We start from the raw sequence: 252670 nt of genomic DNA, 5'->3' as shown, positions 1-252670 counted from the left end.
CTCCTCCTCCTCCTCTCCTACCCTCAGATGCAGTCAGTGATGAGCTCTGAGCAGTCTTCCTCCAAAGCATCACCTAAATGTGTCCTTTCTTTTCTATATGCATTGTCATTCTCTTAGACAAAAGATTCACTCGTGTCACAAGTGTTGGGGGACACTCATGATCAGGATGTTGGGGTAAGTGCTGCAGACATAGCAGTGGATCAAATACATCCAGTGTCTGCCCTCCTGGAGCAACTCTTCTGAGGGCTGATTTGATTATCAGTCACACTGGTGGCACTTACTATGTACCAGACACTGTCACCAAGAACTGTAGCACATTGACTCATTTAATCCTCTTATAATACTATGAGGTAGGTACTATTCTTATTTGTTAATATTTTTGTTATAATCATAATTATCATCATTTTATAGTATGGGTAAAATGAGTCATGGAGGGATGAAATAAAATCCCAAACTCCACAGCTACCACGTGGCAGAATTGGGATTTGAATTTACGGAGTTTTGACTTCAGCATCTGCTCTTAATCCTTCAATTATGCCTCCCATCTAATGGAAAAGAGAGACGTGGGCCACTGCAATAGGAAAAAAAAAGGTATTAGGCATCAAGATGGGGAATGCAAGGACTGTGGGAACACAGAGAAGGGGGCTCCAAATGGGTGGGTCAGGGAAGGCTTCCTGGATGAAGTGTTCCTAAACCGGGATCCAGAAAGAATGAGTTGGGGTTCACCGGGCAGAGTTTTTGAAGCCAGAGGAAGCAGGGCTCACTAAGGTCTGGTGAATGAATGGAGCATCAGAGGGAATGGGGGTAGAGAGGGAGTCTGGGGACACAGAGCATATTAATAAGTTTGGGCAGGGGTGTCATACGGTCATATTTATGCTTCAGAAGGTTCATGGCAGCTGTTACGCGGTATTGAGAGAAGGGGGCAGGGCATGGGGACAGGAGGTGTCACAGACATGCAGGGCAGAAGAGGTCCAGCCCACACAAGGGTGGTGGCAGATGGTAAGGAGACAAGCGGATGGATTTGAGAGCTGGTCTGAAGGCAGAATAGACAGAATGATGCACCTCCAAGGACAAGAGTCTGCCCTGGAGGCACTGTGGCTGGTGAGGACAACACAGAGATGGGACAGGGAGGAACAGGTGATGACCTTGGTTTTGGAGGTGCTGAGTTTGATGTGCCTGTAGGTCACTGAAGGGGCAGTTGAGTGAGTGTGCTGGGCACTCAGGAGGGAGCGTGTGGACTTTTGAGGGTGATGGTCTCCAGAGTTGGAAGTGGGCAGTCCTTCAAACCAAGGCATGGGTGAGACGTCAGAGAGGCCAAGAAGGCTGAGTGAGGACAGCCCAGCACAGAGCCCCAGTTCAGCACGATTTAAAGAACCAACTGGGCGGGGGCGTAGGGAGAAAAGCAGCCAGAAGCAAGTGAAGAAGACTGCCGGAGTGGGCAGGAAATTACTCAAAGAGCTAGAGAAGGAGCAAGTAGTTTTCAGGATCAGAGCTTGTAGGAGAAGCAAGGACTGAAAAGGGTCCAAACTCAACTCGAACATCCAAAGATCTTTACAGTCTGGCTGAAAATCACGTTTCCAGCCCCTACTTTTCCCAAATCCCCTGTGACCGTATCACAAAAAATTAGCAGGTTGCCACTAATGTTTACAAAATGGAAACAGACCAGAAAATAATAGGGCACTGTACATAATAAGGCTCCGATTGTGTGTGTGTGTGTGTGTGTGTGTGTGTGTGTGTATCGTAGGTTGTAATAAAAAAAAAAAGTTGAGATTGTTACTCCATCCTGTTATCCCCTTTTATATGTCTGGAATGCCTTTCCCCCTCCTTTTCCAACCTGGCTGATTCCTCTCATCCTTCAAGACCCTCCCAAAGTGAACTCATCTGAAGAGCCTTCCCTGGTTAACTTTGCCTCTGTCCTAGGCACTTAGTCCCTTTCTCATTCATCCATCCATCCATCCATCCATCCACCAAACATTCACTGAAGATTAAAGTGTGCCAGGCCCCATGCTGGGTATGGGATACAGCAGGAAACACATTTTTTCTCTTTGAGCTCCATGGCCCCTGAGCTGATCCTGGCAGAATCCTTCCTCCCAGAAGGATGGCTGGGCTCACGTGCCTTCCTTTTCCATTAGACCCTGAGATCTTAGCAGACAGGCCCCTCTCTCCTGCATCTCTGTATCCCCAGCATTGATTGAGGACCATGGCTTGATAAAAAAGACCACAGACTTTGGGATCGAGAAGGCCTGGGTCTGAATACCAGCTCTGCCACTTAATAGCTGCAAAATCCAGGGCAGTTTCTTTAAAAGTGTATTCTAAGAGTTGTTGGGCTTTCACTGAGGCTAAAAATCTTTCATTCGACTGACAGCTTCCCCAGAGGGAACTGTATCTGATTCATTGCAAGACCCCAGACCAGCTGTGACTAACTGCTTCATGACTCAGTGAGACCTACTGCAGAAAGTTCTTCTTTGACAGAGCTATGCTAACCAAGAGGTTTTCTCCCTATTTGGCGCTTTCTGCCTGGATCAAGGGAAAAGGGTGTCTCTACAGCAGATGCTGCACCTTTTTTAGCCTGCCAAGCATGCCTGGGGCAGGGGCACAGAGGGCCTTGGCCTTTGGCTCCCCCTGCTGGATGCAGAAGGAGAGGCTGCTTGGGTCCCCAGGACCGCATTATTAGGAACATGCATGGAGCACTGCTAGTTCTGGACTGGTTCAAATCTGGCTCCACTCTGTTATCTCCATGACCTTAGGCAAGTTACTTAAATTCTCCTTGCTTCAGTTCCCTCATCTGTAAACTGGGGATTATAACAGTTTCTGCCTCGTAGGGTTGTTGTGAGGTTTGAGACGCTACACGTCAAGTGCTTATGATGCTGCCTGGAACACAGCGAGTACCACGTGTGCAACTGTAACGTTAAACTAATGGAAAGGCCACAACCACCGCTTGGTGCCACCACCGATCCACATAGGATGTCCACGTTTAAAACAGTCTCCATCATCGGATTCCCAGGGTTGGGATAGTAGAGTCTTCCCATTCGTATTTGTTTCTTTTGTTTCTTTGTTTGTGCTTCTAAGAAAACCTCAGCAACAGAAACCAGAGAAAAGGCCTGGAGCTGTTGGGAGCAACTGGGAGCAGCAGTGATTCCCGTGAAGCAGGCCCCCAGTGATCGGCATCTGGGAAAGGCTGTTGGAAAAGTGTGTGGGTTTTTAGTATGAGGGAATACTGGGAGCATAGGGCATGAGGCAGCTCTTCTATGGAAGCCAAGAGAATGAGGTTCTCCCTCGGTTTTGTCACTACCCTGTGTGGCTTTGAGAAAGTCCCTGAAATGTCACTCCTCACCTTCCCAGACCCACTCTAAAGTAGCCTCACCTTCAGCCTCCTGCCCTCCCTTCACCTATCTCCTCCCTTCACAGCACTGGCCACTTCATGGACCCTGCTTTTATTCTCACTGTTTCTTTCTTGTCTGTCTCCTCATGCTGGGGAGGGAGGGGTTTCCACGAGGTTAGGGGCCAGTGTAGGGTCCTGTTCACCATCATAGTGCAGTCCTTTTTTTTTTTTTTAATGTTTATTTACATTTGAGAGAGAGATAGAGAGTGCGCAAGCAGGGGAGGAGCAGAGAGAGAGAGACAGAATGTGAAGCAGGCTCCAGGCTCCAAGCTGTCAGCACAGAGCCCAATGCGGGGCTCGAATTCACGAACCATGAGAACATGACCTGAGCCAAGTCAGATGCTCAACCGACTGAGCCACGCAGGTGCCCCCACAGTGCACTCCTAATAAGGAGTGTGAGAGAAAGTGGCTTGGTGGGGCCTCTCAGCAAGTGCAGCCAGAGCAGACCTCTCCGCTGAGAACCGAATGACACGCTTTGAGATGCAGTCCCCTCCTCCAGAAGCCATCCCTGGTACATTCCTCCACCAGGACCATTATTCGTCATGGGCCCCGCGCTGGCCCCCATCACAGCAGCCAGCTTGCTCTATCACCTTCGCCTGTATGCTGGTGTGCCCCCCTCACCTGGCGCGAGCACTTCCAGAAGAGGGTGCACAGAGGCTGCACTCCAGCGAAGCTCCCGGGACCCAGGGCCGACCAGCCCCTGTGGAGCCCCGGGTCGGGGGAAGAGGTGGAGGGAAGATGTAGATGTGGGAAAACGCCCACGTCCCCTGTGTCTGAGCAGGGCGGTGACCCAGTGTGGGTGTTCGAGAGTGAGGCGGGCCTCTGTTGTCTTGTAGCTACCCAGCGTCCAGCCCCCTCGTGACTGTCACCCCGGCTCCACTTGGGGGGGCTCCCGCTGTGCGTCAGGCTGGTGGATGTGCTGCAGCCTTTCCCACGGAAGCTCCGCCTCCTCCACCTGCTTGGGGCTGCCCACCTCCAGGCCCACTCTCCCGGGATGGGGGCAAGCGGGACGAGAAGGGGGGCGCTCGCAGGCCACATTCCCATGGCCAGGAAGCAGCCCCAACACAGAGACCGCCCACCTGTTACAGTAAGGACAGGGTCCCTCCCTCTGAGCTATGACGGCATTCACCATTTACTGAGCACCCGCCATGTGCCAGGCTCCATTTCTTTGCCCCCTGGAAACACTCTTCTCCCAGGTAGTTTTATCAGTGGTTCCTTACTTCATGCGAGCAGCCCCTGCCCATTCATCCTGTCCCTTCTCAGCACTCCGCACACATCTTACCCTGGCTTTACTTAGCTTTCTAGCATTTCTTGCCACTCTCCAATTTTACAGGATGTATTTCTTTGCTGACTCATTTCTACCTGTTTTCCTGGCTGCCCTGTTAGCCCTACGAGGGAGGTATTTGTCGCTTCGCTGCTGCATTTCCGAGAAAGATGGCTGGCAAATAATCGGCCCTCGATGGATGATTGTTGGATAAATGAATAATCGAACGGGTGTCATTTACCCCTCGTAACCACCTCATTCTCCAGAAGAGAAAGCTGAGATGTTGAGAGGTTCAGTCGGTTGTCCAGCAACTCTCTGAGTGTCTGGCACCCAGTGAGTGCTTAATAAAAGTTAACCGTCAATTTCCTTTCTGTCTCCACGTCTCCCCACCCTGCTAACAACGGGGGCCTCTACTCTGGTTTCATCTCCATCCCAGCCCTCCCACTGCTACGCACTAAGTCCATTCACCCCAGGTCAGTGATTCAGTGCTTAACACAGGGGGGCCAGGATGAATAGGGCTGAAGCACCCCGACTGGGAGGAGCTGGAACATGGGCATGCAGGCTGGAAAAGCAGCACCTCACTCCTCCTGCTGCCAGAGTCCCGTTAGCTGCTCAGCTGGGCGGCAAACCCAAAGGCCAGTTTGCAAATTTGAGGCAGAGCCCGAAGAGTGCAAAGAGACTGTCCGTCCCATAGATGGCGAGACTGAATCCAAAAGCAGGTACTAGAGGCTCCCAAGACATGGCCAGTTAGGGGAAGAGTCAGATGTGAAAGGCCGCTGAGGCTGCTGGGGCAGACCCAGCCTTGAGCCTCGGCTCAGCCACTTGCTTTGTGATCTTAGGAAAATAATTAGCCTCTCTCAGCCTCAGTTACCTCCTCTGTAAAACGGGGAGGATAATGGTGCTACCTCTGAGTCACATGAAATCATGCACGTAAAGCATTTATCAGAGTATCTGGCATATATCATGCACTCAACATATGACAGGTATTTGATGATGATGATGATGACAATGACAATGGTCATGACATATATTGGAACCCGGCCTTTGGGACCAGAAGGAATCTTAAAGGTCATCTGTGCCAGTGTTTCTCAAACTTCTTCATCCATCAGAATGACTTGGTTACAAATACAGATGCCCAGGTCCCCTCCAGATCAAGCAGGGCCTCCTGGCAGAGGTAGGAGTCGTTCTTCTGCTTCTAAGGAGCTCCCCAGCTACCGACCATGTCTGGCTTCATCGGAGCAGAGTCTGTTGAGGATCCAAATACTAGTGCAGTGCACAGACCCATGGGTTGGGAGGCAGAAGTCAGATTGAGTCGGCCTCTGACGGACTTACTCCGGAATCCTGGGCAAGCCCTCTGCCCTCTCTGAGATCCATCCTTTCCGTCTGTACCTTCAGCAGTTTGGGCAAGTCAAGCGCCTCATCCAGAAGCAAGCATAAGACCCGAGGCCTGGCTTGCCGTTATACGGCTAGAGCTTGGTGGTTTTGCTGGTGAGACTCCAGATCCACACAGGGAGCATGTGGAGAGGGAAGACGGTCGCCATCTGAGCTCCCTGCTTTGGAGAGGCCAGTTGGCAGGCTCCCATTTCAAATCCCATCTTGGCATATGACCTTGAGTGAGCAGCTTAGCTCTGAGGTTCTGTTTTCTCATCCTGAGGGTAGAGATGCTCCTCCTCACGGCATAAGGTCTCTGAGAAGTCACTTTGGCAATGCATCTGGAGCTAGTGGGCCTTCTTAGATACACGAGTGCTCCAGCCACACGAGGCCTGGCTGATCACTGGCCAGCTGACCACAGGCTCCTGGTCACCTTGGGAGGACGGTGCTTATCACAATTCCACCCCCAAGGTCTTCCTCAGGATAATCTGTCCCGGGTGATTCATCTCGTGGGCTGGGCCCTTCCTCTCAGGCCTGAAATATCTCCCTCCCTTCACCATTCCTGGGTCAGGCCTGTGACCCCTGCCATGTGACTTCCTCTGGGGACTGGCCCTGGGCTCCTGCCTGCCTGCCAGCCCTCCAGTCCCTGGCTAGTGACCCATTCTGGGCCTGACATATCAGGCAGGGCTCAGCTAGGGCAGAGGAAGCCCACAGCTTGTTGTGCTGGGGAAAAAGTGCATTCCCCACATCCGGCCCTCACCCTGGCCCAGCCACACCTCTGCCTTCAGCAGGCTGGGCTTCCGCCGCACATCCTGGCCTAACCTGACCTGTTTATCACCCAGTTCCCACGTGGTGCCCTGCCCCTCAGGCACACACATTCCCAGGGAGGATTCTGGGCTGGCTGGAGCAGAGGGATTGGCCAGTGTGCCTCACAACTTAATGGAAGTCACCCTTTTCTGGAGCCAAAGACAGCTCTTTGGAGGAAATGTGGACCCACATCCCAGCTCCACTGTGAACTTGCTGTGTAACTTTGGACAAGTGAATCTACCTCTCCGGATCTTAGTTTACCTAATTTTAAGTAGAGAGAAAAATACCTCCATCTCCAGTTGTTGTACACTTTAAATAAGATAATACAGTCTTACTGATGTCTGTGCTTCACCTCCAACCAATTAAATCGGAATCTGAGGGATAGGTCCCAGGCATTGGATGCAGCCAGTGATGGAAACCGCTAGTGTGGAATATTGTTAAGAGCCAAAGCTTTGGAGGAGACCAACATGAGTTTGGATTCTGGCCATGTTATATAAGTATGGACCACTGAATAGATTATTAGCCTCTGTTTACCTGCCCATAAGATCGGGATGACAGTACTTACTTCCCAGTGCTGTTATGAGAACTAAAAGGAGTAACACATATTATGCGCTTTGCACATGTGAGCACCCCAAGCGACCCATGTGAGGACAAGCACCTTGTCACTTCACCACTGTACCCACTACAGCTGGCTCTGCGCCAGAGTCACATTTGGCATTTCAAACAAATATATGAACGTGAGTAAGTGTTATCACCATAGGTTAAAAAGCGATGAAGAAATATCACTTATCATGACCTGCCAGAATGAATAAAATTAAAACAAGGAAACAACACATGTTGGCGAGGATGTGGAGAAAGGAGAACCGTCTTGCACTGTTGGTGGGAATGCAAACTGGTGCAGCCGCTCTGAAGTACGTGTGGAGATTCCTTAAAAAGTTAAAAATAGAACTACCCTATGATCCAGCAATTGCACTACTGGCTATTTACCCAAAGGCTACAAAAAGACAGATTTGAAGGGTCACATGCACCCCAGTGTTTATAGTAGTATCATCAACAATAGCCAAACTAGGGAGAGAGCCCAAAAGTCCATTGGCTGATGAACGGATAAAGATGTGGTATATATATGTATACATATTTGTTAATTTTAAATAGAGAGAAATATACATATATATATAATGGAATAGATATATATATATATATATATATGTCTATCTATCTATCTATCTAGATACATAGTGGAATATTACTCAGCCATCAAAAGGAATGACATCTTGCCACTTGCAACCACGTGGATGGACCTAGAATGTATGATGCTAAGTGAAATAAGTCAGTCAGGGAAAGACAAATACCATATGATTTCACTCATATGTGGAATTTAAGAAAGAAAACAAATGAACATGGGGGGAAGAGAAGAGAGGCAACCATAAAACACACTTTTCATGACAGAGAACAAACTGAGGGTTGATGGAGGGGAGGTGGGCGGGGCATGGGCTAGATGGGCGATGAGTGTTAAGAAGGGCACTTGTTGTGATGAGCACTGGGTGTTCTATGGAAGTGATGGATCACTGAATTCTCCTGAAACTAATATAATACCTTATGTTACCTGGAATTTCAATAAAAACTTGAACAAAAAATAAATAAATAATAAAATAAAATAAGAAACATCAGTTATCATGAGACAAAACTTCTGTCTTTTGACAGACTTAAAAACGTACAGATCCCAGCATCTGTTGCTGCTAGGAGTGGCCATGGCTCTGTGGCGGCCACTGAGATGTAGGTGGAAGTCACAGGTTCTTCGTCCCTTGCGTGTTCCCCTCTTTGTGGTCCTCGGGCTGCCATCTTGAGAACAGCAGAATGAAAAACTAGGAGGATCCTGGACTCACCGGCCTGGGTGAGCTGCCCTTGCAGCCCAGAAGGCAACTCTGGGCTTTCGTTTTTCCCCCAAGTGAAAAGAAGATAGACTTCTTGTTGTTTAGGCCTCTGGCTGGGGAATTTTTGTTTCTGATAGAAGGAAAACAGATGCTTTGGACCACCTCATTGTTCTACTGTCTTTTTTCTTTTCTTATCTTTTCTTTTAATATGGAACACTTCACGAATTCGTGTGTCACCCTTGCACAAGGGCCATGCTAATTTCTGTGCTGTTCCAACCTTAGTATATGTGCCCCCAAAGCGAGCACACTCATTTTTCTACTTTCTGTCCATAGTCATCAGACTCCAGATAAATCTATGCCAAGAGGACCCACTAAGAGGGCTGAGGACTTCCTGGTACCACAGAAATCCCGGTCCTGAATGTGATCCCTTGGAGTAGAGCTAGCCATGCGTTCCTATCCACGCTCCTCTGGCCTCCTCAGAAGGTTCAGAAAGAGGGCGTGCCTCCCCCATGCCCCCTAAAACTAAAAACTCATGGCTCCCATTGCTCTCCTGAGCACTGTCTCTGCAGTCAGGCGAATATAGATGAGAATCTTGACTGTTGCACTGTTTTGCCACGGGCAAAGTGTCTTTGAACAAGCCTGATGTCACATTTGTCAGTGGGACTATGTCAACCAAGAGATACAGTTAGACAGGGAACTTGGAAGGAAAAGACAAAGTAACAGGACCAGAGGTAAGCAGTGCTTCCAAATAAACTCAGCACTAGGTCTAAACATCCTAGGGAAGGGAGGTGGCAGAGTAAATGTGATTATCACAGACCTTGGCATTATAAAAACAATAGCCCAGCAGCAGAATGTTGGGCGTGGGCAAGGAAGAGAGTGTGAGGGCCTTACTTTTCTCATCCTTCATGGTAGGGAAAAATAGAGTGGAGTGAAATGTGTAATTAAAAAAAAATACATGACTCCCAACTTCTTAATATTCTTCATAATCTTGGGAGGTCTTGTAGGAAATAATATCCGATACGGTAACAAACCAACGAGTAAAGTTAGAACTGCTTTTATTTCCATTAAATTCTTTTTCTTTCGTTAAATTCAAAAATCAGTAAGCTCCATATGTTATTTTAAAATTTAGCATACAGAATAAGAAATAGGTGTACTGTGAAGAAGCATCATGGGCAAATGGAAAAGAGATGGATGATTGACTCAACAAAGATTTTTGGAAAACTACTTAGTGAAGAATAACTAAGCGTTTAACTTACACCATAGTAACGGCTTTGTTAGAGATTTTAGTGTAAACAATAAAACTCTAAAACACTAGGTGAAAACAGATGTGTCTTTTAACTGGCATGAAGGTAAAAAGGTATCTTTTCTAAGATAAAGGCAATGAAAGAGATCACAAAGGAAAAAAATGATGTAATGAAGTTAAAATTTCTGTACATTATAAAAAGCGAACACAAAACTATACGCAAAATATTCAAGTACATATTCAGTTAGGTAAAAATAATTTTGACTAGAGGTAGCTATCCTTGATACACAATAAAAGGCTCTAAAAATCACGATTACTCTAGTAAAGAAGAACATGGATAGCCAATTCTTGATTGAAAAAACATTAATTACCACAAATATATAAAAAATCACCAAACTCATTGCTAGAGAAATAGGCAATAGAGCCACAATAAAATACTATTTATAATCTGTACACTTGACCAAATATACTTTAAATGTGAATTTTCAGCACTCACTGAAACAGGTATTCATGAGGGGCACCTGGGTGGCTCAGTCCATTAAGCATCTGACTCTTGAATTTGGCTCAGGTCATGATCCCAGGGTCATGGGATCAAGCTCTGCATCGGGCTCCCTGCTGAGCATGGAGCCTGATTAAGATTCTCCCTCTCTCTCTCTCTCTCTCTGCCCCTCTCCTCCACCCCACGTGCTCCCACCCTCGCTCTCTCTCTCTAAAATAAAAACAAAACAAAACAAAAAAACAGGCACTCATGCATTATTTGTGAGTCTATAAATTAATACTAATTTTAGGAAAGCAAACTGAAAATCATCTCAAAAATATTCATAGTCCTTAAATGAGTAATCCTACTTCTAAAGATATAATCAGAGATAGTTTCACAGATATATGCATATGCAAAGATGTTTACAGCAATGTTATTTATAACAGTGAGAATTAGCAATAATCAAAATGTCCAACTTTAGGTAAATAAGAATAAGTTACAATTTATAATTCATGAACTTGATAGAATATTATGCAGCCATTATAATGTTGCTTCCAAAGCATATTTAAAGACTTGGAGTGGCGCCTGGGTGGCCTAGTCATTTAAGCGTCTGACTTCAGCTCAGGTCATGATCTATCAGTTCATGAGTTTGAGCCACGCGTGGGCTCTGTGCTGACAGCTCGGAGCCTGGAGCCTGCTTCGGATTCTGTGCATCCCTCTCTCTCTGCCCCTCTCCCACTCATGCTCTGTCTGTCTCTCTCTCAAAAATAAGTAAACATTTAAAAAAAAATTTGGAAATTTTTCATTATTTAACATTATTTCATTATTTCATTATTCATTATAACATTATTTCATTATTTCATAATTAGTTAAATAAAAACTCAGGACTCAAGTTTATATTTGTAATTGTTAAAATAAACATTACAAATGGAAATCAACAAAAAAATTAGCATACAGAGTGTGATCCCACTTCATAAAATTCTTTCGTTTCCTTCTTTCCTTTCTTCTACCCTCCCTACCTTCCTTCCACCCAAACCTTCTCCTTCCTTCTCTCCTTCTTCCCTCCTGCAATATATATGCCTAGAAGGATATCTGGAATGATGTTGCCTAATATTATTCCTGCATATCTGGGGTACTTGAATATATGTGATCCCCCCTCCCATTTTGGCAGTATTTTGCTGTATAGTGTGGATTCTTTACAAAGCATTTCGTATTTTTATAAGACAATAAAATCACTTTCCAAAAAATTAATCATACCTACTTCTGTAGGGTTTTCAAGATAACCAGGCAAGCACGCGGCACAGTGTGGGAAGCAGCTTTCTGAGACCGCCCCAAGATTCCTGCCTTGTGCTGGACATGCCCTGTACACGCAGCTCCTACCTAGAAGGTCCCCTTTCCTTCGGTAACTTTCTACTCATCCTTCAAAACCTACTCCAATGTGAAACATGTCCTGACACCTATGCCCCATTAATCAGACTCCTTCTCCAGACACACAGACTCTGAGCAGGGACAGCTCAGACAGCAGAAAAGGTTAGAGTGCCTTCAAAAAGCAGCAGTGTCCAGGAGTGACTGCTCAGAAGTTTGGGGCACCTAAACCACCTGGGACAGCCCCGCTCCTGCTTTACCGACCCTTGTCTTCAAGCACCCCTCATTCCACTTTCTCGCCGGTATCCTTCCAACAACTGTTTTTACGCAAATTAGTAAATTCAGCTTCTGCAGCCTACAACTCAAGCCGCCAACTGTTGCCGTTTTCCCGGCACCGAGTTCAAAGCTACTAAATGTTTCTGGAACGAATCTATCTCAGTCACACACAGAGTTGTTATAAGAGGCTATCCTTGCCCCAGGCCAACTTTCTAAAGGATGGGAAACGGGACTGACACCTGTGCAGCCTCTTTCTGAGCTGTCTTGGGCTGGAGGGCAGGGCAAGCGCAGACGGTTCTTGCTCGCTAAGGAGCTATGCCTACCTTAAGGAGAGGAAACGGATTCAGCGCGTCTAAGCGATGTGCTCAAACCGCTGGGGCAAAGCAGAGAGCCAGGTCTTCTAAAACACGCCCAGTCTGGTCTTGAGTGCTCCCGGAGGATGCTGGGCCGGAGATCATCCTGCGTCCACACTCACTCAGCACATAGATGGCTTTGCACACGTGCTCACTGGATCCCGAATCCTCCAAGTAGCCTCAGGAGAGCGGAATTTTCAACAGCTTCCTGGTGCAGATTGAGAGACGGAGACTCAGGGAGGGGAGGTGCCCCAAGTTCATCCAGTTGTGACATGGGAGGCCCTGGACGCGACGCCAAGTCCGCCAAACTCAGAACCGTCCCTCAATCCGCGAGGCCACCGCGATGACGTAAACCCTGGGAGACCCTTTCGGGGTCACCTGGGACCAATTCCCCCAGAGCGGACCACCGGTAAGTGAGGAGTTGGCAAGTGCACGGGCGTGCGGGGGAGCTTCGTAGGCGACTGAAGAAGGGAACGAGGTGTGCCCGGTGGAGGGTGGAGCCGAGCTGTGCGCGACACAACCCGAGGTGGGCCTGGCCGGACCCAGCAGACCGCTGCGTGACTAGCCACGGTGAAGGTGAGAAATTACGAGATTCCACTGGCTCAGAGGCTAAGCACGTGTGAGCCGAGCGAAGCCTCGAGTGGGGCCGAAAGGGGCCGAACGCGGGCCGAGCGGAGCCGAGAGAGGCCGAGTGGAGCCGACTGGTGCCCGGAGCGAGTCGGGTGGAGCCGAGTGGTGCCAGGAGGAGGCGAGCGTCAGCGCAGAGAGTCACGTGGAGCCGAGCGGGTGACAGGAACGAAGCCGAGTGGGTCACGGCTAGCGGAGGCGATGGGAGCGTGCAGAGGTGAGGCTGCCCCGGAAATCCTGTAGCACATCGTCTCTGGACCCCTCCTTTCCAGGACCAATGGGAAAGCCGTGCGCTCCGGTTTCCCGAGCCTGCGAAGTAGCTTCAGAGAGACTCTCTTCTTTGGTGGCCTCAGTTTCCCCCCTTGTACAATTAGGGTAATGGAGGGAGGCAGAAGACGTAGCCTTTCTTAAGCCCTCCCCCTCAGAGGATGATGCGGACTTTTCATATTTTCTAGTGGGATTGAATGTTCCCTCTCTCGTTGGTGTTCGTCCTGGGGAATGTCACTTGAAAGACCGTTTTTCTGGAGCCATAATTAAGCCTCATTTTCCGGGCGTGCGGTAGATGCATAACCTGGAGGTCCAGAGGGTACATGTGTGACACCAATGATGCACGGTTAAGCCTTGCCTGGTCCCAAAGTCCAACACGGTTACATGAAACAGGAGCTCTCTGGGGCCTGAGCAGTGAAGGAGTCACAGATGGGGAGAGGGTCTTTGCTCTTAGCAGGGCAACCTCGCTCAGCCTCCTTGTTTTCACCTGTAAGGTTAGGAGACAAGCCTGCTGGTCAGGCTTGTGAGATGCCTTATTCTCACAAAGGTGCTGGGGGGGATGGATGGGGTAGGGGATCTGCACTTTGACAGTATTATCATGGCGTCTTTCTATTGTGAAATGTGCCCCTTTCATTTTTTAAGAACTCTTAAGGTTCTAGGCAGTGTGGATAGAGATGTGAGCAAGTCAGCCGATAATCCCTGCTCGTGTTCCGGTAGAAGGCAGCTATTCCTATGATCTGGCCCAAGAATTCCGATAGTAAGCATAGGCTTGGACATGCTGACCCCATAAGCACCTGATGCCTTCTTGAAGCCCATGCCTATATGCCTGCACCTGAAGTGTTCTAAAACACACATCTGATCACCTCACTGAGGTGCTAACAGCCCTTCAGTGCCTGTGAAACACAGGCTTCCTTCAGGAGCTGGCCCCAGCCTGTTTCTCCATTGGCATCTCCCTTCCGTCCCTAAATTTTCAGGAACACCTGGCTACTCACCCCTCCCAGAGTCTATCAACTCCCTCATACCTCTGCTGTATGTTTTTGTTTTTTGTTTTTTTTCTTGTTTAGAAATGCTGATCTCAATACTGACACAAGATGGCGCTGAAACTGTATTCAAAGCTTTCTCCAGTAGCCCCTGAGTACTGGCTACCTGTAAACTTGGCTTGGTTGTTGGAACTTTTAGAAAGACCCTCGACAACTTGTTTTATAAACTTAGGTTAGGTGTTTCTAGTACAACTCTCGATGAATTTTATGTATCTCATTAATGTTCCAGATAGAAACAGGAACACTTACCTACCCAGTGTTTCGGTACCGTCATCTATCCTTGGACAACAAGCCCCATAGTGGTACTCAGAAGCTAGTTCAGGGTCCGAATTCACTCATAGCTTCTTCATACAACCTTTGGTGCCTGGATGCTTCAGGGACCTTGGCCAAGGTTGGGAACATCCCCTTCCCTTTGTCAGGCTGTTTTTTCATAAACCAGGAAAAAGAATTCCATCAGAAGGATTTTTTTCCCTGCAAAGTTCCATTTATCTTCCACCCAAGTAATATTAGGTAAAAATCAGATAGTGTTACTTGCCTTGGTTTCTTGGTGAAATATCTAACATTTCAGATGTGTGAAATTGTAGGTCCCTCCCCATCGTAGGAGGAGCCACAAAATGGATTTTTGCTTGATGTCATGAAGCAGTCACGACCTGGTCTCTGCTGCCAGATAGTGAGGGGGATAGTCCATCCTTTTATAGATGAGTTTCCACCAAGGACAGTCTAATAGAATGAAAGGAAATATGAGAATTATTAAACGAGCTATTATTTTGCCTTGTTCAGATTTCTATTTCTGGTCATGTTGCACAATGTGTATAATGAACTTTAGTTGTATTCGTCAAGCCTGTGTTTTGCACAGGGCAAATGGCCAACAGTCTCACTAATTTGTCCCAAGATCTTTTTTTTTAATTTTTTTAAATTTTTATTTATTTTTTTTTGAGAGAGAGAGAGAGAGAGAGGAAGACTGCAAGTGGGGGAGGGGCAGAGAGAGAGAGAGAGGGAGAGACAGAATTGGAAGCAGGCTCCAGGCTCTGAGCTGTCAGCACAGAGCCTGACGAGGGGCTCGAACCCACAAACTGTAAGATCATGACCTGAGCCAAACTCGGACGCTCAACCAACTGAGCCACCCAGGCACCCCATTTCCCAAGATCTTTTGACCTGAGTAGACTCCCTGGAATTGAGTAGTGCCTCTTTGGAGAGTTTTGTCCTTCTCCACCTCTCAGCCTTATTTCTTCATCTGTGAAATCGTGCTCATAATCCCTATTCCACGGAGTTGTGAGAATTCATTCAGTGAGATCTGACAAGTGAAAAGGCTTTGAAAGCTGTGGTGTTGGGGGCAGGATAATGAAGGCTGCTGTCAGACTCCACAGCATATTTGGGAAGTGAGAAAAAGCCATCCCTTTCTCTGGGTAGACTCAAACCAGTGCCAGGGTGCATTGCTTGGTGGATTGAGTTGATTGGATTTCAGCCGCATTTGCCCTTGTGGCCAGACACCCAAGGATGCAGTCTGCACAGTGGTGGTGGCAGCCCTGTGGATCAAGTCCAAATTCACACAGGAGTGCCTGCCCAGAGTGCCTCTCCCATGCACACACCCTGAGTTTAAAACAGAGTGAGGCCATCAGTGTCTTGACAGTAAAGGATCATTTCACCTCTTATGCTTTGCACATGTGGGTCCTGCCGCCTTGCATGCTCCTTCCCTTACTCTCGCTGTCTCATTGAGCTTGTGCTCAGCCATGAAGACCCACCTTAGGCGCGTCTTCTTTAGGTGCTCCTGATTTGATCACTTCTACTTTTGTGGCCTTTCTCCTTGATCTGAGCACACATTCTGTCCTCGCCCTGATGCAGTGATCCTTTCTGTTCTGCCTCCCTGCTAGCTTTGGACACTGATGAAGAGACAGACCCAGAGAGTCGGCCCCCTTGTGTCCCAGACAGGTCCCATCTTCAGCATGTGAGCTTGTAATACAGCACAGTTCTTTCAACAGAGTGGCCACTCTGATGAGAAAGCTGCCCAGGGCCAGGGAACATGACTCATTTACCTCGTCCTGTCCAGTTTGTGACAGTCCAGGGCCCAAGGGATTGGTGCTGGTGTCTGTTGACTGATTCACTGACTGTATCTCATCCTTTCCTGCCCTATCCCTGAGCCAAGGCATGGAGCCCAGGGAACCATGGAGCTGAGTAAGGGAAAGGCAGTTCGGGAATAGAGTTTTCCAGGAGCAAGAGGAGGGGAATTCAGGGATTGTCTTTTTAAATTTTTATTTTTTTTTTATTTTTAGAGAGAGAGAGAGAACATGCAAGTGGGGGAGAGGGGCTAAGAGACAAGGGGGAGAGAGAGAGAGGAAGAGAGAATCCTAAGCAGGCTCTACACTCAGCATAGAGCCCAACACGGGGCTCAATCCCACAACCCTGGGGTCATGACCTGAGCCAAAATCAAGAGTGAGATGCTCAACCAACTGAGCCACCCAGGTGCCCCCAGGGATTGTCTTTTAAATTTGTTATCAACACCTAAAATGTATACATTCATTATCCTTGTGAAAATAAAAACATTGTAGATCAGGCTGAGGTTCACCTTGTCTGATGCACCCAGTTCAAGTGCCATCCCAGAGGTAGCTACTGGTCCACGTGGATCGGTCTCTACATGTGCTTTTTATACGTGTCTGTCCATTAGGGTACATGCTGGCTGCAGTGCCCAGAAAGCTCCCAAATGTCAGTTGCTTAACATAAAAAAGTTTATTCCTCACACTGCATGGTGTGATGTGCTCGGGAGGCAACTCTGGGCAGCAACCCCAGAAGGTGGTTTGGGGTCTGGGCTGGAACAGCTTGTCACTCTGCCAACTCCTCGACCCCTGCTTCTGGCCTGTGAGAGGAATACTGAGGGGGACATTTGAAGCTGGGGGCAGCATATGCTACCTGTTTCCTTCTTCCAGCAGCATGAACCCAGTCATGTGGTCTGAAGTAAGTTCAAGGAGACTGGGAAGTGAGGATTTGTGAGCACCTGGCAGATCTTGCCACAATAGACATGGGTATCAGTAGAATGTATATTGTGTCATGGCACGTGACTAGATGATAGACTAAAAGTGCTTGGATTTGGGGTAGACGGTAAAACCTTGGATTGCGAGTAACTTGTTCTGGGAGTGTTCTGTAAGACGAGCAAACATTTCTAATAAATTTTATTTTATCTTTTTTTTTTTAATTTTTTTAATGTTTTTATTTATTTTTGAGACAGAGAGAGACAGAGCATGAGCAGGGGAGGGGCAGAGAGAGAGGGAGACACAGAATCGGAAGCAGGCTCCAGGCTCCGAGCTGTCAGCACAGAGCCTGACGCGGGGCTCGAACTCACGGACTGTGAGATCATGACCTGAGCCGAAGTCGGACGCTCAACCGACTGAGCCACCCAGGCACCCCAAATTTTTAAATTGATAAACGAGCAATGTCTTGTAATGTGAGTAGTACGTGATGCTGAATGTCGTGATCACAACTGAGCCAGTGGTTCTTCTCTCTCTCTCTCTCTCTCCCTCTCTCTCCCTGCAGGATTGTGGGTGATCATCTCCCATGCTCAGATGCTCAGTCTCACACCATGATGTTTGGTAGAAATCCGTGATTTTTCAGAACATTGGAAGGTGTCCACAACTGGCACTCGTGTATTTTTTGTCACTTCAAAGCACCTATGGACAGTCCTTTGCTTTTCCATACAAGAGTAAGCTTAGGAATGCTTTGCTTCATTCTAGGTCAGGCTGCCTGCAGACATAGACCCTTTCCTCTGCTGCCTTGTTGCCAGTTACATTAAATACAGCATCTGACAGGAGTTTATTAATACTGTACTGTAGTCAACATTCATGCAAGCGTATACAGTGGCCCCCATGCAGAAAAAAAGATTCCATTGAGTCAATAGATTGCAGTGATTCCATTAGTGGTAGTGAAAGTTGTCCTACACAATAACCCTCCTCTCTCTTGTCTCCCTCACACCACTCATGAAGTTTTTCAAAGGTAAGTGCAGGTTAATTTATTTTTCTTTATATTTTATAGTTTCTCTATTATTTTTTATTATATTACACTATTATCATCATTTAAAAATTTTTAAGTTTGTTTTGAGAGAGAGCAAGCGTGAGTGGGGGAAGGGCAGAGAGAGAGGGAGAGAGAGAGAATCCCAAGCAGGCTCCGTACCGTCGGCACAGTGCCCACCACAGGGCTCGATCTCACAAACCACAAGATCATGACCTGAGCCAAAACCAAGAGTTGGATGCTCAACCAACTCAGCCACCTAGGCGTCCCTGTAGTCATTTTTATATGAATATTTTTGGGTTGTGGGACAAGTCATCTGAGTTTCCATTATTTCTTATAGGGAAATTCACTTTGATATACAAGTGCTTTGGATTACAAGCCCGTTTCCAGAACGAATTATGCTCGCAAACCAAGGTTTTACCGTATATTATTTTGGCTCTAAAGAAGGCAGGGTTTGCTGATGGATAGGTATGACAGATACAGGAGAAAAGCATCTAAAGATGATTCCTGAGCTTTTGGCTTAGATAACTGTAGAGAGCAAGGTTGTAGAGAGCAAGCAGGTCCCTTGCTGATAATTGTAGAGAGCAAGCAGGTCCCTGAGTCAAGCAGTGACACAAGCAGCCAAGCATACCGCAGCTACCAGATATCCCTGAGACCAGCGGCAGCTGATGACACCCCAGAACTGAGAGCAGGCAGAAGCAGCGGAGGTCTGCAGGGGTCCATCGCTGATGAAATCCCTTTAAAGGGGGAGGATTTTGGCAGCAAGCTGTCGGACTCCTCAGACACTGACCCCTGCCTGACCACTTCAGAAAGGTAGCTGATGCCGAAGGCTCCGCCTGACTGATCTCCAAACAGAACTGGGATCCCTCACTGCTTGAACATAATAAGCAGTAAGTGCCGAGAGCTGACCCGGACCAGACCGAGGCCTCATCTCGGCTGTGAGCCCACACACTGACTTCGCGTTTGGTTCCTTAGCTTCCTACCCCCCGTGTGTTAGCTCGTTTGTTGTGTGACTTGTCTAGTGTTCTCCTTTGTGTGCCATGTAAGGAGCCAAGTGAATCACGTGGTGCAATGTCACTGGGTTGGGAATCCTGAACCTGCTTTAGAATTATGTTAACCCTGCTTGATGACTAACTTAAACTGGCCTCGTGGAAAGACACAACTTGTGTGTCTTCTGAGCGTACGCCTTCATAGCATGCTCGTGACAACAACACAGAAGGCTCATGTCACCTGCTCCTGGACAAAGAGGAAAAGAGACTTGGGGCAGGAAAAACAGAGACATTTTCCCCAGGGCAGGAGGACTTCCATGTTTGCATTGTTAGCATGAGATACTCTTAGATATCTGTGGGGAGAGCCCTCCAGGTAGGAAGAAGACAGGAGGTCATGGGAGTTGGATAATATTTAATGCCATGAGACTGCAGGTGCAGACAGAAGCATAGAGACCTCACCCTGAGTCCTGGGCACAACGACTTTAGAGAGAGAGGGAAGTGCGTGAAGGAGACAGAAGGGGCATTCAGTCTGGCAGATGGCAAACCAGGTAAGTGTAATGACAGGGATTTCAGGAAGAGGTGATTTCAAGAAGGGTGACACCACCTTGTGCTCAAAATGAGACACTGTTCACTGAGGCAGTGAACAGAGACACCAAGGGGGACGATGAGATTTGGGAGAATGGGAGTGAAGGAATTAGAGGCAACAATCAGGGGTGTCTGGGTGGCTCAGGTGGTTAAGCGTCCCACTTTGTCTCAGGTCATGATCTCATGGCTCATGGGTTTGAGCCCTGTGTCAGGTTCTGTGCTGACAGCTCAAGCCTGGAGCCTCTTTTGGATTCTGTGTCTCCCTCCCTCTCCTTTTGCCCCTCCCAGCCTCAAACATTAATAAACATTATTTAAAAAGTTTAGAGGCAGGGGCGCCTGGATGGCTCAGTGGGTTAAGCGTCTGACTTCAGCTCAGGTCGCGATCTCACGGTCTATGAGTTCGAGCCCCGCGTCGGGCTCTGGGCTGATGGCTCAGAGCCTGGAGCCTGCTTCTGATTCTGTGTCTCCCTCTCTCTCTGCCCCTCCCCCATTCGTGCTCTGTCTCTCTCTGTCTCAAAAATAAATAAACATTAAAAAAATTTTTTTTTAAGTTTAGAGGCAGCAACTATAGGTAGTATTTCTCTAAGGAAAACAGGATAAAAGGATACCTGCCCAGGATGTTAACATTGCTAATATTGGGGCCGTGGGATTCGACTGAATTTGTAAAGTCCATAATATTTTTTTTCTCATTGTGGCCACTGAAATACTGGCTATTTGACCACATCGGTCAGCTAGTAATTGGTTGGAGAGAGACTTTCTTAAAAGCATGGAGCTAATATGTCTCAGAGTTGACTGAGTGGCACTGTGTGTGTTGGGGCATTGGCTTCAACACTGCAAGTCACTTTATAATACTGTCTTAGTCTTTGCTTCCTGCTTGCACAAAGCATCATGACCGGCCACAGGCGAGAGAACTCGGCCTCGTCATGCCTTTCCTGGCATACCTGTAGCCCTGAGTGTGAACAATACCCTGTATGTGCTCGTGATTTTTAGATTCCCCTGGAATTCGGAGCCCCCCATTGACCCTTGTTCTCCAGATTTTCTCCAGATTATACTTTTTCGAAGGTTTTGGTTAGCTTGATTTTTACCTCCTCCTGTTATCACCACCTCACGTAGCTGAACTGCTGCTGATTGTTTTTGACCCAGGGCCCTGTTACAGAGGCTTCTCACTGTGGGTAATCCTGAGGAAGATAAAGTAAAGAGAAAGCTTTCGAGTGGGGTTATCTCAGGAACTTCCAGACAGATGAAATAAAGATAATTCTCTTGGAATGGGGCTTTGAATGTGTTCCTTCCTGTTCTTTCCCCTCCATTGGCTGCTGGGCTGCGGATTTTCACCATGACTGCTGGCTCTTGACTTTCAAAAATACCCAGAGACAAGGAGAAGAGGGTCTGAATAGAGCAATTTAAATGCCCCAGAGTGTGCTGTGCTTAACCCACATCCAGCCGCCTTTCTTGAATAAATGCTCTCTTATTACAAGCTTTTGGTTAATTTCAAGAGTCTGAAAGGGTTGATTTGGACTATTTTTTGCTGATGTCCTCGTTGCTTTTATGAAGCAGGGATTGGAGGTACTTAACTCTGCCATTCTCCCTGACATCTCTCTAAGCTCCTTAATTTCTAGTAGCTCTCCAGTTTTCTGCTAACTTCTTGTGTGTGCTTTATGGGTTTGCTGCATCATAGAAGATCATATCTGAAATAATTCAAATGTTCTCTTCCCCGCTTTGTCCATTTTTGTACCAATTGGCTTAGGATGGGTACTTTTTCAGACAGGGAAGGGACTGTTTGCACTTGAGAGTTTTAGTACTGGAAAAGTAGATCTGAAACCAGAGTATCAAACAGTCAACAGGGCTCTTCTGACCAAGCATATGCCGAGGTACATTACAAGAGTATTCACAAAGAAGAGTTATTTGTACCATTTATGGAAAAGGAGATTTCAAGCCAGTTGTATTCATTTTCAAGAAAGCACTGGACTGTGCAGGAAGGACATGAATATGGTCAAAGTGGAAACCCAACTGCATCTGAGCTCAGAGCTTATTCCTCTAAGAAAAATATCCCATAATTGTTTGAGGGCATTTCAAACGTAGTTTAGGCGAAGATGAGAGAAACTGCTGGCATGAGTAAATTCTTACGGACACAGCGAATGTGGGAAATTATTCTGTGCTATTGCACAAGCCATGCAGGAGTAAAACTTCTAAAATGTAATCAGTATGGGAAAACCTTCAGTCATAACAAACCTCATAAGATCTCAAGGGATTAATAAAGTGGAGAGATTCCCGTAAGTGTGATAAAAGTAGGAAGGCCTTCACTAGGGAAGAGAGCAAACAAGTCATACTATAAAGAATCCCTCTGATTTTAATGAAAGTGAGAAGCTATAGATCCAGGAGTTAAAACTCCTTAGCGAAGTTCTGCAGAGATGATAATCCTTATAAAAGCAATGAATGTGGTAAAGCATTCTTCAAGAAGTCACACTCTATTCCACATTAGAAGAAAACCCCTGGTAGATTTCTAGAGTTGCCCTAACAAATGACCACAAACAGAGTGACTTAAATAGTAATATATTTTCAACATCTATATAAGTCTGGCATCTGTTGATTGTGTTTATCCCTTTGAATTGGTCACATTTTCCTGTTTGTATATTGAGTCCTTTTGAATTATATTTAGACATTGTGAGTATTATGCTGTGTTCTCAGGCCTGGTAGATGCCTTTTGAGATGTTGTTTTGCTGAAGAAGGCAATCAACCTGGTTTGGGTCCATCAACCTATATGTCTAGTTCAGATTCTGTGTACTAGATCACATTGCTCTGTTATTCTGTATGTGTGCCATACGTGGTCAGGGGTTTGGCTGGGACACTGCCAGGCCTACACGGAACTAGGACCCCTTTTCTGGTTCTCTCCTCTGGAGTTCCCTCCCACACTCTCTGGTCCTCGAAGGTCCTTTTTCTGTATCCATGGGCCAGATGGATGTGGTTTCTGTTAGTTACTACTGCCAGGCCAATTCAGGAGAAAAAAAAATGCATGGGAGCCAAGAAATGGGAAACTTGCTCCCCTGCATAAAATCTGGTTCATTTTTAGAGTATTTTGGATCTTTGTTCATGTTTTAAGTCTTATATTTATGTCTTTAATATTTTCATACTTATATTACATATGTGGTTATTACAATACCTGGACTGTTGGTTATCACAGTATCTGGACACTTAATTTCACCAGAAATTAGGTTTCTGAATGTTCTGAAAATTTAGATTTTTCACTCATATATAGCTTATCTTATTCTTGGGACTATTTTATGAATGACTTATTATTTGCTTCCTTCTTGTTCTTGAGAAATAACTAGAGAATGTATAGATTCCGAATCACTCACATTCGTAGAATTTGAAGTCCAAATACGAAGGAAAACTTTCATTACATCATATCCATATGAAAATTATAAAAATAATGTGGAAGAAATTTAAATTGAAATCTGATGGAAGAGTTCCAATTCTGCTATTGAAACCTGCTGTTTTTGCTAACGACAGCTAAATCTTTGGGGAACTGTAAGAGGCAACTGTCCGAGGCCTCTGAAAAGTCAACAAAAGCAGGCCAATTGTGGCGCGAGCCAAAACCAGAAGATGCATCCTACATGAGGATGAGTTTCCCATTTCTTTTCTCTCGTGAATAGTAGAAACCATGTTGTTCTGGCCAGAGGAAACAGAGGAAGGGGACTTCTGAGGGTCAGAAGGAAACTGTGACACAGGCTACGATATGGATGAACCTTGAGGACGTTATGCCCAGTGAAATGAGCCTATCACAAAAGGACGAATCCTGAACGATTCCACTTACATGAGGTCCCTACAGTGAAATTCAGAGATGGAAAATAGGATGGTGGCCGTCAGGGCCTGGGAGAGGGGCAATGGCGAGTTGTGTTCCATGGGGACAGAGTTCAACTATGCGAGATGAGAAAAGTTCTAGAGGTGGACAGTGGTGATGGCTGCACAGCAGTGTGCGTGGGCTTAGTGCCTCTTAAACACGTTTAAGATGTTAAATTTTATGTTTTATGTATTTTATCCCACTTTTGAAGAGGTAAAAAATTGCTTTGCCTTTATGTCTGTTTCACCTGATATTAGAATAACCGCCCGGGACTTCCTCTCCTTACTCTTTACATGGTATGTCTCTTAATTCCTGTTTTAAAGTATTCCTATTTTGGAATACATATAATATGGACTTGTTTGTCTTTTTTCTTTTTTTTTCTTTTCTGAATATAATTTATTGTCACGGACTTCTTTTTCTTAAATCACTCTCCATCTTTGCCTTTGGATTGTTTATATTAGTAACATTTCATATAATTATGGATACAGTCGGATTGAGAGCTGTCATTTTCTTATGTATTGTCTGTTTGTCTCTCCTGTTTTTTATTCTTCTCTTCTCCTGCTTTCTTTTGAATCAGTTTAATAATATCACTATTCTAACTTATCACACGGCATTTTGGCAATATGTCTTTGAACATTTTTATTTCTTGCTGCCCTGAGAATTATAATATACGTATCTGACTTTTTAGAATCTACTTAGAATTAATAAAGTACCACTTTATGTAAATTCTCAGAACTGGGACGCCGTGTGGGTTCATTATGACCCCACTTCTGTCTTATGTGGTACACATACGCGGAGTGAAACAGCCACTAACCTGTGTTATAAATTTTGCTTTAAACAGCCCTTGTATATTTTAATGAAAATCTAGGAAGAAATAAGAGGTCGTATTTTCTACTTACCCTGCTATTTACCATTTCTGGGCTTTACTTTAATTTCTGAAGTACTGACTTTCCCTCTGGATCATTTCCCGTCAGGATGAACTACGTTAGCCTTTCTCGCTGAGCAGATTGGCCGGCACATACTTCTTTGAGTTTTACTTCAATTGAGAATTAATTCATTTTACTCTTATTCCTGAAGGAAAATTTTTTCTGGATATAGAACAGGTTTGGGAGGGTTTTTTGAAGGGGGGGGGGTTGGCACCACTTAAAGATATTTTTCCACTGTTTTTTGACATTTGTTATTTCTGATGAGAAATCCATGGTCATCCAAATCATTGTTTCCCAATAATGGAATGTATCTTTTATCTCTTACTGTTTTCAAGAGACTTTCTTACTGGGGCATCTGATAGGCTCAGTCGAAAACGCATGTTCCGTTGACCTGTATGTCTGTTTTTGTGCCAGTACCATACTGTCTTGATGATTAGAGCTTTGTAATATAGCTTGAAGTCCAGGATTGTGATGCCTCCTACTTTGGTTTTCTTTTTCAGGATTGCTTTGGGTATTTGGCGTCTTTTCTGATTCCATACACATTTTAGGGTTGTTTGTTCTAGCTCTGTGAAGAGTGCTGGTATTATTTTGTTAGGGATTGCATTGAACACGTAGATTGCCTTGGGTAGTATTGACATGTTAACAGTATTCTTCCAATCCATGAGCATGGAATATTTTTCCTTTTTGTTTATGTCTTCTTCAATTTCTTTCATAAGTTTTCTATAGTTTTCAACATATAGATATTTCACCTCTTTGGTTTTGTTTATTCCTAGGTATTTTACGGGGTTTGGTGCAATTGTAAATGGGATCAATTCCTTGATTTCTCTTTCTGCTGCTCCATTATTAGTGTATGGAAATGCAACCAATTTCTGTGCATTGATTTTATATCCTGTGACTCTGCTGAATTTATGGATCAGTTCTAGCAGTTTTTTGGTGCAATCTTTTGGGTTTTCCATATAGAGTATCATGTTGTCTGTGAAGAGTGAAAGTTTGACTTCCTCCTTGCCAGTTTGGATGACTTTTATTCCTTTGTATTGTCTGATGGCTGAGACTAAGACTTCTAATACTGTGTTGAGTAACAGTGGTGAGAATGGACATCCCTGTTCTGTTCCTGACATTGGGGGGAAAGCTCTCAGGTTTTCCCCATTGAGGATGATATTAAAGTTGGGTCTTTTGCATATGGCTTTTATGATCTGGAGGCATGATCCTTCTATCCCTACTTTATTGAGGGTTTTTATCAATAAAGGGCATTATATTTTGTCAAATGCTTTCTCTGCATCTATGGAGAGGATTGTGTGGTTCTTATTCTTTCTTTTATTAATGTGATGTATCACATTGATTGATTTGCGGATATTGAACCAGTCCTGCATCCCGGGTATAAATCCCACTTGATCGTGGTGAATAATTCTTTTAATGTATTGTTGGATCTGGTTGGCTAGTACCTTATTGAGAATTTTTGCATCCATGTTCATTACGGAAATTGGTCTGTAGTTCTCCTCTTTAGTGGGGTCTTTGTCTGGTTTTGGAATCAAGACAATGCTGGCCTCATAGAATGAGTTTGGAAGTTTTCCTTCTGTTTCTATTTTTTGGAACAGCTTCAGAAGAATAGGTGTTAACTCTTCGCTAAATGTTTGGTAGAATTCCCCTGGAAAGCCATCCGGCACCGGACTCTTGTTTGTTGGGAGATTTTTAATAACCGAATCAATTTCTTTACTCATTATGAGTCTATTCAGATTTTCTTCCTGTTTCAGTTTTGGTAGTTTATACGGTTCTAGGAGTTTGTCCATTTCTTCCAGATTGCCCAATTTATTGGCTTATAATTGCTCATAATATTCTCTTATTATTGTATGTATTTCTGCAGTGGTGGTTGTAATCGCTCCTCTTTCATTCTTGATTTTATTTATTTGGGTCCTTTCCTTTTTCTTTTTGATCAGACTTGCTAGGGGTTTATCCATTTCGTTAATTCTTTCAAAGAACCAGCTCTTAGATTCATTGATCTGTTTTACTGGGTTTTGGGTTTTTTTGGGGGGGGGGATTCTATATTGTTTATTTCTGCTCTAATTTTTATTATTTCTCTTCTTCTGCTGGCTTTGGGGTTTCTTTGCTGCTCTGTTTCTAGTTCCTTTAGGTGTGAGGTTAGATCCTGTATTTGGTATTTTTCTTGCTTCTTGAGAGATTCCTGGATTACAATGTGTTTTCCTCTTAGGACTGCCTTTGCTGCATCCCAAGTGGTTTGGACTGTCATGTTTTTGTTTTCATTTGCTTCCATATATTTTAAAATTTCCTGGTTGACCCATTAATTCTTTAGTAAGATGTTAATTTCCATGTATTTGGAGGCTTTCCAAATTTTTTCTTGTGGTTGATTTCAAGTTTCATAGGGTTGCAATCTGAAAATATACATGGTATGATCTCAGTCCTTTTATATTTGTTGAAGGCTGTTTTGTGATCCAGTATGTGATCTATTTTGAAGAATATTCCATGTGCATTTGAGAAGAACATGTATTCTGCTTTTGGATGAAAAGACCTGAATATATCTGTTAAGTCCATCTGATCCAATGTGTCATTCAGAGCCATTATTTCCTTACTGATTTTCTGACTAGGTGATCTGTCCATTGTTGTAAGTGGAGCGTTAAAGTTTCCTACAATTACAGTATTGTTACGTATAGATTTATTTATGTTTGTGATTAATTGATTCATATATTTGGGTTCCTTCATGTTAGGAGCATAAAAATTTACAATTGTTATCTCTTCTTGATGGATAGACACTTTAATTATGATATAATGCCCTTTTTCATCTCTTATTACAGTCTTTGTTTTAAAATCTAGTTTGTCTGATATAAGTATGGCTACTCCAGCTTTCTTTTGACTTCCAGTAGCATGATAGATGGCTCTCCATCCCTTCACTTTCAATCTGCAGGTATCCTCAGGTCTAAAATTAGCCTCTTGTAGGCAGCATATAGATTGCTTTTGATTGGGGCATTTAGTCCATTCACGTTCAGAGTGATTATTGAAAGATACGGATTTAGTGTCATTGTGTTATCTGTAGGTTTCATGCTTGTGGTGATATCTCTAGTCCTTTGTAGTCTTTGCTGCTTTCCACTCCCAGAATCCCCCTTGGGATCTCCCACAGGGCTTGTTCAGTGGTCATGCATTCCTTTAGTTTTTGTTTGTCTGGGAAACTTTTAAATTTTTTTTTTTCAACGTTTTTTTATTTATTTTTGGGACAGAGAGAGACAGAGCATGAACCGGGGAGGGGCAGAGAGAGAGGGAGACACAGAATCGGAAACAGGCTCCAGGCTCCGAGCCATCAGCCCAGAGCCTGACGCGGGGCTCGAACTCACGGACCGCGAGATCATGACCTGGCTGAAGTCGGACGCTTAACCGACTGCGCCACCCAGGCGCCCCTGTCTGGGAAACTTTTAATCTCTCCTTCTATTTTGAATGACAGCCTTGCTGGATAAAAGGATTCTTGGCTGCATATTTTTCCTATTCAGCACATTGAATATTTCCTGCCACTCCTTTCTGGCCTGCCAAGTTTCAATAGACAGGTCTGCTACTACCCATATGTGTTTACCTTTGTAGGTTATGGCCCATTTGTCCCTAGCTGTTTTCAGAATTCTCTCTTTATCTTTGTATTTAAGCCTCCAACTCTTGATTTTGGCTCAGGTCATGATCTCAGCATCATCGTGAGCTACTTGTCAGGCCCAGTGCTGAGTGTGGAGCCTGCTTGGGATTCTCTCTCTCCCTCTTTCTCTGCCCCTCTCCCACTTGTGTGCACTCTCTTTCTCAAAAAATAAATAGACTTTTAAAAAAGAAAATATAGAATTTTATAAATAGGTAACATTATAAAAGTGATCAAGTAGCAAGTTTCAATCATATGCATTAGGGTGAAGGGCTCCCATTATTTTCAGTGTTATTAAGGGGACTACAGTCCTACAAATAGAAATGATTAAGGAAGGAAAGGCAGGAGTGTGTAGTTGCCATGATCTTGCACTAATATTCAAGAAATTATGGTTGAGGTGGTCATTGCTTTAAAACCACTGGATCCTGGGGGCACCTGGGTGACTCGGTTAAATGGCCAACTCTTGATCTCTGCTTAGGTCATGATCTCACAATTGTGAGATCAAGCCCCAACTCGGAGCTCTATGTGCAGCATGGAGCCTGCTTGACATTCTCTCTCTCCCTCTCCCTCTGCTCCTCCTCCACTCATGTGTGTGTTCTCTCGCTCTCAAAAAAAAAGAAAAGAAAAGAAGAAGAAGAAGAAGAATCATGAGAAGAGTAATTATTTCTCCAAATTAAAGAAACATTAAAATCCCAGAGGCAACTACATCACAAATACAGAGTTGTCAAACCTCAGGAACTCAAATGGTCCTACATGAGAATTGGTTTCCCTGATCAACCAAACAGTGGTGAAATAAGAGCAGTATGTCTTTTTTGCTAAACTGATTTCACTTTTATTTATCACCAAAATCTTTGTATTTCAGTAACAAGAAAGGAGATCAGTTCACATTTACCTCTTCATAATAAATGCGTGAGAAGATAAAGTTTGAAAAAATAACTTAAAACCCAAACATAGCAATCAGAGTCGTAAATTTTCTTCCTAATGAAATGTGTTCTGGCATATCCATAAATGGAAGGGGTAGAGGAATTTGTTAAATGAATATGAACTAATTTTTAGAGAAAAGATAAATGGACCCAAATAGTCTTTCTCCTCCCAAATTTCTGGGAGATAGTGTTCTTAAACAAGCAGAAGAGACATCTATCATCATCACTTTGTTTTCTTTATTTTTAATTAGTTGCAACCTTACTTCCAGTGTCCTGTGATCTGAAATTTCCTAACTGTTAAGGCACAAGCTTAAGTGCTGATGCCATTAATTTGAAATCTGTGAAATTAAAACTGGGGCAAGAAAGGTTTTCGTGAGAAAATACTGGTGGATATCATATAGTACTATGAGGTTAAACTTGCTTTGTAAAACAATTTTTTGAACAAAGAACCTTATTTCCCAATAAAGAATCTGAGTTTTCTTAATTACACAAATTATAGAAGACACTTATTAAATAACAGTTATAGTTGACTCATGGAGAGACGTCAACTGAGTAATTAAGAACCAGACCTGATGCCCAACCTCCTCCTGTAGGTTGAAACCCAGGCGGTGCCCAGATGCCCGCTTACCACTCTTCTCTCGTGGACCCTGACACCAAACTCATTGGAAACATGGCACTGTTGCCTATCAGAAGTCAGTTCAAAGGACCTGCCCCTAGAGAGACAAAAGATACAGATACTGTAGATGAAACCATTTATTACTTCAAGGCCAATGTCTTCTTCTGAAACTATGAGATTAAGAATGAAGCTGATAGAACCTTGATATATATAACTGTCTGCATTTCTGAGTGTCTAAGGAAACTCCAAAAGTGCAATTCCAAAATCCAAAGTGAGAAAGAAATATATATGCTGGGATTCACTAATTTTCCCATTCCTGGAGAGCCTGGTTTTCCACTTAATGCAATTTATGCCAAACCTGCAAACAAACAGGATGATGAGGTGATGAGGGCCTGTTACGGCAGCTGAAACAAGAGACTTGACTGAGACTTTGTGAGAAAGTTTTGGACCCTCAGCACGTGGTGGATTTGCTTGTGAAGAGACAGTTCATGAACGAGAGTCTTTCAGGACCTGGACAATAAAAGGAGCCTGGGAAGACACTTTTCCACAGCCATGGGCAGCATTTTACAGCAAGATGAACACATTTCTTTGCCTTTATTTGATACAGTTTTTTACAGAAGAGAGAAGAGAGTGTGTCTTCGCTTGAAGAGCTCTTTATCAAGAATTTGGGTGGGGGAGGGAAGAATGGATTGTCGAAGGGTAATTGGAAATTTTCTGCAGTATTGAATTGGTGCTTAATAAGAACAAGTAATAATAAAGAAATTTCTGACATTCCAAAAAAATAAATAAAGACCAGACCTGAAATGTGCCCTTTCAAGATGAGTATGGATATGAATTAGTAAGGTTTTAGTTTAAAATGAGTCGATAATATAATAATATGTACCTTCTGAACTGATAAAGGAAATAAATGAAAGCCATTTTATTCCGAGAAATGAATGGTCGCAGTGCACAGCAGAGAAAATAGTCCTCTGAGCTGTGGGAGATGGTTAGAGCTGTATGGCTCATCAGAGGCTACCAGAAACTTCCTATTACACCCAATTTTCCCGCTTCCACCACCTGCCTAGGACCCTACCCGGGCACTGATTCTAAGTCTGGGGAAGTTTTTCACACTTACCTGGGTGGACACATAGGGTGACCTGTGCACACCGGAAGAATCTGCACAGTTTAAATATTTTTGTAATATTTTTTTACTGTTTATTTATTTTAGAGACAGAGAGACAGAGCACAAGCGGGGTCAGGGCAGAGAGAGAGGGAGACAGAATCTGAAACAAGCTCCAGGCTCTGAGCTGTCAGCGCAGGGCCCAATGTGGGGCTCGAACTCACAATCCGTGAGATCATGACTTGAGCCGAAGTTGGACACTCAACCGACTGAGCCACCCAGGCGCCCCAAGAATCTGCACAGTTTAAAGGCAAGGATGTCATTAGCTCATCTTTCTACAGGCCTGTCATCTCAGTGTCTATAGAAAGGTGACAGGGACAGGATGGGGGAGGGCAGAACCATGGGGTCCCCAGTGGAAACATTTTACCTGTCTCTTAACTCTACTTGATTCTCTCCTGGGAAGAGCTGAGCTCAAAACTTTCCCAATCACTTCCCTTGCCACATCTGCTTGGAGAGATCAGAAGAGAACACAATCATGGTAGAACTTACTAAGTTTTCTCATTTCAATCTTAAAATCAAGTTAGTACGGTCTCACATCAGACTTTGTAATACCACTACTTTGGTAAGAGATTCCTTGCACCTCCCGTGAGTTCAGAGTGGCTGTGAGCATCCTGTCTCTACAGTGTGATGGACACCCTCGTCCCTAGGTCGATTCTCAGATGAAACTCATGGTTTCTAGGTAGCATTGCTCATGCATCCCATGATTTCCATGCTTCATACAAGTCCTCAACTTAAACTAGGTATAAAAATATCCCTCATGGCAACAGGTGAAGGCAGCAAAACCCATTTGGAGCCGATTGGTTTTCATTTTCCAGGAATCCCTGCAGTGGCCCCACAATGGGTTATAAACATGCATCCCCTGCATATTGGTGACCCCAGATTTTTGGGGGGATGGAACAGGTGCCTGCAAAGAGCTGGGAACCTTCTGCATTCTGTGACTGAGGTACTGAGAAATCCAGGTTCTGATCCCTCTGAGACCACCGGTGAGAAACACATCATGATGGAACAGTGTGGTGCTGACCAGAGGGTTTTCTGGCAGTAAAGCCATTGCAGACTTTCATAAGGACATCCCTGTAAAAGCAGAATCCTTACACAATATGATCTTGAGTGATTCTCACATTTTTCCCCCAATTAAATTCATTAGAAAGGGAATCAGAAAGAAGACAAAAGTTTCTGTACATTCAAAGAAGTTTAAAGAGAGGAAAATAAGATGCTCTGGGTGGGGGGGGGGGGTGGGGGGGGGAGGAGGATATATTCCTACCCAGACTAAATGTAGACCATTGCTATTTAGTAAATCAAGGTTTCGTTTAAAAAGTGCCCTAAACGTTAACAGGTCTTTCATGGATGTGGACTAATCCAGACCGTGTAGGATCCATCCTCAGGTCTGCATTTGCTGCCCTGATCAGAAATATGGAAACTTGGGGCGCCTGGGTGGCTGTCAGTTGAATGGCCAACTCTTGATGTCAGTTCAGATCATGATCCCAGGTTCGTGGGATTGAGCCCCACAGCAGGCTATGCACTGAGTGTAGAGCCTGCTTAAGATTTTTTTCCCTCTTTCTCTCTCCCTCTACCCCTCTCCCCATCTCAAGCACTCTCTCGCTTGCTCTCTCTCAAAAAAAATTTTTTTTAATGAAATAGGGAAGTGTTCTCTGTGACTGCTAAGCAGACATTCCAAGCAAGAGTGGAAAGCTGTGGGGGGGGGGGGGTGATCACAGATGCCAATGGCCGAGGTCTCTCCTCCAGTAGTGTCAGGTGAGCATCAGCTAGCAAATACATCCGCCAACTAAGTTCGGCTTTTTTGTGGACATGCGTTCAATTTTCTCGGATAAATCCGCACATAGAATTGCTGAGTAAAAGGGTGTTCGTTTGACTCAGCAAGAAACTGCAAAAACTTTCCAAGTGTCACTCATTGTACCATTTTGTGTTCTTCCCAGAAATATGTGAGACTTCTAGTTGATTAATATCCTTGCCACATTTTTGTTGTTTGGTTCTTAACTTTAAATATCCCAGCGAATGTGTAGTGGAACATCACTGGGAGTACTTACTGCGGTCTCTAAAGACGAAGTGAGCAGTTCTTCCTGTGTTTATTTTGTGTTGTCTAGTGTTTATTGTCCAGACATCTTGCTTTGTGAAATGTCTGCTTAAGTCTTTTGCCAGTGTTAATGGTTTGTTTATCTTTTTGTTATCGAGTTGTAGTTGTTAAAGAATCTGGATACAAGTATTTGGCTGATAAATATTGTCCACATATTTTCTTTCAGTATATGGCTTTCCTATTAATATTTGAAATTTTGACTTATGATAAATAAGAGTAGTCTTTGCAAAATCTAATTATCATTTTTTCTGTTATAGTAATTGCTTTCTGTGTCCTGAGAAATCTTTGCCTACACAACATTGCAAATATGGTCTGATGTTTTCTCCAAAAGACTTTTTAGTTCAGCTGATTTAGTTTTGAAGACTGTGACTATCCTGAGTTAATTTTCATCTGTAGTGTAAGGTTCTGGTCAACGTTCATTTTTATTTTTTTCAAAAAAAATTTTTGGTTAATGTTTATTTACTTTTGAGAGAAAGAGGGGGGGGGAGAGAGAGAGAGAGAGAGAGAGAGAGAGAGAACACAAGTGGGGGAGGAGCAGAGAGAGAGGGAGACACAGAATCTGAAACAGGCTCCAGGCTCTGAGCTGTCAGCCCAGAGCCCAACCTGGGGCTTGAACCCACGAACCGTGAGATCATGACCTGAGCCAAAGTCGGACGCTTAACCGACTGAGCCACCCAGGTGCCCCTCCATGTAGATTTTAGATGAAACTTATTAATGTATGTGGAAAAGACTGCTAAGATTATGATTGCATCGAATCTCTAAACTAATTTGAGAACAAAAATTTAGGCAATTTTGTGTCTTCTGGTATATGACTATGGTGTATCTCACCATTTATTTTGGTCTTTTCAAATATCTCTAAACAAGTTTTATAGATTTCAGTATATAGATTTTCCAGGTTTCATTAAAATAATTCCTAAGTATGTCATCTTTCTTTAATGGCACTTTCAAAGGTTATGATTTTTTATATGTATTGCTGGATTCTGTGTTCTAAATTATTTTTATGATTTTTTTTGCCTATAGTCATGAGGAATTTTGTTTCTGTTTGTTTGTTTGTTTGGAATGTTCTTGGTTTTGTATCAAGGTAATGCTTGCCTTAAATAAAACAAGTTGAGAATGTGCCCTACTCTTCTATTGTCTGGAAGATATTTTATTACATTTGCATTATTTCTTCCTTAAATATTTGGTATGGTTAACCACTAACTGCATCTTAGAGGAATTTTCCTTCGTGGGAATGTTTTCATTGTTAATTCAATTCCTTTGATAGCCATGGGCTAGTCAACTTATACATTTCTTCTCGAGTGACCTGTGGTAATTTGTGTCTTTAAAAACATTTGTCCATTTGTTTTAAAGTTGTCAAATCTGTCACAATAAAATTTTTCCAGCTAGTCTCTAAATTAGTTTTTTAAAACAAGTTTATTGGGCCACCTGGCTGGCTCAGTCAGAAGAGCACACAACTCTTGATCTCAGGGTCTTGAGTTCAAGCCCCATGTTAGGTGCAGAGATTACTAAAAAAAAATAAAGAACACTTTATATATATATATATATATTTTTTTTTTTTGGTGAGGCTTTTCTTTTTTTTTTTTTTTTAATTTTTTAATATATGAAATTTACTGTCAAATTGGTTTCCATACAACACCCAGTGCTCATCCCAAAAGGTGCCCTCCTCAATACCCATCACCCACCCTGCCCTCCCTCCCACCCCCCATCAACCCTCAGTTTGTTCTCAGTTTTTAACAGTCTCTTATGCTTTGGCTCTCTCCCACTCTAACCTCTTAATAAAGAACACTTTAAAGGAAGTTTATTGATTTTCATAGTGGCTGAATCAATTTACATCCCCACTAAGAGTGTACAAAGGTTCCCTTTTCTACACATCCCGACAACACTTACTTCTCATCTTCTTGATGACAGCCATTCTAACAGGTGCGAGGGGATATTTTATTGTGGTTTTGATTGGCATTTCTCTGATGATGAGTGATGTCTAGTGTCCCAGGGAGAGGAATCTCATTTAGCACCTAGTTTAAGGCTGACTGGGAGCCAGACTCTCAGACAGCAGCTTTTAAAGTATGCAAATATATATAATCCTGTGAAGCCAACTATATACAGTCCTGTGTTATCTTCTTGTTGAGTATTAAGGATTCTCGTATGTTTCGGTTCCAAGTCCCTTTTTGTGTTATTTGAAAATGGTGTGGCTTATTTTTCATTCACTTAACAGTATCATTCAGAGATCATAAGTGTTTAAGTTCGGTAAAGTCTAACTTAATTTTTTTTTTCTTTTATGGATTACACTTTTCGTGTTGAATCTGAAACCTCATCACCAAACCCAAGGTCATCACATTTTCCCCTGTGTTGCATTCCCAAAGCTCTGTATTTTTTACTTATATATTTAGGTCTGTGGTCCATTTTCAGTTAACTTTTGTGAAGGTGTAAGGTCTGTGTCTAAATTAATTTTTGGCATATGAATGTCCACTTGTTCCTGTATCAAATTTTGAGAACACTGTTCTTTCTTCATTGGATTGCCTTGTTCCTTTGTCAAAAAATCAGTCGGCTGTATTTTTGTTGGTCTCGTTCTGGGCTCCCAATTCTTTCCCATGAAACTATTTGTCAATTCTTTCACCATGCCATCATGATTATTTAGATTTATAGTAAGACTTGAAATTGGATAGTGTCAGCCTTAGTTCCTCTACAGTATTTTTATGTTTGTTCTGGATCTTTTAAAAATTTCCATATAGGCTTTAGAATCAATTTGTCAATATCCACTAAGTACGTAGCTGGGATTTTGACTGGGTTTATTTTGAATGGAAACATCAAGTTGGGAACAATTGGCATCTTGGCGATATTGAGTCTTCGTATCCATCCACCTGGACTCTTCATTTATTGAGATCTTCTCTGATTTATTTTTATCAGTGTATTGTAGAATTTCTCAAATAGATCCTGTACATATATTTTCTAGATTTATACTTAAGTATTTCTTTCTTGTGTGCCAAGGTAATGTGGTTTTAATTTCAAAGTTCATTGTTCATTGGTGATATATAGGGAAACCATTGACTTTTGTCTGTTAACCCTGTATTCTGCAATCATGTTTGAATCAGTTGTTAGTTATGGGAGGTTTTTTTGTTGATTCTGTGGCACGTTCTACTCAAACAATTCTGTCATCTGCAAAGACAATTTAGTTTCTTCCCTCCCAATCTGTATACCTTTTATTGCCTTTCCATGTATTTGTTATTTTGTGTTATTGCATTAGTTAGGATTTCTAGCATGATGCTGAATAGAAGTTGTGAAAGGAACATCTTACCTTATTCCTGATTGTACAGGGAAGACATCTAATTTCTCACCATTACTATGATGGTAACTGTATGTGTTTTGTAGCTGCTGTTTATCAGAAGGAAGAAGTATCCCTCTATTGCTACTTTGTTGAGAGCTTTTATCATGAATGGGTGTTGGAATTTGTCAAATGTTTTTCCTGCATCCATTGATACAATTATATGTTGTTTTCCTCTAGCCTGTTGATATGATGGATTGTGTTTATTGATTTTCTTTTCTTTTAAAAATTTTATTTAAATCCAAGTTAGTTAACATATAGTGTATTAATGGTTTCAGGAGTAGAATTTAGTGACTCATCACTTACGTATGACACCCAGCGCTCATCCCAACAAGTGCTATCCTTAGTGCCTATCACCCATTTAGCCCATCCCCCGTTTCGTGATTTTCAAATGTGAACCAACTTTGCACACCTGGAATGAATCCCATTTGGTCATGGTGTATAAATCGTTTTACACATTGTTGAATTTGATTTGCTCATCTTTTCTTGAAGATTTTTGCATCTATATTTATAAGACGTATTGTTCTGTAGCTTCCTTTCTTATAATATCTTTATCTGGCTTTGGTATTAGGGTAATTCTGTCTCATAGAATGAGTTAGAAACTCTTCCCTCTGCTTTTATTTTCTGGAAGATATTGTGAAGAATTGGTATATACTGGTATAATTTCTTCCTTAAGTGTTTGGTAAAATTCACCAGTGAAATGATCCAGACCTGTCGCTTTCTTCTTTGTGGAGCATTTTAGTTATTGATTCAATTTATTTAATAGATGTGGACCCATTTAGATTATGTTTCTCTTCGTGTGGGTTTTGGTGGTTCCTGTCTTTGAAGGAATTAGTCCATTTCATTTCGGTTATCAAATTTACAAGTTTAGAGTTGTTCATAATATTCTTTTATATACCTAGATCAGTAGCGATGACTTCTCTTTCATTTATGGTAAGAGATTTATCAATTTTATCGATCATTTCAAAAAACCAGATTTTGGTTACATTGGTTTTCTGTATTGATTTTTCTATTTCAATTTCATTTGATTTATGCTCTAACTTATTATTTCTGTACTTCTGCTTGCTTTGAGTTTAATTGGCTCATTATTTTCAAATCCCTTAAGATGGAGCCTTAGATTATTGGTTTTTACATCTTTCTTCTTTTCCAATATATGCCTTCAGTGTTTTGAATTCCCCTGTTGGCACTTATTTCACTGCATACCACAAATTTTGATGAGTTGTATTTTCATTTTTATTTAGTCCTATTTAACTTTTTGAGATTTCTATTTTGAACCATGTGTTATTTACAAGTAGTTGTTTAATGTCCAAATAATTGGGAGTTTCCCACTATCTTTCTGCTATTGGCTTCTAGTTTAATTACATCAGAGCTCTGGAGCATGTATTGTATGACATCTCTTGTTAAAATTGATTAAGATGTGTTTAATGGGCCAGGATGTGGTCTGTCTTTGTGAATGTTCCATGTGAACTTGAGAGAATGTATACTCTGCCCTTGTTGAATAAAGTAGTCTATAGACATCAATTATATGTAGTTGATTGTTGATGTTGCTGAGTTTAACTGTGTCCTTTCCTATTTTCTGCTTGCTGGATTTGCCCATTTCTGATTGAAGGGCATCAAAGTCTCCAGTTATAAAAATGGATTCATCTGTTTCTCTTCTCAGTTCTACCAATTATGGATCATATACATTGATGCCCTGTTGTTAGCCACACATACATTAAGGATCATTATGTCTTCTTGGAGTATTTTATAAAAATCAGTCAAGTCAAGGTGACTAATGTGTCATTCAAAACTTTGCTTTTCTTACTAATTTTTTTGGTCTTAAATAATCCTATGAATAACTGGAAACTTTAAAAATCTATAATTGTGGATTTGTCAACATCTTCCTTTTGTGTTGTCATTATTTCTTTATGTATATTAGAGTTCTGTAAATAGTTGTACACATAGTATTACTGTGTCTTCTTGAATTGTTTTAACCCTTTTATCATTATGAAATACCCCATTTTGTCTGCAAACGGAATAACATCTCAGACATATCATGCTTGCTATTTGTAAGGTGTCTCTTTCCCATGTAGCAGCCAGTTGTTTGTTTTTTGTTTTTTTTTAGTTTTTTTAATGTTTATTTTTGAGAGGGAGAGAGAGAGAGAGAGAGAGAGAGAGAGAGACAGACAGTGAGGGAGCAGCAGACAGAGAGGGAGACATAGAATCTGAAACAAGCTCCAGGCTCTGAGGTGTCAGCACAGAGCCCGACCCGGGAATCCATCACCAGAATGGTGAGATCATGACCTGAGCCAAACTACCACTGTGAGTTTTGATGCAGTTTCAAAAACAATGTACACGGAAAAGGCCATAAAAATACTCCTCCATTTCCCATGACATATCTATATAACAAATTTTCTCCTTATACTTTAGCCATGATACTATTCCGTAAAAGATTGCAGAGAGTAATATACAAAGGAATCCAGCTCTTTTCTCTTAAGTCAGACATTAAGGAGATTGGTAAATATGTAAAATAAGGCCATCTTCTCAGTAGATTTGTTTCTGTTTAGAAAAATATATCTACCTTTATTAAAATACCTTCTAATTAACATAATGTTTTCTAAAATCTTTTATTGTTTAGTGAATTAACATAAAATATTTTTAGACTCACTCAGTTTAATTTCTAAAAAATTAAGTTTTTAACATAGCCTATGCGAACAAAAGCTCTTTGGTATCATTAATAAGTTATAAGTGTGGAAAGAGTTCTTATGACCAAAAAGTTCGGAAACTACCACTCTAGGGATTATAATATGTATCCTTAACCTATCCCATATTCTAAGTTAATATTTAATGTAAGTGTATGTGTATACGTATATATATAAAATGTAAAACTTTTGCATTACACTTCCTTTTATCCCATTTATGTCCTTTGTCCTGTATTTTAGTTGTACAAATGTTATAAATCCCACAATGTATTACTGTATTATTATTTTTTCTTTAGTTAAGAAATTAAGAAAGGAGAAAAAACATAATTTTGGTTTTTTTCACATATCTACCATTTTTTATTATTCATTTCTTCCTGTAGATCCATATTTCAATCACTTATTCTGTGAAGAATCTTTTATTATATATTTTATTTATTTCTACTGGTGATTAATGCTCTCAGTTTTACTATAGCTGGAAAAATATCACTAATGTTATCATCATTAACCATTATTTTCAGTGGGTATAGAAATCTGTAGAAAAAATTTCTTTAGCTTTTCAGATATTGGTTATTGTCTTCTGGTTGCACTATTTCTGATAGTAAATTGTCTTTCATTCTTACAATTTTTTGTCTACTGTAATTTGTCTACTTTCTGGCTGCTTTTAAGATTTTTTCTTTGTTTTTAAGCAGTTTCATTTCTTTTTATTTGTTTGTTAACTTGTTTGTTAATTTTTTTTAACATTTATTCATTTTTGAGAGACAGAGCACGAGTGGATGAGGGACAGAGAGATGGGGAGACAGAGGATCCAAAGCAGGCACCATGCTGTCAGCGCAGAGCCTGAGGCAGGGCTCAAACCCACGGACTGTGAGATCATGACTTGAGCTAAAAGTCAGACACTTAACCAACTGAGCCACCCAGGCACCCCTGAGGTCTCATTTTCTTTGTGTTTTTCTTAGAGTTTGTTCAGATCTACATGTTTTATCAAGTTTGGGAAAACTTTGGCCATTGTTTTCTTCTAATATTTTCCCCCTCTTATTCTGAGACTTTAATGACACATATTTTAGAATACTTCTTTCCTTACTTATGCTTGTTTCATTTTTTAAAACTTTTTTCCCCTCTTTGCATGAATTTGGATGTCTGTTAATTTGTTTTGAAGTTCCTTGAAGCTTTTTTTCTGCAGTATCCAATCCTCCATCAGACTTGTGCATCTGAAATTTTAGATTGTAGGTATTATATATTTTAGTTCTTGTATTTCTATTTAGTTCCTTTTAGGTTTCCATTTCTCTCTAGTAACAATTTGTCTTTTCATCCATTATATCTGTTTTAACCCTTAAAATACTGATAATATTTATTTTAAAGTGTATCTCCTAATTCCAATACCAAAACATCCATGGGTCTGCTTCTAGTGATTATATTTTCTTTCAATTATAAGTCACAAGGTCCCATTTAGTCACAAGTCGTACAATTTTTTATATAATTTTGTGTAAACTGCATTTGATACTGAAGCATTATATTATCTTGTTTATTTCAGAGAAAGCACAAGATTTTTCCTACTTCCATTAGTTAGAATGAAGGTTGGATTATTCAGATTCCTCAGACAGTTTAATTGAGATGGGCTATGCTTCAGCTTTAATTACATTCAGTATACCTGTGATTACCTCAATTCTAAGCCTCCAGCTCTGCCTCTATTTTTCTCTTTTGTATTTTCTTTTTAAAAATTAATTTATTAAATTGACTCATAGCTTGAAAACTGAAACTATGATTTTGGAAATCATGAAGTACATGACCACTAATACTCAGAAGCTACACGCTCCATCTCAGAACTGACCTAGGCGTGAGGATGCCCATCACACCCTGCAGGAAGAGGACACTCAGAGCCGCTGTGAACTCCTAGCAGGTGGCAGGAATCCCTCACCCCAGTGAGTGGCATTACAAGGGATGAAATGGGATTGTACTAATTTGATCTTAGGATCAAAATGAAAGAACTGGTATTTTCTACTATGATTGTGACTCTTCCGATCTTTCCACACAGATATGGCAAGGAACTTTATAGAAAAGTTTTGAGCACAGATCTTCCCAGATCATTATTTTCCAGGAGAGAATAAAGTATGATTAAGAGACAGGTAAAATGTTCTACTAGGGACTCCACGGTTCTGTCCTCTCCAGCCAGATCTTTTCACCTTTATACAGACACTAAAATTATGGGCCTACAGAGAGATGAAGTAAGGATATTCTTTCCTTTTGACCATGCAGGTTCTTCTCACATACAAAGATCATCCCACACGTCCATCCGGATAAGTGCCTCTTTATTCCACAGACTTGGAATCAGTACATGGGCAGGATCCCAGGCAGGCTGGGGAAAGAGGCAAATCGGGTCTCTACAGTAAGATTTTTGGTAGCCTCTAATTAGCCATCCAGCTCTAATCATCTCCCACAGCTTAGAAGATTATGTTCTGTATAATAGAATAGGGACATGTTCTTGTAAGTATATTTAGTCCTTTAATTCAGTGACTCCTAAAAATAGTCAACCTTTCCATTTGAAATACTGAATTAATTTCAGTTATGCATATATTTTTCTGAATAGAGTTACTTTTATTTCCTTGCCATTTCAGTTCTCAAGGAAGATATTACATTTTATCATTTTATTTTATTTTATTCATTTTTGATTGAGAGAGAGAGCGTACGTGCACACAAGTGAACAAGGGCAGAGAGAGAGAGAAGCAGGGCTCACCCAAAGCAGGGCTCGAGCTCATGAACTGCGAGATCATGACCTGAGCCGAAGTCAGACACTCAAGTGACTGAGCCACCCAGGTGCCCCATTTTCTCATTTTAGAGCAGAACATTAGTAATGCATATTTGTATTCCTCATAAAGGGATACATTTTAGCTCTGAGTTTTCATTAAAAATACAGTTTTGCTTCTCTCATCTTCATAAATCAATCAACTGTTCTTTAATAAGTGCCCTCTAATTTGGATTATTAAAAAATAATGTAAGTCTTCAGAAGAAAATGAGGTTCTTTGTTTAAAACATCATTTTATCAAGAGAGTTTGACCTTACATTCCTACAAAATATTTACCAGTATTTTCTCATGAAGATCTTTCTTGTCCCAGTTTTAATTTCACAAATTTCAAATTAATGTTGACAGTACTTAACCATGTGCTCTAGCAGTTAGGAGACTTCACATCAGAGGACAGTGAAAATGAGGCTGCAATTAGACAAAAAATAAAGAAAACACAGTGATGATGATAGAAACATCCCCTGCCTATCTGCAGAAGACCTAAGCATATAATCTTACAATATTTGGTGAGGAGAAAGACTGTTTTGTCTATTTATCTCTTCTCCGTGTATTATTCATTTTAAAAATACCCCCTTACTTTTCGTTGAGCATGTGCCAGAGCCCATTTCATTAAGAGGAAAATTTGGAACAGAATATTTTCATCTGCCCTGATCTCTATGCTTGGGTTTTAGATTCTTTCTCCAAACTATATCTTATCATGAGTTTATTATGAGATAAATGAGAACTAATCCCCTTTTTTATTACTAAAATCCAAAAGAAGATGATGTTAAATTAAAGGGAAAACTGTTCAGCAAGAAAGACTACTCTTATGTCATTAATGAGCGGATCGTGGAAACCAATTCTCAAGTAGGACTGTTTGGGTTTCCCAGTAATGACTGCTTCGTATTCGTGATAAAGCACCTCTGGGGTTTTCCTGTTTCTTTACTTTGGAATAATAATTACTCTTCTCTTGATTTTTCTCAAAATAGATGTAAAAATATTGATACTATAAATACCCATGTGTAAGAGACCACCCTGAGCTGAACCTCACAATCCTTGAAATTTACGAAAGCAGTGAGTAATTCTCACCCATGTTTTTTTTGGAAATTGCTGCTATTCATGTATTCAAATGTTCCTCAGGTTTCCTGTTTTCATTCCCTTACAGTTGGTGTATTTCACCAATGCTCTGTACACTGACATCCGGGTGGTGGTGGTTTTGCCTTCCCTGGCTGTGCCAGCTGTTGCCCACAGTTCCCTCCCTGGTCCCTGTGCCGCAGAGTAGAGCACTGTGTCCAGTAAATCCACATGGGTAGTATATTGTCAGTCTAGCGTCCCAGATCGTTTTTGTTCATTTTCACTTCAATTTCTGGAAGAGGATTTTAATGATGCCAATGAAGGTGAAATTGACCCATATGATGATATGCTCTTTGCTGTATGTAAGTAAGTGCTGAAGATAAATCATATTATTTAGACATTATCTCCATCCTAAGAAATGTCTGCATTTTTATGCTCATGTTGTACAGTGAAAGCAGATGTGCTCTCCCATTCTTCCTTCCCCCCTGTAATCTGTCCCACTCACAAGGTCATACTGCCCAAATTTGCACTGGGGTCTGGCGAAGAGTTTCCTCCTTCACCATATTCTCCACTTCTCTGACCACCGACTCCAGTGCAGTGAGCTTAGCATTCTTCACTACTTTGCAGCCGATTGGAAGGACACTGTGTCACATGATTATTTATGATTCAGGTAGTAATTGCAGAATGACACAGTGTCTAAAGTGACTGCTTCCCTGATCAAGTTTTTAAAGGGTTGTGTTCCCTTTCTCCTGAAGAAACCTCAGCCTTCATGATCAGTTCTAATGGCTCTTGGTGGTAATTTTCCCATATGAATGTTCATTTTTCGCCTTGACATTTCTTACTCCCACTGTATTTTGTTTTGTTTTGTTTTGCCTCCTTCTCTCTTTTGTTTTGATTTGCTCACTTAGCCCTTCTTTTCCTCTTTCACAGTGTGGCTCTTAGAGTATGATCTGTTTCAGGTTTTTCTTTCATATTATTTTTCCTGTGATTTATGTCATTTTGATCAGAACCTCAAGTCACCTTGAGGACATCTGTTTTTCTCCAATTTGTAAAATGAGATTTTTGTCCTTGATACGTTAGGCGAGGCAGGCACTATCTGGGCATCACCCACTTCTAAGAGCCTTATTTGAGGAGGGTCTCCTAGATCAGCCTGCTGATCGCTCAGTTGATATTCTGCTACCTGCTCACCTAAACAGTGATGTGCGAGTCAGGTGGTGAGCGTGATCAAGGGTAGTTGGAAGAGGACGCACAAAGAGAATTTCTTTTAGCTTGTTTTTATGAAATGTTCATATTCTCCAGAATATTTTCTAGTAAAGCACAGAAGTAAGTATATACTTTTCTTTATAATTATAATCGACATACGAATAAAGAACATAGATATTTGGAGTGTGTGTTTCACTAATACAGTTGTGTATGATCCAAGAAGTTTGGATACACTTGGATGATTAGAATTTTATTTCTTGTTTTCTGGCACTTCGTGTGAGTTAATGTAAGTGGGCGTTGGTGAATGCATTCAATTATATCACTTTTCCTGATCAATACTCTGGAGAAAAGAGATCCACTTTTTTTCTCCTGTGAAAAAGAATATTAGGTCACCTGGGTGGCTCAGTCAGTTAAGTGTCTGACTTTGGCTCGGGTCATGATCTCATGGTTTGTGAGTTCAAGCCCCACTTTGGGCTCTGTGCCAACAGCTCAGAGCCTGGAGCGAGCTTCAGATTCTGTGTGTGTCTCTCTCTGTGCCCCTCTCCACTTATGCTTTGTGTCTCTCTCTCAAAAATAAACATTAAAAAATTTAAAAAAAAGAAACAATATTTTCCAGTGAGTTTTAAAAAAAATTTAAAAAAAAAGAAACAATATTTACCAGTGGTTTTAGGTAATGACCCACATATACCATGATATCCTAAATGTCGAGGTAAATTCATGGCATATGCATGCACACTCCTGCCTTTCCTTAAACATTTATTGATTTTTCTTGTTTTTTTTTAAATTTAAATTGCAGTTAGTTAAATACAGTGTAATATTAGTTTCAGATATAGAATTTAGTGATTCATGACATACAACACCCAGTGCTCATCACAACTGCCCTCCTTAATCCCCATCACCCATTTAACCAATCCCTCCACCCACCTCCCTTCCAGCAACCCTCAGTGTGTTCTCTACAGTTAAGAGTCTGTTTTATGGTCTGCCTCTCTTTTTTCCCCCTACGTTCATGTGTTTCCTTTCTTAAATTCCACATGTGAATGAAATCATATGGTATTTGTCTTTCTCTGACAGAATTTCACTTAGCATAATACTCTCTAGCTCCAACAATGTTGTTGCAATTGGCAAGATTTCATTCTTTCTGATGGCTGAGTAATATTCCATTGTATAATTATGTCACATCTTCTTTATCCATTCATCAGTCAATGGACATTTGGGCTCTTTCCATAATTTGGCTATTGTTGCCCCCTAAATAATGCTGAAAAAAGTAATATAGTCCTATATCCTCAATTTATAAACCATTAGGACATGCTACTTGGCCAGCTTGACAAAATTGTAAGGCTCAATTTTTAAAAACCGAATTAAAGCAAAGCCTGTGTTTCACAGAAATACATGAGAAAAGACTAGTTTAGAATGTTTTAGTTTATTTCTTTTTTTTTTAAGTTTTATTTATTTTGAGACAGAAAGAGAGAGAGAGAGAGAACAAGCAGGGGAGGGGAGGGGCAAAGAGAGAGGATCCAAAGCAGGCTCCACCCTGTCTGCAACGTGGGGCTTGAACTCACGAACTGTGAGATCATGACCTGAACCGAAATCAACAGGTAGACACTTAACCAACTGAACCACCCAGGTGCCCCTTATTTCATTCTTTTAAATATATATTTTAAATGTTATATATTTATTTAGTGTTATTATTTAAAACATGATCAGTGTATTTGTTATATACTTTAAAAATTTTGTTTTTACATACTTCCATGAAATAGATGTACAGGAAATATGTGTATGTCACTCATAAGTACATGAAAAACAGAGGAGACCATTTAGGGTCATGTGCTTAATGATAGTGTGTGACCAATAAAACTCAGAGACAGCTGCACAAATAGATTAATATTTTTGTTTTTTCTTCTTGACATATAATAGAAGCAAACTTTAATTTGCTGAATTTATGAACAGAGAAAATTGTATCACTTTACTAGTTCAATATTTAGGGAAAAGGTTAAGCTTTTCTATTTCTTACTATGAAATTCCGTAGTTTTCCAAAGGTTTTAGACCATATACCCACCCAGGCTCTGAAGTTTTACATCCCATGTTCATGACTCATAACCATTTTAGTTATGCCTTAGTAACTTATATAGGACAACTACCCTGAGTAGCTGTGAAAACAATTTAGCCTTACACTCTTGATTTTCAGATAACAAATCTGAGAGTATGTGTCTGGACCTATTTTACAATATTATCTATCTCACATTATATTTAGCCTTATAAAGAGCTGAATTAAAGAAAATGTCTGCATTGCACGATAAAAATCTCCACGTGTAGGTAATCACCAAATTACCTAGTATAAGTTTTATAATTGGGCTCCTTAACTCTGGAGAAATGTCCTTGCTTACTTGAGGAAGTTTTCAAGTGAAAACTTGAGCTCCTACATCCCATCAGGATGGGAGTGGAGAACCAACCTCTGCGTAAATCTTTAGAAAGGAATTAACACAATCTATTTTTGTTTTCAAGTGTTACCACTCTGATTCCACATGCTTAATGAAAGGAGAGAGAAGAAATTGGAAATGTGGCCCTGCCAATAATTGATACCTGGACTCCGCTCACTTGGACAAGGTTTTCTTGGCATTCATTTCTACAATACAGAAGATGTATAGTTGTTTTGGTGGATTCAGAGAAAAGACTATATATTCCATCAGTGTCCTATGAATAGAGATTATTGAGAGTTATTATTTTGGTACTTATTTCCTTTTGCTCTTTTAAGCAAGGAGAGAGCTAAAAAAAAAGTATTAAAATAACTCAATACTCTCAAGTCAAATGTATGAAGGACGGCATAATAAAAATAATAGCTGACATCTATAGAGATCATTATGTTCCAGATGCTCTCCCATTTTTGGTGCATTTACCCACATAATACCTCTAGGAAATACTAATGTGATTATATGTGTCTTACAGATGAGATAATGAGCTCAGATGTGCTCTGACTTTGGCTCAGGTCATGATCTCACAGTTCGTGAGTTCGAGCCCCGTGTCGGCCCCTGTGCTGACAGGTCAGAGCCGGGAGCCTGCTTCAGAGTCTCTCTCTCTCTCTCTCTCTCTCTCTCTCTCTCTCATCTCTCTCAAAAATAAATAAACATTAAAAAAAAATTTTTTTAAAGAAGATTCTCTCTCTCCCTTGCTAATGTCTGCATGTACCCTCTCTCTTAATAATAATAATAATAATAATAATGATAATAATTAATATTTTATCTTCCAAAGAAGTTTTCACTTCTCCTTCCTCCCAAATTTCAAATGATGATCTCATTGAGAACTTTCTTCCTCAAATATTTGCCAAGCAGAATTTTAATCCAGTCATTGAATTATCACAGATTTCAAACTTGGGGTGTATATGTAAATTAAGTCAAGCATATTCTCCAGTAATTGATTTCAAAGGAGAAGAAAATGATAATGGAGGCTCTTCCCTTCCTGAGTCCCAAATATCTAACAATGTAATCTTGGGAAACATGGGAGGAGACTCGAAGACTCGAGACTCGAGACTCGAAGAAGGCTCCTACTCTTGAGAAGAAAAGCGACTCTCAGGGCATGAGTGAATACAGTGTAAGACACAGCTTAGGTAAAGAATATCAGAACGTCCTGTGTCATTCAAATAGCAGCCAAGTAACTGAGAAGACTCCCAGTTGTTCTTAAACTTCATGTTGGAGTATCCTCTCCCTCACTGGTGATGTGTGTGCCAGCTGTGGTTCTGAAGAGTGTGATGGGTTGAATTCGACCGGTCCTGTTACCGATGCCTGGAATATAGATTTTAAATACTTGGTTTTCCTAGAAATTGACTGCTTCATTCACCTGTTATGAGACCCTTCTGCTATCTGCTGAGATACAAAAGAATTGGCAGGTTGTATGAAAGTCCCACTTCGTTCTTTGCTACAAAGACACCTCCAGACTTGATGTTTCGGCTTCCAGCTAAACTTAGCACTGTGTTTGTGGCACAGCTCCTCCTGTTTTCCCATCTCCTCACTCTGCAGCACCATTTTCTGTCTTGCTACTTCTTCACAGAACACATAGCAATGCCTTGGGGCAGTAAATTCCAGTAGCAAGGAAGACTATTCGCTCCACCTCTCATCAGGGTCAGCTTCCTTTGTTCATCCCAAAGGTGTCTCTTGCTCTTTTTTCATATAAAGATCTATTCCATAGAACAGTTTGACAGTCAAAGAAGAGCATCACACTTCCTAAAGACCTAAGTGTTCCTCTTCTAGGCACACGGCATTTGTATATTCCACAGACGGGATATCCGGCCTCCCTTCACTGTGCCAGTTGTTTCTCTATTTCTCTCAATGGTTTTGGCATTGATTTCATGAGCATTATGTCAAGGGCATGGACTCCCAGTGCCTCTGGCTTCCATTAGAAATGCATATCGATAGGGGCGCCTGGTCAGTCGGTTGAGCGTCTGAATTTGGCTCAGGTCATGATCTCACGGTTTGTGAGTTCGAGACCTGCATCGGGCTCTCTGCGGTCAGCGTGGAGCCCACTTCGGATCCTCTGTCCCCCTCTTTCTCTGCCACTCATCCGCTCATGCTCTCTCTCTCAAAAATTAATAAACATTAAAAAAATGTATATCGATAAAATTATATGGCTATGGTAGATCTTTAGAATCATTTATTCTACCATTCTTACTATTCACATGGAGATTCTGAGGGGAAATATGTCTATATGTATAACATATATATTATATATAACGTACATATACACACATACATACATTATATGTACATATATAAACTCTCTCAAGCCAAAGTTAGGTAGTGATAAATAATAAATCAATAGTTAACAGTTCTATAGTGCTTCATGTATGTCACACATTTTCTAAATGCTTTTCATATGGGGGCACCTGCGTGACTCAGTCGGTTAAGCATCCAACTTCAGCTCAGGTCGTGATCTCACAGCTCGTGAGTTTGAGCCCTGCGTCCAGCTCTGTGCTAACAGCTCAGAGCCTGGAGACTGCTTTGGATTCTGTGTCTTCCTTTCTCTCTGCCCCTCCTCTGCTCATGCTCTCTCTCTGTCTCTCAAAAGTATAAATAAACATTTAAAAAAATTTTTTTTAAGATTTTAAATGCTTTTTATATATTGACTTATACATTCCTCCAACAGTGCTATGATGAAAGAACTAGTATTATCCCCCTTTTACTTGTGATGTTAACTGAGACAAAAGAAGTTAAGTGAGCAGATAATGTTCACCCAGCTAGTCAGGGGTGGAATCTGGGTTTAAACAAAGGCCATGTGGATCTAGGGTACAACCGACTAAATCCTTTATGATTCTCCATTTCTATAAATAAACAGGGAGACTGGTCCTGTTGGGATTGCTTACTCGGAAGATTCTTACTTTCTCTTGTCCAAAATTTACATCAATAAGCTTTAGTGAACAATTTATATAAGCATCAGTGTTCCAGATGCTGTGGATCCAAAGACAAGACAGCATCTCTGCCCTTGGGGAATTTGCAGGAGAGAGAGGAAAGTAAACGAAAGGTCCCCATTAAATAGGGTAATAATGTGTGCCGTAAAGGAGAGGCTAGGTACTGGGGGCTCACAGAGAAGGGTGTGATGTTAGTGCCACCGTGAGGCGAAAGGGAGGTACACAGAAATGATTGCATGGGAGGAATCAGTGTTTGAGGTGACACTCCGATGCTGATTAAGAGCAAGTCATATTTATGTAGAATTATTTGGGTTAAAATGATGATTCTACAGATTGAAAATGTGTGATGTGATGAGTCAGAGAATGTCAATGAAAGCACTACTGTTGCAAAATCTCTTGTTTTTCTTTCCAGAAATGATATTATTTGCTTTAACATTCACATGACGATAAACAAACGTTCTAGTTATGTTGCCATAAAAAAAATGCCTTTTATCCTCAAGCTGGTACAGGGGTCTCAGGAAACACCTTACTTCTTTTCCTCCACATTTGAGTTTTCCTTGTGGGACCCAAGCCCAAGTTCACTATACCTGCTTAGCTATAATATATAATGGTACTCCTCACCATAGGGTTCTTTGTGTCTACAGACATTTTGGGGACACAGGATATCCAGAGTGACTTCAAATGTAAAGTGATTGTCTTCCTTTACAAGGTACTGAGGGGACTCCCCATTTGGGCCACCTGCCTTTTGAGTGTGCTTAAGGCCATCACCATCATCCCCAGCAGCTCCTGCTTCACTAAATTCACACTTAAATCTCCAAATCCCATCCTGTGTTTCTTTCTCTTCTTATGGATCCTGAACAATGTAGCAACCTGTTCCTCCATGCTGTAGACATGCCCAGTGAGACCCAGGCTAGTCTTCTGTTCTTCACTGAGCGCTGGTCCTTTTGGCCCATGAGCCGCCTCCACAGGGGATGTTTTTCACGCTGATGGCATTCAGAGAGACCTTCTTCATGGGTCTTATGGTCCCATCAAGTAGATATGTGATCATTCTCTTATTCAGACATAAGCAGCAGTCACAATGTCTTCACAGCAAGGGTTTCTCTCCAAGAAGCTCTCCAGAAAAAAAGGGCTACTCAGATGATTCTGCTGCTGGTGAGTTGTTTTGTGATCATATACTGTGTGGACTTCATCATTTCATTTTCCATGGTCATGACATGGGCAAATGACCCAATCTTGGTGTGTATCCAGATGCTCGCGGCCAATGGCTATGGCACAGTCCTTCGGTGTTAATCACTCTGCTGAAACAAATAAAGATTATGCATACCATATGGGGGAGGAAAGGTCAGTGTTTAACAAAACAGCAATAGAAATATCTTGAGAAAAAATGTTTCCACTCTCATTAGAACAAGCTTATTATATTTCACAGAATTTTCTCGCTGAAAAAAATGATTAAATATGGAATTATACATTTTCTGTCATAGCATGGAAATCCTAATATATGTAAATATATGGCTATAAAGCACATGGTAGATAATTTTGGCACTTTTTTGAGAATTATGTTGTCTTCATGAAAATTCTTTTTAGGAAAGATTGTTTCTTTTTCTTCTTAGGAAAATTCCCTCCACTCTTGGTAGTCTTAATTTCTTGTATTAAAATATTCTATATTTTCACTAAAATGTACCTACATTCCTTTTCTACATTCTATTGTGTCTTAATATGCTATTGCTGTATGTGTCATATTAAGCCTCAATCCATGTATGTGATTATCCTATTTGGGAAATTCTCTCTTTATTGCTTCAAATACTTGTCCTTTTCCCTACTCGTGATTTGTGAAGTTCCAATTCAGTGTGTGTTAAGCCTTATTGTTTTACTTCCTATATCCCCTAAGATTTTTCATATTTTCCATCTCCACATTCTATGAACTACACCCTGAACAATCTCTTCAGTCCAATATTCTAGCCCACTAATTCTCTCTTCAGCTGTGTTTAAACTGCTATTTCACACATCCATTGACAGTGTATTATATTTAGTTTATTTATTTTTTGTTCCTAAGAGTTTTGTTTTTTAATCTGCCTTATAGTAGTTTATAATTACATATTTTGTTCATATTTTATTAATTTTTGTATGTCCTTAAGCATTTAAAGAATGTTTGACTCTACCTAATAAACAATATCTGATATCCACACAAATATAATTCTACTTTAGTTCTTGAGGGCTATTCTTAGCATTTTAAAATTTTAAGTTTAGTTTCATATTTGGCAACTTTTTAATCTTTTTTTAACATTTATTCATTTTTGAGAGTGAGACAGCAAAGCATGAGTGGGGTGGGGCAGAGAGAGAGGGAGACACAGAATCCGACGCAGGCTACAGGCTCCGAGCTGTCAGCACAGAGCCCAACGCGGGGCTCGAACTTGCGGACCGCGAGATCACAACCTGAGCCAAAGTCGGACACTTAACCGACTGAGCCACCCAGGTGCCCTCATATTTGGCAACTTTTAATTCAGAGGGAAACTGAATATCCAGTTGAGATGTACTTATCCAGAGGGCATTTAAATTTTCGTCCTCCAATATATGCAGAAGTCTGGGGAATTTTCAGATTCATCTATTGTTTAGATTTTTCTGGACTCTACACATCGGGATGAACTTGAACCCCAAGCCAATGTGAATGCAAGATTCTGTTCCCAAAAAGAAGCCAACAAAGTGGCAGAGTAATATCATTGTTAAATTCCTTTATCGGATTCTCCTAACTCAAATATTTGCTAAAGACATCAATCCTTCTGAAGACAGGCTTTTGTAGGAGTCCTTCTTCCTCCTTTCTACCTTGTATGGATTAATGATATTGTCTCCTGTCTCTGCATAGCTGTTGAGATCCAACAGCTCTGCATAGCTGTTGAAATGAGAACCTCATTTCCAGGTTCAGTAAATGACTCAAGAGGAATCCCACCTTCTCAGTTTCAGATCCCTCTTCATTTTAGCCCCCTGAGGATTTCCCATATTATTTTGTAAACTGTTCTGCATTTTTAAAAAGGTTCCTTTATACATGGCTTATAAAATATTAGTAGTGGAAAGTTCTTCTGTATTTCTAATCTGTTAAATTACCAGAAAAACCACTACTTGTATATGAAAAGAAAAACTTTTTAGACTATATAATACTTTGTTAGACCATAGTATCTCATGAGAAATACCAATTTTGTGATGTCCTTACAAATGTTCCAAAATAAATTCCAAGGGATCTCTGTTTCCATTTTTACCTCTTAATTTGGGAATCAGTATGTTAAAGAATAATTATCATATTAAATAGAATTAACCCTATTAAAACCACCTCTCAGCTTATAAAAAAAAAAAAAATGGGAGTCTATTTATATATTTGAAGCCCCTGTGTATCTTTCTCTAAATGCATGCAACCAAAAAACAAAAACCAAAAAACGTCTCCCAAATGGATTGCTATCTTGATTATCATTATTTCCTTGCTTTTCATTTTAAACTTATTGCCATATACATATATATGAATATATCATTAAGATATTTAGTTCCCTTCACAGCATATATATGTAGATAATTCTTGATGGAGTCCCAATAGTTCATTTTTGCTTCATTTTCACTTACTGATTTTTTTAAAAATTGTCTCTTTCCCTTGTAGATATTTAAGATTTTTTTTCTTTATCCTTGATTTATCAGTAGCTTCTCTACGTGTGTGCAAAACCTACCTGAGGACAAAGTCTTTCTGCTTTTCTGGGCAATTCTTAGTAACTGTCTCCTTATTTCTCTCAATTATTTTTATTCTCATTTAGATCTATGTTAGACTTATTTTGGAATTGTGCAATTTATTTTCAATATTTAATAGTTGTTCTTAAAAAATCTCTGTATATAACTGTGCTCTATTCTGGTAAAGAAGCTTTCCAAGCCCTGTAATTTGTGGGATTTTGCAAAGGTTCCATTATGTGGCCATGATTGATTAAATCACTGGCTACTGGTGATGAAACTAGTTTAAACTTGATCTCAGCTTTTGAAGAATTTTTCCTTTCGATGATCTTTTATATTTCTAAGTTTTCCATTTTTTTCATATCTGCATGTATTTATTGTTTTTTTTTTTCAAGTTTAAATTCCTTTTAGTTAACACACAGTGTAATGTCAGTTTCAGGTGTATAATATAGTGATTCAACAATTTTATACATTACTCCGTGCTCATCATGATAAGTGTATTCGTAATCCCTTCCCCTGTTTCACCCCGCCTCCACCCACCTCCCTTCTGGTAACCAGCAGTGTGTTCTCCATAGTTAAGAGTAATATGCTCATTCTATAGTTAACTTTAAAAAAAAAATTTTTTTTAACATTTATTTTTGAGAGACAGATAGCACATGAGCAGAGAAAGGGCAGAGAGAGGGAGACACAGAATTCGAAGCAGGCTCCAGGCTCTGAGGTGTCAGCACAGAGCCCTGCGAGGGCCTGGAACTCACCAACCGCGAGATCATGACCCGAGCTGAAGTCAGGTCCATGATCAACGGACTGAGCCACCCAGGTGCCCCTATGTTTAACTTTTTGAGGAAACTCCAAGGTTCCCATGTTTCCATATGCCTACTTCTTTTTCTTTTTAAATCATAGCCATCCTAATGGGTGTGAGGTGATACCTCATAGTGGTTTTGATTTGCATTTCCCTAACGACCAGTGCTGTTAACACCTTTCATGTTGGCCATTTGCATATCTTCTTTAGAGAAATCTCTATAGGGCCATTTATGTGGGACAGCAATCCTTTGGCTATGACTTGAGGTAACGAGATGTGCTTAAACATTCTTGCTTAGCATATGCTTTTTCATTTTTTATTATGGGATATTTCAAACATATATGAAATTAGAGTGATTCAATTAATAGCTCATAGAAACTCCTAGAAATGGAATCCCTGACAATGTTTGTTTTTTCTAAGGTTAAGTGCCTGGTTGGAGTTTTCATTGCCTAGGGAGCCACTTTAAAGATGGCGATCTCAAATAAACACATTGCCAGCCACACCACACCGTAGAGCCAGGTTGTCCTCCCTTCTGTCCCAGGCTCCTTAGTTTTAGGGATCCTAGTTGGTTTCTATAACTGACCACTTTGGCCATTTGCTTTTTTTCTTCCCGAGCTTTAAATTCCAACTTTTGTGTTTTAAATTCACCAGTAAAACATGAGCCCATGAAACCCTAGGCCCTGCCCTCCTCAACCCCAATAAAAGCATGACCCCAGGCCTGCTCACTCACTGTCTGTCTTCTCCTCCAGCTTACCCTACACTTCGCTATGTGGTACATGTAATTTCCAGGTGCTGTAACAAAACTTTTATTTATTTATTTATTTCAAAGTTTCCTGATGGTTACTGCCATAGGGCATCTTGCAACCATAGTAAGACCCACAAGGGCTGGTCCAGCCACAACACTGGTTATTGACAAGCTGTGCCCAGCACCAAACAACCCTACTCTGTCTTAATGCCCAATTTTGATGAACTGTGTGCTCTTTATTTACCCCCTTTGGTTGGTTAGAGGAAAAGATCTATCTATTTATATCACACTAACATTCTGGGCCTACAGCAGATCTTGAAAGTTATGTGTAAAATTATCTAATGCATGTGACTTTTCTTTGGTTAGTCCAGGTGAATGAGAAGCTTTTATTTATGTAAGAGCTACTTTCTAGTAGTTTGGGCTACTAAAATGTTATTATTCTGTTAAAGTCAATACCATCACAGAACTTACTGAGAACAAAAACAGTAGGGGCAGAACAATGTTCTGCTCGAAGGCTGGCTAATACACTGCACAGGCCTGCATCACAAAGTTAACAAAGCACAGACAGAAAACACTGTGTGTGTAGGTAGCTGGCACAAATCACTGTGATCATAAGTTGCGCCTTCTATCTTGCTTGCTCTGATGGAAGCCACCTGCCATGTTATGAGCTGACCTAAGCAGAGGCCCACGTGACCGGGAACCGAGGGAGGACTCTGGCCAACAGGCAGTGAGGAACTGAGGCCCTCAGCCCAACAACCCACAAAGAACTGAATTCCGCCCAAAACCACCTGAGTGATCCTGGAAGGCCTGTCAAGCCCTGAGATGGTCACAGCCCTGGCTGACCCCTCGATCATAGCCTCGTCTGACTCTGAGCCCCAGACCCCAGGTAAGCTGTGCCCAGACCCCTGACCAACAGAAACTGTGAGTTACTAAATGTGTTTCAAGCTGCTGAGTTTTAAGGTAATTTTTCCATGGCAATAGATGAGTAATACACCTGGGCCAAACAAGGCATTACTACATCACGGCCTGAAATTTGTCCTACAGTTGTCTTGGACGAGTTACTTAACCTGTGAGGGCTGCAGCTCCCTACCTTCAACAAGAGAACAGCCTTCCCTACCTCACAAGTTAACTTCAGTGTCTGTGTGAAGGATCTGCTCACTGATAAACAACCGGCTTGCTATGAATTCAACACCGAAAATTTTAATGGACACAAACTGGCTTACCAGTATCTTCAAGGAGGAATTTCAGTGAACTTTTCATATTTATATTTCCTTATAGCAAAAACATTTTTAGTTAGTAAAAACAAAGGACACATTCAACACCAGGTAAAAGTCATATTTTCCTTTTAAGTGACTAAATACACGCCGTTTCTTCTCTTGGCTGCTACTTTGGTAACAATTAGGTCCCCACCTCTCAAGAACATTGCATTGAACAGGCTGACACAGAGCCAGCGTGAACAGAGGCCCCAAACCAGGGCTTGTGGAAGAACAACAACAGCAAAACCAGCCTTTCTCTTCACTTAGAAAGGGACTGTGAATCAGAGTGTCCACAGTTCCAATTTCTAAACACGGAAAACCTGGAGCTCAAAGTGAAAATGGAAACCAAAATGCATCAGAAATGAACTATAGTACCTCCTCACATACTCAAGGTCAAGACGGTCCATGAGAAATACGTATCTGATCATCTGGCCTTGTACTGGGAATGGCCCCACTCCAGCATTTTTAAAGGAAGATGGTTTTGTTTCTATTTCATTTCCCACAGGGGTATAAAATCTACAAGGGCATATAATCAATCAGAATAAATCAGCTCACTCACAAGATACTCCCAGATAATGATTTCTAGTTGCTGAGCATAGTCAGCACATTATTTCAAAGAGGCAAAATTCAGGATCATCTGAGAATTCGAAAGTGACAGCTACATTTGCCGATAGGTTTATGGGAGACATACATTTTTTCCAGTGTATATGTCAAAGGACCAAGACCCCTGATCATCAAAATAAGTTATTTTGTACATTATAGTGCACAGAACAACAGAGGGAAAGACACGTTCTCGGAGAATGACCAAAAGGCATCTTACAAAAGGTTCATATCACTCTGAAGGAGAAGGACTGGAGCCCAGTGCCTTATGGCCTTCATTAGCTTGACCCCTCCTCTTCTTTGGTTGCAGTGGCCTCAGTGGGAGCTGTCTCTTCTAAACGTTCTGCTGGCTTCTTCTCCTCCTCCTCCTCCTCCTCGTCCTCCTGAGGATAGAGGTCGGGGTACTTCTGCATGCATTCCTGCATGGCCCGGAACTGGTCTACACAGTCTGACCCCTTGACATCCTCTGTGCTATAGTGGAAGCAGGAAAAGGCCGACTTGAACTGTTCCCCACAGGGGCCACTGGCCATTCCCCCAAGGCACGGGCAGTTCCAGTTAATGTCTCCATTTGGCAGGATCAATCCTACAACAGGAAGATAGGCAAGGAAAATGTGAGACAGGCTCTCTACGGTTTCTGAAAAAGCAAAACTAAGTGCAGTCTTTGAAAGCTACTCAGGATAGGAACTGTCGCCTGGTAGGCCCTTGTCTTTGGATTTGGATTGGGTTCAAATGCAGCATTCCTTGGCTCAGCTGGAGAGAGGCCACCATGGATGGCAGCTTTTGTCCATGCACGACACTGATCTATATTCTAGGCCGCCTCCCAGTGCGATGCCTGTGGCTGTGCCCCGAGAGCTACAAACTGGAAACCGTTTAATCCAAAGAAGCAGCCATCGTTGGGTTGCTTAGCGAGAAGCTTTTTCAAAGCCCCGACACCTTAAGAAGCTGAGGTATTGATCTCTTTCTTTCGATCTCTGCTCCCCTCCCATTCAAATGGGTAAGATTAGTCCCCTCCCCCAAAACAGGCACTTAGCTCCCTCCAGCCCCTCTGGCTCTGCCACTGCCCGCAGAAGCTCAGCTCGGTGTGAGGACCGGTGAAGAGGAGGCTGATCCTTCTGCACTGGCAGGAAGATGTCCAAGACATGGTGTACAAAGGAAAAAGCTAGTGGCATACCAGATGGTGTGGTTCCGGTCTTGTAACAGGGAAAAACCTCCAGGGATGTTAACCATACTAACCAAACTGCTCAACTGCACGCGTGTGTCAGAGAGGGGTGCAACTACAGACTGATTTTCAGTTGCTCGCTTACCATTTGTAAGTGCTACTGGAGTAGCACTTTTCATTTCCTTTAAGAGCTTCTCCTCTGCATTCACAACTTGGCTGTTTGGTTTACAAGGCCTAGTTTTTGGCCTATCTTGGCTCTTGAGATGCCTTCCTCGCTAACTCAATCATTTCTAATTTCTGATGTGACATGAGACCGCACAACTAGAGGCCACTGTCGGATTATTAACCGGCCTGTTTTCAACACTGTCATGTCCGGGAATGGGGAGACCCAAGGAGAGAGAGAGACAGAGATGAGGAAGAGCCAGTTGGTGGAACAGTCAGAACACACACAACATTTCTCGATTAAATCCCCTTTCTTACATGGACATGGTTCATGGCACCCCAGAAAAATTACAATAGTAACATCAAAGATCAGTGATCACAGAATCACCCTAACACATACAATAATGAAGAAGTTTGAACTGTTGCAAAAATTACCGAAATGTGACACAGAGACACGAAGTGAGCAAACGCTGTTGAAGAAATGGTGCCAAAAGACTTGCTTCTTGAAGCAGGGTCACCACAAACCTTCAATTTGTGAAAAACGCAGCATCTGCAAAGCGCGATAAAATGAGGGGGCCTATATACAAACGCTGCCCTCCGAAGGCTCAAAACTAGGAAACCTGCACAATCAGTTTCCAAGCGAGACGTTGTGATAAGAACATTTTTAAAAAAGAGCCCAGCTCTGCAGGAGTCTTCGTTTGATTCTTTCTCAGGGGAAGGCATGCTAGACTGAGGTAGCTCCTCACAGAGGGCACTGAGGGTGCCAATCTGCATTTCAAGGACAACATGTAGAAACACACAGACGTCAACATGTTAAATCAAGCCCAGATGCAGCAGGTTCCAAACATGCAATCAAAGGCCGGCCACTAACTTCCCTGGCCAGTCCCTCCCTCCTCCTCCAGTTTCCCCTCCAGACCAGGGGATCTTTAAGACCCTCCTCCAGTCTTTCTGAGTCTATGAAAATGACTTCTGCCATCTTGGTCATGACACTCTTAGCCATTCCAAGTGCTGTCTCAGTCACGGAACTGGGTGCCTCGATACAGGCAGCTGGCATAAACTGGGGGCCTGCCTACTCTGCTGAGTCATTTTGCAATTGAGAGCTCAGAACCTGGGTCCCAGGGCTCGCTGCTGAATGTGCTTCTTGGTACAATCATTCACTGGAAGGGGCTGCAAAGGCAAATGCCTTCACGGTCCACGCAGATCTATCATAAATGACAGAAGTGGGTAGGACAGAAAACAAGAGCAGCGATGAGGCCTGGCAGGAACTGGAGGGGACGCACAGTCTCAACACAGACACATTCAGTGTTGAAAAACACCACGAGGCAAAACAAGGCCTGATTTGTCCCGTAGGCCCTGCAGAATGTGCTTAACTAATATGCACCTAAAGAGAGGCAGAGTACTGGAACTGACACGTGGCTTATTTTTCTTAGTAAGAGTGCTGGTTCAAGATTACTCCCACGGCTGCCATTCTCAGAATGCGAACACCGGAGAACATCTGTACCTCCCAGCGTCCCTGGCAGGGTGCTAGACACCTCAGCTCTACTCTGCTCTAACCCCCAGAGGCAGTAAGGGTAACACGTCAGGTGTCCCACCTAAGAGCACACACTTAGCTAGCATCTGAGAAATTCCCATCAGGAGCTCATACTCCGCAGGCTGCTGCTGCAAGCTCTTTCAACTGTATTTCTCAACAGCCAGCACTAGAAGCTTTGTTAGTTCGCATCACAGGTGTCAGAAATGGCTTTAGACTGGCAAGCTGAGGACCGTTGACGATACGAACTGTTTATAAATCCCGCACACCCACACGTCAGCCTTACGCACGCTGCGGAAGTTCCAGTGAGCCCAGCAGTCTAAAGCCTTTGGAGTGGCACCCTCAGCCCATATGACCAAGTGACCATTCACTAAACTGTGCGCAGCAGTTCTGACTAGGCTAGCTGGTCCTGCTGCCGGAAAGCTGTCCCTCTATCTCGAGTGAGCATCTCGTGGAAGGTGCTTCCTGGAGCACGTACAAGGAGAGAGCCGAGCTTCACCACCTCACAGAACGAGGTGTTAGGACTCTCACACGCCTGCTTGCTTATAGTCTGCAGATGTGGCAGCGTTCAGGCTGCAGCTGGACCGAGCAGGAGGATCCGTCGCCGTAACCTGCCCGCAGCACTGGAATCCATTTCCGCCCCGCACCCCCTGCCTAAAACTTCGTCATCCGGAAACATCCAGCCAGCTTTAGTCGGTGTAAAACCTCAAAAGAAAAAGAGGCAGAGGACTTCAGTTCAGCAGAAACTCAGGCTCTGGCCTAACAGCCAGGGAAGAGCAGCAGCACGAGAGCTGCACGGCACTCAGCACAGCCTCTCGCACCTCCAAGGGAGGTGGGCTCACAGTCCCTGGAGACGGTCCTTGGCTGAGAGGGGCCCCTGAACACCCAGCCTTGGCCAGGACAAAATGGGAAAGGAATTTTGAACATTTCCTCCAGGAAGGATCTGTGTGTCATACCCACCGTGCTCCTCATATGGGTCGTTGGGGTCATCAGCCACCAGCTCTGCATTGCTTGGGGTTTCATGGTCTTCTTTGGTCACAAATATGATTCGATCCTTCCCTAGCGTTTGGAGAACAGAGGAAGAAAGGTTTCACTCAAGAGCAGCCAAACAGCCCCAAACCCAAAGAAGCCACGCAAACCAGGTTTTAAGACTTCCCGTGCAAAACCCGAAAGGGAAGAGTGTCCATCAAAATGCCCTCCCTGGGCTGCATCACTGAGTCTGTGTGACAGTCTAGCAGCCACTTCTACTGAGTGCCTACAACTGAAACAAAAAGTCCACCAAGGTCACGAGTGAGGAAGAAGATGCCATATGCACCCTCTAGGCAGGAGATGAAATGCCCGATCCAACCAAATGCATGCTGCTTTTAGTCCCCAGATTTGCTGATAATTCAGTGGTGCAACAACTCCTTTCTTCTTCCCCTCAAGAAAGGAGCAGTCCCTTCTCAGAACTCCCATGGTGCTCTGACTGTCCCCATTATGTCCCACCAACCTAGGAAGGCCTCATCAGCCTGCCAGGTCTCCCCTCCTCCCCAGGCCTGGCAGGGAGCCACAAGCTGTCATCCTCCAGACAACCCTAGTGGAATGAAGGTGATTCACTAGGGCGACCCCACCTAATCTCACTAGGGCTCGAATGCCTGTGGGTAGAAAGGGGTGGAAGGGACAGGGAAGGACTTGCTTCTAGCCCCCTAGGGGTTTACCTACAGTGTTCAGAACGCAGACAAAGTCTAAGGGGACTGAGAACTTTGACAAGAGAAGAGGGCAGTGATGTGGGTGCCTGGCCAGCAGCCCACTGGCTGATATAGCCACTTAAGTGTGTCCGAGAAGATTCCCTGTGGGAAAATATCCTGGTCACCTACCATTGAGTGCCCACAGTCAAGACTCTCTCTAGCCTCTTGGCTCCTAATCATGGCCAGGAAAGAAGGGCTCATGATGGTAGGGAACACTGTGGCAGTTCCCCACAGCCCACGACGCCTGGGGCAACTTCCCAACAAGTGGAATGACTAGGGGGAGGAGAGACCATTCCCGAAGTGCTGATGTTAGCAACTTCTGTGACAATCTGCAGTGTGTTATTTTTTTTAGAACAATCACCCAACCTAAACATAACAGGCTGAGCGGGAGGGTCAGTCCTGAGGCCCTGCAAGGACCAGCATCAGGAAGCCAGCACTTCTTGTGAACACTGCCTTGGTCAGGCCATAGCCCCTGGCCCTACGTGCCTGGCTTGCCAGAGGGTCCTGAACTTTCAGACCGATGGGAGCCAAACGCATGCTCTGTGAGGAGCTTCTCCTCAAGGGAGGCTGCGTAAGCACAGAAAAGGGAATCAGCATTGATTGAACCGGGATGGGCGTGACCAGTGGCTTTTCATACAACAGAAAACCAGGCCCAGAACGGTTATTCAGAATCACCCAGCTGGAATGGCAAGGCAGGCCCCTCAGCTACCCGACTCCCTCCAGCTCTCCCCTATACCTTACAGCTGTCAACACTACCTCGCCTTCCTAAAAATCCCTAGCCATCAGCCAACCACACAGCAGGTGTCCACCCGATAGTCCTGGTGTGGGTGGGAACACCTTGTCTTCAGCACTCCACACACTGCATGCTCATCAGTTTCCCCTGCAGTCCCTGGAGGGCAGACTGGGGCTAGCTGCTCTCTGGGTCCTGTGTGTCAGCTCCCTGCAGCCATCCCATCACCGCCCTGGGGCAGGAGCCCCATTGTACAGTGGGAGCCTAAGGCTCTGGGAAGTGATGTGCCTGAGCTCACACAGGCCTGGAATTTGCACCCAGCTCTGGGCGGCTCTAAACCCCACGCGGTGGAGATCCTTTGCACAGACCCGCACTGCCTCCCACCCCAAACACACACGGGAATGAAAACGACAGCCCAACTGGGTACTTAGCATGACTCGGACGCTGTCCTGAGAGCTTTGTGTGCTTTGGGCAGGAATAAATGTTTTGTACAATAAATACCGATGCAACTCCTGCCCCCAAAAAATGTTTGCTGAGTGAATAAACAGGAACTTTCCTCTAAGCTACTGGGTACCCACCTGCTGAAGGGCAAGGACAAGTTCAATGGTACTTTGAACTTGGTACTGAGTACCCATTCTGATCCATGAAATATGGGATAATGGGACTTCATCCGGAAGGGGATAGGAGGTGCCTGGCATTTAAGGAGACTTCAGGTCCTGCCCAATGGGCCCCTGGACAGGGCCTTAGTCAGTGGCCTGGAGAGAGTGAGCTACTATGGGGGCAGAGGCTGGGTCTGCAGAAATGTGGCTCTCTGAGAGCTGCTGGCATTTCCTCTGATTATTTCAGTTGTTTTCTCTTTACAACATTTAGGAAAGTTTAGTCACAGGCTTGCTAAGAGAAAGCAAGGAAAAAGGTTTGGGCCCACACTGAGCTCGAGTATTTAAGGAAGAGGCTTGGGGAAAAGTACTGGGGCTAAAACCAGAGCAACACCTCCAGAGAGGACAGGTTAGGAGGCAGAGGGAAGGCACCCTTCCCCTTCCCGTGCTTCCACAGGGTCTTCCACATGGGATAACGGACAGTAAGGACAGCCGACCCTTGGCACACACGGGGACTGGACCTCCAGCCCACCCGAGGTCTCTGCTCTCCCTGTGGATCTGTTCTCCCATGACCAGTTCTTTCATGCTTGTCAAACTGTAGCTCTCCCTACACGGGCTGAACTGCAGTCCCGTCCCTGACAATGAAATCCCAGGTTGGAGTCCTCAATTCCTCTACCAGGCCAAGGCCACACAGCTGGGAAGTGTACAAGATGAAGTCAAGGCCTCTCTGACTGCTATTCTCACCAGAGCACAACAGAGCCTCTCTGGGTCCTGGACTGAGGTTTGGTCCCCTAATCGGCATCTTAGTTCTGTAATTAAGCAAAATCAGCTTAACCTGGACCATCTTTCAGATTCCAAGTGCCTTGAGACAAAAGTCCTGGATCTTGCTGCTCCTTGCCTCTTCCACTAGTCTTTTTACTTAGCGGATGTTTAGTTACACGTTTTAAATTAGGCTGAAGCTTAACGATACCTTTAGTTGAATTTGGTGGCTGAAGCTAAGTCTTAGAGGCTTCATGGACAGAAATGAAGTGCGGGGGAAATGGTCCTGCTGAGCTGTGTCTGGCAGAGAATGTAAGGATTCTGAGCCTCCCTGAGTGGCACTTTTCCTACCCTGGATGGGTGTCTTGGTCCGTTCAGGCTGCTCTAACAAAATACCACCACCGACATAGTTCATAAATATTAGAAAGTTACAGCTCACAGTTCTGGAGGCTGCAAGTCTAAGATCAAGGCACCAGTATGATAACCTTCTGGTGAGGGGCCCATAGCAGCTGCCTTCTTGCTGTGTCCTCACATGGCGGAAGGTGCCAGAGATCTCTCTGGAGCCTCTTTTATAAGGGCGTTAATCCCATAAGTGAAAGTTCCACCCTCATTTCTTAAGCACCTCCCAAAGGCCCCATCTACTAATATTATCACCTTTGGAGGTTAGGATTTCAATGTATGAAACTGGGAGGGGAGGGGACACATTCATACCATAAAACTGAGGAGAGACTGTCCCCTGGGCGATCGGACTGTGGTTTCTGGGCAGGGACGTATCTTTGTATCCCCAATCCTGGTATACAGATGATGCTCCTTTTGTTGCATGGACAAATAACAGTAAGGGCTAGAAACCAGGTGCACAAAGAACAGAAGCACAGATCTGAGCCTGAGATAGAAACCCAGCTTCAGAAGGTCTGGCCCAGTGGCATCAATATCACAGAGTTTAGCACTGCAGTTCAAATCTGGGCTTAAGCACATAACAGCTGTGATCTCAAGCACATTCTTAGGGCCTCAGGAAACAGGTCCCCCAGAAGCTCAGCCTATCTTCCTCCCGTGGTCAGGGCAAGAATCACAAGACTTTACTTAAGCAAAAGGGGTGAAATGAGTTTCTGTTCTCACCTTAAATCCCACTCAAAAGACAGTAATTTTTTAAATAGCGGCAAATGACAAGGATAAATGGCCAAGAAAAGAGACCATCACAGGCCAGAGAGATCAGTACAGTTCTGGAAGTGGGAAAGCTGAGAGAGAAGTGCTCTCTGACATAACAGAAAGCTGAACCCAAAGTCACAAGAAGAGAAGTCAGCTCGAAGAAAATCTATCCCCACCCCAGGACCCTGGTAGGGGCCAGGAATTGGGGGTCCCAGGGCCCACTGTGGAAAACAGGACTTAAGGGTGAGGTTGAGAACAGAAAGCCTAACTGAGCAGCTGGATACCGAGATACCCCCAATTCGGTAGTTTTACTCTCTGCACAGCCATTCTTGACTCTTTTCTCTTAACCTCCATCATCAAATCTGGTTGACTGGGGGCGCCTGGGTGGCTCAGTTGGTTGGGCGTCCCACTTCGGCTCACGTCATGATCTCGTGGTTTGTGAGTTCAAGCCCTGTGTCGGGTTCTGTGCTGACAGCTGAGAGCCTGGAGCCTGCTTCAGATTCTGTGTCTCTCCCTCTGTCTGCCCCACTCCCACACACACACTCTCTCTCTCTCAAAGAAATAAATCAAACATTAAAAAAATAAAAAAGTCTGGTTGGCTCTACCTTCAAATACATCCAAAAAGATCTGCATCTGTCGCTGCCAAGACCCCATCTCCCACCACTGGCTCCCTCCACTCCCACCTCCTTGCCTTTACTGGACATGCTGGGTGCATACCTACGTATGGCCTGTGCACAGGCTGCTCTCACTTCCGGGAGCACTCTCCAGATACCCTCACAGCCACCCTCTCCCTGTCTTTATACCTCCTGATACCACCTTCCCTGATCACTCCCCATCTCCCTTACTCTGCCTTCTTTTTCTCCAAAGTGCTTTTCCTCACCTACCATATTATATTTGTTTACCACCTGTCTCCCCTGCTGAAATATCAGCTCTTCTGGGGCAAGGATTTGTCTATCCCTTTCACCGCAGTATCCCAAGAGCCTAGAACAGTATCCAGAATGTGGTGGGTAATCAATATTTGCGGAACAAGTGAATGGAGAAACCAAACTCGGAAGACCCCAGCCCCAGCAGAGGACAGGAAGACAGAATGGTTATTACCATTAAGCAGATTACAAAAACAAAACCAAAAAACCCGGGATGGGTGTTCTCATTTCCCCCAGAATGGGCACACACAAACACAGGATCTGTACACAGCAGAATCTTCAGCAGATCCATTCCAGAAAGAGCGGCCATCTTTTCCACCAAACCACAGAGTAGATTACGTCACCTGTGCTCACCACCATGTGCCGAGACTGGCACACTGCAGGTGCCTAATAAACGCTTGTTTGAGGAACAGGAGAGGGCAGATGGCAATAGAAAAGGAGGCAACTAAAGAAAGGAACAGTGTGGCACTGATACAGAAAAGGGTGGGTGGTCTGAGGCTTGGGAGCAAGGCTGAGTCTAGGTCTGGAACACCTTGAATGCCAAAACTGGGTGGTGGGTGGACCCCCCGAGGTAAATTTGCACCGGCAAGTGACTCACTCAGAGCACAGAATGAGGAGCCAGCCATGGGAAGAGCTGGAGACAGATGTACCAGGCAGAGGAACAACGAAGAGGCCAGTGTGGCTCAGCAGTAACCAGGTAGTTAGAAATCAGTCTGGAGCCCGATCGGGCAGGGACTTTCAATTCTCATCCCCAAACTAAGAGAGAGATCTTTGACCCAAGAAAAGATAAGGATCCATGCTTTGGTGACAGATGGAAACAACCTTTCCTTCCCAAAGAACCTGCGACTCCTAGATATCCTCATGGGCAAGAAGTCTTACTCATCTGCACAGCCTCATTCTACCTAAACAGCTCAAAATTATTCGCTAAACGAAGTAAATTAGAAACCCAGAGAAAGAAAATTAAAAACAAGAGGCCTACTGTCGAACAAAGTGGTGAGGGCTGAGGACTTTTGTTCATGGCACAGTTATAAATCAATAAAAATAGTACTCAATAGACACATCAGTGAGGATTATAGCTCTATGACCCAGGAAAGGAGGAGGTCTAGAAGCAGAATGAGGTACTGGGGAAAAGGCTTGACGTTTAATTTTTTTTTTTTTTTACATTTATTTATTTTTGAGAAACAGAGTGTGACAAAGCGTGAGTGGGGGAGGGGCAGAGGGAGAAGGAGACACAGAATCCGAAGCAGGCTCCAGGCTCTGAGCAAGCGGTCAGCACAGAGCCTAATGAGGGGCTCGAACCCACAAACTGTGAGATCATGATCTGAGCCGAAGTCAGACGCTCAACTGACTGAGCCACCCAGGTGCCCCAAGGCTTGACATTTTAGATTGAAATGTTCTCCTAACTGGATGCGTGACCCTGGGTAGGTCATCTCCTTCTCTGGTCTTCAGATCCCTGAATTAAACTGAGGGAACCAGACTATTCACCAAAGGATTTCTGGGTGAGTTCTAACTCTCTCTGTGGCTTTACCTTCTCGTGTGTCCACCATCCCTGTCGCCAGGCACAGAGAAGATGCCCATGAGTATCTGCTGAATGAATGAATGAATGAATGAAGACCAACTTGTCATTTTAGAAGACTGGAAGCTGGGGCCTGCAGAGGTCAGGTGACAGCTCAGGGACAAAAAGCCAGTTAGTGGCAGTGTGTGAGGAGGTCCTGGGACTCCAGCGGAAAGACCCCTGGGTTCTTCAGTAGAGATAAGAACAGATGGAGCAAAGAGGAGCTAGGTGGAGAGACGGGCACTTTCTTGAAGAGGTGGGGTGGAGGGGTGGAGGGGTGGAGGTTCCCAGCAGAGAGCTCCCTAGAATCCGGTGGCCACCAAACTGGATAGTGCAGTTCTGTGACCACACTGCTGAAGCTCAAACCCCAGCTCCAGGACTTAAGTCACCTCTGTGTATTAAGGTCTACTCTTGGGTAAAACGCGAATACAGCCTCGCCTAGAATTATAAAAACCGCTGCGAGATCAACCAGAAAAGCCATATAAAGCCCCTTGAACAGTGCCTGGTACATAGTAGGGGCTCGATAAATGTCCCCGTTGGTGGCACTTTTACCACTCCAGCACAGCCCTAACCCGAGTGGCAACTTTTCTTTCGGGACAGTTAAAAGGCGGGTACAAATGGAAAGGCGTGGTGTGCGGTTAAGAGCGACGGTAACAATAAATCCCCAATTACGAGGCAGAGGAAGCGTGCTCAGCACTTCCCGCGCCCCCTCAGCCTGGTTTATGAAGTCCGCCACGTGCTGGTCCTTCTGAGGTCAGGGTTCGAGTCTCACCGTGACCTTGGGCCAGCCTCCTTCCTCCCAGTCTCGGTTTTCTCATCTGCAAAACGGACGTGGCGACCCCAGCGCCCAGCCTTCCCAAGGGTCCCGAGGAGGGTATCCCGGGCCGCTCCTCGCGTCGCCCGCCCCTGCAGTGGGGTCGCGGGGCGCCGGGGCCTGTGGGGCTGCGGGGGTGGCAAAACAGCGTGTCCCCTGCAGGCCCTCGTAGGCCCGTCTCCATGGCAGCCCGCTCTCCCTACCTTCCTGCCGGCAGTAGGCCATGGCTGCAGCCCCAGCACTCAGACCTCGCGGCGATAGCGGCAGCGGCCAGGCGGCGGCAGGCTCCCGCTGTGACCTCTCCTCGGGCTGGGCGGGAGGCTCCGAGGCCCACGCGGACCCGCCCCCTCCAGGCCTGCCCGCCGCGCGCCTGCCTGCGCGCCCTCCCAGCCCCAAACCCTGTTCCCCTTCAGCCGGGAACTACATTTCCCAGGAAGCCGCGCGCGGCTCGGCGACCCTTCAGGCGATAGGAACTACATATCCCAGAATGGCTTGCAGTGCGCAGGCGCATCAATGAGGTACAGTGCGTGTTGCAACTCAGTGGCTAAAGCACCTGATCCCAGACTACATTTACCAGGAAGGCTTGCGGCGCGCAGGAGCAGAAAAGTTGTGGCTCACGGTCGCACGTCCTCCCAGATTCTGGGGTTCACGCGGGTTTTCGCAGCTGTCCGGTAGGCGGTAGGCCGCTGAGTTCTGTACTCAGGCCATCAACCCCTTCCGCAGCTGAGCAGAACGAGGGTGAGCGGCGAGCCGGGTCTCACCATGGCCGCGAACGTGAGTGTCTCCTGGTCTGCCGGACCCCACCCAGACTTCCCCATCTCCCGGGGCCTCTTCCCCGAAGGGGCCGTCTAGGTCCATCTTGCCTGCCTGGCCCTCCTCCGTGCGGCCGGTCCATCTCCCTCTGCATGCCCTTGTCTCGGCCTTCCGGCAGCTAACCCGTCTGTTCATCTCTCTCAGTGTGCCCGGACCTCGACGTCGGGCTGTGCGTTTGCGGGGAGAGAGACTCGGGAGCCTTTGCTCCCAGCACTGGGATCGCCTTGTGCGCGGCGCCTGCCCGCAGCCCCTCCTTTCATTCCCAGTGCCCACCTGGGCCCTTGGGCTTCCCGTTTACACACGGGTTTTGGGAGCTGGACGGGACCTCCGAGGGAGCCGGTCCGCGGGAAGGGTGGGGAAGCCTACATGGCTCAGGTGGGGCTGTCCATCAGCGGACAGACGGGCCTGTGCGGGCGGGCCGTGAGCTCCGCGCCCTAGGGAAGCGTGTAAACCGAGGCTAGAGATGCTGCAAAGGGATGCGGGCGAGACTGAGAGTAGAGGAGTTAGGATGACTGTGGGAGGGAGCATTTCCCCACTGCCGGGCCCCTTGGCCTCCTAGGGTGTGTTTGGTTAGAGAGGTCCTGGCTGAAGGTGGTTCCCTTCAAAAGGCTGCTGCCCCTTTCTCCCTGCAGCCAGCCTGTCTCTCGGGAACCTTTCGATTGAAGCCCAACATTCATTCAACAAACCGAGCAGTGGGAGGAGCAGCGCCTCCCGACGGAGCGCTGGGTGTGGGAGAAGCCTGGTGACTCACCACTCCCCCTCCTCTGTGAAAGTGCTTCTGGAGCCAGCCCTGGTGCCCTGCCAGCCCCAGACGCTCCCTCCCTCCTGCTTAGCTGGAGCGTCCTAGCCACTCTCCCCTGACCTGTTACACCCTCTTGCCAGACCCCTGGGTCCTCCCTGTGCCCCACGCCCCTGAAGAGGCAGGGTTTGTTTCACCCACAGCCCTAGTGTACTCCGCCTCAGTTGGAGTTGTCTGGGAGATCTGGAAACCGTGAATGCTGCACCTAGAAACGCCTCAGGGGTAGTCTGAGACCCAGGGTCTGCCAGGGGAGCCCGCAGTCAGGAAACCAGAGGTAGATTCTGTCCACCCCCACACCGCAGCCGCCACCACCACCATATTTTACAGATGGAGAATTTCCCCAGCAGGGCAAGGCACTTGCCCAGGCCCTGACAGCCAGCTTGGCCAGATACTTCGTGAGAAGATGCTGTCCAAAGACAGCAGGCTTGGGAGTCAGGCAGACCTGGGGGACAAATCCAGTTTCTTCCTCTCAGAAGCGGTGTGGCTGTAGTCGCTCTGGCTTTGTGTCTCTTCATGGGATCTGTTCCTGTGAAGTTTAAGGGAGTCAGTCTGTGGTTAGCACGGTGCCTGGTACATGCCTAACGCATGAGAAAAATCTATCTTCACAGTCTGGCTCGGGTGGCCCTGGTGGGCAGAAACTATCTTGGGTACAGTGGCACCTGACCTCGTCCAAGGAATGTGGATGAGTTTGGGCATCTTTTGCTGCCAAACCTTTGTTGAGTCATCCAGTAGCTGGGTGCACATTTACAGGAGCCACCGGGCCCAGTGAGGAAGGAAGATCTGATGATGGTGGGGTGGAGCGGGGAGGTGCCACAACTTCTTAATCAGTATAACAACAAAACTGCCCTGGGACAGAGGCACTGGTAACCATCTCCTTTTTATAAGTGACTAAACAGGATCAGAGAGGTAGAGCGACTGATGCGACAAGTAGTTTTTAGGGCCCACGTGTCAACCACTGTGCCATCACTCACCGCTCTTTGCTTCTGAGCCTGGAGTGCTCACGGAGGATACATGTGTGTGTTCAACACATATCAAGGAGCCAGCATCAAGGTCAGGGGCTCAAAGGTGGCCTTGAAGGGGAGGAAGAGAGGCACCCGAGGGTGCCCCGCAGGCTAGGGAGATGGCAGAGTGGGTAGCGAAGTGTGGCTGCAGGAAATCGCCATCATCCTCCACTCCAGACCCTCCACGTTTACCGGGATTTTGGTTTGGAATGTGGGCTGGGTGTGGCATGTCACTACCCACCCTACCCCTCCTGTGGGTTGAGGTATATCCTCCTGTGCCTTTCTTTCTTCCCTCCAAGGCCTTCCATGAGCTCCTCTCCTTGGTGTTGGCTTGTAGAGGTATGCTGAGGGGAGGCCCAGAAGGAAGTCATGCCTTCTGGCTTCCAAGTTTAGGGCTGCACTGCGAATAGCAGGACTGGCTCCCTTCCCTGACCCTCTCTGCAGCAGGTTCCCAGTGTTCAACTCTTCTTACAGCCCAGGAAGTGAGGAATGCAGCTTGGAGCAAAGTGGTAGGAGAGTGGCCTCTGGTCTGTCCATATAGGAAGCCCAGTTCTGCCCCTTAGAGGCTGAGTGATCTGGGCTTAACTGCTGAGCCTCGATTTTCTCATCTGTGAAATGGGATAGCGATAGCTTTCCCATGCCTGGCCTGTAATAGACTGGCATTTGGCCATTGTCATCATTATGATGGATGATGGTCACCTGCCTGCCTGCATCGAACGGCTCCACTCATGTTTCCCAGTGGTGTGGAAAGTTAAGACCGTTTCTGAATGCAATGGACATCTGGTTTCTGGGAGGCATGGGCTGAGGGCGTTTGGGAACAATCGGAGAATGTGGCCTCAGCCTTGTTCAAGCAGAAACTGACCCGAGTCTCTCTTCTGGACCCCTGTGCCAGGGGCCTGGCCCACTCTGATCACTCATCTCAGAACCACCTTACACCTTTGTGACTTTGGTCAGCTTACCCCAGCCGTGGGTACCTGTGCATTCCTTCCTGTGCCCTGCTCGTTGAGCTGTCTGATAATTCAGTCCTTTGGTCTTGGCAGCGCTATGGATTGGATTATTATCCCCATTTTACAGATGAGCGAATGGAGAACATAAAGGGGTTAATTGCTCACCCAAGGCCCCATCACCGGTACAGGGCAGGGCCTAGATTCAAACCCAGTTCTTCTGGTTCCAGTGTTCTGCTCTTAACGATGCTAGTCAGCAGGGGACACTTCAAACCATGCTTCTCTTCTTGGCTGGACAAAACCTGACCCACTGACTCTGGAGTTTGAAGCCTACCATGAACCCTCCTGGATGTGTCTAGCCATCCTCATCTCCCCTCCAGCCCATGCCTCCTCAAACCCAGCCAGAGCAGATGGGCAGCTGTGCTCCCAGGACCACCTCCTGCTTCCTCACCATCGCTCAATGGCTCCCCCTGCTGGGGATGCCCTTACCCCAGGATCTGCCTCTCTGATCCCAATCGAATGCCCCCTCTTCTGGGGAGCCTGCTGTGATCTCCCAGCTGGAAGGGGTCGCTCCTTTGGTGCTGGATCTGCTCCTCACCAGACACTCAGCATGGCCTAGTACTGTTTGTGCCTGCAACTCGATGGCCCTGCAGCCTGTCTTCCCCTTCCCTCGCCGCTATGAGCCCCAACGTGGCCCTCGGGAAGCTGAGCCACCGTTTGTTGAATTGAATTAATAATATATCTCTGATAACCCCTTTGGAAAACCGTTTGGCAAGTTTCTTAAAAGCATGCATCTTTTCTATGATCAGCAAGTTCACTCCTTTGTGGGTATTCGTTACCCACTTTCCCCAAGGAAAAGGAAAGCACCGTATCTGCATACAGATTTCTGTGTGAATGTTCATAGAGGCATTGTTCATTACAGCTGAAAACTGGAAACAACCAACACATCCACCCACTGGCGACTGAGTCAACAAATGTGGTATATTCTTAAGTGGAATACTGTTCAGCCACGTAAAGGAATGAGCTACTGATACACACACCACAATGTAGTTGAACCTCAAAAGCTTTATGCCAAGGCAGAATCCGGACAGAAAAGAAATTTGTGCTGTATGATGGTCCCATTTACGTCAGGCTCTATAAGAGGCAAGACTGATCTATAATGATACAGATTCAAATACTTGTTACCACTAGAGGGTGGGGAGAGGGGAGTATTGACAGGAAAGAGGCACAAGGTAACTTTCTGAGGTGGTAGAAACATTCTTATCTTGATCTGGATGTTGGTCAAATGGGGTATGCCCATCAAACTATACCTTTAATACCTGTGCATTTTTACTGTATATAATTTCAGTGAAAACTGAATATAAACAAATAGCAGAATTCAACTTATTTTTAAAAAACTAATTTCCATTCTGATTTTTTTTAATATTTTTTTTTCTCAGTATTCCAGTACAAGTAACAGGAGAGAACATGTCAAAACTACAAGCAACCCCCAGCCAGGCTTCTTGGAGCGGCTCAGCGAGACCTCGGGTGGGATGTTTGTGGGGCTCATGACCTTCCTGCTCTCCTTCTACTTAATTTTCACCAATGAGGTAAAATGTTTGGGATTCCCCTGTGCAGTATTAGAGAGCAAAGGCTATGAGTCCAGAGGCTGGATGTGGTGACAAGGGCCTAGATTTTACCACAGGCGGGGCCGGGGGTGGGGGTGGCAGTGCTAAATTAGTCAGAATGTTTTCTCTTAGGACTCATGTCACAACTGTCGTAAGTAGGAAGACAAGTGCATTGGTGCACAGGCCTGAAATCCTGGGGTAGCCTCAGCTTCAGGCATGGTTGGATCCAGGTGTTCATGTTGGGTCACTAGGAATCTCCATTTTTCCACTCTTGCCTGTTTTTCTCTTTATGGATTCTTCTTTGGCGGGCTTTTCCTTTGTGGTGGTAAAGATGGCCAACAACTGCAGGGTCACATCCAACCAGCTTAGCAGCCCCGTCTCTTCCAAGACCAACTTAGCAAAAGTTGCAGGGAGATGTTTCAGTGTCCTGGTGTCATCTCAGTCCTCTCTCAGTGTCATCTCAGTCCTCTCTCTGAACTAATCCATGAGGACGATGAACCCGTGTTCCGATTGGCTAAGCCTGGGTCCCGTGATTTGGACAGCACTACAGACAGGCCCATCTAAACCACATAGACTGGGAGGTGAGGGAGAGGGAGAAGGCAGAGAGAGATGGCATAAGGGCACACAGCAGACAGAAGCACCAGCACAGGGTAGCAATGAGACTGGTGAGAGGGTGGCAGGAAGAGAACTGCCTGGGAAAGCAGGAGTCTTGGGTTCCACTTCACCTGTGCCGCTTGCCAGGCCTTGGTTTTCCAGCTGTGAAATGGGGAGATAAGCCCCATGCTTCCCGAGGCCCCATCCTGACATGATACACTGCGGTAAGCATGACTGTGCTGAGCCGCATCTGAGGTGAAATCCCCACTCGCCTTTGCTCCCAGGGCCGCGCACTGAAGACAGCCACCTCCCTGGCCGAGGGGCTCTCCCTTGTGGTGACCCCTGACAGCATCCACAGTGTGGCCCCAGAGAATGAGGGAAGGCTGGTGCACATCATCGGGGCGCTGCGCACGTCCAAGGTAGGTTTGGTGAAGCTTTCTGACCTGCCGGAGGCTCGGGGCGCATCGCTGGTTGTTGTCTGGTTGGGGCTTTTAAGCACGTGGGCTTTGGAGAGGGACACGCAGGTGTGATTCCCGGCTGCCCCACTCAGCAGCTGTGTGGACCTGTCAGTCCTGAGTCTCAGCATCTTTCTCTGCAAAATGCAGACAATAACTAACAAACTGGGGGGCCGGCTTCAAGGATTTGGTGGGATCAGATGGCCAACCCCTTGGCCCGGTGCTCGGCGTGTGGCAGGAGCTTCACGAAAAGGTGCTTTAGCAGTTACGATAACACGTGTGTCTAGCACAAGGCCCGAAGGTACTCTGGTGATTGGACCTCCCTCTCCTGTTTGAACCCTAAATACCCCGTGGTTGGCGCCAGGGCATTGGTCGTGCAGCCCGAGCCGGTGCTGTGAGGCTCCCGGCCCCAGGCGCTGGGCATTGTGGACTCGGGACAGGCAGCGTCACCTGGTCCTCCCACCTGAAGCAGCTGTGGTACCTGCCTCCTGGCCCTGTCCTCCCTGCCTGTTTTTCATCCAGTCCAGCTTCCTCTGGCATCCTGGGCTGGTGTGAGCCTTGTCCTGAGTTTTGTGTTGCTTGTGTGTTTGATTTGTTTGATTCTTTTTGAAGCTCTTGTCGGATCCAAACTATGGGGTCAACCTCCCGGCTGTGAAGCTGCGGCGACACGTGGAGATGTACCAGTGGGTGGAAACCGAGGAGTCCCGGTGAGCTGGCAGGGAGTGAAAACTCCGGGATAAGAGGTGCAGACGTCAGATGTCAGGATCAGATGCAGGTGGCTCTTTATTTGGACACTTCTGGAATTTAAAGTATGGTATCTTCCTCTCAGAGGGGGCGCCTGGGTGGCTCAGTCGGTTAAGCAGCCGACTTCGGCTCAGGTCATGATCTCGCGGTTTGTGGGTTCGAGCCCCGCATCGGGCTCTGTGCTGACAGCTCGGAGCCTGGAGCCTGCTTCAGATTCCGTGTCTCCCCCTCTCTCTCTGCCCCTCCCCGGCTCATGCTGTGTCCCTCTTGCTCTCAAAAATAAATAAACATTAAAACAATTTTTTTAAAATCTTCCTATCAGAAGTGTTGAATCATCCCCAAGTTATCAGCCAATGATCTTCTGTTTGGAGGTGGCAGAAAACCCAATGCGAGTGGGAGGATGGGTTAGCTTCCGTGTCTAGGGAGTTACGCAGGGCTGCCCAGGCTTGAGGCATGACTGGATCCAGGCACAAACAGTGCTTTCCTGCGTGTGGGTTCCGTGCTCTCTCCCGTGACGGGGCAGAGGCGGCACTGGGTTACATCCTGTGCATTCTGACAGAAGTCTGAGGGCATCTGTCATTAGGCTGGAGTCACTTGGAGCTGAGTAACGTGGACTGTGAGTGAGGGTGGGGAGGTGGTTAGGGGAGCCAGGGCAGCTGCAAGGGGCCCTCCGTGGGGCTGGCCTGGGGCAGAGGGTGCAGCGAGGTGTCTGAGCCCAGAGGGCAGGGCTGCAGCCCTTGGCATGAGCCAAGTGGAGCCACATTGCAGCCCAGGAGGATAAAGCTCTTTTCTCCAGGGTGGGCCTTTGAGGGATGGAGCTGGCTGTCTGCCCAGGAGTAAGCACCTGTCTCTGGCTGGTACAGACAAGGCTGGCTCCATTTGGAGATTTTGACCTCGTGGGCCCAAGTTGTGTCCAGCTGGAGAAGCTTAGACATGGGACTGCCCTGGGGGTGACAGGCTAACTCTGGAGTGCCCTGTGCTTTCCCCACAGGGAGTACACCGAGGACGGGCAGGTGAAGACAGAGACGAGGTACTCCTACAGTGAGTACCGGGCCCCCACCATCCCTGCACACATGTGGTCTCTGCCCCTGGCCGAGGCTGACAGCAGTGGGGAAGGCGTGGAACCAGATGTCGGGATCACTGGGTGTCGGTCCTCAGAGTCTGGCTCTGTCATGTGTCCACTGAGGCTCCAGGAGCTGTCCCTCCGGCCCTGGAGTGGCCAAGGGCTTGGATAAAAGGACACAGAGCCTCAGACATGTGGCCACTCTTACCATGGTTCCTGAGTTCCCTCTCCCTGTGACAGACACCGAGTGGAGGTCAGAAATCGTCAACAGCAGAAACTTCGACCGAGAGATTGGCCACAAAAACCCCAGGTGAGAGGTGGCCCTGAGCACAGCCTTGCCGGCCACTGGCGGGTCCCCAGCCTCAGCTTCCTCAGCAGAGTGATGGGGTTGAGTTCCTTCTGCCTCGTGAGTTGATGCAAGTCTGGGACACGGTTCTGAGGCCAGTTCCTGCGCTGGGCACCGGGAACGCGGAGGGAAATCCCGATTCCTGACCCCCACAGGCTCCAGCAGGTCACGAATGTAAGGCCTGGACTGAGTGCTGAGAAGCACTTGCACATACAGTATCCGGGAAGCATTTGTTAACAGCCATGGGGATGGGAGGACAATCAGGAAGGGCTTTCAGGAGGCAGTGGCATTTGATCTGGGCCTTTGTAGGATTTGGGCAGAAGGCAGTTAGCTCAGAGACACGGGGGTGGTGAGATGGGCTTGGCGCTGGAGCGTGGCTGGAGCCGCGGGCAGGCCTGTGCCCGGAAGGGTCTTGAATATGCACAGTTGAGCTTGGGAGCTACCTGGGGCTGGGAAGGCTGGGAAGGGTCAGGGACGATGTAGAGAACCACAGAGGGTCCATGTGATGACTGGTGGCTGGGGTGGTCCAGGCTGGTAGGGGTCTAGATGTGAAGCTCTGGGGGACAAGAGACAGGAGGAGGGTGCTCCACCAGTGAGGGGACAGGAGCGTCCGGGGGGTAGATCAGGTGGTAAAGACAAGACGTCCGCAGTGCCTGGGCCAGTCGGGACTTGCAGGAGCCCCGGGGTGGAAAACCTGCCCAGCGCAACCCAGAGAGACGGCACAGCCCCCGGCCAGTGCCCCACTCCGTCGACAGCTCCTTCTCTTCACAGCGCAATGGCAGTGGAGTCATTCACGGCTACAGCCCCCTTTGTCCAAATTGGCAGATTCTTCCTCTCGGCGGGTAAGTTTCTGGCCCCTTCAGATGAGCCAACAGCACCCAGAGGCCTTGTGCTTCTACTTGGCCACCTCCCAGGAGCTGGGGTCCCCACTGCCCTGGATGTGGGATCAGCCTGCACTTTCCCGGCATCGTACTTTGGGCTGGGGGCCAGAGGGAAGGCAGACCCCCAGGAGGTGGGGGACTTGTGCAGAGCGGCCCCACCTGAGCCAGGTTCCTTTGAAACACGGTCTCTTCCAGAGAATAAGTACCAGGCACCCCTGGTGCCTGATCTGACCAGACAGAGCTGAGAGCCCTTCCTCAAGCAGCCCCAGAGCCAGCCGCAGAGATAAGGCTGCCCCCAAGGCCTCCGTCTGTGAGCCCCAGCCGGCATCCTGCCCTATGTGAGGGAGAGGGTGGTTCACTGTAGGCCCCCCAGGTGACACCAAGGAGAGGCTTTCCAGGGACAAGGAGGCACCACCAGCCACCTGGGTCTGTCCCTGGGCCTGCCCCAATAGAGTGGGAGAGAAGACACATAGGCCCCAAATAGCCAGGGAGAGGGAGGACGGGCCGTGCCCTGGGGCCTGGCTTGTCTGCCATCTGCCCTGTTGCCCAGTCAGTGGCTGCTGTGCCTCTAGTGCAATGCATACAGCAGGGGAGCCAGGCTTGGACAGGTAGGGGGATCTGAGGCACAACAGGTGCAGGGCTCGGGCTGTTTCCAGAGCTGCAGCCACTCCCACCGCTTGGAAGGGGGACGGGGAGGCTTTCCTGGAGGAGATGGAGACTGAAAGGGGCCTGCAGTACGGAAGGAGGGATTGGGGAGGGTGCTCCCGGAAGGCGGTCGGGCTGAAGGGTGTACCGCTCGGGGGCGTTGTTTGCACAGCATCGTTTGTAACTCCCGCACGCTCCTCAGGCCTCATCGACAAAGTCGACAACTTCAAGCCACTGAGCCTGTCCAAGCTGGAGGACCCGCACGTGGACATCATTCGCCGGGGAGACTATTTCTACCACAGCGAAAACCCCAAGTATCCAGAGGTACACAGGGGCTTGGGCTGTTCACACAGCAGAGGTGGGGGCCCTTACAGTGCCAGCCCCCGGACAACACACAGGAGTCGCATTCCTGCTTGGGACTCTGATTCGGTTCAGTTGAATCCAGTTGGCCAAATGAGATTGGAGGGGAGAAGCCTTGAGATGGGAGCCCCTGGGCCGAGGTGTGGAGGTGGGAAAAGAGCTTCGGCTCTGGGTGCTGGGGACACAGGCCCAGGCTGACTGCTCCCGGTCTCAGTCAGCCCACGTCTCTCCCACCCCCAGGTCGGAGACCTGCGCGTTTCCTTTTCCTACGCGGGGCTGAGCGGCGATGACCCCGACCTGGGCCCGGCTCACGTGGTAAGTGGCTTCCCCAGGGCAGACCCAAGCAGGGCGTCCTGGCCTTCCAGGGCACAGGCACCACGTACAATGCCGTGAACACTTTGGACCCTTCCTGCAGGAAGTGTGTGCATGTGCTCACACCCGCACACAGACGGCTGTGCCTTGGAGCAGTTTCAGAGCTCCGTGTGCTCCACAGCCATCCGGGGACATCCATGGGCCCCAGGCTAAGAACTGCTGTTGTAGGGGGACCTCCTAATCATGCCTGCCCAAGTTCTTCCAATCACATGCAGCTCTTTCCCCCACCCCCGCCTCCCAGCCCCCAGCCCCCAGTTTTTGCTCTGTAAATACTTGGTCTCCGGTTCCTGACCCTGTCACATGCAGTCCCACCCCTGGCCCCAGCCCCTGCCCCACACTGACACATGCTTCTTTTTGCCAGGGTCTTCCCGGGAGCTTGAAATGAAGCAGCTCCACTGACCTCTGGGGGGCAGGTGTGCCCCAGGCCGATAGGTGGAGAGAGGGGCTCCGGGCTGGCACGGGTCTCCTCACTGTCTCCCCCGGTTGGCACTCGGAGGGGTGCCGGCACCCGGCCCGCCAGTCCCCTCAGCTCTAACACTGAGTTCTCCCATCAGGTCACTGTGATTGCCCGGCAGCGGGGTGACCAGCTACTCCCATACTCCACCAAGTCTGGGGACACCTTGCTTCTCCTGCACCATGGGGACTTCTCGGCAGAGGTGAGTTGCTGCTGCCTGTCTGTGGGATGGAGGGGCAGGCATCTCCCTCCTTCCCTCTCCCCTCCCGTGGTTATTTAATAAGCTCCCACACTGGAGGGCGTAGCCAGTGCAATGAGGCAAGAAAAAGAATTGGAAGGAGCAGGAATCTCCCCATATGGGCAGCGGACTGTGTGTAGGATCGTACTTTGGGCATAGGCCCAAAGGATGCCGACCGAGGATAGAACAGGGGGCACAGCAGACCCCTCCTCCTCAGGCTTCCCACCTCCTGGGGGGAGGGACCCATCAGAAGAAAGAGCGAGTGAGGACACCGTGTGCTGAGAGCTGCGTAGGGGAGGCAGATGCTCTGAAAAATGGACAGGATGATAGAGCTTCAGAGTCCCCATCTGTACAATGGGGAGGGTCATGTCTCACCTAAGTCCCTAACTTGTGATTAGTTCGATTGCATGCCTTAAAAGTTAGCCCCTCTTTTCCAGGCAGAAACCCTTCTCTTCAACAGAAAAATTGTTTTTACATTGTCGATGAACACAGTGTATCACTGGTGGGAAATTCTGTATGTGCCTGGAGCAGGATTACAGGACTTTTCAGTCCATAAAGCTTTGAGAAGGAAAGGCAGTGGGTAGGGGTCCAGGCATAGCTGTGGCCCATTTGACTGTTATCGTCCTTCTCACTTCGGCCCCTGGCCCCAGGTGATGATGGGCCTCACCTTGTCCTCTGTCCAGCCAGGACCAGGGTGTGGGCAGGCTGCCACCCAGGAGCCCGGTGACCAGCCTCAGGGTGGGGCTGCCACCTCCCAGTTGGGCGGCCGTGAGTCATCCTTTCCATGGCAGCTCTCAGGGAGTCTCTAAAATTAGGAGGCCCTGCCCAGGCTTCTCTCTCTCCTGCAGCCCCAGCCCGATCCTGCACTTTAGTCTCCTGCAGGTGGAGGCCCAGGTCTCAGAGCCATTGCCCCCAGAGAGGAGTGGGTGGGGCTCATGGCCTGCTAACTCCCAGGAAGGCAGGCTCAGGCAGTGCTGACCACCCCAGGCCTCCAGCACAGGGCCTGGGGTCTCCTCGAAGCAGGGAGAGAAGGCCCGGAGCCAACGAGGTGGCCAGGGCCCTGAGGAGAAACCCAGACCCCGCGAGTCAGGATGCCCAGATTCCAGCCCTGGGGCCAGGAGGGCTCAGTGTGGACAAGTGTGGACACAAGCTGGCCCTAGCTCAAGCCCTGGTCTGTCTTCCACTGGCTACAGGACCTTGAACCAGTTGTTTATCCTCTTGGATGATAACAATGATGATCCTTATCTTATTTGGTTATTGTAAAGATTATTCATTTATTCAGAGCCTTGGTTTCCTTATCTGTAAAATGGAGATAAGTGTGTCTACTTCGTGAAGTTTTTTTGAGGATTAAGTAAGGCAGTACTTGTAAAGCACCGAGGACAGCAACTGATAAATGGTAAGCAGTAGATGTTAGCTGTCCTTATCGTTATTGTCATAGAAGATGGGAGTGCTCTCTATAGAAATGACATTAAGGCTGGCACTGGCAGAATGTGTAGGAGCTGGCTGGGCATGCTCTAGGCAGAGCAAACATATGTGCAAAGGCCCTGGGACAGAAGGACACTTGACCTGGACCCCTGACAGGCACCAGGGTCTCGGCAGGTTGCCATGGGGAGGAGGTAGCAGAGGGGAGGAGGCTACTGCAGCGGTCCTGGTGAGGGTGACTGTGGTGAGAGGTCTGGGGAAATGTGGACGCAGCATTGACAGGACTTGCTGACAGGCCGGATGGGAGGTGGTCCTTGTGGGGAGCAGCAAGCCGAGTCTGACAGCCCGGTTTGGGCTTGTGCAGGCGGTGGGCAGTGGTAGCATTTGCTGAGGTGGAGACAGGAGGAACAGGTCGGGGGCTGGGGGGAGGCTGCAGTGTGGGTGTCGGATGGCATGTGAACAGCAGGAGGCCCCGGGCTGCAGCTAGAAACCACGGGGCGGGGGTGGGTAGGGTGGTGTTTGGCACGGAGGCGCCGAGAAAATGGTTGGGACCCACGGGGAGGGCGCGCTGTGAAACTCCAGCGTGCAGAGGGCAGGCAGAGGGAGGGGGGCAACTGTGGAGACTGCGAAGCAGGGGGGGAAACAGAGCGAGGTGCCCAGAACCACGTGAGGAGCGGCCAAGGTGAAGCGTCACACAGGACGCACTATTGGGGATGGTGGTAAATGACCCCAGAAAGGAACCACTGGAGGAAGGAGGTTGGGGTTCATTCCGGATGAGGTGGTGGGCTAGGGACTCCTACCTTCCACAGAGGTCTCCTGCCCCATCCTGTGCTGTGCGAGATGGGCAGACACCTAGGCCCGGGCAGGAGACGTGTCCTTACCTCCTCTGGTCTTCTCAGAAATGGCCAAACGGCTCCTGGGTTGGGATGGACCCTCTGGCACCTGCCCTGCCAGCTAGGGAGGCTGGTGGCCCCTCAGAGACATGAGACGTGACGCCCCTTCCCCCGCCTTGCCCTGCAGGAGGTGTTTCGTAGAGAACAAAAGAGCAACTCCCTGAAGACATGGGGCCTGCGGGCCGCCGGCTGGATGGCCATGTTTATGGGTCTCAACCTCATGACGCGGATCCTGTATACGCTGGGTAGGTGTGCAGGGACAGGCGGGGGCATCTTGCTCACTCTCATGCAGCCCACATGCCTCCCTTGCACTTCTCACACCATCTCTAACCCTTTCCGGCCTGCTGCGGTGCTCTTTGGGGCAGAGGCCGGGCATTTGGCCCATGTCTGGGTCCCAGTGCACAGCCCTGGGATGAACGGGCAGAGGAAGACAGAGACGATGGACAGGTGCTTTCGGGGGCGGGGGCGGGGTGGGGTGCCAACTCCTGGGAGGGAGTGTGTGGGAGGGTTCGGTGTGGCTCCTGTGATCTGAGGGTCTGGCCCATCTGTCCCCAGCTGACCTGCTCATTCCTTCAGCCCTTCATTCCACAAGTGAGCAGCCCCGACGAGGAGAGCGGCCAGGCTTTGCAGTGAGCCAGCTCTGTCACGTCAGAGCTCTGCATACTCGGGCCATTCCCCTTCCTGCCTCAGCGTCAGTCACCTCACACCTAATGTGCAGTTTTGTGAAATGTTTGGCAAATAGGAAACACCCCAAAACTTTTATGCTTCCTCACCCTAAGACCTGGGCTAGATTTGGGGCAGCCAGCAAGTTGGAGTGCGAGGCAGTGCTGGGCCGCTCACTCGGCACCCGTGAGCCCAGCAGTTGCCAAGTGACCCAACCTGGCACAGGACTGAGGCCCCAGTTGACTGAGTAAGCACTAGCCCCACACTGTTGATCTGGGCGGACGGGGCTTCTCAGGGGACTTGTGTCCAAGCCTTTACCCCAGTGTGTCTGTGTCCAGTCCGATAATTCCGTCCAGCCCTCGCCAGGCCCCATCAGAACCCTCTCCCCCATTTACCCTTTCCAGTGGGGGGTGGGGGGGAGGTCTGGCTGCAGTACATCCCAGGCTAGGAGGGAAAAGGACACTTCCTCCCCTCCAAGGCTTTCTCCGGACAGCTGAGTTGTGCTCAAACCAGCCAGACGCATCTTGCGCGCCATTTGGGAGAGATTAGAATTTGATCAAAATCCTCCACCTTTCCTTTGCATTGAACGCGACCTTGGGTTAGGCCATTTCCCCTCTCGGAGCCTCAGTACCCCCACTGCCAGATGAGGAGGTGGGAATCTGTCTCAGAGGGCCCTTTGATTCTGACTGCCCGCGATCCTCCTCTTCGCTCTTCATCTGGGATGCTGACGCTCCAGACCGAGGACAGACGTCAGAGCAGGGACCGATCGGGGAAGCGACGAGCCAGCATTCGTTCACTCCGGCATTCAGTCAGTAAGCACTTACTAAGTGCCTGCTGTGCACAGGATACCGCTCTAGGCCCTGGAGACTATGCCGTGGGCAGCACAGACAAGGTTCCTGGCTCTGGCACTTTCTAGCTGTAAGACATTAGGCAAGTTGAACTCCCTGGGCCTTGGTGCCCTTGTGGATAGAATGAGGGTGAAACAGTACAGCCTCCCAGGGCAGGCACGAGGGTTTGAGGAGACGGTCCACATAGTGCCTGACATGTGGTCGATGCACAAAAACACGAACCCTGCTTACCGTGAGGGCCAAGGCGGGGTATGTGTGGCAACAGACCAAGCTGAGCCAGGGTCCTCTGTTCACAGCGCCAGACCACTGGGGCTTCCTGGAACTGAGTGAAGATTACCCCTGTGGACTGCCATCAGCTATAGAATGCTTACCTGGAGGGGCAGACAGGCCAAGGACAGGGTAATTCCAGATGGATTAGCCAGATCCTAGACTTTGCCATATGGGGCCAGTGGCCCATGAGATCCTTGAGGTGGGAGCCAGCTTAAGCTGATTTATTTCCCTCAGCGCAGAGCTGTGCGCACAGGTAATGACCCGAATGGCCAAGAAGCCCACCTGGGCACCCACAGAAGGTCCCACCCACAGTTTTCGTCGAGGTGTGAAGCAGGCGTAACTTGCCACCATTACAGGCAGATGTCTTCCCAGACCGATGGCACCGAGACACTCCCACCCGCCTGCTCCTCTGGGGCGGTGCATGGTGCATGGTGTGCCCTCCTCCTCTGGGTCCTCCAGCTCTCACGGGAGCCTGTTCGCGCCACCGTGGCCCCTCCCTCCCTCCTCCTCACCCAGCGACACAGGCCCCTCCCGGTCCGCAGACACAGGAACGATCCGCTGACCTTGTGCGATGCAGAGCACCGTGGCCCCGGAAGCCTCACCACCTTTCTCTTCCCCACAGTGGACTGGTTCCCCGTCTTCCGAGACCTGGTCAACATTGGCCTGAAAGCCTTCGCCTTCTGCGTGGCCACCTCGCTCACCTTGCTGACTGTGGCTGCCGGCTGGCTCTTCTACCGGCCCCTGTGGGCCCTCTTCCTCGGCTGCCTGGCCCTGGTGCCCATCGTCATTGCTCGGACCCGGGTGCCGGCCAAAAAGCTGGAGTGAGGCAGGCCCTGGCCCCCACCCAACACCTGCGTGCTCCTCAGGATCCAGCTCACCCCCCACCCCCGTGACCCCGCTCCTCGCCCCAGCACGAGCCTGCATCGGTTTTGGATTCTGCGCCCGCTCCGCTCCTCAAGGGGCCACGCCTCGCGGTGCGCGTGGACGTCAGGTTTGGTGCCCACCAGCTCGCGTCTTCCCACCCTCTTTCTCGCCAGCAGGCAGCTCTGGTGAGCGGAGGCGGCAGCTCCCGGCTGGCCATGTGACAGGCGACAGGCATCCATTCCACTTGCTTCCCTCCCTTCCCTCGGGACCGTGTGGCTGCTTCACGCGTCTCGCTTGGCTGATGTCTGCCAACAGTGAGCTGGTGACACTCCACACGGACCTGCTGCCTTAACACTCACCGGCCCCTCACCCTCACCCTTGGAGACAAGTGCCAGGGCTCTGCCCAGCCACCCCTGCCCCGTGATCCCGCGTGGCCACCGTCACCAGCAGCCTCTGAGCATGCTGTGGTGCCGGACAGACCGGGCACGGGCCCCCACGCGGGGCACCACAAACCCAGTTCGGGCACGGCACCTGACTTGGTACTTAGAAAAGCCACTGAGGTCACGGTGAAGAAGCGTGGGATATTTGTTGGGCTTTATTTACATGTAGTTGATAGTTTGGCAGAAACTTCTTAGTGTGTAGGATTTCCAAAGCTCTCGTTTGTTATGTTTTTCTTTGCTACGCTTCATGTGTATTTTCCTACTCTAAGAGGGTGTTGTTTCAAATAAGATTTAAAAACACAAAACACTGCTTGAATGATGAGCACTTGAGACTGTTAGAGAAAAACTCCTCTTAATCTGTCAGTTGAAGTTAATTCAGGGCACAGAGAGGTGTAAATGGGGGCGTGACTTACTGCTTAAAAAAGAGTCACCTCCGTCAGAACTCTGGTCATTGGGAGGCTCCAAGGTGCTTTTGAAGCCAGCATTGGCGAAGGGATCCCACTCTGGGAGGAGAGGGGAATTTGGAGAAGGTGGAGAGAGGCATTTCCGTTTATCCTCTGGCATCAGAAACTACCGATTTACTTGAAGATGGTTTTGAGTTTTCAGTCAACCGTTCAAGGAAAAGGCTGGACGCTTTCTCATCCTGAGTGGGCTCCCTCGTGCCCCTATCACCCCAAACCAGAAATCTGAGACCTGACGCTTGTGCAGCGCCCGGGCCTCATGCCTTTCACTGTGGGAGGCGTTCACACTAGCAGCTGGCCCCCGGGTAACTCCTGTTGTGCCCGCGTCCACAGCTTCTCCAAGTAAAATGTACCCACACTTCATTGCGCTCCTGCTGTTTCCCAGCTACTCTCACGACCTCTGAAGCATAAAGTGTACCGTCACCTTGATGTCTCAAAAGGTCCTTCGTATATCCTTTATCTGTTTATTACTTGGAAACTGTTCTGCCTTGCTGGGAGCGGTTGCTTTAGCAAATTAGTTGGTAGTTGAGTGAGTGATGGGAGACCTAACAATCTCTCATCGGCCTGGGAGATCTGTGGTGTAACTTCAGGTTCTTCGTGCAGAGAACAGCTGGCCCCAAAGAGGACTTAGCTGGATTTAAGAATCAAAACAGTATTCACCACTGCTTATCACGTGAGCAGTTGTCATCGAGTGTCTCCTCGTGAAGGATGCTTTTGGAAAACAATACAACTAGACGGTGGCTGAATACAAACTCTGTGGGATTTGGTTTGTGTAATTTTTTCTACTACAGATTTTAAATTACTGCGAATTTCAGTAGTGTTCTTAAAGAGCAAAATAATGTTAAGAAATGTTTGAAGTCTTTGGGAAATCATGAAATTTGTATCGTATTTGTATTTTTGATAAAAATTCAAAATAAATTTCAAAAGAGCTTTTATAGGACCTTGCTGTTACTTTTTTTTTGAAATTTCTATCTTAAACAGTTCAGCTGTAGAACCGATGAAGGACTGTGAGTTTTTAGAACTCCGTTCTAAGTAGCTTTTAGTGGTTAAAATGGGTTTCAATTTTTCTGAAAAGGGCAACTCGTCATTTTTAACACATGCTTCGTTTTGGATTGACTCAAAGTAAATGACTCAGACTTCACGCAGCTTCAGAATGCATCAGAAGAGGTGGATGGAGCCACGGTGTGGCACAGTGCAGCAGGCACCCTGGACGTTAGGTTGGCACAGAGCCGGGTTCCAGCCCCAAGTGTGCCACTGCCTGGCCGTGGCTGTGTGACGCTGGGCCAAGTCCGCGATCTGAGTCTCAGCTTCCTCATCTATAAAATGGCCCCGATGCCTTTCTCTCTTACCGTGGAAAGGACTACATGAGATGAAGCCCACGAAATGCCTGACGTGTGGCATGTTAGTTTTTCACTTTTTGCCTGTTTTTTTTTTTTTTAAATGTTATTTGAGAGTGCACGCGCGGATGGGCAGAGAGAGAGAAGGGGGAGAACCCCAAGCAGGGGTTGCAGCTCCGTGCAGAGCCTGACGCGGGGCTCGACCTCCCGACCGTTAGATCGTTGACTTGAGCTGACATCACGAGTAGGACGCTTAACCGACTGAGCCCCCCCCCGGGTGCCCCACTGCCTCCTGTTCTGGATCCATGGACAGCTGCTGACTGTCCACGCTGGGGCCGGCAGTGTGTGTCCTTTTTGTTGCAAGATGTGAAGCAGCTGAGTTACTTCCCAAAACCTACTCTCCTCATCTGCGGGACCACTGCCATTCAACTCCCACAAAACAAGTTGCTTACCTCTAGGAGAGCATGCGGGAAGTGTGAGGCTCTGTGGTTTCCACGGCAACTCCGGTTTGTTTCTCAACACCAGCCCTCCAGCCAGGCTCTTGCCGCATGAGTCACACCCCAAGTGTTTTGTTTGTTTCCCTTGGATAGAACTGGCTGGAAGTTTGCTCCTATCAAAGGTTAAGTAACATCTCTCCTGGCTTAAGAGTAGAAAGAAAAAGGTCAATTTGTGTAACGATGAGTTAGTTCCCAGTCAACCTGAGAACAAAACCCGACCTTTAGTATCAACATGTGGAAAAACCACTCTGCCATGCAGGTGTTCTTAGCTGATGTGAAATCTGGAAGAAAACGCAGAGCTCGGTCTTTTTAGATAAATGCTTTATTTTTTCCTCAAAATGTTACAAAAGTTACTTCTCTTGAATATCTACAATGCATAGAGCTTTTATAAATTTATCCCATAATGAATAAGATCTAGTTTAACACTGATCCACGTTTACTAACATTTAACTCTCAGTGTTTTCCTTTTCTTTCCTGATTTCAGCTCTTTGTTCCAGTCGTCTGCCACCCTGAACTGTTACTTTGAAAAGCATATCCCGACAATCCCATAATCTGAGATGAGGGCGTTTGCTTCTGCTCTCTCCCACACCACGGAGGGGCGGCATTAGGCAGTGGTAGTAACCCTGAGGGAAAGTGAGTGGCCCACAGAGAGAGGACCCCAGGTCTGCAAGAGGGAAAAGCACGCACGAGGGTCTGACAGATGAAGGATCCACCTGGAAGAAAGGACCGGTGCCTTCCTAAATTGCCCAGTGGTTTCTGTAAAAGAACTGACTCGCGTTTCCAAAGATGCGCTGAGCAACGTCTAGGTGGGCGAGTCTCCAGGGAAGTGCTCTGGAGCTCAAAGCATAGGGCGAGGGAGCAGAAAGCGTGGGAAGCCCTACCCTGGGTGAATCTGACGAGGACCGGGGCCAGACCAGACCACCTGAGCTTGACCGTCTATCCCCTGCCCCCATCTGCTTCTGTGCCTTCTCAGAGGAGACAGCACCGCCCCCGGGGCCCAGGCAGCTCCCAGGGAAGGTGTGGGGCCTGTGGGGCACAGGGTACGACAGGTGGCCACCCCCATCACAGCTTCTCAAATGGGAACAGGTGGGAGGCTGCCGCTTTCTTTTCCCTTTTGGTCTTCTTAGGGCACTGTGGCTTCTGCTCCTCTTCAGCCTCTCGGTTTTGGGGCCAGGAGGCAGCCAGGATCCTGGACGCTTCTGCTTGAGAGCTGGTCCCCTCCTCTTCATCAGAAGAGAGTCCACCTCCCGCGTGTGCCTGGGCAGCGACTGCCTCGCTCTGGAGAGGGAGGGACAGTGGAGGGAAAGGGCAGACCCAGGTCAGCGGTCGGGTGGCAGGGAGCCCCCAGCAGCAGCCTACGCAGGGCCAGTGGCTCTGGGATGACAAAGGCACCACATGGGGCTGGGGAAGAGCCTTCCTCAGACTGGGGACTCCTCCATGCGAGTACTGGAGAACTCGCTCTGGGCTCGGTGCTGGGAATCGCAAAGATGTTTATGCAGGAAACTGTTCTCCAGGAGCGTACGGCCGAATCTAGATCACCGGACTGGTGCTTTGCACTTACTACTCTACCTCACTTGGGAAAAAGCGCATTAATGTCTTCAACTGCAAAGGACCAACTCTCAGTGCCAAATGCTCCGAGGCGGCACTCCCTGACCGCCGGGCTGGGGAGCTGGGCAGGGAGGGCTGGGAGGCAGAAGGCGAAACACACAGGTGGACGGGGTCAACATAAAGCCTGGTGAAAGGTCACCGAAGGGATGTGAGGGAGAAGCGTGACAACAAAATATTTTTTAAAGGCAAATTGGCAGCATGGGGGGTTGGAGACGGGGAAGAAAATAGGTGTGGTTACAGCTGTTCCCAGAGCACATTTCTGTGTCTGACCCAGACTGAACACACCACATAACTGTGGGGACGGGCCTCCCTGGGGAGGCCCTTGAGGGCTACGTGTCAACTTTGTACCTGTGCCCAGAGGCCGGCCCAGCCGGGGCAGGTGCTCGGGGATGTTAATTAAATGAGCAACCCCGGGGCCTGGAGGATGGTCACAGGCACAGGGCACACTGCAAGGCTAAGGGTGACATGTCAAACACAGAAATGCAGGGTGCCTGTCCCTCCCTGGATGGGTTTAGCATGAGATCAGACCCAGAGCAGGCACTGGCTCGTGCAGAAACAGAATAGGTGGTGTCGGGGTAGGACTGGGGTCTCAAAGAGCTGGCTGAGGCTCATTTTAGGGACACCTTTCCCAACAAAATAAGGACACGGGGCCTCAGAGACACAGGACCGTGGTGTCAAAACATAAGCCATCTCTGGGCAGAATCTGGGCCCATGGTTCAGAGTCCCACTTGGGCTTATCTTCTTTCCAAAAGAGCCACACTGACCTTGTCCCCGTAGCGAATCTTCAGCCTCTCCCTGATGAGCAGTCCTTTGACCAGCAGCTTCCAGTTCCCGAGGGCCCGCTTCTCCCTTTTCTGCAGGCAGAATAAAACGGAGGGCACAAAACGTTAAGTACTGCCATTTTCAGGAAAAATGTCAAGATGGAACCTGTGAACATATAAAGATCTGAAATAAGATTTTGAGCTTAAGTGAGTTTCTCAGTTGTGCAAGTCTGTTTCAAAATCGATGTGACTGGGGCGCCTGGGTGGCTCAGTTAAGCATCCAACTTCAGCTCAGGTCATGATCTCATGGTGCGTGAGTTCAAGCCCCACATCGGGCTCTGTGCTGCCAGTGCAGAGCCAGCTTCGGATCCTCTGTCTCCCCCTCTGACCCTCCCTGACACGCACGCGCGCTCTTAAAAATAAACATTTAAGGGCGCCTGGGTGGCTTGGTCGGTTAAGCGTCCGACTTCGGCTCAGGTCATGATCTCACGGTCCGTGAGTTCGAGCCCCGCGTCGGGCTCTGTGCTGACAGCACAGAGCCTGGAGCCTGTTTCGGATTCTGTGTCTCCCTCTCTCTCTGCCCCTCCCCTGTTCATGCTCTGTCTCTCTCTGTCTGAAAAATAAATAAACGTTAAAAAAAAAAATTAAAAAAATAAAAAAATAAACATTTAAAAAAAAATCAGTGTGATTTATAAAATGAGGCACATAAAAGGCAGCAAAACAGAAGCCTCTTGTGAACTGTTAGCGACCCTAACATCCTCAAGGAGGAGGCCATGCAGACCTGGACCACGGGCGATTCCTTTCAACAGAGGCAGGTGTGGCCAGCAGGTGCAGGGTCCCCAGAGCTGGGATCCAGGCAGACTGTGGACAAGGATGGTGGATTGTGAGGTGCAGACAGAACCCTGTTCACCGGGGCTGGCTCCCTAGGGTGCCTTCCACAAAGTGCAAGAGCTGGAAAGAGCTTTCAAGCGCACAGTCTCCTTTCATTCATGGTGCAAGTGAGGCCCCTGCCCCACCTGGGGGCTTGCGTCCCCCTGCGATTCTGCTTTCGCACCTCAGGCCCCCCACCTAGGCCCACCTTGGCCAGGCTGCTCACCTCCTTCTCCTTCTTTTCGATGAGTGCCTGCTCATTTTCCCAGGCAGCCAGGAGCACGTCTTTGTATTCCTCACAGACAATGTAGCCGTCAGTTCTGTGGGGATGCAATGCGGATCGTCTTACGAGCCTGCCGCCTGCTCTGGCCTCTCCTCCTCCCCACTCGTGGAGGCCAGCAGGTGGCTCCTAGGCACTTAGAGCCCTGAAGGATTCCCTGAATCAGCCGCCTACAATCCCAGCCACAGCACCGTCCGTGCAAAGGAAGGCCTGTGGACCTGTTAACACCGCATCTTCTTCCCCAGGCCTGCCTGAGACACCTGGGAAGAGGGCTCCCACCCCCACCCCATGGGAGGACAGAGGCCACCAAGCAGGAAGCATGCTGTCACCACCCCCAGGAAACTGTTTTCATCCAGAGTCATCGGCATGCTGGTTTCAGTAGTTTTGCTGCCTCTGGTTGAAAGCCAGAGTAGAAGTGTGAAAGTAAAAGGTAAAGTGCTAAGGCTGACTTTGCAAATCCAGAGTAAAACCTGGAAAATGGCCTCCACCCTCACACTGACTTCCTGCCCCTTCTCCAGGACGCCCCGCCCCTCCTGGCCTCCATGGAAGGCCCCGCACGCACATGGGATGGGAGTAGCCTTTATGGAAGTCGAAGCCAGTGATGGCCTGGACACAGTCAATGTCCAGCTTGCGGGCTATGCGGTGCAGGTTGGGCAGGTTCAGCTGGACACAGCCCACAGGCATCATGCTGGGCAGGAAGAGGTACACGTTCCCAAATTCATTCCGGGGGACCTGCAGAGGGGGGGACACCAGGTCGAGCCAGCTGCAGAATGGAGTGGCCTGGGTCCTGACCCCACTGAGCACCGCCCTTACCTTGCCGTCCACAGCCACGGGGGGCTGGTACTCCTCCGTCTGCCACCTGCCAAACAGACCCAGGTCATTTTGGTCCTGCAGCTGGGGCTCGGCGAGGCGGGCTTTCCGGGCCCGGTTGGAATAGCCCTTCACCATCTACGCCAGAGGGAACAGCCAGTTTACGACACAGACACCCACTTCCTAAGCACTGACTGTATACGGGCCACTGTGCTGAGTGCTTTACAGCCGCAGCCTCATTTAACCGCCCCAACAAACCCGAGACGGGTGTGTTTTTTTACCCCCTTTACAGGTCCTAGTACCACCAGGACCCCTCAGGCTGCTACCACTAGCCAATGCCTGCAGAGCGCTCCCCGTCCTGGGCACTGGGCCCAGTGCTTCTGTGTTAGCTTATTCAGCTCTGCCAACAAAGCCAGCAGGTAGGCTCTGTCACTGCGTTTTACAGAGGAGCAGCCCAGGAGGTATAGAGCGTCCACCTGCAGTGGCAGCTCCCGAGGGCCAGACCCGGCCTTTCCTGGCCATGCCATGCTCTGCGCTTTCACCACTCACAGGGTAACTGGACTCAGAAATGAAGTCACTAAGGCCCCATGGCCGGGTGAGTGACAGTGCCAGGATTCACGCCCGGAAATTGCCTATGTCACGCACCGTGCAAGGCGCGGAGTTTGGGACCCCCGGCACATCCCCAAGGAAGTCTAGTGGCCAGATTTTTCACTCGGGAGGACTGGCCACAAGGCTGCATAACTTCTACAAGGAGGAGTGGTATGGGCGCAGCGTAAGGGGCTAAGGACTGGCGCCTGGGCACATGAGCTGCTCCAGGGAAGGGTTTTCTGTAAAGGGTCACCTGCAGCCTCTGTTTTCCAACCCTTCAAAAACATAAAACTTCTTGCATGCTCTGAATGATCCACACCTGGCAAATTCCTCATTCAAGTAAGCCATATTTGAATGCTTTTCCCTTCCTCCAATCTTTCTGAAGCCAGAAAAGTCAGACTTGGGTCCCTCTCCTGGGCGCGCACTCAGCAGCCCTTAGTGCCTTCGCCTCTGCCCTCCGCGCGCCCCCCAGTGGTTACCTTGTAGGGCACTTCTCCCAGCCTCACCACTCTCGCTTGTTTCAGCCACGTGTCCCGGGAGTGCAGGGTATGCACGCAATCCCTGCAGGAACCAACAGGGGGAGACACAGGACAAACTCAGTTCACACGCACCAAAGAAACGCTGTGTGCAGAGGCAAGGCCTCACAGCCTCTCAGAAGGATGCTCTCAGCCCTCAGTTCTCTCCTAAGGCTCTGCTCCTGAGGGAACTGGGGGACCTGCGTTAGGCAAACAGCTAACCTGGACTTCCTATCTTCTGGGGGGATGCGTCCACTTACAAGTCCTGACCTGATGGAGTTATCTATCTGTGTTAGGCTTCATGCCAAGGCTTGCCCCCTTCTCCCACAGTGAGAGTCCCTTTGCAGCTTGTAGAGGAGAAGATACCTGAGCGAATGCGTGGTTGCCAAAGGTCTGGTCTGCTGCTAAACACAGAGATGGGGGCAGGGACGAGTGTCCAAAGAAGGGGCAGTGAACCCCAAGGAAGACTACACAGAAACTATACTATGAATTACCATGGAAATAAGATCCATGCATATGAGAGAGTCATTAATTCCCAGCAGCCTGATTAGAGAGAGCCTCTGGTTTCACTCTCCTTCCAGAGCTAAGAGCTATAGCCAAGCCTTGCAAGGCGACTTTCCAACAAGTTTAAACGGCTGTCCTCACTGCGCCTTCTTTGACAGGGCAAGGCTGTCTCTTCCTCAGCTGGCAGCCCTGAGCTCTGCCCAGAGCGCGGCTCCAGTGAACAAGGGCACTGAGTGCCCTTCCAGTGCAGAAATCAGGCCCTTCACCGACCGCCCCGTCTGAGGCTGACCTTCGGCACAGGACGGGGCACAAGGGGCGTACTGCCTTCTCTGTGCCACTGCCTAACAGAGTGACCCCGGACAAGCCACTTTCCCTTCCTGATCCCCAGCGTCCTCCTCTGTCAATCAGGGGTAATGAGCTCTGTCCTCTCTGCTTTGGCAGGTTGCTGGAGGACCAGACACGTTCCAGGTCCACAGCGCGGGGGCAGCGCTCCTCTGTCCACAGCATCCCTGTCCGAGCTGGGAGCGCTACCCACACTCCTGCCGAAGGCAGCCCATCTCCGATTGCCCAAAGGAGTTGTGGTCACGGTCTTAGGCGGGGCAGGCGGGCACTATCTGGACGTTCCCAAGGAGCACAGCGGGGAAGTGGACACAGCCCTGTCAGAATAAATCTCGGCTCCTATTTCACACCCATGAGGGCAGCTATGACTACAAAAACCAGAACACAAGTGTCGGCAAGAGTGTGGAAATATTGGGATCTTGTCCTCTGCTGGGGAGACTGTAAAACAATGCAGGCTTTGTGGAAAATAGCGTGTCGGTTCTTCACTAAGTGAAACACCCAAGTCCCACATGATCCCGCAACACCACTTCTGGGCATACACCCCAAAGAGCCGGAAGCAGCGTCTCAAAGAGACAGCTGCACAACCCCTGTCCACAGCGGCACGGTTCACAAAAGCCAGAAAGGAAAGCAACAAGTGTCCACCCCCCGGGCGTCAGGCACACAAGGACAAATACTGCATGGTCCCACTCATGCGAGGTCCTGAAAGGAGTCAAATGCACAGAGACAGAAAGTAGGCGGGTGGGTGCCAGCGGCTGTGGGAAGCGGGGCGGGGAGTTAGTGTTCAACGGGGACAGAGTCTCAGTTTGGGAAGATGAAAAAGTTTTGGAGATGCGGGGGCGGATGGTTGTACATTTAAATGTACATTATACGTACATATATGTACATTACATACATTATGTGTACATTATATGTCAATGTACTTAACAGCACTGGACTGTATGCTTTCAAAGGGTTAAATGGCACACTTTGCTTGGTGTCTTTTACTACCAGAAAAACCGTCCACCTCTAATGCTTTCTTCCTATGGTGGACGTGTGGTTCCTGCGGATCATGCTGGCACTTTCTTCCTACCAGACCTCCTCTCCCACAACCGCGTCAGGAAGCCTGTGCCTTACCGCCTCGGTTAGGGCGGCCGGGCCCCGGGAGCCTCTCGTCGTCGCAGCTGAGGCCCTGAGCAGGCTGGAAGACGAAGTCCCACCACAGACCCTGAACAGGGGCTGTGGCCGTCTCCCTGCAGGGCTGACTCCTGCGCACAGGACTCACTCCACCCACCCGTGTGATTTCCCGGTTTCCTGGTTTTCTCTTTCCTCTACTCTACCTTTGGTCTTGCATTACCATGTTTTAAAAAAATCACTTCTGTTAGTTATTATTTCTCTCATCTGCTATTTCTTAAAAGTGCTGCTTCTACATTTCTCTGTTCCACACATTAAATTGACGTTAAAGTGATTTGTTTTCATTTTGTGTATATTTTACATTCATTTTCTCTTATTCCCTTCCCCCATTCTCTGGCAATTTTTTTTTTTTTTTTTTTTTTTTTTTTTGGTGTGGAGAAAATATACATAAAATGCATCATCTTCACCGTGATTAAGTGTGCAGTTCAGTGGCATCAACTGCATTCACAGTGTCGAGTAACCGTCCCCACCATCCATCTCCAGAATGTTTTCATCTTCCCGGAGAGAAGTTTTGTCCCCATTAAAATATGCACTCAGTTTGTCAGGATCAAATCTTTTCTTCCTTCTATTTTATGGGTATGTTTTTTTATTCTTATACAGACCTTGTTGTACTTTTTATTTCTCCCCATAACCTTTCTTCACCTGCTGGTCTTTCAATCCGTGTTGTTCTCATCTTTAAGCTACATTCCCTCTACCCACGTCCCACGTGGGACAGCGTGCACACACACCACAAAGCTCAACCCTTCTGACTAAAGGGCCGACGTTAGCAGCCCCCTGCCCCAGAAGGCCGCTAGTCCCGGGCCATCGGGAAGACAAAGCCACCGGGCCGCCTCACGCACCTGGAGTAGACAGCCTCTCCTCGACAATACCCCAGAATGGCGGCTGTCTCGGGGTAGATGGCCTCGTATTTCAGTAGATGCCTCTTCAGGGCGTACAAAGGGTGGTTCTTATATGTGCCAATGACCGTTGGCAAAGGCTGGCCCAGGTGCTTTGCCTGAAACTGCAAAGGCCAGAGAGACAACACTGAGCATGTCTGGAAGAGGAGGGGAGGTCTGAGGTGGGCGATCCTTAGACCCCCTTAGACCCCCACTGTTCGGAAACAGTGGAGCAGAGGTTTAACAAGCACCAGTAACAGTAACGTCCCCAGATAGATTTTAGATAAATCAAAAGCTGCAGAAGCATGTAATTCTGTGGCTCGTGGCAGCTCGGAAGGGTCACCTAACCTATTCACTCTCAGCGCTCAGACCCCTGGCAGCCCTCGCAGAGCAGCGCCTACTCTGTTCCTCGGGGAAGACACACGGGCTTTCTTCAGGCGGCCTCACGCGGAAGTGACACCACTAGCCTGCAGTGTGCGTGTACTTGACCCCGCTCTCCCGGGACACTCAAAGGGGCCGTTCACGCTGTGTGACTCGGCTTAGTCCGCTATAACTACTACTTGTTCTCCTAGCCCTTCTTCAAGGCTCTGGATTTCGCAGTGGGCGATTCCCCTGCTGTAGTTCACATCCTATTCCCCAAAGGCCCTGCGCCTTCCCTGGCATCTTTCTAAACGGCCCTCGTAGACTGGCAAGGACTGGCAAGGCGGAGTGGTCGGGAGTAGGAGCGCGGTCAGCCTCCACCGCAAACACTTTAGTCAGGACGCCACCTGCACAATTCCCACCTCCCCATCACTTCTGAGTAAAATGAGCCCGAACGCCGCCGGACTGAACTCTCAGCAGAGTGAACTGCACGGCTACGGAGAGTGGCACATAAACCCACGCTTCACCGGTCCTGACAAGGTGGGACTAATTCGTTGGCAAATCTGGGCAAAGGCTGAGCTCTACCCAACATAACTCATGCGTAAGGGGCTCGGGTCAATGGGGAGTCCTAGGACACACACACTGTGCTATGTCTTAGCAGCCTGCTTCCCAGAGTGCCTTCCGGAGTCCCTCCCTTCCCAGGAGAGGAGTGTTCTAGATCCGAGGAGGGACATTTGTGTGTGTGTGCTCCTTTGAGTGTGCATGGGGGGGGGGGCACAGGCGGGGACACAGAGGACCATCACATTCATGAGTTTTTCTTCACGGAGTGCAATTTATAGGACTTGCATAAATTATTTTCAAGCTCCAAATTTACAACTAGGCAATAACTAAAAACACACACAGTATATGCCTTCAAACCCAGATAGACACGGGTTCAAGTACGAAGGCAGTTTATCTCTCAGGTCCTACATTTTTAACTGGTAAAATTAAGGCAATAATCATCCCAGCTCTATAGTACTGTTGTGATAATTATAGGAGCTCACACTCAAAGACAACCCCACATGGGGCTGGGCACACATAAGGTGCACCAAGATGGGCCTCGAACCTGTGGCAGCTGAGGCCTTCCCTCTGAGTCCCCCCTCCTCTTCCCTCCCTGCCAGTCTTCCCTCAGTCCTCCTCCTCCTCCCTCTCTGCCCGCCTTCCCTCTGAGTCCCCTCGTCCTCCCTCCCCGCCAGCCTTACCTCTGAGTCCTCCTTCTTCTCCCTCTCCACCAACGGGCTCTGATACGGTCTCAAGGTTTCAGCCCACCACTTGGCATCAACTCGGCACTTGCGGGTTGTGGTCATCCAGGCTGGGTCGTACCTCTGGGTGACATCCCGGACCCAGCCGTCACCGTCGATGCCCACCACGTAGGTCATGGGCTTGGTGGCGTACTTGTAACAGGCCACGGCCTGGCCCACCACACCGTGCACACAGTCCACACACACCCACTTTTCCTCCTGCTCACAGAACACCTCCAGCCACTGGTCTCTGCCGGCCGCTGTCCCTCTCTGTGCCCCCTCACCATCACTGGAGATTTTCTTGCCTCGCTTGCTCTTACTGCTCGAAGAGCTCGTGGACGCTGCCGGAAAGCCAGAGCGCCTAGGGTGCTTTCCACGGTGGGTCCTGGAGTCACTCTTAGACCCTGCCTTTGTCCTCTGGGGGCCCGGGGCCCTCCTCTGCCTGGGAAGGCCAGGCTCAGAATCCTCATCGGATGAATGACGGGCTTCCCCACTGGACGGCTCGAAGTCAGAGCCATTGCTGCCCCTCTCACTCCCACTCTCCTCTTTGTACGACACCCTGGAGGCCACCTGCCGCTCCCGGCCCTGCCGACGTCTCCGGCGGCCCTCCTCCTGCTCCCCCGCCTTGCACTCCTCTTCCTCACTGGAGGAGGGCCCACGCCGTTTCTTCCCAACCGCGGCTGCCTTGCTCCTCTTCCCTCTGGCGCTTGGACTGCCAGTGCCCGCAGAAGGAGTGCTCTCTTGTCCGGTCCCCTTGCCACTCTTGGGTTTAGCTTGGTTTTCCGGAACTGGGCTGGAAGTTTCCAAGGAGCCTCCGGGACCCTCTGTAGATCTCTCCTTGGAAGCTTTCTTTCCCTTAAACAGAAGAGGAATTTTTGTTTTTTCCTTTTTTTTTTTTTGCTAATGATAGGAGATCCTATAATCTACCAGGCCCAAGTCACTGGCTACAGAACCCATGTACACAGGATGTCCCCAGCTCAGACAGTGACAGGCTGGCTCGACTTTAGGACTGTAAGACGGCATTCACTGAAACCCAAGGCACCTTAGGCCACAGTGTGACTCTTTCCACTCTGGAGTGTGGCCCGGGGAAAAGAACACCGGAAACAGACAAACCTGGGCTCCAATCCCAGCTCTGTTTCTCCTTTCTTCTATGGTGCCAGTAAAGTATGCAGACGTTTATTCACTTGCTTTCAAATATTTTTTACACATAGACTTATACATAAACACCTATAAACGTCTCCGTATGTACCCATAAACGTATCATTAGGTACATATGAACCTCTGAATCTCAGTGTCCTTGGCAATAATACACACCTTGCATACAATGTACCTTTTTTTTTTTTTTTTTTTTTTGGCACATAACGTATCTTGCAAACAAAATACTGACAGACTTAATAAAGTTGTTGCATTAAGAATACAGAATTTCAGGGCCGCCTGGGCGGCTCAGTCGGTTGAGCGGCCGACTTTGGCTCAGGTCATGATCTCATGGTTTCGAGTTCGAACCCTGCATCTGTGCTGTCAGCACAGAGCCCACTACGGATCCTCTGTCCCCCTCCTTCTCTGCCCCTCTCCCACTCATTGTCTCTCTCTCAAAATAAATAAATAAATAAATAAATAAATAAATAAATAAATAAATAAATAAATAGATAAGTAAACTTAAAAACAAAAAAAATCCACCTCTGACACTACGTTTCAGACCGTGCTAACAGTGCAGTGAGTACAGCACCGAGCCTCCTCCTTAGACGATGGCGGAATGCAGAGTCCTTCACCCGCTATCACTCCACACTGACGAGGAGGAGGGGGAGGAGGATGGGGCCTTTCTACTGCACCTCACGGCAGAAACTAACCCACCAAGGAGCCAAGATCTCTCTCAGGCCCCTCTCTACACCTCAAGCTCCATCAAGCTCAGGCTGCCGGAGGCCCACTGGTGTCCAGTCTTCCCAACACAGGGGACGTGCAAGGCAGGCTCCAAGAGGCCCATGCCCTGTGAATACCAACCCTTGAAAAAAGTCCAATGACCAATTTTTTTGTGAAGTGCGAGAATTTCTCCCTTCTTATTGACACAACTACCCTCTGGGAGAACCCCACCTTTGCTGTAGGTAACTTCAGAGGAACCGGCTGCAGAGACAATACCAGTCGGGTGGGGAGCTGCAGGGCCCGGAGAATCAGTAAAAATATCTACAATGAAAAACAATGACACATTTATTCTAAGAAAAAAAAAATATGAGGATTTAACTAATTCTATGTTGTTTCTTGTGGGTAGATTTTTATAACGGGGAAAAGTCAGAAACAACCAAGCAAGAGAGGCTGGAAACCTCCATGCTATTAAAAATAATCCTGGAGAGGGGCACCTGGGTGGCTCAGTCGGTTAGGTATCCGACTTTGGCTCAGGTCATGATCTCACGGTTTGTGAGTTCAAGCCCTGTGTCGGGCTCTGTGCTGACAACTAGGAGCCTGGAGCTTGCTTTGGATTCTGTGTCTCCCTCTCTCTCTGCCCCTTCTCCCACTTGTGCTCTGTCTCTCTCTCTGAAAAATAATGTAAAATAATAATAATAATAATAATAATAATGCTGAAGAGATTTATCTTCGTAGAAAAATGGTTTGCTTTTTATGTGTAATGTTAATTTTTGTAAAAAAAAAAAAAAAGTATAGAAATATAAACATATAAGCGTGTTTAGAAAAGGACCCATTTTGGGGATATGGGTGTTTACAGGTGATTTTTTTTCCAATTTATCTATCTTCTGATTGTTCTGTATTCAACATATGTCGTGCATGTGATTAAGAGAAAATAATTAAATGACATCACTCTAAGAAGAAAAAACAGAAAACATCATTATCACCAGATCCCCAAAGTCTACTCCATTTTCCATTTTTCCCACAAGGAGTCTTTCAACTGGAGGCTGCGACTCTAAAAATCTGTTACCCTGTAAGGATGGGAGCCTGGTTGGGGGAATAAACCTCCAAAACAGCGACAGTGACAGTGACAAAGTATCTGAGCAAGATCTTCCCATGCGGACCTCAGGGACCCGCTTCTCCTGAATTACTGTAACGCCCAGCTGAGAAAGCCAGAAATAGGAGGGTGAGTTTTCCATGAAAAGCCATGTTGTGACGAAAAAAAAGATTACTTTTGCACGTTTCTTCTGAAGTTAAAAGCAGAGGGGGTGAGAAAACATCAAAGAAACCCAAATTGAGGGACCCCCCATAAAATTCCTAAGCAGTATTCTTCAAAAGTATCAAGATAGCAAGGACAAGAGAAGACTGAGAAACTGTCAGAATAGAGGAGACAAGGAGTCATGGTGGATAAATGGAATTAGAATTAACCCATACATCCTCGGGCAATTGATTTTTGATGAGGGTGCCAAGACCATGCAATCCCCACTGAAAATCTTGTCTCTTCGGCCAACAGTGAAGATAACACAACAGATAGCTGGGAGAGCGGTCTCCTCAACCAAGGGTGCTGGAACGACTGTGTCTCCACATGCAAAAGAATGAAGGTGAATGCTCACCTCACATCATATATAAATAGTAACTCAAAATGGATGAAAGACCTATATGTAAGAGGTCTACAAGTATAAAACTCCTAGCAGAAAACAGAGGAAGAAATCTACGTGAGCTTGGATTTGGCAATGGATTTTTAGATATGACACCAAAAGTATAAGGAACAAAGGAAAAACAGAAAAACTGAACTTTGACAAAATGAAAACTTTTGTACATCAACAGACTTTATCAAGAAAGGGAAAAGACAACCTACAGAATAGGAGAGAATATTTGCATATGTGACAGGTGCCTAGTGTCTAGAGTACATACAGAACTCTCCCGATTGAACAAAAAAAAAGACAGAGAACCCAACTAAAAAACAGGCATTGGATTTACTTGGGTATTTCTCTGAAGGAGATATACAAATGGCCAATAACCACATGGAGACGCTAACCATCACGAGTCACCAGGGAAACGTAAGTCAAAACCACAACGAGATACCACTTCACACCCCTTCGGATGACTACAATAAAAAAAATTTTTTAAAGGAAAACAACGAGCATTGGCGAAGATGTGGACAAAGTGGAGTCCCTGCACCCTGCTGGTGGGAACGTGCAACGGTGCAGCCGCTGTGGAAAAGTCTGACGATTCCTCAAAAAGTTAAACACGGAATGACCCAGCAACTCCACTCCTCAGAAGAAGTGAAAACAAGAGCTCGAGTTAAGTACACGTACGCACACGTTTACGGCAGTGCTCCTTACAACAGCCAAGAGATGGAAACAACCGAAATGCCCAACTGATGAATAAACAACATGTGGTCTATCCAGTCACAGAAGGTCACAGGTTGTATTGCTTCCACATGAAACATCCAGAACACGTAAATCTGTGGAGACGGAAGGCAGACCGGTGGCTGCCAGGTGCTTAAGGGAGAGGGAGGAGGAAGCAGAATGCCGGGTAACTATTTAATGGGCACACGGTATCATTTTGGGGTGGGAAAATACTTTGCAAATACACACAGCAACAAAGACAGGGAGGACAGAACTCAAATATTAATGCTTGTCCCTGGGAGGTGGCATTTTGGCATGATTCCTGGCCGTGTCAGATATGAGACTTTTTCAAGCCAGATCAGAAGACAGGTAAAGATGCCTCTCATTTGGGCTCTTAAGATCCAAGAAGTCTGGTCTCTTGCCCTGAACAAAGAGAAAAGCTGGAGCTCAGACACAAGCATACGTGATTAACAGGAATCTTTCAGGGGTAAAACTGCATTTCTACCTCTGTTTTTCAGACACAACAACATCTTGGTGGACAGAACTCTCCTCGCCGCACAGCAACCGGCCAGTGTCGCTGCTCAAACTGGAAGGGAGGAAAACACTTCCTGAAGGATTTCGGCAGCCAGTGTTTGAAAAACCATTTCCCTGGGATGTCTGGATGTAATTTCTGGATATTTAATGGAAACAAGTCGAGGGCGCCTGACCAAAACTGAAGTGCTCTGTACTCCAGGACGGCAAGCAATAGTCACTGGTCTCGATCCGGACTCCAGGGCTTCCCAACGGAATGACCCTGAGAAAGTTTTTTGGCCTCTCTGAGCTTCAGAACCTATTTTTTATCTTACGAGGACTGAGTAAGAACATGGAAAACACTGGAACAGTATCTGGCACATGACTGCCATGGTCATTTGCTAACAGTCCTAAAGAACAGTGCTGCCAGGAAGACCACTTACGTGGACCAACTCTTCATCATCCCGCGCAGAGTAAATAGCAAATCTCCTTTCCAATGTGGTCTGTAGGCCATCTTGCTCGTTGGTTGAAAGGTCTGCATTAACTGTAAATGTTCCAATGAACCTGGAAAGAAACCAGGCGTTCCCTGTGTCACAGGTCATGGCAAAGAGGAATGCTCGCTATTCTTTTATAGCCAAGAAAATCAGAAGGGACGGTCTCGGAAGGGAGCATGAGCCTCGGCTGCCTATGCCCTGCTTTTCCCAGTCTGAGCGGCTTGACCCCTGCTCACCACTGAGGACCCCGCCACACTCACATCCCTGGTTGCCTTCCCAGACCCCCGGCTGCTCTGTGCACCCACAGGCCCCAGCACATCCCCTCCTGAGCACTCCTACCAGCACGCTACCCTGATGAACTGAGTGCACCGGTCTTCCCGGCCAGCCTGGGAGCTCTTCGAGGGCAGAGATCATGCCTGACGCTTCTCTGTCTTCAGTGCTGTGCCCAAGGCCTGGCATATAGGATCCTTTCAGGGAAGGTGTGTGGAACTGACCTGCCCCCAGACTCTGCGAGACATAAGTCCTACACTGGGGTTCTGCAGGACGGGCTGGAGGGCCGTACCATTTCACCAGGTTCGACAGGTAGCAGGCATCCACGTCTTGAGGTGGCACTTGGGTAAAGCGAGCTGGGATGATGGACAGGCCAATGGCAAGCAGATCTGGCTGGTTGCAAATGTTACTGCGATAGAAACCATTTGCCAGCAGGCACAACAGGTGAACCTGGGAAAAAGGGGAAGATGGTAGGCTGAAAACCGGAGGGGCTTCTGCTGCCAGACTGAGTGACATTTTGTGGGCAGGAGTTCTTTGTTGTTATTTCTACATACAGAAAGAAAAATTCCATGTCAGCCATTTCCCAAGACTTTGTCACCCTGTCCCCTCCCTACTTATTCCCTCACAGAAATAATCAAATCTCAAAATTGCAAAATAAAAACTTTTTTTTTTTCTTTTAAAGGCCTTGTCTTTTAGATATATGCTGTAGGATTTACGGATGACGTTCTACAACGTCTGGGGTTTGCTCCAAAAAGATTGGCAGGAAAAGTGAGTTGTGGGAGAGAAGGTCGAGGCCGCACAAGCGCCAGCAACTGTCCAAGCTGGGGGTCGGCACGGGTTCACCACGCTGCTAGCCCCCCAGCCCTGGAAGAACCCAGCCCCTCCCACTGCAGACCCCACGTCTGCCCTTCACCTGAGTTCCAACTGCTCCCCAACCTAATGAGATGATCACAGGACTGCTCCCCATCGCCCCACAGCTTTACATCATTTTCCCTGCAAAACCGTCGTCAAACCCACTATGACCACCCCGTTTGAGTCAGTGGCTCACCCTTCTCCCCTCACTGAAGCTTACAATCTGGGAGCCGTATTAACTCTTCCCCTGCTTTCACCTCTACCAAAAGGTACAAGCAGCACAGCTATCCCATATACTCCTCAAGGCTTTGGGGCGGCGGGGGGGGAGGGGTCTCATCTCTTCACTGTCCTTGCTCTGCATTCACCTCACCTCCATATTTCTGCGGCTGCTACAGACACACGGGTCTCTTCCACCTCTGCCGTCTCTACCTCCTCTGGCTGCCGCTGCCGACCCAAGGGACATCAAAGTGCCCTTCCCTCGCTCTCCACAGGCCTCCGATGCATGCACCCCCCAAGATGCAGACACACTGGTCGTCCCACCATGTGCTCTCAGCTCGGCCTGGGCAGTCCCCCCAGCCTGTGTCCTCTGCCCTTTCTCTTCAATAAAGCCTTCCTCCGCTGCTCAACCCACGCCGATCCCTTTCCTTATTCCCAGGCTTCACTGAGACCAAAGTTCTGGCACCACACCACCTTGCCTTGACAGAGAGGACACTGTCCTTTCACCCCTGCCCTTACCTTGTGTGTGTCCTCACGGACTTCTTTACTGAAACGGTTCATCATCCTCCGAAGATATGTCTCAAACTCCATTTTTATCCTTTCACTGCCATGCATATGGAAAAATCCGAGGATGAAGTGGGAGACGGGCGACGCCTGACCCCAGCCCCCAGTCACTTCCTTTCCCTTGTGATGTCTCATGAATGGCGCCCCTTGTTTTCCCGCACGAGGTTGTGCAGGCGAATCTGCAAGCTGGCTACCTTCTGCAGATTTTCTGGTCCTTCTCGCCTAAATGCCTAGACTTTCTCTACCCGACACGCCACACAGACGTGCTTTGAAGTGCACATTCTCCAAGCAGTCCTCTCTGCCTGTCTGACCTCCCGATTACGGATTCCCCCCCTTAGCATGGGTACTTTTGTGCTACATTGGTGCACACTCATTTGTTGGTGCTGCTCTGCTGTAAGAGGTCTCTCATGCCGGTGTCCCCTGCATCCATAAGCCAACTTCACACTTCTTGAATGACTTCTATCATCTCCTTTCTTCGTGCCTGATGATGTGCCTGTCACACAGCGGGAGTCATTGGCCATTAACTACAAGGTGTGGTGTTACACATTCCCAAGCCACCAGGGGCTACAGCGGTCCCAGGAACCTAGGGATGGAATGGGGGCTCCCTACCACAGTGGGGCACTGCCTCAAATCGTGCAGTATGATGTGGTGCGACAAGATGAGGGTCAAGTTGGATGGAGAGGGATTTAGATCTTGGCTCATCCACTTCCTGTCTGAGTGACTCCTAAAACTTTACTGAATTTCTCAGAGCGCCCAGGTCCTCACTCACAAACTACCTTAAAGTTTAAGTTAACAGACAACCCGCAGAGCCCTTGGACACAACAGATGTTTAATACCTAAGAGTTTCCTCTCTCTCCACGCCCTGCCCCAGCCAGAGAACAAACCAAGATTCTTGTTCAAGTCCTAAAGGTGACCCCAGGGCTCTCCCACCTAAGGCTCCTGACCACTTTGGTACTCAGCCCTGGTCTCCTACGTGTTTCTCAAAAGCTCTCGTCACATAGCAGCTCTTGCTGATTATATGCGACAGGAATCTAGAAGCAAATGCCTAATCTTACCTTCTTTCTCTGGCTTTTGCCTGCTGGGGTGTTTCAATTTCTATCTCCACTGGCTTCACAGGCAGGACAGATTTAGAGAAGGCTGCATTTTCTCCTGCATCACTCGGCACAGGCTCACTAAGTTCTATCAACAAAAATATTCAAAAATCAGTGATAATAATTATTATAACAGCGATCACACGAACAAAATTGAGTTCTGCTGAGATGGAGGGAGTAAGGAACAGAACAGGACAGATGCGAGGCAGGAGTCCCCTACTCCTATCATGTTTTTGAGTACCTCAAAAATGCCACACACTGTGCTGTTTTACTTTATTGCTCATTGAAGTTGATTGAACAGCAACCCAGAGACACAGGAAACTAGGGCACAGAAACACTGAGTTGAATTAAATACAGATCTCTGGTATCAAGGAGCTGATGCTCAAGTATGTGTTTTAGTAGAGACTTAGCCTTTATCCAAGGGAAAAAAAAGTGCCAAACAAGAACAATTTTCTATTCTCTGTTTTACTACAGTAACACATATCACAATTTGCTCTGTATAGAGGAATGACTGAGGGGTCTTCACAGCCCCAATCGCAAACCTGTAATGATGAGGAATGCATCTTTTTTTCTCTTTATCCCCTGCATCACTTGTAAACGCTAGCTGACATAAACTGAATTCACTGAACTGGATCTAACTGCGAATGTCATCAGCAAAGGCCCTTTTAAAGCGGCTGTGGGTCCAGATGCACTGACACCCCGTTGGTAATGAACACACCTAATGTCAAGACCTGGTTTGTATATACGGGTCCCTACTGAAAAGAGCCAGGACTTCCTGCAGAAACAAAAGCTGATTATAGGTCTGGAGCAAGAAAAGTATAGGGTGGGCCTGGCACATCTTCTTGTGCCAGAAAACGAAAATGTTCTCAAAAATGAGTAAGGCCAGAGCAACAGGACACAGCAGGGTAACTGGCTTAAAGGGGCTCCCACGAGCCAAATCTGGGACAGTCTGAAGATCAAAAAGTATAACAATACTAACTGATAACATATTTCAATTTTTAAAATATCTGAGTCCACAACGATACTCAAAATAAATTCTTAAAAGAAAAAGTTCTTCTTTACAGATCAAAGTCACCTGATCGATGAATATGAAATGACAGATTCAGAATATTCCATTTTGCAATGCTCAGTGTAATAATCTCTGACTTGGTAAAGATCAAAACATACTAAAACCATTAAGTAGGGGCACCTGGGGGGCTCAATGGGTTAAGTGTCTGACTTCAGCTCAGGTCACAATCTCACTGTTTGTGAGTTTGAGCCCCGCATCAGGCTCTCTGTTGACAATGCAGAGTCTGCTTCAGATCCTCTGTCTCCCTCTCTCTCTGCCCCTTCCCCACACACAGGTGTGTGTTCTCTCTCAAAAAGAAACATTAAAAAGAAATTCTTTAGTACCACCCGAGACGGCTAATTAAAGAGGAAAAAATGTACCTTTATATTGTTGCAACCTGGCAGGACCACCTTACACGATCGAACTTTGCGTCACTAGTAGGACAACCTGATATTAGGTGCCTCTTAACGGATGCAGTATTAAGAGCTGAACCTAAATTCAGGTAAACCTTACATGTATAAGAAACCAAGAGACACTGAAACCCATTACCACCACCCTGAGATGTGTGACTGTCTGTCAGACAAAACTAGACTATGAGACATCCCACAAAAGAAGAGGCCACGACTCTTCAAAAACAGCAGTGTTCCACAAGTGAAAAAACAGGGCTGGGTAGCACATACTGTTCTCGACTAAAGGAGACTAAAGCGGTATAACCAAATACAAGGCTCACACCTTAGATCCTGGATTAGCAACAAACAAAAACATACCTAGGAAGGATATTTTTGTAACAAATGGGGACTTTTCATTTTCTTAGGTGTGAAAATATTTTATCATGTAGGAGAATGTCTTATTCTTGAAATGCATGAAGTATTTACAAGTAAAGTGCCAGGGTGTCTGCAACTTATTTTCTTTTTAAATGTTTATTTTTCAGAGACAGAGAGAGCAGTGCATGCATACAAGCAGGAGAGGGGCAGAGAGAGGGGGAGAGAATCCCAAGCAGGCTCCCCACTGTCAGCTCAGAGCCAGATTTGGGGCTTAACCCGGTGAACTGTGAGATCATATCCTGAGACTGAGCCACCCCGGCGCCCTTGCAACTTACTTTCAAATGGTTCTACAATGTATATATGCAGAGAGAAAGACACATTCAATATGGCAAATGTTACAGTTAGGAATCTAGGTGGGGTCTATGTACTACATTAAAAATTTTTTTTGTTGGTTTTCAAAAATCATTTTCCAAATCAAGAGCTGAGATAGAGTCAAGCTAGACAGAAGGAATCAGGGATGATAATATTAGCGGCTACTTACTGTGAATATATGAGGCTTTAGGCCCATTACATTTGCAAACCTTTCCTCCGCCAACACAGTTCTGGATCCTAGCCTGTGCACAGCTCACAGGGAGCATTCAATGCTTACTGAATGTCATCAGTGAAAAAACTCAGCTCTGACAGGTGGATTTGCTCACTCCACTATAAGTGACAAAGCTGGGCTCTGAACCCAGGACTCAAAGCCTGTGTGCTTTCTACGAGATGACGTTCCCTCTCTCTTTCACAATCTACTCCTGACAGCCACCAGAGGAAGACCATACGTTTTCGGTAACCTGGTCATGAATTTTTCCTTGCATCAAAAGCAAGTCCCTACTGCAACCTTATTAGATCTCAGTTTCGAAAGGGAACAACGGGTAACTAAGTGACATGCCTCTAAGCCGATTCAACCAGAAAAACACAATCACACAGCTCTGATGTTTTTACCTTCTACCTCTTCCCAATCATCGTCACTTTCTTCCTCCTCGTCTCCTTCACAGCTGCCTTTGTCCACAGCAGCCTCTCTCTTTGGATGGTGTGCCTTCTTGGGGGCACTGGCAAAGTCCCTGTGTAAAGATCACAGGAGGGAAGGTGAAGAAGATTCCCATACCCTAGAAGGACTCCTTCTATTTGCTGAGAACCTGTTGCAATTATGTAAAGATGATGTGTGAGCTCTGAGCCTCATACCCTCCATCAGCGTGGGTCCCAAGTGCTCCTCAAGATGTGCTCTGATCATCAGTCTGACGCTGGATGTGCTGTCAGAAAGAAGGCAATGACCCTACAACCTAGAGCTGTGTGAGGGAAAACGCAGCTGAGCCTGCAGGGGGTACAGGGAACATCAGAAGGAACTACAGTAATAATGGGAGTTCCAGAAGTAAAAGCTGTGGTGTCTGGGTGTCTACACGTGCAGGTGGGCACCACAACGGAGAAGAGGGGATTCCCATTTGCTGGTCCTACCAGGAGCCAACTCAGATAATTGTTTCCCCCCACTTTAAGAATTATGATGTAAGGAGACAGAAGCTAGTGGAATTCTAACTTCAGGGTATGCAGGGATGTGACTGTATGCAGGTCTGTCATACACAACAACAAAAGCTTGGGCAGCTAGCTGGTTCAGTAGATAAGGACACGGGGAAGTGGCCACAGCTGACTAACTGGCCCAAGATGAAATGGTTGTTAATATGTAACCTACTCTTTGCAATTTCATATACATTCTAAAATGTGTTTAGAGCTCTGAGTTACTTTTCAGCTTTTATAATGTTTGACAGTGGTGATAACATCGTCTCGGATTTCAGCGCAGACATTTAAAATAACCGATCCTCAGTCTTCAGCTCTAAAACTCCACATTTTGCCTTTTTAGCCTGTTTCTCTCTCTCAATGCCACAGAAACAAAAACATTTCTCCTGAGAGTGAATGTAACGGAAGTGTCCGTGTGCTATGGGTTTGACTGCGGTGGACTCTCAACAGAAAGGGAAAGGAGGTCCCAGAGCTTCAACTGACTGTATCCTGGTCTATCTGTATGTGGATTTCTCTGGAGAAAGAATCCAACTAGTGAGGACGGGCAGCCAGGAAACAGTAAGCTCAGAGACAGATTCAGGGAAAGCCTAAGGGAAAGGGAGATGAACTGAGTGCAAAATTGACCTGCTTCCTCATGCTCTTGTCTACTGCTGCCCTCTCCTGGGCAACTGTTCTCTGCCAGGACTGGAGGTTGCTGGAAAAGCCAACACTAAGATTGAAGATTTGTTTTTGAAGGGACTACTGCCTCTGGTTTTCCTCTTCCTCTCTTCCCCACAACTTTCCTGGGAGGTGGAAGATCACTGGGCTTGTAATCCCTGTCCACCACATATTACTAAGAATGTGCATTCACTGCAAAAATCTTGCTCAGTTTCTGCCAAACAAAAGGCCCTTCCCTAGATGCCACAGGGCACACGAAAACGAACCAGGAGTGGTTCCAGGCCTCAGAGAGCTTCCAGGGGAGCAGGTGCAGTACGTGACATGGGCACAAATAAGCACAACACGAGGCAGACAAGCTACACTTGTAAGAGACGCTGCAAGAAACCAGAGGAAAGGAGGGAAGAATCAATGAAAGTGTCAAGCAAATGGATTCTGATCCACATCTTCTAGGTGGAAGAAAACATTCCAGGTACAGGGAAGAATGAGCACAACTCAGGTGGCAAAGCAGGAGGGACAAGAAGTCCAGCTGGGTGGGAGGAGAGTGTGCTCGAGGACAGTACAAGAGAGAGCTGGAATGGCAGGCCAGTATTTTCGGAATGGAATACCTTTATGCAGGAGAAAGAGCACTGGACCGCAAGTCAGAAGACCTGGGTCTCACCTGGTTTTTGCCACCATCTAGCTGCGTAACCACAAATAAATCACTTTCTGCACACTGTCACTGTTATCTGAAAAGTTTGAGAGGTAAACTATATACCCTTGAAAAATTGAAAATCCGCACAGAACTTTTAACTCCCCAAAACTACTACTAACTACTACTAGGCTTCTGTTGACTGGGAGTCTTACCGATAGATAACACACACAGGGTTTAACACATATTTTGCATGTTACATGTCTTGTATGCTGTATTCTTACCATAAGGTCAGCTGGAGAAAAGAAAATGTTATTTGAAATATCACAAGGAAGAAAAACTACATTTACAGAGCTTACTGTATTTATCATAAAACACACACACACACACACACACACAAACCCACATATAAGTGGACCCCTGCAGTTCAAGCCTGGCTGTTCAACAGCCAACTGTAACCGCTAAGAAGAATCTTACTAGTGGTCTGAGCTCTAGCTGGAAGAGTTTAAAGATCCCGTCTTTTGCACGGATCCTAGTGACAAGCAAAAAAGGGGAGGTTTTATTACTCACACCTCCCTGATGGCAGCAATCAAGACCTGGCAGGAAGCTTCTCAGCCATCTCACCTGAAGTCCTCCCCATCGCTGAGAGCTTCATCCTTCACCTTGGCATTTTCAGATTTAACAGTCACCTTGGCCGCCTTCCTTTTGGCTGGACTGTGTGCGGGGCCCCCGGGATCACTGCAACCTCTCTTCCTCGTTTCTCGTGAGACTTTGGAGAGAAGGCTCCTCTTTAGAGGTTTCTCATCTTGCAAGACATCTAGACGACCACATGGAACATGAGGTAAGGGACACAGGAAAGGTGGAGGCAGTGCGTTTTCACAGGCACGTGATGAAAAGCCCCTTTCTGTCACCTCTCTCCAGGCCACATCTCCGTCACCGGGTCACCGTCCCATCTGTTCAGCAACCAGCCTGCAGCCTTCTGTCTCTACTCCAACTTCCACCCACACTCACAGTAAAAACTCACTCCTTTTACCAGCATTTTATTCTACTCCTCCTGGGATGACAGACACTGCCACATGACTCAAAAATCTAGCTTTCAAATCTCAAACTGCAGCTAGTATCCAGGGAGGAAAGTACATCAATCTGCTATGAGCACCTTGCTTATTGACTACCTGCCAAGACTATTTATTTTAGCGGTAACTCACTTCTAAGTGAAATGTTTGGAGTTCATAAGCATGTCCAAGTTTTACCACAACCCTACTGCTACGAATCCATGTTTCTGCCACCTTTCACAACCAAACCCTGCTCAAAACAGTTATGAAACCTTTCCAATCTAACCCAAAGGCACTCATTTACCAACCACCTCAGCAAACTTAGGGTTGGAATAACAGTAGTAATTCAGAAATACCTTTGTTTCCTTAAAATAATCATTGTTGGTTTTTGTTAAAGGGAAATTTTAAAAAGGCACAAGCTGCTGGCTTTCGTTAAATTAGGGTATCTAGAAGTACAGTCTGTTTCTTAACAGGTATCAGTAAATCAACTTTTAATAAATAGTAACACGGCAGGGGAAGATAGCTTCTATTTTGCAAACATGTTCATAAAAATAATCAATCCTGAGGGGCGCCTGGGTGGCGCAGTTGGTTAAGCGTCCGACTTCAGCCAGGTCACGATCTCACGGTCCGTGAGTTCGAGCCCCGCGTCGGGCTCTGGGCTGATGGCTCGGAGCCTGGAGCCTGTTTCCGATTCTGTGTCTCCCTCTCTCTCTGTCCCTCCCTCGTTCATGCTCTGTCTCTCTCTGTCCCAAAAATAAAATAAACGTTGAAAAAAAAATTTAAAAAAAAAAAAAAAATAATCAATCCTGAATCTGAAATAGAGAATCCTCCTTTGCCTTTGCATGACTCTGCTTCAATTAATTTTGGAAAACAAAAATACTTTAGCCTTTATTGAGGTGCAGCAGTATTAACCTAGTATCAGATTGATTCGTTCCATTTATGGTTTGTCTTACTGACTCTATGGATACATACTTACATTCCCCAAGAATATACTTTTGCATGGGGAAAAACCCTATGATGGTCATAATTTTCATAAATTTCTCATTATAGTGGAACATATGTTCTAATGCTAGATAAAATCACAGATCAATTTCTTTAGAATGTTTTATAAAAGGACTCTATGCATTCTTGTGTTTTGAACATTTTAATGGAAACAAACAATTTCAAAAATATTTAGAATCTGGAGACATTCCTTATTCCACGGCCAAAAGCTGCTTGAGGGTTTATGACTTGACAGTTTGAGTAGGGTGTCAGAATTTCTGGATCTTTAACGCTTCTCAGCCCTCTATGAATAGATGTAAAACAAACAGATGTGAAACTCTTTCATTTTTACTAATCTAAAAATGCACGCGAGAGGATACTTCAAAAGCACTGTTTCCTCCTCACCAAACTTTTTTGGTTGCTTAAAACACACAATTGTGTTTCTGTGCTTTGAAGAGAGAGGTAGAGGAGTTAAAAGGGGGGCAAGAAAGGAAACAAAAAAACTGTGAATCAAAAAGATGCCCATAGTATCCTCATTCATACAGTAATTCCCCCTTACCCGTGGTTTTAGTTTCCCACTCAACCCACTACTCAACTGCAGCGAGGAACAACTGAACCTCCTGACAAACTCCTAAAGGTCAACAGTGGCCTAAGGCTACGTCACAATGCCTGTTATTTACCTCATCCTAGGCATATTATCGCCTCACATAAGAATCAGAAGGCTGGGGCACCTAGGTGGCTCAGTAGGTTAAGTAAGCATCTAACTTTGGCTCAAGTCAAGATCTCATGGTTTGTGAGATCAAGCCCCACGTCAGGCTCTGGAGCCTGCTTTGGATTCAGATTCTGTGTCTCCCTCTCTCTGCCCTCCCCTGCTCACACTCTCCCTATATCAAAAATAAACAAACATTAACTTTTATTACAATATATTGTTTGAACTTCTATTCATTATTAGTGTTGCCAATCTCTTACTGTGCCTAGTTTTATCAATTAAACTTTATCATAGGTATGGAGTCTAGGAAAACAACAGCATATACAGGGTTCAGTACTATCTGTGTTTCAGGCATCCACTGTTGTGGGGGGAGGGGGGACTTTGGAACATATCCCTGCAGATGGGGGGGGGGGGGGTGGCTACTGTAATACCCCCAAATTTTAAAAATCTGAATGCCCAACCATGACATAATAATTATGTACAGTCACACAATGGAAGGTAATTCAGTCACCTTTTAAGACAAAGGAAAATGACATCTAATAAAATGTTAAGCAAGCAAATATGTTTTTACTGTGTGGTTTCCACTACTTAGAAAAACAAACTTGAACAAAATATACCACTATTCAGTGGTGCTTCTTTCTGGATGGTAGAAACATAGGTTATTTTTTTTCTTTATTCTTTATGGTTTTTTGGGTCCCAGAGAATCCAGAGAGCTATTTTCTAGCACTCTCCAAGATCTAGAGTTACCTAACCAGCCTCCTTGAGGCCAATGTGGTTATTTCAGAAAGGCAGGAATTACCACATGGTCTCCTTGACCTTCCAGTGAGATTTAATAATACCTGCTTAAAACTGCCAGCAGCATCCCATAGTGCTTAGAATAAAATACAAACTTAGTTTGGTCTCCAAACTAAGAGTCCTGTCCACCTCTCCCACCTCAATTTCTACCACTCGCCCCCCACCTCCCTGTGTCCAGCCAACCGGCCAAGCTCATTTCATTTCCTCCTAAGTTGTTAAAACTTACAGCTTCCTCTGCCTTCCCTCAGAACTTCCTATGAATGGCTCCTTCAGGACATTCAGTAATTCGTTCAAACTATCAATCACCTCCTCAAAGAGGCCTTCCTTGACTACCAATTCTGACTTAGCTGCTTCTTCCTCTTAGAGGATAAGAGCATAACTCTTATTGCTGCATGCATTTATTTAAGTTGTTATTAATTTATTAAGTTGTTTATTAATTTATTAATTTATTAAGTTGTTATTGTCTGCCCCCCCCCCACCTCCCCCACAGATTGTAAGCATCACGAGAACAGGGATCTTGACTGTCCTGTTCACTACTATTAATTCCAGGTCTGAGAACAGTGCCTGGACATAGCAGGTGCTCAGTAAATATTTATTGAAGGAATTAATGATTCACAGCGACGAAAGCATTAACATAGGGAAGAAACATAAAGAAATTAGACATGCCCTAATAGAAACAAGGAAATAATGTGGACTGTTTTCTTTGTCCCTAAACGTTGAAAGCAGCCAAGTGTCACCTTCTTTGGCATGCAATGAGGTGCTCAGAAACTATACTGTAAAGTCATCAAATCAGTGTGAACTGTAGCCCAATCCACAACCAGACTGTTCTTCGACCCAACCACAGCAAAGATTGTAACTCTTCCTTGAAGAGATCTTACTGCCAAGCTCCTCTAGCTAGCAGGGTCTGACTCATGCCTGGGTGCTTCCTCACCTACACCTAGGCCGAACCGATAGAAGGTAGCCCATCTGATTACCTGACGTGGACCGTGGCAGATGCTTCTACCTCACTCGCAAACACAACTACCCTGAAAGGTAGTATTGTGTTTCAGAGATGAGGTTCAGAGAGGTAAACTATTTGTCCAAAATAATTTGCACCAGTGCATATAACTACTAAGTTGCACCAACCTGGAGTCCAGATCAAGTATTAAGCTGGAAGAAATGGTACCCAGGCAGGTGGCATTTCCATCAGATTAAAACTTCAAACTCCTGAAGTGCCACATATTCAGAATACATTCCCTCTGACTGCAATAGCAACCCCTTTTCACAGCCATAGCTGAAATGTTACCCATCCTTAAAGTCACAGATCAAATGTATCTCCTTCAGAGAGCATTTCCCAATCTCTCCAAACCTGATTGTTCCTTCAAAAGCCACAAAGCCTGCTACCTTCTTCCAAAATATCACTGTCTTGAATACTTTGTGTAAAGGGCAATTTACCTTTGTGTAAAGGTAAATTACCTGAATGAGTAAATCAATAAAATGGAACTCACAGCATTAACTGTGGGGTAAATTACCTTCTAAGTTTGGAAATGACTTCCATTTGCCTATTTACTAATGAATGTTGAACTTATATAATCATAGTATTGAACCTAGTGTCATAGGAGTCCTTGTTGGTTACCTAAACTTCTATTCAGATTATTTTAGGAATGCCAGAAATCCCTTCTACAGCATGCACTATGCAATTATTGAAAACATTTATGAGCACTTGGCATATGCAGGGAGGAGGGAGAGGACAATACAGGACACAGCAAAAAATAAGACACATTTGCATAAACTTAAATGGTAGTAAGACGGGCTACCCTAAAAGGAAGCAAATAAATTAACAAGATCATTACATTATGCAACAGAGGCTGTGAGGGCCTGTGAAGGAGTACCTGGTAAGGATCACCTTAGATCAGATACTCAAAGCAGTGTAAGTTCAGATGTGAAGGAACAGAAGAAATCAGCCACCCTAGAGCCATGGGAGAACATTGCAGGAAGAAGGAATATCAAAGGCAAAGGCTCAAGGTGAGAAATAACATGGCATATTTGAGGAAGAGAAAGGAAGCCAATAAGGAGGGTATCTGGCAAAGAGTCCTAAAAGACAACAGAAGTAGCAGCAGCCAAATCATGTAAAGTCTTGCAGGCCATGGTAAGGAATTTGGATTTTAGGCCAAGAGCAATGGGAAGCCACAGGTTTGAGGTAGGAACATGGCACGATCTGATTTTTTTTTTTTTATTTTTTTTTTAATCATTTGGGCTGCCAGGTGGAAAACCATTGCAGAGAAGTGGGGAAGTAGGGAGACCAGTAAAGCAACTGTGGTCCTTCAACTGAAAAGTGATGGTGGCTTCGCAGGGACTGTAACCACGTAAATAAAGAGAAGTGGAGGGATCTGAGATACAGTTCTGAGGTTGGATTGGTAGAACCTGCTGACGGATTAGATGTGTACGTATAATGAAAAGGAGAGCCTTGCTTTAACAAGTGGGTGAAGGGATCATTTATTGAATGGGAAAAGGTGGGGAAGAAACAGGCTTAAAGGGGAAAAGCAAGAGTTTTGCTTTGCCCTTGACGAATATAAGAAACCTATTCGATATCCAGGTGGAGAAGTCAGGTTGGATCCGAATCTGGAACTCTGGGGTGAGATTTAACTGAAGATATTATTCTGGGAGTCCGCACATTACAGCACTCTGGTCCATCCGTCTTCTGGGGGCCACAAAATAACTGTAATGCCTTTTCCCCTATTCAGCCCTTTGCATCTGCAGGAGGCTGGACAGCATCCTGTGGGCAACAGGGAGCAGGAAAGAGGCAACGCCGGAGAGCCAATGGTCAGGTTGAGCTCCAGGGGAACCCCCAGGGCGCATCAGTCCTCCCGAGGACTAAAGCACAGCGACGTCGGTGAGGACCCAAGCAGTGGCACAACCGCCCGCCTCCCCGGGCCGCCGTTAACGCCGGCTCCGCTCAAGGCAAACAGGGTATTCTCCGCCCCCTCACCTCCAGAAGTCAGCCCCCCACCCCCACCCCCGCACCTTGTTTCCTGCCCTCCTTGAGCATGAGCATCTACCCCTAAGCCCGGCTCGGTCTCGCTCTCACCCGCCTCCTTCTCCTCACGCCGGGCCGTGCTCTTGCCCTTGGCCTTCCGGCCGCACGGTTCACGTCCCTGCGGCTCCCTACCGGCCGCACGCTTCCGAACCATGTTGCCCAGGCAAGACTCCCGGAGATTGACGCACTAAGCCGCGGGAATGGGAGCGCAAGCTCCGCCTCCAGCGGGGAGAGGCATCGCCAGCCCTTTCCTTATAGGCCAAGTCTACGCCGATGAAGCTCCGCCCCAGCCTCAGCCTCAAATGACCAATACAAACTGTACAAAGCAAGACGGCGCAGAACGAATTTCTCTCTACTTCCGGCTCGTTGTATTTTCGCGTTTCCGGAGACAGTGGCGGGGGGAGGGGGGCGCGCGAGCGGCTCGCGTACTCTCGCGAGAGGCAGGAAAGAGCGCAGGGTTTGAAGCATGGCGGACGACGTGGACCAGGTGAGTGTGTTTTGAGGGGCTCTCTACAGAGCGGCTTTTCCACTGCTAGCCCTCACCCTGTTCGGCTTTGCGTCCCAGGGCTACTTTCTCCAAGCTCACCGAAAGGTGGCCTTCATGCCGCCCTGTTTCTAGGTTATCACGGCTTTTAATCTTCCCTTTGGTAACCGCGCCCCCCCGAATTTTGTCTCACGCCCTGAGATGGTTTCCCCTTGGAAGCCCGCCTGAAAACTAATTATTCTTCACACTCGTCACTTCCTTTCCCTTGTATCTCATCTTCATCAGTGGTATGGGAATGATTATCCCTGCCTGCCTCACGGAGATGTCGGGATTCTGATAGAAAAGGTGATAATAAAGCTAAATAGTTACTATTATGAGCGCAACGGTTGTTACTCGTTCAGCAAATGAGTAGTAAACATCAACTTGTATGGTTAGACTCCGCTCTAAGCACCAGGGACACCGGCATTGACAAACGTGAGCCCTGTCCCCACTTGGAGCTTATGTTCTCTGGAAGGGCAGATAAGTAAACAAACTTGCAATATGTAGGAACTGTGATGTGGCATGAAGAAAACAAGCAAGGACCTGGTATATAAAATAATATGATGGTACTCCAGGCTTTCTCATCTTCTCTCCTTTTCCCGAAAATGCTCTTCCTAAGATATATTTGTGGATCAGGCCACAACCTAGCTTCCTCCTGAAATTTCACCTCATCAACAAGGATTTATCTGGCCACTTGCATAAAATAGCACTCTTTCCCAGTCTGCTTTATTTTTTTTCGTAGCATGTCATTTGTTCATATTAAGTAGACCCTTCGATGTTCAACGTCTGTCTTTCCCCACTCGAATGTGAGATCCTTAAGAGCAGGGTTTTGTTCACCATTCTGTCTTCCAGGTTCAGAACAGTGCTGGAAACCCTGAACAAATATTTATTGAGGGAATGAATTGGTTAATCAGGGAGGCTTCTTTGAAAAGGCAAATTTAAAGCTACAGGATGAAAAGTATGGACAGTGGGTATTGTAGACTATAGCCAAAGGAGCAGTAGGGCTCTGTGGTGTGTCTGTTCTTGTAGTATTACTATATATTTATTCATACCCCTCTCCCCACTAGAATGAACTCCTTGAGGGCAGAGACTGACCGCTCTACCGTAATGTAGTAGTTGGTTAGCTGGTCTTTGACAATCACCTGTTTAATTGGGATTGAGGACCAGTTGAGGTTAGGAATTTTTTTTTTTTTTTCATTCTAGCTTTTTTAAGACTGTAGAGCCTGTAACTTTCAGTCGCATTCTGCCACTGGCCTGATGTACTCACCAAAGAAACTCCTTGAATAATCTCACCAACTTTCCTGCCTACCCATCCCTTGCATTTGGATGACTCCAAGTCATCCTAGCCCTGATCTCTCTGGGACCTATATTTCCAGCAGTTCTTCAATTGGAAATAACAAGAACCATTTTTCAGTACTTTCAGTTTGCCACTTATTATTGTGAATACACTTAATACGTTAACTTAATACATTAGCTCATCCAGTCCTTGCAAGAATCATGAAGGGAAGATTATGGCGTCCTCATTTTACGAACAAGGAAGCTGATGCTCAGAGATGGCATGATTTTTTTTTTTTTATCCGAATTCACAAGTTTCAGATTCAAGAGTTGAACACACACTGCCTGACTTCAAAGCTAGTGCTTTCAACCAGTATTCAATACTCCTGCTAAATATATTCATCTTAGTGGCCAGTTGGCACCCTAAACTCAACCTGCCCCAGATTGAATCTCTCCTTGGCATTCTGATTAGTGTGTGGTAATCATTAAATGAGATTTTTTCAAATCACTAAATAAAATTTGAGGTAAGGTTGAAGTCCCAGACAGTGACTTCCTGTACCCTGAAATTGGGTCAGGCACTTTGGATTTTGAGAGAACAAAGTACATGCTTATTTTGCTGTATAACTCCTTCCTGTGTACGTGTGTTTCAGCCTTCACTTACATAGCACTCACTATGATCCAGGCACTGTTTTAAGCTTTCATAATATGCCCTTTGAGCCTCACAACAACAGTATTAGGTAGGCGCTATCGTCATCCACATTTTACAGAGTCTGAGACTGAGGCATTGAGGTGTTAAGTAACTTGCCCACCGTCATACAGGACAGCAATGACTTGAACACTGCACTCGCTAGTACTGTATTACTAAGCCTGTTTCTTTCATCAGCAACAAACCACCAACACCGTAGAGGAGCCCCTGGATCTCATCAGGCTCAGCCTGGACGAGCGAATTTATGTGAAAATGAGGAATGACAGAGAGCTTCGAGGCAGATTACATGTAAGTAAATTTATTAAATTACCTTGAAATCAGATGATTTCTCTGTCATGCCTCCCTACCACTACCCCCTTGAAAGATAAACACTAACTGATGTAGAAGAGTATTTTGAATGTAGATAAGAAGGTGGAAGGTCACCCATATTTCTACAAGTCAAGTACAACTGCATTTAATTCACCTCTTTAATATTTTTTCTAACAGAAATGATGTGATTTTAAAGAACATTTTCATTTCTTTCATTTTTTCTATTTATTTGTAAATAGCATTTATTCTCCATTCTTATTTAAACATTCTATCAGTTACTGATATGTACATAAGTTTGCGTTTTCTTGTGAGAAAAATTAAATAGCACAGAAGTACATAGAGTAAAAGGTGAAATCCCATTTTTTTCTTTTGCTAGCCACTTAGAAATTGGGTCTGTGATCTTTTAGGTCTTTTCTATATTTACACATAAATACATATACATGTGATCCCACGCATGTATTTGCACTATATACACCACCTGTAAATAAAACTGGGATCTTGCTGTACATATTTTTGAGCAGCTTTCTTTTTCACTTAATCTTTCTTGGAAATTATTCATCATGAATGCATATAAATCTCCATTCAGCTTTATTTTTTTTAGAGAGCGAATGAGCGTGAGCTGGGGAGAGGGGCAAAGGAAAAGAGAATCTTAAGCAGGCTCCACGCTCAGCACAGAGCCTGATCCCCCAACCCTGGGATCATGACCTGAGCTGAAATCAAGAGTTGCAGGCTCAACTGAGCCACCCAGACGCCCCTCCTTTATTCTTTTTAAGGACTTCATAGAATTCTGTGTATTATAAAAGTGGTTTTTAGATTGTTTTCCATTTCTTGCTGCTGTAAATAAGTCTGCAGTATGTATTTTTATGCATATTTCTTTGTGTATATCTGTACGTATTTCTATAGGATTGGTCCCATGAAGTGGTCCTATTTATTCATAAAGAGAGTATACTGAAGGTTTTGTCTTTTCTTGACAACTTGTCACTCTCCTGTATATATTGTTTTTACTACCATCATTCTACCTTAAAGTGATTTAAAACGGCTCATATTTGTTGAGCATTAATTACATTCCAGGTGCTTTTATTATAAGTGTTTTGTATGTAATGTCTCATTTAACCTTTATAACAGCCCTATCAAGGTAGACGCTAATTAGCCTGGTTATGCAGTTGAAGAAGCTCAGGCCTAGAAAGGTGAAGTTACTTGCTTAAGTTAAAGGAAGGTCCAGAATATGACCCTAGGCAATCTGACTGCAGCCCCATTCTTAAATACTTCGATTTCACCTTCCATAAGACCTAAAGGTAAAGAGTGTCCTGTACTTAAAAAGCAGGGACCTAGGAAGACACTGATCTTGATATACAGCTGGCTTTATGAGAAGAGGAACCCCGGGAAATGGAAGAGTGGCAACTTTACCAAGAAAAAGAGAATTGCGCTTAAACACATGGGCCAGTGGCATGTGGAGACACACCCCGGGACAGATATGTCGCCTTAGCTTTTGGAGGCTTCTTTAGTTCCCTTCTAGACTTCATTGCCTCTATACTAAATGGCCCCCAACATTTTGTTTGTTTTCTGGCCCTCATCTATAGATTTTTGCTCTTGTTGGTATGCTTTGCTAGAAGTGGCTGCTATGTGGCTGATGTGTTACTTTTACTTTGATGTGAGCTGGTAAACCATTTAACCCTTTGTTAGAAGTGAGCATGAGTGAGAGGCACCTGGGCAGCTCAGTCGGTTGAGCATCCAACTCTTGATTTCAGCTCAGGTCATGATCCCAGGGTGGTGGGATTGAGCCCCATGTCAGGCTCTACACTGAGCTTGGAGCCTCCTTAAGATTCTGTCTCTCTCTCTGTCCCTCCTTCTCTCTCCCTCCTTCTCCCTCCCCGCCCCCCCCCCCCCGCCTCAAATAAATTTTTTTTATTAAAAAAAAAATTTTTTTTAATGTTTATTTATTTTTGAGAGAGACAGAGACAGAATGCGAGTGGGTTAGGGGCAGAGAGAGAGGGAGACACAGAATCTGAAGCAGGCTCCAGGCTCTGAGCTGTCAGCACAGAGCCCGACGCGGGGCTCGAACTCACAAGCTGTGAGATCATGACCTGAGCCGAAGTCAGACACTCAACGAACTGAGCAACCCGGATGCCCCAAAATAAAAGAAATTTTTAAAAAAGAAGTAAGCATAAGTGGGTTCTGAACAAGGCCCCTGGCGTTTCACCTTTTAGTAAAATACATGAGCTTTAGAGTTTGGATTAAGGCTATCCCTATCAGGATGGCAACATTTATTGATTGAGCCTACAGGTGCCAAACACAGTTTATTTTGGCTAGGTTTTACGTGGGCCGGGTATTGCTCTACTGGTTTCACGCGGTGGTGTTCAGTTTAGCACAGGGAGGTCTTGTCTTGTACCTTTGGGAGACTGAAGTGCCATCTTCTTCACAGTTAAAGAATCGTATTTCTTCCACTGTATCTCTCTTGTCATGCTGTTACAGAGGGAGTTGAAAGAAGTCTACTGAAAAGTGATGAATTTGCTTTTTCTCATAAATATTATAAATGATGTGACTGTCTTGGATGACCAATAGGGTAGACGCTTTAAAAAAGTAATAATTTCAAATTATTTTGAGTAAATTCATTTTAGGCCATATAAACAGCTTTGTATTTTTATCAGGTCAGTTAACTTGTCACTGGAAATAATTTGTGAAGAAACAGCTTATTAGCACAGCAGAATTATTTTTTATTTGTGTATAAAAGTGTGTGATATAAGTATTGTGCGTAAGCTCTGTTCATTGTTCCTTTATTTGATGATTAAGTTTCTTGATCGCTCACCTTTCCACTGCAGGCTTATGATCAGCATTTAAATATGATATTGGGAGATGTGGAAGAGACTGTGACTACCATAGAAATTGATGAGGAAACCTATGAGGAGATATATAAAGTAAGTCATGGAATTCTGTTCTTCACTTTTAAAATGTCAAATGTTCTCAACATCCAACAGCGTAACACTTATTTATAAAAAGCCCGTCATGATTTGACACCTACTTGTGGACCCGGTAAAGTATAGCAATCAAAAGCAAAGACTTTAGGGTCAGACGGACCTAATTTATAGTGCTGTTTTGGCCATGTCCCACCTGGGTTATGTTGGGCCAGTGAATTGGCAGATTTAAGTTCCTCATTGTTAGGCAAGAATACTAACACTTACCTCATCCAGTTGCCAGGATTCACTGATACATGTCAGTTTAAGATGCTCATGTGTGTTAGTCTGTAAGAGTAATGCTGGACAGTGTTCCTTGTTTGATGTGAATTTAAGCTATCAATACTTAATAAAAACTAAAACGGAGAAATTTTAAAAACACTAACTCCGTAATAGTGAGCCTATTACATGTTGATTTAAGTAACATCAACTACAGGACAAAATACTTAGAGGCGTCTTTGTTTTACCTTTTTGCAGATTTCTTTAATGCCTGGCTTAACTGAAATCTAGGTTCTCACATCTTTTTCTGCATGTAATCTGTTATGATATGTCATAGTTGAGAATCCTTTCTCACAGGTAGTTACAAAAGGGAGGAGCATTTTTTGTGGGTATTCACGTTTGATGCTACATTAAAACTCAACAAGTGGTAGTTTCTTAAAGGTTAATTGCAGTGTGGAATCTGAGACCACATCATTGAACTTTTCATGCTCTTACTATATGCAAATTCATTGGTCTGCCTTGTTCTTTTTTTTTTTTTTTAATGTTTATTTATTTTTGAGTGAGAGAGACAGTGCAAATGGGGGAGGGTCAGAGAGAGAGGGAGACACAGAATCCAAAGCAGGCTCCAGGCTCTGAGCTGTCAGCACAGAGCCCGACATGGGGCTTAAACTCACAAACTGTGAGATCATGACCTGAGCCAAAGTTGGATGCTTAACCGACCGAGCCACCCAGGGCAACTTTCAGGTGCCCCACTACCTTGTCCTTTTAATGGATCTTTTATGTTGTGTGATTCTGTGACATCAAGCACTGGTCATTTGGAAAATATTAGTTCGTGGAGCTATGCAGATCTTCTGAATGTTGGCACATTTCATTGTTCAATGTGAAGAAAAAAAGAAGGAAATCACCTATGTCTTTTAAGTATTTGAAAAGCCAGTCTTTGACCCTTCTAGAGTATAGTGGTTTAAAATATAGACTCAGATTGCAGGACTGGAATTAAATCTTGACTCCCTTGCTTGCCAGCTATTTAATTGTATCAAACTACGCAATGTGTCTGTGACTAAGTCTCCTTGTCTGTAAAATGGGGATGGTAGTAGGACCCACTTTATACAGCTATTTAGGATTCACTGAGAGTTTACATGAAAAGCCTTCAGGTTAGTGACAGGCACATAGTAAGTGTTCATCTGTTAGCCTTTTATGGTTTTTGTATTTCTGCTTTATCCTGGCTTTCCTTCTGTCTTCAACGACTGCTGACTCCTTTGCAAATTTTCTTTCTCCTTCTGAACATGGGTTTTGAATTTTTTAACCTATGTGTCTCTTTTTCCCCTCAGAGGTGTGATGTCATTTAGTAACTAGGAGTCTGTAACAGTAATCAGTACAGCACCAAAGCTTGAGCTCTTCACAGATCTGGGCTCACATTTTTGCTACTACTGGTTAGTTTCATGACCTTGAGCAAGTTATAGAAACTTCCTAAGCCTTAGGGGACCTCTTTTGTAAGATGACAGTAACTGTGCCTGCCTCCCAGGATTATAACAGGAGGCACTGAACTTGGTATGTGTAAAGCCATGGCATGTGGTGACTGGAAGCTGTCATGATTGTGGATCAGTCTGTGTCTCCAGTTTGTTTCCTTTTCTGAGCTTCACTCTTTCATACCCAGTATTCCAATTGAAAATATTTTCACATTGGATATTATCTTGAACTCAGTACATCTAAAAGTAAATTCCTTTGAAGGTGTTCTTCACCTTCAAAATGAGATCATTCTCAGTTCCCTATCCTCAGTGCATGATTTTCTGTTGTTTAGACCATAAATCTCAGAATTTTCTTGGACTTCTCTCTTTCAGTCACACTGATGAGTAACTAATTCAGTTGATTCTTCACGTTGATTCCAGTGTGTCATTACTGCATCTTGCTCTCTATGACAACTGTTACTAATATTTTTGTTCTCTCTGTCAGATCCACATGTGGTCACTTGTGGTATAGATTCCTAGAACCTGAAAAGGAGGAATTAATTACTATTGCCCCTCCCACAGCTATTATAGCGGAACAGGGACAGAATTTTCACCAAAAACAAACAAACAAAAAAAACCTGCCTTCGGAAAAGGGAAGAATGGAAACATACAGCAGAATCCCCTGGGGAGGTGTGAATGTTCCCTGTCCTAGGATTTGAAGTAATGGCTTTTAGGTCAAGTCTGTCCCATGTACTATTTGGGACATACTTAGACCAAAAAAAAAAAAAATTTTTTTTCTTCTATTTATCTAGAATTCAAATGTAATTGAGCACTCTATATTTTTATTTGGTAAATCTGGCGACCCTAAATGGGGGCTTCAGCTTTCACAGCCAAGTACTTGCTTATGCTGGAAGACTGAAAAATAGTCAAAAGCTTTTTTAGCCAGGCTGTTTCTTTGCATGCAATTTCTTTAAAAGCTTAGGACTTTGTGTGCATCTGATCTGTTCATTTCCAATCAATTCTATGGGCCAGTAACCTCAACATTCTTGCCTACACATAGCCTATAGATGCCTTTATTTATTTTAGTTCCTTCCCACTGTTCTTCCCACCCTTAGGCCATTTGCTAAAGTAAATTTGGGTGGGAAAGCAGCACACTTAAACTAATTCTTGCCTCAGGGCTGAGTTTGTTTAACTGAGAAGGTTTGCTGGGCTTCAGTCTGCAAAGCTTTTGTGCCTGTTCATTGTCTATAGTTTGGGATCTAAAAACTGTTGGCTTTTCAAACCCTGTGAGTCCTATTTCTTGTGATCTCTGCTTGAAAACCAGCTAGTTCTTACCTGGGCTCATCTCTTACTGCCTTGCTGAATGTATCAGGTTAATAGCAACTAACATTTGGCTTGTTCCAACCTCTTTCCCTAGAACCTGTAGGTTAGGGAGGCCCTTGGGCTACCTTCCAAGCCTTTGCAGGCAACATTTTTACCTAATGTTTTCTTCAGGCATAAGAGGATTTCAAATATTTGTATTCCATTGTCTGTTTCCTTACTGCCTAAGGCTCCACCTATAGGCTAGTGCCCCAAGGTATTCGTTCCACATATGTGAGCGCAGTAGTAGGACACAGGAGCAACATGTAGCGGCTCAGTACAGCAGCAGAATTTTATTTCTCACCCACATAACAGTCCTGAGTGGAGTTTTAGTTCAGCATGATAGCTTTCTTCCAGGTACTTAATCAAGGGCCCAGGCTTCCTCTGTCTTACGGCTCTGCCGTCTCCAGAGTTCATTATCTGAGTCCGGCTAGTCATGGGAGGAAGACCATAGAGGGGCATTCGTGGGAGGCTTATGGGTCAGTCAGTCACTTCTTTTCACTTCCCATTGGTCAAAACCCAGTCCCGGCTGCACCAGGTTGTAAGGAAGTGTAAGTAATGTAGTCTAGCTCTGTGGTAGGAAGAGGAGGAACGTGGGTTTTGGTGAATGCTCTAATCTTTGCCCCAATTATTGACATCCTGGAAAAGTAAACAGTTAATAAAGTGGTTCTTTGTGCTACAAAGGTAAGTGAGTGATGAGGTTTTTAAATCAGTTGTGTTATGATGCGTCTGTGTGGGTTTTGTTGTTGTCAGTTTCTCAAAAAATAAATAATACTACTACATATTTGTATAAATGTGTTGTGTTTTGTTTTTTTTTTCCTCTTCCAGTCAACAAAACGGAATATTCCGATGCTCTTTGTCCGGGGAGATGGTGTTGTTCTAGTTGCCCCTCCATTAAGAGTTGGCTGAAACAAAGAATTTATCGTGTTATGGAATATAGGAGACTTTGTATGATTGCCTCTTTAAATGTAGAAGACACTCAAAAGAGAAACCTGCGTTAATTTCGACATTAAGAAATGACCAAGGATTCTTGCACTCCTGAAATGAGTTGATTTGCAGATAACTCAAAAATTCTTAAGCTAAAGAGTATTTTTATTTTTTCCAACCCTTTCAATAAATGTGATCACCAAGATGCAAAACTCTTTTTCAGGAGTTGATTTGCTGTTGTTTTCTCAGACAGTTTCTGTTTTTTTTTTCCTTTAAATTGAATTTGATGTTTCCTTTTTTAATTTTTTTTAATGCGAACTCTTTAAAGTAAACACACATCTTACGTTGACTTTACTTGTATACACTCATCTGTGCATCTCCTAGGTTTGAGGCACCAGGTGGACCACTGAAAATTAGTTTTGCCAATATGCATACTTCCTTCAAATCCTCTGGGAAGGCAGTTCTTTAAACCAACAGTTGCAGGCCAGGGAGGTAGATAGAATAATGCATGTACAGGATGCCATAAGAGCACAAAAAAGAGTGCCCAAAGAACAGGGTGGGTGGGTGGTGGTGGTGGTGGTGGTGGTGGTGGTGGGACTGTGACATTGTAGATGTTAATACTGCCATGAATATGAAGCATGATTTCTGTTACTTCTGCTTGGTCCGATTTATCTCTAAGGTCAGGCTTCAGAGGTTATATACCTGTGTGGTTCAGCCTCGTCATATCTACCAATGCCACACATATTTAATGACTCAACGTATTTCCACTCTTGGATCACGGGCCATTCGTGACGAGAGGTCTTCAGCAACATATCTCAGTAGCACAATAAAACACAGTGGCTTAAAAGCAAAGCTCTTTTTATTTCTAGCTTCAGTCAGTCAGCACTTAATGCTTGAAAGAGAGAGGAAAGCACATGTATGTGTGGCAGTTTCTCAGACTTTATTTAGACAGGACTTAGAACCTGACGTGCTCTACCAAGTAGGTTGTACCATTTTGAAATGTAGAAAGTCTGATGTGTGGATAGCTTGCCTGTGAATATGCTGAATGTGTTTGTTAGTCCATCATCAAGCACAATATGCTAACGTATGCACAGTATTTTCAGCCATGTGCAAGAAAGATGTTTCCGGTGAACACTGCAAAAAGGTTTCGTTTTCATTGTTTATTGTACCTGTCCCTGCAAGTTAATGGAGAAGAGGAAGACGAGTGTGAGCAAGCTGCCAGGTTTTATCTTCTGTGAGGAGACAGGAGAGAACCTTCTTTCGCTTTTGCTCACCCCCACACTTTGTCCTTAGGTCTCAGTAGTCCCAGAGGGTAACCTGTTTACATCAACCCGTTCAATATTGGAAAAATAGGACCTGTGGTTCTGTGGTGGCGAATGGCAGATACTTTGGATCACCGTTTCCAAGTCAAACTCTTGGCCTAGATGCTGCTGCTGGTGATACTGCACAGTAATGATTGCCATAAAGGGGCATCAGGCAGAAGCAGCTTGTATGTATATCCCTCTTCAATCCCTACAATAGCTCTTCAAACCAAAGCTCTGAGAGCTTGCATTGCTTGCCTGTGGCCCCACAGCTAGCACTAGACGGTGGGATGTGAATCTGCTGGACTCCTACCTGTGTGTGTGTGTGTGTGTGTGCGGAGACGGGCGTGCTGTGGAGACTCTGGCTCAGGGTAGTGCACTGCTCCTAATGTCTCCCACAGCCACGGGGTGACTGGAGCATCTGGCCCTCTTGCTCGGCCACACCCTCCAGTTCTTCCTGAGCTTGTGTTTTATTTTTAGTGGCTTCCAATATCCATGGTTAGTTCCTGGATACTACTTTATTCTTGGCCATCTTTCTCTTTTTTCTCCTAGAAGTGATAGAACTTTTTTTACACTAGAACTTTTGGTGTGAGGGCTGTTGTGTACACACGTAGGTTTCTAAAAACCGTGGCCCTTAAAATCTGACACAGTTGATTTCGTGTGCCCATAAAACTGATGTGACATACAAATGTCCACTTAGCTCCTAGCTGTTAAGATACAGGAAGAAGGGCAATAAAAGATCAGCTGCAGGATAACCATTTGCACGTTACCAGACAGAGGAGGAGGAAGCAGAGTGGGTTTTGTGAGCCCTTCTGTGGTTTAGGCTACCTGCCTGGAGGGTTGGAGCTGGGACTCAGTCTGCACCCGGGCAGCTCAGGCAGCATCCTGCCACAGCCCTCCACGTCAAGGCTTCCTCTACAGGGCTGCACAGGGCTGCCCTCTGAGGGCTTATGCAGTCAGAGGGCACCTTGGAGCCATGCCTTGGACTCCTAGGCTGCACAGCACTTGGAGCTCCAGCCAGCTGGACGGCCGTGGTCACTGGAGCTGGTGATGAGGCTTCTGCAATGTGGTGTCACATAGCTCAAGCCGAGCCTCTTGACCATCTCCTTTGGAAGCCTCTCAAGCAGATGCCATACCTAGATCCCTGTCTTGGTGGTTTCCTGAAAGAGATTGTTATGAATTCTTGCCTCATACAAAGGAGGGTGGACTGACAAAATTTAGGATTATGCATTTCTCTTTCAGACAAAATGTGCCCAAACTGAAACCCAAGTAACTTGAGTATCTCAATTTAGACTAAAATCATCAGCTACAAATTTTCACACATCTCCAATAGTGACTTTTAAAGATCTACATAAACTCAAGGTATTATCTTTCTGTACACCAAGAGTAACTGGTTCCATACACCCTTTTATTATAAATAACACCTATTGCCCACAGTGTTCTTAGCCTGTAGCCAGAATGAGAGGAATGTTCCACTGTGAGCAATTGTCACCTGTAGAGCAATACTCCTCTGTATTGGACAGGGAGAGGAACTAAAAATTCCGGGATTCATCCTGGCAGGATCAAGAGGCTCAGTTGGTGTTTCTGTCACCCAGCTCCACTCAACTATGTGGGCAAGCCCTCCCCTGTAGCAGATCCAGGCTTAACAACCGACCTGCCAATGGCAGTGCTCTCCCTTGAGATTGGTTTGTGTGCTGGTCCCTGGCCAGTCATTAGGGCTATGAGAACGTAAGGCTCTGATTGGCCAGGCCTGAGCCACATGTCCCTCCTGAAACTAAGCCAGATTTTCCCCACCTGAGCCATATGGTCTGAGCTTGGGGTTGGGGGGGGGGGGGGGGGAGTCGTTCTCTAAAGGGAACCAGAGGAAGGGGTGAGTGGGAACTGCAGACAAAAGGTGCCTGACATTGAACTTGGAGCCTCCTGGTTGATAGAAAACTCCTTTGATTTACTTGATTATTGGTAAAACTTCTTGAAACACACCTTATAGTGGAGACTGTATGATTTGAAGCCATTACTCTGGAATCTAGTTGGAGGTCCTGGAGAATCCCGAGAAGGAGTCAGTGTGGGTGGAGCTTAGACTTGTTCCCTGAGGGGCCCTGATGGCAGCTGGAGTCTCCTCTGGGAGTTAGGTATGGGACCTGCCACACAGGAAGGGATGAGGCTGAGAGTGGGTATTGGGGTCTGTGGAGCTCAGAGGCAGACAGGTTACTTGCTTGAGGTGAGTGAAGAACACTGAGCCCCACCAGACAAGTTCCTGCTTATGAGCAGGGATCGGGCACTCACCACCTCTGGCATGGGGCCTGGCCAAGAGTTTGTCCTCAGTAAATGCTGAGTGAGTAATTGAACCACAGGAAAACCAGTAACAACACTGTGGAGGGGCAAGTAGTACTTTTTCCTCCAGCTTTATGAAAATGTAATTGAAAAAATTACAAGACACTTAAAGCGTGCACTGTGGTGATTTATGTATAAGTTGTGAAAGGATTCTCACCACCTAGATAAGTAATATATCCATGACCTCACATATTTATCTTTTTTTTTTTTGTAAGAACTTTTAAGTTCTACTGAGTCAAGTTTCAGTTATACAATGTCGTGTTATCAACTGTAGCCACCATGTTTTACTTTAGATCCTCAGGCCTTACTCATCTTATACCTGAAAGTTTGTACTCTTACCAACCTCTCCCTGTTTCCCCCACCCCCGGCCCCTGCCAACCACCTTTCTATTATCTAAAGGTTTGACTTTTCTCTTTCTTTCTTTCTTTCTTTCTTTCTTTCTTTCTTTCTTCCTTTCTTTTTTTCTTTCTTTCCTTTTTTCTTTTCTTTTCTTTTCTTTTCTTTTCTTTTCTTTTCTTTTCTTTTCTTTTCTTTTCTTTTCTTTTCTTTTCTTTTCTCCTTTCAGGTTCCACATATAAGTGGTAGCCATGGAGTGTTTGTCTTTGGTGTATTTCACTTAGCGTAACTCCCCCAAGGTCCATCCATGTTGCAAATGACAAGATTTCCTTCTTATGGCTGAACAATATCCATACACACATGCATACACACCCATGTATTTACACACACACTTCTTTATCCAAATGATACTTCCAAGGTGAACTTTGCACGTTGTTTTCCAGATACTTGTGGTGTCTTCCCTATAAATTGGACAATGCTTCCCACTTTTCTGCCCTTCTAGCCATCTTGTCTCCATTACCATTTACCTGAGAATAGCGATATGTACTAGCTGTAGATACCTAACAGAAAACTAGCACCAAGAAATGAGGAAGCCAAAGCCAAGTGTTTTAAATTCCTTTTAGATCCATTGCTCACTCTTAATACCCAGAGCATGTAGATTCTTCTTTTCTTGGCTGCTTCTAGAAGCTTGCTAGGTGTGGAAGCAACACACCTCACTGTAGTTCCTGATACTGATTACTCCAAAGGAATTTTTTTTTTTTCTTGCCTCCCCTCCCACCCACCTACAGGACTGTGGGGATCTGGGCTCTGGGTGTTGACAGGACCTCCACAGTGTTGCCCTTGGTGAGTTGGAAAACGGACCATAAAGTCTGGAAGTGTGGAGTCATGAACCTGGCTTCAAATCCCAGCTGTGCCATGTACCAGCTGGGCAAATTACATCTGCCTTAAGGTCAGCAGTAAGGATTGGAAAGCATTTGTATAAACAGCCTAGGATAGTGTCTGGAATGTTACTGACACATCACGGGCACCAGTTGCACAAGTCACAGAAGTGGATGCAATATTGGAGGCCAGTTCATCACTCATTCATCTTATTCCAAGTATCCCTGCTCTTTTTCTCCCTAAGTACTTTTCAGGAGATGTGAAATAATTTAATTCAATCAATTAAAAATTGTGATCAAACATCTACTGAGTGCCAGGCCATGTAAATAGGGGACTGAACAAAACAAAGGGAATCCACAATGCTAAGTACTATGGACATGGAGGGTAAGGTGATGGGGCATGACAGCAGCAAGAGAGAAGGAGGAACACCAGAAGGGCTCAGGGAAAGTGTGTCCAAAGAAGTAACGTTTGAGCAGACATCTAAAGAGCTGGAGGGAGACGGTCCTGTTGGGAATTGGCAAAACAGCATTTGTCCAGGCAGTTGCAACTTGTGCAGAGGCTCTGAAGTAAGAGCAGTTTCACCCAGTCAAGGGTCAGCAAGGAGGCCAGTGGGCTAGAGGAGAGTGAGCCATGCAGAGGAGGCCGGAGGGCCATCGGATCCCAGAGACCTCAGTGGTCCAGGTGTAAGTCAGCATCTTCATTGTACACGTGGGGAGGAAAAGGCCAAGCCAATCTAGTTCTAAAACCTAAATTGGAGCCACTTTGTGCTGCAGTCCCTGGAGTTATGCAAGGTGTAGTTCGTGTAGCTACACAGTCCCCTTACTTCTGATCACATGCTATTTCACTTCCTTTTTCTTTTACTTTTTTTCTTATAAAAAAAAAGTGTTTATTGGGATGGTTCCCACTCATCTTGGTTCAGAGTGCTGCCTCTGTCTGAAGGAGCCACCTTATGCAAGTTTTGCCTTTCCTCTTGTGGGCTGGCAGAGGACAGTGGAGCAGCTGCTGTTTGCGCCTGGCTACAGAGGGTGCTGACTGTATAGCCTGGCGGGCACTCCACATCCACGGAGCGCAGGAACAGGGGCTGTGCTTCGGGCGCTTCTTGTGCTTTTCTTCTCTCCTGCAGAGGGATGAAGGGGATCTTTGCATGAGGCAAGTTCTAGTGGGAGGTCATCCCTGCCGGAAAGGTCACTCCCCTTTGCAAAGGAAGGGCTCTTCCTTCTGAGTACCAGCTGCCATTTAGACCCAGCACGAGCTAGTATCCCATGTTCACCAAGGGCAAAAGAACTGCTCTCTTCCCCTTACTTGGGCTGGGTGGAAATGACACAGAGTTGGAAACCAAATGGTCAGGACTCAGCTTTCTCATCTCATGTTTGGTGAATTTTGGCAAGCCTCTCAGCCCTTTGGGGCTCAATTCCTCACCTGAAGGGAAATGCAGGGGTAAGTTTTACCCCTGCCAGGCTCGCGCTAGTAAAGCTGCTTCTAGCTCCGTGAGGGCACCTAAACTTATGCGTCTTCATTGTCAACACCAGGTGGCGCTGTGCTCTTTGCTTTTCAACTTGAAATTTTCCTTGGGTTTGCCATGTATATTAGTATTGGCCAGAAAAGTGTGTATCATTTATTTTCTTAAATCTAAACAGTTTGTGGAATTCCAGCCCAACAGTATCTGTTGCTGCCAGGAGCAAAGAAGAAAAGAAAACAACATGCTGTTTAGGCCCCAGGGAGCAAGTTGTAAGGTAAAATGCCCTTCTAATTGTGCCCACATCCTGTGGAGCTAAAAGGAGATTGTCGACAAGGCCACATTCCAGACTAGATGGCTTTTGTCAGCACTCTGTCCTTCGCGTGCAGTTGACTGGTGGCCGGAGAGCACTTTGGTCAGGGTTTGAGGCCGGATGCCGCCACTCCATAGAGCAGATTCGCTTACCTGCTCAAAGCCTCTTTGCAATGTCCTTTCAGTTCAGACCTGTTGTGGTGGGGCAAGGCCTGGGGTAATTCTGTTACTCATGAAAAGAGCCCGAGTTTGGAGTTCTGGAAGACTCTTGGTGACAGTATCTGAGAGCCAACAATTGTGTGTGCTAGGTAAAGAGTACAGATTTGGAGTCAAGAAACTTTGTGTTCATATTCCAGTACCACTACTTACTAGTTGAATAACAGACTCGGCCTCTCTGATCCTATTTCCTCCTCCATGAAATGGGGTTGGTGGCACTGCCCACCTGCTGCAGAAGGGCTGAGGCTTCCAAGGTGTCCTCGCTCGGGGCCTGGCATGCAGTAGGACTTCACGTATCATTGTTTCATTTCATTAAACCAGCGGCTCCACATAATGTGCTTCCTTTCTCCTAACTGCCTTTCGGACCTCTGTGGTTGGTCCACAGTGCAAAAAGACCCCTTGTAAATACTTACCTGCCTTTATTACAAGGATCAAAGTCGTTCTTTAAGAGTCCATAGTTTCTGCCTTGCTGAGTCCATTACATTTAAAAACTAATCTTATTGATCTCTTCTCACATTGTTTTTCCTTTATGGCTTTTCCAGGCTGAGGATTGCTAGAAACTGGGTCAAATAAAAGCTAATCATGATAAGGGTTTGGAAATCGGGTGCGAAGGACTGGGGCGGGGGGCGGGGGGTGCTTCCCTTTAGCAGAGTCTAGACCCTCCTCGTCCTTGGTTCTCAAGACTGTTTTTCACAGTTCAACTTTAGGGTATAAGAGAAAAGAGTGGAACCAGCTCCGTGAACAAGGTCACCCAACAACATCACGAGATGATGACATCACTGTCAGCTCCTGCCCAGGAAAAACCCGGGGCTCAAATAACCGAGGGAAAGGGCAGGTCATCTCCATGGCAGGCTGACAGGGCTAGTTGCAGGCCACCACCAAATATCAGGCCTGGAAGTGTTGCTAAAAATTACCCAGGGGCCACACTGGCCTCTGCTCGGTTTGCCCTGGGCAGACTTGTTGCCCTCACATGCTCGGGACAACAGAATATCACCAACAGGTTTTTTTCCATTTCCTAGAAGAAAGGTTACCGACTGCCAGAATCAAAATAGAATGTGAATCGTGTCACAGGAATCCTGTCCAATCCAAGCACACTCATATTGTGCAATGGCCTTGAGGGGATAGAGCAGATAAGCAAAATCTCCAAGTTATTATCACTTTGTTGGAATTGACATCTCAGAAGGCCTCTCGCCGTCCTCTCTCTGGAGGCTAGTTCTGTTTCTACAATGCTACGTGTCAAGTGAATCATGTTTTTAGTGCCCTAGAGGGACACTATTACTTAGGTCAACCTGATGCAAAACCCTCACGTCAAGAATCTTTGTGTTAAAATGAGTAGTTTTTCCCAACTTTGTTCATCTCCCAAGTTCATGGTTTTATACATTGTTCTTTTATCTTTTTGTCATTCTTGGCTTAAACTCTTTAGTATTCTTAATGGTATTATATAGTTTTTCCATATGGTAGTGAAATACCCACGGTAACTTTCCTGAAGAACAAATAACAAGTTAACAAATTGAAGAATTCAGTGCTTTGCAGATTTGTCTTTCACATGTATGATGAATATTATCCTTTTAAAAAATTGTGATAAAAACATTAATATAAAATTTACCATCTTCACTTTTAAGCAGTAGTGTTAGGTGTATTCACATTATTCTGCAACATATATTAGTTTTCTTAAAGCACTCTTAGATGTCTTTTCAGTAATTAGAGATGTCCCCTATCAGCCAAGTCCTTCTCCCATGACATAAAACTTTATTACTGTGCCTAAACTTACCTTTCAAGGATTTCAAAGCCTTGAACAGTAATTCTAAACAAAATCCATGGACAGTACTTAAAATATGTGCGGGGGGGGGGGGGGGGAGGGGAGGGGGGCGGCACTTAGAGAAACCTGTGAAGCCATTTCATACTTTGTCACAATCCAAACTCCTTTGGGTAGAACGGCCTGGCCGGAGATCTGGCCTCAAGACTGTTGGATGAGGGTCATAATTAAGGCATTCGGGTCACATCATCCTTCCTCAAAGACTCCAGTGGCTTCCCTTTCCACCATAGAAACCTTTACACGCCTGACCCATCTCATCCCCTTCTAATCCCATCCCTGCCTATCTCTCTGACCTCATCTCCTTCTGCCCAGCCACACTGCCTGCCTCCTTGATGGCCCTCAGAAATGTCAAGGGGCACCTGGGTGGCTTAGTTGGTTAAGTGTCCGACTTTGGCTTAGATCATGATCCAGGTTTCATGAGTTCTACCCCTACATCAGGCTCTCTGCTGTCAGTGCAGAGCCCGCTTTGGATCCTCTGTCTCCCTCTCTTTCTCTACCCCCTTCCCCGCATGCTCTCTCTCCCTCTAACTCTTAAAAATAAATAATAAACATTTTTAAAAATGTCAAGCTCATTCCTTCTTAAAGGTTTTGTGTTCCTTCCTCCAACAATCTTCTCGACTCGTGCTGAGCAGTAGACCACGTACAGAACTCATAACATTCTAAATGTCCAGGCCACATCCTATACCAATTAAATCATAATCTTTGGGGGCTTAAGGATCAGTACTGAAAAACAAAGAACAAAAACAAAACAACCTGGGAATTCCAATGCGTAGCCACCTTTGGGAACAAATGTCCTAAATTAGTAGTTCTCAAAGTGTCCCAGGTCAGCACTAGTAGCATCAGCTGGGAACTTGTTAGAAATGCAAATTCTCAATCCCCACTTCAGGAACGAGAAACCTGGAGAGTAGAGCCCAGGAATACTTATTTTAACAAGCCCTGCAGGTGATTCCAATGCATGCCTCAGTTTGAGAACCATTGCCCTACATTCTTGGAGCTCAAGATGTGGCTTATGGACCAGCTGTGTCAGCATCACCTGGAAGCTGGTTAGAAAAGCTGAATTTCTGATACCATCCCAGCTCATAACCTGACCAACGGGATCAGAATCTGTACTTTTAATGTTATCCCCAGTGACTCATAGGCATGTTAAAATTTGAGAAGCCTTCTAGCTCTATCCCCTGAGAGAGTCTAGAAGCAATAACACGGGTAGCAGCAGCCCACCTGGCACCTACATCTTGGATTCCAAATACCATTTAATATCGATGGGAACTGGGCTCACTGGAGAGAAGGCTGATTCCAGGGCTAGTGCCAGGAAAGTGCAAGATAGGCCTGAAATACCTAGTGCCAGAAAGCAAGGGTATTCTTGAAGGATGATGGGACATGTCAGAAAGACAAAGGGGTCAGTTTAAAAGGCCTCCCACTGGCCAAATCTGAGAAGAATCTGATAATAGTGGATTATAACCCGTTGAATAAAATAAAAACTGATGAGTTTGTAGTGTTATAAATAAATAGATTATCATATAAATAAGTGAGAGAGAAAGAAAAGTCTTCCTTGCAATAGAATGTTAGCTAATAAGTAGAAAAGGAAAGATGGAGTAAGAAAATCATGCATGAATGCTAAAACTAATGGGTGAAAGTTTGAGGAGCAGAATGTTTATGCCTTAAAAGTAACCTCCCCACAAATGACATACAGAGGGGAAGATAGTAACTTTATATGGAGAAACCTGGCAGAGACCACCTTCACCCAACAGTCAAAGTTAACATCACCCATATCGAGACAGTCTGACACCACATGCTTCCTGCAACAATGCACGGAGGAGGACATGACATTACTTCTGTGGCATTCCTGCCAAAAAGGCATTACCTCAGTCAACTCCTCGAGAATCACTAGGAACCCCAAGAGGAGCGTTCTACAAAATAGCTGGCCTGCACTCTTAAGGAATGTCAAAGTCAAGAAAGACAGCAACTAAGGAATTGTTCCAGATTAAAGGAGACTAAAGAGACATGAGAACTACATGCAGCATGTGATCCTGGACCCAGAAAAATGTATGTAATTTCGAAAGGTTGGAGCGACCAACAAGATTTATACGGATGGTGGTTTTGTAAGAGAATGTTCTTATTTTAGGAAATACACACTGAAGTATAGGGTAATTGGGCAGTATGTTTGCATTATGTACTCTCAAACAGTTCTGAAAAAGTATGTGTGTATGTGTAAAAGTATGTGTATATATTATATATTCATATAGAGAGAGGAGAGAGAGTGGGACAAATATAAATAATTGGTGAATCTAGAAGATGAGAGTTCCTTGCACTATTTTGGAATTTTTCTGCAAGTTTGAAATTATGTCAAAAATAAAAGTTCTTCCCCCTCCCCTTGAAAAAAGACCTGGGGGGGGGGCAGACACCAAAATAAACCAAGGAAGAAGCAGTGTTCCAGAACACTTGCTTCCAAATTTAGTACGACTCTGTCCTTCCTGTCATTCAGGTCTCTGCTCCTCCATTACCTCATCAGAGAGGCCCCAGCTGGTCACCTCATCTAACATAGCCCCCTGCCCCCCCACTGTCAGACCCTGTCTATCACAGTACCTGCTTTCTTATTCTCATAGCATTTTGTTAGCTGTATAATTATCCCAGTTTATGGATTTGTCCTCTCCTTTACTGTCTCTTCCCACTAGAATGTAAACTTTGTAAGTGTAGAGATTTTTTTTTTTTTTTTTTTTGGTCTTGATACATCCCCCAGTACAGTGCCTAACATCTACAGGCACCTGGGGGGGCTTGTGTTACATGCATGAACAAGTAAACAGATCTATATATGAGTCCCAGTTTTCACATCTGTAGGGCAAGGGACTCTACAATTCAACACCCAGACTCCTTTCCAGCCCTGACACTCAGAGTCTGGTAATGTAAGAGCTACTGTTTAAGGAGCATCCAAAATGTCCTAGCTTTTATTTACAGTTTCTCATTTAATCTCCACAATAATCCGGCAGCACTGGTGACGGTACCCTTGTTCCATCCATTCATTTAGCGGATGCGGACTGAGTGCCAGGTGTTTACAAGGCACAGAGAAAACACTAACACGTCAGTTACCGCCCCTACTCCCAATGGAGCTTGCTGCATTAGCAAGAGCTGACTGAGAAAACCAAGGTTCAGAGAGGTTGCCCAAGCTGCTGCCGTCACACAGCCAGCACCGACAGCTGGGAAGGTGAACCAACGTCTCAGTGCAAAGCCCAAGCTCTCACATTGCTGCTGACGAGCTGCCTCAAGGGCGGGAAGCCGCTGTGAGTCCGTCCACTCCTCAAGTGGTTCCCTCAGAGCTGTCACACCGCCTGTGTCCCGTGACCTCGACACTAGTTCCCCCGTTCACCAGCATGGAAACAGAGCGTGCTATATCTCAGTTATTTCTGATTACGTTTTTGATTATTCCATGGCCTCCTGGTCCCATTTACTTCCGATAAGCTAGAGCCGGTTCTGCCTCAACGGGCAAAAGTCAAGTTAAATTCAGCCTGAGAAATAATCTAAGTCTGAGATGTGATCAAATAACCTTGCCAGAAAAATAACTGAAAAAGCAAAAACTGAGAATCAAAATGAAAACCCACTTCAAAAAATGTTTATTGAAGAGACTGAGCATGAAGAATTAAAACAATGTAAGGGAGTTGGGAAAACTTCCTAAAGGATGTTTAATTTTTCCTCAGCTCATTGATCCTTTCCCCCTTGAAAGCTTTCTCTGCCAATTAATCACTCAACTTATTACCAGGGCCTGTTTCCCTGTTTATGATTTTGAGCCTCAAGAATCCCTCTGTAAGACCACAGTAAATTTCCCTGGTTAGCAAGACAAACATTTATCTTAGGGGATCAATTACTATGCTGGGAGGTCTCAGATTCCTGGGATTTAGTGCATGCCTTTGCCCTTGATTTGTTGGGTGACCTTCGCTTCTCTGCCTTGGTTTCTGAAGCTATACAAGGAAAACAATGTTACCCCCTGAGTTGTGTCCTAAAACTGCTCTGGGTTCCCTATTGGAAAGTAGAAGAGGATATTTGGCCAAGGATATGCCCATAAATGCTTCTCCTTCTCCTTCTGGAAGTTGGCTAATTATGTTGAGAATTGAAAATACATTCTCTGTGGGCATCTAAAGTAGATTCCTTACGGGAATGTCTAGCGGGTGGGTGAATAAAAGAGACACATTAACAGACTTTTGTTATTCTAGAGGAAAATGTCATATCTCCATTTTTTTGTGGCCAAAAGTTCAGAGTTGGGGACAGGGGTGGACAAGAAAACAGTATTGTTCTTTGGAACTACGACTCACAAATTGCTTACCCATGAGAAGCTTTTTTGTTGCTGTTGAGTGACCTTTTTTTCAAGTGAGCCAGGCGGCTAATTGACCAGTGGGTGGATGATAAAATTACCCACTTTTGCATTTAGTGAGTTCCCCGTCATTGGAGGCAAGTAAGAATAGACTGGATGTACTCTCAGCAAAGGGTAGGGTGGAGAAATTTCAAGCACCAGAAGAGAGCTTCAACTAAGTAACATTCATTCCCCTCCAACTCTGAGACTCAGAGATTCTGGTTCTTGTCCATGCCACATGCTCTTCTGAATAGACAGTCAGAGCTGTGCAGCAGCACATGGGGACGAAGGTGGTGACAGGTGAGCTAATGGGTAAGTTTCAGACTCAAATCACGCAAAGAAAAGGTGGCTTCATACTCGCTGAAAAGCATGAACCAGAATTAGGATCCCAGGAGAAGAGGGTAAGTAGGGTACTGTGTATTTGAGAACACACCTTTCAATAGGGAACACTGCATGGACCATGGACTCCAGCCCAAGAGGAATTTGGTGTGGCCACTGAGCTCCCTCTGGATGTAGCTTTCAGCCATAGAGGCCCCATCACTGATTAAAGATAGGAGGAACCCCGGCATCAAAGACCTAGAGAGGGTGAGCACAGGGGTGGAAATTAGGGGCAGTATCAGCTTTTAATCAGGCACTTATTTGTAGAGTAAATAACATCCACAGTAACAATAAGAGCTGTCAATTATTGATCATGTGCAATGTGCAGGCATGATGCATGGTTTGCCTCACCCGTACAATTCTTCAAGCTAGATGCTATATGCCTGTTTTACAGATGAGGAAACTGAGGCATCTAGAGAGAGAGGAAGTGCCTTGCCTTGCAGATGGCAGTGCCCGTGTTCAAACTCAAGCCTGTCTGACTCAAGATTCATGTTCTTTCTGTTGTGTCCACAGCCTTGATTTAAAGGTAGGAATTATTAACCCCATTTTTGCTGATAGAAAAACAGTTCAGAAAGTGGAGGTAATACTGGACAATCTGAAGCTTGGTTGGCTCCAAATCTCTGCCAGATGTCCTATGAGAGGAATAGTTGTACTTTGTAGAATGCCAAAACTGGGGGACTGCCCAGGGTTGTCTGATCTCATCCCGTCAGTATGTGAAGGAGAACCTGACTCAGAGGTAGGAAATGAGCAGCTCAGGAGCACGAGGGAAGACAGGCAGGCAGGACAAAGAACCCCTGTCTCCAGACTCCTGGGACGTGCTGAGTGAATTGCTTTCAGGTAGATCTGTGCTGACCACCCTCTGGATGTCTTTGGGCCTGGTAGAGTTGCCCTGCCCCAAGGCTGGGATAGAGGCACGCGTGTTACCTCGGAGGATATCCAAGGGGCTAGAGTAGTGGGGGCTGAATGTCTGACAGGGAATCTGGCTCCCTGTGTGAGGATGTAGACCAGCAGGCAGGGCCCTCGGGTCAAGGTCACCAGCCTAGCAGCTGCCCACACCGGTGAAGCTGGGAAGTCTTGGGGGAATCGGGTGATGGGCAGGCAAAAAAGCAGGACTTTATTGGGAAGGTGAGCCACTATTCTCAGATGCTCCTGCTCATCCTGCACCTTCTTGAAAGCCTCTGCCTGTAGAATGAAGCCTCCCTGAATCTAACTGAACTCCCTTCTCCCCTTCTGGCTGCAAGAGCCATAATACTGACTGCTGTGTCTAGAAGCCACTTAAGCACCAGACCCTAGGCTTGATGCTCTCCCTGAAAAATCTGACATTTAGTTTTCCAGCAAGCCTGGAATTATGTGCAATCCTGTGATCATTTTGTCATGAGCTGAGGCTCAGAGAGGTTACGAGACTTGGCCAAGCAGACACAGCTGATAAGTAACAGAGACAGGATGGCAGCACTATTAGGATAGGGATTTCTGACTCCTTTGTTTGCTGCTGTATTCCCGATGCTTGGCACATAGTGGCCACCCAATACACATTCATTGACTAAATGTCTGACTCCAGTGTCACATACCTCACTTCCTGTTGAAAACCCTCATGATGGGAAGCTTCAGTATGAGTGAAAATAGACTTGGAGGATTTCAGTCAAGAATGAATCCTTGAGGGGGCGCCTGGGTGGCTCAGTCAGTTGAGCGTCCGACTTCGGCTCAGGTCATGATCTCATAGCTCATAAGTTCGAGCCCCAAATCGGGCTCTGTGCTGACAGCTTAGAGCCTGGAGCCTGCTTCAGATTCTGTGTCTCCCTCTCTCTCTCTACCCCTCCCCCACTGTGCCATGTCTCTCTCTGTCCCTCAAAAATAAATAAACATTAAAAAAATTTTTTAGGGGCACCTGGGTGGCTCAGTCGGTTGAGCGTCCGATTTCGGCTCAGGTCATGATCTCAAGGTTCGTGGGTTTGAGCCCCATGTCGGGCTGTGTGCTGACAGCTCAGAGACTGGAGCCTGTTTCAGATTCTGTGTCTCCCTCTTTCTCTCTGCCCCTCCCCTGCTCATGCTCTGTCTCTCAAAATAAATAAACACACACACACACACACACACACACACACACACACACACACAAAGAATCCACGAAGTCCTTTTCTATGGGTACTTTTTATACTCACCAAAATATGAAAATAAAGAAAGCTCCCTGAAGAGAATGTCAGTTGCATTGTGCACAGTTTTAAAATTGCTAATAAGGGCTGTCATGGAATCCATTTCTTCTCCAGGCAGGTTCAGCGAGTTGCTTGTTTGCTCATTTTTATTTGCTTTCCTGCAGACAACATGCACACCACCAAACATTTGGTTTTCCTCTCTCCAAAAGTTCAAAGCCATTTTGGTTTTACAACTCAGAGTCTCTAGGTCACTGTCCTCCAGCCATGAAGTTTATGACTTTATATCCAACCCAGAATTTGGTGGTACAGAAATGGTAATCTGTGCATCCTGGAATTTCTAAAAAGGAAACTCATAGCAGGATCTGCTTTCAATATAGCTCCCTCTATTGCCCAGCCTGGTCCAAGTTCATGAATGTTCTGTTTATTGGATCATTACCATCCATTCCACTCACAAAGTCTCATTTTCAGCAACTGGAATTCTACAAATTACAGCAGAACTCCATCTAGGCTTGGCTGACCATAATTGTTTGTTTGTTTGTTTGTTTGTTTGTTTTGCTTTCCATGATTCAGGGTGTAGTTTAGCATCCCACAGAGCCCTAAGTCAAAATAATGAATTTTGAATTACAACTTCTCAGAGCTGAAAGAGAATCTTCAGATCCCCTAATCTAACTTTCCTCAAATTCTGTTTCACAAAACAACTCCACCACAAAATAGTGCATCCAGAAAAAATTCCTTCGTCAAGTAAATTTGGGAGTTCTGGTGCTCTATCTCCCTGTTTAGGAGAAGTTGCAAGGCACAGGAGCAGAGTGAAGTTTCTGAGAAGTCCTGTGGTAAATATGCTTTTGTTTAAGTTTGTCCTACCCAGTGTTCCCCAAATTCCTGGACCAGGGAAGGGTTGGAGGTGGTGTCTCCTTTTTATAACTTCTGAAAAATAACTACTAGAAAACACTTTGGGATCTATCACTCTAGTCAGACACCCCCTAACACACTTACCCATTTTGTAGGTGTGGAAGGTAAGGTTAAGAGAGGGGTTGAAAATGACCTGAAGTTGTACATAGTTAATCCACAGCTAGGCCTGGAGCCCCTCCATCTCTTCACTCCTAGGCTCACAATTCTTGTCGGCCACAGTGCCCAGGTTAGACTGGCAAATGGCTGGAACAGAAATAGCCAGGTAATAAAGTATGGATTGACCTAGCTTCTATTGTGCCAAATAAACTGGTTCTGAAGCTTCATGTATTGAAATAGATAACTATGGAACAAGACAGCTTTGAGTCCATCCTAAGTGACTCTCTCCATCTGGAAGTCCTAACATGGCTACTTTACCTCTCATCCAGCTATAGATTACTTTTTAATTAGCAATAATCGCGCCTCGGATAAACCTCATTGGCTACGATACTGCCACTGTGCAAAGCTATAGATTACTTTTTAAAAGTTTGTTTGTTTGTTTGTTTGTTTATGTATTTTGAGAGAGGGAGAGAGCAGTGAGGGGCAGAGAGTGAGGAAGAGGGAGAATCCCAAGCAGGCTCCGTGCTGTCAGTGCAGAATCTGATGCAGGGCTTGAACTCACAAATAGTGAGATCATGACCTGAGCCAAAATCAAGAGTGTGACACTCAACTGACTAAGCCACCCACACACCTCCAGCTATAGATTCCTTTTTATAAAGCAAATTTGGGGCAACTGGAAGATGGGGAAGGGCCAGTGACCAGGGATAAGAAAGCCATCAGATCATCAGCCTTGTTGGAGTTGATTATTATTGCTAATAACAGCAATCATAGCTACTTACTGGATGCAGACAGTCTACTTCAGTGTAGACAGTGAGCTCAGGAGCCACATGCCCTGGATTTGAATCCATCATGGATTAACTGTGTGATCTTGGACAAGAAACTTAATCTTTCAGGGTCCCTGTTTCTCACTGTGAAAAGGAGATAATAATAGCACCTACATTTTCCTGGCACTGTACTCAGAGGATTTTATGTCATGGTTTCTTCACAGGGAACATTAGGTAACAAACACAATAGTTCCTGTCTTAGAAAAAGAGGTTTTTCCAAAAGACGCACAGAGGCTTGCCTGGCAGCCAATCTCTCATAAACCCTGGAGGAGTTTGAGCAGATAGCCCAGAAAGTGCCTGTAGGTTGGCATGCAGCATTAATAGTGGGGAGAGGGGTAAATAAATTAGAGCAAAGATAAGTGAAGAGATGCTTAATCTTCATAGAATATTAAGTACATATTTTAAAATGATAACTGAGGCAGAGAGCAGTTATAGAAAACAAATAGATTATGCTAACCAGGATTTTTTCATTGGAAACTAGCAAAAGAAAAAAAAAGCCACAACTCCCACTGGCTTAGGGGAAAAAATGAGCAGGGAAATGACTGTAGATATGGTTACATCCAGGAGCTCAAGTGATAGCACCAAGAATCTGCCCTGTCCATCCCTGGCTCCGCTTTACTTACTGTTCACTCTGCTCTCAGCCAGGTGCTCCTTTCATGGCAACAAAATGGCCACAGAAGCACCAAGTGGACATTCTACAGTTTAGCTGTCCTGCCTCTTTCCCAAAACTTCAACCCAACTCCCTGGGCCTGGCCCAGCTCATGTGCTCCTTTCAGTTACCGGGCCTGCACAGAATGTGTAGATTGCTTTGGTTAGTATAGATGTTTTAACAATAGTTGCTCTTCCAATGCATGAGCATGGAATGGAATGTTTTTCTATTTCTTTGTGTCTTCTTCAATTTCTTTCATAAGTGTTCTATAGTTTCACTATACAGATCTTTTACCTATTTGGTTAGGTTTATTCCTTGGCAAGTTATGGTTTTGGGTGCAATTGTAAATGGGATTGATTCCTTGGTTTCTCTTTCTGCTGCTTTATTATTGATGTATTGAAATGCAACAGATTTCTGTACATAGATTTTATATCCTGCCATTTTGCTGAATTCATGTGTCAGTGCTAGCAATTTTTTGGTGGAGTCTTTCAGGTTTTCTACATAGAATATCATGTCATCTGCAAAAAGTGAGTTTGACTTCTTCCTTACCGAGTTGGATGCCTTTATTTCTTTTTGTTGCCTGATTGCCGAGGCTAGGACTTCCCAACATTTATAAGCAGCACTATCAACAATAGACAAATTATGGAAAGAGCCCAAATGTCCATTGACTGATGAATGGATAAGGATGATGTGGTACACACACACACACACACACACACACACACACACACACACACTGGAATATTACTTACTCATCAAAAAGAATGAAATCTTGCCATTTGCAATGATGTGGTTGGAGCTAAAGCGTATTCTGCTAAGTGAAATATGTCAGTCACAGAAAGAAAAATGGATTTCACTCACATGTGGAATTTAAGAGACAAAACAGATGAACATAGAGGAACATAGGGGAAGGGAAAGAAAAAATAAGATAAAAACAGGGAGGCAAGCCATAGGAGACTTAAATACAGACAACAAACTGAGGATTTCTGGAGGGGAGGTGGGTAGGGAGATGGGCTAAATGAGTGACAGGCACTAAGGAGGGCGCTTGTTGGGATGAGCACTGGGTGTTATATGTAAGTGACGAATTGCTGGGTTCTACTCTTGGAAACAATACTACACTATATGTTAACTTACTTGAATTTAAAGAAAATCTTGGAAAAAAAATTACTGGGCCTGACTGGCCAGGCCTGAGTCATTTGCTTCATTCTGGAAATGAAGCAGATATGGGGCTGGGACCTTGGACATATGCCTTCAGTTCCTCCTATTTCTTTCAGTTTCTTGACCCTGTCTCTGTCTTCAATCGGTGCCCAGCTTCCCAGCTTCACATCTCATTCTGGCCCCAGGTAAGAAATGGCCACGTTGTCTAGAACAGTCTTCTGGATTGACTTGGACCTCAATGCTGGCTCAAAGTAGACCTCAAAACTGGCTCAGGAGATGCCAGTTCAGATAGAGGGAGTCAGTGTGGTGTGTGATGCTAGGATGACAATGGAGTTTTTATCTTATTTGCCAATTATGATTGAGAATGGCTGTCTTGCAGAGGATGGTAAAGCTGAATTCAGACTCAGAGGGAAAGGAAACCATGATTGATTAATAATGTCTGTCAGGAGCACTAAAATAGGTAATTGTGGTAGACATGTCATGTATTTGCCAAGCCTCATTAAAGAAACATCATGAATCACAGAGTGCAACAGCCCTGTTCACGGTCACCTTTACCTCTTAGTCCTGTGATCACAGTGCAGTGACTTAGCCTTTTAGGCAATAATTCCCACGTTTGCACAGTGAGGATGTTTATCTTGAAGAGCCTCCAAAAGAATCAATGGAGACAGCGTACATAAGGTGCTAACCATGTTGCACCACAAATGGAAGCTTTGGTTTTTAACAAAGGCAGAAAGTCATCTCATTTTTCCAGGGATCCCCCCTGTAAAGTGCTAGCATTGCCTAGGGCATCTCAGGAAGATTTTCATGAGTTTGAATTTCTTTTCTGAAAGACGCACTCTTGGTTCCTCATCCTTATCTCAGTAGGCCTTGATAATTCATTGTATGCAGGCACGACTTCTGGCAGCCAGCATCTGCTTCTCATTGACTTTCCTGCCAACAATGCCTCAGTCAGCACCACCGTATGAGATCTTACAAAGGGTCTGACTTATCTTCCTAAGATCCCACATTGTCTTATACCAAGGGACCCACTTGATGGCAAAGGATGTATGACAGGGGCACCTGGGTGGCTCAGTTGGTCAGGCAGCCGACTCTTGATTTCAGCTCAGGTCATGATCTCATGGTCTGTGAGACTGAGCCCTGCATTAGGCTCAGTGTGGAGCACAAAGCCTGCTTGGGATTCTCTCTCTCTCTCTCTCTCTCTCTCTCTCTCTCTCTCTGCCCTTCTTCTGTTTATGCTCTCTACCTCTAAAAATAAATGAATAAACTTAAAAAAAAGATGTATGACAATGGGCACATGATCACAGGACCCATTGATCTTCCCATGGAATACATCACCAGAAGCTACTATTGGCCTGCTAGAATGTTGGAAGGGTGTCTTAAAAGCAAAGTTAAAATGCCAGCCTAAGAGTGATATCCTGTAGGATTTTGGTTGCTGTATTTTTTTATTGAGGTAAATATCACAAAACATAAAATTCACCATTTTAGCCTTTTTAAAGTTATAATTCAGTGGTTTTTAGTACATTCATAATACTATGCAGCCATCACCACTATCTAATTCCAGAACATTTTCGTAACCCCCAGAAGAAACCTTGTACCCATTCAACAGTCAGTCCTCATTCTTCTCTTACCCCAGCCCCTAACATCTAATTTGCTATCTGTCTCTGTGTTCACCTATTCTGGATATTACATATAAATGAAATAACAATAAGACATGTTTTTTTTGTGTGTGTGTCTGGCTTCTTTCACTTAGCATAATGTTTTCAACATTCATCCGTGTTGAAATGAGGTCAGTGTTTCATTACTTTTTATGGCCAAATAGTATTCCATTGTATGGATACACAACATTTTGTTTATCCATTTACCCTCTGATGAATACTGGGTTGTTACTCCCTTTTAGCTATTGTGAATAGTGCTGCTAAGAAATCTTTGTAGAAGTTTTTGTTTGAACATCTGTTTTCAGTTCTTTTGGGTATATACCTAAGAGATTAGAATTGCTGGATCACATGGTAATTTTATATTTAACTCTTAGAGGAACAGTCAAACTCTTTCCCAGCAGTTACCCTGTTTTACATTCTCACCAGCAATGTATAATAAGAGTTCCAATGTCCTGATGTCTTTTCCAACATTTATTATTTTACATTTTTTTAAATTATAGCAATCCTAGTGGGTGTGAAGTGGTATCTTATTGTGGTTTGGATTAATATTTCTCTAATGACTAATGATGAGCATCTTTTCATGTGCTTATTGGCCATTTCTATATCTTCTTTGAAGAAATGTCTATTCAAGTCTTTTGCCCATTTTTTAAATTGAGTTGTTTTGTTATTGTTGTTCTTTACATATGCTAGATATTAATGTCTTATCAGATACGTGGTTTGCAAGTACTCCCATTCCATATGTTGGAATCCACTTTATTTCTTGTACTCTTTGATACACAAAAGTTTTTATTTTGATGGAGTTCAATTTATCTGTCTTTCTTTTGTTGCTCATGCTTTGGTGCCATGTCTAAGAACTTATTGCCAAATCCAAAGTCATGAAGATTAATCCCTGTGTTTCCTTCTAATAATTTTATAGTTTTAGCTCTTATATTTAGGTCTTGGATCCATTTTGAGTTAATTTTGAATATTATCTAACTTCATTCTTTGCATGTGGTTATCTAGTTGTTCCATTGCCACTTGTTGAAAAGACTATTCTTTCTGGAACTAGGGTCTTGGAACCCATGCTGAAAATCAGTTGACTGTGGATATATGGATTTATTTCTAGATTCTCAGTTATATTCCATTGGTCTATCCTTATGCCAGTAGGATACTATTTTGATTAATATAGCATTGTATTAAGCTTTAAAATTGAGAAGTGTGAATTCACCAACTTTGTACTTTTCTCAAGATTGTCTTAGCTATTCAGAGTCCCTTGCAATTATATATGATTTCTCTAAATCAGCCGTGTGGAATTTGGATAGAGATTGCACTGAATCTGTTGATCACTTTGGGGAGTATTGCCATGTTTGGATACCTTTTTTTTCTTGAACAATTGCCCCAGATCGAACTTCCAATACAATGTTGAAAAGAAGTACTGAGTAGACATCCTTGTGTTGTTCATGATTTTAGGGAGAAAGCATCCAGTCTTTCCCCATTAAGTATGATGCTAATGGGTTTTTCATAGATGCCCTTTATTATTTCTATAATGTTGAGGTATTTCCCTTCTATTCCTAGTTTGTTGAGCATTTTTTATCATGAAGATGTGTTGGGTTTTGTCATATTTCTTCTCTGCATCAACTGAAATGATGGCAGTTTTTTGTTTTTTCATTCTATGTGGAACTACTCTCCTGATCTTGGGACAAATTCAACTTGGTTTGGTATACAATCCTCTGTATATGCTGCTCAAATATTTTTACTGGTATTTTGTTGATGACTTTTTGCATCTATATTCATAATGATACTGGCCTATAGTTTTCTTTTCCTTGATGTCTGTGTCTGGCTTTGCTATCAGAAGAAGGCTGGCTTCATAAAATGAGTTAAGAAGTGTTTCCTCTTTGGTTGTTTGGAAGAGTTGAGAAGAATTGGTGTTAATTCTTCTTTAAACACTTGGTAAAATTCACCAGTGAAGCCATCTGGTCCTGAGCTTTTCTTTGTTGAAAGCTTTTAATTATGGATTTAATTTTTTATTTGTTATGGCTCTTTTGAGCGTTTCTGTTTCTTCTTGAGTCAGTTTTGGTAGTTTATGTGTTTCTAGGGGTATATAGCATATAGCATATAGTTAGGAGTATGTCCATTTAATTTAGATTACCTACTTTGTTGGCATGTAAATGTTCACAATTTTCCCTTATCATCCTTTTTTTTTAATTTCTGTAAAGTTGTTAGTAATGTCCCTACTTTCATTTTGCTTTTGGCAATCTGGCTCCACAGTCCAGACTCTTAACCACCATGCTATGTTTGTCATCTCCACCTGCTTTTGGAAATTTGTCTCTTTCTGTCTCTCTGTGCTTAGTCTTACTAAAGTTTTGCCATTTTTAAATTTTTTCAAGAAACCTACTTTTGATTTCATTGATTCTATTTTTCTATTCTTGAGTTCATGCATCTCTGCCCTTCATTATTCTTTTCCTTCTTCTTGCTTTGGTTTAGTTTCTCTTCTTTTTCTAGCTGGTTTATAGTATTGTTCAAGTCTTCTATTTCTTTTTTATATTTTCTCTAGTAGTTCTATCCATTATAGAAAGTGAAGTATTGAACTCTCCAATTGTGTAACAGTCTACTTCTCCATTTACTTCTGTCAGTTTCTGCTTCCTATACTTTGGAGTTCTGTTGTTAGGTGCATATATGTTTATATTGTTTTATATTTTTAATATATTGTCTCTTTTATCATCATATAATTTCCTTCTTTGTCTCTAGTTACAATTTATATCTTAAAGTCTATTTTGTCCAATATAAGTATAGCCATTCCAACTCTCTTTTGGTTACTGTTTACATAGAATACAGTTTTCCATCCTTTCACTTTCAACCTATTTATATCTTTGGATCTAAAGTGGGTCTTTCATAGACAGCATATAGTTAGATCATTTTTAAAAATCCACTATGCCAAAGTGTGTCTTTTAATTGTAGAGTTTAAACCATTTACATTTATTGTAGTGACTCTTGAGGACAGCCTTACTTAGCCAGTTGTTGAGCCAGTTTGCTATTTTTTTATATGTCATATCTTTTTTATTCCTCAAATTCCTCCATTGCATTACTGCCTTCTTTTATGGTAGATATTTTCTACTGTACCATTTTGATTCCTTTCTTATTTATCTTACTATCTGTATTTTTTAGTTACTGTCTTGGTGGTTGCCTGGGAATGACAACTGACAGCCTATTTTATAACGATCTATTTTGAGTTAATACTAATTTCAATAGTATACTTAACATTGCTCTTATATAGCTCTGCCCGCCCCCCCACTGATGTTGTTATTGTCACAAATTACATCTTTTTACATTGTGTGCCCGTTGATATAGTACTTATAACTGTTGTTTTATATATTTGATCTTTAAATTATATAGGAAAAAAGAGGAGTTACAAACCACGAATACCTTAATACTGACTTTTATATTTATCTGTGTAATTACCTTTATTTCTTCATCTTGATGCAAGTAACTATTTAGTGTTTTCTCATTTCAACCTGAAGTAGTATCTCAGTGAGCATTTCTTGTAGAGTGGGTCTACTAGCAATAGATTCTCTGTTTTTGTTTATATGAGAAAGTCTTAATTTCTCTTTGACTTTTGAAGTATAGATTTCTTGGATATAGACTTCTTGGTTGACCATTTTATTCTTTTAGTTCTTAGAATATGTCATGTCACTACCTTCCAGTCTACATGGTCTCTGAGGAGAAAATTATCAGTTAATCTTATTGAGGATGGCTTGTATGTGAAAAGTCATCTCTCTGTTGCTACTTGTGGGATTCTACCTTTGGCTTTCAGCAGGTTGACTATAATGTCTCTCAGTGAGGATCCTGAGGTTTATTAAGATTCTTGAACATGTATATTCATGTTTTGCATCAAATTTGGAAAGTTTTTGGTCATTATTCAAATATTTTTTTCTGTTCTTTTCTCTCTGCTTTCCTTCTGGGACTCCCATTATACATATGTTGGTATATTTGATGCTATACCACAGGTCTCTTAGGCTCTGTTCATTGTTGTTTAGTTTTTTCTTTCTGCTCCTTAGACTGAGAAATCTCAATTGACCCATTTTCAAGTTTGCTGATTCTTTCTCCTGGCTGCTCAAATATCCTGTTTATTTTTTCATGAATTTTTCATTTTAGTAATTATACTTTTCAACTTCTCTATCTGTGTATTGATCTGGGTATTGATCTCTTCTTATTGACCCATCATTCTCATGATTTCCTTTAGCTCTTTGAGGATATTTTAAATAGTTGGTTTATAGACTTTTTTTAGTAAGTACAATGAGTAGTGACACAAGGAAATGATGAACACCAATTGTAACCTTGGAAACAATTGCAGAAGTGGGGCCTGTAGCTTGTCCCGCAAACCCTTTTGTGTTTTTTGTAGAAAATGTAACTGGCAACCACCTCAAAGAATAAGTATCAACAAGGAGTGGAACTTAATGTAGGGCATCAGTGCTCCACCCATACTTACCTCTCCAGGTCTTACCACTTTAGTGCAGGCTTCCTTGACTTCCATCTGCCAGCTCCTGCATCTCTACCTGGGGGCTTTCTCTGGCTGCTGGAGACTGCTGTAATCACAAGCATGGTAGTCTAGAAAGTATGAGAGTATAAATACCCTACCCCTAACATCAGCCCGCAGCCAATTCCCCTCCTTGGGTAGGATATCACAGAAGATATCAGGATATCACTGTACTCTATGCTGGCTCCCAGACTCCCTAGTGGAATTAACCTCCAGTTTCCCACAGTGGTAACTTGTGTGATACCTACTTTATTGGCTCCTTCCCTCTCTATCTCAGTTCCTACTTCCATAGAAGTGCTTCCTGTCATGAAATAAACTACTCACACTCAAATCCTTGGCTCAAGATCTGCTTCTTGGGGAACCCAGGCTAAGACACACCATGTCTGTCCTTCCCTCAATGAAGCTTAGTATCTTCCTTCTGACTGCTTTCCTTCCCTTTCAAGCATAAAAATAGTTGGCATTTAGATGGACATAATGTTTTGTTCATTGAGTGGCTGCCCATTGCACTTGGAATAAAAAACCAAAACCAAAAGCCTCTTTAACATAGTCCACAGGACCCCACCACAATCTGACCTTAGCCTCCTTCTAGTCCCTCTTAGGCCCCTGTCCCCCTCACTCAATGGACCCAGCCCCACAGGCCTTCTTCTAGTTTTATAATATGCTCTGCCATGTCCCACCTCAGATTCTTTGCACATATTATTCTACCTGCAATGATCTTTCCATCATTTGCCACTTGGTGAATCATTACTTATCCTTCAGATTTTATCTTTAAAGCCACTTTTTTAAAAAAAGCTTTCTCCAAACTCGTAAAATAAGCCATTTTCCTCCATTATTCTCTTTCAGAGGGCATTTTGTCTTTCTATATTCTGCTTGTATTAAATCGTCTTGTATATTTTTGGTGTATTTATCTGATTAATATCTTTCTTTTAACCAAAGCACACAGAACTGTTGAGATGCGCCCTAAAAGTCTCCAAAGCAGATGGGTGGGAGTGATGAGGCTCTGAGTGTTCAGGGGGAGGGAGGGGGATCTGCCAGGGGAACGCAGAGCTCTGGGGCATGGCCTTTACTCCCGGTGATGGGGACATTGGGGTGAGGGTAGGATCATCATTTCCAAAAATTTTGTGAGATATCTTCTGTCTTGACCCTACAACCCCCACCCCCCAGCTTGTGCCTCATTTCTCTCATTTCTCTGCTCCTCTTGACGGAAAAAGTCTTCAAAGTAATTTTCTTCACCTCCTGTCTCCAATTGCTCTCCTCTCAGTCTCAAAATCAGGCTTTTGTACCCATTACTTCACTGAAAATGCCCATCAAGGCCAGCAATGACTTCCAAGTTGCTAAATCCCATGGCCAGTGGTCACTACTCAATCTTTCTTGGCTGATCAGCAGTAATGGACAATGTTGTTAACTCCCTCTTTCCTGAAGCACTCTCTTCCTCTTACAGAGCACCCCTCCTTCTCTGACCATGCTTAATACCTCCTCCTGCCTCTTGTAGATTTAAAATGCTTTTTGTAGGGTTCCCAGGTGGCTCAGTCACTAAAGTGTCCAATTCTTGGTTTTGGCTCAGGTCATGATCTCATGGTTCATGAGTTCAAGCCCCACATCGGGCTCTGTGCTGACACCACCAAGCCTGCTTGGGAGTCTCTCCCTCCTCTGTCTCTCTGCCCCTCCCCTGTTCATTCTCTATCTCTCAAAATAAATAAATAAAATAAAAAATAGAATAAAATAAAATAAAATAAAATAAAATAAAATAAAATGCTTCTTGTAGGCTGACAACTCCCAAATCACTATCACTATCACTACCTTGGGGCTCCTCCCTGGACTCCACACTCCATGTTCAGCTGCCTGCTTGGCATCCCACTTGGATAATTGTAAATGTGTCAACTTCAACATGTCCCAAACCAAACTTCCAATTCTCTCTCTACCCTAGCCTGCTCATCCTGTATTTTCTCCACTTCAGCGAATGGCAACCCCATCTGTCCACTAGCTCAGGCCAATTCTTGGGGTCCCTCTTGACTTCTCCCTATATCCAGTCCATCAGCACTGTAAGAGTTGCTCCTGCTCTTGCCTTTCTACAGTCCATTCTCAACCATGCAGCCTGAGTGACCTTTAAAAAGGTGAGTCCAGTCATGTCAGTTCTTGGCTCAAAAACTCCAGCTACTCCCATCTACTCAGAATAAATCCAAAGTCCCAACAAGAGTGTACAAGGCCCTGCGTGATCTGCCCCCATCTCTCTCCCTCATCTCCTACCCTTCTTCACCTCTCTCCCTTGGCTCCAGCCCCACTGGTTTCCCTGATGGTCCTAATATATAGCAAGCTCACTCCTGCCTCAGTGTTTTTGCGCTGTTTCTTTCCTGCCTGTAGTCTTCCCCACAGATACTCCCAAGGCTTGTTCCTCTATTTCTTCAGATTTCTGCCCAAATTTGAGCTTCTCTGCAACACCTTCCTCAACAACCTGATCTCAACAGCAACCCCATGTCCTCAGAACTTCCAATGCCTTTAATCTACTTTATTTTTTTAAAGCACTTATCACCATTTAACATTTTCTATATTCAATATTCTATTTTCTCTATATTCAATTAAGTTCTAGGTTCTCTACATTCTGTATTCCTCTTTATTATCCATCCCCCTTGCTGAGTAGACTAGGAGTTCCATGAAAGTGAAAGCTATATGTCTGGTTCACCTCTGTGGCCCTCTGGAACAGGGCCTGCTAAAGGAGTGAATGAGGCCACAAATATTTATAGAGTAAGTCAACGAGTAAGTGGATTTATCGTCATTCCCGTGTGGGCCTCAGGAATGTATTAAGGAACTCATCTAGTAATTAGAGTTGTGAACTGGGATTCTTTTTTTTTTATCATTTGTTTTGTCATGAAAATATTTTGTGTTTCATATGTAGCACAGCAGCTCCCTCACACTGATCTATTGAAAGTCAGTCCTCAACACAAGGGTTTGTAAAAGAAAGAAAGAGAGAGGAAGGAAGGAAGGAAGGAAGGAAGGAAAAGAGAGAAAGAGAGAGAAAAAATGTTTTATCACTCTAACTATGGGGACGTATAAACTTTCGTATATTTACTATTGCAGGTGGTTTTGCAGACAACTATGAAGTATGTGTGCACCACAATTAATTCTAAGTACACTTTTCTTTAGGATTTTTATTTTACTTATTTTTATTTAGTAAGAACATGGTTTTATCATGGTGCTGTGCTCCAATTAAAATTTTCACCTGAAAAAGAAATGATGTTTTCTTTAAGAGTTGTATTTTAAACCAAATTTACAATGGCCTTCACAAAAATGTCGGACATCGTACCTTTGGCAGAATGAACTTCAATGAGTTGGATTTTAAAAAACCAACATTATTGGAACCAAAGACTTTTCTATTTGAATCATTAATGCCATTAATATAAAACTATCATCATATGATAGTTCACAATGTTTCTTTTTTTTAAAAGAAGTTTTTGAAAGTAATCTCTATATCCAACGTGGGACTCAAACTCAGAACCATGAGATCAAGAGTTACACACTCCACCAACTGAGCCAGCTAGGCTTCCCACAATGTTCTTTTTCTCATGGAACCAATACCAATCATGTCATTTTCTTTTTCATGTGTACGTACATACAAAAAAAACCCGCTAAATCTGAAAATGAGTGAATTATTTTTAAAAATACAGACATTTGATGTAAATAACAAGTCATGTTTCAGCTGGGATTCTAAAGAAATAGCTCATCTCTGGCTCCTTGCTTGCCCCTTTTATATGTTTTAAAGGCAGAAAAGCAAAACATTCACATTCTTGAAGATTTTACTCCTCCTCGAAGCCTGTTTTTTTTTGGGTGGGGGTTTGTTTGTTTGTTTTGTTTTTGTTTTTGTTTTGTTTTTTTTTGCAGAGGGCAAAGGGGCCCTTGTTTTTCTTGTAGACCTGAGTCTCTGATACTGTCTCCCTGTAGGATCCTGAGCAAGTGCTGTCCTCTTGCTGGGTCTCATTTTCTCCCTCTGCAAAGCCTCCAAGGTCTCCCAGCTCTGGTGCTCTATGGTTTCCGCCTGGGAAGATGGCCATGGCACTGATATTTGACCTCACTGGGAAAATATGTCAGATAAGGAGGCCCTGCTATCTCAGCAACCTTCATCTTCACCTCCATTCCGTCACACAAAACCCAATGCCAGAGTTTTGAGACAGCCTCCCTCATTGATAAAGTGTCCCAAAACTTCTCAATGAGCCCACACACCGTAACTGCAATGATAATGGGCTATATCTGGCTCACCCGGAATCATGCCCATGTTCCACAGAGTGCTATGGCTATCGGTTATCTGCTGAGCATGAATGACCAGAGGCAGAAAAAGCACAAGGAGCCCGTGCTGTCGAGAAGTGGAAGTGATTAATTTATGTCGCATGCTCCAGGGCTGGTCTTAGCAAGTGATAGGCAGAATGTATGTTGACAGCTGCCTTGGAGTTCACACCACACCGTCAGCACTCTGCAGGAAACAGATGACTTTAGGGCAGCTCTCAAGCTTGTTGACAGCTCAAGCTTTCTGATAAGGTTGTCAGAAAATGAAAAGGACAGTCCTAGGAAGTTGAGAGCTTCCTGGCCATGGATGGGATGTAGAAGAGGTTACAGATGCACTGAGTGGAGAGACCGTGTCTGTCTTGTTCTCCATGATGTCACCATAACCTAGCACAGCACCTCTCCTCCCTGCTCAGGGATTTGGGGCCAAGGCTTATCTACCAAGCATCAGTTAGGGCCACAGGAGGCAGAGCAAGAAAGAGGAGCTAGGCTAACCCTTAGAAGGAGAGCCAGGACCCAAGTGTCAGAGGAGCGGCCAAATCCAGAGATGATCAGAAAGAGGGAGGAATTCGGGGCAGAAAGAGAAGAATTCACAATAGAGGAGATGAGATACAGTGAAAACAAGTCAAGATCAAGTAAGATTGGAGGACAGAGATACTAACTGGTCACCTTTATAAGCCTGACAGGATGTGATGCCTGGTGCATTAGCCTGGCTTTAAAAATGCCCAGAAGTGGAGTGCTTACTGTGCCTTGCTATTCACACTGCCCTGTAAGAGCACCAGTGAGCGCACCTGTTCAGGAAGGCCAGTTCATAAAAACGGAGATGCTTAAGGGTCATGCCCCCTACCACCACCACCACACATGCAGAAAATTAAAGTACCCTGTTAACATCCATGAAAAAAAATGAATATTCTTCTAACCTCATTTACCTACTTCATACAACATCAGCTGGAGGATCAGAACTACTTTTAGCCACTTTGGTGTTACTCTTTAGGCCCATTTGAGAAGAAGCCATAAAGTGTTGGCTCTCCAATCCTTCATCTCAATATAGCCCAAGCAATAAGGTATATCAGGCCCATGTAGGCCATCCACGTGATCCTGTCTTTCCTGTAGAATTTCAGGTAGTTGAATTGTAGCAGTGAAGAAAGCCTTGTAAACTGGTTGTGTAAGGAGTTCACAACTCCAATACTGCCCACTCAGCTTGCATATTCTCTTGATGGCTCCGCCCCTAATCTTTTTACTTTGATTTGAATATAGCTTTCAGTCAGGCCAGAAAGAGCACTAAAAGCTCTATGTTCCCCAGTCTTCCCCCACACCGCCCAAAATCTCGAGGCCCATTTGGCTTTGGCATCAGTCTGAAAAGATCACGTTCTCTCTTTCTACCCGGAGTGCGACACAGGAGGGAGGCTGACCTGGGTGGGGTGATTTGAGGAAACTGGATGACTTCCCAGCCTCTCATGAGTCAGGTGTTCATGGCCTCATTCTTTTGTTCAAAGTGAATTCCTGGAACATAACCCGTTTTGTGATATCAATGCAAAAACACCTTCAATGCCAAATGATGTCTTTTGGGGTCACACCAGTGGACCCTCCAGGCAGCCTGCTCTTCACAATGGGAGAGGTGGGTGAGCAAAGGCAGCCGGGAGTCTGTTTTTGCAGGGTCTCCGGGGCAATAGTGAGAAGTGTGGATTTTGAGCAATGGGAAGTTATTAGGGAGTTTAAAGCAGTGACAGGCCATGATCTGGGTACTCGTTTTTAGAAGGTGTTTCTGTCAGCTGAGTGGCTAAGGGACTGGAGGGAATGAGTGGATGAGGGAACCTGGCGAGGAGGCGATTCATTCATTCTCTAAGTCTGTGCTGCACTCCAGCTTTATGGGTGGAAGGCCGTGGGAATAAGGCTCTTTATCCTCCTGGAGCTCAAGGGGCAGAAGGAAAACAAACAAACAAACAAAAGTAAGCACTCAAAAGAGATCAGTTCAAACCGGGATAAATGCTGCGCAGAAAATAAAACACGTGCTATGATAGAGTGACTAAGGGGGGAGGTGGTGGTCACGTTGGGGGGTTGCAGGGATGGCCTTTCTGAGGAAGTGCCATTCTCACCAACACCTAAATAAGGGGAATGAGTGAGTCATGTGAAAATGTGAAGTGGGGATGGGGGTGGGGTGTTCTAGGCAGAGGAAACCATGAGTACAAAGACCCATGTGCAACTGGGGGGTGGTGAGTGAGGACTGGGGCCCAAACAAGGGTAGAGAGGTAGGCAGGATCCAACCAGCCCAGGCAGCTCCTTGACACCCGTGGTTAGGAGTTTGAGCTTTATTCAGTGGCAATGAGGAGCCATTATAGACTTTCAAACAGAGGCACCAAAGAGCAACAAACTACAGCCCATGGGCCAAGTCCAGACTGCTGCCTGTTTTTTGTAAATAAAGTTTTATTGGAACCCAGTCTCACCGATTTATTTCCATATGGTCCATGGCTGCTTTCATGCTACAAAGGCAGAGCTGTATTGGGGACAGATGGTAAAATCCTGGCCCACAAATAGTAAAATACTTATTCTCTGGCCCTTAACAGAGTAGTTCGCTGACTCCTGATCTAATTGATATTTTAGAAGGTAATCTGGCTGCCCTCTGAGGTAGTGCCATGGAGTAGGGTTATGAGGACGTGCTGCAGGACACAGAGGAAGGTGGGGGCTTTTCTTAGCATCCGTCCTTGTTGGCTGATGTTCTCTCCGCCATCGGAGAGAGGGGGGATGGTGAACTCATCTCTCGGGGTGCGCATTGCTCTGAATACAGAGACAATGTCTGTGCAGGGGTTGCTGCCTGCCGTACTGTGACCAGCCGAGCAGACTCTGCCTCGCCCGGTGAACTTGGCAAGAGAAGTTAATCACTGCTTGTGGGGCCTCCACCCAAACCATAACCGCCTGTCTTTTGTCTGCGGCACCTCGTCACCAATTTGGGGCTTAGAGACAGCGCAGGCCAAGCAGCTGTTTCCCATTACCTGCTTGTCCCATTTCAGCAGCCCGTCGTGACTGCCAGGCATGCCCACACCACTCCCAACAGAGAGCAAGAGACACTGTGAGAAACGGATCTCGTTTCCAAATTTTAGGGCAGATTGGTTTTGTTTTGTTTCTTGAGAAAAACATCAAATAAGTAAAATAGTTGAGCATTGTGTTAGAAAACTAACCCCAAACATCTGGGTTCTCTGTACCATGGGAGCTTATTTTCATTCCTTTGGTTGTAACTGATAAATATTCACAGGATAATTGAGTTAGTACATTTTTTTAGAAGGAAAACCATCCGTGTTATATAAAGAAATGGTGGAGATGAAGGCAGGGATAAGAGAAGATTCTGGGTGACAGCAGCAGTCCCTAACTAGCTCACTATAGGTGGGGTGGGAGGTCAGAATGTACTTCACATTTATTTCAACAAACATTTATTTATTTTTATTTTTTTAAGTTTATTTACTTACTTTGAGAGACAGAAAGAGAGAGAGAGAGGGAAAGGGGCAGAGAAAGAGGGAGAGAGAATCCCAAGCAGGCTCCACGCTGTCAGCACAGAGCACGATTCAGGGCTTGATCCCACGATTGGAGATCACAGCCCAAGCTCTTAGTCTGTTGCTCAACCGACTGAGCCACCCAGGTGCCCCTCAACAAGTGTTTATTGAGCACCTACTCTTTGCCAACCACTGTCAAGTGCTGGGGAATCTGAGTTAAATAAAATGAGGTTCCTGCTGTCTGGGGCCTCACAATCTGGTAACGAATAAAACAGCAGCAATATGATAAGATAACAAAAACAAAGCACTTGTAATAGCTCTTTCATCCCTACAACATCCCTGTCACATGGATATCATCATTCCAATTAAAAATTTTTTTATGTTTATTATTTATTTTTGAGAGAGAGAGTGTGTGTGTGAGCAGGCGAGGGGCAGAGAGAAAGGGAGACACAGAATCGGAAGCAGGCTCTAGGCTCTGAGCTGTCAGTACAGAGCCCAACGCGGGGCTCAAACCCACGAACCGTGAGATCATGACCTGAGCCGAAGTCGGACATTCAACCGACTGAGCCGCCCAGGCGCCCCAATTTTAAATTGAGATTTGAAGGGTAAATGTTGGAGTTGGGATTGGAAACCATATCTGTCTGCCATTAGAGCCTTTTGCTGCCCCTCCGATTGGTAGAACTAGACCAGTCAGTGTAAGTTCAGAAAAGGTAGGTTTCAGTTTAGGAACAAAAGGGGCTACTTTGGAAGGTGATGAGCTGTGTGTGAAGAGCAGTGTGTAAATAGAAGCATATGGAGGGATGGCTGGATCCAGAGCCTCAAAGGATATTGTCAGAAATTAGTCTTTCTCCACATTTTGACTCCACTTTCCCCTAGTTTGGCTTCCATATCCAGTGAGTCCTTCCTCATGGAGTGGCCAGGGTGCCCCCAGCAGCTCCAGGCTAACATTCTACCTGCTTAGAAGCCTCAACAGAAAGAGGGCAATTTTTCCCAATAGTTCCAGCAAAAGTCCCAGGATTAACTCTGGCCTGGCTTGAGTCACATGCCCATCTCTGAGCCAATCCCTATAGCCATGAATGTAGGAGTCTTACTGAGTAAACTTATCCAACCATATGGACTGAGGACAGTCCCCAACCCCATGTTCTGAGGTCCCCCAGTGCAGCTCCTCTCAATGATACAAAGGCACTGGCTCTTTGGGACCTTCAGATGGGAGGTCATGGTAGTTCAACAGGCTTGGTTAATCACTCACTGTGTGACTTTGAGTAAATACCATCCTCTCTCTGAGCCTCATCCACAAGCTGGGTATTCATCACATCTTCCTTGCTGGCTGAAGGCATGCTCACCACAGTGCCTGGCCCAGGAAATGATGCCCAACAACCCCAGGGAGGGACTTATGTGAGAAGAGGCGGGGTGGGTTGGGACAAGATAATCTCAGGACCAGGATGCAGGGATGGGTAATATATGGGTGGATGGCCAGTGATTTGGCCAAGTGGACAGTCGTTAGGCCACGTCTGAATGCATGACAGATGCTGAGTTTCCATATTGAGCTCCTGGAATAGAAGCCACTCCGACAAGGGCTGTTTGTAAAGGCCAAGCCAAGCTTGCTTCCCTCTTCGGCTTCTTAAGCTCCAGCCAGATCACCAGAAAGCAGCATTCCCAGAATGAATTGGCTCAGCTCCTTACAGAAATGCTGCCAGAAAAGGACAATTAGCTATGGGCCTTTGGCTTTTATAGGGGTCTGCATTAGACACAGCTGGAGTGGGAGGAAATGCACATTCAGGGCCTTGTTTGTGGCCCCCTTAGAGGAAAGGTGGGGCTGTGTGGCAGAGCAAGCATGAGACTGCAGCCAGCCTGCCTGCACTGAATCCTGGCTCTGCCCATAGCAAGCCATGTGATCCTGGGCAGGACCTCAATTTTCTCATCTGTAGTTTAGGGGAGACGATGATAAAAATCGTAGCTGCCTCAAAGGTTTGTTGTAAGGATCCCACATAATAATTCAAGCCATTTTTACAGGTCAAAAAAATGTTGCTGTCAGCAATTTCTTATGGGTCAACCTGAAATTCTTGACCCAGAGTATGTGTTAACCATTGACATACGCTATCCACGACCCTCCCAACGATCTTACGATGAGGGTACTGACAGGCCTGCATTACAGGCCAGAGAGCAGAAGAGCAGCATAGCCGCCATCCTGAAGCCTGTACTCTGTGCCAGCCAGTAGGAAAATCAAACGTCAGAGAGGCAGAGCTCTCCGCCAGGGGTCGCGCAGACAGAGCTGGGCCTACAACCAGGGGCTGGCAGGTTTTCTTTGCTTATACATTTCTGGCTCCTGCAGCAGGATTGTTTCTAGAAGACATGATCCTTCATTCTATCAGAGTCCCTTATATGAGGATCTAGGTGATAAATTTCTCTCAGAAGTCAGTGCCAAGGAAAACAAACTTGTCCCTTCTAGTGAACTGGTATGTTTCCTTTAATCAGAGAAACCTATGAGAACAGGGCAAGATACCTGGGTTGGGTTTCCAGAGCAGGTGAATTTTTATTATCTTTATTGTGGGGCATTTAATACATAATTGCATAAAGTGCATCACATGGACAATCCCCTTGCTACTCAAAATGTGGTCCATGGACCAGCTGCAAAGGCATCACCTGGGAGCATATCAGAAATGTAGAATCTCCAGCTCCTCTTGAGACCTGCTGAATCCAAATCCGCATTTTAACAAGTTGGTCAGGTAACTTGTAGGCACATTTCATATTGAGGCATCCTGCACCGTAGCATTTAATTTCCACCACATCCAGTGAGATAAAGACTATTTTCCCCATTTTATGAATAAGTAATCCATTTATTGAGGTGAAGCCACCTGACTCAGGCCACACAACTAGGATTCTGACTGATTCTGGAGCCTGCACTGTTACCACTGCCCAGCCCCTGGAAAGTAGGAGGAAGTGTCGTGACCAAAGGCCTAGGGGAAGACTGAGAACCTTGGGACAGATTATTGACAGTGTTTCTTGGCCAACTTAAAGCTCTGGGCACCTTTCCCAGAGATTCAAGGAACTTAGACCTGGCAGAACTCCTGGATGCCCAAGTTCAGGTGACAGTCTACAGCCTTGGAATCAAGTGCTATTGTAGGGGTGAAGAGGAGAGGCTTTGGGGTCAAATCAAAACCCACCAGGTGAGCATCCTCAGGCCTGCTGATATAACCTTGCTGAGTCTCAGTTTCCTCACTTGTAAATAGAGCCAAGGGTATCCACTGTGTCAAATTCCTGGGAGGATAAAACAATCTTATGACATTAAATTCCTTCATCCAGTGCATGACAAACAGCATAATAAATGTTAACTGGAATTAACAAATGAGCACGCGTGCACACACACACACACACACACACACACACACACACACACACACGCACCACACAAGGGAACCCTCTTATTCATAACATGGAGTTACCAAACTAGTCACAAGTAATTTGAAACTGATGTAATGTGCTGAATCTTCCTCCATGAAGTGGAAACTGGGCAGCCAAATGGTCAGGTGAAAAATATGACTCTGCTCTTGAAGTTGCTTGTGGATGGAGTCCAACCCCATGGGGCTCCTGCTCTTCCCAGGACATTTTTGTACTGTTTTTGCCTGGTTTGGCATCAGGGTCATACTAGCTTTAAAAAATGAATTGAGAAGAGTTACCTCTTTGTGATGATCAGTTTTATGTGTTAGCTTGGTTAGGCTGCAGTACCTAGTTATTTGAACATTAGGTGTTCCTGTGAAGATATTGTTTTAAGTTTATTTATTTTGAGACAGAGAGAGTTCAAGAGCTTGGGGGAGGGGGGGTACAGAAAGAGGGAGAGAAAGACAATCCCATGCAGGCTCCATGCCATCAGCTCAGGGCCTGATGCAGGCCTTGAACTCATGAACTGTTCTGATCTGAGCTGACATCAAGGGTCGGATGCTTAACTGACTGATCCACCCAGGTGCCCCATGCTGTGAAGAAATTTTGTGGATCTGATTAACATTCATAATCCGATGACTTTAAGTAAAGGAGATGATCCTAGATCATCTTTGGCATCCTGTTTCAATCAGTTGAAAGGCCTTAAAAGCAGAGCTGAGGTGTCTTCGAAGGAGAGGAAATTCTGCTGGGGACTGCAGCTTCAGTTTGTGCCCAAATGCTGACAGCCTGACCTACAGATTCCAGATTTGCCTAGACAGCCTCCACAGATGTGTGAGCCAATTCCTTGCACTAAATCCATATGCATTCATACAGAAAGACATAAATGTATGGTTCTGTTTCTCTGGTTGAACCCTAACCGAAACAGACTTTGGTACCAGAAGTAGTTCTGGGAAAATGCAATCTGAAGGAAGAGTTTTTTGAATTGGTTCTGGTTTTTCCAAAGTTGGTTCTCTGATGTGATTACAGTTAAGAACACTAATGAGTATTTTCAGTGGTAGAGGATGCTGGTAGACCATGGTATAATGTGGCACTACAGGTATACAAAATATGGCCATTGCATAATACAAGGAAAAGTATGTCTGGAATACAAGAGATCCATTAGGCTGTCTCCTAATATCATGTAATTAAAGTAAATGGAAAGTGACAACAATCCAATTCAGGCAGAACTATCAGTGGCCCAGACCATTCAGGAATGAAGGTTTGGGTCACCCAAACCTTGATAAAGAAACATGACCAGCCGAGGGCAAATGGACTATGGAATGGGTAGTAGAAGTACATAGTTATGAACACCAACTACAATCAGCTGACCAGTTGTGGAAATGGGGGATATAATAGTTATGAGTATTTCTTCATTATTTTGTTATGAATATGTTTGTGTAGATCTTAAGCAAATATTTTTGTTTCAGCATGGGTCCACCTCCTTTGTCCACTTATCATCTAACATAAGACGTATTAATAATAGTTAACTTTATATTACAGTATTTAAGTTACAGGGTATCAAGGGGGAGAAAACATCACTCAATGACTTTGTATTTTCTTCGGGGGAAACAGTATATTTTCAGTTGTATACGAAACAGTTATATCAGGGCACCTGGTGGCTCTGTCCACCAGTGTCTGACTCTTGATTTTGGCTCAGAGTATGATCTCATGGTTGTGAGATTGAGCCCTGTGTTGGGCTCTGCACTGACAGAATGGAGCCTGCTTGGGATTCTCTCTCTCCCTCTCTCTTTCTCTGCCCCTCCCCAGTTTGTATGTGCATGCTCTCTCTCTCAAAATAAATAAATAAACATTTTAATTTTTTTCTTTTAACTTGTTTTATTTTTTATTTTTTTAAATTTACATCTAAATTAGTTAGCATATAGTGCAACAATGATTTCAGGAGAAGATTCCTTAGTGCTCCTTACCTATTTAGCCCATCCCCCCTCCCACCACCCCTCCCATAAGCCTCAGTTTGTTCTCCATATTTATGAGTCTCTTCTGTTTTGTCCCCCTTCCCTGTTTTTATATTATTTTTGTTTCCCTTCCCTTATGTTCATCTGTTTTGTCTCTTAAAGTCCTCATATGAGTGAAGTCATATGATTTTTGTCTTTCTCTGACTAATTTCAGTTAGCATAATACCCTCCAGTTCCATCCACGTAGTTGCAAATAGCAAGATTTCATTCTTTTTGATTGCCGAGTAATACTCCATTGTATATATATACCACATCTTCTTTATCCATTCATCCATTGATGGACATTTGGGCTCTTTCTGTATTTTGGCTATTGTTGATAGTGCTGCTATAAACATTGGGGTGAATGTGGCCCTTCGAAACAGCATAGCTGTATCCCTTGGATAAATGCCTAGTAGTGCAATTTCTGGGTTGTAGGGTAGTTCTATTTTTAGTTTCTTGAGGAACCTCCATACTGTTTTCCAGAGTGCCTGCACCAGCCTGCATTCCAAATTAAATAAACATTTTTTAAAAAGAATAGTTATATCATGTTACGTGAAGCTATGATGTAGCTCTTCTTTTTTTGGAGATTGTATATGGTTTAAGGAAATATGTATGGGTGCCAAGTTGACAAGGCATGACTGTGATGGTCAGTCTTATCTGTCAGCTTGGCTAGGCTATAGTCCCCAGTTATTCCATTAAACACAATCTAAGTGTTGCTGTGGAGGTATTTTATAGATTGATTATCATTCATAATTCATTCAGTTGACTTTAAGCAAAGGAGATTATTTTAGATTATCTGGGTAGGCCTAATTCAATCAACTGAACTGTTTATAGAAGCAGAACCAGTGGTTTCCCTGAAATTCTGCCTGTGGACTGCAGCATCATGTCATGGCCAAGAGTTCCAGCCTGCCCTTACTGGCTGCCACCCTCTGGGTGTTGGAGTGCCTAGCCAGCCACCACAGCAGCATAGGCCAATTCCTTGCAATAAATCTATATATTTGTTGGATTCTATTTCACTGACTGAATTCTGACTGATACACACCTCTTCTATTTTCAGGGAGATTGTGTAGAATTGGTATTGATTCTTCTTTGAATGTTTAGTAGTTTCTCCAATAAAATTATCTGAGCCTGGAGTTGTTTTTTTTTTTTTTTTTTTTGAGACTTTAAAAAATTATATATTGGATTTCCTTAATAGTTATAGGGCTATTGAAATTATTTCATATTGAATGAGTTGTAGTAGTTTGTGTTTTACAAGAAATTGGTCCATGGTCTAACTTATGTATGTAAATTGTACTATTCCCTTATTCTTTTGATGAGGGTGGGGAATGTCGTATTATCCTCGGTTTCCTAATGTTGATAATTTGTGTCTATTTTTCCTCTGTCAGTCTTGCTGGAGACTTGGCAATTTTATTTATCTTATTCAAAGAACCAGGTCCTTGTTTCACTGATTTTCTCTATTTTTAAATGTTTTCCCCCGCCCTGAGTTTTATTGAGATATAATTGACATATAACATTATGTAGGTTTGAGGTGTTCAACATAATGATATGATGTATGGATATATAGTAAAATGACCCCCACGATAAGTTTAGTTAATGCCCATCATCTCACATAGTTTTAATTTTTTTCTTGTGATAAGAACTTTAAGATCTACTCTCTTAGCAATTTTCAAACAAACAATACAGTAATGTTAACTATAGTCACCATGCTGTATATTACATCCCCAGAACTTATCTTAGAACTGGAAGTTTGTACTTTTCGACCATCTTCACCCATTTCCCTACTCCCTATGCTGGCAACTACCAATGTGTTCTCTGTTTCTATGGGTTTGGTTTTTTATAAGTTCCAAATTCCGCATACAAGTGAAATCATATGATATTTTTCTCTCTGTCTGACTTATTTCACATAGCATAATTCCCTCAAAGTCCATCTATGTTGTTGCAAATGACAGTATTTCCTTCTTTTTTATAGCTAAACAATATTCCATTGTATGTGGGTGTATATCACATTTTATGCATATATATACATATATACTGTGCGTGTGTGTGTGTGTGTGTGTAAACCACGTGTTCTTTGTCCATTCATCCATTGACAGACACTTGGTTATCTTCATATCTTGGCTGTTGTATATAATACTGTAATGAACATGGGAGTGCATATATCTCTTTGAGAATGGTTTCATTTCCTTCAGATATATACTCAGAAGTGGAATTGCTGGATCACATGGTAGTTGTATTTTTAATTTTTTGAAGAACCTCCATACTGTTTTCCACAGTGGCTGCCCCAGTTTACATTCCCACCTACAGTGCATGAGGGTTCCCTTTTCTCCACATCCTCGCCAACACTTGTTACTTCTTGTCTTTTTGATTCTAACTGTTCTGATGGGTGGGAAGTGACATCTCACTGTAGTTTTGATTTGCATTTCCTTGGTCATTAGTAATGTTGAGCACCTTTTCATGTGTCTGTTGGTCATTTGTATGTCTTCTTTGGAAAAATGTCTGTCTATTCAGGTCTTCTTCCTATTTTGAAATCTGATTGCTTTTTTTGCTATTGACTTGTGTGAGTTCTTTGTTTATTTTGGATATGAACCCCTTATCAGATGATATGATTTGCAAATTTTTTTCTCCCATTTGATAGGTTGCCTTTCTACTTTTTGATGGTTTCCTGTGCTGTGCAGAAGCTTTTTAGTGTGAGGTAGCTCCACTAGTTTATCTTTGCTTTTGGTGTCAAATATAAAACATCATTGCCAAGACTGATGCCAAGGAGCTTACCCCCTATGTTTTTTTTCTATGAATTTTATAGTTTTAAGTCTTACACTCAAGTCTTTCATTCATTTTGAGTTGATTTTTGTCCATGATATAAAATGGGGGTCCTGATTCACTCTTTTGCATGTGGCTGTCCAGTTTTCCCAACCCCATTTATTGAAGAGAGTGTCCTTTCCTCATTGTATATCCTTGGCTCTTTTGTCATAAATTAATTGACCATATATACATGGGTTTATTCCCTGGCTTTCTGTTTTGTTCCATTGACATACGTGTCTGTTTTTATGCTTACACCATACTGTTTTGACACTGTAATTTTGTAATATAGTTTGACATCAAGAAATGTGATATCGATTTTCTCTATTTTTAATCTCTTTGATGTCTGCTACTTACTAATTTATTCTTTCTGGTTTGCTTTGCTTTGCTCTTTTTCCTAAGTTCTTGACATGGAAGCTTAGATTATTGATTGGAGATTTTTCCTCTTTTGTAAGTGATGCATTTAATTCTACGAATTTCCTTCTCAGCACTGTGTTAACTCTTTCCCATAAATTTTGATAAGTCGTGTTTTTTTTCATTCAGGTCAATGTACTTTTATTACCCTAGAGACTTCTCTTTAACCCATGGATTGCCTGGGAATGTGATTTTTAGTTTCCAAGTGTCTGGAGCTGTTCATGTTATTTTTCTGTTACAGATTTGTAGTTGATTCCATTGCGGTCAGGGAATATATTCTGTATCATGTCAATTCTTTTAAATTTGTTGAGTTTTTTATGGCCCAGGATATAATCTATCTTGATATATGTTCCATGGGTACTTGAAAATAATGTGTACTCTGCTGGTGGTGGCGGAGTGTTGGTTGGTGTGATGTAGCATTCTTCTACATCCTTGCTGATTTTCTGTTTAGCTGTCTAGCCATCATTGAAAGAGGGCTGTTGAAAACTCCAACTATAATTATGAATTTGTCTATTTCTCTTTTCAGTTCTATCATTTTTTGCTTTACATATTTTGCAGCTCTCATTTGGTACGTACACATTTAGGGTTGCTGGGCCTTCTAGGTGGATTGATTCTTTTATCATTATATAATGTCCCACTCTGTTTCTGGTAATTTCCTTTCTCCTGGAGTCTACTTTACGAGACATCAATATAGACACTCCTGCGTTGGTTTAAGTAATGTTTTCATGTTGTATCTTTTTCCACTCTTTTGCTTTCAACTTGACTATACCATTATATTTGAAGTGAATTTCTTATAGACAGCATAGAGTTGGTTTCTGTTTTTTAATCTACTCTGCCAGTCTCTGTTAATTTGTATAGTTAGGTCATTTAAATTTAATGTAAATGATGATATTATAGGGCTTAGGTCTGCCATTTTATTTTTTGTTTATTTTCTGTTTTCAATTTATTTGTTTGCTGTTTCTTAAAATTTTTTTTTAACATTTATTTATTATTGAGAGACAGAGAAAGACAGAGCATGAGCAGGGGAGGGGCAGAGAGAGAGGGAGACACAGAATCCGAGGCAGGCCCCAGGCTCTGAGCTGTCAGCACAGAGCCCGACACGGAGCTCGAACTCACGAACCGTGAGATCATGACCTGAGCCGAAGTCGGACGCTTAACTGACTGAGCCACCCAGGCGCCCCTTGTTTGCTCTTTGTTACCTGCCGGTGGCTTACTTGAACATTTTTTTAGAATTCCATATTGATTTATCAATAGTGTTTCTGAGTATATCCCTGTATAGATTTTTTTATTGGTTGTTGTAAGTGTTGAATTGTACACACAAAACTTATCAGTCTATTGATGTCATCATTTTACTAGTTGAAGTATATAAACCTTAGTGCCCTTTATGTCTCTTCGCCCCATTTATTTATAATATAAATATTATATAATATATATAACATAACTGTCTAAGATGTTACTTCTGTATACATGTAGAACCATAGCAACCAGTGTTATAATTTATGCTTCACCCACCAGACATAATTTGGGAAACTCCAGAGAAGAAGGAAAGCCTATTTTATTTACTCATATTTCTGCTTACTGTGTGCTTTCTTTTTTTTTCCTGATGTTTCAAAGTGATTTTTATTATTATTCTTATTACCTTTCTGTTTAGAGGACTTCTTTTAGCCATTCTCTTAAGGTAAATATGCTGGTGACAAATCTCTTAGTTTCCCTTCATCTGAGAATTACTCGATATCCTCTTTATTCCTAAAGAATACTTTTACTGGTTACAGGATTCTGGGTTGATGGTTGTTTTCTTTCAGCTCTTGAAAAATACTACCCTGTTTGTCTGACTTCCATTGTTTCTGATGAGAAAACTTCTGTCTTCGAATTCCTTCTTTATAGGTAAAGTATAGTTTTTCTCTGATGGTTTTTAAGATGTTTTTCTTTGTTTTTAGTTTTCATAAGTTTAATTGTGATGTATCTTATTGTGTATTTCTTTGGATTTATCTTATTTGACATAGCCTAAGCTTTTTAAATCTGTAGGCTTACTTCTCTTGACAAACTTGTGAAGTTTTCAGCTGTTATTTCTTTTCTTTCTTTCCACTTTATTTAGGCATGATTGATATACAAAAACCCTGCACATAATTAACGTGTATAATTTGGTGAGTTTGGACATATGTATACACTCACATTACCATCACCCTAATCAAGGTAATAAACATATTGATCACTTCTAAAAATTTCCCTATGTCCCTTTGTGTTGATTTGTTTGTCTACCTGTTTGTTTTGTGGTAAGAACACATAACGTGAGAACTGCCCTCTTAACAAATGTTTAAGTTCATAATGTCCCCTCATTTCTTCTAGTGCTTATTGAGCCCCATGCCCTTGCTCTGCCCCTTCTGGAACTCTGATGACACAAAGGTTGGATCTTTTGTTATAGTCCCACAGAGCCCTGATGCTCTGTCCTCTTTTCTTTTCCTGTTTGTTTTCTCTCTGCTGTTCAAATTGGGTAATTTCTATGGTTCTATCTTCCGGTTCACTGATTCTTTCCTCTGTCCCCTCCATTCTCTGCCGAGTCCACCTTCTGAACTTTTATTTAGGTTATTTTATTGTGTTTAGGACTTAAATTTCTAAAATTTCCATTGGGTTTCCTTTATATTCTCTATTGCTTTGTTGAGGCTTTCTATTTATTTCAGTTATTTCAAGTTTATTCATAATTGCTTGTTGAAGCATTTTTAATGATGGCTGTTTTCAGACTTTTGTCAGATAATTCTAACCTCTGTCTCATCTTCGTGTTAGCATCTACTGATTTTTTTTATTCATTCAATCTGAAATCATCCTGTCTCTTGGTATAATGAGTGATTTCCTATTGAAACCTGGATATTTTTGTATTATTTAAACCTCCTGTTTAGCTGGGTTTCTTTGACACCATTTCCACAGGAGAAGTGGGGGGGGGGGTGGCAAATCCTCATTACTGACAATAGGAGCTAGAAGTCTGGGTTTCCCACTCAGCCTCTATTGAAACCCAAGGGGGGAGGTTCCTCATTACTGCTGGGTTGAGCTGAGAATCCTGGCTCCCCATGGGTCTCTATTGACACTCTCCATTACTGCTGGGAGATGGTGAAAGCCTTGACTCCCACTAGAAGTCCTTTGACACCACCCCAGTGGGGAGTGGGAGGAATACCTTATTAGTCCAAGATGGAGGTAGAATTCCAGGCTCCCTACTGCAGTGGCAGCAGGGAGGCATTAATGGCCAGCAGAGATGAAAGTCCCAGATCCCTGCTTGCCCTTCTCTGACACCACCCCAGCAGGGATGTTGGGATGCCTTGTTACAGCCTTGCAAATGTCAAAGTCTAGCTCCCTTTTACCCTTTTCTGGTATGGTTTCTGTGATGTTTAACTAGGGTAGAGCAGTAATTGTCTAAAAGTTTTCTGTCTTGCTAAGCTTCCCTTTCTCTGGTCATTGGTCTAGAGAGAGTAGGCTTTGTTGTTGGGGCTTTTTTGTTTGTCCCCATTGCTGTTTCCTAGTCACCAGCTTCTTCTGCTCTAAGTCTCTTTCTAGGACATTTTGATTCCTGTCTGAGCTTGGGTCATCTGTGCCCACATCACATGGGGCTGTTCTAACAGCACTGTGAGGTCCCCTGGAAGATCACGTGGGTACTGTCTGCCCCAAGGGGCCTCCTGAACATGGACAGAGACAACCATGGTTTACAGACAGGAACACAACATGGATAATGGGGGGCAGGGAGGCAGGGAGGCAGGGAATGAGTCATTTGTTCTTTCTTCAGGAGTGTTTTTGGTGTTTGAAGAGTGATTTTTTTCATCATGTGTCCAACCTTTATTATTTCTTTTGTTGTTGTCATTATGAAGAGTTCACAACTATTCTAGGAAAAATGAGAAACTAATGTTGAGGAAAAAGAAGAAGCTAACCTAAATCTCACCACCAGAGAAAAGAACTATTAACTTTTTGGTTTATATCTTGTAGTCTTTTATTTTGAATATATTATATGCACATGTGTAAATATATGTGTATCTGATTTTAAAGTAAAATAGAATAACATTAAACATAGTTTTTTCAGTTTTATATTTTATTTTTTAAATGTTTATTTATTTATTTTGAGAGAGAGAGCACAAGCAGGGAGAGGGGCAGAGAGAGAGAGGGAGAGAGAGAATCCCAAGCAGGTTCTGTGCTATCAGTGGGGAGCCCGACTCCAGCTAGAACCCATGAACCATGGGATCATGACCTGAGTGGAAATCAAGAGTTGGGTGCTTAACCAACTGAGCCATCCAGGCACCCTCAGTTTTATATTTTAAAGTAATTTCATACTAACAAAAAGTTGCAAGAATAGTAACAAGGAACTCCCATATTCCCTTCACCCAGATTCACCAAATGTTTCCATGTTGCCCTTTTCTTTCATCCCTTTCTCTCGTTCTCCCAGTCTCTTTACTCTGTACTCCTAAATATTTCAGTGTCTATTTTCTAAGAACAAGAGAATTCTTTTGCATAACCACAGTACAATTAGCATTGTTTCAATAATATTATCCAATCTACAAACCATTGTGCAAATATTGCCAATTGTCCCAATAATATTTGTTTTTCTGGTCCAGTATTCATTCTGGAATCATAAATTGTATTTAGTTTTCATGTCTCTTTAGTTTTCTGTAATCTGGAGCCATTCCTCAGCCTTTATTTGTCTTTCCTGATTTTAACATTGTTAAACAGTACAGGCCAAGGTGTTTTACAAAATGTCCCCCAATCTGAGTTTGTCTGATCTTTCCTCCTGATCAGACTCAGATAATGCTTTTTAACAGGAATATCACCAAAGTGATATTGTGTCCCTCTCTATGCATCTTATCAAGAGGCCCTTAATGATAGTTTGTTCTATTGTCGGCGATGTTAACTTTTATTTCTTGGTTAAAATGGTGTGTTCCAGGTTTCTCTTCCGTAAAGTTAGTATCTTCTCTTTTGTATTAGTAGATAATTTTTGGAGTGATACTTTCAGACGATATAAATATCCTCTACCTCATCAAATATTCACCCATAAGTTTTAGCATCCATTGCCTGAATCACTTGCTACTGTGATGCTTGCAAAAAGGTTATTTTCTCATTTCAACAATGTATTTTACATCTATCAGTTGGCATTCTATTATAAGGATGTGGTTTCTTTCTACGTCCTTTTTTTCACTGAGAAATTTTAATGCCTTTTGCGATGTCACAATGCTCTTCTGGTACTAACTACCTAGAGTTTATCACAGACTCCACAGGTTAAGGGCACAGCCTCCAATGAGACTGTCCTCACTTCAGATGGGCCCCCCAGTCATCCATTATTTTAACCAACTAGCTGCAAATTTGGGAGGTTCACATGACCCCCCTGAGGTTTGATCATTTGCTAGGATGACTCCCAGAATTCCAGAAGGTGCTACCCTTATGATTACGGTTGTGTTATGAAGGCTGTAGATCAGGACCAACCAAACAGACACACAGAGTGAGATCCGGCAGCACTTCTTCCCTACAAATCTTTGATGTTATCTTCCCAGTGCCAGGTCTTATCCTGAGTTAGGCGATGGAGGCACAATTCAGATATGGGGAGCAGACCTGCTTTCGGCTGATGAGAGGGAGGGAAGACCACCCAGGTAGAGGGAATAGCATTGCAAAGATGCAGAGGCATGTAGTGGAATTCTTTGGCATGATCAGAACATTGGTTGGAACATTATATATAATGCTGAGTGAGAGTGTTGTGGAGAATGAAGCTATGCACTGAAGTTTGCACCTTGCCCTATGGGCCCGGGAGGAGCAGAGTCTGTGAAAGGAAGTGAGGAGGGCAGTGACAGGATCATAGCTATGTGACATAAGTAGCTCTCTGCACATTATGGAGGATGGATTGCAAGGAGAGGACACTCAGAGACCGCTGGAGATTTGTAGAAAAAAAGGCAGGAGGTGATGAAGAGTACAAGCTAAGGTGGGAGCCATGGGCATGGAGAGCAGGGGTGAGTCAAGGTGAGGGTAGGTGTTCCAGGAGGGTCATCAAGGAGACCACGCTGGGGTGTGTGAGCTCTTCCCCTGGTCCTGGACCCCTCTAGTTAGAAACCTTCTCATTATCATCTGTCTTAGAGGCCAGTGTGCCTCTTTTTCCCATTTTATGTGGTTGATAATTTCCCCAAGCAGGATAAGCCCGAAGAAATCTGCACAAAGACTCACTGTAATTAAATTTCTGAAAACCAAAGATAAAAATCTGGAAACTAGGTCAGATGCAGTATAGCTGATTTACAGAGTTAATAATAACTCCACAAGTGTGCACAGAGCAGCAAACTCTTCATTAATGTGCTATTTTTGCCAGGTTTTTGGTATCAAAGTTATGCTGGTTTCATAAAAGGAACTTGGAAGCTTTCCTTTTTTCTCTGTGCACTGAAATGCTTTAAATAGCACTGAAGTTATCGTTTCTCTAAGGATTTGGTTGAGTTCACTTATGGGGCTGGTAATTTCTTTTTTTTTTTTCTTTTTACATCTTTATTAAGATGTGCCTATGAAACTGTCACCCCAATCAACATGACCTTAGATCTTACCCAAAAGACTTGTCCAGGATCGTATATCAGGTGGGTGACACCCCCTCCCAAAATTTCCTTGTGCCCCTTTGCAGTCCACCCCTCCTCCACTCTTGTCCCCAGGCAACCCTGACCTGCTTTCTCCTATTATAGATTAGTTTGCATATTCTAGAATTTATGTAAATGGAATCAAACAGTATGTACTCTTTCTCCGTTTGGCTTCCTTCACTCAACCTACTTGTTTTGAAATACACCCATGTTATGTGTATCAATAGTTCATTCATTTTTATTGCTGAGTAGAATTCCATTGTATGAATACACCACAATTTATCTATATATTTACCAGTTGAGTGACATTTGGGTTGTTTTCAGTTGGGGACTATTTAAATACAGGTGCTCTAAACATTCATATAGAAGTCTTTGTGTGGACATATGTAACTTAGGAATATATTAGGTCACATAAGTGTATATTTACCTTTTTTTTTTTTTAGAAATTCTGTTTAATTGTTTTCTTTTTTTGTAAGTCTATTTATTTATTTTGAGAGAGAGAGAGAGAGAGAGAGCATGAGCAGGGGAGGGGCAGAGAGAGAGGGAGAAAGTGAGAATCCCAAGCAGGCTCTGCACCATCAGCACAGAGCCCAATGCGGGGCTTGAACTCACAAACCATGAGATTGTGACCTGAGCCAAAATTAAGAGTCAGACTCTTAACCGACTGAGCCACCCAGGTGCCACATAGGTGTGTATTTAACTTTTTAAGAAACTGCCAAACTATTCTCTAGTGGTTGTTCCACTTTACATTTCCACCAGCATCGTACAAGAGTCCCAGTGACTCTGTATCCTCACCAACACCAATTATGAGTTTTGAGTGGTTGTGATTTGGCAACTTTCTCTATTTCTTCTCTTCATCTTAGGCTTGGGCTGCCCAGACAAAAGAGGTGGAGGCATAACTTAGCTACTGATGTTTCATTGCAGGGTAGGGGTGGGGAATACAGATTGAGGAAAAACTGGAAGGGAAGCAGGGAAGGAGAGAAAACAAACACAAGGTGGTACATTGCAAAGCTAGTCACGAGCACAAGAAAACACAGGAGGCCACTCAGCCATGGAATGTCTCTGGAGAAGCCATATGGAACTGGAACATCTTGGCAGGGTATGTGATTAAGGAAGGGAGAGGAATTTATCCACTGATGGCTTTCCATCTCTTGTCATTCTTGGTTCAAATTTACCCCCATGGAGCCTTAACTCCCCTGAATGTGTTGTGTGGCCCCTTTGGATAGCTGCTGGGGAAACCAGATCTGACACCCCAGAGCATAGCGTGGGCATCCCAGGGCACAGTTCTTCATCTGAGTCTAGAAACAAGAGCCTCTGGTTGCCCAGTTAGGTTGGCCCAGGACATCTAGGGCATGTGTTTCTTGCAGTGAAGGTGAGGGGAGGCTGTGCTGAAGCCTAGACAGGACTCTGTGTGAGGCTGAGCCCACAGCAGTTAGGAGATGAACTGGCAGTGGGGCCAGCACTGAGCACTGGAGTGGTGCCACAGCCAATGCAGTGGAGCAAACCTGGAGAGATCTGTAAGTTGAGGTGGGTACAATCTTTTGAGATACTTTATGTCTATTAGCCCCTCTAATCTTTGACATAGCCTTGGAATGCAGGCAGGGATTTATAGCCCTGCATTTCAGATGAAGAAAGGTAGGTCTTGCCTAAGCGACTTGCCCGGGATCGTACATCAGGCGGGTGAGACACTTGGGCCTCTGTCTGGACCCAGTGCTCTTTCCACATGCTATACAGATGCCAGATATTCTAAGATGTACATTTTGGAGACTGTGTCTGGTTTGGGACACCGTCAAGAAGACAGAAAATCACATCCCAAATCTCGTGTTGGGTTTGTTTGTTTGTTTGTTTGTTTGTTTGTTTGTTTTTGGCTACTTTGGGGGAGTCAGGCAGCAGGAGGTCCAGATAATGAGACTGCCATGAGAAGCAAGTTGGGGAATCTGGGAGTCTAGTCCTAATTTGTGTGACCTTGGGCCAATGATTGTTCCCCTTGGACCTCTAAATTAGCAAACATTTGGTGAGAATGTATGCACTATGTGCCATACATTGTACCAATTGTGGGGAATATCAAAATGAGAACAATAGTCCTTGTCCTAATGAAATTTCTAATCTGGACCCTCCCCTATGATCATTCGTCCTGTCAAGTGGGGGAGTCTCTTTCTCCTTTGCCTTGAATCTGGGGATATTGATCTTGAGCTTGAAGAAGCTCAAGAATAATGAGAGATGTAGGATTGGCCATCCCTATCAGCCCAGCTGGCAGTCAGTCAATCCCTAGAAGCAGAGCCAGCCTGCTGGTCTGCAGTTAAGCACAGACACACACAGATCCAGTCAATACTAGAAGAACTGCCTAACTGAGCCCAGCCTATACTACCAGCCCACAGAATTGTGAGCTAAATAAATGATTGTGGTTATAAGTCACTGATTTTAAGCTGTTTTATTATAAAGCAACAGCTATCCAATACAACATGCAAAATGCTTAGCACAGTAACCACAGTTTAACTAATGGAGATGATGATGATGATGATGGTCATGGTGGTGGGCAGTATCCATGCTCAGACCACTGTTGGGAATAGAAGAAAAGGTGGCTTCATGACTCCCAAAAGCAGCTCGTGGCATGGCATTATTCACAAGAAGAAAAGGCAACAATGACTTCCAGTGAATTTCTACTCACTTATTTATTCTTCAAGGTCTTGACCAATTATAAAGACCTTAAGCCTGGCTAAGGAGATTTGACTTCATGTCCACTATGAAGAGCCACTGACAGATTCTAGGCTGAGAGTGTGGGATAATGACTATTTTAGAAAGATAGTGCAGTGGTCAGAAAGGGTCAGGGAGAGAGACAGCCTGAGGGAGGGAGGAGGACAATGTCAGCCACCTCCTTATGCCTTTTATAGCACCCATGACCCTTAGAATAACTCTGACTCCTCAGACTCCACAGGGTCTGAGGTGCGATTGACCCTCTATCTACTTGAATCTTTCTCCCCCGTTCTCACTCTGCTCCACCCACCAATTTCTCTTGGTCCCTTGGACATGCCCTAATTCATCTTCCCTCAGTGCCTTTGTACACTGTTGCCTTCCTTTCCTTCCTGTGTCACTTGTGCTCATCCTTCAAATTTCTGTAACTCAGATGTCTCTGAATCCTTAATCTAAACTAGGTCACCCTGAAGTACCCACCAAAAACGCTATGCTTTTCTTCTGTGGCAGTTGCCATGGTTTATACTTGCATGTGTAATATAGGAGTCATGATTTGATGGGTATCTGTCTCCTCCACCAGACTGTGAGCTCTGCTGGGTCTGTCTTGCTCACTGTTGTGCCCAGAGCCTGGCCCAATGCCTAGTGTGTATCAGGCATAAACAAAATGAATATAAAATGAATGGATGCCCATAAGTGAAAACCCCTTGGGGCAGAATATCCATGCTTACTTAGAATCTCTCTGTCCTGAAATGACAAAAGAGAAAGGAGAGAGAGACCACAATCCTTAGAGCTCTTCTTGGGGACAAATTGGTCTTGCCCTGGAAGTGTCACTCAGGACTCTGGCTCCTGTTTTATAGCCAGAGGACACATTTAATCCAGACAATAAATAATCCATCCCACCAGCCCTCATGGCTGAGCGGAAGGTCCTTAAGGAAAGACCAACACTGATGTGGAACATTGAGTTCCCCAACCTCAAGGACACAGAATTTTCCTGCAGGGTTTTAATCATCTATTTGAACAAGGAATGTTTCCCCAAGCCTTGCTTCATAAACAAGTCTGTGATCAGAGGCAAACAAACAGCCCCTGTGTGGACATCTGACGTCTGGAAGATTTCATCTGGGCAGCAGCAGAGAGACTTCACAGAGAAGCCCACAGAGTTGAAAGCAATGAAAACCTTTGTGGCCATATCCCAGTGTCCCCAAATAGGACAGTCATTGACATCTCTCCCCTTCCTTTTGAAGAATTCCTTTTTGTAATTGGAGCTCCTGGCTTATATACAGCTATTTGTGGGTTTATGTGCCCCTATCTTTCCATTTCTCCTACTAGACCTTTTATGAGGGCAAAGGACAAGGATAGATCTCATTCACCCATTGTTTTCCTACCCATACATTGCTCAATGCTTGGCACAGAGCTGGCCCCATAAATGTTTGCTGATTGGATAAGCAGTGGTGAAAGGTTGAGTTACAAGTGGGATGGAGAGAGAGCAAACAGTCTGAGAATGGGTTCGTGTATACAAAAAAGTAAAGTTAAAAGCCTAGTGGAGAAATGGAGTGGAGGCTGATGAGACTGGGAGTCCCTGAATCAAGCCATGCCCGAAGATTTGACCATCAGTGGAGTTTTCAGTCATTTGTGCCAGAATATTCCCTTTGTTGACTAATCCATGTCCACAGAAAGACTTTATATAAACATTCACAACATCTGTATTCTAACAGCTAAAAACTAGAAACAATCGAGATGTCTATCAACAGGTGAATGAATAAACCAATTGAGAGATAGCCGTAATTCATAGAACAGAATACTATTTGGCAACCCAGCAATAAAAGGATCGAACTACTGATGCAAACAGCAATGTAGGTGAATCTCATAGACATTATACTGAACCTGATAAGCCAGATTCAAAGGACTACATACTGTGTGATTCTATTTAAAGGAATTTTTGGAATGGCTTAACAAAACTATAGTGAAATGATTCAGATGAGTAGTCACCTTTGGAGAAGTGGGAATTGACTGGAAAGCGAGGTGAAGGAACTTTCTGGGGAAATGTAACTATTTTATATCTTGATCTGGCTGGTAGTTACATGCATGTACATATAGGTAAAAACCATCAAGCTGTGCATTTTAGATGCATGCATTTTACTGTATGTAAAGTATACCTAAATTTTTTTAAGCGTTGGATTAGATTCTCTCTGAAGTCCTTCTAATTCTCTTGTGTTTAGGGTTCTGGGATAGAGTATGGGTAATTGTTCCCCGTTTCTGAGTTCCTTTGGTGTCCTGTAGCTAGAAGGGCACTAGCATAGGAGTGCAGAGATCTGGGCACTGGCCAGGCAGAGTCATAGGGGTAGAGACTGAGTAAAAGCAGAGGAAGCCAGTGGGTGGCAGGAAGAAGAAGCAGATGCACAAAAAGAAGGGAGAGAGAGAGGAAAAGAGAAACGAGAGACAGATAAAGGGAGGCAAAGAGAAGGCAAGGAGACAGAGATCTAGAGAGTGAGACAGAGAGAGGGTCACAGAAAGACAGAGTGACAGCAGGAGACTAAGAGAGAGACTGAGAGACTAGAAGGAGTGCCAGAGACCCAGAAAGGGGGAAAGGGGGAAGGAAGGAGAGAAGAGGAGAGGGAAAGAGAGAGAGAGAGAGAGAGAGAGAGAGAGCGCAACCCAGGGGGAGATAAGGAAAGGAACGTAGATTACCATATGTGGCCCCAGTGAGGTAGCCATTTTGCCTTTTGCTGGATATCACCACTCACTGCCTCCTCCCTGTAGGGACCACTGGATGCCACACTTGTCCTTGAACCTCTGCAACCTCCAGCTGACAATGAAGACCTGCTGACAATGAAGACCTGCTGCCTTTGTGCTGACTTCCTTGTACAGCCCTGAAAGTCCCCCAAAAGCTGTGTGATTATTCTTTCTTTGTGTACCAGCCTCACCCCAAGGACGGGAGTGTCCAGAGGGCAGGGACTTGCTGTCATTATGAGCATCCTCCAGTCTTCCACACTTGTGCCCAATAGGCATGAGTCAACTGGGCACGTTGATGCATCAGTTCATTTTTCCTACCAGGAAGCACTCAAGGGTGTTGCAAGATGCTTATACCTTTCAGTTTTGTTTGGGACAGTGGCCCCAGCCCCTGAGCCAACCCCATTAGGTTCTGGTTGTAGGGCTGGCAGAAACTGGTAGGGGCACTGTCTGCCCCCTGGGGAATTGTGCTGTTATACAGGACAGTAGGAGTGGTGAAATCAGGAAGCCCAGGTCAGAAAGCAATGAAATGCTGGCCAGAACACATGGTCCTAAAAGGGAAAATCAATCACACAGTGGGCTCAGAAGATTTCAGAAAGTGGAGCTTGAGGGAAACCTGGGTGGCTCAGTTGGTTAAGCGTTTGAGTCTTGATTTCAGCTCAGGTCATGACCTCATGGTTGTGAGGTGGAGCTCTGTGTTGGACTCTGTGCTGACAGCATGGAGCTTGCTCGGGATTCTCTCTGTCCCTCTCTTTCTGTCCCTCCCTTGATCGTGCTCTCCCTCTCTGTCTCAAAATAAATAAAAATTTAAAAGAAGAAGAAAGAAAACGGAGCTTGCTTGGGCAAGAGGTACAGGGCTAAGACTGAATTAAGCAAAGGTGTAGGAGGGTCTCTTGAGGTTGGTGTGCTGGAAAGACCCGTGGGCGGACATGGTGTGTGTCTGTTACATAATTTCCCAATGGTCATTGAACTTGGGCCGAGCACCAAGACCAAGATCCTCCTTCCTCCCCCTTCCTTCCAGGCAGCCAGAAAGCCCAGGGTCTCAGCTGAGTGGATTAACTACTAAATCATCACATAAGAAGCCCAACTTAAGACTTAGGGGATGGCACCAAGTCTGGATTTTGCTAGAACTTCTCTCATCCACTGCCAAGACAGCTTCCTTTGAGGACGGCCCTAACCACATGTCGGCCATGCCTCACTTTGGTGTCAGGATGGCTGTGCCCGCAGCCCCTTCTATGGACTGACACTTGCCTGACAGTCCAGCCCTGAGATCTGGGATTTTCCATCTTTTTGTTCCCAGATGGCCCCATCTGAGGCCCTAGACCTTTAGAAATGTGTTTTGCCTAGGTCCCAGGGGTGACACTAATGAGTTCTGAGTTCCCTTCCGTTCTCTCTGGCTGGGATGTGGTTCTGAGTGTGGGTGGAGGAATGCTTGAGTGTGGTTCTTGTTTGCATCTTTGGAAATCCTTTGGCAGGAAAGGAGGCCAGGACTCAGTGTCTATTCTAACAGGAGCTGCTTTGGGGGTTCTAGTCGACAGGGAAGTGGGTCTTTGAAGAACTGGGGAGGAAGAAGAGCTGGTTTTTGTTTCTACTCCAACCCCTACTTTTGTTTCATGCCATTGCATTGCCTCTCTTAGGGGTAGTTAAAATCTTATTTTTAAGCAGGTTTCTGGTCCACCACCCATTTATTGTGTGGCCTGGGGCCACCTACTGTGCCTCAGATACCTCACCTGGCTGTGCTTCTTCCAGCTTAGTGATTCGAAGCTTCTCTGAGCTCTAAACCTGCCAGTCTCTGAAAAGAAACCACAATTTTCCTCACTTTCCAAAAACAAAGGACAAGAGCCTATGTGCAATTGGTTATCCCTTCTTCCCCAACAGTGAGCATGGTTTCTCAGCAGGCAGAATTAGCGTGATGGTCTCCTGGGCTGTAGAAAGGAAGAAATACAGTAAGAAGCTTGAAAGGATTTGCAAACTGAAATAAGCAATGCAAATATTTGCACTAATACCTGCCCCCAACCTCTCCCAAGTATCACATGCTGTATCTTATTTTTTTTTTTTTATGGTTTTGCTCTGTGTGTGTATGTTGGTGTGTGTGTTTGGCACATGTGTATTGGTGTGGCTGTGTTGTGTGTGTCAATGTGTGTCTGTAGGTGGAGCCTGGGTCCTAGAACATAGTATATTCTCAGTAAATGTGAGTCGTTATGAAAGCTTGGAACTTCTTCTGTTTTGCTTTGTTTTTAACCCTATTTTTTTTTTTATCAAGGTATAACACTCGGTAAAGTGCACAGATCTTAGCTGTAGAGCATGATGGATTTTTGCATGTGTATACATCCATGTGGCCACCACCCAGATCAAAAAATGGGGTACTGCCAGCTCCCAGCAGCTTCCCTGCAGCATCAGTGTCCACTTTCCTTTATTTAAAGTTTCCTTATTTATTTTGAGAAAACGAGAGAGAAAGAGAGAGCGCACAAGCACATGCTCGTGCAGGGGAGGGGCAGAGAGAGAGGGAGAGAAAGAATCCAGAGCAGGCTCCTACTGTCAGCGCAGAGCCCAACGCGGGGCTCGAACTCACAAACCACAAGATCATGACCTGAGCCAAAGTCAGATGCTTAACTGACTGAGCTGCCCAGGCACCCCCAGTGTCCACTCTCCTGACTTCTATCATCTTAGATTGGTTGTCCATGGTTTCAGACTTCACATAAATGGAGCCATACAGTATACACTCTTCAGGTCTGGCTTCTTCAGTTCAACATAGTGCCTATGAGATTCATCCATATTTAGCAGAGCTTTTTTCTTTTAACTTCCAGTGTCGTGTGGCATTGTCCAGACTTAGCATGTACTCATCCATTCTCCTGTTGGTGACCATCCCGTCCGTTTCCAGTTTGGGCTGTCATGAGTAAAGCTTCTGCAAGCAAGGCTTTCATGGACATAAGCACTGATTTTGGTTGGGTATCTACCCAGAAGAGAATTTCCTAGGTCATAGGGTATCTGCATCTTTGCTTTTAATAGATGCTGCCAAACAGTTTTCTGAAGTGCTTTTAGGTTACTCTCCAAACAGCAATAATCGAGAGTTCCAGTTGCTTCATATCCATCTACATCCTCACTGTCACAGTTGGCTTCTCAGAGGCAGGTGCTGTGATGGAGTCGGGGTTGCAAGGTATCTGTTAGGGCTCAGCACCTGTGAAAAGAAAGGGGAGGAGCAGAATTGGACAGAGGGAGAGAAGCTGATCTGCGGTGCGGGCCAACAGAGCCCCAGTCAACCCAGCAGGGAGCCCCGGGGTGAGCACTGCCCACCCCAGTGACTACTTTGGTGGAAACAGCAGACCTAGAACCCTGCCTCGCTCAGTCCCTGGATGTGGACTGCTGCGGGAGGGCCATGGCCCCAGGCAAGGCAGTTCTCCAGAGCAGAAGCAGGTGTTGAAGGAGCTGACAGCACTCCTTATGACCGGGCCCCAACCCTCCCTCGAAGGGAGATCTCTCTGAGTCCAGCACATACACACTAGTCATGGGGGAGAGAGGGCGGTGATAGTGTCCTACTGAGATTTTAATCAGCATTTCCATGATGACTCATGTTGCTGTTGCACTTGTTGGCCTTTCGGATATCGTCTTTTGTACAGTGCCTATGCAAGTTTTTGCCCATTAAAACAAATTGAGATGTTTGTTTTTTCTTGTTAATTTATAAAAGTTCTGGATATGAGTTACTTTTCATACATATACTGCAAACATCTTTTGTCAGTCTGTTTTGTTTAGGAAATCTTTTCCTATCCTATAGGGTCATGAAGATATTCCTATCTTTTTTTTTTTCTAGAAGATTTATCATTTTTAGATCTATGATCCATCTCAAATTCATATTTGTATTTGGTACGAGTTAGGTTTTTTTTCCCCATATGGAAATCCAATTGGACTAATGCTACTCAATGAAAAGATCATCTTTCCCCCACCGAATTGTAGTACATCTTTACTGTAAATCAGCTGAAGGAATATGTGTTTGTCTCTTTCTGGGCTCCTTATTCTGGCCCATTTGACAGGATTATGCTGTGCCACACTGTCTTACTGCCTGTGGATTTATAAAAACTCTTAACATCTGGTGGTGTTAAGTCCCCCAACTTTTTTTTTTTTTTGAGATCGTCCTTACCTATTCTAGGTCCTTTGAATCTCCATATAGATTTTAAAATCAACATGCGTTTCCTCAAAAATACCTGCTGAGATATTGATCTACATTGGGCTTACATTGACTGTACACATCTATTTGGGGAGAATTGATATCTTAATATTAAGTTGGCCAATCAGTGACTATCGTGTAATTCTCCACTTAGACCTTCTTCAGTTTATCTGCAAAGTTCTGTAGTTTTTAGCATAGAGATCTTATACCTCTTTCATTAGATTTACTCATAAATATTAGATGATTTTAATATTATTATAAACGATATTTAAAGTTTTTCATTTTCTGGCTATTGCTAGCATATAGAAATTCAATCGATTTTTACATGTTGATTATATTCAGCAACCTTACTAAATATACTCATTCTAATAGTTTGCAGATTATTTGGATTTTTCCATATACAACATTGTCATCTGAAATAATACAGTTTGTAAGTTTCCTTTCCAATCATGTTTTATTTTTATTTTTCTTGCCTTATTGAAATGACTGGGTCCTGCCATACAATGTTGGATAGAAAAGTTAGTGGTGGACATCCTTTTCTTGATCCTATACTTAGGAGAAAAGCATTTAATATTTCACCATTAATGATGATGTTAGGTGTGTGTGTGTGTGTCTGTGTCTGTCTGTCTGCCTGTCTCTGTGTGTATCTGTATGTTTGGCAGATTCCCTTTATCAGATTAAGGAAATTCTATCTGATACTCTTTTCTGAGAGTTTTTGTCATGAAAAGGCACTGAATTTTAATAAATACTTTTCTGTATTGATTTTAGCTCACATCTACAGATGCAGATTTCAAACGCTGGAAAGTGGTTTGTGACTGATGTCAGTCCAGAGGGTTTCTGAGGGAGCTGAGCCCCTGTGGGGGCTGGATGAGATGGCTGCAGGAGGGCAGGAGTGTGAGGTGCCCTGAAGAGACAAGTCAGTGACATGTATGATCACCCATCCCAGCCCTAATGGACTTCTGCTCTGCTCGTTCCCAGCAAGCGCTTGGGGTCTTTTTCTGAATGGAAACTAGACCCTTTTATAGGACCCTGTGCCAGGCAATATGTGAGGCCTCACAGGGGAACACATGACCTAGGTGCTTCAGGGCCTTCGGGTTTTGCCACATGTCATGTCTTCATGCAGTTCTTAGGAGGAACTAGATTTGGACTAGAACCAGGGGGCCTGTGTCTCTCTCCTTTCTTCCGCAGCATCTCCCTGCCAGACACCAAAGGCTCTTGGGAGCAGCTGGACTGTGTACAAGCAGGGAAAGAGCAACGGAAAATGCATCAGATGATCCCCACCCTCACCCATTTCGTCCCCTGCCTAGTTGTCTTGTGGATATTTGGCCTTCCCAGTGCGGTCTGGGAAGACTTAGAAAGTTTCCTTCCAGAGCCCCAGGAGGCCAAGAACGGGAGCTGCCCCAGGCCATTTCTGTCCCTGGGTCTCCTTTCAAAGGATTTCTGGATAGATGAGAGAGATTGTGGCTTGTGGGCGGTCAGGAGGGAAGGCCTATCGTTTCAGATTTCTGGCTTGGCTCAAAGATTCAAACTCTAATTCTCAGACTAAATGCCTCAGTCCACTGGGAATAAAGGTCTTCCCTTCAAAGAATGATCACCATATTTGTTGCTTCTGCTGCCTTTGCTCAGGTACCTTCTTTCCATACCAAGTCTCTGTTTCAGCCAAACTCATGTGGAAATTAGGACTCTTTGGGTTGCAAGTGACAGAAACAGATGGCAAACTAGCCTAACCCTCAAAAGAGGTGAAATTTATTGCTTCACAGATCTGAAAAGTCTAGGGTGGAAATCCAGGTGCTCAAGCACCGTCGTGAGGAATGGGACTGTCTCCGTTTTTGGCTCTGGTTTCTGCTGCACGGGCTTTATTCTCAGGCAAGCTCTTCCTTTACAATGGCAAAGAAGATCCGGCATACATCCTCCCAGCTTGGTAACTACAGTGGAAATACAACACCCTTTTTCAGTAGATGAGGCAAAAATACCAGGAAGGGCTCTCATTGGCCCAGGTTAATTCACACACCCGTATTGAGAATCAGCCCCACTGGAAACACATGGTCTGAGAATGGGGGAAGGGTGGATCCTGAGAGGAAAAAACGTTTTTCAACTAGAATTAAATGTGCCAGGCAGGCAAAATCACTCAGCACCACCTCCTCCAGCTGCCCCTGCCCACATCCATGCCTTTGTTCACATATTTCCCTTTCTGGAATGTTGTCCTCCTTCCTCGGCTTAATGTCCCTTCCTCCAATCATCACCTCCCCTGGAAACCTTTGCCAGCCTTCCAGCCCACACAGATCTCCCCCTTCTTTGAACTCCCTGTGTGCCAGTGGTCTATATGTTTGATTTTACTTTAAAGCAAATATAACTCGATTGCTTTCTTCTGATTATATCATACGAATACTTGTTCCCCAGGCAAATCAAAATACAGAGATGAAATCCCATTACCCACAGAGGCTTCTCAGGGGAGGTGATGCTGTGCCCAGGTCTGAGGTTTGAGTAGAAGTGAGGCAGGCGTGGATGGAACAGAGCCAGGGGTGTTTCGGGGTCGGGAGCCAGCCCAGGCAAAGTCTCCAGGTTTGAGGAAGTGACAGCAGCTCGGCGAGCAGGAGTGGAGTGGAGAGGTTTAGAGAGGAGACTGGCACATGGGGGCCACGGCAAGGAGGTGGCTTTTATTCTACATGAGGTGGGAAGCTGCTGGGGAATTTTGATCGGGAGGCAGGTGTTAATCAGAGAGAGCTTTCTTGGCTATGGCATGGAGAAGGCAGCGGGACAAGTTTGTACTTGGGAGGCCAATGTGGTCACCCAGGCTAGAGATGATGCTGGTTCTGCCCAGGGTGGTAGCTGTGGAGAGGGAGAGAAGTGGGTGGATTGGGGTAGGGGAGAGGGTTGAGTAATTTCTAGGTTTCTGGCTTGAGCAGCTATGTGAATGGGGTTCATTTACTGCCATGGGGAAGTTGGGAAGGTAACATTCTCTCTAAATGGACACCCAAAGTAGATTTATACTCACACTTTAAATAAGTTGCATGGAATTGCTTTGATTAGTGTTTTTTTTCTCAACTGAGCATCTTTTCCATATCAATAATATTTCTTTATAGCATCCTTGGCAATGCCTGCATGTTATACCATATGATGTACTATAGTTCTTTTAAAGTCATCCAGGGAGGGACACTTAAGTTGTCTCTGTACTGCCCGTTTAGAACTTGATTAGCCATCAAATTGCTTTGTTTCTCAAGTCATCTGTCCCTTTACCTCACCTGCAACTTTCCCAGGCGCAGGCGCCCTCTCTCTGCTCCTTCCTTCTGTGTCTGGCGTTTTGGCCACTAGATGGTGGTATAGATGCATAGTATCTCCCTGTGGATCTTGCCCACTCCTGTCTCTGTGCTGGGAGCTCAGGAGAAGGGCACCCAGCCTCCAAATATGAGCAGTGGCTTCTGAAATGTGGTATAGAAATTGCTGATGGTGCCTGATATGGTTCGAGGGGGTGCCAGGACTTACATTACCAAAGCTTATTTGGTATGTTTTTGGGGAAATAGTAGTTTGTCCCTCAAATTCACGATTTCACAGATAATTATTATTTAGAATGAGGTTAAGTTAAAAGGAAACATTTTTAAATTTAAGTTTTAAATTTGAAGAAAATTCGTACTGCAGGTGGCACACGAATAAATCACTGGCTTCATTACAAATCATGGGTCTGGATGAGAAAGTACGATGGATTCATAAAAGCTTAGAATGATTGAATTTTAAAGCTTACACCCTAAAGAACATCAAATGTTAAACTCTTGGAGCTCTGGAAATTGAGTCTTTGAGCCATGGTGTCTTTGATTGTATTTTCAAAAGTACCGTGGAAAGACAACATTTAATAAAACAATCATACAATTAGAATCCATGAGAACTTGGGATCCTAGTGTCTTGGAAGGTTAGGCTTAAGGGATCCTCGACTCCCAGAGCACGAGTGTGAAGAGGTCTCCTCTTTGGCAGAGGGGGAAATGGCAGCCCAAAAAAGAGAGACTAAGTGACTTGCAGGAAGCCGTGACAAATGGTGGCCCTCAAGGCTCTCACCTTCTTACTCCTGCCTTTGTCTCTCCCTTCCCTGGCGACCTGAGATCTTCCTCTGCCCTGTGACGCTCAGGGTTTCCCATGGTGGGGCCCCACCCAGCCATTTTCAACCAGCGCTTTCTTTTCTCTTTATCAACACTTACTTACTCATCCCAGGAGTTCCTTGTCTATGCTAGCTAATCTGATGGGTTCATTAATCCATATCACTTCAGATTAACTGGCAAGGGACTAATTTATGCACACACGTGTCCTTCCTCACAAGTATCATGTGCCTCCTGCAGACTGTTGCAATCTCAGGGGTGGTGCTGATGGTGGAATCTGAAGCAGTATGGCCAGCCAGAGAGAACAGTATCTTGAGGGTCTGGTGTCTTTGGGTGTCCTTCAAGTCATCACCCACTTCAAGCCTCAAGTTTTGCTCTACATTCCCACCCAAGAATGAAGAGACTGGATTTGGGACCGCAGATTGGACACCCAGGGAAAACTCCTTGCTGTTATGTCCTTCATGATCTTACTGCTCAGCGACTCAATTGGAGATCACACTTATTGGCTCCCAGAGTCCTGAACCTTTATAAATCCTTCCCGTCTTTCAAGAGTCAGCTCAAGTGTCACCTCCTCTGGGAAGCCTTCCAGGATTATTCTCCCCATAGAGCTGAACATCTTCCAAGGGCTTCATATTGGGATATCTCTCAGTTAAACACTCCAGACTGTGTTCATATTAATCCCCATGGAATGATTGTTCCCCAATGCCCTTCTAATGTTTTAGAATTATAACCCATACTTTACCAACTCAAAGGTCCATAGGGGTCAGTTCAAAATGCTGGGGACTGCAGAAAACACAAGATTTACCAGAGTGATTTTTTCCTCACCCCAGCTAGTGAGGCCATCTGGGAATGAAGGCCCAATGTTACCAAATTTTATGTTTTTTAAAGTAAAATCTATCAATTAAAAATGTTGATAATAAAGTTAGAGCATCTTGAAGCCACATTATTGAAGGCATGTTGCAGAAGTCACATGTGTCAGTTTTAAAGCATGACTCCCAAATTCTTTGACACTTCTTTCATCAAGACACAAGGTGTAACACAGACCCTCCTTCTCTTTGAATTTGGACACTTTACTTGTTTGACCAGTAGAGTAAGGCAGAAGTGACACTGTGCCAGTTTCTGGGACACTGGCTCTTGGAACCGAGCCACTCTGCCCTGAGGAAGTCCAAGCAGCCCATGAAGAGGCCCCTAAGACCCCACCCTCATTCCTAGCTGAGCTCAACAGCCATGTATATGTCATCTTGGAAATGGATCTTCCAGTTGAGTGGTCCCAGCTGACACCACAAGCTGGACACCACAGAGACCAGCTTTCCCCTCTAAGCCCTGCTGGAATTGCAGATTCATGAGCAAAATAGCTTTTTTTAAAAGCTACTTAGTGTTGGGGTTGTTTGTTATGCAGCAATAGATAACTGGAACATGGAGGGAACTGGGTTCAAGCCCTGGCTCCCTTGGTCACCAACTCTAGGATGTCAGATCTTTTTCCTCCTTGCATCTCACTTTCCTCATTTAAGAAGTGAGGCTTTGGTCTACCCTCAAGCGTTAGTGAAACATGAATCCCTGATGTGCAGCTGTGGGGCTACAGAGTAGCATCACCACCCCAGGAAGCAGAAGGGCATCGCCTAGGGAAGCCAAGGTGCTCAGACCCTGTCCCCAGCCATCGCGCCCCTGGATCAACATTTGCATGCAGGACAGCTGATCTGTGAGGGCAAACTACTGGAAACAGCCTAGCCTTCCATCAGTAGGAGAAGGGCTCATGAACTGCCGTTTATTTAGACACTGTCAGTGAATGGATTCGAGCTCTGTGGAACAGTGCGGAACAACCTTGCTAACTTGAGGCTAAGGCAAAACCACAAGTTGCAGAGTGTCTCATAGGATAGCCCCATTTATATAAAGTTTGATAGTAAGCAGACACGGGTAATGTTTACGGATGCAGATGTATGTGTGAAAACAAATGAGGGAAGGATACACTCCAGATTCAGGGGGTGATTTCTCATGGGAGGGAGGGAGAGAAGTGCATCTGTGAGGGGTACCTGAGGGCTCCTACTGTATCCCTAATGTGATCTTTGAAGATGGAGGAGGAGCAGGAGGAAGAAGAGGAGCAAGAGCCAACACGCTAGAATTTATGACAGCTGGACGAGGAATCCGTGGGCATTTGCTACATTATTTTCTGCACTTTTCTGTATGTTGGGAGTATTCCATAATTTAAAAGAGCAGTATTCATAATGAAGGGCTGAGGTCGATGATGAATGAAGGCTCTTCCAATTCTCTGAGTCACTCAGAAGCTTATGGCAGTCATGGATGGGACATCTGTGTCCCCCACTCTGTCCAGCCTGCATTGGCTCTGTATTACATCTTCCAACCCTAGAACTGAGTAACTAGTAGGGGATTCCGACCATGGCTACTTCTGTGTGTGAGTGTGTGAGTGTGTGAGTGTGAGTGTGTTTACATGCCCCAGGGAGTTTCTGGTCCTTCCACCCACCTCCCAGTCATGAGCACCGCCCCCCCCCCCCTTCCCTCTGCATATTCCCAGGGCCATGCAAGAAACTGCCCATGTGACAACACTGGTTCAGTGGACTGAGGAGCCTGGATCCCTGTGTGGTTCCCCTGGCTCCCTTGCCTAGTTGCTGTGTGACCTTGGGTTTTGGATTCCTCATTTGCAAAGTATGTATACGGACATAATTCTCAAGTTTTCTTCTGGGCTCTGGCATCCTACTAATCTCTAAGCCCTAGACAGCCACCCCCACCAATGAGATACTGATATAACAATTGCAGCCACTGTTTATTGAGCACCTGATATGTGGTTATCTCACTGAATCCCTATGATGGACCTCTGACAGCTCTGACAGATGAGGAAGCTGAAGGTCAAAGAGGCCATGTATCTCTCCCAGGAAATGTCCTGGAGATGCAGTGGAACTGGGGCCTTTAGGAGTGAAGAACAGAGGGCTGCCTTTGCACTGGCCTCTGCCCACCCAGCCTTCCAGTCACCCTGACCACTGTTCCTCCCACTCAGCCCCCAGGCTCCGGATCCCCACTAATACCTGAATCCTCCTCCAGGAAGGTTTGGCTGGATAGGGCTCTGGCCAGATGCACTCTGGCTGGCCAGGGGAACTAGGAGCAAGGCCTGGGGAGGCTGGGGGTGGCCAGTGGAGGCCCTGAGGTCCCACACATACCAGACCCCTCAACTGCCGGCAATCTGGTTTCAGAGGTAGGGACACTGAGTGGAAGAGGCTGCATGCTGCACAAACCACCTCGCCCATTTCCTCCCCTGTAACATGACAGTACAGCTCACATCCATCTGTTCCATACCAGGAGCCAGCACCCCTGTGGGAATCTTGTCCATAGTAATTAACTTCATCCTCTTAGCGTTCCTACCAGTCAGTTCTCTATGGTTACCCCCATTTTACAGATGAGCAACTTGAGGCATAGAGAGGTTAGGTAACCTCCACAGACCATACATCCAGGGAACTACAGAGGCAGAATTTAATTCCAAGAATTCTGGCCTGGAGTCCACACCCTAAGTCACATGATACAGCCCTGTCCTAACAGCAGCCTGGCCGGAAAGGCCAGACTCTGACCATCCTCCTGATGCAGATGAAGAGGCTGAGGCTGAGAGTTTCTGCTCAAGGCTCAAGTTTCATTGCTGGTCATGAATGGAGTCTGGACAGGAAGCCCAGCTACTAAAAGGGTGCGGGGGAAGAGAAGGAGCAGCCAGAGGGCAGGGGTACTGGGGTAAAGGAGTGGTTCTGTCCTCTGGGGGAGCCCTCCCTCACTGCAGTGCTCCCCAGGTCCTCCTACCTGCCATCCCCACTCCCTCCAAACAAGTAGAGAGAGCCTGGAGGTGATAGCTAACCTGGGACGAGGCTGAGAAATCTGCTTTGTAAGACCACTGCTCCCCGTAGGGTCCTACTTCAACATCCCAGCTCTTGCCTTGGCAGCCACTTTAAGGCAGAGTAGCCCAGAAGAGAGAGAACTCAAATCCTGACCTCACCATTTGCTGGCTGTGTGACCTTAGGCAAACTGCCTGGCCTCTCTGAGCCCTAGTTTGCTCCTTCATGAAGTAGAACTGACCTCTCTTGAGTCACTGGGCCCAGCAGAAAGCCTTTTGAGATTGTCAGGGAAACAGCTGGCTAGATGGGGCTTTGCCTTATCTCAGCTGAGGCTGTAAAGCTGAGAATAACAGGGGACAAGCACCCCCACATTCTAAGGAGAGGTGGGAGAGAACATTCTATAAAGTGGGCCATCCTCCACCTACAGTCTCAGATCAAGGAGAGAGCTTGGAAGAGTCAGGTTGGAGGCAGCAAGTTGGAGCATCCCCCATCTCACGCCAAGCTGGGCAACATCCCCTGGTTTCAGGATCTCCAGGGGACCATGGGAGTGCATGGGTAGACATCTCCAGGAGAACATGACCAGTTCCCCCCTGGTGCATGAGGGGAACAAGGCTGGGGCCCAGCCCCTGCCCAGACCAGTCCAAAGGGATCCAAAGCCTACCAGCACAGGCAGAGTAGAGAGAGGCAGTTTGTAGGCAGATGGGTTAAGAGGGGGTGGGAATATGACTAGGCTGGGTTTATCTTCAGGGACCCATCCAAAGAGAATTGGGATGAAGGGACATTAGTAGAAGTGGATTGTGTGGGGAGTCCAATAAAGGCAGGTGGCAAGGGGCCTCAGGAGTGCCCATGCCAGGGTGGGGTGGGAGTTCCTAAGAACACACAAAGCACCCCTGAGAGTGAACACTGATGTAGAGGCGGCTGTCCCAGAGAGAGCCAGATGCCAGATGACAGCAGCACTGGCTGACGGGCCCTTTCTGCCCCCTTTCTGGTGTGGGGGGGTGCCTACCTGCCCCCAAGGTGGGCACACCCCACCTACAAGGAGCCAGGTGGCCTCCAGGACTCACCATCAAGCCCCACCCAGCTGGGCAGTGACACAGGTCTCCATTTGGATACAAACTCTAAATGTTGATTTAACTTTGACCAGCTGGACTTCTTAAAATACCTACAGGGAGACCTCTGCTGATCCCCAGAAGTGACCAGAAAGGCCACAAGTTCTGCCAGTTGTTGTTGAGGGGTGGGGAAGCACCTCTATCACACCTCATTTGGAAACCCTGAGAAAAGAGAAGAATAACTTCGGCTCACCCGCCCTGCCCGCCACCCAGGCCTCCTTCAGCTCCCTGGCCTGTCACGTGAAGTCACTGCCTGGCATCATGGCACCCGCTGTGAGCAGCAGGCTTCCCCCGGCCTGGGGGAACTCTTAGTCCCTGCCAGGGACTATGCATGAGAAACTCGTGTCCCGCCCATTCCCACGGTGGCCTCCCAGGAAGTCATGAGAACATTGACACCTTCAGACCCATGAGATGCCCTGTCTGTCGCCTGACCTTACCACACCCTCAGCAGATACAGGCACTGGTTACCTCCAGTCACCAGGTGAGGAGACCCAAGCTCAGTGAGGTCCATCTCAGGTCACCTTTCCAGTCCACTTAGAGGCCAGTCCACAGTCCTTTGGTTTGCTTACTTGTTTGCTTTTAACTATGTGAAAATACACATAACATAAAATTTACCATCTTAACCATTTCTAAGCATGCAGTTTTCAGTGACATAAGTGCATTCCCACTGTTGTGAACCCATCACTACCATCCATCTCCAGAACTTTTCATCTTCCCGAACTAAAACTCTTCTCATTAAACACTAACTCCCCATTCCCCTCCCTTAGTCCCTGGGTGCCATCCTACTTTCTGTCCCTGGGCATTTGACTACGTTAAGTACATTCCATAAGTGGAATCTGAAAGTATTTGTCCTTTTGTGACTGGCTCGTTTCATTAAGCGCCATGTCCTCAGGGTTCATCCATGTAGCCTGTGTCAGAATTTCCTCCCTTTTTAAGGCTGACTGATATCCCATCGTATGTAATGCCACATTGCATTGATCCATTCATCCATCAGTGGACACTTGGGTTGCTTCCACCTTTTGCCTACTGTGAATCATGCTGCTGTGGACAAGGGTGTACAAATATCTCTCTGAGACGCTACTTTGAATTCTTTTGGGTATCTACCCAGAAGTGGAATTGCTGGATCATATGATAATTCTATTTTTAGTTTCTTGAGGAACAGCCATACTGTTTTGCACAGCAGCTGCCCCATTTTACATTCCCGCCAGCAGTGCACATGGCTTCCAATTTCTCCACATCCTTCCCACACTTGTTTTGTTTTTGATAGTAGCCATGCTCAGGTCTATGAAGTGGTATCTCAGTATGGTTGTGGTTTACACTTCCCTGATGATCAGTGATGTTGAGCATCTTTTCAAATACTTCCTGGTTATTTCTTGGAGGCCTATCTATTTGCTTATGTTTTAACGTGGTTGGCTTTTGTGGTAGTTGTTGCTGTTGAGCTGTAGGAGTTCTTTCTGTATTCTGGATATTAATCCCCTATCATATGTGATTCACAAATACTTTCTCCCATTCTGTAGGTTGCCTTCCTTTAGTTTTTTTTTTTTAACAAACCTTTTTTATTAAAGTATAACATACATACATGAAAATGCTCAAAACACAAGGGTACAGCTTGATGAGTTGTCACAAAATGAGCACACCTGTGTGACCGAAAGTCCCTTCCTTTCATCTCCCTCCCAGTCCCTTCCCTGCCCTTTTCCCCAGACCCCAGAGATCACCATGATCCCGACTTCTAATACCATAGATTAGTTTTGCTTATTTTAAAATGCTAATGGGAGCACCTGGGTGGCTCAGTCGGTTAAGTGTCTGACTTCAGGTCATGATCTTGCGGTTCCTGAGTTCCAGCCCCGCGTCGGGCTCTGTGCTGATGGCTCAGAGCCTGGAGCCTGCTTTGGATTCTGTGTCTCCCTCTCTGCCTGCCCCTCCCCCACTCACACTCTGTCTCTCTGTCTCTCTCTCAAAAATAAGCATTTAAAAATTTTTTTAAAAATAAATAAAAAATACACTAATGAACAGAACACGTTTCCCCCCACCCCCGCCCTTGGCTTCTTTTTCTCGTCACTCTCTGAGGTTTTTGTCACTGCACATAACTGTGATTTAGGCTCATTCATTGCTATATGCTCTTCCACAAATCACCCTTTCACCTGTTGATGGACATTTGGGCTGTAGTATCAACTTTCTGGAGCTACTGACAACAAGGCATCCTGTGCCTATTGGTGCCTACAAGAAGGCTCTGGGAGGAGGGCATGATTATGCTCCCCATTTGGGGGGAGGAAAAGGAGGGTGCAAGGAGAGACTGGGACCCAGGACTGTCTGACCAGCCTGCCCCAGCTGAGGCCCTCTTTCACGACCTCTACCTCACACGCTGTCATCTGCTTGCCCTTCCCCGTCAAGCTCCATGAGGACATCCAGTGCCTCACTGTGCTGCCTGCCTGACTCCACACCACCTCCTTCTCTCTACTAGCCTGAGAGGCCTCCAAGCTGGGGGCCCTTCCCCTTCTGTGACTCTGGCCCAGCATCTGTTGTGTGGGATTCTGGTCAGGAGATCCAAGGTGGAAATCAGCATAGTTTGGGCAGGAAGCCCTGGATGTCACAGTGCTGCAAACTCCACGTGGGACCTTGGGCAAGTCACTTTGCCTCCATGCCTCAGTTTCCTCCTTTGTACAGTGATGTCATGAGGTTACGTGAGTTAGTCTCGGAGAAGTGCTCGGCTACGTGCCTGGGTAAGTGTCCACTGTCCTGGTGGCTCTGTTTATTACTTCTGGTCATTGTTGTCATGAAGAAGAAGGAGCCATCAATTCCGGGGCCCTGCCAGCTAGAGCTGGGTGTCCCCCCGCCCTGTCAATTATTCTTTTGTGTTTGTAGTCTCTCTGAGCTTAGTGAGATATTGCCTTCCTGATACAATCTTCATCCCCAGGACATGGCCCCTTTCCCTTCTGGACTGGGCGTGCTGTGAGGCCAAACAGATGGCTCCTCTGTTTCCCCAGGGCCCCAGGTCCGACTCTCAGCTTTTAGAAAAACTAAATAAAAAGTTTTAAAAGGTGATAGATGTTTTCATCATAAAATCAGAAAGTCTCAAGAGGAAAGCTAAAAAAAAAATCAAGCTTCCTCTCTCTTTCTCTCACCCCTGTGTCCCTGCCACTCAGTCCCCTCCAATGTGGCTCCAATATTCTCAGTCCTTTGTGTGTATTTCCAGGAATATTCTGTCAGAGACAGGAATTACTCCTGCATTTACATTTCACACAAGTGGGACTCTCACCGCACGCATTCTTCACCTCGCTGGTTTTTTTTTACAGCAAATAAAAGCAAGCAGCCCCAAACCATTACTACTTTTTACATTTTTATTTTGAAATAGTTTAAGACTCGTAGTTGCAAAAATAGTACAGACAGTTCCCATGGACCTTTCACCCAGCTTCCCCCAGCTCCCCCAGTGATAACATCTTACATAATCATAGTGCATTGTCAAAACCAGGAAATTGACCTTGGTACAATATTATTAACTCCAAATCAGACCTTATTTGGGACTCACCAGTTTTTACATGCATTTGTTTTGTTTTCTGGGGCAGAGTTCTATGAAATGTTATCACACGGATAGATTTTGTAACCATCAGCATATAGAACTGTTCCAATCACCAAAAGAAACTCCCTTGTGCTACCACTTTATAATCATGCCCTTCCCCAACCCTATCCCCCAGCAACCGCCGATCGCTTCTCCATGACTGTAATTATGTCACTTGACAGTGATATATAAATGGAATCACACACTATGTACACTCTTGGGACTGGCACTCTGTAGCGCAGCACAATGCCCTTATGATCAGTTTGTTGTGCTTATCCATAATCCATTCCATTTTGTTGCTCTGTGGTATTCCATTTAATGGGTTCACCACAGTCTGTTTATCCAATCACCTGTGTAAAGACATTGGGTTGTTTCCAGTTCGGGGCAATTACAAATCAAGCTACTGTGAATGTTCACAGACAGGTTTTTGCGTGAATCTGTCTTCATTTTTCTAGGATAAGTACCCAGAAGTACAATTGCTGAGTTGAATGGTAAGCATATGCTTAAGTGGGTAAGAAACTGCCAAGCCGTTTTCCAGAGTGGCTGTACCATTTTGCATTCCCACCAGCAGTGTTCAAGAGCTCCAGTTACTCTATATCCTCATCAGAACTTGATATTGTTAGTATTTCTTATTTGAGTCATTTGAATAGGTTAGTGGTTTTCTCCTCAGAGCCTTATTTGGCATTTCCCCAATGGCTAATGTTTCATGTATCTATTTTCCATTCATGGATCCTCTTTGGTGACCATGCATCCTCTTTGTTAAACTACCTATTCAAATATTTTGCCCTGTTTCTTTTTTTTTTTTAATTTTTTAAATGCTTATTTATTTTTGAGAGAGAGAGAGATAAACAAAGAGCAAGAAGGGGAGGGGCAGAGAGAGAGGGAGACACAGAATCCAAGGCAGGCTCCAGGCTCTGAGCTGTCAGCACAGAGCCCAATGTGGGGCTTGAACTCATGAACTGTGAGATCATGACCTGAGCTGAAGTCGGACGCTTAACCGACTGAGCCACCCAGACACCCCTCTTTTGCCCATTTTCTAGTGGAATTATTTGTTTTCTTCCTATTGAGTTTATTCTTTATATAGTCTAGATACAAGTCCTTCTTGGGATAGAAAGTTCGCAAATACTTTCTACTCTGCAGCTTGTCTTTCCATGCTCTTAGCAGCACCTTTGCCCAGCAAACACTTTTGATTTTGATGAGGTCCAGTCTACCCATTTTTCTTTTTATGGATCGTGCCTTTGGCGTCAGGTCTAGCCGCCTCACCTTTTACTTTAAGGTCTCTTGTACACAGTTCCCTATCAGCATGTCAAGAGCTTCCTCATTGTGTTTTTGTGCCAACATACAATAAAGCATCTGATTTCACCAGTTCCCTGTCGGGGACCTAACTGTTCAAACTTGTGTTACTATGAACCGTGCTGCAGTAAAGAACCCTGAACATACGCCGTTCTCCCACTGTGGCTTCCACATGCCTGTGGGGTAAATTCCCACAAGTGGGGTTGCTGGTCAGAGGGTTCAGGCATTTGTAATATTGATACTATCTTCCCCTGGCCCTCCCACAACAATGTCTGAGCAATTACTGTTTCCCGCCACCTCTTACCAACACAGGGTTTTATCAGCTTGTTCGGTCTTTACCAATCTGAGACGTAGAAACTCATCTCTCCAGATGGTTCTAATTTAGCTCTATCTTTATGAGTGAGCTCTTGTGTTTCCTTTCCCGTGAATGTTCAGTTCCTCTCCTATGTGTACTTTCCTCTTAGGCTCCTGGCCTGATTGATTAGAAGAAGCTCCCCCTTCACTTTCTGGATGGGGTGGGCTGTGGGACTCTGTTCCAGGCCAGGCCAGGCCTCACTTGTTGATAGGCCTGAGACCTGGGTTCGTGCTTTGCTCCTTACCTGCTACTGTGAGTCTCCTCCCGAGTCGGCTCGGTGTCTCCATCTATGAAATGAGATAAGAATAGCACCTATAGGGGCACCTGGGTGACTCAGTCGATTAAGTGTTTGACTCTTGATTTCTGCTCAGGTTCATGAGTTCAAGCCCCGTGTCAGGCTCTGTGCTGACAGTATGGAGCCTGCTTGGGATTCTCTCTCTCTCTCTTTCTCCCGATCTCTTTCCCCCTCCCCTACTCATGCTCACACACTCTCTTTCTCTCTCTCAAAAACAAGTAAATAAACTTTTTTTTTTTTAAAAAGAATAGACCTATGCATAGGACTGTTAAGATTTCCTGAGCAAATATGCATGAAAGCACTTAGAACGGTGCCTAGCACACAGTGCCAGTGTAGAAGTGTTCGCTCTATGGTTAATTATACTGGGTTGTATATTTGAAAGTTGCTAAGAGAGTAGATCTTAAAAGCCCTCATCACAAGAAAAACATTATAGCTGTACGTGGATGGATGTTTACTAAACTTGCTAGTGATCACTTCCCAATATATACACGTGTTGAATCATTACATTGTACACCTGGAGCTAGTATAATGTTCTATGTCAATTATATCTCAAGTCTTTTAGAGGCACATTGGTTCTTTTATTACTGTCACCATCTGTAAAGAACATGACTTCAGACAGGTGTCTTCCTAGAGCTGTTCCCGGTGGTCATCCAGCCCCTGCTGGACTCTCCCGGTGCGTGGGGGCTCCTGCCTCCAAGACAGGTTTGTTCCAAGTCAGAGGTATGCGGACAGCCACCGCACGGCTCCACATCGCCAAGGGAGCCCCCGTGAAGGCTGCTTCCTGCCTGCAGGCTGTTACTTTCCCTGCTCTACCCTCGAGGGAAATCCTGCCAGCATCTCCCTCCTGCATGCCCAGCTCTGTGTCAGGGATAAGCCTGTCTGAAGCTTGTTCAAGAACACGGAGGGATAGGACATTTTACAGGCAAAACTAGGGAGAGAAGCTGCTTGGATGTGGTAACTCAGGTCCCAAGAAGGTCCCCAGGCGTGAGGGTATTGGCCTGCGTGGCATCACAGCAAGAGGCTTGGGGCCTCCCTACTGCCTGTGGCCTTTTTTGTTCATGACCTTCTGGACCCCCTCATCCTCCCAGAGGTGAGGGAAGGGAGGCCCAGAGAGGACCAGTCAGGGAAGCAGGTCACTGTCCCCACCAAGACCTTGGGCTTAGGCATTTTGATTTGAATCCTGGCTCTTGGCTGTGTGACCTTCAGAGAATCACTTAACCTCTCTGAACCCCAGTTTCACCATCGGTAAAATGGGGCTGACAACAGCATTTGCATCCTAGAGTGGACGTGAGAGTTAAATGAGATGGTGTCTATGAAACGCTTAGCCTGCGCCTGGCACAGAGAGCATTCACTTAAGGTTGGTGGTGGTAATTGTTCCTGTTGTTGAGGAGAGGGGTCTCGGGCCTTTGTAGCGACCGTGCCCTCTGCCTGGGGCACCTTCCTTGTTCCTTCCACCTGTCTAATCCCATTCTACGTGTCAGCCTAACCAAGCACCCACCACGTGCCGGCTCCTGGGAACGCAGTGGGAGCACTCCCCCAGGGAGCACTTTCTCTCCTGCTCCCCACAGCTGAGTGGGGCCAGCCTGGGCTGCAATCAGATGGCTTGGGTTCCTGCTCCATATCTTCTCCCACCTTCCTGGTACCTCAGGCAAGTCATTTCTCCCAGGCCTCAGTTTACCCAACAAGGGGTCCAAGAAGAGCCCTGGAACCTTATCTCCCTCCCCAAAGTCAGCGTGCAGACCACAGCGTGCACACATCCTCTTTGTCATGTGGTGTTGTTGGGCCAGAAGATCCCCAAACTCCCACGAGTGCCTGGAGGTACTACGAGTCTTCCTGGCATCTCCTCTCCACTCTGCTCTCCCAGGGGTGTCATCAGGAACAACCCGGGCCTCATCGACTCACGGGGACATCTGCATCATTTCATTTGTGGGAAATTCCTCACTGCCTCTTCACCAAGTGGTGGATTTCATGGGAAGCCATTACTATGGCCACTTGTTTGTCAAAGTGAGCCTTCATTCCCAAGAGTCATGGGGCGGGGGGTCTCAAGTGTCTGAGAAGTCCTGCCTTGGGAACTTTCTACCAGGCAGTGAGAGGTCCAGGTTTATGCCCCTGCTTCAGTATTACATGAGTTGATTCTCTTGCAGTTTGTTGTGTGTGACAGAAGACCCAGCTCAAAGGATGAGGGAGACTTACTGATTCCTGTAACTGGCAAGCCCTGGGATTTCAGGCATGGCTGGAGCCAGCTGCTCAAATGATGTCCCCAGTTGACAGCTGAAGAAATTGAGGCATAAAATTTGTCTGAGTGCATAGCAAGGAAGTCCCTTCTCTTGACTCTGGGGAAGGTAGCTGTCAGCAGGCTGAACTCTACCAGCGGAGAGAGAATGCCTATCTCCCCCAAGTGTTTTGGGAGAAGTGTCACAGAGGGTTGTCACTGACCATGCTTGGGACACCTGGCCATCCCCGAACAGTGGGCCAGAGGATCAGGCTGTGAGTGGTCACTCGTGGGGCATCCACTCACCCCTGATGCAAAGCCCTCTAATGAGGGCTACCCTACTTGAGTCACCCAGAGAGCTATAGTAGGGTCCAGACACATGAGGGACTGTCTTCAGAAGTCATACTGGGGGGTGTCCCTGGAAGCTGGAATCCTTGGCCAGCTGTGCTGGACAGTAAGATTCCGGGCGGGGGGGGGGGGTGGTGGTGGAATGAGAGGACTCTGTTGGCCCCATGGCTGGGTTGGGTGGCAACAGACGAGAATGGGTGGTCTTTTATATCTTCTCAGGGACCCACCAAGCCCACCCCTTCCTCTCACACAAGTACACACAGCTACACCAAGTGGAGTACAGTGCCCGGCACGGAGCAGGCATTTTTAACCACCATTTATTAGACACCTACTATGTTCCAGGCACCTAATCAGGTGCCTCACAGGCATAATTTGGAATCCTTGCAACAGCCATTTGACAGGTGGGGAAGTTGAGGCTCATAGAGCTGGTTTGCCCAGGGTATAGAAAGGTCATGAGGGGGTTGAGCTAGACATAGGTAGATACATTGTTAACTCAGCTTGCGCCTGGAACAGAATGGAACCTAAAATGTAGAGAGGGTTTGGGCCCGGCGGTGGGCGGGGTGGGGGAGAGGGGTGGCTCAGTCGGTTAAGCATCTGACTTAGGCTCAGGTCATGATCTCACGGTTCAGGAGTTCAGGTCCTGCATCAGGTGAGCTCAAGCCCGGCTTTGAGTAAACACACAAGCCCTGCTTTGGGAACACAAGCCCCACTTTGGGTGAGCCCTGCTTCTCTCTCCTCTCTCGAAAAAAGTGTAGAGAGGGTTTGCAGAGGAGGGGGTATGGTTGGTCAGGCTGGGGCCTGGGGGCAAAGGGGCTCAGGTGAAGTTTCCAAGAAGAGCACAGGGCACAGCACAATCTGGAAGGATTTCCACTGTATAAAAACTGTAGTGAGGAGGTTGAAGAATGTGCTACACTGAGGATACAGCGTGGACAAAGGCCCAGAGATGTGAAACTGCATAAAATGTGTAGGGAACTAGGAGCTGCTGGGTGCTTCTGGGGTAGAACGCAGACAGTGGAGGGGAGAAGTTGATGCTGAGTAGAGGGAGGTCCCAGGTCAGAGAGTCCCTGGGCCTCAGATCCCCACAGAGGTGGCCTGTGATAGCAGAACCTGCCAACCACCGTAGGCTGGTGGCAGGAGTGGTGGCACTGAGCTCATTGCTAGGACAGGAAAGCCAAGGGACATATCAACCCAGAACCCAAGAGCCTGCCTGTGTGGGATTTCTAGATCACCTTCCTGGTCTGGATGGGATGGGGAGGTCCAACTTTCCCCAGCAAGTGGCCCTTGGCAAATGCCACAGCCACTAATTGAGCATCCACTCTGTGCCCAGTGTCCTCACTCCCCTGGCATTCTGAATACTCAGCAGAGACCCATAAGGGGGCAGGTAATTATCCACATTGTTTAGAGGGGAAGCTGGGGGTTAGAGAGGGAAGGCAGCTTGCCCTAGGGTACACAGTTGAAAAAACGCAGAGGACTCAAGCCCAGGACTCCTTGACTCTTTCTCCATGGGCCACCCACACCCCTGAGCAAGGCTTAGGCCATGCTTGCCTGTCACCACTGCACCTCTGGAGATATCTTGAGACTTTTATTGACAATGTTTGCTCTATTGGCTTTTTTTTTTAATTATAGGACCAATAAGTGCTCATGGTAAAATATTAAAACAGTACAGAAGAATCTAAAGTGAAAAAGTAAAAATTTCCTACCTCTCTGGCCCCCATAGCAGACACTGTTGGTGCCCAGCTCAGATCCCCTCGGTGGTTCTGGGGCCCCTCCCTTGGCTTCCGTGGGCCTTGCTTCTAGGCACTTGGCCTGCACCCATGACTTTCTCTAAAGGACTGTCCTTAAGCCACTGGAGACACTCTTCCCTGCCAGAGTGGCTGGGAGTTCATGCCCCCACCCAACCCCGTGTGGCCTTTAGCCAATGACTGGCTGACAGGAGAGTCAGAACAAACTCTGAGGTTGTATCTCATTGTGTCAATAAGTAATGGGCATGTCATGTACAGCATGGGGAATATAATCATAATATTGTATTAAGTCTGCAGGGTGACAGATGGTAACTAGATTTGTGGTGACCATTTTATAATGTATATAAATACATTACAATGTATTTATGCAATGTATAAATACATTATAGAATCGTTATGTCTGATGGGGCTTTGGGAATGGTAGTACCAATATATTGTGTGTCGATTATACCTCAATCAGTTTAAAAAACAAAAAAGAATATTGACCTATTTTTTAAAAAACAAAGAACCCCAGAGCCCTCCTGCAGGATCAGCCAGAGGCAGCCACTTTGCCTCATCAAACCCTTCTTGGCTTCCCCTCCCCTGTCCTGTCTCTCCTCCTCCCCACCAGTTGCCCCCCAGGATCACTGCCATACTGAGTCACTCATAGATGAATCCTGGTCCCAGAGTAGGCTTTTGTAGAAGACAAGCATAGCAAGTTGCAAAAACAGCCTCAATATCCATACCCTTGGCTCATTACTTAGCAGTCCCTGTCCACTTGGACGCTGGGCTTGGCCATGGGACTTGCTTTGGCAAAAGGGACATTAGCAATCAAGGTGCAAGCAGAGGCTTGAAAATGTTTTTCACAATCAGGCTTGCTTATTCTTGTGCCTCTGCTATTGCCATGACCTGTCCTGGCAAGCGGGCTGGAGGATGAAACACGTGGCACCAAACTGAGCCACTCCAGTTGTCCTAGCTGAGGCCGTCCTACATCAGCCAATAGCCAGCAGATCCCAGACATCTGATCAAGCTCAGCCATGGCCAGCAGACTGGCCTAGACCTACACCTAGAGTAGCTGCCTCTGGGCTAGTGAGAAATCCTTGCTTATCATCATGTGCCACAGCTGGTTTAGGGGCTGTTTGTTACATGGCATCATTGTGGCAGTAGCTAACTGATACAGCAACCTCACTTTTCAGTCCCTCAGGTATCTTTTTGGTTGTTGGGTTACACACATGTAAAAGCATAACTTCCATACTATCCTGGCTGCCGGGCACTCTTCCACTTGGTATCATCTCAGCCATCCTCCCCTCGGCACACACGGGTCCCTCTTATTCCTCTTAAAGTCTACATAGTCACCACTTACTATGGTGAGCCAGCTTATACCCATTCCTTTATTGATGGGCATTTGGGCCCTTACTGTATTTTCAGTGTAATAAATGACTGCATTGAGATCCTTGTGGATTCGTCTTTGGGCACTTATCTAAGAACCTCTGCAAGATAAGTTTCTCACTGTGAACACGAAGATCAAAGTTTACCTATATTTCAAGGTTTGATAGATACCACTTAATGTGAAAGGCCAGACTTTCAAAATCCCTAGCTACCCTCCCACATTGAATCCATCAAGGAAAAAGGACACAAAAAGCCTTGTGGTTCAGGGGGTCAGGTGGAAGCACTGTGCAGAAGATGAGGGTCCTATGTGTTTATAGCATCTATCCATTCATCCTCTTGTTCCTTCAGCCAATAAATATTTATTGAGTACTATGTGCCAGGTATGGTTCTGGGCACTGGGGGTAGAGCAATGAATAAAAGAGACAAAAGTCCCTCCTTTGATTAAGCTTACATTCTACTAGAGAGAATAGATTACACAAACAGGTAAATTGGTTTTTTCCTTTTTTAGAGACAACTAAATAAGTAAAACATGTAGGATATGGGAAGGTAATAATGCTACAGAGAAAAATAGACAGGGAAAAGGAATAGAGACCACTGAAGGGCAGATAAAAGGGAGTTGTAATCTCTAAAAATATGGCAAGGAAAACATATTTGTTTGCTAGGCTTCTGTTACAAAGGACCACAGAATGGGTGGTTTAAACAACAAAAACTTACTTTCTCACAGTTCTGGAGACCGGGAGTCTGAGATCAAGGTGTCGGCAGAGTTGGTTTCTTCTGAGGCTCCTCTCCTTGGCTGATAAGATGGCCATCTTCTCTTTGTATCCTCACATCTGTCATCTCTGGACATGTCTGTGTCCTAATCTCCTGTTCTAATGACGGCACCATTCCCATTGGGCCAGGGCTCACCCCAGTGACCTCACTCTAACTTAACTACCTCTATAAAGACCCTACCTTAACTACCTCTATAAAGACCCAATTATGGTTACATTGTGAGGTACTGGGGAATTTAACATGAATTTGGTGGCGGGGGGGGGGGGGGCAGGAGGGATGCAGTTCAGCCCATAACAGGAAGGCTTCACTGAGCCTGGGGGTAAGGAATGATGATGGGGCTGAGGGAATGAGGCCCTCTGCTCGGACGACCATTCACGACAGAAGACCAGAACCAAAAACTATGAAGGAAGAGCCCGCCTGGTTGGTTTGAGAAAGAGCAAGGAGACCAGAGCAGAGAGAAATGAACAAGAGGAAGGGAGGAGGAGGTGAGCCCCAAGAGGTCCCAGGAAATAGATTGTCCCCAACCTTGTAGATCATGCTAGGGACTCTGGTGTTTACTTGAGGGAGGCTGGAGCCCCAGGGGGTGCAGAGCAGAGGAGGGGTGCGGCCTGCCCCATGTTTTAACAGAGTCCCTCTGGCTACTGTCGTGGAGGAGGAGCCGAAGGGTGTTGTGGTTGTCATTAGTGCTGTTGACCACGTGTCTTCAGTTCTTATCAGAGTGTTGCTCTTCCCTGACCCTTTAGAGTCAGGCATGGCGTATGGCTGGCTGTGGCCAATGGAGCGTGAGCAGTGATGTCATCCCTTCTGGTGGAACAGTTGAGAGTGCTCAAGCCACGCTCTCTCTGTCCTTCTGCAGTCACTGGCAGTGTTCTAGAGAGTTCGGTTCTAGACTGACTGCCCCACCAACTGGGGTCCCAGATGGTAGATAGCGAGGGCATGAAAGAGAGCTTCTACTCAGAGGGACATGCAGCAGGAGCGAGAAACGAATCTCAGTGTTTGCACCACTGAGATAAGGGGATTGTTTGTTACCACAGCATAACCTAGCCTGCCCTGATAGAGGAACAAGACAGAATTGAAGACACAGCGAAGTCACTGAGCTGTCAGTGCGAGAGATGATGGGGCCTCACAGGGACGGTAAAGACATGGTTGGACTCTGGATACGTTTTGAAGGTGGAGCAAACCCAGGAAGATTTGCTGATGGATTGGATGTGGATTATGAGAGAGAGTCAAGGATGACTCCAAGGTTTGTGCCCTGAATAGTGGAAGAAAATGGAAGAGCCATCAACTAAAGTTGTACAGACCAAGGGAGGACTGAGCCACGTGGACTTGGAGAGCTCTCTTTAACACAATCCTAGGGGATGGGGCGAGGGGGCTATGTGTTGAAATGTGAAGTTGTCTGCGGGGACCTGGGATCCCCTCCCACCTCTAAATACTGGGCTTCTGAGGAGCTGGAGTTGGGGCAAACCACTGGAAACGATGCCAATACACAGGAGTGGCTGGTATCATGCCAAATTAATCATTGATGAGCAATTAGAGAGACTCCAGCCTTTAAAAGGCAACCCTTTTTCCCCAGTGGGAAGCATGGCTGATGGAGGCCCAGCACTGATGGGCAGATAGCCTGGTCTGCCCTGACAAGGATGAGCCCTACTAAGTGCTGCCTGAGTTGGCCATGAGAAAGATGGCCACTCTCCATAGCCCCAAGATGCTTGGCAGCATCAGGGACTGCCCACAAGTTCTGCACAGCCACTGGAGATGGCATTATGATCAGTATTCCTAGAGGAGGAAGACACTGAGGCCTCAAGTAGGGAAATGACCTGACCACCTGGGAGTACAGCCTTTGGCTCCTCACTCCACACCAGCTGTTCTCCCAGTGTATCCTGTAGCTGGGAGGGTCTCCCACTTGGTTTCCACAAGTCCCATCCCTGAGAAGCACTGTGGTACATCTCAGTAGTTGGCAGATTGTGTGGCGGTGGTGTTGATGGTGTGGTGTGTGTGTGTGTGTGTGTGTGTGTTTCACTCAGAACTGCTCTGAGTGAAACTAAGACGGGGCCTCCCCCACCCCCACCCTGCTTTCTGCTGTGGCTGCTCCCAAGGGACCCTAGGGGTCAACCTGAAGATGGTGGGCACAGTGGAGAGTAGGAAGATGTGGATTTGTATGTCTACAGCAAAATGACCATCTCAGAGATACCTGTAGCCCCCACATTCACTGTAGCAATGCTATTTACAATGGGCAAGACATGGGAACAATGGAATGTCCATCAACAGATGAATGGACAAAGAGAATGTGGCGGGCACATGCGCACACACACACACACACGAATACTATTCAGTCACACACACACACACACACACACACACACACACACAAAGAATGAGGGGCACCTGGGTGGCTCTGTTGGTTGAGCGTCCAACTTTGACTCAGGTCATAATCTTGTGGTTCATGAGTTTGAGCCCCACATTGGGCTCACCAATGTCCGTGCAGAGCCCACTTTGGATCCTCTGTCCCCCTCTCTCTCTGCACCCCCCACTCTCTCTCTCTCTCTCTCTCTAAAAATAAATAAACATTTAAAAAAATAGTTTTAAAATATAAAATATAGGGGCGCCTGGGTGGCTCAGTCGGTTAAGCGGCCGACTTCAGCTCAGGTCATGATCTCGCGGTCTGTGAGTTCGAGCCCCGCATCAGGCTCTGTGCTGACAGCTCAGAGCCTGGAGCCTGTTTCAGATTCTGTGTCTCCCTCTCTCTCTGACCCTCCCCCGTTCATGCTCTGTCTCTCTCTGTCTCAAAAATAAATAAATGTTTAAAAAATATATATAAAATATAAATAAAAAGAATGAAATCGTGCCATTTGTGACAACACAGATGTACCCTTAAGGGCATTATATGCTAAAATGTAAGTCAGACAAAGGAGAAAGACAAATCGTGTCTGATCTCACTTATATGTGGAATCTGAAAAAAAAAGAAAAAAACCAAACTCATTGAAAAAGAGCTCATAGTTGTGGTTACCAGAGGCAGGGTGTTGAGCGGGGGGGGAGGAATTGGATGAAGACAGTCTAAATGTTCAAACTTCCAGTTATAGCATAAATAAGCACTGAGGACATAATGTCTGGCATAGTGACTGTAAGAGTAAATCCTAAAATTTCTCATCACGAGGAGAAAATACTTTTTCTTCTCTTTTTGTAATCCTATGGGGTGATAGATGTTAGGTAAACTCATTGCGGTGATCGTTTCTTCATACATGTAAGTCTGGCCATTGTGGCATATACCTTAAACTTACAACTCTCCACAGCAGTGCTCTATGTTAACTACATCTAAAACTTGGAGTGGGGGCGTGTGGATTTTTGGTCCGACTCTACCATAACCTTGCTAAGTGAGCTTGGACAAATCCCTTCCCTTCTTAGTTTTGGGGGATTTTTATCCTGTGTAATGACATGCTGGACAAGAATTGTCTCTGTCCACATATATCTCCTTGTGTTTAAGTGAGAGAAAAGGAACTCAAATTGGTTTACATTGTTAAAAAGGAATTTATTGATTGTTACAATTGAACAAAAAAAAATCCAAGGCTAGTTTGGATATTAGGTCCAGCTGGTTCCGGGCAATTAGAAATACTGTCACCAGAAGTGACACTCTCTCTTCCTTTCTCAGCTCTTCTTTCCTAGGTGTGGCTTTGTGCTCAAGCTCTCCCCTTGAGATGGCAAACCTAGCCCCAAAAGTTGCAGGCCGATATCGGTCCTTATGCAGTCCTCAGGGAAAGTGACAGCTTTTTCCCTAAAACTCATCTAAGGCCTCTGGCAGCCTGAATGATAGCTAGCTGCAAACTAGAAAAAAAAAAAAATGAGTAGGCACAGTCCCACATCAGGCAAGGGGCTTAACAACAGATTTTGCCTTCCACTCACCTCAGCTGAGTGCACTTGACCAGTGCACAACCTGGACAACTCTCCACAGCAGCCCTGGCTCAAGCAAATGGCCTGGGAAGGCTCTCGTTGGCCAGGGCGTGGGTCACATGCCCATCCTTGAGACAATCACTGTGGTTCAGAGGATGTGATATTCTGACTCGTTAGACCTAGGTCTCAAAGCTTCCTTGAAGCTGGGAGTGCAATGAGCTATTAAACCACCATGACCTGAGAGAGAATCCAATTCCTGGGAGGAAAATAGGGGGCGAATGGAGAGAATTTTTTTTTTAATTTTTTTTTAACATTTATTTATTTTTGAGACAGAGAGAGACAGAGCATGAACAGGGGAAGGTCAGAGAGAGAGGGAGACACAGAATCCGAAACAGGCTCCAGGCTCTGAGCTGTCAGCCCAGAGCCCGATGCGGGGTTCGAACTCACGGACCGCGAGATCATGACCTGAGCCGAAGTCGGACGCCCAACCGACTGAGCCACACAGGCGCCCCGAATGGAGAGAATTATAGCCAGAGGAGGGTTCTGGACAGGCAGAACCAACTGGGGTCCTCCAGTGTTTAAGAAGATGAGGCTGGTGCCCCAGAAGGAGGCTGATGAAGGAGCAGGAGGAGCTCAGTGTTTGTTGACTGAAGCAGTGAGAGTCAGGACTTATAGGAGCTGCCTGGGACCTGGCCATGCTGTTTCCCTCCTCCTTGAACCCTGGAACCCTGGTTCCCCACTTGGATCCTCACTCACACCATCTCTTCCCACTACAGACCCTTGCTCCCTGTATAACTGCTTTTGTTTCTCGGCTCAGTGAGGCCTGGCCCTGGGGTCCCTCTTGCAGCTTCCCAGGCCCCCACCACTTACATGCCCCCAACTCCCATCCACCTGGCTTTGGCCATGCCCAGATGGCATGAGGAGGAGCCTGTCCTAGGTCCTGAGAGCTGTGCTGGGGCAGGGGGCACCATGAGCAGGCCCATGGAGTGGGGAAGGCCACAGGGATAGTTCCAGGGGAGAAGCTGTCAGGGCTGCTCAGAGAAGGGCTGACTGCCTGGGAGGGACTGGCCCCCCACTCACTATGACCAAAAAGTGTGGAGTGGGGGGAGTGTGCTGTAGAAGTGATTTTGGAGAAGCCGGAGCCTGATCAGTCTGCCATACGTCACCCCGTGCACTGGTTTAAATGCAGATTCCTCAGCCCCCAGAGCTACCAGCTCATTGGGTCTGGGAGGGGACCTGGGAATCTGCATTTTAACAGCAGTTCAGGGAATTCCCATGGAAACCACTGGCCCTGGGAACATCTGGGAGTCTTTCCCAACTCTGAGGTTCTGGGAAACCATCTGTGCCTGGAGGTCAGGATCGGCCAAAGTTACCCAAGAGCTGTTGGGCCTTCCCCTTAAGGTGGGGCTCCCAGAGAAATCATGAAGATGGCACACTGTGGGAGGAAGGTTTTCTGAGCCTGCGGAAGGACCTGAGGGGGTAAGGGAGAAGCATGCCTGGGTGGGTGGGTGGAGTGAGGGTAGTTTCCCTCAATCAGTGTTAGCAACTGGAGAGGAGTGGAGGCTGGTGGTGTGTGGGGGCCACAGAGATTATCAGGCCAGTCCCGCCTTCTGGGGACACATATTCTAAGTTTTAAGCCTGAGCAATGAAAAGGGAGATATAGGAGGGCGGGGATATATAGCAAGGCGGGAGGGAAGTCTTGACATCGAATTTGCAGGCTATTCTCAGCCTGCATGGTTGAGGGCGGGGAGGGGTGTCCCAGGTTCCTGTAGGGGCAGTGGCGGGCTGACCCTAAGGCTGGGGGATGGAAGGAAGCATGAGGAGCATGTGATGGGGCAAGTGTGTTTTAAATGGGGAATGGCATGATCTGAGATGGGGCTTGGAAGTATTGGTGTGGAAGCAGAAGGGGACAAGGAGCAGAGCCTCAGTGAGGGGCTGCCTTGTGGGAAGGCTATAGGGCAGGCAGTAATGCCAGAAATGGCTGGGAGGGAAAATTCTGAGCACTGGCAGTGTTGGTTAAGGACACAGACCTTTGTGTTCACTGCGGGCCAACACATGTCTACTGAGCATCTTACGTGTGGGACTGTCCATGCCTTTACCCAGTGTGGCTGACGGTGGACTTACCAGCAGCCTGGCGAGACACTGAAGGAGGTATTCTGGTCCAGAGGACTTATTCCTGCCCTCTGACCCTGCCTGGACCCTGAGAGTCTGTGAGCTGTCCTTAGGGACCTCAGACCACCCTGCCCTTGGAACTAGGAGAAGGTCCAGATGTGTGAATGAATTGCTTTGTAGAGAAATATCAGGAGCGCCGAACCTCCAGCTCAGCCGCTGTGTGGATTGAGGCACGCCATCACAGGCAGGCCTTCCTGCGGAGAGGGCGTTACCTACAGAGCAGCAGTCCGGAGGGGCCTTGCCAGGAGAGCACTTTAGAGAGATCATGGATCCTGTCGCTGGTTTAACAGAGAGAAGGGGGATCAGAGAGGCCAAGAGACTGTCTGAGGCCACACAGCAGCAGCTGGCAACCTCCAAACTGGGACCGGGGACTTTCTACTCTGAACTGGTGACTTTGCAGCGGGCAGCAGATGTGCAGGGTGGAGCAGGGTTTTCCAATCTGTCCCGCCGCCTCAGGCCCAGCCTCAGGTCCTCTCTAACAGGCGCCCAGGCAGCCTCTGTCAGTGCTGCCTCCAGAGATGGAAGCCGTGTGCCATCCCTGCTCGACGCCAAAAGCACGGCTTCTACATGTCTTCCCAGTGTACTGGGCTATGAATATTTTGTGACAGATGCAAAAATGCAGGGGACAGTGGAGTGACTACTCATGGAGGTGATGGTGGCCACAGTTCTCACCAGTGTTCCCAGCTCATACCCTTGGAGGTGCCCCTTCCACCCTCCCTCTCCTGGCTCTTACCTGGGTTTCTGAGCCTTACCCTCCTGCCTTCCAGAAGATTCCATGAGCCACCCACCTGACATCCATCCTAATAAATTCCTTCTCATCCTAGCATGGCCAGGCTTGGCCTCATTGCCTCCACGCATAAGCCCTACAAGTGTGCACAGGAAGCGGGTCACTTAACCTCTCCATGCCTCACTTCCCTCACTTGAGATGCAGGGACAATAATAATAGCACCTCTGTCATAAGGACTGAACCAGAACAATCCATGCAGAGAGCTTAGTACAGTGCCTGGCACATAGCAACCTTCAAATGCTAGCTGTCATCATCACACACACTCCAGCTGCCAGAGAGCTCAAGGGAAAAACAAATTAAGATTCTCGAAGCCACATATATCTTTATCTCCCTTAAAGTTAACCTCAGGGGCCGCTGGCTGGCTCAGTCAGTGGAGCACGTGACTCTTGATTTTGAGATCATGAGTTCAAGCCCTACCTTGGATGTGGAGATTACTTAAAAAAAAAAAAAAAGAAGTTACATCAGCACCCCAAAGGGCTACACCCACCTGCCATGGGGTGCTGGAAGTGATGATGATGACGATAATGATACCAGCTAACACTTGTATGGTATGTTTTTATTGCCAGGACCTGTTCTAGCTGCTTGACAAACGTTATGTAATTCTCATAAGTACAGCACGAGGAAGGAACTGTTATTTCCCCCATCTGACAGATAAGAACACTAAGTAAGTTAGGCACAGAGAGGTGAAGTGACTCGCCCAGGGTCACATGGATCACACGCAGCAGCGCTGCCGTTTGACCGTAGCAGCCTGGCTCCAGAGTCTCGGGCAGTGGAATAAGGCCATGGAGACCACGGTGGGCACGGCGCCATGCTTGCTTGTGTGCAGGGCGGCTGACACACAGGGCTCTTTCCCTTGTACTGGTCCACCTCCATGCCCACTGGAAGCAGAAGGCCTGGCAGCCCTGGCTGAGTCATTGGCCTTGGGGACTGGGAGATTTGGGCCCATGGTCAGAGCCAGCCAAGAGAGCCGGTCCTTGGCATGAGGCTGTGGTTTCAGCAAGGGCAGTCTGTGCTGCTGCAGGTGTGGGGGCCCCGGCCTCACTCCAGGGGCAGAAATGCCTCTCTTCCCTCAGCCTCCAAGGGAAGGCACCCACCTGCCCCTGAACCCCTGGGCCTGGCCGTGCCTCCATCCACCATCTAGACACTGGGCTTTGTGCCAGGCAGCAGCCGGCAGCCACACACGGCCAGTGGGGCTGAGGTCACTTGCCTAGGGCCTCACAGCTACTCCACGATAGAGCCAGGATTTGAACCCACGTCTGCCAACTCCAAAGCCTCTGTGGCTGTAACCAAAAGGAGCATGTGCCATCTGTTGGGCTCACATCTGGCCAACAGTGGCTTGTTTTTGTGTCCTTTTATAACAAATGATTAAAAAAACAAAACCCAATCGCTGACATTTATGGAGTGTTAGTTACCGAGAGCCAAACTGTTACATGGGTGACATCATGTTATCCCCTCAGTTGCCCTCAAAAGGCCAGATCTTTTTCAGTCCTGTTTCCAGAGAACAAAACTGAGGCATCGGGAGGTAAAGTGACATAGTGGCCATTTGCTTTCCTCGCCCGCCTAGCATTCTCTGCCTCTTTCTGTAGAAGAAGCACCCCAATTTCCCCTTGGGGAAGCTTCCAGCTCTCAGTGGTGGCAATCTGGTCAAGACTGGCAGTCAGGTACCCGGCTGTCCTCTGACTGAGGGTGGGCACATGACGCAGGCTTGGCCAGTGGGATACTCCCCCAGGGGACTTTGACTCTTGAGTCCTGTGACATGTCTTCACCTTGAAGACTGTCTGCTGGCCCCTGGCCCCTCGTCGGAGCCCCGCTGATTCTGAGACTTTGGTTCCAAGGGTGACCTCCCATCTTGCCAATGAGGCCCGCGTGTCTTTGGCAGAAGTCAGCCGAGCTCGCTTGTATCGCTTGCAAGCCAGAGTCCTCGCCAACACACCGGAACGCCACACAGGCGACGGAGGACTCAGACCCTTCTTATCCACTGCCTGTGGTGGGACCTCTCAGGTGAAAGAGGAATAAACAATTCTGGGGCCCAGGGACCCTACCTAAAATGGCTGTGAAATTCCCAGTCTCTGCCACAATAAAACCGCACTGTTTTTGTTAAAGGGTAATGTCTTAAACTATGCAGGAGTTGATTCTCGTTGTCCTTAATCTCCAGGCTTCACACCCTCCACATAGCAGATCCTGGTACCCCAAGAGGCATATGCACCCCAGTTTGAGATACTCACCTAAAGGACATTTGGCCCCTCTGTTGTGCCTTTGCTCAGAACCCCTCTCCACTGCTCCAGAGTTGTTGGCAGAGTCGGGGCCCACAGGACCCCCTCCAGGGTTTGGGGTGGGTGAGGTCCAGCCTGGTAGTGCTTCTCAGAACCCGCTATATCTACTCGCCTCTCTCTCCCGGCTCTGACTACGCTCACCCCGTCTCCACAATTTTGTCATATCCACGTCCCTCCTGTTCTACCGTCTTCTTAATATTCTGTGTTGAATTAACACATATTCATTCTTACTTAATGCCATTAAAAATATAGAAGACTTCATTCATATCACTGCTGGAAAGAACACCAGCCAGCATCACTGTGCATAAACGGAGTGCAACAGTGCCCCGAGAGCAAAGTGCATTACAGTCCAACCCCACACTGTGGCCTGCCCCGAACCAGTCAGGGCTTTGCTGGTGGAGGGGGGGTCGGGGTGGGAGGGTCCACAGGGGGTAGCGAAGTGTTCAAGATGCCCAGCACTGCACTGAGCCTTCTGCCCTGTTCGTGATCAGAATGAGGGGTCCAAAGGGAATCAGAAAAGAATCACTTTCTATGTGAGCTGATGTTACTTAAGGCCATGTCATGGGCTCCATCCTTCACGTTTCAGGAAATACTGGTCCTCATGGTTCAGGTGAAAACAAAGAGGCAGAGTCTTGGCCAAGGCCACACAATGGATCCAAGCAAGAGACTGAGAGGGGGCTATCCTACCCACATTCTAGTTCTTTCCATGGTACATTGCTTTTTCCTTTGAAAACATCTGAGGAGCCCTCAACAGCTCTTGATGATCTGGGACCACATTTTAATCTGCAGCAGGCACTCCCCTTCCATCTGTTAGTTTGGGGCCCTCCTCCTCACCCCCCACACCTGCACTGCACCCACAGCACCAGTTGGTGTGGGCTCTACAAATGCAAACTCATTTAAATGTCAGCTGGAACAACACGGAGCTAGAAAGGCAAATAGGTGACAAAAATAGAAGTGACAATCACAGTATCCTAGACTGTCAGCGGGCGTTTCCAGGCCCTCTTAACCCTCCCAGGGACAAGTAGCCCTTGAAGAATCAAGATAAACCATGGACTCCGTCCAGGGAAAATTCATGCACACACATAATTTCGATCACGATTTTGGAGGGGTCACGGGCCCATTCCATCTCCATATCTCATGGTTTTTGTCTGTCCCATGGACCGGGGTTCCAAGAAAGAATTTGTTTGCAAAAAGTGACCCAATGCCAAGAATTTGGAAACAACTGGTCTTGGTGATTTCTCAGGCAGCTCTCAGTTAATGAGCCGTGAAGAAAGGCTCAAGTCCACTCCAGAAGCAGGGGTTCAGGGTCCACCTTTTGAAACCAGAAACCTCGCCCCCTGACTTATCTTTCTGGGAGGGGGAGCCCTGGGGTTTATCTTAAAGGTGGGGGCACTTCCGTAGAGTCATTAAAACTGTAGGCCACTTTGATCCAAAGTGAAACGTCAGAGGGGAAAGGAACACCAGTCTCCATTTCCAGCCCCCACAGCCACGGCCCCTGCCCACCGCCTGCACAATCCCAGGACACCATCTGCACAGAATACAAAGGCAGCCACGCCCTCTGGCTTATGCAACTCTGAGGTCCTGGCCAAGGTCCTGAGTGGCGTTAATGTGTGTGCCTTGCCTTTGTCGCCTCAGTTTCCCACCTTCACAAAAGGAGAGGGTGGATGGTTAGGAACGGGACCAGCTCCACACCACGCCTTCTCTCTCGTTCTAGGACTTGGCATACATAAGGTCTTGGCGTGGTCCCATTTGAAATCTCTGTTCTCATGGTGGCTTTGCTTTTTAGGAAGAATTTGGGTAAACAGTGTCCCCTCCTGAAAAGAAGTGGTAGGCACAGAAGCTCAGCTTTCGGTCTGGAGAGAGAGGCTCCTGGGACAGGAAGGATGGACGATTGATGAGAAGGCAAGGAGAAGAGTGCTGACGGTGTCTGGCCCTGAACCGGCAGTCTGAGAAATGGAGGGATGGGGGCTACGGGGATGTCACATGATTGGGAGGGGCAATTTCCACCTGCAACTGGGGGCTACCATGAAACCTGATCAGATGGCATGGCGCTAATGGCCTTGGGGAGCTGGCCCAGTGCAGGTGGGGCTGAGAAGCCAGTTCCTGTGGCATGCTGGGCCAAGAGGCCTGTCGTGCCTGCTGGGTCCTTGCCGTGGCCCCTTTGCCCCCTCGAGTTTCCTGCACTGTATTTGCTATAGAATGTGCTCTCTAGACCAAGCACAGGATCCGGGGAGGACAGATGGCTCATGCTTGGCTGCCTCAGTTTTCTCATCCATGATGTGCATACCCATCTCCAGTGAAGCTGGGTGTGGAGGGTCCATCCAGGGTCAGGGAGTGGCCCATGTGCCTTTTCCTCAGGACAGCCGGCAGACCCAGTAGATGACCTCCTTGAACCACCACACAAAGGTTGCCAGTTAAATGCCTATGGCACTTGAAAACGAGGGTACATTGCTGGCTGTTGGTTGCATATTCAGCCCCAGGACCAGTCCTCCCATCACTGAGAGGCAGAATAGCCTCATGACCATGAGCATAGACTTGGGAGTCAAATCTGGGTCCAAATCTTGGTTCTGTCACTTACTGTGAACTCTGAATCAGTTTCTTCATCTATAAATGACAAGATACATCATTGGCAAATAGCATACCTTCTGCTCTCTTCTCCTGTACCAATGGCAGACATCACTAATCAATCAAGACATCTGTTTCCTCCTTTTGCGCCACAGAAGACGTTGTGAATTGATCAGGGTACTCTTTCTCACTGAGCCTCAGAATCCTGTGTGTCCAGAGCTCCACAGCCAATCCCAAGAGGTAAGAGTTGGCATTTGAGATGAAAGCTCTTTGCCATCTCTGTTATAATGCCCACAGAGCACAGTTCCTGGCAGGTAGCAGACCCTGTATAAATGTCAGTTACCATTCAGTCCCTGCTCAGTGCGGGAATCTTTATCCATTATCTCCAACTTCTGCTTACTCACCTCCAGTGACAGGGAGCTCACTATTTCTTCAGGCTGGACAGTTCTGATGATTAGAAAGTTCTCAAATTTCCCTCCCTGAATCCCTTTTTCTCCTCAGTCTCTAATTCTATGGCAAAATGCTCCCTTTTTTCCTGGATTAGCTGTCATTACGGATTGAGGTGATTTATTTTTAGGTGATAAATTTAAACCACCTGATGAGTAAAAGCTTCTCTCAGCTTGCATGTATTTGATCCCAGACTAGCTAAGCAGCTTCAGCATTTGATGGACATGTTTGAGAGAGAGAGTGTGTGTGTGTGTGGGTGTGGGTGTGTGTGTGTGTTAGAATGTGTGGGTGAGGGGAAGATTGAGAGAGACAGGAAAGGGAGAGAGAGAATGTATTTTAAAGCCTCATAATACACCAGGCCAATGTCACTCCTTATATAAACCTAATAGCCTCGCTGAGGATTGGGGCTGCATTCAGGGCCCCATCATTAGCTGATTAAGGCTGATTATTCCAAGGGGAGGGACAGTGACGAGGGACATCAAGTTACATAACTCTCCATTTATTTGGATTTAATCCATGCTTCTAAATTTAGGAGCTGGAAGACTTCAAAGATGAGCCCCCATCATTTGGAGGTGGTGCTGGCCACACGGGGGAAGAGGGTCCAGTGAATGCTGGAGCCCGTGGTACCCAGGTTGAAGTGAGAGGTCCTTTGCAAGGGGACTGTTTAGTAGCCTCATCTCACAGTGTCAAGAGAATTTGTGTGGGGAGCCCGTGCTGCCCAGGACATTCCACACCCTGGAGGGTGTGCATATGCAAGGTGGATCGGAGTGGGGGAGTGGTGGCATGGAGGGGACAGCATGGTGATGAGGCTGTGAACTGGAACCCAATGTCCTGATGGGCTGGAAAGTTCTAGGAAAACCTGGACCATCGTGGTCGTTCCCGGGGTACAGCTGGTGTTCACATGTGGTCTAGGGTGGCCACTTCCAAACATCTCCTTTTGCTGGGGCTCATGGCTTTGCTGCTGTAAACATTTTATTTAGGACACAATCACTACGTCATTCAGGTTGTGCCCTGCACGAGGGCACGGCGTCCTAGCGAGCACCTCTCACACCAAAGCTAGCAGAGATCCACATGAGGGTAATTTTTTTTACAGATAGCCTCAAAGGATGCCCTAACAACATTGTTATTATGATAATTTTCTGGAGGCTGGAAGTCAGGTGTCTTGAGCAAAGGGAGACTTTCTCTGATTTACGCAAAGGCACTGTTGGGGCTGGGGCAGCCTGGATCCAACCCTGAATTCAAGTCACAGTGATCGTTTTTGGGGAGAAGCCGCTGAAAACTGACAGAGAACAGCTGCAGAGCTGTGACTACTCATTCAAGGTCTGGGAGACATTTCCCAGGCCATTGCAAAGAGGTGATAACACTCCGTAATAGCACATGAGATAAGGTGCAGATAAAGGCACTTTATTAACTTTAAAGAATCCACACCCATTTTAGGAAGTGCTATGAAGTCGTGTTATAGTAGAACACGAGCCAGACTTGGGCTCAGCCGCTGTCTAGCTCTGTGACATGGATGAATCACTTCATTTTTCCGGGCTTCAGTTGGATCAGGTGTCTCCACTACCATTTAAGAATCAAAAAGAAAATAACTACAAAAGGCCTTGTCCCAGAGCCTTGCTCACAGTGGGGGCGCTAATAAAGGCTTGATTTCTCTCTTTATAGTATCCAGGCCACCTGAACCCTAGAATGTGACATTTTCTTTGAAACCCTACATACTTAGAACTAAATTCAGATTCAGTATCCTGATTTTTTAAATCCTGCACATCTGTCTTTCTGCCCACCAGTCTCATCTTGGCCCGTGCCACTCTCCCCCAGTTTACTCCACTCCTTGCTGTTCCTTGAACAGGTGTGTGCCTACCTCAGTGCCTTTGCACTTGCTAGTCCTCTGCCTGGAATACTCTTCCCCCATCTTCCCATGACTGGCTCCTTCTAACTGGTCAAGTCTCAGCACAAATGTCACCTCCTCGAGTTAACTAGCCCCTGGAGCTTTCTACCACCACACCTTGGCTTAATCTTCTGCATTGTCATTTATTAATTCCCCTCACTTTATTTCTTTGCTCACTTGTTTATTTTCTGTCTCCACCACTGAAATCTAAGTTGCGCGAGAGCAAAGATTTTTGTCTGTCTTGCTCCCCTCTTTATCCCAAGCCGCAGATAAATGTCTGTTGATGCACAATGTTTGTGATGAGAATGAAGAGCGGTCAGCCCCTTCCAAGCTCACTGGGCCCATCTCCACCTCACCCTCCCCTGCTCCCTTGCTGTCTCTTCTCTACAGCTCCCTAGCTCTTTCTGTGAGATCCTTTCTCCTTTTGTCCACATGGGTCTCTCCTCTTCTACTGCCTGTGCTCTTTCTTTCTTTTTTATTTTTGAGAGAGAGAAAATGCAAGCAGGGAAGGGACAGAGAGAGAGGGGGACAGAGGATCAGTAATGTGCTCTGTGCTGACAGCAGAGAACCCTCTGCAGGGCTCGAACTCACAAAGTGTGGGATCATGACCTGAGCAGAACGCTTATCCATCTGAGCCGCCCAGGCCCTGTGGTCTTTCTTGATCCCCTGGCTTGTCCTACACAGACCTTAAAGCATCTTGTTCTTTTCTGTTTTCAAGATTAGGGTGACTTTAACCTCCCATCTTTCTTATCTTTCTGAATCTCTGCCTGTCGATTAGGGTCCTCTTCTCTTTGACTGGGGAAAAGGGCACGTGGAACCAGTGTGACAGTCATGGGTGGGAGGAGGTTTTAGATGGACAAAGAGCCTGCTGCCTCCAGAGGTACTGAAATCCTCATCCCCGGGGCTGCGAATGAAGGCGGAATAACCACTTCCTTGAGATGCTCCCAACTCCACCCCCTGAGGAGAGTCCCAGCCCCAGCTACTGCTGCTGCAGACAAGTTTGCTGATCTTCTTAAAACCAGATTGTTACAAATCTGCTAAGCAAGGGCTTCAATGCATTGGTTTGACTCGTGCCAACTGTTACCTGGACTGAAGAATTTGAATGGCATTTACTTTATAGGTCATTTGCTCAGTGAATGTTTAATAAGCACCTACCGTGTGTCAGAAAGGGTTCCAGTGCTTTTCATGTAATAATTTATTCATAAAGCAGGTGCTATGGTTATCGTGATCCCTCTTTTACAGATGAGGAAACTGTGGTCCAGAGTTGGGTTTACTATAAAGCTCAGTGTCTTAGTCTGTTCCGGCCACTCTAACAAAATACCACAGACTGGGTGGCTTATGAATAGCCAAATGTAGAGCTCACAGTTCTGGGGGCTCGAGGTCAAAGGTCAAATTGCCAGCATGGTGGGGTGAAGGCCCTCTTCTGGGTTTGGGACTCACCTGGGCCTCCTCATGTATTGTAAGGGGATAAGGAGCTCTGTGGGATCTGTTTTATGAGAGAAGGAATCCCATTCATGAGGGCTTCATCCTTATGACCTAATAACCTTCCAAAGGCCCCACCTCCTAATATCAGCACCTTTAGGCATTAGGGGTCAACATATGAATGGGGGAGCTGGGGGATATGTTCAGACCAGAGCACTCAGAAAACAAGTTTTCAGGTTTTCTCCCATGCACAGGCACTTTCCTTGCTCCCAGGGAGGGGCCCAGCCCCATGTTCATGGATCATATGTGCAAAATCTGCAAAAAGTAATACATTTCACCAGCAAGCAGCTAAGACTGCTGTCTCTTCCCTCTATGAATCTCATCTGTCCGTCCCTCATAGTGAGTGATACTGGAATGGCTGTGGGCATTTTGGGGGTCCAGCTTCAGGGGAAACTAGGTTGGAGACACATTTGAGTTACTGAGATAAGCACATGGGCTTCAGAGTCATTTCATAATATAGTTAAGTTCTTGCCAGCCATCTGAATGTAGAAGGCAGCTTCTGAGAACACCCTACAACTCCCTGTGCCCACTTGCCTGGATGGTGATTCAAAGATTCCGGGCAAGGTTTGTGTTCCCATATGAACATGCTCTAAGTCACCCAGCACAGACAGTATACAAAAAGTGAAGGAAAATTGGGCCCGGAATGTAAGAAGCCAGAAACTCTTCTATAGAAACTTCTTCCTCCCATCAGACATGTAAAATTGTGAATGGAGGATTTGCTTCTCACTGCTGTATTATCCATACCTGGTCCAAACCAAAGTTCTCTCCCCCAGGAATATAGACTGGATAATGCCATGTATACGATCAAAATCACAGTCCTTTTCTCCTCCTCCTCCTCCTCGTGCTCCTTTCCTCCTCCTCCTCCTCCTCCTCCTCCTCCTCCTCCTCCTCCTCCTCCTTCTTCTTCTTCTTCTTCTTCTTCTTCTTCTTCCTCAGGGAGGATCACGCAAAATGCAATTTATCGCAATTTCTATGTTTATAGGGCACACACTTACAGCTGTACCAAAAACACCCAAGGTGTCATACAGGAAAAAACTTCATTAGACGCTATTCCAAATTTAACAAATTGTGCTAAAAATGTGAGTGTGTTTATAAAAAAAAACACAAACGTTTCTAGGTATGTGTTGTGACACTGAAAGAAACATCCCTAAACAGTCTATAATAGTAAAAACTTTATTCAACAGTCCACCTGATAGGAAAGACTGAGTTATCTTTTAAGTCCCTGTGAACAATAGGACAAAACTGTGGTCATAGAACGGTGACGAATGGAATGTTGGAAGAAGGACGATAAAGCCATGTCAGAAAGTTGGTTAATAAAAATATCGAGATTTTTCCCTGGAGTTGGTGATGTTTGTGGCAGTTGTTAGCTTTCTGATATTCCTTATTTTCTATAATTCCTTTTCTCATTCTTTTTTTCCAAAATATTTTTTAAATGTTTATTTTTGAGAGAGAGAGAGAGACAAGGTACAAGTGGGGGAGGAGCAGAAAGAGGAGGGAGACACAGAATCCCAAGCAGGCTCCAGGCGCTGAGCTGTTAGCACAGAGCCCAAGGTGGGGCTCAAACCCATGAACTGTGAGATCATGACCTGAGCTGAAGTCCACCAACTGAGCCACCAGGCACCCCCCTTTTCTCATTCTTAATCCCACCTTTGTACCCCATTTTCCATTCTTTCCTTAAGGGCCCCCCCCCCCACTCTACTGGCTTTAGGCCCCCCCCCCCCCCCTTCTAGATGCTAGGGCGTGGTTTATCCGGGTAGACCGGCTTTCTTACGCAAACCCAGGCCCACACAATTCATATTCTTTCTCTGCCCTTTTTGGCACAAAGGGTAGCTCACAACCTCAATGGCAGTGGCACGGTGTCACAGCACATGGGGGAGCAGGGATGCTACCGCGGCAGGCGGTCGGGAGAGAGGGTGGTGGCCTGACCCCTGGGGGCCACGGGGGTGGGGAAGTGGACGGATTTGGACTCGGTTCTGAGAATCAACAGGAGGTGCAGCCGAAGCAGGGAGGCGAGGAGACGCTGAGGCCCGCCCACCCGTTGGCCTCTTGGAGGAGATGACGGGGAGTCAGGGTTCCAGGAAGGCTGCTGCGGGTGGCAGGGAGAAGCGCCCGGCACCATCCCGGGCCAGCTGGCCAGGGCCTGTGCTCCCGCAGTGCCCGCCCAGGGGGCCGGCGCCCACGCCGGGCCCAGAGCCACCCGGGACGCGCGCCCAGGGCCAGGCGACAGCGGCCCGCCCCGACCCTCCGGCGTGGGCGGCCGGCGTGGGTGGACACGTGCGGCCCCGCGTGCGCGCCCCGGCCCTGCCCGGCCTCACCGGCTCGCGGGCCCCCGCTGCTGCTGCCAGCTCCGGAGGAGGACAGACGCCGGCAATGGGCCGGGGCGGGGGGCGGCAGTGGGGTGGGGGACCAGAGCGGGGCCCGCGCCCACCCCTGCCACCTGCCCCCGCGACCTGCACCGCCTGCTCCCATTTCAGGCGCAAGAAGGCGTCCTTCCTGGAGGAGGCTGTGCTGTCTTGTTGAGCTTTCCTAGGGCTTAGAAGATGACGACAGCAACAGTGATAATAAAACAGTAATACTGACAACAATAGTAACAATGACAAACATTTACCGAGTGCTGACTCTCGTGCCAGGCACTGTTCCCAGCACGCTCTTCATATAATCCCCGCTGCAAACCCGAGATATTGGCTCTTTCATTGTCCCCATTTTACAGCTGAGGAGACGAAAGTAGACAGAGGTGTCCATCTGCCGGTTGTTATTACTACTAATGATCATAAAACAATGGGTTAGCAACAGTGGTGATACCGCTGGGGACATGGCTTTCGATGGGCTTGCCCTATCCCAGGAGTTGACACCCGAGATCACACTAAATCCCTATAAATCCGCCCCCTTTTACAGAGGAAGACTGAGTCCCAGCGAAGCGAGTCACGTGCCCACAAAGACACGGTTGGTCCAAGGGGTGTGGCTGGGACTGGGAACCGCCAAAGTCTGAACAAACTCAGCCATGATCACTGCTGGCCATTCCCTGAGGGGCCTCTCACCTGTAATTTGTCATCATCTCACCTTGTCCCTGTCACTTAATTGGTAGGGCAGTTATGGTCTGTGACTGCAGGGCGATCATTCCGAGGCTCCGTTCCCTGTCCGCTTTGCCCAAGGGCACTCAGCTGTGCCCAACGGAAGAGCCAGACTGAAAGTGGGGCTTGCGACTCACCCACTTACCACTCACTGTCTCTGGCCTGTTTCCTGTCCCTGAACTCAGGTAAAGCAGCCCGGAAAAGCCACCTCTTGTAAATGTTCTCCTCTTGTGGAGTTTGGACTGGCCACCCTTCCAGAAGACACGTGTGTTCCTCTCCTGCTAGGTGCCTGGTGCTCTGTCTTGCCATTTCCCCCTGATCCGCCAGCCCTGCCCCTCACAAATGCTGGGGTCTGGAGCACTTTTGAGGGGTGGGCACCTTGCCCACTCATTCAGAAGTCTCCCAGTCTTGGCCCCGGCCCACCCTGGAAAACCCTGCTTCACTCCTATGCCATGCAGACCCCTGGCCCCAGGCCTGGCCTAGTGAGCCCCTGGGGCTTGTCAGAAACCTGGATCATCCCAATCTGATGGGGCAGTTAGGTCACACCGCAACCAAGGGGCTGAGGCCATTGTCCCACCACCTGGAAGGGATTGGATGTGGGGCTCCTGGCCACCCTACTCCCAAAGCTGGCCATGAGGCCTTACAGTGTTGCCCAGCCTCTGGCTGCTGGGACATGAATTAAGGACCAACATGGATGTCAGCTGGGGCCCTCAGGCACTGGCCTAGGGCTGGCTGGGGTCCTCTGCACACAGATGTCTTCCTTCTCCCACCATGGCCTTGACCCGAGAGACCTCTTTCCTTGCTAAGGATGTAGGACGGTAGGGTCTTCTTCCTACATGAGGGGTTGTTCCTCCTGAATGTGGCAGAGGCAGTGTGGTTGGTGAGGGAACCTGGGCCAGGCCAGAAAGGCCCCAGACAATATCAGTGCTGGTCAAGTGCCGGGCCCCAGCGGGCCAGGGACAGAGAGACCTGGAACTCAAACTCAGGTCTCTGCCTCCTGCTACGGTTGCTCTTCCTGCACTGTCTGTCCCACACCGTGGAGCTCTCTCTCAGGCCTCAGGGGCTCTCTGTGTGACAGACACATGTGCCCTCTGTGGGCTTCAGCAGTTTGGGTTGTTGGTTTTTTTAAGTAGACTATTTTTTTAGGGCTGTTTTAGGTTTGGAACTGAGAGGAACAGACAGAGATTTCCCACCCCCTGCCCCCACCCGTGCATAGCCCCGTCCCACAGAACTGTACCTTTGTTGCAGTGGTTGGACCTACACTGACGCGTCGTTATCACCCAGAGTCTGTAGCTTCCACAAAGGTTCACTGTATGTCTCGTACATTCTGTGGGTTTGGACAAATGTATGGGGACATGTAGCCACCATGTGGTATCATAGAAAGTAGTTTCACTGTCCTAAAAATCCTCTGTGCTCCGCCTTTTCTTGTCTTGTCTTGTCTTTTCTTTTCTTTTCTTTTCTTTTCTTTTCTTTTCTTTTCTTTTCTTTTCTTTTCTTTTCTCTTTCTTTCTTTCTTTCTTTCTTCTTTCTTTCTTCTTTCTTTCTTCTCTTTCTTTCTTTCTTTCCTCTCCTTCTCTCTGTCTTTCCTTCCTTCCTCCCTCCTTCCTTTCTTTTTCTTTCTTTCTTTCTTTCTTCTCCCTCTCTCTTTCTTTCCTTCCTCCCTTCTTTCTTTCTTTTTTCTTTCTTTCTTTTCTTTCTTTCTTTCTTTCTTTCTTTCTTTCTTTCTCTCCTCTCCCTCTCTGTCTGTCCTTCCTTCCTTCCTTTCTTCCTTTCCTTTTCTTTCTTTCTTTCTTTCTTTCTTTCTTTCTTTCTTTCTTTCTTTTTCTTTCTCTTTTTTGAACTGTATTTCTCCATTTACAGAATGCAAATAACTTCACTGGGGTTTCTTCCAACTTTACAGCCATGGAGTTCCCTTCTTTATGATGCCCTCCCATCCCTGGGGTCACCAAAGCTAAGAACAAAAAGCCAAGGGCTATGCATTTTATGTCTGCGTAAACATGACCACTGTGTGATTATGAGGGCTGAGCACCTGAGAGGTCTCAGGAGCCAGTACCAGAAGCTAGCATTGACGGAGTGCCCACTGTGTGCCTGACCTCACTGAACATTTAATTGTCACAGCAACCTTATGAGGTACCTCCATTTCATGGATGAGAATGCTGAGACTCATGGGTCCCAAGGATAGTAAATGTCAGAGCTGGGACTGCAGCCCAGCTCTCTCCAACTGAGCTGACGTCTTTGCACTTTGAAAAGCAGAGAGCATCTTGGTCTGTGAGGAATTCCTCTCTTGCATCCTGGCCCTGGGGAGACTCTGAGCCAGCATGGAAAGAGCCTGAAGAAACAGTTTGCCTCATGACTGAGCCCCGAAAGGTGGAGTGTGAGACCTCAGCAGCCTAAAGTGTGGCTCCATCTATTCTTAGGCATGACTCTTAGAAGACCCAGGAGCCTGAGCCTGGGAGGGGAGGGAGGGTTGTCCAATCTCCCCAGCTCATGTCCACAGGACATATGTCAGCAGAAAGTACACACCCACTCAGAGGAATGCACTGTCGAATAATACACGCTCACATATGCACACCCTTACCCTCATGACATTCAAAGCTCTCTCCTGACCATTTTCCTATTTAGGCCTCCAATCAAGGCTGCCTCCTACAGTTGCCCACACTGTGCACTGCACAATTGTAAGAGGCACCAGTCACATGGACTATGATGCGAACAGCACCCCCTGGAGTAGTCTAACACAGTGGCCCTGTTCACAGTAATCTGGGAGCAAGCCAAGGAGACTTGGCCAGTTTTATAGCTAGTGGAAACTGAAGCTCGGAGACAGCCAGTGACTTACCCAAGGGTCAAAGAGTGAGTCAGTGGTTGGAACAAAATCTATGTCATCCTTTGTCTCCTGTCCCCCAGGCATTTCACAAAGAATTCTTCTTTCTTTCTATAACTTTGATTTACTTTCAAAAACAAATCATTTTAAAACTTCTATCTGTTTTTGGAGAGGAGCCATATTCACATGATACAAAATCTTAAGGGTACGAAAGAGTATAACAAGAAGCTGTTCCCCATCTACACTGACCCCCAGGAAGCCACTGCTCATGTCCTATGCACCCTTCCAGAGATAGTCCATGCACCTTTCACTCAAATGGGCACCTGCAATGCTCTCTACACAGTTTACTATTTTCACTTTATCTGTTTTGCAATATATCAGAACATTTCAGGCTGTCTGATTCTTCGTTTTGCCTGTGAACAGAATTCCATTATGTGTCAGCCTTGATAGCTCTTTAAGCAGGACCCACTGGTGTTCACTTAGGATGCTTCCAATCTCTCCCCAGAGCAAACAATGCTAGGTGACTCCCCCCGCCCCCCAGCACATGTATCATTTCGTAAATCTGAAAACACACCCAAAGGATACATTCTGTATTTCCTTAAGATCAAAATATTTCATTTTTGAAACAAAATTAAAACACTAGGAAAGGATAATAAAATACGGGAGAAGATCGAGGGGCTCCCGGGTGGCTCAGTAAGTTAAGCATCCGACTCTTGATTTCAGATCAGGTTATGATCTTGAGGTCATGATCTTGAGGTCATGGGATCAAGCCCTGCATCAGGTTCTGCACTGAGCATAGAACTTACTTAGGATTCTCTCTCTCCTCTCACTCCCCCCACTCTCCCTGCTCATTCTCTCTCTCTCTCTCTCTCTCTTTCTCTCTCTCTCTCTCTCTCTCAAATAAAAAAATAAATAAAAATAAAATACAGGAGAAGATCCAAATTGCCCACCCCTGTTGATCCTACTTCCTAGAAGCGACCAGTGTCTCATATCATTTCACAGCTTGCTTGTGTGGCCTAACATATATGATTGGTTGTGAAAATAGCCACACTCCCTCATACCTCCTTGTCTCTGTGCACTTTCTAATGTGACTTTGCATCTCCTCCCACTGAGAGTCGGAGTCTATTTCTCCCTACCTTGAATCCAGGCGTGGTCTATGCCATCCTTTGGCTATTAGAATATGGAAGTGATGGTGTGCCAGTTCCAGACCTAGTCCTCAAGAAGCTTGGGTGCTTCTGCTAACTCTCTTGGTGGCTTGCTGCCCTGTGGACTAGGTCCAGGCCAGCCTGCTGAAAGATGACAGACACAAGGAGCAGGGGGAGAGTCATCCCCGTTGTCCCAGTCAAAGCCCCAGGGAGCAGCTCCTTGAAACCTAACCTGACATCTCAACTCCAACCCTTCTCTCTACTCCCTGCCAGCAGCCTCAGCAAAATCACAGCCCTCCGTCCACACCAGGGACTGAGTGCAGGGACCTAGGGAGCTCTACAGAGGTGAAGGGGGCGGGGCTTAGAGGAAGCCATATGCCTGCTCAGTTTGTGTGCCAGAGAGCAGAGGTCTTTCCAAATACATCTCTGGGAGAAGAGTTGAATGGTGGTCACCAGAGACTGCCCCTCATCACCTCACACCAGCTCCACTTGGTCTTTCATTCACAATGAGCACCTACTACGTACCAGGTGCTACTCTAGGTGCCAAGGATATAGCCATGAGCAAAACTGACATGTTCTCTGCAAGCTACATGCTAAGCGGATGAGACACAAAATAAACATATAAGCTCATGGTTACATAATATATCAGTGAGTGGTAAGTGTTCAGGAAGAAAATAACAAAGCAGGATAAAGAGACAGGGGTGATCGGATAGCCAAGGAAGGCCCATCAGGGAAGGGTGTGTGAGTCAATGCTGGAATGATAATAAGGAGTGAGCCCCGCAGACAAGGGGAGAAGCATTCTAGGCAGAGGGCACAGCACATGTAAAGGCCGGGAGGCAGCAGTGAGTGTGCAGAGATGCTGGAGAAACAGCCAGGAGGCATGGTGGCTGGAACACAGTGAGCGAGGGGTGCGGGAGTGGGGAACAAGAACACAGGTATCTCCTGTCACTCCTTTCTCCACTCCAGTCCTGAACACCACCCCCATCTGCAAACTGACCTCTGCATCCCTTTTCCTTTTGTACAAGGCTGGTCCCTTCCCCCAGGCCCTGGACCCCATTTAGCCCTTCCAGCCTCTTCAGATGCCTCACTCAAGCCTGAGAGTCTTAGCACACATTGTTTGTTCCCTCTTCCTCCAAATCCTCCCCATCCCTTTTCACCTGACTGTGCATCTTTTCAGGTCTCTGCATTCCCTGAAGTCTTCTCTGGTGCCCCAGGCTGGGTCAGGGGCTCCCTGGGCTCCCACAGTTGTCTGAGCCTCCCCCCAAGTGGATCTGACTCATGAGCTCCTGGGGCCGAGAGAATGTCTGATTCCCCTTTGTGTCCCCAGCTCTGAGCTCAGGTTTGGCCAGGGGTGCAGATGACACTCCTATGGATTCGGGCTAAGGCCTCTGGCTCCCCAGACCTCCTTTCACACCCTGTCTCCTTTGCTTGTCCCCCTAACCTGGGACAGTTTGGTCTCAGCCACCCTGACCTACTTGCTGCTCACTAAGCCGATCTGGTGCTTCCTGTCCACCCCCACCATAATATGCCACTGCCAATTCCTGCCTTAGCCCAAATCTCCTCCATCAAAACCAACTGGAGCCTGTTTTGATTGGAACGGCACAAAGCACACCAGACTCAAGAAACGGCTGGACGATGTGCTGTGTGACGTGTAACTGGCCCTCAGCTTCCTCCTCCATTGCCTGGGGATGCAATGATACCCAGAGCATAGGGCAGGAGTGCTCTGTCTCCTCCCCTTGGCCTTGGGCTCCCTGAGGTGCTAGACTTATCTCTCGATCCCTGTCAGTGCCCAGAATGTAACAGCTTCTCAGCAAGTTTATATGAAAATAGAGAGGGATGCCATACTTTATGGTTTACAATGCACAAACATTATTGTGCTCTGTCCTCACAGCAATTCTTTTTTTAAGTTTATTTATTTATTTTGAGAGAGAGAGAGAGAGAGAGAGAGAGAGAGAGAGAGAGAACATGCAGGGGAGAGGGAGAGAGGGAGGGAGAGAGAATCCCAAGCAGGCTCTCCACTGTCAGCACAGAGCCTGATGCAGGGCTCGATCTCATGAACCGTGAGATCATGACCTGAGCTGAAATTAAGAGTCGGACCCCCAACTGACTGAGCCACCCAGGGGCAATTCTTATCAGCATCCCTTCATTTCACAGGAGAACACTGAGCTGCTGAGCTGGGATGACTAACTTGGGAGGGGCTTGGTCATCAGCTTTGGCAGGACCCCTACCAGACATTCAGACATTGTGGGAACCACCCAAGGCCAGCCCTTGATCCCTGATCCGCAGATTCCAAAACTCTTGCACATTCCTAAGTCCTCACTATGACGCTACGAGGTGAGCAATGATATCATGCCCGTTTTGCAGCTCAGAAAACTGAGGCACAGCTAGTGAGTAGCAGAGGGAGGACTTGACCCCAATCCTGGGGACTGTCTCTGTGTTCCTCACACGTCTCCATACATCTGCTGATTGATAATAAAAAGAAGTTTTCTTCTTTCCCTCTCTCTTTCTTTTGGCCTTTTTCCCATTATTGAAGACTTAGGGTAGCAGCCGTGCTGGAAAGAACAGGTCACGCAGCGCCCAGCAGGGAATGCCTGGCGCCAGCCTGAGGTGGGAGGTGGGAGCTGCTAATTTGAATTATGTGCAATTGTGGAATTGTCGAATTGTTGGCCCCAGTGAGTCTGGAGCGAGCCTCTGAGTGCAGCTCCATTGTTCTGCTGCTTAAAGACCTGGGAAGGTGGGGTGCCTCACCTCCCAGAGGTGGGGTGCAACTCCAGGCACTGTTTACAAATGGAACGTGGCTGGACCCCCAGAAGGGAAGATAACTGCCCTGTTCCCATATCAGCATCTGTCTTTGGTGTCCCCAGGCCACAGGACGCGGCTAGGGGTATAAAGGCAGGGACACAGTCTTAGGGTTTGGTTCTTTCTTTCTTGGCACTGGAGTAGCATAGAGGCATCCTGTAGCCTTCATCTGGCCGTTACAACCAATGCCAAAATCATGGTCTTCTGCCTGGGAATGCTACCTGGACACACACACACACACGCGCGCACACACACACACACACACACACACACACACACACGTATCTGGGAAGCCCCAAAGCTGAGCCAATCCTGCAGCTTTAGAAGCATTTAGTCAGTACCTACTCTATACTGTGCTGGCCACAACACTGGCTAGGGGTGCTGCAGGTGACCTTGACGAACCCCTTAACCTCCCAGAGCCTCGGCTGCCTCAGCTGGATGGTGGAGGTAATGATCTTACCGGCCTCACGATCCTGTAGACAAGGAGCAGGGATTACACAGAAGGCTTGAGGGGGCCTGTCCCAACTGCCAAAGTGCGGGTCAGGAAGTGAAGCCCAAACAGCTATGTGAAAATCAAATAATTTGGCTCCTCCAAATCTTAGAAGGTTTTTATCAATTTCATGTCATGGACTGAATGGTATTGGAACTAAAGTCCACACGGCTTTTGAATGAAATACATGTAGGAAAGAGAAAAGAAGAAAAATAATTCATGCTGATTACTAATAATAGCTAAGATATGGAAACAACCTAAGTGTCCATTGATGGATGAATGGATAAAGAAGACGTGGCATATATATATATATATATATATATATATATATATATATATACACACACACACAATGGAATATTATTCAGCCATGAGAAAGATGGAAATCTAACATTTGCTACAGCTTGGATGAAACTTGAAGGCATCATGCTAAGTGAGATAACACAGAGAAAAAACAAACGCTGTATGACCTCGCTTGTATGTAGAGTCTAAAAAATTCAAATTCAGCGAAACAGGGTAGAGTGGTAGTTGCCAGGGGTTGAGGGTATGGAAAACGGGGAGATGTTGGTCAAAGGTACAAACTTCCAGTCCTAAGATCAAATAGTTCTGGGGATCTAATGTACAGCATAGTGATTATAGCTAATAATACTGTATCATATGCTTAAATATTCTCATCACTAAGCACCTTAAACTTACACAATGTTATATGTATGACGATTTTATCTTAAGCTGGCGAAAAAAAATTAAGGGGAGAAAAAAAAGAATGCATGGTGAAGTATGTAGTAAGCCATCAAGGAAATGATAAGCCAAGATTGAAGGCATAAACAAAATATTTCCTCCTAGCCCAGGCTTGCCCTTTGACTATCTTAAGGGTGTCTTTTGATGGAGAAAACTTGTTAACTTTAATCAAAGACAACATATATATTTCTTTTTTTCCAGTTAGGGTGCCTTGTCTCCTGTTTAGAAAAATCCTTGCCTCCCAAAGGCCATGAGGACTGTCTCCAATGCTCCATCCAGTCCATCATCCACCTTGGATCATTTCTATGCACAGAGTAGGGTAGAAAGTCAAGGGGTGTTGGGGCTCCTGGGTGGCTCAGTCGGTCAAGTGTCTGACTTTGGCTCAGGTCACGATCTCACGGTTCATGAGTTCGAGCCCCGCGTCAGGCTCTGTGCTGACAGCTCAGAGCCTAGATCCTGCTTCTGACTCTGTGTCTTCGTCTCTCTCTGCCCACCCCCCACTCTTTCTCTCTCCTCTCTCTCTCCAAAATAAACACTAAAAGAAAGAAAGAAAGTCAAAGGGTGTGGTTTTCCATATGATGTCCAGTCATGAACACAAGAGCTGCTGCCTCACACAACAGCATGGGTAAAGTCTGTAGATTTTATGGTGAACAAGAGAAGCCAGACACAAGGGAACATGCTGCAAGATTCCATTTAGGGGGCCTTCCAGAGAGGCCTCTGCCATGATAGGGTGATCCTGGAAGCCTCATCATGGGGTGTCACCCAGGAGGGGGCACGAGGGATTCTTCTGGGGTGTGGAAATGTTCTTTACCTTGACCTGGGTGTTGGGTCCACGGGTGACTGCAAATGAAAACAAAATTGATGAGCTGTGCCATTAAGAGAACATTCTTTTAACTTAGTGTGCAAACAGCCACCATTTGCACGCTATATGCTAATTTTAAGGACTGTTCTTGGAGCGTGGGGGAGGAATTCTGCATTCAGACGGAAAGTGTTCCCTGAGGAAGCTGAGGAGTGGTGGAGGGAGAAAAAGAGAAGCAGCCCCTGGAAGCTGGCCTGGCTCCTAGCTGGGTCGTGCTGGCCTCCTGTGGGACGTTAACAAGCTCACAAAACACCAACCTCAGCAGAGGTCCCTCTGGGACAATGAGAGAGTGAGACACAGCAAGGCCACTTCACAGTCATGTCTCAGCATAGACAAAACCCGTGCCACCCACAAAACACAAGCGGCCTGTCTAACTGGGCCTCTCATTCGGTTAAAATAAATATATCTTTACCAATGATCATCTTTATCAGCAATATCATCATTTGGGCCTCCCCTGTCTGTAGATGAGATTGACTGAGATCCTCAGTCACAGAATTGCCTCTGCTTTCTGACGCCATTGAATCTGGTGAACCCCTTCGACCTGGGTTCCTCCCCTAAACCACCCAGCCAAAGACCAAACCCCATACTAGGTTCTTTCTAGCACTCTCTACCGAGAACCCATAGTCCCCACAGGTGTGTTCTCCCTCGCTGCAGTGAGTAGCAAACCCACCTTGTTTAACCACAGGTGGCTACAGGTAGTTTTGCCGGAGGACATCTGCCAGGCATTTGACTGAAGTCCTGAAGAACAGAGAATAAACAGGTGTTTGCCACCTCTCATGTTTCAAAAAAAATGTTTAAAAAAAACTCTCATTTTTTAAAACTTACATAAATTTACTTCAAAAGGATATCTCTTATTATTACTTCAAGTAGAAAGTGAATATCACTTTGCTAAAAACAAAACAAAAAAAAAGACAGAGGGGCTTGTCCAGGAGGCAGCTGGACACATAGGTCTGGAGTCCGGGGGGGGGGGGGATCTGGACAGCAGATGCGCATTTGGGGTGATCAGCATGTAGACTGAGGAGGCTGCCAAGGACTGAGCCCCAGGACCTCAACAAGCTAGGGAGCTGAAGAAAATAGCAGTACAGGACCATTTGGCATCCGAGCTGCTCCTGTGGCAGAAGGTGTAGGGAGGCAAGGGCGAGGGGCTGCCGAGGAGGGTGGTCTCCTCACCAGGAGCCCAGAGCGCCTGCAGAAGAACATACGGCCAACTGTGGCTTATGGAAGTTCAAATATCAGATGCCTCCTTTAGGAACACAGACCTCAGCATTTTGCTATAAAATGCTTTTCCTACCTCTCCCATAAATGTAAAGTTTCCTATTTAAAAAAAAATAATTTGGGGGCGCCCGGGTAGCTCATTCGGTTGAGCATCTGACTTCGGCTCAGGTCATGATCTCCCAGTTTGGGAGTTCGAGCCCCACGTCAGGCTCTGTGCTGACAGCTCGGAGCCTGGAGCCTGCTTCAGATTCTGTGTCTGCCTCGCTCTCTGCCCCTCCCCCGCTCATGCTCTGTCTCTCAATAATAAATAAACGATAAAAAAAAAAAAGAAAAAAATAATTTTGAGGGGTGCCTGGGTGGCTCAGTCGGTTGACGTCCTACTTCAGCTCAGGTCATGATCTCATGGCTTGTGAATTTGAGTCCCGCGTTGGGTTCTGTGCTGACAGCTCAGAGCCTGGAGCCTGCTTCGGATTCTATGTCTCCCTCTCTCTGCCCTTTCCCCACTCATACTCTGTCCCTCTCTCTCTCTTTCAAAAATCATAAACATTAAAAAAAAATTTTAAATAGATAAAAATAAAACAAAATAAAATTTTTTTCACGAGAAAAACAAATGATGATTGATATCTTTCCAAGGGATTAAGTAACTCAAAACCAGCTTTTACTTGATGCATAAGCTGATATCTTCAACATATCCCATTCCAAAAATAACAATAACCAAAAAAACAAAACAAAACAAAACAAAATACAAACAGGGTATGTTGGACACCAAAGTAGAGAAGCTTCCAGAAAAATTAAAAAAAAATTATTTGTCTAAGGTTTTAACAACCAAGCTGACACTACCCCCCACCCCTCACCTTGGCTTCTAGACTGTAATCAGAGCTGAACAATGGAGTAAGACAAGCCTGTTTTCCCTGAGGTGCAGGCCCATGTCAGCAGATTCATCAGTGGGGTGTCTGATCCTGTCCAGCTTCGTGTTTCTGAGCTGATGTGCAACACAATTCACTTAGTTGGTTTCCTGGTTTGAGTTGAGAGCATCTGCGCCACCCCCTGCCACAGTAGACAGCCCCCTTTTCCAGCAGACCTGGTTTGGCTACAAGGGGCCAGTCTCAGTGGACTTTGGCTGAAGATTCTTAACTCCTTGGACTGGCATTCAAAGCTCTTCCCAGCCTCCCAAGACTCCATTCCCTTAGACTTAGCCCTTCCCTGCAAGCATCTGGTGGTTTCCCACCTCTCAGCCTTAGCAGTTGCTGTTCCCTCCATCTGATACACTCTTACTGCCACCCATCCCCAATCTCTGCATATTCAAATTCTCGCCGTCTCTTAAGACCAAAGTGAGCACAGAATCCAACTAACTTGCCATAGTCCGGGTTTGTATGTTTTGTTTGGGTGTAATTATTAACAGGGCCCCCTTTCACTCTCAAAAATATGTATCTTGGTTCAGACAACAGATTCTGACAAGAGGTCCAGCTCAAATGCCTCTTCTGGGAAGACACCCCTGATTTCCAGAGCAAGATCTTCTACATCTTGAACTTGCACAGCCCCGAGTCCCTCTCCTGAGTATATCACACACACCATTGTGACTACCCTCCTCTACATGCAGGTCTCTCTCCTCGGCTAGGCAGATACAGTCTCTTTATTAAAAGCATTTATAAACATAGTATTACAGGTTAGATTGTGTTCCCCAAAAAGTTACATTGAAATCTTCACCCCTGGTACCTGTGAATGTGACCTTATTTGGAAATTATCTTTGCAGATTTAACAAGGTTAGGATGAGGTCATTGGGTGGGCCCTAATCCAGTATGACTGCGTCCTTACAAAAAGGGGAAATCTGGACAGAGAGACAGAGAGACATGGAGAAGACTACCATGTGACTGGAATCACATGTCCATAAGCCAGGGACGCTGAGGGCTGCTGGCAAACACCAGAAGCTGGAAGAGGCAAGGAAGGATCCTCCCTAGAGCCATCAGAGGGAACACGACCCTACTGACGTCCTGATCTCGTACTTCTAGCCCCCAAACCTATGAGACGATAGGTTTCTGAGGTTTAAAGCCACCCTGTTTTGGGTACTTTGTTACAACAACCTTAGGAAACAAATAAATACAGTAACTACTCTTTTAAATAATTGCTTCATTGAGACACAATCCGTGTGCTATAAAACTCACCCTTTCAAGGTGTACAACCCATGGTTTTTGGTGTATTCACAGAGCGGTGCAGCCATCACCACCACCTAATTTTAGAACATTTTGTCGCCCCAAAAAGAAACCCAAAACTCGTCAGCAGTCATTCCTTATTCTTCCTCATTCCTGAGGCAACCACTAACCCGCTTTCTGTCCCTATGGCTTTGCCTACTCTGGACATTTCATACAATATATGGCATTTGTGTTTGGCTTCTTTCACTTGGCATGGTTCTAAGGTTCATCCATGCTGGGCATGTATTGGCACTTCATTCCTTTTTATGGCTGAATAGTGTTCCAGTGTAGGGATAGACCACATTTTATTTACCCATTCACCAGTTGATGGACATTGTTTCCACATTTCGGCTCTTATGACCGGGGCTGCTATGGTCATTCATGTACACGTTTTTGCATGGACATGTATTTTTGATTCCCTTGGATAAGTAACCTTTTTCAATGGAAAGATCAAGCCTGCACATGGTAAACAAAAGTGCCAGAGCTTTAAAAAAAAAAAAAAAAAAAGTATATACCATTAAAAGCCAGACTCTTTCTCTCTCCAGGTAGAGATCCCTCCCCAGAGACCACCTGTTCGTTTCGTTTCATTCCTGTCCTTCCAGAAATGTCTGCACCTTCACGCTCAGGTAAGCGAATGTGTGTTTTCTCCAGCAAGAATACCAGCACACAGCTGTTGCTGTGTTCCTGTTCTTCTAACATATCAATACTTCTGGATCCTTCTGCATTGGGGCCGAGGGCCACACTTTATTCTGTCAGTGACTGCCTTGCTCAATTGCGTGAATTGAAATTAAATTCAATTAAAAGCCCTCAGCTTTTTAATTGTTTGAAGGACATTTAGGCTGCTCCTAATTCTTTGTTGCTGCAAATATACTGGGCTGAACGTGCTTGCAAAAATTTCTTAGGGGTAGACCAGAAGGCCCAGGGGTGGACTTGCTGGGACACAGAATGTGAGCTTCTCAGGAGATGACCCTGAGTTTCTTGAAATCGTGGCTGAGTCTTGGTCACCCTGGTGACCCACAAAGACATGTGCCCAACGGGGAGATGGGTGGAGCTTGCCCTATTCTATTCCGTCCCTTGAACTTGTGTGTTTTGAGCCTCGCAGGGCTGGGGGGATATATGCTGCACGGTACCTGCTGATTCACCAGCCAGTTGGTGACCTCTTGTAGATGTTATGTTTCTAGTAGAGAAACTAGATCCAACCATTTTGCCAACCCATTTCCATAAATGTTAACAGCCGAACTCAATTATTCTCTTAAAAAAATAATAATTTTCTAGAGGTTAGAAACCTGCAACTTTAAAACCAGCCAGATTAACAAAAAATAATCTTTCTGAATTATATACTTGGTATTTATGGTATGGAAAGTCTTTTATTTATTTATTTGTGTATTTTTTTTTTTTTTGCATCTTGCTGACACAAAGACAGGCTTTGAAAACAATCTTTGTTAACTTTACACTCATTTTCCAACCGGACAAAGGTTTTTTTTGACAGATCAATTTTATTGTACAGCGTGCCTTAAAAGTTGAGAATCAGGTGAGGGCAACTCTATCCCAGCCCTGACACCAAATTAGCCTGGTGACCTTGAGAATGTTTGTTATCTTCACTAAGGTAGCAGTTTGCTTAACAACAAAGGGAGGGGTTAGATAAGACTGAGAGAGAGCCCAAGATCTTCAACTTCTAGATCAAGGTAATCTCTGTACTCGATGGTGCCTACGTGCCCACTGGTGGATAGGGAGTCCTCTCTTCTGGCCTGAAACCTTAACCTCAGAGGAGGGGTGAATATCAGACTTACCGTCTAAACCTTGTTTGAACTTGAAAGGCAAACAAAGGGTTAATGTCATATGTAACCATCCAGAGGGCCATTTCAGGACCTTATTTGCCTAGATAAACTCAGAACCGAGCTTATTAGCCTGTGCAGGTACCTTTGGCAGAAGTTTCCGGGTGGAGATGGGGCTTGGGAGTGACCAAGGGATTACAGATGAATTAGCATTTCTTCCCCTGGCTCATTACCGGCAGATAAAGGCACCTCCCGCAGCTCCCAGCAGGTTGGGAGCAGGAAGTTGGGTGGTTTGGACAGCAGGAATCTGGCCCCACAAAGGCCGCTGAAAAGCCATTGTTCCAGGGCTTAACAGGGCCCTTTTGTTGGCAGCTCCCTTCAGTCTCAACTGGAGCCAAGGTTTTCACCCAGACACTGATAAACAACACAGTCCGTGCCAGAATAAGCTTCATACAGTCCCCTGCCAGCCAGTCACTCCCCTGCTCAAGAACCCTCAATGACTCCCTGTAGTCCGCCCACTCTCCACTTGGTGCTCCAAGCTAACCAGACCACTTACCTGGCTAATCCTCATGCCCACTACTTCGCAGTGGTTTATTTTAACCAACGTCTGTCCAGCATCCAGTCTGAGCCAGCTCCTGTGCCAGGTGCTATGTGAGCATCATCCTGTCTCATCATGATAAGCATCCTTAAAGAAGGTCTCATCCCCATTGCGTAGATGATGAAACTGAGCCCAGAGGAGCTACAACAGCCTGCCTAATGCCTCACAGCCAAGAAGCCAAGAGCCAGTGCAATCCCCAGTTGAAATGTCCCTGCTGCCTGAGGTTGGGGCCATGTACCGAGCACCAGTGTGGGCAAGGCAGAAATAGAGGGCTTCTGAGGAAGTGACGCTGAATGATGAGAGGGAACAAGCTAGGTGACAAGGGGGGAAGAACATTCCAAACAGGGATCAGCATAGACAAAAGCCTTTCTCTGGGCCTCTGATTTCTTTATCTGTCAAAATGTACATAAATGTGTGTGTGTGTGTGTGTGTGTGTGTGTGTGTGTGTGTGTGTGTGTGTGTCAGGTGTTATTTTCTGGTTCCCTGATCCTACTTGCACCCTTAAAACATCTGAAATTTCTCTGAATCTCCACCCCCGCCCCCAAAATCAATGAGTGAGTTGGGGGGGGTGCTCTTTAAATGTTGTGCCCTAGGTACCTTCCTTGTCTCTCCTCTGGACACATCAGGCTGCTGGCTGCAGTCACCCTTTAACCTGATTCAGGAAATAAATAACCAACCTGGCTGAGATTGGTGACATGGGAGTGGGGAGAACTGGAATGATCTGTTCTGGCAAAAGTCAGCTGGACTGAGCACAGGCTGCTCCTTTCAGACAGGGCACATCTCCATCACTCCTTACTTCTAAACCAGCTAGGTCTGACTCATTTTTATCCCCTGCAAGGCCCTTGTAGCAATCCGAGCTTGCAACTGCGACGCAGCGTGTTTCATGAGGCAAGGACCCATTGTTCAATCTCTATTCTACTTAACACACCTTTGGCAACCATGTTCCTTCTCATTTGCTAATTTTCGTTATTCTTATTCCTTGCTTTCCTGTTCTATCATCTTCTATTCCTTCCCTCTACAGTCTCTCTTCTCAGTCCTCACCACATTCCCTCTCACCCTTACTTATTTCTCTGTCACATCGTGTCTAAATATGCTTTGACACAGGGGCACCTGGGTGACTCAGTCGGTTAAGTGTTCGACTCTCGATTTCGGCTCATGTCATGATCGCACAGTTGTGGGTTCAAGCCTTGTGTCGGGCTCTGCGCTGACGGGGGGAGCCTGCTTGGGATTTTTCTCTCTCCCTCTCTCTCTGCCCCTCCTCTTCTCGTGCTCACGCTCTCTCTCTTTCTCAAAAATAAATAAATAAACATTAAAAATATATATATGTTGACATAAGAAGTCTATCAGGAATCAGGAGGAGCTTCAGTGAGATGGTAACACTTCAGCAGAACTTTGAGGGGTGAACGGGAGTTTGTCGAATAGAGAAGGAAGGAAGGAAGGAAGGAAGGAAGGGGCAAGAGACCCACATACATAAATACAAGGGCTGGATTCTTACAGGCCAAGTACGAATCCTGGCTTCTCTATTCTCAAGCTCTGTGCTCTGGGCCAGAATATATCACATCATCAAGCCTCACTTACCTCATCAGTATGGTGGGAATTTCTCTAGCACTTACTAAAGAGCTGAACTCAGCCTTCAGCGAGAAAACCTCTTGATATAGGCCTGGTGCCTGACTTACAGAAGGCACTCGGTAGGCATTTGTTGAATGAATACAGAGATATTCCAGGCGGTGAGGATGGCACTGAGAAAGGTCTGGACATGAGACCGAGCACAGCATGTGTGGGTCTGGCTGCCAGAATCTGTGGCACAGCCTGGTCTTGCTGGTCCCTGAGAGCCAATCACGTGCATCTCTTTGCAACCCTGCCTTTAGTGATGTCACTTGGTGGCTTGGGATCCACCACCGTGGAAATTGGCAAACATAGTAGAGCTTCCCACCCCCTCCAATGAGCCAGGTTACCAGGATGCCACCCCCTGTAAGCTAGGAAGACGGGCTAGGGTTACGTCCCAAGGGGCCTTGGATTTCCAGGGCCTGGTGATGTTCTGCACACTTTGGTTGTTGGAGGACTTTAGAGATCCCGGTTTGACTTTACTTGACCTGAGAAAGAGGTGTCTTTCAGAACTAAAGAAGACCAGAATTTGAGTTCCTAAAGAATTCCCAGACATATAACCATTTTATACTCATATAAGTCTAAAAAAGACCCTCAGTTTAATTTTTAAAAAAGACCATTTATTTCTACTGAATTAGCAAAACTTGAATTAGAAAATCACTTATTCCCAAGCTGAAAAATCAGATTTTTAAGAAGAAATTATTCATCTTTTTTTAACGTTTATTTATTTCTTTTGAGAGAGAGAGAGAGAGCAGGGGAGGGGCAGAGAAAGAGGGAGAGAGAGAATCCTAAGCAGGCTTCGTGCTATCAGCACAGAGCCCAACATGGGGCTCGATCCCACAAACGGCAACATCATGAGCCCAAATCAAGAGACGGATGCTCAACCCAACTGAGCCACCCAGGCGCCCTGAAAAATCAGATTTTTAACTAGGAGAAATGGGTGTGGGAGGCCCAGTATGAGAGGGTGGCAACAGCCAGGCCACACATGATTTTGTGGGAAAGGATGATGGCTTTGATCCTAACAGCAGTGGGAAATCATTGGAGGGCTTGAAGCAAATTAATGAGATGATCAGCTTCTGGTCTTGTAAAAGAGCCTTCCCGCTCCTCTGTGGAGAGCCTGGAGGGGGCCAACATGGATTCAAGGAGACCAGGCAAGGGATTGCCCGGGTGCAGATAAGCGTGTTTCTGGACAAACAAGACCACGTGCTCACCTTACTTCCTTTTCCTCCAGGACACTCAGCTGGACTACCTTTCCTCGTCTGAGGTTAGGAGGGATCATGTGATCTAGCACTGGCCAATAGAATATGGGAGGGAGTGATGTAAGCCACTTCCCCCTCCTGGCCATAAACACCTCCTGGCCAATTGTTGAGGTTGTTTCTCTTCCCCTCACACCTTACGCCAAGGATCCAATGGAGGACTCCAAGGCCTGGGGAATGGCGGGGCCAGAAGCTTGAAGGGGGCTGGGTCACAGAATGGCTGTAGGGAGCAGAGTGCCCCCGTCTCCCCGCAGTGGACTGCACTGAGAAGAGCAAAGCTTCATTGTGTTGAGCCAGGACATCTGAGTCTGCTTGTTATATAGCAGCTGACCTGGCCTATGTAGGGGGATGGAAGCAGAGACAGGTGTAGACACCTGACAGCTTTTCTAGGGTAGAATCGTGGGACTTGTGATTGGTTGCAATGGAATGAGTGAAGAAGAGGCATTGCAGGCCACACTTCTTACTGAATGGAGAAGACACCTTGGGGGACCATCAGGTACATTTGAGGCACCAGAGTGGAGGCATCAAGAGAGATGTCTTAGCCCAAAAGAGACTCTTCCTGTAGCCTCTGCAACCCAAGGCCGTCTGGCAGATCCTCTGGCAGCACATGATGGTTACGAGGACCACTGCCACTCATGGGGACAGAACACAGGGAACGTCTGTCTGTGGAGCCATCATGCTGTCCTTGACCAGAGCCTTTCCATGAGGGTGCTGGAAATACTGCTTCCTTCCCACTGTGGCACACACCTCACCATGTCCAGCCTGGACTCTGAGCTATAGCAAGGCTTATGTTGGGACACAACTTATTTCTTTTTTTTTTTCCCTTTCAACAAACATTTCCTGACTCCCTACTATAATAATAATGTTAAAACTATCATTTATTGACCACTTCGCATTATGCCAAGACCTTATGTCATGCACTTTACTATATGACTTCGTTTATCTTCAAACAACAGAGATGAGAATTATGGCCCCATTCGACAGGTGGGAAAACGGAGGCTCAGAGAGGTCACAGCCCTTGAACCCAGGTCATTGTCAAATTCCAGAGTCCACCATTGCAGGCATGGGGCCAACCCTGCCCTGGGCACTGAGATTGACACAGTCTCAGAGCTGAGTGTGTCCCCATCTCCTGAGTTCTTCTAGTGATGGCCCCTTCAGTCCCTCACAGTTCCTGTTCCTCTCAATTGGGTAGTGGCTGCTTTCTGCCACCCAACGCATTGACACATCCTGGATCCCTCTTCCTTTGTCTTCAGGAAGCCTAGGAGCAGGACGCCATATTTCATTTCCTTCTCCCACAGGGGACTGTCATTGTGCCAGGTCCTGGGGCCTAAATTACTGGTCCAACCACTGTTGGTATCAAAACAAGATCATACGACCCAAATTATGGCCCCTGATGAGCACAGATTCCCAGGCAGTCACTGTCCTCAGAAGGGGGCCATGGGCTTAGCATCAAGAGAGATTCCAAGGAGAGTCTGGAAAGCCATTTGAACCAGCTTAGCCCAAAAGTAGGGTTTAAGGCATCACAGAATACAAGGGAGGGTTTAACCAAAACCTAGAATCAGACACCTGGATGCTGCTATAATGTTCTCTCCATCTCTCATCTCTGCTTCTTGACGACTGTCACAGGGCAGAAGTGAACAGTTGCCCACCCAGCATCCCTTTTCATTTAAAGAGCCCTGATTTTGTTCAGCAATGTACTCGGCTAAACATTCTTTCCCAGCTTCCTTTGCTGTAGCCATGAGACATTGTTTTGGTCATTGAGATGTAAACAGGTAACTGCTGTGGGTTTTTGTTTTTGTTTATCTGTTTTTGTTTTGTTTTGTTTTGTTTTGTTTTTGATAAAAGGCATCAAACTCAGTTGGCCTAGCTCTTCTCCCCTTCATCTTTCCATGAATGCAGATTTGATGGCTGGAGTAGAAGCAGCCATCTTACAGTCATGAGGGAATGGCAAACAAAATTCTGGCTCTGACATCATTGAGTGACTGAACCGATGTCTGTGATCAACTCCTTCTAGATTTCTTATCATATAAGACAAATATGATTTTATTTATTAAGTCATTGATGGCCAGATTTGTTTTGACTTGCAGGAGAAAGCCATCCTGATAGAGACAATTGCTGTCATTTTCACTGTGGCTGCATAAATGGAAATGCAATTGCCCCTGGCCCCCGAGTTTCACATTTTACAGTGTCTGAACTTAACCTTCTGAGTCCCAAGTTTGAAAAACATTCCTGGATGAGGACTCATTGGCCCAGTTTAGATTTCTTATGCCTGGGCCAATCACCGGTGACCAAAGAGGGCAGGCTGTGACTGGTCCAATCAGTGCCAACCCCTAGGCCAATCAACCACAGCCAATACAGGAACGGGAGGGGTTCCATTTGAACATGACAGTCAAAAAGGCTCGGGACAGCTTAACCTATCAGTGTCTGTTCTTGTCACCCAGCCAAGGCAACTGACCAGGTCATCTCCACTCACCCCCTCCAGCTTTCATTCATCCCACCATGTTTATTATGCATTTTCTGTGTGTGCTGCATAGTGCTGGGGCAGAGCAGCATTTGAACTGAGTCCACCATCTGGCCCATTGCCACAGCTAGACCCCAATGGCTGCCTGGCTTTATGTTGTCTTTGGACTCAGTTTACAGGGTTCAAACGGCCATTTCCCACCACAGCTCTGTTTCCTCATCTGTATTAGGTTGGGACACCCTGCTAATCCTTGTCCTCTCCTGACTTCAGTAAACTTCAGAGTCAGCAGACTGGATTCTGTTCCCCACCCTGCCCCTTCCTGCCTGTGTGACCTCAGGACAGCTGCCTCACTTCTCTGTGTGTGATCTCCCTGTCTGTAAACTGAGGGGATAATCTTGACCTCCCAGGTTGTCAGGGTAAGAAGATTCATGAGACAACTCTGGTCACACAGGAGGTGCTCAGTAAAATCCTAAAAATAAAAATGTAATGGTCCCAAGGGAACGTATGAGGGGCAACAAGCAGAGTTTCCTAAGAACAGCTGCCCAGGAGGACACTGGGCACCCACGCCCACCCCCCAGCCTGGAGATCCTGCTGGAACAGGCAGACAGGACAAACAAAGGGTCTCCCAGCCCCTGGCTCAGGCCTGCTTAAGCTCATGGGACTGGTTGGCAGATGTGGGTCAGTGGTGCATGCCAATCCCCAGGGTGAGGGAAGCAGAAAGCTGTTCCTGTCCATCTGGGGGCTGGCAGCCACCAGGGCCACATCTACGTCGGAGAGAGAAACCAAGGGCAGCACTTGGGTCCTTCAATGACAGCTGCTGGCCCCAGAAGAGAGGCTGACCTTCTCTTTGTACTGTGGGAGCAGGGCAGGGCTGGATGGGTAGACAGCGGCTCCAATCCAGGAGTTTAGGCAACCTTCCCCACACACTTCGAGGTGCCTCGCCAATTGCAGGCCAGGGGCTGTGAGGAGAACAAAGCTTCCTGTCCGTGCCAGGCACCTACCACCACCTTCCTGGCCAGGCGCTGGGCCGGGGCTGCTGAGAAGGCCCCGCTCTGCCCTCAGGACACTCACTGACTGATGGGGGATAGAAACTACGATTGAATCAGAATAGCTCTCTTTATCAAGGATCTGCTGGGTGTCAGGCATGGTGGCCTGATGTCATTATTGCTCACCATGACCTTAGGAAAGAGAAGCTGTTATTATACTGTCCTTATCCCCATTTCACAGAAAAGGAAACTGAGGCTGGGAGAGATGAGCTGGCTTGCCCAGGATCACACAGTCAGGAAGTGGAAACGGGATTCCAGACCAAGTCTGTTCCAACCCTAAGAGCGTTTACTTTCTCCTGTGTGACCGTCTCCAGGAAGCAGGCAAAGGGTCAAAATGGCATTCGGGTGTCATGGGAAGCAGTTGGATTGGGCACCAGAGAACTGCCCCTTGTTCTCCCCAAATCCCCATGGCCTGGCCTAGCTGTCTGCCTGAACCACCTCTCTTCCCTCTCCCTAAAGCTTAGCTTTTCTGCCACCTCCTGCCTCCGTTTAGATGCTGCCTCCTCTGGGAAGTCCCCTTTGGTTTTCCCCAGGTTGTGGCTCCTTTTCTGAGCTCCCATAGCCCCCTCTGTCCAAATCCATCTGTCTGCCTCAGGAAAATTTAAACTCCAGAGGACATTTCTGTAAAATCCCCACAATATCTTCAGGGTATAGCAGGGTGCTGGCACATAGTAGGCTCTCAGTAAACATGTGGAATAAATGACTTTGACCAACAAGAGTACAGACCCTTAGTGGGAGTGGGTAGAGACTGCATCTCTGAATCAAGGGGAACAAGACAGAGCAGACCCCAGGAATCCCAGGGGTCCCAGGGACTGCCACTCAGGACCCTGTCCACCACCCCGGGTGAGATGTGTCCCCAGAGCCCAGCCCATTGAATTTTTTCCTGCCGACTCACTCTGTGATTCATTCTCAGCCCCTGGCATGCCTGGGTCTACCCAGAAGCCACAGGCCCCCGTGCTAAGTTTAGTGACTGCAAAATGTCCCCGTGAAATTCCAGGCAGAGCCAGGGTGCTGGTGGCACATTCCACAGAGCTTCCTTGGGCTGAAGAGGAACCAAGCGTCCTTCCAGTGAATAGCCTGGAAAGGCTGAGTCCTCCTCTCAGGGCCTTGACCAAAGGCCACAGAGCTCAAGGACAAAGACATCCTTTAATGTCAGAGGAGCTTGGTGTGGAGAGATGGAAGCCTGGGGAGCTTTTGAATGACATACAACAATGGAGAGGGGTTTATCAGGATTCAGGGCAAGCCCCTGTCCCTGCAAATCCCATTGACATGTTGCCTTCTTGCTGAGGGCTGGGGTCTGCCTCCCTATGGAGATAGAAATGTCCCAGCTCTACCTTTTGGGACTCAGACCCACCTGTCTATTGCCCTTCACAAGACAGAACCCCTATCCCTCTCCCTACTCTGTAGCCCCCTCCACAATTTTCCTCTCTGTTCTGTCCCTTCCCCTGAGATGCACAAAAAAACCCCAAACAGGATTGAGTAGAGGAGAAGGTATGGGACATATGTGAGACCCACAGTATCTTCCCTTCTTCTGCACACAGTATAAACTATATATATGCCATGAGAGCAGTCAGGGGGATCTTAAATTACCTTAAATTATTGACGTGGATTGAGCTTGTGGCCCATTGAGACCTTCAGATCATGTTCACATGAACATGTTCCCTGGGAAGGCATCCCCCAGCTTGCATTTGGGCAATTGGTTTCGATCAATTCATCCTCCATTTGTGTCTTTCCAAATGGAAGAAACCACAGCTCCCTCATCATAAGTCAGAAGCCTCAGTCTTACCGATAGACAGTCAGCTCAATGGGGGTGGGAAAGGGCTGTCAGATCACAACACTCTCCCCAGCACCGAGCACAATAGTGGTGTCTGAGGCACTGAGATGGAGGTCCTTCTCTAAATGTGAAATACATACATTTATATGCAGAAGAGAATCAACAGTTTAAAGAATAATAATTTCAATTTTTTAAATCTATTATTTATTTTTGAGAGAGAGAGAGACAGAGTGGAAGCAGAGGAGGAACAGAGAGAGAGGGAGACACAGAATCCAAAGCAGGCTCTAGTCTCCAAGCTATCAGCACAGAGCCTGACACAGGGCTCGAACCCACGAACTGTGAGATCATGACCTGAGCCGAAGTCGGAAGCTTAACCGACTGAGCCACTCAGGTGCCCCAAGAATAATAATTTTAAAATAATAAACCAAGGCATTGAATCAACTCAATAGAGAGAGAAAAGTACTTTTAACAAATGGAAAAAATAGGAGATCAGGGAAAAAAAAAGAATCTCAACTGCTACATCACTCCATATGCAAAAATCAATTTGAAAATAATAACAATAATAATAATAGGGGCAGGAACAAACTTTGGGGGGGTGATGGATATGTCTATGACCTTGATGGTGGTGATGGTTTCATGGGTGTATTCTCACCCCCAAACTTGTCAAGTTGTATACATTAAATATGTATGGCTTTTTACATATCAAAAACCAATCAATGTGAAATGGATCATAGACCTAAATGTAAAAAGCAGAACCAAAATTCTAGAGGACACAGAGACGAATATTTTGCTACATAAGGGAGGCAAAGCACTACCCTAAAACAAACAAGCAAACAAAAAACGTAAAAATTGGACTTCATCCAAATTCGAATTTTCTGCTCATTAAAAGATGCCATTAACAAAACTAATAGGCAAAACAAAGACTGGGAAAAAATTGCCAGGGAGTGTGTGTGTGTGTGTGTGTGTGTGTGTGTGTGTGTGTCTGATCTAACAAAGGACTTATACCCAGAACATATAAATAACTATATATCAACAGGAACCAAACGCACAATCCAAGTGTAAAAAAAACGCAGAACACTGGAACAGTTATTACAGAAGGAGATATACGAATGGTCAGTAAGGAAAACAGAGCTTGACACAGAGGATGTACAAAACATCAGAATTAAGATTAAAACCACACACCGTCTCATACCCCCCAGAATGGCTAAAAGTCCGTAAAGCTTACAACACGGAGCACTGTGCTGTGGACATGGGCCAACTGGAGTTCTCTGGCTCTGCTGGAGGAAATACAGAATGGACAGATACTTCGGAAGACAGTTGGGAAGTTTCCTATAAAGTTGGGCAGGGAAGGAGGTCTTCAAGTTGCCTTAAATGAAGCACACATCCAGCCATGGGATGACTCAATCACTCCGCTCCTAGCTATTTACTCAGAGAGATGAAAACACAGGCCTTCACGGAGACTTGTGTGAAAATGCTCACAGAAGTTTTCTTCACATTAACCAAGAATGGAAACAAGCCAGATGTCTATCACCAGGGAAGTGGATAAATAAACTGGAACATCCATACAATGGAATACTACTCAGCAATAAAGACACACGGACCACTGAGAACATGGCCGCATCTCCAACATCATGTGTCAGGGGAGGGATCCAGACTCAAAAGAGTGCAGCTTGTACAAATCCATTTGTGTGACCCCCCTAGGGGAGGAAAGCCAACCCATGGTGAAGGATACCTGCAAAGCTGTTGTCTCTGGGGGGACAACGGGCGACTGCAAAGGGGTCCAAGGGAGGTTTCCAGGGAGCTAGAAATGTTCCATATCGTGCTCAAGTGATGACTATGGCGGCGAATACGAGTGTAAGAACGCATTGAGGTGAACACTTAAGATGTGTGCAATTTATTCTATCCTGATTATATTTGTCTTCAGCAAAATATGTCTTTTAAAATAAAAATAAATAAATAAGTCATGGCGTTAATAATTTTTTTAAGGTTTTATTATTAAGTGATCTCTACACCTGGAGTGCCGGGGTGGCTCAGTCGGTTAAGTGGCCGACTTCGGCTCAGGTCATGATCTTGCCGTTTGTGGGTTCGGGCCCCGTGTCGGGCTCTGTGCTGACAGCTCAGAGCCCGGAGCCTGTTTCGGATTCTGTGTCTCCCTCTCTCTCTGCCCCTGCCCCACTCGTGCTCTGTCTCTCTCAAAAATAAACACTAAAAATTGTTTTTGAAACGTAATCTCCACACCCGACATGGGGCTCAAACCCACAACCCCTAGATCAAGAGTCGCACGCTCTATCGGCTGAGCCACCCAGGTGCCCCAATAATAATTGTAACTAATAGTCATATAGCAAACTGAACATTTCCACTCCCCAGCTTAAGAAATAGAGCAGGAGCACGATCTTAGAACCTTGGCATTGTCCTCCCTCCCTCAGAAGTGAGCACGAGCTGGAAGTGTGTGTTCATTATTCTGTGGATTTTCCTCTTAATTGCAGCACCTCTGCCAATTCCTTAAGTAGTTTATTGCATAGTGTGTCTGCCTGGGGATGCTGTGTGTTTTGTCTTGTCTGCATTCTTCTGAAGCTTGCTTTTTTCACTTTCGTTGTGTCCCTGACATTCACCCCTATTGTCTAAAGCTGAACCTCATTCATTATCGTTACTGTATAGTATTCTGGTGTGGAGCTTTACTGCGACTGGTTTATCATTGTCCTGTTGATGGACATTGGGTTATTTCTAGCCTAGAACAAATAGTGCTTGTGCGTGTCCTCTGACGCACAGGGGCACGGGTTCTCCTAGGGTATGAACCCGGGACAGGAATCGCCGGGTCATGGTAGATGCATGTTTTCGATTTACGAAACGATTCCAACTTTACCCGAAATTATTGGATAGTTTCCAAAGCGACCCCAAGCAGCTCTTTGTAAGTTACCCCGGCTACCACAGAGGATAAAAATTCCAGCTGCTTCACACCCTCACCAAACCTTGGAATTATTGGACTTTTATTATCATAGTAAAACCTTGGTTTGGAAGCATAATTCGTCCCGGAAATATGCTTGTAATCCAAGGCACACATATACCAAAGTGAATTTCAAGCATTCAGTTCAGTCGTGATCATGTGGTTCAGTCGTGATCATGTGACATTGGGCGCCTTGTACCACTTGTATTGCAAGATGTCACTCATTTATCAAGTTAAAACTTACTGGAAATGTTTGCTGGTCTTGCGGAACACTCATAGAACAAGTTACAATCCAAGGTTTTACTGCATTTTTTTTTTAATTTTTTTTTAAGGTTTTATTTATTTATTTTTGAGACAGAGAGAGACAGAGCATGAACAGGGGAGGGTCAGAGAGAGGGAGACACAGAATCTGAAACAGGCTCCGGGCTCTGAGCTGTCAGCACAGAGCCCGACGCGGGGCTCAAACTCATGGACCGCGAGATCATGACCTGAGCTGAAGTCAGACGCCCAACCGACTGAGCCACCCAGGAGCCCCTGCATTTTTTTTTTATTTTAGAGAGAGCGAGTGTGCATAGGGGCAGAGGAAGAGAGAGAGAGAGAGAGAGAGAGAGAGAGAGAGAGAGAGAGAGAGAGAGAGAGAGAGAGAGAGAGAGAGAGAGAGAGAGAATCTTAAGCAGGCTACACACTCAGGCATGGAGCCTGACACAAGGTTCAATCCCACGACCTGAGCAGAAATCAAGAGTAGGTCGCTCAACCAATTGAGCCACACAGGCACCGCTGGACTTTTAGATGTTTGAAAACGAGGATAGGAACCCAAGTTCAGATGCCTTAGGAGCTACTAAAGTAACCAGTGATCGGACTGGGGGGCACAGTAAGAGAGGCACGGACTACAACAAACTGGAACACGTGCATCCTGTCTGAAAGAGGTGGCCTTGGCTCTGCTACCCTGACTGTGGTTGGGAGGGAGTGTAGAACCCAGGATGGCCAGAGTTCCAGAATATTCCAAAGAAGCCAGAAATCCGGATTGTTACATGAAATCTGATTTTGAAACGTCAGCAGTGATTTCAGATTTGTTTAAAACACTGTATCGTACCAAGTACATCTGTGCACCAAACCTTAACTATTCTAATAGGTAGATTTCATTAAAATTCAGTTCACTTTAATTTATAGCTATTGGAACTTTGGCAAAGTGACCTCAACTTTCCATGGCTTCAGTGCTGATGTGCTTTATAGATTGTCATTCCTTATTGTCATGAGCTCACTGTGCTTCCTTGTGATTTATTATTCAGAAAGCTCAGATTTCCACAAGCCCACTGTCTCAAAGGAACCAGGATAGTGGGGTGCTATTCTAGTCTGCTGTTAGGTTAAACCTTATTCATTTCAAGCTACTGGAAGAAATCGTTCTCTCCTTCGTCACTACAACCCTCCTGTGTCTTGTTTTCAGCTCAGCATCCAGATAGATTCTTGCAGAATATAAATCAGACGATGTTGCTTCCCTTGCGTGAGTCCTTCAGTCCATCACTGTCATCCTCATAGACAGTCCAACCCCCTGACCAGGGGGCCTTCATTGCATCTTTGCCACACACTGTGCTTCCCCCTCAACCCATCCAGTTCTCGAGCTCAGTCTCAACTTGGGGTGTTTGCACATGCTGTTCCCGTTCATGACCTCCCTTCCCTCTGATTGTCCATGGCTGGTTCTTTCTCAGCCTCCAGGTCTGGCATAAATGTCACCTTCCCAGAAAGGCCTCCCCTGACCACTTACTTAAATAGCAAATTGCTCCCCCTGGTGCCCTCCCTCACGGCCCTCTGTGGCTGTCCTTCTCTGCACTCCACCATCTGCGTTCATCTGATGCACTTGTGTTCCGAGTGCTGACTACCTCCCCTATGATGGGGTCAGCTCCTGTCCCCTGCCCCTGATGTGGGGACTGGCATATAAGTAGCTTTTGAATGAACAGATGTGTGTGTGCAGGACCCATGTACTAGGGGGCAGAGTGAGACCAAGCATCACCGTAGCCCAGGCCTCGGGAAGACAAGACTAAGGAGAGGAGGCCGAATCATCCATAAAGAGCCACGGTGCAAGGCAGGAATTGCCGTACATGGTGCAAGGCAGGGGTGCAGGCCTGGTGTCCTGATACAGCCGAGTTGGCTGTTTGCAGCTAGCATCTGTTCCCATAGATTGCTGTGTGCCCTGCCAGTTCTTCAATATTCTCATTTTCTTCCCTACATAGAGCTAGCGGTGACAGCAAAGTCTAGCAGAGCAAAAACGACTTAGGGGCAGATGAGCACTGGGCACAGGGTCAGAATCCCAGCCCTGTAGTCTCGGGAAGCCTCAGTGTGGATGAGGGATGGACACCCCCATTCCCGGAGTCAGGGAGAAGGCAGCACCATCCTGTGTGTGATCAATGCTATGATGTATTGGTGATGAGTCCTGCCAGGTGCTGCGAGGCCAGGAGGTTGGAGTGTAGTCTAGGGGACTTGGTAGGGTAGGGAGTGGAGGATGCCTTCCTGGCAGGTAGAAGGGAGTTAGCAGGGGCCAGATAAGCAGGTGAGGGGTGGGGGACTGAGGTGCAGGAAAGCACCAGGGTACCCAGGCCTCACTCGGGCCTCATTATGTCCCCACCTGTCCTCCAACAGCACCAGGATTTAACTTAAACGCCCTCCTCTCCTCTAGGTACTCAGGGGGCTTCCACTCTTAGCCTGAGATGCTGCCACACTTACGGGCTTTCCTGTGGGAGACGGGGTGCCCAGTGGATCAGGTGACTTCTCTGCAGGCTCAGTGACCTCCAGGGGCCACCCTGTGGACAGTGGGCTGTGTGGGGTACATGCTTGAGAAGACAGTGAAGGGACCACATTTATGGAACATCTGCTGTATCCCAAGCCATGAGGAGACCAGAATTGAGAGAGGTTAAGTGAGCTGCCCAGGGCCACCCAGCAACAAATACGGAGATTGAACTCAGCTCTTCTGATCCCAGGTCCCAGGGTCATGATACAAAGTACCAATTATGTGTCAGGCACTGTGTGGTTATTTACATGTGCAGATGTTGGCACATCCAATCCCCACAACAACCCCGTGAGACAAGTAGAGTAATTTATCTCAATTTCTCAGAAGAGAAGTCTGAGCGTCAGAGAAGTTAAGAAACAGGTGACAAGTTGTATCAGAATGATAATGGCATTTGTAGTAAGAGGTAGCCAACACTTAGATCGTGATTACTCCATGCCCAGCACTGGCCTGAGTGCTTTGTTAACCTCTTCGGTCCCCGCAGCCACCCATCCAGATATATGCTATCCCTTCACCGCCATTTTACAAGCCCGGGAACCGAGGGAAAAGAGGTTAAGTCTTTGAGCCCAGGTCGGTCTGACTCCTGAGCCTGGACAGTCATGCACCAGCCAGTGGCACAACTCCCCCATGTTCTGCAGCAGCCAACTCAGACTCGTTCTGCTATTCCAGAAGGTAGCACCAACACCACTCTGAGAGGTGACTGGCCTCCCACCTCTGGGGGTGTGCAAACTGAGGAGGTCAAGGATGCCATGGGTGCCTGGAAAGCATCACGGATGCTGTGTGAGGGGACGTGTCCATGTTACCTAACCCGCTCGATCCCCCAGCTGGTGGTTCCGTGGTCCAGGGAGGTAGGTGGGTACCAGCGGGGGAACAGCTGGACTGTTTGGTCCAGAATGCATCGGCCACCTCAGAGGTCAGCTCCCCTAGTTGGGCTGAGCCCTGAATTCTGGAGGCTCCACAGGGCCCAGTCCTGCCCTGCCCTTGC

The 252670-nt window shown here is 46.0% G+C and overlaps 5 protein-coding genes, 1 long non-coding RNA gene, 1 other non-coding gene and 2 pseudogenes across 12 annotated transcripts; 5 read left to right on the top strand and 4 right to left on the bottom strand.

The window, feature by feature from the left end:
- Positions 1 to 8897: 8897 nt before the first annotated feature.
- On the bottom strand, positions 8898 to 9001 carry LOC128775756 (U6 spliceosomal RNA). The gene has a single exon (XR_008420735.1). It is a non-coding gene; the product is annotated as a U6 spliceosomal RNA (small nuclear RNA).
- A 20806-nt stretch (positions 9002 to 29807) lies between these two features.
- Positions 29808 to 30360, top strand: LOC109257466 (actin-related protein 2/3 complex subunit 3-like; annotated as a pseudogene).
- A 19785-nt stretch (positions 30361 to 50145) lies between these two features.
- On the top strand, positions 50146 to 51610 carry LOC128775463 (vomeronasal type-1 receptor 5-like). Its single transcript, XM_053896721.1, has 2 exons — positions 50146 to 50410; positions 50629 to 51610. Exons 1-2 carry the CDS (start codon positions 50146 to 50148, stop codon positions 50826 to 50828), a joined length of 465 nt encoding a protein of 154 aa, XP_053752696.1. The 3' UTR covers positions 50829 to 51610.
- Positions 51611 to 55968: 4358 nt separating this feature from the next.
- On the bottom strand, positions 55969 to 68160 carry CHCHD4 (coiled-coil-helix-coiled-coil-helix domain containing 4). Its single transcript, XM_019433564.2, has 3 exons — positions 67943 to 68160; positions 60450 to 60548; positions 55969 to 57223 (listed from the first exon to the last, which is right to left on the bottom strand). Exons 1-3 carry the CDS (start codon positions 67962 to 67964, stop codon positions 56919 to 56921), a joined length of 426 nt encoding a protein of 141 aa, XP_019289109.2. The 5' UTR covers positions 67965 to 68160; the 3' UTR covers positions 55969 to 56918.
- Positions 68161 to 68318: 158 nt separating this feature from the next.
- TMEM43 (transmembrane protein 43) lies at positions 68319 to 85856 on the top strand. 4 transcript variants are annotated; one of them, XM_019433584.2, is made up of 13 exons: positions 68319 to 68513; positions 69185 to 69699; positions 72736 to 72885; positions 73782 to 73916; positions 74565 to 74659; positions 75688 to 75737; positions 76000 to 76069; positions 76877 to 76947; positions 77834 to 77955; positions 78232 to 78306; positions 78918 to 79019; positions 81498 to 81615; positions 83774 to 85856. In XM_019433584.2, exons 2-13 carry the CDS (start codon positions 69679 to 69681, stop codon positions 83974 to 83976), a joined length of 1212 nt encoding a protein of 403 aa, XP_019289129.2. In that variant the 5' UTR covers positions 68319 to 68513; positions 69185 to 69678; the 3' UTR covers positions 83977 to 85856. The 4 variants fall into 4 exon arrangements, with proteins under 4 accessions (XP_019289129.2, XP_019289133.2, XP_019289130.2 ...); XM_019433588.2 differs by lacking the exon at positions 69185 to 69699 and adding an exon at positions 72219 to 72439 and having other exon boundaries at positions 68320 to 68513; XM_019433585.2 differs by lacking the exon at positions 69185 to 69699 and having other exon boundaries at positions 68320 to 68513.
- A 1198-nt stretch (positions 85857 to 87054) lies between these two features.
- On the bottom strand, positions 87055 to 116389 carry XPC (XPC complex subunit, DNA damage recognition and repair factor). 3 transcript variants are annotated; one of them, XM_019433583.2, is made up of 16 exons: positions 116204 to 116387; positions 110224 to 110416; positions 107748 to 107866; positions 104916 to 105039; positions 103816 to 103900; positions 102521 to 102678; positions 101908 to 102028; positions 98799 to 98888; positions 96672 to 97565; positions 95035 to 95195; positions 92147 to 92228; positions 91083 to 91217; positions 90832 to 91001; positions 90216 to 90309; positions 89123 to 89212; positions 87055 to 88028 (listed from the first exon to the last, which is right to left on the bottom strand). In XM_019433583.2, exons 1-16 carry the CDS (start codon positions 116304 to 116306, stop codon positions 87813 to 87815), a joined length of 2835 nt encoding a protein of 944 aa, XP_019289128.2. In that variant the 5' UTR covers positions 116307 to 116387; the 3' UTR covers positions 87055 to 87812. The 3 variants fall into 3 exon arrangements, with proteins under 3 accessions (XP_019289128.2, XP_053752786.1, XP_053752787.1); XM_053896811.1 differs by lacking the exon at positions 87055 to 88028 and adding an exon at positions 89901 to 89980 and having other exon boundaries at positions 89123 to 89531; positions 116204 to 116389; XM_053896812.1 differs by lacking the exons at positions 87055 to 88028; positions 89123 to 89212 and adding an exon at positions 89778 to 89980 and having other exon boundaries at positions 116204 to 116388.
- A 117-nt stretch (positions 116390 to 116506) lies between these two features.
- LSM3 (LSM3 homolog, U6 small nuclear RNA and mRNA degradation associated) lies at positions 116507 to 126078 on the top strand. The gene is made up of 4 exons (XM_019433589.2): positions 116507 to 116639; positions 118834 to 118944; positions 121785 to 121880; positions 125768 to 126078. Exons 1-4 carry the CDS (start codon positions 116619 to 116621, stop codon positions 125846 to 125848), a joined length of 309 nt encoding a protein of 102 aa, XP_019289134.1. The 5' UTR covers positions 116507 to 116618; the 3' UTR covers positions 125849 to 126078.
- A 13485-nt stretch (positions 126079 to 139563) lies between these two features.
- Positions 139564 to 181635, top strand: LOC109257504 (uncharacterized). Its single transcript, XR_002076001.2, has 3 exons — positions 139564 to 139756; positions 174015 to 174092; positions 179538 to 181635. It is a non-coding gene; the product is annotated as an uncharacterized LOC109257504 (long non-coding RNA).
- Positions 142669 to 142790, bottom strand: LOC128775831 (U4 spliceosomal RNA; annotated as a pseudogene).
- Positions 181636 to 252670: the final 71035 nt, after the last annotated feature.

This window comes from Panthera pardus, unplaced genomic scaffold (genome assembly GCF_024362965.1).
Source record: "Panthera pardus isolate Hobbes unplaced genomic scaffold, ASM2436296v1 HiC_scaffold_8, whole genome shotgun sequence".
In the NCBI taxonomy this organism is placed as follows: Eukaryota; Metazoa; Chordata; class Mammalia; order Carnivora; family Felidae; genus Panthera; species Panthera pardus.
This window is presented reverse-complemented; position numbering and strand designations above follow the sequence as displayed.

Coding starts and splice junctions, on each gene's coding strand:
- LOC128775463 (XM_053896721.1), top strand. CDS start 50,146: ATGGTACTCCTCACCATAGGGTTCTTTGTGTCTACAGACATTTTGGGG. Junction 50,411..50,628: donor CCTGAACAATGTAGCAACCT/GTTCCTCCATGC, acceptor ATGTCTTCACAG/CAAGGGTTTCTCTCCAAGAA.
- CHCHD4 (XM_019433564.2), bottom strand. CDS start 67,964: ATGGCCTACTGCCGGCAGGAAG. Junction 60,549..67,942: donor GGCCTACTGCCGGCAGGAAG/GTAGGGAGAGCG, acceptor TCCAAACGCTAG/GGAAGGATCGAATCATATTT. Junction 57,224..60,449: donor CGACCCATATGAGGAGCACG/GTGGGTATGACA, acceptor TTCCTGTTGTAG/GATTGATCCTGCCAAATGGA.
- TMEM43 (XM_019433586.2), top strand. CDS start 70,363: ATGTGTGTGTTCAACACATATCAAGGAGCCAGCATCAAG. Junction 70,402..72,735: donor ATCAAGGAGCCAGCATCAAG/GTCAGGGGCTCA, acceptor TTTTTTTCTCAG/TATTCCAGTACAAGTAACAG. Junction 75,738..75,999: donor AGAGACGAGGTACTCCTACA/GTGAGTACCGGG, acceptor TCCCTGTGACAG/ACACCGAGTGGAGGTCAGAA.
- XPC (XM_019433583.2), bottom strand. CDS start 116,306: ATGGTTCGGAAGCGTGCGGCCGGTAGGGAGCCGCAGGGACGTGAACCG. Junction 105,040..107,747: donor TGATTGGGAAGAGGTAGAAG/GTAAAAACATCA, acceptor TTTTGTTGATAG/AACTTAGTGAGCCTGTGCCG. Junction 91,002..91,082: donor CCGTGGCTGTGGACGGCAAG/GTAAGGGCGGTG, acceptor CCCCCTCTGCAG/GTCCCCCGGAATGAATTTGG.
- LSM3 (XM_019433589.2), top strand. CDS start 116,619: ATGGCGGACGACGTGGACCAG. Junction 118,945..121,784: donor AGCTTCGAGGCAGATTACAT/GTAAGTAAATTT, acceptor TTTCCACTGCAG/GCTTATGATCAGCATTTAAA. Junction 121,881..125,767: donor CCTATGAGGAGATATATAAA/GTAAGTCATGGA, acceptor TTCCTCTTCCAG/TCAACAAAACGGAATATTCC.